At 54.0% G+C, this 254,925-nt stretch overlaps 10 protein-coding genes across 31 annotated transcripts in view; 5 read left to right on the top strand and 5 right to left on the bottom strand.

Moving 5' to 3' along the window:
- Positions 1-15,851: 15,851 nt before the first annotated feature.
- SWI5 (SWI5 homologous recombination repair protein) lies at positions 15,852-21,694 on the bottom strand. The gene is made up of 6 exons (XM_044920432.1): positions 21,547-21,694; positions 21,314-21,422; positions 20,981-21,029; positions 19,119-19,240; positions 17,967-18,061; positions 15,852-16,181 (listed from the first exon to the last, which is right to left on the bottom strand). The coding sequence occupies exons 1-6, from the start codon at positions 21,692-21,694 to the stop codon at positions 16,117-16,119; spliced, it is 588 nt and encodes a 195-aa protein (XP_044776367.1). The 3' UTR covers positions 15,852-16,116.
- On the top strand, positions 21,695-38,519 carry GOLGA2 (golgin A2). Of its 8 annotated transcripts, none has more exons than XM_044920789.1 (27): positions 21,695-21,827; positions 23,297-23,419; positions 24,525-24,605; positions 27,880-27,996; positions 28,264-28,307; positions 28,428-28,491; positions 28,896-28,955; positions 29,164-29,229; positions 30,042-30,080; positions 30,360-30,422; positions 30,509-30,602; positions 30,701-30,807; positions 31,732-31,790; positions 32,081-32,222; positions 33,304-33,393; positions 33,501-33,608; positions 33,784-33,871; positions 34,241-34,578; positions 34,802-34,915; positions 35,620-35,865; positions 35,945-36,020; positions 36,246-36,334; positions 36,618-36,836; positions 36,924-37,026; positions 37,120-37,226; positions 37,304-37,457; positions 37,548-38,519. In XM_044920789.1, exons 1-27 carry the CDS (start codon positions 21,744-21,746, stop codon positions 37,769-37,771), a joined length of 3,099 nt encoding a protein of 1,032 aa, XP_044776724.1. In that variant the 5' UTR covers positions 21,695-21,743; the 3' UTR covers positions 37,772-38,519. The 8 variants fall into 8 exon arrangements, with proteins under 8 accessions (XP_044776724.1, XP_044776723.1, XP_021546919.1 ...); XM_044920788.1 differs by having other exon boundaries at positions 29,149-29,229; positions 34,253-34,578; XM_021691244.1 differs by having other exon boundaries at positions 29,149-29,229.
- A 577-nt stretch (positions 38,520-39,096) lies between these two features.
- DNM1 (dynamin 1) lies at positions 39,097-82,728 on the bottom strand. The gene is given in 23 exon segments (XM_021691695.2): positions 39,097-40,310; positions 43,326-43,432; positions 43,434-43,542; positions 43,911-44,152; positions 45,213-45,383; positions 45,737-45,748; positions 46,172-46,283; positions 46,950-47,059; positions 50,838-50,951; positions 53,333-53,344; positions 53,550-53,601; positions 53,776-53,846; positions 56,779-56,865; positions 64,333-64,471; positions 65,608-65,675; positions 65,855-65,990; positions 66,121-66,263; positions 67,313-67,473; positions 67,571-67,669; positions 67,882-68,085; positions 68,366-68,515; positions 68,837-68,910; positions 82,469-82,728. Coding segments are annotated over 23 exon segments (2,604 nt in total). The 5' UTR covers positions 82,630-82,728; the 3' UTR covers positions 39,097-40,240.
- Positions 82,729-88,339: 5,611 nt separating this feature from the next.
- On the top strand, positions 88,340-107,521 carry CIZ1 (CDKN1A interacting zinc finger protein 1). 6 transcript variants are annotated; one of them, XM_021691119.2, is made up of 18 exons: positions 88,340-88,481; positions 88,977-89,085; positions 89,321-89,436; positions 91,016-91,087; positions 92,664-92,893; positions 95,300-95,378; positions 95,662-95,770; positions 96,293-96,867; positions 97,076-97,194; positions 97,794-97,991; positions 98,705-98,829; positions 100,963-101,050; positions 101,354-101,467; positions 101,661-101,813; positions 103,066-103,135; positions 103,300-103,421; positions 103,752-103,907; positions 106,372-107,521. In XM_021691119.2, exons 2-18 carry the CDS (start codon positions 88,982-88,984, stop codon positions 106,483-106,485), a joined length of 2,544 nt encoding a protein of 847 aa, XP_021546794.1. In that variant the 5' UTR covers positions 88,340-88,481; positions 88,977-88,981; the 3' UTR covers positions 106,486-107,521. The 6 variants fall into 6 exon arrangements, with proteins under 6 accessions (XP_021546794.1, XP_021546793.1, XP_021546792.1 ...); XM_021691118.2 differs by having other exon boundaries at positions 95,285-95,378; XM_021691117.2 differs by having other exon boundaries at positions 88,868-89,085; positions 95,285-95,378.
- On the bottom strand, positions 105,064-108,508 carry BBLN (bublin coiled coil protein). The gene is made up of 2 exons (XM_021691124.1): positions 108,282-108,508; positions 105,064-105,543 (listed from the first exon to the last, which is right to left on the bottom strand). Exons 1-2 carry the CDS (start codon positions 108,358-108,360, stop codon positions 105,371-105,373), a joined length of 252 nt encoding a protein of 83 aa, XP_021546799.1. The 5' UTR covers positions 108,361-108,508; the 3' UTR covers positions 105,064-105,370.
- A 3,954-nt stretch (positions 108,509-112,462) lies between these two features.
- Positions 112,463-125,068, bottom strand: LCN2 (lipocalin 2). Its single transcript, XM_021691587.1, has 8 exons — positions 125,048-125,068; positions 116,265-116,441; positions 115,601-115,737; positions 114,076-114,155; positions 113,834-113,953; positions 113,488-113,589; positions 112,774-112,807; positions 112,463-112,652 (listed from the first exon to the last, which is right to left on the bottom strand). Exons 2-7 carry the CDS (start codon positions 116,400-116,402, stop codon positions 112,785-112,787), a joined length of 600 nt encoding a protein of 199 aa, XP_021547262.1. The 5' UTR covers positions 116,403-116,441; positions 125,048-125,068; the 3' UTR covers positions 112,463-112,652; positions 112,774-112,784.
- A 768-nt stretch (positions 125,069-125,836) lies between these two features.
- On the top strand, positions 125,837-131,205 carry PTGES2 (prostaglandin E synthase 2). 4 transcript variants are annotated; one of them, XM_021691329.1, is made up of 7 exons: positions 125,837-126,200; positions 127,542-127,739; positions 128,415-128,473; positions 128,827-128,976; positions 129,255-129,455; positions 129,798-129,915; positions 130,562-131,205. In XM_021691329.1, exons 1-7 carry the CDS (start codon positions 125,931-125,933, stop codon positions 130,682-130,684), a joined length of 1,119 nt encoding a protein of 372 aa, XP_021547004.1. In that variant the 5' UTR covers positions 125,837-125,930; the 3' UTR covers positions 130,685-131,205. The 4 variants fall into 4 exon arrangements, with proteins under 4 accessions (XP_021547004.1, XP_021547006.1, XP_021547005.1 ...); XM_021691331.1 differs by having other exon boundaries at positions 125,916-126,195; positions 127,539-127,739; positions 128,870-128,976; XM_021691330.1 differs by having other exon boundaries at positions 125,916-126,195; positions 127,539-127,739; positions 128,831-128,976.
- Positions 131,206-138,914: 7,709 nt separating this feature from the next.
- On the bottom strand, positions 138,915-174,039 carry SLC25A25 (solute carrier family 25 member 25). 6 transcript variants are annotated; one of them, XM_021691772.2, is made up of 11 exons: positions 173,701-174,039; positions 146,881-147,007; positions 146,707-146,794; positions 145,999-146,034; positions 145,623-145,734; positions 144,255-144,413; positions 142,564-142,716; positions 142,144-142,251; positions 141,878-142,045; positions 141,160-141,310; positions 139,443-141,052 (listed from the first exon to the last, which is right to left on the bottom strand). In XM_021691772.2, exons 1-11 carry the CDS (start codon positions 173,953-173,955, stop codon positions 140,868-140,870), a joined length of 1,542 nt encoding a protein of 513 aa, XP_021547447.1. In that variant the 5' UTR covers positions 173,956-174,039; the 3' UTR covers positions 139,443-140,867. The 6 variants fall into 6 exon arrangements, with proteins under 6 accessions (XP_044776712.1, XP_021547447.1, XP_021547448.1 ...); XM_021691773.2 differs by lacking the exon at positions 173,701-174,039 and adding an exon at positions 156,923-157,141; XM_021691771.2 differs by lacking the exon at positions 173,701-174,039 and adding an exon at positions 149,421-149,902.
- A 1,092-nt stretch (positions 174,040-175,131) lies between these two features.
- On the top strand, positions 175,132-177,941 carry NAIF1 (nuclear apoptosis inducing factor 1). The gene is made up of 2 exons (XM_021691561.1): positions 175,132-175,679; positions 177,412-177,941. The coding sequence occupies exons 1-2, from the start codon at positions 175,169-175,171 to the stop codon at positions 177,882-177,884; spliced, it is 984 nt and encodes a 327-aa protein (XP_021547236.1). The 5' UTR covers positions 175,132-175,168; the 3' UTR covers positions 177,885-177,941.
- A 45,256-nt stretch (positions 177,942-223,197) lies between these two features.
- FAM102A (family with sequence similarity 102 member A) overlaps positions 223,198-254,925 on the top strand; it is a 35,603-nt gene continuing 3,875 nt past the window's right edge. Inside the window, exons 1-10 of one of the 2 annotated variants that reach the window (XM_021691502.2) lie at positions 223,198-224,196; positions 245,255-245,375; positions 245,626-245,655; positions 248,034-248,150; positions 250,680-250,726; positions 250,851-250,987; positions 253,148-253,252; positions 253,348-253,540; positions 253,968-254,089; positions 254,196-254,265. In XM_021691502.2, coding sequence (XP_021547177.1) covers positions 224,051-224,196; positions 245,255-245,375; positions 245,626-245,655; positions 248,034-248,150; positions 250,680-250,726; positions 250,851-250,987; positions 253,148-253,252; positions 253,348-253,540; positions 253,968-254,089; positions 254,196-254,265 — 1,088 coding nt within the window. In that variant the 5' untranslated portion in view covers positions 223,198-224,050. Of the gene's footprint in view, positions 224,197-245,254; positions 245,376-245,625; positions 245,656-247,196; positions 248,151-250,679; positions 250,727-250,850; positions 250,988-253,147; positions 253,253-253,347; positions 253,541-253,967; positions 254,090-254,195; positions 254,266-254,925 lie in introns of those variants that run through there. The other variant, XM_044920632.1, reaches the window with a different exon arrangement.

Below are 254,925 nucleotides of genomic sequence, written 5' to 3'. Positions count from 1 at the left end.
GGTTTAGCTCAGGTCATGATCTCAGGGTCTTGGGATCGAGCCCCCATGTGGGGCTCCACTCACAGCACGGAGTCTGCTTGAGACTCTCTCTCTCCCTCTCTCTCTGCCCCTCCCTCTGCTTGCACACCTCTCTAAATCAATCAATCAATCAATCAATCAGATCTTTAAAAAGAAAGAAAGAAAGATACCATGATTATCCCCATTTTATGGGTGAGGAAGCTGGCAGGGAGAAACACCCTACCCAGCAGAGAGCACCTAGGTCTGGATAGGACCCTGCCGCCTCCCTGACTTCTAAGCAGGTAGTTGCTCCAGAGGTTGGTTTAACCCGCATGTCTCCCGCCTGTCTGACCTCAGTCACCTGGACCTGTAGATAGTCCACTCCTGCTTACTTAAGCCACATTCACTGCCCTAGGCAGCCACCCTTCTTCCTATTTAGCAGCTCCAGGCTGCCACCTACCACCCCCTCTTACCTGGTGCCACCCTTGCACCAAAATTCCCAGGGAATTTGATCCCCATGTTACAGATGGGGAAACTGAGGCACCAAGTGGGTAGAGGGTAGACGACCCGCCAAGGGTATAGATTCAAGACTTGAACTGGGGGCGCCTGGGTGGCTCAGTCAGTTAAGCATCTGCCTTCGGCCCAGGTCATGATCCTAGGGTCCTGGGATCGAGCCCCACATCAGGCTCCTTGCTCAGCAGAGAACCTGCTTCTCCTTCTCTCTCCTTCTGCTTGTGCTCTCTCTGTCAAATAAATAAACTCTTAAAAAAACAAACAAACAAACAACAAAGACTTGAACTGGGTAGTCTGGCTCCAGACCCTGTGCTCTTAATCCTTCTTGAACCATGGCCCCCCTATCTTGACCTTGGCCAAACCTAGACCCAGCCCAACTGTGCCCTGGGTACATCCCCAATTAGATTTTCCTACTGAGACTTTGGAACCAGAGGAAATAGGCATAATCTAATCTTATCTAAGAGTTGTGGCCCTGTTAGATAGGAAGCATTTGAAAATATATGTGCCTGCATGTAGAAAATTCAGAATAAAGTCCAGTAAGGCTTGGATTCGCTGGATCTAATCCAATGGTGAGGAAACCTGACCAGAGGGTGTATTCAAACCTCCATTAGCTGGAAAAATTAGATAACTGGGACCCAGGCACAGGACTGTTCCACCACCCCTTTTGGAGTCCTTATTGGCACAGAGATTATTAAGGGGACTCACTGTGGCCCGTCATGGTCTCGGGATTGCAGGAGACCGGAGAACCCCGAGTCACGGCCAAACTATTACATCAATAGGCAGCCTCAGTTGGCTGGGAAAATCACTCCAAATCCCTGAGGATGGTAAAATGTTTTCCTTAGGAGGTGTCTTTAACCCCGAAAAGGCTAGAACTTAACAGTGATCATTAAATTGTGCCAAATATGGTAGCAACATGAGATTTGTAAGTCGAGTTTCAAGTTGCACTACTGAGTCCATTATTTCAAGAAAGAGACTGTTTTTAAAGCCAAAACATGTGCACAAAACGTGGTCTTAAAAACACCAGCAACGTCATCAGCAAACCCACAGGCCTCTGCGTTTGCCGGTTGCCTGCAAGCGTTCAGCCCTGTCCCTGTGTGTCAGGGTGGGCCTTTGTTGGCAGAGGGGCCAGGGCGTGAACCCCAACTCACACTGGGTATTTTGACCTCTGTGAAACCCAGTCCACCAATGGTAAAAATGGGGGTTAATTCAGCCTTCCCCCACATACATCCGTGGGCCAGCCGTCGCTCTGGCGCTGGTGTCAAAGGACAGAGAACACCCCTGGTCTCCCGGAGTGTACATCACGAGAGGAGCAGGTGGGAAAATAACAGGAGCAATGAGTGCTTGGAAGGAAACCTGTGTCCAGGTCTATAAAATCTGTCTTTCCTCCTGTAACTAAGGATAGACTCTCGGGGCTGCTACCCTAGGCCAACCCTCGACGGGCATACCTCGGAGACATGGTGGTTTTCAGTTCCAGAGCATGGCAATAGAGTGAATATTGAGAAGTGAGTCAAATGAAATTTTTTCTTTTCCAGTGTCTAAAAAAAACAATGCAGGGGCACCTGGGTGGCTCAGTAAGTTAAGCGTCTGACTCTTGATTTCTGCTCAGGTCATGATCTCAGGGTTGTGAGATGGAGCCATGTGTCGGGCTCCACCCTGGGCATGGAGCCTGCTTAAGATTCTCTCCCTCTCCCTCTGCCCCTCCCCCCCAATTTTAAAAAATGCTTTATTGCTAAAAAAAAAAAAGATAACCGTCATCTGGATTTTCAGAAAATCATCATCTTTTTGCTGGTGGAGGGTCTTGCCTGGATGTTGATGCTGCTGACGGATCAGGACAGTGGTTGCTGAAGGTGGGGTGGCCATGCAATTTCTTAAATAAGACAGTAATGAAGTTTGCTGCCTCGACTGACGCTTCCTTTCATGAACGATTTCTCTGTAGCTTGTGATGCTATTGGATAGCATCCTACCCACAGTAGAGCTTCTTTCAGACTTGGAGCCCTGATAAAAACCCTCAACAAAGTAGGGATAGATGGAAGATACCTCAACATCATAAAGGCCATATATGAAAGACCCACAGCTAATATCAGCTTCAGTGGGGAAAAACTGAGAGCCTTTCCCCAAGGTCAGGAACAAGACAAGGATGTCTACTCTCATCATTACTATTTAGCAAAGTACTGGAAGTCTTAGCCTCAACCATCAGACAACAAAAAGAAATAAAAGGCATCCAAATTGGCAAGGAAAGTCAAACTTTAACTATTTGCAGATGACATGATACTCTATGTAGAAAATCCAAAAGACGGGCCCCTGGGTGGCTCAGTCGTTAAGCATCTGCCTTCGGCTCAGGTCATGATCCCAGGGTCCTGGGATCGAGTTCCACATCGGGCTCCCTGTTCGGCGGGAAGCCTGCTTCTCCCTTTCCCACTCCCCCTGCTTGTGTTCCTGCTCTTGCTATCTCTCTCTCTCTGTCAAATAAACAAATAAAATCTTTAAAAAAAAAAAAGAAAATCCAAAAGACTGAACCGAAAAATAGCTAGAACTCACACATGAATTCAGCAAAGCCACAGGATATAAAATCAATGTGCAGAAATCTGTTGCATTTCTTTTTTTTTTTTTTAAAGATTTTTTATTTATTTATTTGACAGAGACAGAGACAGCGAGAGCAGGAACACAAGCAGGGGGAGAGGGAGAAGCAGACTCCCCGCCGAGCAGGGAGCCCGATGCGGGACTCGATCCCAGGACCCTGGGACCATGACCTGAGCCGAAGGCAGTCGCTTAACCAACTGAGCCACCCAGGCGCCCGAAATCTGTTGCATTTCTATGCACCAATAATGAAGCAGCAGAAAAAGAAATCAAGGACTCAATCCCATACAAACAGTAAGATACCTAGGAATAAACCTAACTATAGAGGTAAAAGATCTGTACTCTGGAAACTATAGAACACATATGAAAGAGATTTAAGAGGACACACAGGAAGGAAAAAACATTCCATGCTCAGGGATTGAAAGAACAAACATTGTTAAAATGTCTATACTAATCCCAAAGCAATCCACACATTTAATGCTATTCCTATCATAATACCACCAGCATTTTTCACAGAGCTAGCACAAACCTAAAATTTGTATGGAACCGCAAAAGACCCTGAATAGCCAAAGCAATCTTTTTTTTTTTTTTTTTAAGATTTTATTTATTTGACAGAGAGAGAGAGAGACAGCTAGAGAGGGAACACAAGCAGGGGGAGTGGGAAAGGGAGAAGCAGGCCTCCCGCCGAGCAGGGAGCCGGATGTGGGACTCGATCCCAGGACCCTGGGATCATGACCTGAGCCGAAGGCAGACGCTTAACAACTGAGCCACCCAGGCGCCCCTAGCCAAAGCAATCTTGAAAAAGAAAACCAAAGCTGGAGCATCACAATTCTGGACTTCAAGCTCTATTACAAAGCTGTAATCATCAAGACAGTATGATCCTGGCATAAAAACAGACACATAGATCAATGGAACAGAACAGAGAACCTTTCCAGAAATGGACCCTTAACTCTATAGTCAACTATCTTCGACAAAGCAGGAAAGAATATCCAATGGAAAAAAAACACTCTCTTCAACAAATGGTGTTGGGAAAAATGCTTAACCGACTGAGCCACCCAGGCGCCCCACAAAATATATTTCTTAAATAATAACACTAGGAACTTGAAATTACTACTTGATCCATGGGCCTCAGGATGGATGTTGTGTTAGCAGGTATGAAAACATGATCTCATTGTCCATCTCCATCAGAGCTCTTGGGTGACCAGGTGCATTATCAATGAGCAGTAATATTTTGAAAGCAATCTTTTTTTTTTTTTTTCCTTAACAGTAGGTCTCAATGGTGGGCTTAAAATATTCAATAAACCATGCTGTAAACAGATGTGCCATCATCCAGACTTTGTTGTTCCACTGAGAGAGCATAGGCAGTGTAGATTCAGCAATTCTTTTTTTTTTTTGTAAAGATTTTATTTATTTATTTTAAAGATTTTATTTATTTATTTGACAGAGAGAGACACAGCGAGAGAGGGAACACAAGCAGGGGGAGTGGGAGAGGTTGAGAAGCAGGCTCCCCGCTCTGCGGGGAGCCCGACGCGGGACTCCATCCCACGACCCTGGGATCATGACCTGAGCCGAAGGCAGCTGCCCAACCGACTGAGCCACCCAGGCGCCCCAAGATTTTATTTATTTGACAGAGAGAGACACAGCGAGAGAGGGAACACAAGCAGGTGGAGTGGGAGAGGGAGAAGCAGGCTTCCTGCTGAGCAGGGAGCCCCATGTGGGACTCGATCCCAGGAGCCTGGGATCGTGACCTGAGCTGAAGGCAGACGCTTAACGACTGAGCCACCCAGGCGTCCCTAGATTCAGCAATTCTTAAGGGCCCTAGGATTTTTGGAATGGCCAGTGAGCATTGGATTTAACTTAAAGTCACCAGCTGCATGAGCCCCCAACCTGAGAGTCAGCCTGTCTTTGAGGCTTTGAAGCCAGGCATTGACTTCTCCTCTCTAGCTATGAAAGTTCTAGATGGCATCTTCTTCCAATAGAAGGCTGTTTTGTCTACAGTGAAAATCTGTTGTTTTGTGTAGTCACCTGCATTAATGATCTCAGCTAGGTCTTCTGGATAACTTGCTGCAGCTTCTCCATCAGCACCTGCTGCTTCACCTTGCACTTTTATGTTATGGAGACCGTTCTCTCCTTATACCTCATGAACCAACCTCTACTTCAGGTTGTAAACTAGACCTTTCTTCTGCAGCCCCCTCACCTCTTTCAGCCTTTATAGAATTGAAGAGAATCAAGGCCTTGCTCCTGATTAGGTGTTGGCTTAAGGGAATATGTTGTGGTCTGTTTGATCTTCTGTCCAAACCATTAAACATTTAGAGGCCACTATAGGGTTATTAATTGATCTAATTTCAATATTGTTGTGTCTTAGAGAATAGGGAGGCCCGAGGAAAGAGAGAGACGGGGAGGGGAACGGCCGATTAATGGAGCAGTGAGAACACACACAACATTTATCAGCTAAGTTCACCGTCTTATATGAGCAAGGTTTATGGTGCCCCCAAACAATTACAACGGTAACATCAAAAATCACTGATCATAGATCACCACAACAAATATAGTAATAATGAAAAAGTTTGAAATATTGAGAGAATGCTCAGGTCATGATCCCGAGGTCCTGGGATCGAGCCCCGCATCGGACTCCCTGCTCAGCAGGAAGCCTGCTTCTCCCTGCCTCTCCCACTCCCCCTGCTTGTGTTCCTGCTCTCACTATCTCTGTCAAATAAATAAATAAAATCTTAAAAAAAAAAAAAGATTCAAACAGATATTTGGACACCATGTGCACTGCAGCATTCACGGTAGCCAAAAGGGAAACGATGTGCATGTCCACGGAAGGATAAGTGCAAGATCAAAATGTGGTCCATCCATACGATGAAATATTATTCAAGCATGAGAAAGGAAGGTGGTCCTGGCTCCTGCCACAACATGAATGAACCTTGAGGATGATGCTAACTGAAATAAGCCAGTCACGAGAAGACAAATGCTGTATGATTCCACTACTTTTGAGGTCCCTAGAGTCATCGAGTTCACAGAGACAGAGAGTAGAAGGGTGGCTGCCAGGGGCTGTGGGCGGGGGGAGTTAGTATTTAATGGGGGCAGAGTTTCAGTTTTGCAAGATGCAAAAAGTTCTGGAGACAGATGGTGGTGGCAGCGGGGCAACATTGGGACTGGACTAATGCCACTGAACTGAATTTAAAAAGGGTTAAAATGGGGCGCCTGGGTGGCTCAGTCGGTTGAGCGCCTGCCTTCGGCTCAGGTCATGATCCTGGAGTCCCGGGATCGAGTCCCGCGTCGGGCTCCCTGCTCTCCCTCTGACCCTCCTCCCTCTCCTGCTCTCTGTCTCTCATTCTCTCTGTCTCAAATAAATAAATAAAAAATAAAATCTTTAAAAATAAATAAATAAATAAATAAAAAGGGTTAAAATGGTCAATTTTATGTATATTTTACCCCCCTGCCCCCGGCAAAAAAAGTCCCCAAACAGAAAAACAAACATTGATTCTTTCTTGACCTCACGTCTCTCTCCAGTTCTTGGTTTCTGTACCACCTTTAAGAGCAAAACTGGAAAGGCTGTCTCTGGTGACTGTCCCCCGTTCTTGTCCCATGCCGCCTGAAGCCCCTCTAATCAGACTTTTGGTCTCCACTGCTCTCTAGAAACCGCTCTTGCCAAGGTCACCGTGAGGTGCCTCCCGGGATGTCTTCAAGGGCCTTCCCCTGGGCCTCCTCCTCCCTCCCTGGTTCCTTTTCGGTCTTCTTTGCTGGATCCCCCCTCCCCTGAGCTCTCCTCATTGGTGCCCCCAACCTCCTTCCAGCTCTTTTCTCGGCCCACACCCTCCTAGGTGATGTCAGTGGGAAATCGCATGGCTGTCAAAACCAGGGGATGTTACAAGGCCGGTGTCCCCATCTATATGTCTCGCCTGACCTTCCCCAGGGGCTCCATCCCCAAATGCCTGTCGCCTAGCATTCTCGCTTCTCTGTGGCTCAAACCTCACAGAACCCAAACCCAGCTCTTACCGTCCCAGACTTCCTCATTCCAGGGAGCACAGCTCCACCCTTCCAGTCACTCCGGCCCAGAGCCCAGCAGGCCCCCTTTCCCACACACCCCATACTTCATCCATTAGCAAATGCTGCTGGCTGTGTGTTCAAAATACTATTGTTTCCAGAATCTGACCATTTAGCACCGAACAGCTAGGTCCACGCTTGTAACCCCTCCACCTAGTGGACAGAGGGATTTTGTAACAATGCAAGTTAGACTTGTTACTTTTCTTTTTTCTTTTTTTTTTTAATATTTTATTTATTTATTTAATTGACAGAGAGAGAGAGACAGCGTGAGAGGGAACACAAGCAGGGGGAGTGGGAGAGGGAGAAGCGGGCTTCCTGCTGAGCAGGGAGCCTGATTTGGGGCTCCATCCCAGGATCCTGGGATCATGACCTGAGCCGAAGGCAGTCACTTAACCAACTGAGCCACCCAGGCACCCCTACACTTGTTACTTTTCTATGCAAAGCTTTTTCCTGCTCCCCTAGAATAGAAGCTGAAGTCCTTACAGTGGCTTCAAAGGCTCTCACTATCTGCTTTACCCCCCCCCGCCCCCCCCTTCCCTTTCCATTGTTTGCCCTGCTGGCTTTCCACATTGTTCCTCAAACATTCCTGTCTCAAGGCCTTCTCCACTTGCTGGTCCCCGCAGGTTTCCCCGCAGGTGTCCACAGGGCCCCCTCTGTCTCCTCCTGTGGGTCTCCCCTCCACTGACACCTTCCCACCCTGTTTAAAACTGCCCCAGAATTGGTGGAGCATGTAACTCTTGATCTCAGGGTTGTGAGTTTGAGCCCTACGTTGGGTGGAGAGATGACTTAAAAAAAAACATCTTTAGGGGCGCCTGGGTGGCTCAGTCGGTTAAGTGGCCAGCTCTTGATTTCGGCTCAGGTCATGATCTCAGGGTCCTGGGAACGAGCTGCATGTCGGCTCTGCGTTCAGCAGGGGCAGGGTGTCTGCTCAAGGATTCTCTCTCCCTCTCCCTCTGTCCCTCCCTTTGTTCTCTCTCTCTCTGAAATAAATCTTAAAAAAAAAAAAAAAAATTAGAAAAAATAAATTGCTTCAGAATAGGCCCCTTCCTGGGCCCAGGAAGACATATTCATTCAATATGTCTTTGGGGGAGGAGGGGAAGGAGGCTCAAACTTTATAAACATCAGGTCCCATCTCTTTTCCCTGTTTATTCTTCTCCCTGGCACTTGTCACCATCCAAAGGATGATTTACTTTTTATTTGCTTTACTGTCTTCTCCCAGCCTTAGCATGTAAGTTCCACAAGGGCTGGGATATTTGTTTTCCTACTATTGCATCCCCAGAGTTTAGAGCAGTGCCTGAAAAAATGCTTATTGAATATTAATGCCCAGATAACTGCAGCTTGCAAGGTAAGAATTTTCTCTTTATAGGTGCCCCCAGCCCACTCCCCTTCCCGCCTCTCTCCTAGGTGCCCCTCTCTTATTCCTTCCTTCCCAGCCCTCCTCTCCTCACCCCTCCCCAGACTTTACTGCCTGAGAAGGCAGGCTCATGAAAGGTCCCACTTTAAGGGAGAAGGACCTTGCACTCCTCCTCGGGGACCAGGAATATACCTAGAACAGACAAATGCATTATCATAATAATGAGCTGACACAATGGCCTGTATCTTTAGAATCATTAAACCCTCCTTTATAGCTATGATCCCTCGTGAAGTGCCCACAGCGCGTTTTATTTTATTTTTTTCTCTTTTACCTCATTATAGACGAGGAGATGTAGGCTTGGCAAGGCTCATGCCAACCCAGCCTCCTGCAACTGTCTATCCGTGGCACGGCCTGCTGAGCTTCCTCTGTTTGGCCACAGATTAAAAAACAAACAAAAAACTCTTTCCAACACCGTATCATCAACATCTCGATCTCTGCTGCGAATCCTGTCAGAGTCCCTAACTAACCCCCTCCTTCAAGCACCTTAACAGGAAGGGTGGGACTGTGGAGATGGGCTGGATAGCAGGAGGGACCCACATTAGTCACACTAGAGAAGTTCCCATCCGGGGGCCGTGGAGGGTGACCGAGAGAGACAAGCATCAGGTGGGTGGCCAGGGTGTGACTGGTACTGGCGGTGGTGGTTGGGGGGGTGCTGTCTGGGGGCGCCTTCCAGCCCCCTTGTGGTCTGCAATGCAGCCTTCCGTCAAAGTGACTCCCCGCCCAGCCCTGTTTCACGTGGTCCCCGCTGCCAGCTCCTGGAGGTACTTAACTGAGCCCCTGATAAGTCAGAAGCAAGAGGAGCCCTAAGATGGCAGGACGGGCGGAGCTGCTCCCCAGCAAACCAGCCGGGCCAGTCTGCTGGTGCCTGGGGTGGAGGGCGGGGCTGCAGGTCAGCTCCAGCCAAGTGGCAGAGCTAACAAACACCAGGACCTGTGAGAGGGCTCTGGGGAAAGGGCAGATCAAATCCCGCCTGAGTTTGAGCTAGAGCTGGCTCTCCGGGTCCAGGGACTCTCTAGATGGGTTGGAATATTGCTGGTTTGAAAAAAAAAAAAAAATGGAATAGGGCTGGTTTGAAGGCAGGGTTTTGTTTTTGTTTTTGTTTTTTTAAAGATTTTATTTATCTATTTGACAGAGAGAGACACAGCGAGAGAGGGAACATAAGCAGGGGGAGTAGGAGTGGGAGAAGCAGGCTTCCCGCTGAGCGGAGAGCCCGATGTGGGGCTTGATCCCAGGACTCTGGGATCATGACCTGAGCCGAAGGCAGACGCTTAATGAATGAGCCACCCAGGCGCCCCTGAAGGCAGGGTTTGATCGGACGTTATTACCGGTGGTTAGAAGCAATTTCACCAACTCCCAAGGAACACTCACCAGAGAGGTCATGTATCAAGAGCACCTGGGGAGCTCGTTAAAAAAATACAGGCCTGGGGTGCCTGGGTGGCTCAGTCGTTAAGCGTCTGCTGTTGGCTCAGGTCATGATCCCAAGGTTCTGGGATCGAGCCCCGCACCGGGCTCCCTGCTCAGCGGGAGGCCTGCTTCTCCCTCTCCCACTCCCCCTGCTTGTGTTCCCTCTCTCACTCTGTCTGTCAAATAAATAAAATCTTTAAAATAAATAAATAAAAGATTTTATTTATTTATTTGACAGAGAGAGACACAGCGAGAGAGGGAACACAAGCAGGGGGAGTGGGAGAGGGAGAAGCAGGCTTCCCGCCGAGCAGGGAGCCCGATGCGGGGCTCGATGCGGGGCTCGATGCGGGGCTCGATCCCAGGATCCCGGGATCATGACCTGAGCCGAAGGCAGATGCCCAACGACTGAGCCACCGAGGCGCCCCAATAAAATCTTAAAAAAAAAAACAGGCCTGCCCCAGACCTACAAAATCAGAATCCCTAGGGTGGAGTTAGGGACCTAAATCTTTATTTTTAAAAGCCCTTTCAGATAATTGTGATAATCAGAGGTTTGGAAATTATTACCTGGACTTTAAAGAGCATGTCTTTGGAAACTTTAACCTCTGAGTCTGCTTCTTAGATGTGTTACCTTGGGAAAGTGACTTAACCTCTCTGAGTTTCACTTGCTTCTTCTGGAAAATGGAGATAAGTATGTACCTCTTAGGAATCCCTGCAAACAGAGGCAGTAGTCATGCTGAGCTCTAGGCCTGGGGTCTGGCACAGAGCACGCTCTCCCAGTGTTAGCTGCTATGATGGTTATTCCAGCTGAGATCCTTTGGGATTCTGGGATGAACACAAGAGGCTGAGGAAGCTAAAGGTCAGGAGAGGATCTGGTCCTGTCCTGATGTTAGGAATGAGAGGGTCCCTGGGAAGGGAGCAAAGCCTCCTGCTCAGAGGAATTAGGAGAAAAGGGCCAAGGCAGAGGCCAAGGCCAAAACTGTTCATTTTTGGCCACTGGCCTGGCCACCAGGGCAGGGCTTGGGCAGATAGAACTTCTAAGAAGCAAAGAAGAGATTTGTGGTTAAGACCTTGACTTTAAGGGCTCAGAGAGTTCTGGGTTCAAGTTCTAACTCCTCTTTTTGTCAATGCATGATGTTGGGTGAAAGACTCCAGGGAGGCTGGGCCTCTGCTGGGGAGGCAGGACGGCCTCCGTTGGCCAGGCTCTGGGGTCCAACAGCGCAGCTACTAATCAGCCCTGTGGCCTGGAGCAAGTCACTCCACCCCATGAACTGCAGGTTGGAAATGGGGAGACTCCACCTAACGCACTCGGTGGTTGGGAGGTGCAGACGGGATGTGCCCAGTGACATGCTTGTCTCTCTGCCTGACCAACAGTGCTTCGTAAAGGGTAGCTGTTACCACCATCAACCCCTTCTCTGGGGAAACCTCCTGCTCGTGACTGGTTTGAGTGTGTGGCTGTCACCTTTCACCTCATTGTCAGTCCCCACCAGCCGCCTGACCCAGAACTTTCATCACAACGCCTCCAGGGCATCCGGGGAGGGGGTGTGGCTGCAGGCACTCTTCTCCCACCACAGTGGAGCCCTGGGCCCCTGGCCTTCCTCCCCTCTCTGCCTCCCGGCGCATCCCCTTCTGAGCAGAGCTCAAGTGGGGTGCTATTTGGTGACACTGCTTCTGTGAGGGCGGGCTGTCGAGAAATGACCCCTTTCAGTCCTCGGGGATGATGAGAATGAGGACAACACAAGTTGTGTTCATGCCGTAGGGGCTGGATGATAAATATTTTTGAGTCAGGTTTACACTAGATGTGATCAGACAAACTAGGTCTGTGTTAGAGGTACCCTCGGCTGCCGAGGAGGCGCACCCTGAGAAGCGGCAGCCGTCACTATCCACATCGCACAGCCAGTGGGCTCCTTACCGCCTGTGGGGTCACTCCAGACTCCTGGGAGGGGTGCTGCCAGAGAGAACCCCACTTCTGTGTGGGGCGCGTTGAGGATCTGGTCTGCAGCCAGTGGCTTTGCAGGCCCCGACCTTCCCAGCGAAGCCTTCCTAGGAATTGCCTCCCCCGCCCTTGCCCTCGGGCGCTTCTCTGGGCGGACACTGCCCTCTGGAGGCCTGTGCCTGCCATGACACCGGGCAGAACTGACCCCACATAAGAGGAAATGGATCCAGATGATGCTTTCCTTTCCAGCATCCTCCGTGGTCTGGGGAGTTCTGGCAGTGTACTCATTCATTCTCAGCTTGAGAACCTGGAATCTGCTCTAGTGCCATGTGTTACCTTCCAGAAGAAACGCAACTCAGGGCAACTGCCAGAACACAAGTACATAGCCACAAGAGGTCTTGGGACTCCAGGCTTTCCGTATTTTGTAAAGAGGCGAGGGTCCAGGGAAAAATGATCTCTAATAATATTTGGAATTAAGGTTGAAGATAAGTTTATTCACTTATTTTTATTTTATTTATTTATTTATTTATTTATTTATTAAAGATTTTATTTATTTATTTGACAGAGAAGGACACAGCGAGAGAGGGAACACAAGCAGGGGGGAGTGGGAGAGGGAGAAGCAGACTCCCCGCCGAGCAGGGAGCCCGATGCGGGACTCGATCCAGGGACTCCAGGATCATGACCTGAGCCGAAGGCAGTCGCTTAACCAACTGAGCCACCCAGGCGCCCTATTCACTTATTTTTAAAGATTTTATTTATTTATTTGACAGAGAGAGACACAGCGAGAGAGGGAACACAAGCAAGGGGAGTGGGAGAGGGAGAAACAGGCTTCCCGCCGAGCAGGGAGCCCAATGCGGGGGCTCGATCCCAGGACCCTGTGATCATGACCTGAGCCAAAGGCAGACACTTAACGACCGAGCCACCCAGGTGCCCTGAGGATAAGTTTAGAATCAAGCAAGATAACTAGTATGGAGTTAAGGGAAAAGGGGAGGAATAAAACAAAGCAAAGAAAGGATTAATTACAGGAGGGTCAGGATTAACTGGCTGGACTGAGAAAGGAGAGAGTCCGCAGGTGGAGGTGTGGGGATGCGGGTTCTATGGCAGTAGAACCACCCCGCGTGATAGCATGGCTGCTGTAGAGAAAAACATGAGAAAAGAGAAAACACCAAGAATCCTCCCATCTTGAATAAGCATTATTATTATTTTGGTGCATTCCCTGTTGTTTTTTTTCCTATGTGTCTTCTTTTATTTTTATTTTTATTTTTTTTAAGAGAGGGAGAGAGAAAGAATCTTAAGCAGGCTCCACGCCCAGCGCAGAGCCCGACACGGGGCTCGATCTCAGGACCCTGAGATCATGACCTGAGACGAAGTCAAGAGTCGGACCCTTAACCGACCGAGCCACTCAGGCATCCCTTATTTTTATTTCTTTAAAGTTTTATTTAAGTAATCTCCATACTCCACATGGGCTCAAACTCATGAACCCCAAGATCAAGAGTCATACCCTCTTCCGACTGAGCCAGCCAGGCGCCCCCTATGTGTCTTCCTTTAATGTCGTCATTGGAGTTAATGTCTTTATTGGATTTTTTTCAAATCATAAGAGTTAAATCATAAAACATGTGAGTTACAGAAAAAAAAAATGTACCCATCTCCCTGCAAAAAAAGATCAGCCCCAAACGCAGAGCTGGGTTATGACTGTGTCTGGGGCAGGGTCCCATCTGCACCAAGAGTCCAAGTGAATAGTCAGCAAATTGTCTCTAATCGCTGTCCAAGCAAACTGAGTCCCCAGCGCCCGTCCTGAGTCCACTAAGATCTTGGCCTCAGGGCCTCTGTCAATGTCATTTCCCCTCCTGGAATACTTGCCCACGTTCTTTCCTGGCTGACTCCCAGTACATGCATGGGTGTCTCTACCCTGTGACATCTCCCCAATATCCCAAACTAGGTGCTGTTCAAACGTGCTCCTGTAACCCACGACAGCCTTCGACCGAACTGCATTGTCATCATTTCTTAGACCCCTGACTTCTGCTAGCAGGTGAGCACTGCACAGCAGAGACCCAGAGGCCATAGCTCCCCAGCTCCTGGCACTGAGAGACACAGTGTGGACAGAGGCATGACGAGCCAGCTTTCTGGAGGTTCCCCCCACCCCGAGCCTGGCTGCTAACCTCTCCACCTCCTCCTCCACTGGAAAATGATGTGGCTCAGGAAGCTGAAAGGGAAAAGTCAGTTGAGGTGATAGCTGTGTAGGAGCTCAGACATGTGAGAGGCTCAGAAAGCCCATCCCCGTCCTGCACCCATCTCCAGTTAGATCACCAGCTCTCCCCCAGGACCTAAGAGGATGGGATCAGGGTCACATTCAATTAGGCAAATACTGAGGATGTGTGGGGTGCAGGCGCAAAAGGTGTCACTCGAGATGAATCTGACAGTCTTGTCCTCGAAGGGCACCCAGTCTGGGAAGAGAAACAGCGAAGGTCTTATGGTGTGGGGTCCAGGTTAGAAGGCCGGGGTCTGGAGTCAGACAGACCTGGGTTCTTGTTCTTGCTTGGCCACTGTGTGACTTCAAGTTGCTTCCGCTCGCTGAGCCTGGGATGTTGATGGAAGCTATCTCGTTGGGTGGTTGTGAAAACCTGTGGACATTCTGATGTGAAGGTATGGGAAATGGTGAGAAATGCCCCCAAATGGGAATGCACCCTGGCTCTCGTGGTCATCAACGAGGGCATGCAGATGCAAACGAATGTGTGCCGTCTAGAACCGTCTGGAACAGGGCCGGAGCATGGGCATGGGTCAGGCCAGCCACAGAGGGGCGCAGTTGGGGCACTGGGAGCTAGGCACTTGTGGCTCGGACGGCAGCCAGTCCCCGCCAAATATCGAGGTGCTCACCCTCGTTTCCCAGTCCCAGTCTCCCTTAGTGGGTTTCCGCCACGTGGCTGGTTCTGGACCACTGTCTGTGAGCAGGAGTGATGGCTGCTGATCAGGGGACGAGTCGACTCAGACTTGATGTCTTCTCCCTCCCTCGGCTCCCTGCTGTGGATTCCAGCAGCAAAGCCCTAAAACGCAGGGGGGCTACCAGACCCTCATCAGACTTGATGAAATAAAGCTTTCTTGTGCTCAGCCATGGGGATTTGGGGTTGTTTGTTGAGACAGCTAATGCTAACTGCCCCACTGCATACACTACTACTGTTATTTCTGCTTAGAGGCCAAGTCGGTGGCCTGTGGTCACACAGCTCCCAAGTGGGCAGGGACCCACACCCAGGCCTGACTCACATGGCCGGTTTTGGGAACTATGCTTACTTCACCTCATGACGGCCTGCCCTCAAGCACTGCTGTCACACCTACGATCTTAAGAAGATGTCCAGCAGGGACAGCCAGATGAGCAGCTGGAACAGTCAGAACACTTGGCGGATTCCGTGTGAAATCCTGCCATTCTGGATTGCACCGAGCACTTGCGACACTTGTCTCACTTCTGCCAGTGCTGGTGGATCAGGATAAACAACACACAAGGGAGGAACGACAGCTTGCCCCGGGCTGGTAGAGAGGACTACAGTCGGGACTGGAACCTTCATTGTGCCGATGGACGCACACGGGACGAATTCCTCCAACATCGCTGTTTCACGCTCGGCTCCTGCCTGCCTGTCCCCCCAACCCAGAAAGGCAATATTGCAAACCATAAACTTCAGACTTAGACTTATGCTTGAATCCCTGCTCTGCCACTTACTGGCTATGTGACCTTGGGTAAGTCACTCTGCTTCTCTGAGCCTCAATTTCCTCATCTGTACAATGGGGAGAGCAATATTCATTTCTCATGGGATGGACTCAGGCTTGAGAGATAATGGACGTAAGGTGCGCAGCACAGTACTTGGTACATGTTAGCTTGTTACGATCCAAGGCAGGCTCTCTTTCTCCCGGGGAAGATTAGGGGGCTACCGGAGGAGAGGGACTCGCAGTGTAGAGATTCACACCAAGATTGCTTGTATGTTTATTTACAAATGGGAGACATACACACACACACAGACATCACTGGGACACTTCAGGAAACTTGGAGCAGGAACAGCTCTTCTTCGCTGTCTGTCTCTTCTCTGGGCTCCCTTGTGACTCAGATCAAGCTCTCTAGAAAAAGGCTTCTGACACTTCCTCGCTGGGAAGTCTGTGCATGTGCTGGACGGGCTCTCACTGCCTCTCATGTTCAAATCTGCCTGTCCCATTGGGCTGTGGACAAAGGGCTGTGAGCCTTGGCTCAGTCATTCATATCCAGGCCAAATTCTGGATATAATTCTTTGGTGGTGACACCTCGGATCACAGCTGAAAGGAAAGAAAGAAGAAAAGATGTGTGTCTGGTGGGAGAAGTGGGAGGGAGAATGGCCAAAGGCCTGACCTACCCAGGACCCACTCTCGCACCTTCTTCTTGCTCCCCTAGTTGGCCGAGATACCCTCTTGCTACTCCTTCCAGACCCTACCACTGTGGGCCCTGCTTGGCCACCCCAAACAAGACTCACTGAACCCTCACCCCACTTGACAGAGGAGTCAAACCAAGCTCTGCTGGACTCCACACAGAGCACCTAGAGCCATCTGCTGAAAATGTAAATTTATATTTACATTGCACCTGGGGCCTGCTGAAAACCCTCACTCCTTAGCCTGGCCCAGGGGTCATGCCCTGGCCATTTGGTGATACCATGCCTCCTGCTCCCTCAAAGACCCTTTCTGTCTCCCAGGGGAAGGGATCTGAGAGGTCTTCCCTGACCACCTTAGATCATCCCTACCTGCCACCCTGTTCATACCTCAATATTCTTCTCCATCTCTGGCCTGTTTCTTTTTATCTTTTTTTAAAGATTTTATTTATTTATTTGACAGAGAGAGACACAGCAAGAGAGGGAACACAAGCAGGGGGAATGGGAGAGGGAGAAGCAGGCCTCCGGCCGAGCAGGGAGCCCGATGCAGGGCTCGATCCCAGGACCCTGGGATCATGACCTGAGCCGAAGGCAGATGCTTAACGACTGAGCCACCCAGCACCCCTGGCCTGTTTCCTTCATAGCACTTAACACATTTTATAATTCCTTTGTTTGTGTTCCTTTACTTACTGACCTTTCCCCTCCCTTCCCCCACACACCAAAACCTAAGTCACATGAGAACAGGGTCCTCCAGGTGTCTGGTTCACTAGAGTGCCCCACACCCTACAGAGCAGCAGAGAGTAGGTGCTCAGTATATATAACCTCAGAGGATAGGCTGCCCTGTCCTCTCCAGGTCCCAGGCCTGGAAAGACAGGTCTCAAGCTGGGTTCTGTCTCACAAGAGGGGATGCCCTTAACCACCAGGCTACGGTCCCCTCATCTCTTTTCTCCTTGGGGCCTGATCCTCCTCCTTCCTCCATCTGTATTTCCCTCCTCCTGTTACCTCCTCTCCTTCCTCAGGACCCATTCCCCACTGGAACAGAAAAGCCCTCCCTGCCACAGACTCCCGGATGCTGATAGGCAATTCTACAGGAAGTGCTAAACTCCCGCAGTGACCAGGCAGACATCCCAGCCCTGCACCCTGTCCCAAACAGTCACTGGGTGCTGAACGCTGGAGTGCCCACCGGCCCCAGCCAGGTGACCGGACTGAGGCCATCCATGCCTTTGCTTGCTTCCAAAGTGGACTGTCCTAACCAGCCTAGGCACACAGGTGTCTGTGCCTTGGCCGAGCCCTCTGGATAGTCAGACTGTTCAAGGAAGAACAAAATACTCCTTGAAGTCACAAAGTCACCCATCTGTGACTTTCTGCCTCTGTAGCGAGTCAGCCACCTGAGGTAAGGGTGGTGTAGCAATCAGTCTGAGTAGGCCCCAGAAGACCGGGAACCACAGCCCATCGAGCAGGTAGGCAAGTTCATGCTCAAACCTGCCTGGGGCTCTGAAGCAGGCTCTACACTTGAGGGAAGAGACCCCAGGGACTCCTGTAAGAGCTGTACAGCTGCTTCGGGGCATTCGGGGAGTGGGCCAGCTGAAAAAGACAGGAAGGCTGGCAAGTTGGAGGGCCCAGGAGCAAAATCCAGACACCCGGGGAAATGCGGACTCCTTCCCTCCGAAGGCTGCTCCTCTGGGGTTCTGCTGCTCACCTAGTTTGCCTAGCAGCATCTGGCCTACATCCTTGATGTCATTATATTCGTGGAGCTGGGAGATGTGGTCCTCCAGTTCATCCACACTGTAGCCTCTGGGGTGGGGGGTGGAGAGAGAGAGAGAGGATCTTTAAGAAAGCTGAGGAGGATCCAAGGTTCAGAGAGTAACAAGGCATCTATTTAAAGATTTTATTTATTTATTTATTTGTCAGAGAGAGAGAGATTGAGCACACAAGCAGGGGGAGCAGCAGGCAGAAGGAGAAGCAGATTCCCTGCTGAGCAAGGAGCTTGATGCGGGGCTCAATCCCAGGACCCTGAGATCCTGACCTGAGCCGAAGGCAGATGCTTAAACGACTGCGCCACCAGGTTCCCACAAGGCATCTATTTAACTAATGTTCATGGGATGCCTGGGTGGCTCTCAGGGTCCTGGAATTGAGCCCCACATCGGGCTCCTTGCTCAGCAGGGAATCTGCTTCTCCCTCTCCCTCTGCCTGCCACTCTCCCTGTTTGTACTCTCTCTCTGGCAAATAAAGAAATAAAATCTTAAAAAAAAAAACTACACAAATGTTCACTAAGGACCTACTAGGGACAAGACAGACCCTGCCCTCAGGAAGCTTACGGTAGGGCAGGGGATCTGCCTAGCCCCTCACTCCTGGCCAATCTCCCTGTGCCCTTAGGGAGTGGTTCGCAGCCACGCTGGTACTGTGTGACCCGGGCCACAGCAGGGGGATTCACAGATGGGCACATGAGTGGCTAGTCAGAGCCCCTCCCGTGTGAAATGCACATTCAAAGGCTGCTCAGTCTGTGCCACATGGCTGGAGCAAGAGGTGTGAGAAAGTCAGGAGTTGTGGAAGAGCCAGCTTCCTCCAGGCCCTAGAGAGCCCACCTGCAGAGAGAGAATGGAGTCGGTGTGCAGATGGAAGAGGCAGAGAGGGACCAAGTGATGACCTCTGCTAGGGACAGTTTTCCGCTCCCTAGTTCCTGCTCCTCCCAGGTCTGACCACACCCTACCCGAGAGAGGCTGCTGACATGCTGAATCCCTCGGCAGGGCACGGTCCTGGTTTTAGGCTAAGCTAGTGTGGCTGGGTTTCAGTTACTGGACCTCCGGTTAAAAGTTATCTTAAGCATGCTGAGGAGCCCAGCGAGACTTACTCAGATATTAACTGGGTGATCTCCTTGTCCAGCAGGTCCCTCTTCTCCTTCAGTTTCTGAATGTCGAGGTGCAGAGAGTCCTCGCTGGCCCCATCAGCCTGGCCAGACTTGGGAGATGGCCGCTGAGTGGCACATAAAGTCATCAGCCAGACTGACCCATTATCCACAATTCAGAACCTACAAGTTGTCCCCAACAACCACCGCCCCCCTTCTGCTTGGTGACTGACACCCCCACCCCCTAATAAGATTACATTGCCCAGCTGCCCTTGGAATTAGATGTAGCTGTCTAAGTTCTGGTGAGTGGAAGTTGGTCAGAAATCATGTACACAAGTTCTGGGAACTGTCCTTCCAGGGAGAGGGTATGCCTTTCTCTGGCCTGCCTTCCTCCTTCCTGCTGGCTAGAATGTGGATGTAATGAAAGAGCTGAACAGCACCTTGGGCGATAAGGTAGAACCTTGTTGAAGGTGCAGTGGAGCAAGATAGAGGCCTGGGACCCTGAGGTCTGTTTAGGCCACCGTTATTTGGGGTTTTCTTTCACTCCTAGCCACACCCAATCCTAATTAAAGGGCTCATCATGGCCCCTAACCTGACCCCAGATAACCTGCCTCACGTCTACTTCTTGGATGCTCCTCTCAAGTCTATGATGTCGCTGGGCTGATAATTTCATTGGGCAACAAACCCCTTCCCTGGGGCTGCAGTTCATCTTTGCCCTCTCTGCCTCTAAAAGTTGCAAAGGCCAGTGCCCGGTACACTGCTAATCTTTAGGAAATGTGTGTTGGGTCAACCGTGTACACATGATACAAGACGAAGCCAAGGAAGACATGGTTCCTACTCTTAGGACAGAGGCTTTTAATCAGTCAGTTGACAGAGAGGGAGTAAGCACTATCTGCTAGGCACTGGCAAAGGCTCCAGGGTTTCAGCAATGGATAAGACATCAAGCCTGGCCCCTGCCTTCACGGAACTTATATAAAACACCCAATAATTATGTTTTTCCTCCAGATATCTCCATTTAAAGCTCTATTCACATTTCATCAGGAAGGCCTTCGCTGACCACCCCGCCTAAAATGGTCACTCCTCAGTGCCTCACTCTTCTTTTGTCCTGACATTTTATAACATCCATCACCACCTGACATATACATTTCATTAATAATATTCTGTTCATTGCTGGCCTTACGCCACTGGAGTTTAAACCCCACAAGCGCAGGGCCGGTGTTTTGTTCATTGTGTCCCCAACAGTGCCTGGCACGTGGTTGGCACTCAATAAAATGTGTCAGATGAATGGGTGAATGACAAATAATCAATCAACTAACGACAAGCCTGAAAAGTGCTTTTAAGGTGAAGTACAGTGTGTGAAGGGAGTGTCCAAATGAGCAACTGGACTGAGTCAGAAGTGGGGGTGAAGCTTCTCTGAGGGACCTCTCAGCTCTAAAGGATGAGCAGGCATCACCTTGCTAAAGAGCTGGAAGGAAAGTATTCCAGAAGGGGACAGTATATCGAAATGGCCAAGGCAGGAGAGAGCACACACGTCGGAGGGAATGAGGGTGGTTTCTGTGTGGGGTGGGACAGGTGAGGGAGGGGATCGTGGTGTTTTCAAAACCAACCACTTGTGGTGCTGTCGGGAAGGAGGAGAGACAGAGCCCACTGGGAGAGCCTGGGGTACCACCAGCAAAGGCCAGGATGCTGCTGCTTCTTTGAAGCTTGGTGGGCAGGGAGGAAAAGAAGGGGAAGCACTGAGAAATGACCTGGAGCTTCTCAGCAGAACAAGCTCTGCTGGGGGAAGGCTTGAAGAGGGCTGGGGTGGGGAGAACTGGGAGCAGCACTGACTTCCCCGATGGAGGGGGGCGGTGCACAGGCATACTCACAGGGGATTGGAAGGCCCCGCGGCAACTTTTGGAAAGTCCTGGTTGAGTCCTGGAGAGGAATACGAGGGAAAAAGGCTGATTGAACCTAGGGTCCGCTCTGGGAGGAAAGGGGTGTGGGGAGGTTAGGAGTTGGGAAGGGGCAGTTATGGTCCGGGATCGGGGTAGGGATGCTCAAGGAAGGGGAGACTCTGAGAGGGGGGAGTGTGTGGAGGGCTAGATGGGGGTAGACGGAAGTGATCTCTGGGACGAGAGAGTCTGGGGCAGGGATATGGGGAGTCAGGAAAGGGGCTGTGAAGGGATGCCCTTTCGGCCTGTTCTCCGCTCCTCGCTCACCTCCGGAGCCCTGGGGTCCGGGGTCCCCGCCTCGGGGGAGTATGCAGTGCAGGAGGGTCCAGGGCGAGGGCGGGAGAGCGGCCCCTCAGGTCCGCCAGGTATTCGGAATCTTATGACGGAGACCGCGAACGGTCAAAAAAGCGAGGTGCGCGCGCACCCTGCGCGCTCAGGCCCCGCCCCCCCGAGGTGGGTGGGGACAGCGGCTGCGCGCTCCGCTCTCATTGTGACTCCACCTGTCCCTTGAGGTCCGCGGCGGCCTGGCCACGCCCCTTTTCCTTTCATCTTCCTCACTGACCAATAGGATTGGGGTATTGAGGCCACGCCCACCCAGCTGCTGCCTAGAAACTCCCGGGTTCCTCCTTTCCTGGCTCGGTCGCACATCGGCGCGGTGACTGCCGGAAGCAATTCCGCGAGGGTTGCCGGGATCTTGATGATGTGGCCCCCCCTTCCCCCTCCCCGTCCCGGGATGTCGGAAGAAACCCGAGAGAGCAAACTGGCTGCGGCCAAGAAGAAGGTAAAACGTGCCGGGTCGCGGCTCCCTGACCCAGCCAAAGGCCCCTCCGAAGGCCGGGCAGTGGCCAGAGTCTGTGCTGCCCCTGAGGCACACAGGGCGAGCCCCTCGGCGCCTTGGCGCCCCCCCCAAAGTCTTCTCAGCCAGTCCCGCCCCCCCGGCGCCCCCCCCCCCCGCCCTCGCCCGTCGCCCCCGGGTGACTTTGGGCCGGTGACCCCCGGGATCCTCGCTTCGGGCTTGGCCCTCGCCATCAGCCACCCAGAACCGGAGGACCTGGGCTCCCCTGCCCGGTCCCGGTCTCCGAGGACCTCGGTCCCGGCCCTGCTTTCCCCTCCCCCACCGCGGAGCGGCGACTCGGGCGTCGGTAGAGAGGAGTGGAATGTAGTTACGTCACAATCCCCCTCGGAACTGTCATTAGCGCCACGAGCCCGGTGTTTGATCTTACTACCCAGTCTCCCAGTGTTTTCATACCCTTTCCGGTTTCTCTGATCGCGGCACAAATTTCCAGCTTCAAGGGGACTGGGGACTATGGGACCTGGGTGGGAGAGGTTTCAGGAGCCCTTACTCTAAGATTGTACCCCATCCTTAGACATTGACTTCAGCAGTGATCACAGAACGTTGATAACACCTTGGTGACAACTGGGGAGAATTTTTTAGTATGGTTTCCTCCTAGGTTTCTACTGTCTTTCTTTCACAGTTTAAATCTGAATTCTCTACCTCACATTTTAATTCCCCATGATTCTGGGACCAGGGTCCCCCTCAATCGGTGGTCTTTAGAGTAAGATCTGCTTATCCTCTGTGGAACAGATCTCTGGAACCTGAACTTCATAGGTGGGAATCTTCTCCAAATCATCATCTCAACATGGAGTGTCCTAAGTGCCACAGAATAATATGGGACTGAAGCATCAGTTGTGCTTGATTCTCTTGACAGAGAAAAGTCATTTTATATTAATGTACCTAGGAAGGGCGTTTGCATAGATTTGTAAGATTATAATAGAATTCTCTCTGAAATGGTGGTTGGGTTGTCCTCATTCTGTTACATTCCCACATTCACTAGGTGTGTGCCTTCATTGCCTTCTGCCATCAGCATACGTTGATGTAAAAGTTTGATAAGTACCAGTGTGCAACTTTAACAGATGTGTAGGAAAGGACTCTAAAGTCTGATTACTCAGATGTTTACTTTTCCATCTCCGCCTCTGGTTTTGCCTCTTGGCACTTGCTGATTTCATGGCATAACCCCAGAACTCGGAGTCAGAAGACTAAGTTTAAATTCCATTATTGCCCCCCTCCTTTTTTTTTAAAGCCATGTTATCATTCCATGTCTGCAGTCACTGAGAAATACAACACTTTGTAGGGCTGTTGGTGGTATTAAATCAGATGGCGAATATAGGAGTATATGGTAAACTACAAAGTTGGATGTGAATACAGGGGATTATAGTTCTCATGAATCCTGCTGCTTTTCCTTTCTGCAGTTGAGGGAATATCAGCAAAAGAACAGCCCTGGTATTCCTGCAGGAGCGAAGAAGAAAAGGAAGATCAAAAATGGGAGTAGTCCAGAGACAACCACTTCTGATGGTTGTCACTCTCCCGAGGAGGTAAGTATTGGCTGGCCAGGCTCCTGGGACCAGGGTGCTCAAGGGGCAGTAGAGGGTGATGGTTAAGATTGTGAAGGAAGTGTCAGGTACAGATTTGAATCCTACCTCTCCCTTTGCTGGGGATAATGTCCCTGCTAGGGATATATTTCCACATCAGTAAAATTGGGGTAATGTTATTTACACTTGTGACACTGGAATGAGGTGGTTGATTTTTTTTTTTTTTTAAGATATATTTATTAAAGAGAGAGCTGGGGGCGTGGGGGCAAAGGGAGAGGGAGAGAGAGAAAATCCTCAAGCAGACTCCCGGCTGAGCACAGAGCCTGACATAGAGCTCCGTGCCAGGACCCTGAGATGTGACTTGAGCCGAAAGAAATCAAGAATCGGACATTTAACTGACTGAGCCACGCAGGCCTGGCACAGGGCCTGGTGCAGGGTAAACATTCAGTAAAGGGTAGTGGTATTTGACGTACTGATCTGGTGACTTTGCTCATCCCCAGCCTCAAAGGGGAAGCCAGGCAGTGAGAGCAACCATGTGCCATCACAATGTCCCTGTAGAAAGCAACAGAAGAGGCCCAGGGTGTAGCGAGGAGAGCCCCAAGCACTTGGGTTAGGTGACATTGAATTTTGAGTCCATCTTTGCCACCAGCTTGCTGGGCGACCTCAGGAAAATCACTTCCTCCCCTGGGCCCAGTGGGCTCATCTGTAAGATGATATTGTTGGAGCAGATCAGTGTCTTTCAGACTTCTAGCTGGAGCCCCTTGTCCAAGCGAACCCTTCCTCGGAAGTCTGGTTTTTAAAATGGAGATGACATTCCTGTCAGATTCGTCCCCAGCATCCTGGGCCTGAGGAGCGGGTCTCATGAGTGTCTTAAGAAAACCGCTGCATCGGGCCGGTGACTGCATTCTCTGTCTCGTTCAGGGGACTTTTCCCTCTGTGTACGCTGATTTCTGCCTCCAGCAAGGCAGCTGGTGGCCGTTTGAGAAGGCGGCCCGGGCCATGGATTTGTTCCCCTCTCTCCTCTTCCTCCTTCCCTGACTCTCTCACCTCTCTCTAAGCCACTTTCTCTCTCCCCTTGCCCTTGTTTCTCCCTTCTCGCCGCCTGTAGATTCAGGACATCCTGAAGGTGCTGGTGTCCGACCTTAACCGCTCCAATGGGGTAGCGCTCCCCCCATTGGACAAGTGGCAGGTGAGGTAGTGCCGAGCCCCCTCTCTGGCTTGCTCTCTCCCAGCTGTGCATGCCCCAAGGCTTCTCTGGTTTGGGGGATACTTTGCCTCTGGCTTATTTTATGTTGCTGTCATTAACCCTCAGCCTGTTCATGTCTGCTTTTTTCACCTGCTTGGTTGATTGGCTTGTTTTCCTTGCCCCCCATCTTTTATCATCTTGAAGAAGGTGAGACACGCCTTGAAGTTTAAAGGTAATTTGGAAGAGCTTCCAGAGCAGGTGTGTGGGATCTGGGCTTTTCAGGCGTTGAGTATGAATACCCAGTGGCGTGTCAGACTCGGAGAGATTAAATAAAAGCAAACCTTCAGGCTTGCCCTTTGGGCACCCGTCCCCAAGTTTGTGCTCTCTTTGAATTGGATTTTGAGAGTAGGGGACTCTCATTTTGGTTTGAGAGTAGGGGACTGTGGGGTTAAAACGAAGGGAGCGTACATTATAGTTACAAGGATCGAGGTTATTTTTTCAGAGGAATTAACTGTAAAGCACATGAGATTAACCAAACAGATGAGCAACCAGGACATCCCGCCCCTGTTGTCTTTTATTTTATTTTATTTTTTTAAAGATTTTTTTTTTTAAAGATTTTATTTATTTATTTGAGAGAGAGAATGAGATAGAGCATGAGAGGGAGGAGGGTCAGAGGGAGAAGCAGACTCCCTGCTGAGCAGGGAGCCCGATGCGGGACTCGATCCTGGGACTCCAGGATCATGACCTGAGCCGAAGGCAGTCGCTTAGCCAACTGAGCCACCCAGGTGCCCTTTTTTAAAGATTTTATTCATTTATTTGACAAAGAGAGACACAGCGACAGAGGGAACACAAGCAGGGGGAGTGGGAGAGGGAGAAGCAGGCTTCCCGCTGAGCAGGGAGTCCGATGCGGGGCTTGATCCCAGAACCCTGGGACCATGACCTGAGCCGAAGGCAGACACTTAATGACTGAGCCACCCAGACGCCCCCCTCCCCCATTCTCTTTTAAAAATCAACTGGACATTTGGCTGTGTATTCAGTGGCCCTTGCTAGGGGAGGTGGTTGGCTAGGTGCTCGAGAAAAGAGGTAAAACCAGGTCGAATGCACACTGAGGGAAGCAGACCCCAGTGCAAGAAGCAAAGGTAGACTGTGGCAACGTTCCAAGTGCCCAACTGAGGGCAAGGTTGGTTCTAAATGGACTTGAGACTGGTTTGAAGATTACAGGTGGGTAGCATTTATCCAGATGGAGAGTGGGGAAAGTGGGAGTCCCAGGCAGAGGGGAGGGCATTATGAGCTCACAGAGCATCTCCCAGAAAGGGAGCCTGGGTGGGTTTTCTGGACATGATGTTCACACTTTGTCCTGGGACACCGGCCAGGCCGGTGTGGGGGGAGGGGGGAGGGCTGAAATGCGGCCAGGTCCTGCAAGAGATGGGCATGGGGAGAGGGTGGGGACAGAGCTCTGGATGCTGGTGCGAGAGGCTTTCACCCACTGGGACCACTCATGCCTGAGTGGTCGGGTCTGTCCAGGTGCTGTGACTCACGTTGTGATCTCAGAGGAGCTGCTGAAGGGCACAGGGAAGGGAGCCCAGGCCTAGAGGACTCCTGAAGCTGGTATTTGCCCTGAGTTCTAAGATTCTGTGCCCACACCCCTCTGTTGTCCTGGAAACGAAGACCCAGATCTTTCTTGTGGTTTTTAAATCCTCTCTGTATCAGTGGCTGTTTCCCACTTAAGTTTTCTGTTCCCGCAATGCAGGCTTGTGGTTACAGGATCCTGAACAGAGCTGACAGCATTTCCAGAAATGGGGAATCATGGAGAAATAAAATTTTAATGGAATGGGACAGCTGGGGGAGTGGAGAGTGACTTTTTAAATACTCCATTTTGCTATAAGACCTAAAATTGTGAAATAACTGGGTTGATCTTAAAATCGGCGTGTTACATCTATTTAAGTCCTCAGAAAATTACTTTTTTCCTTTTCTGAACGTTCTTGTGTCTAATGCTAGGGATCTGTGGGAACCCAGGATGCCAGGAGGCACCCAGAGCTTGCCAGGGCCCAGGGCTAGAAGTGCCCACCTCCCCCAAAGTCTCAAGCCCGGCCAGCTGCTGAGCCTCTGCTCTTACCTGGGAGATTCTATTGACAGGTTGGCAAGGCAACTGCCAGGTCCCAGGGTCAAAGGTCACAGCCTGGACAGTAAACATGCAGATTGCTTGATTCATCCTCAGCTTCCTGGGCTCTGCAGCACTAGCTCTAAGGAGGGCAGTAGAGTTGACTTTTCAGAGGCCAGGGCTGATGGGTCCAGAGGACAGCCAGCCCTGGGTCCCTCTTCCTTCCGGCCCCAGCCTCGCTGGCCAGGCCTTGGCTCCCTAGTGTGCTCCCCTCTTCAAACTCAAGCTTGTCGGCCATCTTCCCTGTCTCTCTGCTCATCTTTGCTCCTCATCAGACATTAGATCCGTAGAGCTAGATGCTTGGGCTGTGTCAGGCCTGAGCCCAGAAAGAGGCTGGGTGGGGCCCTGGTCAAGCAGGTGGGTCCAGGTGGGGAAGAGGGAGCCGTTTCTCCATGGGTCCTTGTCCCCAGTCGCAGGATTGTTCTCCAGGATACCAAGAGTCAGAGGGTAGATGTCCTAGCTCTGGTTTCTCACGTTGGTTCTCAGCTGGGTAGGTGTTTCGGAGCTAGGAGGTTGGGGTGGGGCTAGTGGCCATGTTTTTCTTCTTCCCTGCAGGAGTAGGGTGAGGCATCTAGTTAGGTAGCTTCTTTCCCAGAAAAGGCCTGAATTGGGCAAATACAGCCAGTAGTTGGGGAAAGGAGGGGGGAAAGGAAAAGAGAGCAGGGAGGAAGGAGGCAGATAGTGGCATTGGCCACGTCCTTCATCACCACCACCCTCTGCCTGGCAGGGCCCAGGATGAGGGTCACTCTGGCATTCCAGAAGAACAGTGCCTTCCTTCTCCCTGACCGGGCACTCCTGTCTTCCATCTGCTATGGCTGCTGCAGGTCAGAGCCTGATAATGTCTCTTGCTGAGCTCCACGGAGAACAAGGCCCCCATGTTGAGGAAGGAGGTCGCGCAGACCCTGCTTTGAGCTTTGGCCGTCCAGAAGGCTGCAGAGCGGCCCTCAGCTTGGGCGAGTCATGGCCGCACTCCACTCCAGAGTGGCTCCCAGCATGTGTCACTGTCACTCTGACCACAGCAACACCTGTCCTGCCCGCTCTGCACTCCTGCATCCATGGCAGCAAGGCGCCTTCTTACCCGCATGGCCCCTAACCCCCTGCTCTGTTCTGTGACAGGCGCCCAAAGACCGCGCCGCTCCTGCTGCACCAACTATTGATGACACCGTGTCACCTGATGGTGTCCCTTCCCGCTGTGCTAGTCCCCCCTGTGTCACTAGCATGCCGTCAGTTCAGGTTTGTGCCTCCTCACCCTTTGCCTGCCGCCCCACTCGATGTTCACCCCCTCCTCCTCCTCAGAGGACTGGACCTGCTTTGGGTCCTCTTCCCCTTTCTTCAGGGAGCTTGGTTCCTTCCGGAGGACTGAGGTGGGGGAGGCTGAGACTAGGTCTTTCCTTGAAGTCTGGGGAGTTGGCAGGTTGTCAGAAGGCGCTTGCCTCCCCCCACCCCTGGGTGGTCTTACCAGCAATTGAGTGACCACCTCATGTGTTTCTTCCTGAGCAGAGTCATGATGCAGAAAATGGCCCTTTCCTCATGGATGAAAGCAAGTGAGTATCTCCTATGGGGGCAGCAGTCCCTAGGCCGAGGGAGTCGGGGTAGGCCACTGCCTGCGACCTCCTCTTTCCCATTGAGCCTCCTGCACCCCTGACTCCCGTGTTTGTCCCCAGATGTGTGTCATCTACCGAGAGCCTGCGACAGCTATCTCAGCAGCTCAATGGTCTTGTGTCTGAGGTACCCCAGGAATTGAAACCCAAGGTGGGGGGTAGATGGGGAGATATGACAGAAAGAATGAGGCGAGGTTCCCAAGAGGGACGGAAGAGCCCGAGAGCAGCCAGCTTGTTGGGCAGTGTTCAGCTCGGCAGGACTCCTCTGAGTCATCTTTGAAGCTCCCCAAATTGAAGGGGTTGGACCTCGAAGCTGAAGCTGGTTATGTCATTTGATCCCTCTGCAGGAAGCACAGAATGAGAGCTGCCTGGGAGGGGACGGAGGAGGGGGAGATAAGAACCAGGAGGAATTGGCACAAAGGGGTTAGGCAGAACAGTGTGCAGCTAATGGGCAGGCCAGGGAGTCGGACGGCTTAGGTCCTGAGGCGGGGGCAGAGCACACCTCCATGTGAGCCCTTTCGTGTCTCCTAGCCTTCATCCTACATCAATGGAGAGGGCCTGGCATCATCTGCTAATATGAAGGATCTGGAGGTAAGTGGGTCTGGACCGTGGCCCAGTGACCCTGCAGGCCAGCCCCCCCCCCCACCTCCCACAGTGGGGGCTGGGTGCCCCGCTGCCAGCTGAGACAGCCCAGACAGCCCCCAACCCTAATGACTGCTCTCTCTACCTCTCCCCCCGCCCTCGTCCAACTCCTCCTCCTCCTCCTCCTCTGCATGCGCCTCAGAGCCGGTACCAAGAGCTATCACTAGCCCTGGATTCCAGCAATCTAACAAACAAACAACTCAGTAGCAAGATAGAGGAATTGGTAAGAGTCCAGTGGGGTCCCCTGATTCCACACTGCCAATCTGGGGCTCCAGTTTCTCCCTGGGGCTCTGAAGAAAGGGACTGGGGGCCCCTGGTGCCAAGGGAGAATGGGGTGCCGGGGGGCCTAAGTCTCCATTGGAGGGACCCCGGAGCACGGAGCATGCAGCATGGCTCTCTGTGGCTGCCCTCTTTGCCTCCTCTCTGTTCTCCAGACACCCCTGCTTGGATCCTCCCCATACTTGCCCCGGGGCTCTTGCCTCTGGAGGAAGCACTGGTTTGACTGGTGCGCTCCGGCCTTGACTCTCAGCCCCTAATTTGCTCCATCTTTCAACTCGGACCAGTCACCTTTCCTCTCTGGGCTTCCGTTTCCTGAGGAGGTAGAATTAGAGGTGGCCAAGGTCCCTTTTAGTTCAGAAAATCAGGTCCTTCTCATTCCTGTATCCCTGCTATTAAGAACAGAACCTGGCCTGGTGGGGCATGCTCAGTAAATATTTGTGAATGAATGCACCCTTCTGAATCACGAACTGACAGAAGGGTAGTCTAGTCTCACTTCTCAACTCCCATTTCTGGAGGTTTAGGTCCTTGTCCTTTCATGGGCATCTGGATCCAGACTCTCACTTGCGTAGCTGTGAGCAAAGCCACTTAAGACCCAAAGTCTCTTTCCTTGGGAGCTTGAGGAGAGTCTGTCAGTTCATGTCCCCGTGAACTTTCCCTTTAAAACCTGTTCCTGGCCCCTGCCCATCCTCCGTCTTGGTGTGGGGAGGGTAGTAAAGGGGGACAGACTGAGTTACCTTCCTTTGACTCTCCCCACAGAAACAGCAGAACCAGGAAACTTTGGATCAACTGGAAAAAGTAATGTGATTTCTTTGCTGATTACATGGCAGATGGGTTTGGGGAGGATTCAGATGTAGAGGCCCATTCTCATCTTGGTCTGCTCCTAGCCTGCAGGAATAAAAGGCCCCCTCGTCCCCCCCCCCCCCCCCCCCCCGCCCCCCCCCCCCGCTGCCCCCCCCGCCCCGATCTGGCCACATTGTTGAGCCTGTCCTGGGCCATCGGTGGCATTCTGGGAGCGTTGCTGTTTCATCTCTGCCTCCTCCCAGTCAGGGATGTTGTGTGTCCTTCTTCCTGCAGGAGAAGAAGGAGTTTGAGCAGAGGCTTGCAAAGGAACAGGGCTCTCTAAGGGAGCAGCTGCAGGTGTGTGGAGCCGAGGTCTCCCTCCCACCCTCCAGGAGACGCTTCCTTCCCTCCTCTTCAGCGCCCCTTTGCCTTCTCTCCCAAAGGTTCACATTCAGACCATAGGAATTCTCGTGTCTGAGAAAACTGATTTACAGACAGCCCTGGCCCATACACAGCAGGCGGCCAGGCAGAAAGCAGGTGAGGGTCTAGACACCCTCCCATCCCTCAGCCTGGCATGTTGGCAGGCCTTGGGTGGGATTCCTTCCTGGGTTCCATTTCAAACTCTGTCATTCCAGGAGAGTCTGAAGATCTTGCTAGTCGCCTGCAGTCCTGCCGCCAGCGCGTTGGAGAACTGGAGCGCACCCTGTCTGCTGTCTCCACACAGCAGAAACAGACGGACAGGGTAAGCCCGGCATCGGACCCGTCCGCGGGAGGTGCAGCTTCCCCGACAGGTCGCGTCCACATGATGGAGTGTCTTACTGCCCAGAAGGCAGCACGGGCCCTTTCTTGCTGCTTTAAAGTTGTGTGGTTGTTAGAAGAAACGCAGGGCTGAGCTGGCTGTCTTGGGGGAATTGGCAGTGGCGGGGGCTGCTTTCTGGAGCGAGCACTGAATGCAGAGGCCAGAGCCAGAGAGCCAGCGCTGCTGGTCACTGGCTATGGGCCTTGACCGAGTACAGGACAGTACTTTTAGTATGTTACCATTTGTGTAGGAAGGGAAGCATGTGTGTAATAGATAGAAGGTGCATGAAAGGATTTATAAAAACCCAGGGAGAGGAACAGGGTAGCTCTGGGAGACCTGTCACCTCTGTACCTTCATGAGTGCTGGGCCTATGAATAGATCATTCAGAAAAGAGACAGAAGATCCCAATGCAAATTTAATTCCACTCCTTGGATCTGCTCCCCCACCGCAGGGAGAAATTGTGGGTGAAGAATCAGACAGACTGGATGTTTAATTCCAGCTCTGCTGGGGATCGCAGGCAAACGACTTCACCTGTGACAATCTGTGTTCACCTGTAAAACAGACACAGCCGTGCCTGCCCCATGCGGTGGTCGCAAGGCTTGAACGCGATCCTTAGCCTCGTGCCTGCTGACTGGCTCAGGGAAGGATCGGCCACAGCGCTTACTGTGCCTGGTAGCAATGCCACGAGCTCTGTCCGGGCCTGCGCTGGCCAGCCGGGAATCTCTCCCACCCTGCCCGAGCTCTTTTCCGAGGCAAATGAGAGCGTGGGCTTGGAAAGGCTTTGAACGAAGCGTCAAGGGTAGCTGATAGTCCGCCCTCCGCACCCTCCCCCTGCCCGCGCCTGACCTCGCCTTTCTGTGTTCGCAGCACAACAAAGACTTAACCAAAGAGCGAGATGCCCTGAAGCTGGAGTTATACAAAAACAAGTAGGATGGCTGGGGGCTGGCAAGCGGGAGGGCTGTGGGAGCAGGGAAGGGGGTCCTACGGGTTAGGACCCCGTGCAGAGCTGGGCTCTGGGCCCAGCGGTGCCACCAACGCAGGCCGTGGCCTCAGGCCACTCAGGTCTTCTCTCTGGCCTGCCACTGGGGACTCTCGTTCCCTGGGGTCCCTTCCGACGCCCCTGTTCTGTGGCTCTGTGGCAAGTGTGGTGGGTTGGTCACCAGAGGGCTCCTTTCTGTTCTGTACTTGTGTCTTTCCTCGCTGCCTGTGGCCACAGCAAAAACAACGAGGACCTGACGCAGCAGAACTCGGAACTGGACGAGAAGCTTCGAGTGTTGGTAAATGAGAAGGCGGGCATGCAGCTCAGGATGGAGGAGCTGCAGAAGAAACTGGAGATGTCGGAGCTCCTGCTGCAGCAGGTAAGGCCGGAGCCCCAGGGAGCCCAAGCCCCAGCCGTCTGGGGCCGCTGTCTCCCGGGATTGTCGTGGGCGGCCTCCAGCCACAAGTTGGAAGATTTGGATCCTTGCTCTGGCCCCGCCACAGAATCCTGCTCCCAACACTGATCAAAATCTACAAATCGGGGCCTGGCCCAGATCTGTGGAATCAGAATCTCAGGGAGAGGGCTTTTTTATTTTTGTTTTTTAAAGCATCCTGGGTGAAAACCATTGTTGTATGGGTGGCAGGCATAAGGCTAGCCCGTGAGTCCGTCTGCTTCCTCCCGGAAGGCTGGCCACCAGGGTCAGAGAGCTCCCCTCCGTCAGAGTTTCTTCACACCGAGCCATCCTCTGCCTTCAGGTCGCTTCCCTCGGTGGGGCTCTTACCTCCCAATCAACACAGGAAAAATCTTGTCTCTTTCCCAAGACAGACCTTCCGATACTGGCGGGGGTGGGGGGGGTGCGGATTCCTTGTCGCTCTCTCGTCTTTTCCAAGTTACACAGCTATTTCTCATGTGGTCTGTCACTCTCCTGATTGCTTTCTCCTGGATATGGGACCCGATTTGTTAGAGCTCCAAATTTGGTCTGGCCTGGGCAGCAGACAGAGTTCTCTACCCATCCACCTGTCTGGCCACCCATCCGCTCAGCAAGTGTTAATTGAATGTCACCTCTGTGGCCCGTCCGTGTGATGGGCAGTCTAATAAATGGCCTGCTAGAGATATAAAGTGAGGACTTGGAAGTTGATGGACGCCGGCACTCTGTGCCCTGACCGCCCCAGTTCTAGGACCTGGACCAGTTTGTAGCCTTATTCACTATAACCAGAAAAGGATCCGGAAGGATACACACCAAGTCGGGGGGATTGGGAGCTAGAGGAACACTTACAATGAGTATTTAGTTAACAGAAAGCCTATGGATGCAGTACTAATAACGTGAGCATAGAGATCTTCATCGATCCCAAGTTGTACATTATCCCAGCTCAGACCCTTTTGCGGGGGGGCCTTGTGTGGTACAGCTGGGCCACCAGGTACACCTGGTACATCTAACCTTTTCATCTTTCATTCTCCAGTTTTCTAGTCAATCGAAAACCCCTGATAGCAGCCAGGAGTTACAGCAGGCCCTGAAAGACCGGGCACAGCTGGAGGCCCGTGTGGGGCAGGTGAGGCCTTGCAGAGCGAGGAGGGCGAGAGGAGGGTGACCCCAGGTGCCCAGGAGCCCGCGAGGCACAGGGACAGCCCCTGCTAACTTCTGCGCCCCTTCTTGCAGCTGAAAGATTCACTGAAGCAACTGCAACTGGAGAGAGACCGGTATGCAGAGAATCTGAAGGAGGATAATGCCATTTGGCAGCAGAGGATGAAGCAGATGTCTGAACAGGTGAGACGTGACCTTCGGCCCCCCCACCTTAGACAGGTCACATGATCTTTCCTGGGCATCAGTAAAATGGGAATCCTGTCACTTGCTGTGTGCAGCCAAGGGGGGGAGGGGTAGAGAGGGCGATGGTCCTCCCTTCCCGCCCCCCACACGCCCCGCCCCCCTGTGCTTTGGGCAGATGCACAAATTGAGGGAAGAGAAGGAGCACAGCATGAGTCAGGTGCAGGAATTGGAGGCCAGTGTGGCCGAACTGAAGAACCAGATAGGTAAGCTGGGACTGGAGGATCTGGGAGCAGGATTGGTGGCAGAGGGCTGGTGAGAGTGCCTTCGAATGCCCCTAGGGATGTGGATGGATGGAAGGGGACTGTGGCCAAGGGAAGGAGGTCTATACCAGGAGTTGGCCAGTCCGGGTAGAGCGCCCACTGGCAACCACCCAGAGTTGTCTTGAGCATAAAAACCTAAAGAACTCTATTCCAAAGTGTCTTGAAAGATTGCACGTCCCATGAGTGTGAGGGGACTGTTAGCCAGGAGGCCAAGGTTTGGGGTGACGAGGCCCAGTTAGAAGTTGTGGACCAAGAAGAGGGGGTTTCGGGAGGCACAGAGGTGAGAGGCCCTTCCTGTGCGCCCCATCTCAGCGGTGCCCCCAGTTCCGGAGCCCCCAGCCGGGCCCTCGGAGGAGGAGCAGCGGCTCCATGAAGAGGCTGAGCAACTGCAGAAGGAACTGGAGATCCTGGCGGGGCAGCTGCAGGCCCAGGTGAAAGACAACGAAGGTCTGAGTCGCCTGAACCAGGAGCAGGAGCAGCGGCTGCTGGAGCTGGAGCGCGCCGCCGAGTGCTGGGGCGAGCAGGCCGAGGAGCGCAAGCAGATCCTGGAGACCATGCAGAATGATCGCACCACCATCAGCCGCGCGCTCTCCCAGAACCGCGAGCTCAAGGAGCAGCTGGCCGAGCTGCAGAACGGCTTTGTCAGGCTGGTGCGCGGCCCTTCCTCCCTGGCCGGGTCACTTAACCCCTCTGGGCCTCTGTCTCCCCACCTGTAAAACTGGGGAGTGGGGGTATAGACCCCACCTGACATGGTCCCCGTGAAGGCACCCTGTGAGCTAGAGAGCCCTGCTCAGATGAGCTGTGGGAGGCGGACGCCACATCCTGGGGTCTCCAGCTGCGCCGGGTGGCCGCTGACTCCTCCTCTCTGTCCAGTCCAACGAGAACATGGAGGTTACCACCGCGCTGCAGTCGGAGCAGCATGTCAAGAAGGAGCTGGCCAAGAAGCTGGGCCAGCTGCAGGAGAAGCTGGGGGAGCTGAAGGAGACGGTAACCCCCGCGCCGGCCGAGGAAGCCTGGGGGACAGACACCCGCCTGGAGAGTGGGAGGCTTGGCCAGGACAGGCAGCTCCAGATGGGGGGTGGGGGGCACGTGACTCCAGGGTCCTTCCCAGCCTGCCTGCGGTGCAGGCTCCTTCTCGCCCCCTGCTCTCTGACTTTATGAAGTGGGTAGCCCTGGGCCGAACGAAGGTCGTCATCGCCGCGGCCAGAGACCCCGAGCCCCTAACCAGAGGGCAAGAGACAGTGTGCGGTGGGCAGCTTCTCGGATTCAGCCCTGGATGCTGCCCCCAGCTCCACTGGTCACTGTTCGCTTCTCATCTCTCAGCCTCGGTGTCCTTTGTCTAAAAGGGAGATTAGCATTTTGCTCACGGAGGTACTGAGGATTAAGGGAGAAGCATGCCTGTAAAGTGAGGCATTCAGGGCGCACTTAGATGTCGGTTGGTGCGCTTTGATTTTCCACTAAAGTTAAAAAGGAGGGCTGTCATGAGGTGTGAGGCCGGGTGAGGGAGGTGCGGGGCTCTGGGCGGGGAGGGGGGCAGTCACTTTGGTCCTGGAGCGAGGGAGCCAGGGGCCCAGGTGGGCGGCAGGGCTAACCCCCCCGCCCCCCCCCCCCCATCTCCCCAGCCTGGGCTCTGAATCCCCCCCCCAACAAGCCACTGCCACCACAGCCTCAGTCCCAGGGTCTTCCTGCAGGTGGAGCTGAAGAGCCGGGAGGCCGAGAGCCTGCAGCAGCAGCGGGACCAGTACGTGAGCCACCTGCAACAGTATGTGGCCGCCTATCAGCAGCACGTGGCCGCCTACCAGCAGTTGGCTTCCGACAAGGAGTTGCTGCACAAGCAGGTCCTGCTGCAGACCCAGCTCATGGACCGGCTGCAGCACGAGGACATTCAGGTCAAGGTGGCGGCCGAGAAGGCCCGCCAAGAGTTAGAGGAGACCCAGGTGAGGGGGTTTGAGTGCTGAGCCCCCAAAGGGAGGGCCTGCCACCTGTGTCCCTTCTCACTCTTTCCTGGCCCCTCAGGGACGCCTGGAAGCTGCCACCCAGCAGAACCAGCAGCTCCAGGCCCAGCTGAGCCTCATGGCTATGCCTGAGGAAGGTAAGTGGGGGTGCCCAGGGGAAGGGGACAGAGCCCAAGGAAGAGGGCGACTTTGAGCAGCACCGAATTGAGTGCGAAGGGACCTTTAGGACAGTGGCTCCTCTGGGGACGGGCTGGCCCGAGGTCACACAGGAAGGCGGGGCGGAGCCGGCCCCGAGCTTTCCTCCCCTGCTCGCTCCACCTCCCCTGTTGGATCGTCTGAGGAGTCTCCGGGTGCCCCGACAGGAGACGAACTGGACAGTGAGGAGAAGGACGAGGAGGCTGCCCGGCCCAAGCTGAGCATGCCGGAGGGCCTGGAGAGCCGAGAGGCCATGGTGAGCGGACCCCCGTCATTGCCCCTTCCTTCCCTGTCCCACCTTCCTGCTTCCCTCTGGGGTCCCCCCCCCCCCCCCCCCCCCCCCCCCCGGGCACCCTTCTTGCCTCTTGGTTTGCCCCCCTCGACTTCTCTTGACCCCCGAAACCCCGGGAGCCAATGATCAGCTGTGGCACCATCCTTGAACCACGGGTGGGCCCACTGAGGCCGGGAGAGGAGGAGCTCCTCTCCGCGCCCCCTGCTCACCCTGAGTAGCCCCCACCAAAAGCGCGTCTTGCCCGCAGGTGGAATTTTTTAACTCGGCCCTAGCCGGCGCCGAGGAGGAGCGGGCCCGGCTGCGCGGGCAGCTGAAGGACCAAAGGCTGCGCTGCCAACGCCTGGCTCACCTGGTGGCCCCGGGCCCGCGCGCGCCGGAGGAGATGGCCGTGGCCCCCGGGAGCGGGGGCGACAGCGTGCCTGGGGAGACCCACCAGGCCCTCCAGGCGGCCATGGACAAGCTGCAGGTGAGCGAATCTCCTGCGGCTCGGCCGGCAAGGGCAGGATGGCTCAGGCGGGCTGCCGTGCCCTGACCCCCGCCACTCTGGCCGCAGAGCCGATTTATGGAGCTCATGCAGGAGAAAGTGGAGCTGAAGGAGCGGGTGGAAGAGCTGGAGCATCGCTGCATCCAGCTTTCTGGAGAGACGGACACTATTGGTGAGCGGGAGGGCCAGCGCCCGGGGCCGGCGCGGGGCAGGAGCTCTGGGATGGGGCGGGAGCCTGAGCGGCCGCCCATCCACCCTCCCGCAGGAGAGTATATAGCCCTTTACCAGAGTCAGAGGGCACTGCTCAAGGAGCGGCACCGGGAGAAGGAGGAGTACATTAGCCGGCTGGCTCAAGACAAGGAGGAGATGAAGGTAGGGGCCCTGCGTGTCCCTGGGAGTGGGGCGGGGCAGGGGTGGGGCTCGCGGGGGCTCAGCACCTCTCCCTCCAGGTCAAACTGCTGGAGCTGCAGGAGCTGGTGCTCCGCCTGGTAGGCGAGCGCAATGAGTGGCAGGGCAAGTTCCTGGCCACTGTCCAGAACCCTGCTGGGGACCCCACTGCAGCGCCCCCAGCCCAAGAGCTTGGCGATGCCAATGGCCAGGGTGGTGAGTAGAGCCCTCGGGGGCGGGTGGGTTGGGGGGCGGTGGGGAGAGCTCGCACAGCACTCAGAGCCCTGCCTCTCTCTCCCCCCGCAGATCTTCAAGAGGTGAGCCTGGCCGACAATGATGGTGTGGCACCTCCCCAGGGAGAGGCCCTGGTGGGCCGCAGTGCCCCTGAAAACCCCACCACACAGCAGATCATGCAGCTGCTGCATGAGATCCAGAACCCCCAGGAACGCCCAGGCTTGGGCATCAACCCCTGCATCCCCTTCTTCTACCGGGCTGATGACAATGACGAGGTGAAGATCATGGTGATCTAAGCACCTGTCACCAACAAGCAAAATCTGAAGAAATGGGGCCGGGGGCTCTGCCCCCACCCTCTCCCTACCACCCTATCATTCCTTCCCAGTTGCCCTTTTCTCCCTACGCTAGCAAGATAGAACCCCTAAAGGGGTATGATAAGCCCCCTAATGGGGGGAGACAAATCGGTGCAGACCCACTTGCCACCTTGGCAAGAGCTGTGTCTTTATATCTGGACTATTCATGGTTCCAGAAAAATAAAGAGCCGGAGGCTCAATAGATACAGAGTTTATTTAGGAGGCTCCCTCTCGGGCTCCCTCTCTTGGGGAGCAGGGGCTCCCTGGTGACCTCCTTACCCCTACCAAGCAGTCCTTCATTCAGAGGGGCTCATGCATCCTCTATTCAGAGGCACTTTGGGGCACAAGTGCCCCCCTGTCCCGCTAGACGACTGGGCAGCACTCTCCCAAGCCTCTCTGAGGCCCAGCAAAGGCATATATAAGCTGCTGGCGGGGTAGGCTCCCCCCTCAGTGTATATACTGTACTTCTGTAACATTTTGTATATTCTGGAGATCGGGCAGCCCCTGTATCATAGCAGAGGTTGGAGCTGGCAAATGGGGAGCAAGTTCTATTAAATATTTGGGGAATGGGGACACTTATTTATTGATAGCATAAGACAGAGGAAGACAGAAGAAGGAGGCGGAGACGGGGTTCTGCCCTGGTGATTCGACTCCTATGGGTTTGCTTTTTATTTCAGAATAAAAGGATTTAGCCATACTTGGCCTTGTGTGTGCCTGTTTCCAGTCACTGGCCACCAGGGACTGGGGTCTGTGCTGTGGGCATGGAACAGGGAGGAGCTCCTGCCAGCAGAGGGCAGGCTTCTGGATTGTGCGAAGCCCCAGTGTGTCTGAGCCTGAGCAGAGCTTGTTAGAGGTGGGCCAGGCCTGTCACCTCCATGCTGCTTGGGGAAGCCTGGGGGATCCCAGGGGCCCTGCCCTGGGATTCTCAGGAGGCATTCCTGTCCTAATGGCCCAGAGGCTCAGAAGCCCAGAGGCTCAGAAGCCTGATCTAATCCTGGGGAGGGAAAACAGGGTCCCAGCACCCAATCCCCTCTCCAGGCCGAGTCGGTGCCCCTGCCCCCTAGTGGGCAGAGCAGGCTTCCCAGGATGAGAACCCGTGAACCCCCAGGTGCTTTCCCAGTAGGCCTTGCGAAGGATGGGGCCTTTTACCGCCACTCCTTACAGCACCTGAGCAATGGCTGGGCCCTTGCCCACCCCTGCATCCCAGTGTTTAAGACTTCCCCTTCCCCTGAACTCCACAAAGAACACAAGCCAGCAGAGGGCAGTTTCCCATCGTCCAGAAGTGGGTTTTATTCTCAGCCGAGAGACAGCAAGCCCGGTGGTAGAGAGCCACACAGCTGCCAGGACGGCGCCCCCCGGGCTCGAGCGGAGGAGGGACGGAAAAAGTGGCTCGTCAGAGGTGGCACACTTTGGAGAAGGGGGATGTCAGGGTGACAGTGTTCCCTGGTAGTTGGGCCACAAGACTCCTCAAGGACAGCATGGTGACGGATTCCCAACACTAGAGGCGAGGCTGTGGTGGCCGGCGGGGGGTGGGGGGTGGTGTGTGTGTGTGTGTGTGTGTGTGTGTATTTATAGTTATTTATAGAATGGGGCAGGAGCAATACCACGGAGGGGCACAAGTGTTCACCAACATCACGCCTGGATGTGTCAGCTCACCACTACAACAGACTAAGTCACAGATGAAGGGGGGGTGCTTTGGGGCTGGGGAGCCACTGTTAAGTCACAGAACAGCCGTCCAGGCAGGCTTGGAAAGGGAGGTCTCCGAGGAATAGAGGGATCTGGTTAGAGGTCGAAGGGGGGCCTGGGGCTCTCAGGACGGGATGGACTTGCCTGACCCGATCGGCTGGCAGTTGGAGAGAAAGCAAAGAGAGAACGGAGAGAAGGAGGGAGAGAAGTGGTAAGGCAAGGGCAGCCAAGCCCGGCGGGGCGGGAGGGGGGTGGCAGGGGGAGAAGACGAAGCTGAGGGTGTGGGTGAGGGTTCTGGAATGGAGGGGAGAGAGAGGGAAGGTGGGAGGAACTGGAGGTGGGTGGGGGCCACAGCTTCCCAGGGGTCTGGGGCGGGGAGGCCGGGACGGCCCTCCCCCTGCCACGCACGCCGGTCTCTCATACACCACCAGGCAGTGCACCCACAGCTCCAGGCACATGCTCGGCCCGCCCTGTCTTCCAACGTACTGGCCCGGGGCCACCCCTAGCCTCGGAGTATGGGGCCATGAGCCCCAGGCCACAGTCACCAGTCCTCACGGAGAGAGACAGGAGGAGAAAGAACACTGTTTGAACCCGGAGGGCAAAGCTAAAAGGATGGCTGGAGGGGGCACTGGCGGCCCCTCTGGGCGGGCAGAAAGCCCGGAGTCCTCAGAAGGGACCCTGGGGAGGCGGGAAGGTCAGGCAAGCCGGATACCAGCGGCCACAGGCTTATAAGTCTAAGAGGGGAGCCTCAGCTGGTCGGGGGACCACAGGTCGCGTAGGTGAGGCTGGGCCCTTCCTGCTGGGGAAAAGCAGAAGAGCAAGAGTCAGCGGCAGGGACAGAGTGGCAGGCGGGTCGCTGGGTGACTGTGCGGCCCAGCCAGGGTGGGACCCAGAGAAGCTGACTTGCCTAGGTCGGTGGACACTGTGGTCCCCTTGGCTGAAAAGCGTAGGTCACCCCAGGAGCACCAGGCCCCAAGGCCATGAGCCTGTGGGCTGGCTATGGCGCTTCATCTGGGGCCGAGGACGCTGTCATTTGTCGTGCCTCCACAGGCATGACAATACCAAGGAGGGAGGGAGATGGCCTCCGTGACCCTTCCTCGCCTGTGAGCTGTGGACAGGGCCCTCCAGCTTTCAGAAAGCAGCACCCCGCCAGAGCCTTCGCCCCGGATGGCTGCCCCAAGGCTGACCCGCTAGAGGACGCGGGGCCTACCAGGGCTCTGGCCCCTGAGCTGGGTGCTGGCTGCCCTGCCCCAACAACGCGGCTCAGACTGGGGAGACAGTGTGGCACCCCCAGGACCAAGTTCCAAGGCCTCTGGCTGAGTCCGGCCCCACGCACAACCCCTTCCGAGTTCCTGCTTCTACACCATCAACCATGAGCTCTCTGCCCTCTCTGCCGGCTCCCGAGAGCCTGGGTGCGGAGCCTGTCCCAGGAACTCCCCAGGCTCAGCAGTGGCACTGAGTCCCGAGGCTCGCTGAGAGGGAGGTGAGAGAGCCAGCTGGCAGCGAGGACAGAAAGAGGAAAGAATAAGTCTGGAGCTGCAGAAGGGAGAGGGAGGAGAGCCTGGCTCTGAGGTCCCAGGTGTGCCCCCCCATGTGGAGCTGGTGCAGCAGGGGGCCGGGGGTCAGACACACCGTTCATGCAGCAGCCAGAGAGGCCCGTATGCACCTACCGTGGCTGACGCTCCTCAGGGGTCACTGATAGTGATTCTGAAAGACAGCACCAAATCAACATGGCAGTTCACACGCACGGACGGGGCAGGCCTGGGGGGGGGGGGGGGGTCACGCACACGCACACGCCCGGGCGTGCACACACATGCTGGGAGGCCCCACGGCCCTGCATGCACACGGTGACACACATGCCCGCAAACAACACGCATACACCTCCCCCGCCTCCCACTGCCCAGCGCCCTCACTGGCCGGCACGTGCAGCACGGACGTGGGGCATGCAGCCACTCGGCACACTGAAGCACACGCGTGGGCTGAGTCACAACACAGAAGCTCGCCCATACACAGGAGGCATTTGCACCAGCTCCCTGCACACTCGTGCCTGGCGTGCTCAGAGGGCCACCTGCAGTGCTCCATATGGGACTGATCTTGCTTTCTTAGGGTCCAGCTGTCATTTCTCTGCCCGAGAACCTTCCATGGCTCCCTAGTCCCCACAGCATTGAGTCCCAAGAAGACAAACTCTTCTGTGAACTTTTAAGGTTCTGCAGCCTGCCCCACCGTACCCAGGGCAAACTTTTCTTATTCTTCCTCCTTCTATCTGCACTCTTCTCTGGCCAGCGGCTCTCCTCAATGCATCCCACACTAAACCTTCGCCCGCACCGACCCAGGTGTCCCTGACTCCTCATCACCCGAGTCTTATCTCAATCAGCCCCCAGACCGCCCCCAGGTCAATCTGTCTTGAAGCTTCCCAGACTGTTCTCTTCCCCCGAGGCAGGGCCGTGACTTGCCAAGTGTTTTCCGTGTGTTAGCAAGACTGGAGTTAGAGCAGGTGCCAAATCTTCCTCTTCCCATATGTCACCCCTCAGCGCAGACCTGGGCATGTCAAATACCCTTAAGAATCTGAACTCAGAAGGGAAGTTAGCAAAATGCTCCTATAGCCAAATTTGCAGTTCATGCGGCTTCTCTACCTACAGTCACTGTCTCCCTTGATCCTCACACCAGCCCTGGGAGAAAGGCAGAATGTTAAATATCATGTGGTAGAAGGGAAACTGAGGCCCTGGAAGGGAAAGTGACTTGCCTAAAGCCCAGGATGAACCAGAACCTCTGGACTCCAATCCAGCGCTCTTGACCAATACCACGCTGCCTGCTTTACCCCATCTGCTTTGGTCATCAGATCACCGTGGAAGCAAGTCCCATCTCTGCTTCGTTTGGGGCTCACGGAGGCTAGACCCACGAAGGCTAGGCCCTACCCTCCAGCCATCTGGAAACACAGGCGGGTGCTATTGGTCTGATGTGTTCTTCCTCAAGGAACGTGGCCAATGGAAACAGGACTGAGATATCAGAATGAGCTTCCTTGAAAAAGGGTCATGAATCAAGAAGGCAAATTCAAGGGATGAAGTAGAAGCCTTTTCCTTGGAAATCTCTGGGAATGGGGCAGCCTTCACCCACTCCTGCCCCAACACCCACCATGTTGGTCCAGGCCAGGTAGCGCCAGAGGCAGGGCCAAAGAAGAAAGCCATTAGACTGCCCCATGGCTCCCAGCCCCCTTTCCCAGCTGCTCCGTGTCCTAGCCGGTGCCTGGATGCCATTCTTACACTCACACTCGTGTGCACGCCCACACACACATCACACACCTTGCCGGTCAGTCACAGCCTGGCCTCTGTTCCTGTGGGCCAGAGGCCAGACACCCCCTGGGACAGCTCAAAGAGTCAGGACTCAGAGTAGCCCTGTAAGTGAAAAACCCCACATCTGGAGAGGATCTGGGTTCAGAGATGCCCAGACCTGAGGTAGGTCACTAGGGGCTGGGAGAGAGAAGTTGAGGGCGGAATGGAGAACAGAGGAGAGCGAGGAGAAAGGAGGAGGAATGCAACGTGTGGGAGAGAGAAGTGAAAAGGGAGGGAAGCGCCATGCAAGTGCTGAAAAGAAGGGGGCAGGTGGTGAGTCCCACAGCCCCCTCCCCAGAAGGGACCACCTCCGGGACTCAGAGCTCCCTAGGGCGCAGGCTCCGCCAGCCCTCGGCCACACGTCCGGTGGCTCCGGCACCCACGTCCGAGCGCCCTGGATGGAGAGGGCCGGCTCTGGCCACACCTCCCTCCCGGCTACGCCCGCCCGGTGGTCTCTCCCACCGTATTCAACCCCTACTCACCTGGGGACCCCGGGCGGGGCGCGGTTGGGGCGCGAGGGCACCTGTGGGGGAGGGCCGAAGGGGTCAGGGGAAGCCCCCGGCCTGGAGGGCACGGGGGGCGCCCCCCCCCAGGGCGGACCCAGCAGGCGGAGGCCCAGGAGCAGGGCCCCGCGACCCGGGCCGGGCTGGGGGCACGGCGGGGGCTCGGCGCTGCGGCGTGGGGCTGGACGTGGGTGACCTGCGGGCGACAGGGCGCGGAAGACAAGGAGGGGAAGAGATGAGCAGCTCCGCCCCACCTTGAGGCCCCGCCCCAGCCCAGCGCCGGTCACGCCCATGCGCGGAAGCCCCGCCCCGCCGCGCCCTACTTGTTCCCGGAGTTTAAGCCCCGCCTCCGGTGGCTCCAAAGTTCCAGCTCCACCCAGCCCCGCAGCCAGCGCTCCACGGCAAGCCCCGCCCCGCAATAAGCACCGCCCACTTCTAAGCCCCGCCCCCTGCTCCAGGTGGGAGCCGTTCCGGTGACGCGGGCGCGCCACTGCCCGGTCCCGGCCCTCCTCCCGCGGGCCCCGGGCTGGGGGGCTTTGGGGCCGTGGGGGCCGGCCCTGGTACCTGCGTCCGGCCGGTACGCTCTGCACCTGCAGCCAGGAGTCGTCCACGGGCGGGGGCATGGGCGTGCTGACAGTGGTCGTGTTGATATCGCCGATGATGCTGAGCGCCTCCTTCAGTGCGTGGTACATGCGCAGCATCTCGTCGCGCCGCTGCGCCTGCTCCGCCGACTCCTCCATCAGCGTGTTCTGGTCCCCGCACGAGTACAGGTTGGCCAGCAGCTCCGAGAAGATGAATTCCTTCGTCTGCGGGCGCGCGAACAGAAGGACGGTTTGGGACCTGACGCCTGTACCACTCTGAACCCCCGTGGGACTGTACGCTGGACTGGGAGCTCGGGGGTCCTGGCTTTGCCACCGCCTGACCTTGGAGATCTCCCCTGCTTCCCCGTCTCCCTCCTTGCCCTTTTCTCAGATGGTCCAGAGGGGAAAAGTGACCTGTCCAAGGTCATGGATGTGGGAAGGCACTCGGGGCCCACCATGCAACCGGGACACCTAGTTACTCAGCTGTGTTTCAGCCTCAGGTTCTCCATCTATAAAATGGGGCGGTTAGTTACATCCTTTCCAAGGACTTGCATACTCCATGGGACCAAAATAAGGGAGATGACAGTTTAAAATTTTCTGACCTTGAGTAACAGGTGTGAATGCGTGCTTGGATTGGGTGAAATGTGAGTCTGTGTGTGTAGGCGGTGGGTTAATGTGCTCCTTATACTCCGCAGGTGCTGGTCCTGGGATATTCATGGAGAGGCACTGAGACTTACGCCATAGGCCTGGGTCTCACTTATCTGTTGTTCAAATATATATTGAGCACCTACTCTGTGCCAGGCACTGTGTTGTTCCGCACTTTATAGTCCCTTACTTCTCAACTCTATTATCCGTATTTTTACATATAGGCAAACAGAGGCTCCGAGAGGATAGTTTGACTGAAAGTCAAACAGAATTTGTGGCAAATCCAGGATTCAAACATAGTTCTAATTCTCTGGGGGCCATGCCTTTTCATTAAGCCATGGATGGTAGTGATTCTGCAGGGCGTGCATTTCAAAACATGGCCTGCGAGTTCTCAAAAGATGTGATTCCTAGTTCCTTTTGGGAAACATTTAAGCATGTTTGGAACAACTTGGGTATGTGACTCTACAATATAATATACAAAGCTCACATTATATTTCTTCTGGACAGCTCTCGTGTGGACCTATACTTACCTCGCTAGACCTGATCCCAAGGGACTGGGCTATGCCTCCCCCAGGCCAACCTGGTCGCTGCCTCCCTGGTCCCCCAAGAGCACCCTCCGCCCATGAAGGGTTGCACCCACGTTGTTGATCATGAGGTGCATGATGGTCTTCGGCATGAGGTCCCGCACGGTCTTGTTTACGATGGCCATGTATGAGTCCACCAGGTTCCGGATGGTCTCCACCTGCCGCTCTAGCTGCGGGTCCATGGAGTGCATGAAGCTGTCTGAGCCGTTCTCCTCAGTCTCACTGGCCTGCCGTTGAGAATAGAGGGCATCAGGGTGGCTGGGCCCTCGCAGCCAGGTTCCAGGCACCCCCAGGGTCTCGGTCCCTCCAAGGGTGCCTGGAACACTGCCATACAGAGAACAGACACCAGCTCCCCCAAACACTCCGCGTCTGCACTCTGCCCACCCCAGTGCCTCTTAGGACCCCAGACCCTCATTCAGCCTTATCTTGGCTCTCAGTCTAGTGCCTAGAATTTGCCTCAGTTTCCCAGTCCATCAATTAGGAAAGAACTTCCGAGGTCCCTTCCTGATGCTAAAGACCTGGCCAGAGCTGCTGCCAGTCTGGAGACACCTGGCAGAAGGCGAGGGAGGGGCACACTCACTTTCTCCTTGTCCTGGGAGGCCCACACCAAAGCCATAGAGGTCACGACACCAGCATTGCCGCCGCCGCCGCCGCCACCAGCAAGCACGGCCCAAGCAGACACACACAGAAAGGAGAAGGCGAGTGAACCCAGGGCACTCTACCCCAGCTCTAAGGTAACTCGAGACATTTCCACAGTGAAAGAGAGGAGGAAAGTGAAGGTGGCCACAGAAAGCCACCACAATGCGAAAGGGATGCAGGAAATGCCATCTGTGGCAGAGGAGGGTCACAAAGGACAGGAGGAAGGCTTCACTCTGATCCCAGAGTAGGGGGAGGATCCGCGCTAGTTCTGAGCCGCATAAGGGCTCAGAAACGTGACATGACTTGATATCACTGAGGATGGTGACCCTGGGCCCCCTGTGGGAAGTAGCTTGCTCCCCCCTCCCCCGCCACTCACCCCAACACGCTCAGGATACACGCCAGCCCTCAGGAAGGAGGCCTTCCAGCTATCCACCTCCTCCTGTGTCTCACAGGCCAGTTCCAGCTGCCGATAATCCTTGTAGACATTCCTGCAAGATGGGGCAGGCGGTGAGCGGAGAAGGCGTGAAACCCATTCACGCAGGTGGTGAAGGGTACGCACGGATTGGGGGCATCACGTCTGGGGTCCAGGCCTGGCTTTCTCATTTCCCAGCTATGCGACCCTGGGCAAGTCCCCTCCCCTTCCAAGCTTCCGTTTCCTCGCCTGGAAGATGGGTTAATAAAACAACTCCTGCCTCCCTGGGTCATTTTGAGGATTCAGAGAAATTAGCAGTAAAATGCTCTACTAGAAAGGGACTAAAAAAGAGGGGGCGGGGATGAGCCCTCATAAGAGGGGTATCCCTGACCATGCAGCCCCCATTGGCTCCCCCTCGCTGCCTGGGGACCTCCCTGATGGCAGCTCTACTCACCCCTCATCTCGAGTAAGGGGAAGCCCACAGGAGTCAGCCCTGGCTTGGGAGGCGAGAGGCCCGGTACCATCACCGACCCCACGGGACACTGAGCAACAAGAAGGGGATCGGGCCTGATGGGCTCTTCCTTGTCCCCCTGGGCCTGGCAGAATGTCTTATGCAGAGCAGGTGCTCACCAAGTGACTGTCTAAATATTTGTCAAAGGAATGACTTGCTGTGGGGCTTGGGGCAAGTCCCTCTCCTTTCTGCTCAGTGAGGGTGGTTTGGGGCTCCAGCCTGGGGACCCACCTCTGCTCAGTGTTAAAGAGGGCAAAGATGTGCTTGCTTGACATGAAACCTTTCTCCACGTCCCGTAGCTTCAGGTTGTCCACGGAGAGCATGTATTTCTTCTCTTTCTCCTGTGGATAGAGGTGGGAGCGATGGGCGAGGTCACACTGCTCCCTGCTCTGCCTCACAACCTAAGAGCATTCCGGGCAGTGGGGCCGGGTGGGGGTGCTGGGGCTGTGGAGCCCCAGAGCGGCCCTGGGCTGTGGGGGCACCTGCGTGCCATGCACAACATCTGAAGAGAGCCTGCCATGGAGCCCTGGGCCTGCCAGGCGCCTCTGGTTCCCAATGGCACTCAAGCCATCCCCACCACCTCTGCATACATGCCAGAGCCCAAGAGCGCAGGGTGGCGAGATCGAGGGTGGCTCCCAGCCCCACCCCAAGCAAGCCCTGGCTACCGTCCAGGCCAGCCCCAGCCGGGGACCCCACACTCAAGCCTCTCTCGCCCCGAGCCTGGCCAACGGGGACCGGCTTTGGCTAAGCTGCTGACTTCATTTCCTGACTATGGAGACAGACAAGGGGGGCCACCAGCCCCAGCAGCTTCAAAGGGCTGGCTCAGCCCACGCCACCCCCCTCCCCCACGCCAGCCGCCCATGTGTTAGCAATCAGGCGCACAGCACAAGCCTGGAGATGGTACGTCTGTGTGTGCAACATGTGTGTAGTTGTGTGCTTGTGCAAACACACGCCAGCCGGAGCACGCACCCTGTGACCATTGTGTATGTGCGCCCGCGCGTCTGTGCGAGGAGGTGCGCAGCATGGCCGTGGGTCCGTGTGAGCATGTTTGGGTGTCAAGGCGGATGTGTGCACGCTCTCATAGGTGTGTGTGGCAGCTGTAAACATCTGTGTTTGCATGGAGCGTGCCTGGGGGGCACTCTGTGGGCACGCATGTTTCCACGCAGATGGTTTGTTGCATGGGCTGAACACGTTTGGTTTATCTGTAGTCGTCTGGGAGGAGTGATGTGTATCTGTGGATGGGCATGTGGGTGCCAGGCCTACGTGCACACTTGTGTATGTCGCTGTGGGCCGACATTCGTCTGTAGGCTGCTATGTTCAAGGGAGGCTCAGGGATCGGCAGAGGAGGTACTCCGGGATGGGGCTCTGGGAGGCGGAGGAGGGTTTCTGCTGCTGGTACCCCACGTGCCCACACCACAGGACCCATGCTGTGGCCGGGGGATGTCTGTGTGGATCTCAGGGACTCAGGGCTTGGGTATGAGCCTCATCCAGGATCTCAGGTCGGGGCGGGGGGGGGGGGTTGGGAGGGGGCTGGGTTGAGGAGGACCCTGCTCCCCAGTCCTGGCGCCGTCCTGCCCACCTCCTTCTGCCCCCCACACCCGCCTGGCCCGTCCGGCCACATAAAGCCTTCTTTATGCCAGGCGGGTGGCTGGGAGTCCCAGAGGGCGGCTGGGGGAGGAGAGGAGGAAGTTGCACACGCGGCCAGGGAACATCTGGAAGCATTCGAGGGAGGCCCCGCCACCACCCGCCCTGTGCTCTGGGGTTGGACTCTAGGTAGGAGCGGCCTCCTCCCCCCACTCCTCCCTTCCTGCTGGCCGGCCCCCTCCCCAGGCCCCTCCTTCCCAGCCACAGCTCCCGCTCACCCCTGCCACGTCAAAGGAGGCAGAAGGGGAGTCAGGAGCAGAGAGGGGACCACGGGCTGGCTGGGCTGGGGCTGGGGGGCCTTGGATCTCCAGGACATGGGGCCGAAGCTCCCACCCGACGGACAGACACTGCTGCCTGGATGGACCAGAGGACACCTCCACTCCGTCTACCCAGTGTTTAGACTATCTGTTCAGGACTCCCAAATTGTACAGTAGTCTGCACATTGGTTAGGCTGGGCTGGGTTAGACCCTCGGCGCCGCCGCTGGAGAGCTGGACCGACCCCCACCCGCCATCCCAGAACCGGAACCCGGAGACGGGGCAGGGGGCTGGGGGTGGAGGCACGGGGGGGGGTGCTGGGAGGAGGTGCAGAGGGAAAAGGGGCACCCTGCTGTTGAGACGGGATGGGGGTGCTGATGGGCGGCGGAGGAAGCCTGCGAAGATGTGGGGGGCAATGAGGACTGGGGATATGGACAGCCGCCTGTCTGCCCAGAGGGCCACCCAAGTCCCAAAGACCAGAGGGCTGGCGGCTGGGGAGAGAGGGGGCCAGATCATCCTCCCTGCAGCCCAGACCACCTCCATGTCCGCAAGCTGGTAGTGCAAAAATCCACTCACATCCGACACACACACACACACACACACACAAACACAACTTGACACGCACACCCCCACAACTCAGACACATACATTCCCACACCCAAACTCAAGTCACACATTCGTGCCCCAAGCACACTCACACATCTCAGGGGCACCCACATGCACCCTCACAGTGGAACACCGGCTCTCTCCCATTCTTCCATCGCGAGCACATATTCTCAGGTGTTCCACAGGCACATTCTCCCTCCTCAAGCCCATTTGCCGCATACATACCCCTTCATTTCCACACTGGGCACAGGCACACGCCTGGGAGTCATACCTCAGGCACACACAGTCTTCCCCAACCACACCTGGATGCTTATGCCCCAAACCCTCTCCTCCAACGCCCCCCCCCAACACCACCCGTCAGCCTCACACACCCCACCTCCAGGCACTCACTGCCCACCCCCACCGCGCCCCCCACACGACCCGACTCAAATGTACACACAGAGCTCAAAAAGACCCCGCCACACGAGGACGGGGCCCCTCTTGGATACATTTCCCTGCAGCGTAGCCCTCAGCCCCAGGTCCCACTGTCCCCTGGCCCAACATATAACGACCCTCACATAAGAGCACCAGGAATTCTGGGACCAGCAGTCAGCACCCCAGCCCATGAGGGGTCTAGGCAGCCTGCCTGAGCAACAGAGCAGGAAGCGACCCCCCCACCGCGTCACGCCACCTCACACTCCATCCTTCCAGGGGCCCCATGGTCGGGGAGAGGCCAGGGTTGGGGTAATGAGGTCCAGATGACTTGGCGCCCCCGCCAGTGACGACGGAGGGCCCAGCCCAAGATGGGGACGGGGGGAGCCTTGCGCAGGGTGACTTGGAGGGGGCAGGGATCGAGGAGGGAGCTCAGAGACCAAAATCACAGCCCCCACCCCAGCCCCACTTCCCCACTGAGAGCGCCCTCTCCTCCAAAAGCTTCCTCAGGAAGAAGGTCCCCTCCCCCACTCTGTGGCCAGCTGGAGTTCATTACCACAAGTCCCCCCCACCCCAAGCCCTCCCTATTCTCTCTGGTCACCTCTGGAATCCAGATGTGGAAGCCAAATAGACTCATTCTTAAAGGAGACCGGCAGCGAGGGAGGGAGGTAGCAGGGGTTCTGCGTGCCCCTGCGGGCAGGGAGGGGTTTAGTGTGGAGCCTCTGCAGGACCCCATCACTCCCGGCCCCTCGGCCTGGAGGCACCTGGGGCGCCTCCCTTGCACCGCTGGGGTCTGGAGGACTGGGGTGCAGGGGTTAACAGGGTGTCTGGCAGCTGGATATGTGTGTGTCATAGGCCTGTGGGGGCCACGGGGGAGGCGGCACACCCTGGAGCCGGAAAACAGGAAGGCCACAGGGCTGGCGGGGTCAGGGAGGGGCGCCCAACACCCCTCCCACCCTCTCCAGGGCGCTCGGCCCCAGGCTCCCCACTCCTGCCATGCCACCTTCTCTGCCTAGCGTGGATGAGCTCCCAGGATTGCCTGCCTCTGATCCTTGCAGCCCGCTTCCACCCAAGGGTCTTTGATGGGATTTAAGAAAAGCCCTGCTTGCTGGGTGGCCCGGTCTACTCCAAGCCCTTGGTAGTGTCTGAGCCTGACTCTGGCCACCAGCCAAACCCCTTGATGACCAGCGGCCCGTTACTCACCTCGTCATCCTTGTACCAGGACAGATTCTCAGCGGTCAGCACAAACCAGTACTCCTTGGAGCCCCCCTTCATGATGCCAATATTGTTGATGGTCAGCCAGCCCTTCCGGATGACCTGGAGGGTGAGAGGGCAGGAGGTCAGTGGGAAGAGGCCAGGACTCCCTGTGGAGGATGGGGTAGGCGGAGAGAGGCACTCAAAAGCCCACCCCTCCTCTAGCTCTTGGAGGTCTGGCCGGGCAGGGAGGGTGAGGGCCAGACCTGCTGTGGTTTGAACCACAAGTGAATAGACTGGAAGATGGAGGAAGGCAGAGGTCAGCTCAGGATAAACAGCCTGTTTATCTGACAGTCAGAGCCATCTGAGGAGAGGACTGGTAGCCTTGGTAGGGGATGAGCTCCCCACTGCTAAAAGTGTGCAAGCAGAGTTTAGGGAGCCAACTGGGCAAGACAATTCTGAATGTCTTTGCGGCTTAAGATCCACCTTATTCTAAGACTTGTTTCTGACCTCGAGGACTTTGTATGTGCCGCTGCTCTCTCTGCCTAGAAAGCACTTCCCTCCTGTCTGTCTGCCAAATTCCTCCTCACCCTCTGGGTATCAGCTCAGAAGTCCCATTCTGAGGCAGGCCCTCCCTGGCCCCCAGGATAAGTCAGGACCCCCATCATCGTCTTATAGTCTTTTATCATTCCTTTAAGTCTTCTTCTATGACAAAGGCTGAGATTTCAAAATTGTGTGTGTGTGTGTGTTTATGTGAGTGTGTGTGTGTATGTGTGTGTGACAGAGAGAGAGAGAGGGAAGATTATCTGCTGATGTCAGCCTGTCTTGCTAAATTATGAACTCTCTTGTTCACTGGTATATCCCAGCACCTTGCAGTGTGCTTGGCAGATAGTAAGTAATCAATAAATATTTGTGGCATGAACACATGAATGCTAGGGCAGTAGGGTTCTAAGGGTCTTTGGCCCCAGGGCCTGGACAGGAGTGGGCTGGTAGGAAGTGGGAGCAGGGTGAAGGGCTGAGCATGAATTGAACAGGCCCCTTCTTCCCTGGGGAGCCCAGAGTAACAGGCAAAGGTCTGTTTTCACAGCAGGATGCAGCTGTCCCCAAGAGCATTCTGAGCCATCACCACAGACAGGCCTGTAGATTCTACTCCAAGGGCAAGGCCACTAAGTAGACCCCCGTGGTGGGCCATTCAGAAAGAGCTCCCTCCCCCAGCCCTGACCTCCCTGGCTCCTCTGAGCATCCAAAGAAGAGCCAAGGAGCCTGGGGAAAGCCCTCTGCGGTCAGGCCTGCTTCTGAAGCCCTCGAACCACTCCCCACCCCGGCGCCCTCCTTGACCCTCTGGCTTCCCCCAGAACCTTGCAGAGAACCCAAGTAACATAGTGGATCAGGAGCTGAGTAGCTGCCTTCACCATTCACAGAAACACGATAGCCAGGTGCCCCATGGTCCCTCTCCCACCCTGTCCAGGTCCAGTGAGGATCCCCTCAGTGTCTTGTCACTCTCTTTGGAACTGAGTCCAAATGCCAGGACCTGGCACTCCACACCCCAGGAACTGATGAGCAGACCTTGTCCCGCTACCGCCTGCCCCGACTGGCAGCCTTCGTCCTCCCTTGGCCACCCCCCACTCTGCCAAACCCCCTTCCACAGCCTCTGCACCAGGAACTGCCTGCCCCTCCAACTCCCACCCTGCCTGGGTCCTGACTGCAGGCTCAGGTCTCCAGGGGTCAGGACCGGAGTCTGACTCCTGTCTAGGGCCAGCCCAGTGTAGGCACCACCGAGTGTTTGCTGAACCAAATTGCCCTGGGATATTACACTCATTAATGTCTTTGTTCTCTTGAGCACCTACTGTGTGCCAGGCACTGGGCTGTAGGGCTGAGAATTTGCTGATGGACAAGAGAGACCCAGCCCTTCCCCTCATGGGGTTTGAGAAGGAAATAGGTATGAAGCCAATAATCACACAAACACCTAGATTGTTACAAAGAAACTACGGCCTCTGGAAAACTCTGGGCTATGACTTGTGTGTACAGGTGGGGAGGAGAAGTGGTGTTTCATCAGAGATCTGAAGGACAGAATGGGCGAGGACGGACTTATCTCCTGACACTCATTCATCTCTTTACTCAACTCTCTGGTAGAGATAGCTACCATCCATCCATCCATCCATCCATCCATCCATCCATCCATCCATTTATCCATCCAGCAGATATTTGAGGAGCACCTACTGTGTGCCAGGCCCCTCCCAGCCATTCTCACCCACCCAGCCCGCATGGTCTACCTCTGCCTGAAGTAGATGCTAAGCTCATGTGCGCTGATGGACAGCCTGATGGGACTCTGTGAATGGCTAGGCCTTGCCTCTGGACTGAGAGCACGTGTGGACACCCATGTGCTGGTGTGTGCAAGCAGCTCAAGCCAAAGAGTGCCCTTTTGCCCCCTTTGCATCCCGCTACAAATGGGCCCCCTCCTCCCCTTCACTACATAAGCCAAGAGCCCCAGTCCTGGTACTCACCAGAATCTCATCCTGCAAAGAGGTAACCATAGCAACCACGAGAAGCATCGGGAGAGAGGAGAGAGGGTTACTGAGGCAGAGTGGGAGGCTTGTGGCTGGCAGCTGACAGGCTCCCTGGCCCCCGTGGGACCCTTCCCCTCGGGGGAGGGGGCTCTCAGAGCTGGGCATCCATCCGGCACCCTCCATCCCTCCGGCTGGGGCACTGGGGTTCACTCACCTGGTTCCCTGAAGCCTTCTTCTTGTTCATCTGGTTGCTCCTCTGCTGAGCACTAATAGGGAAAGAGGGAAGAGTCTCAGAATTTCTTCTCTCAAGAGGCCTAGCTTCAATGCCACAGCTCAGTGGGCACCAGACCCAGAGGGTTAACCCAGCAGGCCTGGGTCCTACATCCACACACACACACACTCACAGGAGGTGTCACCTTCTCTGCCTAGGGAGCACTCACTTGGCAAAGCCTATGAAGTCCTCATGATTGGTATTCATGTAAGCCAGCTCAATATCGATGAGAAGCATGACCTTCGAGGATACACAGGTCAGCAGGCAAGTGGAAAAAATATGGCAGGGTTTTAAAATGCATGAAAGGCTGGAAGAAACATACTTATAGCACATATAGAACCCATAATAAATCAATCAGTGCATCAATAATAGTATCCATAATAAACAAAGAGTTCCTACAAGTCAGTAAGTGAAAGACAGACAAGCAAATCAAAATAGCCAGAGAACATGAATGGGCAATTCACAGAGGAAATGTATATGATCAATAAGGCTATGTAAAAATGCTCACCTTCATTAATAAAGAAGTCTAAGTTAAAACAATGAGATCCTATTATAACCCATCAAATTAATAATAAATATTGGTAATGACCAGTGTGGGCACAACTGTGGGAAGATGGATTCTCATATATTGTTGGTGGAAGTACAAATTAGGATCACCTTCTTGGAGGGTAATCTGGCAACATTTAACAATATTAAAATGCATATATTCACTTCTAGAATTATATATATGTCTCTTAGATAAACTCACCAAGTGAGCAGAGATATATGTGTACCAGGGTGTTCAGCGTGGTGTAGTTTGTAATGGAGAAAAATTGGAAACAAGCCAATGGCCATCAAAAGGTGAAATAAATATGGCCTCCTCTGAACAATAAAGCACTCTAGAGCTATTGAAAAGAATGAGGACAATTTCTAGGTTCTGGCACTGGAAGATCCCCTTTGCAAATGAGGAAGAGTGATGAGATTCTTAACTGAGTCATGACCAGAGGAACATTACTGATGCACACTGCCGGGTTTAGACCCAAGCCCCACTGCTCCCTGTAATAAGCCTGTGCTCACTGAGCCTCAAGTTCCACAGATGAAGTGTGTCTGCCTCCTGGGAGTGGTGAAGGCACAATGAAATGAGGCAGATCACACATCTCACATGTAATGGGTGCTCAACAGATGTTAGCTTCTACAATTATCTTTAGAGAAAAAAGGCAAGACACACAGCAGGACTGTGGTTATTGAAGATTAAGATGGAATCTGGAATGTGTATATGTCTAGGGAAAAAATGCCTAGGGGCGCCTGGGTGGCTCAGTTGGTTAAGTGGCTGCCTTCAGCTCAGGTCATGATCCCAGGGTCCTGGGATGGAGCCCCACGTCTGGCTCCCCACTGAGCGGGGAGTCTGTTTGTCCCTCTCCCTGTGCCCCTCCCCTCACTTGTGGTCTCGCTCTCTCTCTTTTTTTAAAAGATCTTATTTATTTGAGAGAGTGCGAGTGGTGGGGGAGGGGCAGAGGGAGAAGCAGACTCCCCGCTGAGCAGACTCCAATGTGAGGCTCGATCACAGGACCCCGAGATCATGACCCGAGCAGAAGGCAGACGCTTAACCGACTGAGCCACCCAGGCGCCCCAATAAGTAAGATCTTAAAAAAAATGCTTGGGCCTGGAAGGGAACACACCAAACTGTTAATAACAGTTATTTTGTGGGAGGAACTGGAGGTAGGGAGTGAATGAAGGAACACTTTACTTGTAATTTAATTACTTCTATAATGATTGAATATTTTATTATTTATCACTTTTGTAATTGAAGAGATCAATGAGGTTTCAAAAACACAACATCGAAACAAAGATGTGAATGATTGGGGGACAGCATCATCATGGAGAAGGGGCGTGTGAATATGGAGGCTAGGAATTGGGAGCCGGGGGTGGGTACAGACAGAAGGATGACAGAGAGATGGACAAGTAAGGAGGACTCGCCTATAAGCCTTGTGCGGGCCCAAGAAGGGGCCTGTTCATCTCTGCTCCTCCCAGCTCAGAGGCGGCATTCAGTGACTATGTTTGTGAATGAATAAATGAATATCTGATAAATGACTAAATAAAAGTCTATACAGGCAATGGAATATCATTCGGATATTCCTTAAAAAGGAAGGGAATTCAGAAGGGGCACCTGCACCCAATGTTTATAGCAGCAATGTCCACAATAGCCAAACTATAGAAAGAGCCCAGATGTCCAACAACAGATGAATGGATAAAGAAGATATGATATATATATATATATATATATATATGCACACAATGGAATACTACTCAGCCATCAAAAAATGAAATCTTGCCATTTGCAACAAGGTGGATGGAACTAGAGGGTATTATGCTAAGCAAAATAAGTCAATCAGAGAAAGACAATTATGATTTTACTCGTGTGGAATTTGAGAAACAAAACAGAAGAGCATAGGGGAAGGGAGGGAAAAATAAAACAAGAAGAAATCAGAGAGGGAGACAAACCATAAGAGACTCTTAATCATAGGAAACAAACTGAGGGTTCCTGGAGGGGAGGGGATGGGGGGTGGGGTAACTGGGCGATGGGCATTAGGAGGGCACGTGATGTGACGAGCACTGGGTGTTATATAAGACTGATGAATCACTGACCTCTACCTCTGAAACTAACAATATACTATACGTTAGTTAATTGAATTTAAATTTTTTTTTTTTTTTTAAGGCAGGGAATTCTCACACCTGGTATAGATGGACCTTGAGAAAATTTTGCAAGTGAAATAAGCCAGACACAAAAGGACAATTGCCGTGAGCTTCCAGGTATATGAGATCCCTAGAGTTGTTAAATTCACAGAAACACAAAGGAGAATGGTGGTTGCCAGGGGCTGGGGGGAGGCAGGGGCTGGGGAGTCACTGTTTAATGGCACAGAGCTTCGTTTGGGGAAGATGAAAAGGTTCTGGAGAGACGGATGGGGGTGATGGTCACACAACAGTGTGAATGGGCTTCATGCCACTGAACCACACACCGAAAGGTGGTGAAAATGGCAAATTTTATGTTATATATATTTGACCACAATAAAAAAGTTAGAGAAGCAGAGAGTATGAGGCGAGAAGGTGTAAGGGAGCCTGAGGCAAGATGCAAAATGGGAATGCGGGGGAGGGGGCAGGAGGGCAGGAGGGCAGCAGCGTGCTGCGGGCTCACCTGCTCCTTGGTGCGACCCTCGCGCTCCCGGATGTGGGTGGTCACGATGCGCTCCATCTCCTCCCGCAGCCGGGGGTACTGCTGGAGCTGAGGAGGGGCGGGAGGGGAGAGAGCCACGTACACAGGGGGCACCGGCGGGGAGCACCCCCACCCCACCAGAATCCAGGGATCCAGGGGCACGGGGTGGCAGGACACACAGAAGGCCCCAGATGAGGGGAAGAGAGGCCTGGGGTCCCAGGAAGCTGAAGGCACCAAGCCACGGCCACCCTTTCCCCCAAGTGTGGGTTCCAAATGGCAATTCAAGGGTCTTTCCGATTCCAGGCCCTCTTCACTGGCCTACTTGGTCAACTTCGGGGGGAGGGCAGTGCCCATGGGCAGAAATGCCCCGGGGCTCAGCCTGCCCCGCCCCCTTGGTAGCAGCCATCTTGGAAACAGACTGTTCGATGGAGGCCTCCGTTTGGGGGGCCGTTAGCTCCCAGAGCTTTCGCTGACCCGCAGGGCTACCCCTTGTCCTCCCAAAGGCTTGGAGGGACAGTCAGGTGGGGAATCAGGCAGACAACAGCCTCGAGATTCCTATCCAGGAAGAATCTGGGGAAGGCAGGGCCCGAGGTGCCAGTTGGCCTCCTGAGTCAGGCTGAGGGAGGGGGCAGGGGGAAACCAGCAGGCACATACAGGACATGCAGGAGCCCCAGGCAAGGCATGCGAGGGCACGGGGTGGGGGGCATGCGGAGTGGGGTGCCAGCAGCATGAGCAGTACCCCGCGGGGGCCTGGCTGGGCCCCGGGCCTTCTTGGTAGAATCCACCCAGTTTTGCCTCCCTTTGCATGCCCCGGCCTGGCACCATCATCCCCAGCAGCATCTGCCCAGCCAACTTGTCTCTACCCCACTCCTTTGGGGTGGGAGCTCACCAGTACCCATTTCCCTCCAGTTTTTATCAACTGAGGCAGAAGGGTGAGTTACTATAAACCCTCCTCCTTCTGCCTGTGAACTCTGCCCTCATCTCAGCCGGGCTCTGGACAAAGCCCACATTGCTTCATTCTCCTGCAGGACTGTTGGATGCCACCTCCTCCAGGAAGCCTGCCCTGACCACCCCCAAGAACTGAGTTAGGGGCCTCTCTGTGCCCACCCCCACAACTGGATTGTCATTGCCCTGAGGACAGGGGCAGGCCAGGCACACGGCTTCGGCTCAGAGAGGGCAGGTTGAAGGAATGAGAGAATGAATGAAGAATGGATGTCTTCGCCCTCCTTGCCAGGGTGAGTGGACACCAGCCCCTCTGGCTCATGAACCAGCTCCTCCTCGGGGAGGGGGCCTCACTGAGCTGACCATGGGGAGCCCACCCACAGGAACTTCGAGTCCTGCTGGCCTGCCCTCCCCACTTGGTGGTCACGTGGGACCCAGGTCGGGCAAATTTTGAACCAGTCCTGTCCCTCTTCCCATGCCTGGGTCAGGCCCCTCAGGTGAATCCCCCTATGTGGGAAGAGACCTGCAGGTTAGCGTGCCTGGGTCACAGGTAGTGATCCTGAGGGCAAGATGAAGGCCAGGGAGATGGGGCGGGGGGCATGGGGAGAGGCAGGAGGATGGGGAAGAAAGTGGCACCCTGGATGCCCAGGAGAGGTAGACATGAGAGACGTGAGGCCCACCCCCCCACCCCCAACCATCCCATGGATATGCCAAGGTGTGGCTGATGTGGCCAAGCACAGGGGACCTGGGGGAGAGGTAGCCTGAGACCGGGGCTTCCAAACAAACACTGGCTGGACGGGCCTGGTGGACCCGCTACCCCATGAGGCCCAAGGACGGGCTCCACTGCTCCTTGAAGTCTCCAACCTGGGGTAGAGATTTGGGACTGAGTCACCTCCTCTGAGGTGGTCCCAAGTGCTTCCTCCCAGGGCAGGGCTGTGTGTGTGTGGTGGCGGGGGGAGGTGGGCAAGGAGGGAAGGGGGAGCAATTTGCCAAAGAGCATGACCAATTCTCCCACTAACCACCTGGATGTTACATTAGTCAAGTTTTCCACGTGTCATACATGACAGGGCAGCCTCAACCTCTTTGAGAAGTTCTGTTCCCTTTGAGCATCTTTTTCCATTCTGGCTGTCTCTGAGCCTTTCCAGGACTTTTAGCCAGTTTTTAAAATGGAACATTTCTTTCTCAGTCCTTGGCTGAGTGGGGCGGTCAGCTTGGAGCCCATGAGTGAGTGGCCAAGGACGCAGGCCCGGGAGCCACATGACTTGTTTCAAAGCCAGCCCCTGCCCTGCCGACTCTCCTTAGGAAAGTGACTGCAACCTCTCCGAGCCTCGGTTTCTCCATGTGGAAAATGGGCCAGTAACAGCACTTTCCCTCTCAGGGTCCTTGGGAGGATTGAGCAGTACATCCCATGGGCGACATTAAACTCCAGATTTCATTCAGAGAGGAAAGTTGTAATCCAGCAGGCCTGGGAAGAGTTAGAATTGACTATTTAGAAGCCTCTGGCAGGGGTGCCTTGCTAACTTTAGAAGACTTGGGGAAAAAAAAATAAAGAAGATGGGTGAATTTTGCCATGTAAAGAAAAAAAATTATTACTCATTAAATACATCAAAAGGCAACATTATTTTTTAGAAATAATTTATAAGCTTTCCTTTTTAAAGTTTTTATCAATGTTCCTGCTGACAAAAATCTACAGACTCACTGTAAGACTAAAATTTGTGAAGTAGAAATGGAAAAATTCCTATTTTTCTTGCCCTCTCTTAACATAATGGTTAGCAATTTGATGACTATGCCTTTGGAATTTTCTTATTTACATATGTTATTTCTCCTCCCAATACTATATTATCTTCTGAAACCTGCTTTTTTTCCCACAGTACATTGTGGAGGGACATGTGAATGGAAATAAATATGCCTTGCCCTTTTAATAGCTATAGTCTGCCATTGACTGCATGATACATCACATAATCGATCCCCTCTTGAAGAATATCTGGGTTGCTTCCAAAATCTTACCATTTACGATAATTACTGCTTTCCTTTGGAATGCAATTCAGCAGACTGTTTCACAGTTTTTAAATGTTTGATTCTAGTAATCAGTTTTCTAGGAATCTATCCTAAGGAAAAAATTCCTAGAGAAAGAAAAATAAACATTTGTATAGGCAAAGGTGTTCAGGGGCACTTGGCTGGCTCAGTTGGTAGAGTGTGTGACTCTTGATCGCAGGGTGATGAGTTCAAGCCCCATGTTGGGTGTAGAGATTACTTAAAAACAAAAAAACTAAAAAGATGTTCATTGCCAGATTATTTATAATATTGAAAAACTGGAGACAACTTAAATGGCCTGGGTGGCGCAGTGGGTTAAGTGTTCAACTCTTGGTTTTGGCTCAGGTCCTGATCTCAGGGTTGTGAGCTCGAACCTCACATTGGGCTCCACGCTGAGCGTGGAGTCTGCTTGAGATTTTTTTCTCTCCTGCTGCCCCTCCCGCTTGTGGTCTCTCTCTCTCTAAAATAAATAAATAAATCTTTAAAAAAAAATAAAAAAGAAATGTTCACCAATAGAAAAACTGTTACGTAAACCATGATAAATCTGTTCAGTAGAATATTATGCAACCACTAAAAAAGGTTTATGTAGACTATGTAACATACCTCCCCAAAATGTGTGTTACTAAAAGAAAAAGCAGGATGCTTATATATTCACAGTGTGACTACCTAACAGGGCAAATAAACCTATGTACAGAAAAAAGATTTGGAGGGGGTACCCAGATGGCTCAGTCAGTTAAGCGTCCAACTCGTGGTTTCGGCTCAGGTCATGGTCTCAGGGTCATGAGATTGAGCCCCGCTGGGCTGTGCACTCAGCAGGGCGTCTGCTTGGGATTTTTTTTCTCTCTCTCCCTCTGCCCCTCCCCCCATTCAAAATAAATAAATAAACCTTAGGAAAAAAAGACAAGAAAAAAAAGATTTGGAGGAATAAATTGGTAAAAACTTTTTGGAGGGCAATGTTGGAGAAGTGGGGAAGTTACCAAAATTGTGAATGTTCATATACACTGACTGGCCATTGTCTGTCTAGAAATTTGCCCTAAAGAAACAATTGGATACGTACTATAAATACATCTGTAAGGATGGTCACTGTGGCACTGTTTGTAAAAGAAAAAAAAAGTTTGAAACAATCGAAATGTCAATAGGATATTGAATATATAGATCATGGCACATTTCTACAGAGGAATATGATTCAGCAGTTCAAGGGTAGATCTTGTAGTTATGTACAAGTTTCCATTATACACTGCTCAGTAAAAAAGAGTTCCGGAATCAGCGTGTATAATATGATCCCATTTAGGTTAAAACTGGCATATATTTGTAATTAGTTAGGAAGCCAATAGTCCTTATTTTTACGGTTGTACGATTATAGGGACTTGCTTTCTCTGTGCTGTTTGAATATTTTTGTAACAATCATGTACAATCAGAACAAAATCAATACTGATAGTTTCAATTTTTCTTTTAAAGGAGTATACTTGCAAGAAACGTACAAAAATCTCAGTAGTGGCTCCCTGGAAAGGGAAGGTTGTTGCCTTCTTTTTAAGCTTTGGCATTTCCTAAATGTTTAAAATTGAGAAGGTATTAGTTTTATAACGAAAAGCTGAAGTTTAAAAAAATTTAGTTATATCTTGTCTTCTTTTGTAAAGAGATTTGAGGCAGCTTAAGATAAACTCGGTGTTTTTTAAAGTTTAACAAAAGTAAGATTGTGTTGCTGAGTATTCACGGTGCAGTGGGACCGTGACTCAGATGTCATGGTAAATACTATGCAATGGGGAGTCCAGCCCAGATTTTATCCCACTTGGAACTGGCCTGGAGTGGATGCTAATTTGCTTACTGTCCACATTAGGCACAAAAGTGGGCAAAGTGAGCCAGGATAAGGAAAGGGGCGCAAGTGACTAATTATGCACGAGCCATGAAACCCGTGAAACTTATTTGCAACATGAAGTTGAGGCAGAAGTGCCCCCACCACCCAGCATAGGGAACTTTTTCAAGTACAGGCAAGGCTGGGCTCTCCCTGAGATTCTGATTCAGCTTGCGGGGCAGGGGCATTTGAATCCTGGAAAGGCTCCCCCAGGCACCTGATTCTCATGAACTCCCCTGGAAAGAACTGCCTTCAGAAGATCTGGCTAAAAATCCTCAGAATGCCCAAAAGTAGACAAATAGGAAGAAGGCATTTAACAGGTCACAGACCCAAAAGAGGCTGACCCTGTCGAACGCATACGGATTACCATAAAGTAAGTAATCCAATATGCTTTTAGGCAAATTGGTTTTGAGGAACTGGGATAGCTTCCCCCACCCCAGGAGGCCTGGATCCCAGATCTATTTCTTCAGCTTCCCTGAATCTGAATCCCACTCTGCTCTTCTTTTCTGAGACTCGGTTTATTCATTTGTAAAATGGGGATAACACGACCCACTTCTTAGGGTCGTTGGGAGGCTTAAGTCAGTTAACAAAGATGAGCACTTAGCTCAGTGCATGGCATATGATAAGTGCTCCACAGTATCAGTCATCCCCTTCTCATCGTCACCATTGTAATTCTTGTTGGTAAAAAGGGGCCGCTGAGGATGCTTGGGTTGAAGCAAAGTCTTCTAGCAGAGATGGGGGCCTAAAAGGATCAGAAGTGTAAGCAGGCCCAGGGTTATAAGCTGACACGAAACCTAAGGGCCCAGAATCACCCGGCCAGCACAGGCGTCTGGTTCCACGTGGGTGGCCGAGAGGCTGTCAGGCCTGCTCAGCAGATGGTTCTGCCCACGGGAGTCCATGGCCATGAGGAAGGGACGGCCAGGCCCAGCCCCGCCCTAGCGGCTGTCATACCTTTTCGCTACACTTTCTGATGGTGGCCGTGAGCTCACTGACTACCATATCCACACACTTGATACTGGGCTCTTTGAGCTTCTGCACCTGCTTTTTCACTGTGGCTTCAAAAGCGAGGTCAGGTGTGAAGAGGCCCGTCCTGCACCCGGGGAGGAGGAGGGGACGGGAGGAGGAACAGCCGTGGGCAGGTGGGGAAAAGGAGGGCAGTGAAAGCCAAGCAGAGCCAGGATTCAGGAGTGGAGGATGGCACAGGCATGGGGAAGAGAGAGAGACACCGACACAGAGAAAGAGAAGAGAACAGAAGACAATGTGAGTGTGGGACCGGCCCTCCCTACCGCCACCCGGGGTCGGCACCTCCCAGGTGCTGCCAAGTATCCCCCAGGGCTCTGTGGGGTATGGGGTGGGGGGCTTCTGAGGGACCAAGCCTCTGCTCTGTACAAGGCCCCTTACTGAATTCAGATCCTCTGCCCAGGGCTTGGCCTCCCCACTCCTCAGCTATACCGAGCCGGCCCTCTCTGTCTTTTCCAATGCTATCTTGTCACAGCCTTTGGGTCCTCCTAAGGGGCTGACCCAGGCCAGGACTCCACCCACCCATTCTGTTCAATTCAAGGTTTGCCAACACCTCCTGCATTCACTGCATCCTGACTCCAAAGCCTGGCACGATTCCCTACCTCCACCAGGGTTGCTGCATCCAGCTGCCCAGGCTGTGCACTGCCCAACTCCAGGGGGCTCCATTTGCATAGACCATGGTGCAGATGATGCCTCCTGGAGTTGCAGTGTAGCTGCCTGACCTCCACTCTCCAGCTCCTGGTTCTACTCCTGCCCTTCCCTTTCTCCTCAAGGGGCATCCTTTGCCTCTCCTCCAAAAGGGTCTGGAGGAATTCAGCTGGGAAAGACAGAAAGAGAGAAGAGGAAAGACAGAAAGAGTGGAAGTGGTGGTAGAGAGGGGCCAGGGCAGCAGTGGGGAGAGGCAAGGAAGGGAGGCTGGGGGTGGAATCAAACAAGTACCGGATTTGGAGCCCAAAGCCTTGGCTTCGAGTAGCAGCTCTGCCACCTGCTAGCTTATATGACCTTGGACAAGCCGCTTGATCTCCTAAGCCTCAGTTTTCCTGCTGTGACATGGGTGCCCTCCTCCCTGCCCTGCCCTCCTTGGGAGGTTCTGTGAAGCTCAGATGACGTAACAGATGGAAGAGGACTCTGTCCCTGGAAGATTGGATGTGGATGGAAGGGAAGGGCAGGGTCCTGAGTGAGAGTCCTGAGTGAGATTGGGGTGAGAATGAAAGACAGTGGGGAGTCAGGGTACCTGCTAGCCCTGGGTCCTTTGTACCCCTCTAGCCATCCAGACCCCCAGAGCAGCATCCAAGAAGGCCCTGTATCTCACCTGTCTGCAGGGCCAAGGTGTCCCCGTGACCCTTCCCTGGAGCCCCCAAAGGGGACCCCCAAAGCTGGGAGGGGGCTCAGGGTCCCTCCAGGCCTATTCTCCCTGAGCTGGGGGAGCTCTTGGTGGGCTCTCAGGATGAATAGCCACCATCACACCGGTCTTATCAATGTCTAATCCCTGCGCCTGGGGGCCAGGGGGTGGGTAAGGCCCCCTCAGAGAGACCCCCCGTCTTAGTCTGTGGTGGCCTGCCTTCCCACCCCGCTGAGGTCTGTACATGCTACCGAGGAGGCGGTGGGGGGCGTGGGGAAAGGATCGCCTGGCAGCAGTGCAGGATGGAGGCAGAGGTGGGGGGGGCTGGCCCGGGCCACCGGGTTACCTTCTTGGCGCACTGTCTAACCGTGCTGATTAGCTCCGAGATAACCATGTCCACACACTTGAGACACGGTTCTCGGATCTTCTTCACCTGCTTTTTCACAATGGTCTCAAAGGCCATGTCTGGGGTAAAGAGCCCCGTTCTGAACGCCCGGAGCGGGAGAAGGGCACAGTGTCATAGGCCAGCTCCTGCCAGGAGTGTCAGGCCAGGGCCCTGCCCGACCCCCTGAACTCTGCCCTTGGGGTCCTCCCACTCCCCCTCTCTGGGCGTCAGTGTCCTCATCTGTAAAACGGGCAGGAGGGATTCTAATGAAGGACTTTCCATTGACGCTCTTTCAGGCAAGACAAGGTCTGCTTGTAATTGTCGTGTATGTCCTGCTTCCTCTGAAGATTCTGTTCATACAAAAGGTGCTATGGCCAGACATAGTATGAAAACTGCCAAACTGGGTTCTTTTTAAGAGCCTTTCTGGGAATAAAACATTTTATTTTAAGACCAGAAGAGTTTTGTTTTTGTTTTTTTTTTCCTGTGTCATGGCCAATGCAGTTATCAGTCTGTAATTTCCATGCCAAACCTTGGAATTGAACCTGTATAAACGCAGGGACATTTTGGTCTCATTCACTGCCTGGCACATAGCAGGTGCTTTAAATTTTCTTGTTGAATGAACAGTGTGGATCTGGGTCCCTGAAGGGGGCTCAGCTTTTAAGGAACCATCTTTTTTTCCAGTCCCCCTTCCTGTTCCAAAGGCCATGGGGTTGGCTAGAAGGAGGGAAGTGATGTGGAATGGGACCCACTTGGGGCTAATGAGACTATGGGAGGGTCTGGAGGGTTGAGAGGCCCTGTCCCATCCTAAAAGGACACAGACCAATACCTAGATGCTCCATCCCAGGCCCTTCCCAGTGGTTTGGCAGCTTTGTGCAGCTACCTGGATAGGACTTGGGGAGGCTGTCCCATCCTGAGGATGGGCAGGGGGCCCAAGCCCAGAGGATGCTTCCCCAGCTACCTATGTCCTGGGCTCTGCCCAGCTGGTCCAGCCTCCAGGCCCTGCTTCCAGGGACAGCAAGGGAAGACAGCAGGTTGCAGGGAGGGGGTGGCCCAGGCCTCCAGTCCATCTCCCCCAGCTCAAGCCGATTTGAGCTGGGAGCCAGAAAGGGTGGAGGGGACTGGGGACGAAGGCCCTTTGTCCTTCCTGAGGGCAGCTCACTTCATCACTCCCTGTGCCTTGGTACCAGACCCTCTGCCTTCCAGGGCTCAGCCCCCTTCCCCGGTCCCAATACATGCCTAATGCCATGGATATTCTTGATGGCGTAGCTGATCTCCCTTCGGAGCTCCTTCTCATCAAATTCCATCTGTGTAGGAGAGCAAGAGACAGCTGGTCAGGGCCTTCCTGCTCCTGGAACGCCAAGACAGATGCCCCACTCCCAGGGTTGGGCCCCAGGTCAGCAAAGGTATGTGTGAAAGTCCTGGGGGGGAGGGTGGGTAGTCCTAAGCCACCCCCCCACCCCCGCCCCTTGGTAGACTGCCCTACCTTGACTAGCTCAAAGGGGAAGCGCTCATGGAAGATTCGGTTGATGCGGGCTCCCCCTGACAGTTCATAGGTGTCGATCTGGTCCCCTGAGCCCTCAATGCGCTTCTCAAAGTCCACGGCAAACTGCTGGACCATCCTGGGGGGTAGAGATAGTGGGAAGGCATGAGGGGGCTGCAGCTGCCTCGTGCAGGGAGCCCTGGGTGAGCCCTGTGCTGAGGAGCTGCTGGGTGTTGGAGCGTCAGGAGCTGCGGGGGGGGGGGTCTCACTGCAGCAGGGCCTTGGTCTTGCGGGCTGGGTCATCAGGCCGGAAGTTCTTGTACTCCTCCACCTCCTTCTCTATGGACAGAAGCTGGCTCTGCAGCTTGTTCCGAAGGCCCGGCAGTGTGTCCCGGATGTGGTTGGTCAGTTGCTGGGGGTGGGGGGAGCGCAGAATGAGACAGGGGTTAAGGCCATGGTCACAAACGCAGATGCCCAGAGGGCCAAGCAGGGGCCAGGATGCCAGGGGACCTGTGGATGTGGTGAGGTTGAAAGAGGTAGAAGGCAGCCATGATCCTGCCCACCACTGCCCTGCCCACGAGAAGCAAAGCTGCTGAGGCCGGGGCCTGGCACACAGTAGGTGTATGAGCTGAATTCATGGATGAATAATGCAATTTTCCCTCCCTTCCTTCCTTCCTTCCTTCCTTCGATTTTATTTTTACGTAATCTCTACGCCCACTGTGGGGCTCAAACTTACAACCCTGAGATCAAGAGTACATGCTTGGGGCGCCTGGGTGGCTCAGTCTTTAAGCGTCTGCCTTCAGCTCAGGTCATGATCCCAGGGTCCTGGGATTGAGCCCCGCATCGGGCTCCCTGCTCAGTGGGAAGCCTGCTTTTCCCTCTCCTGCTCAGGTCTCCCTGCTTGTGTTTCCTCTCTCGCTGTGTCTCTGTCAAATAAATAAAATCTTAAAAAAAAAAAAAAAAAAGAGTACATGTTCTACCCACGGAGCCAGCCAGGCACCCCACGTAATTTTCAATAGAAACAGAGAGTCTAGATTTTTATCTGAAATTAGCTGAATTTTAGACACCATGAGGGCCAGATGAAATGTGTCTGGGGCGGGGATGTCTGGAGGGCTGCCCCCTTGTCCCCTCTGCATTTAGGCCTCTGGTAGGGTGATTCTCAAGTTCGGGGGCTCGCTTTGACTAGGTCCCCATACACAGTATCTCCCTGAAGCTGCACAATGATCTTGTTTTATCACCAACATCACCATTTTACAGATGCAAAAACAGAGGTTCAGAGAGCTGGAGCGTCAGGCCTGTGGTGTCCAGAGTCCCCATTTCTGCCCCTACACCACACTGCCTTCCCCGCTGCCTCCCTTCCATCATCACACACACAATGAGGACGCCTCTGTGGGCCACCCTCACAAAACGTATTTAAATGATTCTGTCCTCATGCTGCTTTCCCCAGGCCTGAGCTCCTACCTGGTTGAGGACCTTCTGCAGGTAGGGTGTGCCCATGCGGTCGGCCAAGTGACGGTAGGACGGGTGGGAGAGGAAGAACTTGCGTTCAGCGGCCAAGGCGGTCGTGATGTCCTTCTTGCCATCGATATCCTTCTGGCTCCGGTTCACCACCCCTATGTAGCCTGTGGAAGGGGGTGAAGTCAGGGGCAAGCAGCCCTGACTTCGGGGTGGGGTGAAGGAGAGGGGCAGCGGAGCGTGTCAGGGGAGGAGGCTGCCTACCTCTGCGCAAGGGGAGAAGCTTGTTCTCCAGCACGTCACGGGCATCTGTGCCCTCGTCCATCAGATCCAGCTTGGTGATGACCCCGATGGTGCGCTGGCCTGGGGGGCCAGCAGGAGAGGGTCGTCTGCATCTGTACTCACCCTCACACCAAGACCACCAGCACTCCCACTGCCACCTGCTCTGCCCATCTCCCTCCCCACACCCTCCTTCACCCACGGCCTTGCTCCCTTTATTCTTCACAGAGTGGCTCCTCCTGGCACTGAAAGAAGAGCCCCAGGGCCTTGCACTTCTGCTGCACTTAGGAACCTACCCTGGGGGTCCACCTCCTTGGCAACCTTGAGAGCATCAGAGTTGGCCAGGTCGGAGTTGGCCGGGGACACAGCCAGGATGAGGCAGTTCTCTTTGGTGACGAACTGCATAAGCATGTCCCGGATCTGGAACTCGATGTCAGGAGGTTGGTCCCCCACCGGGACCTTGGTCATTCCGGGCAGGTCCACCAGTGTCAGGTTCAGCACTGGACAGGGTGGCGAGAGGGCGGGCTCAAGGCAAGGGGCGTGGCCGTGGGCGGGCGGATTAAGGAACGGGCCGTTAGGATCCGCTTGGGAGCTGGAGGCAGGTGAACGGATTAGGGAAAGGAGGGGCTAAAGCGGGGGCCCGTTAGGGGCGTGGCCAGAGGTGGGCAGAGTCCTGGCAGGATGGAGCTTGGGGGTAGGATGGGCAGAGGAGAGGGTCGCTGTGGAGGCGGAGCTAAGCAAGGGGGCTAGGAGGCCCGGGGCGGGGCCACGTCTCCTCACCGTGCGGCGAGTAGACGCGGAGGTTGATGGGTACCGGCGAGATGCCCTTGTTAGTGCCTGTGATCCGGTCTGTCTCAGCCTCGATCTCCAGGCGCACCTCCTCGAAGTCGGTGAATTTCTTCCCCTTGCAGTGCAGGAATTCGGCATATTCTGCCCCAGAATGGGGTGGAGTTGGGGGGGAACGGTGGAGGGGTAAGCATCTTAACCTGGAACCCACCTGGGTTCCATCTTCCACTGGGAATAGACCCCAAACACCCCCAAACACTGCCTTCTCTTTCCTCCCTCCCCACAACAACGCCATGTCCCCGTTATGCATTTTTATCTCTACTGTCCAGACGGGGAATCCAGGGCCAAAGTCACATAGCAAGCAAGTTCAGCGGCTAGGCCGGACCTCTCCTTGCGGATAGAGTGGGGAGGCTGGGGAGGCCGGGGGGCGGGGGGACGGGGCTGCTGGTGGATGAGAGCACGTACCTGTGGTGGCATTGACCAGCTGCAGGACCAGGGGGCGTCGGGTGACGATGCCTGACCCTCGGGGCAAGAAGTCCCTGCAATGAGTTGGGAGTGAGAGGAGGGTCAAGGCCTGAATAGGCTCCCTCTGCCCTGGGGGCACCTGTCCTGCCATGGGGAGCCCCAGTGCTCTCCCAAAGTGCCCACCACACCTTAGCCTCAGGGTTTCGTGTCACTGAGGGGAGATGGCAGCTGAGAAAGGTGGAAAGGACCTCCCCCAAGTACCCTGAGTCACAGATTTATGCATGTGAGTTGCCAACAGACAAGACCAATAACCCCCAGATCTCTCTCAGGGATGCCCTGTGTTGGTTCTGGGCCAAAAAGAAGTCCATGTGCCAACCCAGTCACTGCCATTCAACTGTGGCACGGGGTGCCCAAGCGTCCAGTGGCCACAAAGTGGATCTCAAGGAAACAGAGCTGCACCTTCTCCCCTCCCTTCCGCTGTGGGGGAAGGGCAGCATCTCACTTCCCCTTCCCAGGGGGCCCCATCTGGCTGGGGTTGAGGATGAGGAGGGGTGGGGGGAAGGAGGAGGCAAGGGAAAAAATTCATGCTTCTTCAGTGGCTACTGCACGCCAGGCTCTTTGTAGGCAATACCTCATGGACTCCACACAATAGCCTTGTGAAGTAGGTGCTGTTACTGTCCCCATTTTGCGGATGAGGAGACTGAGGCTCAGAGGTGTTCAGGCTGCGCGGTCCGTATCCAGCAGAGCAGACTCTGGACACAGATCTGTTTGACTCTCCTGTGAGAGCTCCATGCGCTTCAGTCCCTTGCAGACCCAGTCTTTGAAGGATGGGACCTGAGGGGTCCCCGAGTCACTGCCCCAGACCTGATGTCTGTACCCCAGATATCTTCTTGTGCCAATGTCAACCTCAGCTGTCTTTTTGGCTAGCTCTTGTGGGTGCTTATTCTCTGTCCTGTCAGCTCTTCTCATATCCACCCCCACCCTCGGCCCCACCCAGGCCAGCACAAGCATGAGGGCGGAGGTCTCTTCAGGGGCCAGGCTGTCAGAACTGCAGTCATGGGATCCCCAGGACGCAGGAAAGCGGGGAGCAGGTTACAGCCTGAGGGACCAGAGGGATCCAGCTGGCCACCTCATTCATGGAGAGGCACATGGAGGCCCAAGAAGGGGAAAAGACATTCAAGCTCCTACAGGATTTGGACTGAGCCCGAGAAGAACCCAGGTCTCCTACTCCCAGCCCAGAGCCTGACCTGGACCATGCAGCTTCCTGCACCACCCCCATCCCCTTCCAGCGGGGAGGGTCCCAGGCACAACAGAGTAGGCCCAAGCTCCTGGGTTCAAGGCCTCCTCTGGGGCCCTGGGGAGACCTCTTCCTGCCCTGCCCCTCCTCTGGGGAGATTAGAGGCAAATAGGGAGGAGTCAGCTAGTTCTATGGGGAAGGAGAAGGATGACAAATCCTGCATTTATTCATCATTTCCAGGTGCTAGGCAAGCACTTTTCATTTTTGCAAGACTGAGCTTCAGAAGGGCAGGGCCAGCATCTATCTGTCCACCACTGGATCCCACTGTCTAGCCCAAGGCTTAGCACATAAGAGGCACTTAGTAAATGCTGACTGACTCCCCTGGCCCTCAAAACAGGGCTCTGACATGGAAATGACCATTTTACAGATGAAGCAACTGAGGCTCAGGGTGAAGTGACCTGTCCAAGGTCACCCGGATGGGAATGGCAGAGCTCAGATTCAACCCCAAGGGCCTGTTGGGCCCCAGAGGCTAGGAAGTTTCCTGTCAAATTCTGCTCCTCCTTCAACCCAAAAAGCCAGACTTGGCTTTTTATGTAATTCAATTAAATTCCATCTAGGACATATTTGGGAGCAGCTGCTCTGTGCCAGGCCCTGTGCTGGGCCCTGGGGATGCGAGATGATGAGTCAGACAGCTCCCTACCCGGAGGAGGAGCTCACAGTGTGGTGGGAGAGAGAGACAAGTAAACATAATGCAATGCAGTGTGACACGTGCTGGAACGGAGAGGCACCAGGGAGAGGCACCAGGCAGCGCAGAGAAGGAGGGGATTAAGGAGGCGGTGGGGAGGGGGGGAGGCGGCTCCTGTCTCTACCTCTCCCATCCTTTACTCACTCCTTTGGGGGGTGACTCTCTAGTATTTGGAAACCCCCAGGGCTGTGTATATAGGACATCTGTTCTCAGGGAGGCTGGGGTGGGCATGGGGGCCTGGGGTCCACCCTTTCCCCCACCAGCTCCTCACCCAGCAATACCATGGCAACAGTAGTTGCCATGGAAACTACAGGAGGAGCTGGGAAGGATGGGACTCCCCACAGAAAGCCCCCCACACAGAGACATGGACCTTCCCTGGAGCTCTTCCCTGAGAGCCCCAGCCCCACTGCACAGATGGACCCACTTGGCCCCAGCAGACCTGCAGGTTGGAGGCCAATGGGGTGCTGTATAGAGGGTACGGGGAGCCCAGGCCCCAGCTGGAGGTGTGGTCAGGGGTCTGGGCCAGGCTTCTCCAAGTCACTGCCTCCCCAGGGCTACTTAAAGGACAAGAAGCTTATGGGAAGCAGAGATTAGAGGGGCAGGGCTATGTGTGGGAGTAGAGCCCCTCCTCAGACCAGGATCTCTTGGGGCCAGGGTGGGGATGGGGGTGTCTGGGTGGGGAGAGGCCCCATCTCTGTCCCAGCCCAGGTTCTCAGAGTGAGGCCCTCACAGCTTGTTAAAATGCACGTTCCTCAGATATGCTGGGTTAGGAGCTAGTGGGGCAGGGGTGAGGGAGAGGGAATCTGGATTTTAAACATGAACCCCATGTCACTTTCATATTCCCTTTCAAGCTTAGTCGTTAGGAGCCAATGCCAGGCAGAGGCCCTGGGTTCAAATCCCACCTTGGCCATTCGGCAGTCTGGGCCTCACTCTCTGGGCCCCAAAACCTTCAGCTGCAAACCAGCATCATAGAAACTGGGCCCATCCTTGTGGGCTGCAAGAAGGTCCGTGGAGGCTTTTCATGCAAAGAGCTTAGCCCAGGCCTGGTACATAGTAGGCACTCAGCAGCTCCATGGGGCTGCCCAGGGTGCCGCCTGCTCTCAGCCCCCTCTCTAGGAGAGTTCCCAAATTTCAGCAAGGAATGTGAGATCCCACAGAACGCTCTGCCCACCTCCTCCAGGCACTGACTCGGATCTCGGGATTCTGACCACGAAAGGTTAGGGGCAAATGATAGACCCTGAGGAGGAGAAGCTTTCAGAGACCATGTCATTCCTCCATCATTGTCTAGAGGAGGGGACAGAGGCCCAGAGAGGTGCAGGGAGCTGTGACGGGGGAGGTGGCGGAGAGGGGACCAGGGTCCCACGCCTGGGCAGGCAGCAAAGAGCACTGGCTGGTTCACACATCCGGACTGTGAGATCCTTGCTCCCTGCCGGATTCCCGTGCTCACCCCAGGCCTGGCCCATAGTAGGTGCTCAGGCAACGCTCCAGGGAGCAAGCATGGCTGAACAGCTCCACAGCTCCTGCCTTCCACCTGGACACACTGTCCCATGGCGCTCTGTTAAAGTGGGGGTTCAGCCCGGTCTGGCCTCCAGCCAGTGCCACCCCGCACCTCCCACCCAGCTCCTGCTTAGGCTGAGGGACGACAGAGAAAAGTGTGCTGGGCCCACCAGCCCCGGGAGCCATGTGGGAGGGGTGCGCGGCGGCATGCCAGTTCTCCCTATTCCTTCTGGACAGATGGTGGTTTCCCGAGGAGGCCTTGCCTTGCCATCTGCAGAGGAACCTTCAAACCTGAAGCACAGGGAGGATGAAGTAAACACCTTAAACACCTCTCGGGAACCCCAAGGGCCACAGGCTCCGTGTCTGAATCAGCACTGTCCTACCCAGAGGGGTCTGGAGAAAGTACACCAAAGGCCCAAAGTGACCCTCCCCTACTCTACTCTAGGACCTGAGATCTGGGGCCAGAGCTCAGGGACCCTGCTTCCCAGGTCCTGTTGAATGCAAACACCAACGAGCAGCGGGCTCGGTCTGGCGCGCACCCAGCAGCCACCTTCCTTCCAAGTCTCCTGTTTCCCGGGCTCTGAGCTCAGACAGGCCTGGCGTTGAATGTCAGAGCTGCCACTCAGGAGCTGTGTGGCTGTGGACAAGTGACCATACCTCTCCGAGCCTCAGTTTCCACATCAGTAAAATGGGTTGCTGTGAGGCTCACATACCTTGATGCCTGAAGAAATGGTAGCTATTATGATTATAAATAACATAACTTGCTGGGCAAGCTGAGAACACAGGCTGGGCCCCCACCCAGGGGGATGCAGCAGGGAGGGAGTTGGAAGGTGGGTCTCCTGGGGGCCAGCCAGAAGAGTGGGCGGGGGCGCCAGGATATTTCCAGCCAAATCTTGCTCCTGAAAGCGGAAGGCAAAGGAGGCAGGCCGGCTCTGAGGTGCCTTCTGAAGCACGGAGCTAGGGTGGAGGCGAGGGAGGGGGTGGGCCAAGAAATACAGTGGGGAGGAGGTGAGGCGGCCTCCAGGCAACAAGTCCCTCTCTGTTCCCACTGCCCCAGGAGGGCCCAGGCATGCCCACATCACACAGACCATGAATTTCCAGCTGAGGTTTGAACATTTCAGGACAGTCCTGGCCTGGCTTCCCCTGATGCTCTGATGTCCTGAGAGCAGGGACTGGACTGGTCCCATTTACCACAGTGGCCCCAGTACCCATCATGGAGCAGGGAAGTTAGCTGGCACTCGGGGCAGCCCTGCTGGCCAAAAGAATGATTTGAAGGTGAGCTCCTGGGGGCACCTGGGTGGCTCAGTCGGTTAGGTGTCTGTCTTTGGCTCAGGCCATGATCCCGGGGTTCTGGGATGGAGTCCCACATCGGGCTCCCTGCTCGGTGGGGAGTCTGCTTTTCCCTCTCCCTCTGTGCTCACGCACTCTCTCTCTCTCATATAAATAAATAAAACCTTTGAAAAAAAAATGAAGACAAGCTCCTCTAGTTTTCCCAAAATCACTCTCATTGTACAGGTTTGGAAACTGAGGCACAAGACAGGGAAGAGTGTTGCCGAAGGTCATAGCGCAAGTTGGTGGCTGGGTAGGAGAGCACCCAGCAAACTCTCTCCTCAGCAACCATTTTCCCTACTAAAGAAAAGCGATGATCTTTCCTTCCTCCTTATCCTTCCCTCCTTCCTTCCTTCTTTCCCTCCCTCCCTTGCAAGTGTTGATGACTTTATATTTTCAAGATGGAAATAGATTTCTCTTTTGCCTCCTACCTGTAAAAATCATATGTTCTCCCTTTGAAAACATATTCAGAAAATACACAAAATGTTTAAAAATAAAAAACAATCATCAGGGGCACCTGGGTGGCTCAGTCGTTAAGTGTCTGCCTTCAGTTCAGGTCATGATCCCAGGGTCCTGGGATCGAGTCCCGCGTCGGGCTCCCTGCTCGGCGGAAAGCCGCTTCTCCCTCTCCCACTCCCCCTGCTTGTGTTCCCTCTCTCGCTGTGTCTTTCTCTGTCAAATAAATAAATAAATAATCTTAAAAAAAAAAACAAAAAACAATCATCATCCCAGCCCCTGGGGACCACCATTGTAAACATTTTATCATTTACAATAATAATCATGGCAAACACTGATGGCTCTCCAACTGTTGGTCAGAGGTTCTGCCGGGCGCTTGAAAATCTGCATCATCACGAGGTTTCTTTTTGGGGTGCTGGAAGTGTTTTAAAATTAGACTGTGATGATGGTTGCACAACTCTGTAAATACACTAAAAATCATTGAGTTGTTCACTAAAAACAGGTGAATTTTATGGCATGTAAATTATACCTCAATAAAGCTGTTTAAGAAATCTGCATCCTCTTTTTTTTTTAAGATTTTATTTTTAAGTACTCTCTCTACCCAAGGTGGGGCTTGAACTCACGACCCCAAGATCAAGAGTCCCATGTTATACTGACTGAGGCTGCTAGGCACACCCCCTGCATCCTCTCTCTCTCTCTCTCTCTCTCTTTTTTTAAGATTTTACTTATTTGAGAGAGAGAGAGAGAGCACAAGCAGGGGGAGAGGCAGAGGGAGAGGGAGAAGCAGACTCCCCCACTGAGCAGGGAGCCCGACTCGGGGCTCGATCCCAGGACCCCGGCACCACGACCTGAGCCAAAGGTAGATGCTTAACCGACTGAGCCACCCAGGCGCCCCCTACCCCCCCCCCGCATCCTCTTGATTGATCCTCGCGTGGCTGTGTAAGGCTGCTGTGATCAGAGACACGGCCAGAGACCCCTCACGTGCCCACATACACACACTGGGCTCCAGTCCACACTTATGTAGCAGCTATGTTTGCCTAATAGCTCATCAAGGGCATTTCCCAAGTAATTCGACAACAGAGCTACACCTGGATCCTTATTTCTTATTACCAGTAGCTCGATGCAAAAGAATCTCAGCTCCACCACTAAATTATATCCCTGCTCTGAACCTCAGTTTCCCCATTAGTGAAATGGGACACAAGCCAGCAGCTCCCTCCTTAGGGCTGCTGAGGGGATGCCCTGCGATCCTGGCTGTGGGAAGCTCTAAGGGAGGGTGTCCATTGGTGGCGCCATGAGCCACGGGAGCGCCCGTGGGCTAGGTGCCCTGTGTGTGCATTGTGTTCCTTCAAATTTGGAACTCAGGTCAGAGGGGAGTGTGCATTCACCTCCTGAGAATTTTCTCCGCATCCTGCCTGGTGGCCTGATTTCCCTGTGCTCAGATCAGATGCATCTGAGCTGGAGTGATGAAAGGGGAGGCACTAATAAACAGGTGAAATGTTCATATAACCGTGGTTGGAACTGCTGCCAGGAGCCCAAGGCAATGGCCTCTCTCTTCCTCTGTAGCCCCTCGTCCTGGGAGAAAACTGAGCCCTACCCCACACACTGAGGGGCAGGTCATAGGGGGAGAGGGTGGTCAGAGAAGGCATCCTGGAAGGTGGTGTTGGCTGATGTGAAACTCAGAGGATGAGCCAGTGAAGGAGGAAGACGAGGGCATGATGAAGATGAGGACAGCATATGCCAGGAGAGTGAAGGGGGCATTTTTTCCATGACCTGCAAGATACTAGGGTGGACCCGCAGGGAGAGGCAGAAGCGGGGCTGGCTAAGGCAGGCAGGTCTCAGGGGCTCAACTCAGGAGCGAGGGGCTCGGTTTGGAGGTCAGGGGCCAAAGAGGGCTTCAAGCAGAGAGGGTCAGATTGGGAGGCCATAGAGAGTTTCTGTGCTGTCAGGCGGAGGACGGGATGGAGGCACGAGAGAAGGCCACCCCAGGGGCTAAGACAAAGGAGGGGGCAACTGAGGTACAAAGAGGTGGGCGGACCGGGGGCAGGATCCACAGGGCCTGGGCTGGACTCGCACGGGGAGGATGACCCAGGAGGGGAGGCTGGTCCCGGAGCCTTTGGCCAGGGCAGTGGGAAGATGCCATTTAGGAGACTGCCTTGACCACCTTCCAAGGCCAAGAGTCTTTTTTCCTGGTGCCTGCAATAGTTCTAGCCGACCCCATACAGCTCTTGTTCCTTAGCTGGATTTCAGTCCGGGGAGGGGTCAGAATCCAGAGAGACAACCGAGGAGAGCAGAGGAGAAGCTGAGGGGTGTGATCTGTGCACAAGCGGGCAGGGGGGGTGAAGAGGGACGGACACAAGGCAGGGGACTGGTACCCGTTCCTGTCCTGCCTGTCCTGCCTCTAATTCCATTGCTGTGGGACCTCAGGCAGGTCTCTACCCTCTCTGAGCCATCTCCCCATCTGAAAACAGGGGATGATAGTCTGCTCCTCCAACTAACAGGTTGTTGGCTCCAAGAAAATAATAATCAGCACTGCCCTTGGACATGGGGAATCAGGACCCCTGCCCCATGCTCTAGGGGTCCCTCTTTGGATCTCTAGAGCAAGGGGTCCCCAGGGGCCAAGGGTCGGTGCCCAGCTGGAGCCTATGCACCCTTCCTAGGCCACACTTGAGTGCTCTGGAATTCCCTCTTGGTCTCAAGCCCTCCTCCAGGGTCTGCCCTGCCAAGGTGGGTGGGTGGGGATCCTTCCTGGCACCTCAGATGGAGCTCAGATGTGACGGCGGGGTGTCGGCCTGTGAGCCCGGGAGGCCCCTTCTGGTGCAGGATGGAGTAAGAAGAGACAGGGGCAGCCTGGGGAGAGGGGCCACCTGTCCCCATAATGCTACACCCCATCACGGAACTCTGAGGAGTCTGAAATTCTAAATTCAAACCCAGTCTGCCAGGTTGTTATGAAAGTGTGTTGGTCAAGGTGGGAGGGCAGGAGGTCCCTTAGCTTGATTTATAACTGGAATATATAGACATCTGGCACGTGGGCCTCCATTTCTGCTCTTGTTCCACACCTGATAACACTGGGCCCTAGACTGGCTTCCTCCACGCCGCCCCCCCTACCCCCGGCATCCCTCCCTCCCCGAGGTTCTGACCCTGTGACCCCAGCCAAGGTCAGGGAAACTCGATTCTACTGGAGCCTGGATCAGATGCTGTCTGCCAGAGTCACCTTTCATTCCCGACTCCTTGGGGCCAGTGGGTGGGGCGGGGGTTTGGAAAAGATGTTCTCTGGCCTGGGTTGAGCAGGTGAGTCTGGTTGTGTGTGTTCAGCACTCGGCAGGTGTTCTGAGCACATGGAGGCTGGAGCACAGGGAGTCGGCTCTCTGGGTGTGGGTGTTTGCTGAGGGGCCACAGGTGCCTCCTGACTCTCCTGGTCTCACTGGGGTCTCCACTCCTCCCTCGGCGACACTGTCCTCTGTCTGGGTTCTCAAACCCATTGGGCTCCTTCTCTTCTTGGGCCTTTGCTCAGATGGGACCCTGCACCCGGGGTGTGTCCACTCCTTTGCTTGACCGGGTCCGTTTCTTGTTCAGGTCCAGCCTCAAGGCCACCGCCTCAGGGGGCCTTCTCTTGCCCCCCTGACAGCACCCCTCCCTTCAATAGAAGCAAGTGTCAGTCCCCTCTGCCCTCTCCAATCAGTAATTTTCCACCTAGGATGTCTCAGAATATCCCCTAATCCTCTTTGGCCTCAGTCTCTAAGTCTGGGAATTGGAACCACTAAGATGTATCCCAAAGTATTCAGAAGATGAGAGCTTAGTAATGGGGAGTGGGCTGTCCCCCACCGGAGGGCCCAGGGATGACCAAGAGAGGGGCTCTCAGAGGCCAGAGACTGGCACCAAGCCCACGCTGGGATGAGAACATGGAGGAAGGTGCAAGGAGACTGGTAGGAGGCAGGGAGCCTGGTCAGGGGTAGGCAGAGTCACTAGGGAAACCCAAAACCTTGCCTCTCAGGCCACCCCTTGGGCTCTGGGCAGAGGCCCACTCACCAGGCCCCCTGCCCCCACCTGCACCCCAGCTGCTTCCCAGGCTGCCCCTCTGTCCAGGCGGAACAGACCTGGCACATCCTCTCTGCGAGGCCTTACCCCGAGTGTTTCGTGGGCATTATCTCAACACTAAGCACAGTCCCAAGAGGGACGTGCTATTATTATCCCCATTTTACAGATGAGAAACTAGGAGCTGAGAAGGGTTTAAGAAACATGCCCAAGGTCACTCAGCTTATAAATGGCAGGGTTGAGCTACAAACCCAGGTCCGATTCCAGAGCCTGAGCCCTCAGCCCCTCTGCTGCGTTCCCACTGGCCTCAGCCTCCCCAGGGGCCAAGGGGGCAGGGAGTGTGGGCGCTACCCATTTGTTAGCCTACCTGGCACCAGAGCGAGGGCAGGGGAGCATAGCCTGAGAGCTTGTCCCAGGACAGCCCACTCTTGGTCCTGGACAGGTGTCACAGGGAGGGGGCGCGGAGCCGGGGACAGACAAAGTCGGGTGGCCCAGGGCAGCAGGCATCTGCTCCCAAAATGCTGGGGTGTCCTGGGGCCCTGCCCACACTCCTCTGTCTACACTCACCCCGAGATGATCTCATCTACTCCCATGGGTTTAAATCCCACCTCTACGCCATGGATGACTTCCAAATTTACACTTCCAGCCCGCCTTCCCCTGAGCTTCCAGCTTGCATCACCACACACTGCCCACCTTACACTTCAGACTCAACATGCTCAAAATCGAGCTCCTGGTCCTACCCCTGCCCCCCCAAAACTGCTCCTCCTGTCCTCCGGTAACGGCACCAACACCCACCCAGAATCAAAGACACTGACGTCATCCTTGAGTCCTTCCTCACCCTGCAGATCCCATCCACCGGCAAGTCATGTGGGACTTTCCTCCAAAATGTACCCTGAACCCCACCGCTCTCCCCCTCCCCGCTGGGAAAGTCCTGGCCCAGGCCCCCATCAGCGCCTGCGCACTAGATCAGCCTCCTCACCTGTCCCCCGCCCCCTCCCCAAGTTACACACTTGGTGGAATCCGCTCAAGGCGCTCCACTACTTAAAAGCTTCTGGCAGTAATGAAAATAAACCCAACTCTTCATCAGAGCCTCAGGGCCTTGTAGATCCAACCCCTGCCTACCTCTCTGATGCCATGCTGCCCTTGCGCACCAAACACCAGCCACAGTGGCTCCTTTCTGTTCTTTGAACACGCCAAATTTGTTAACTGCCCCAGGGCCTTTGCACTCACTGTTCCCTCGGCCTAGAATGCTTCTCAGTCCCATGGCTTCTCATCTCAGACGCTACCCCCTCCTAGAAACCCTTTCTGACCTCCCTTTTCCCTTCCACAGGACTGACCACATTCTCTGTCTTCTTCATATACGTGCTCCTGTGTTTACTATTTCAGAGTTTCCCCTCTGAATGCAAAGCTTTTGTCTTTTCTACCCTAGACTCTCCAGCGCTGTGACACTGTGGACACTCCACGAATGTCTGAATGACTGAATGAAACAGCCTCAGTTTTCCCTTCTGTAAAAGGGGAATGAAGAAAGAGCATCGATCCAGACAAGTGCTAGCAGGGTCCCGGCAGCTGCTTTGCCACATCCACTGCAGAGCCGACAGCAGGGCCGTTGGGGGTGCCCAGAAGCCCAGGCTGGCCTGGGGCAGCCTCTAGTCCCTCTGGTGTATTTTTCCACTTCCTCTCCGTGGGGGGTTGGCTCCTGGGAAGCCCCGGGAGATGGAGCGGCTGTTTCCATGCTCACGGGTCTGGGGACCCAGCCCTAGACGGAGAGGTCAGGAGCCCATGAGGGAGCAGGCGGGGCTGGCTAGGGGCCCCACTGAATTCCCTCTGGGTGGCCCAGCTGTGGCCTCCTCTCTAGCTTTCATGAGGATCAAATAACGCTTTCCCACCCACTCCTCCACCTCAGGCCAAGCCCTCCTCCTGGACACCCGGCGCATCCTCCTACAAGGCCGCTGTCAGAGGGCCCCGGGGTGCTGGGGGCAGCGAGAGGACCCGGGCCTCCGGGGGCACAGTCCACATCCTGCTCCACTCAACAAGCTAAGAGGGGCCCAAGTCAGCTGTGGCCGCGCCGGCCTGCTGTGTTGCCTACTTACCGGCCCCTGCCTCGGCTGGACAGTGACCTCCAGGAAGACAGGGACCAGGTTGGCTCTGGCACACATGGGTCCCCAAGCCTAACTGACCACGAACAGCTCCCTCCCACATGTTTACAAAAGGGTGTTTACACCCATGAACTCCCTGGAGTCCCGCACGGCCCTGTCCGTGGTCCCATCCTACAGATAGGGAAGATGGAGGCCCACGCGCCTGCATGTCCCTGTGCCCAGTTCAGGGCCTGGCTCTCAGAGGCTCTCAAGACTGAGATTAGGAACCTGGGCTTTGGAATCTAATAGATGCTGACCTTCCTGGCTGGGGGACTTTGGGCAAGGCATCTCACCTTGGGGTCTGTTCCCTCAGCTGCAGGATGGGCATCATGGTACCTGCCTCATGGGGCTGTTGTGAGCCATCCTGTGGAGAATGGTGTGGGGCACATGAGAAGGGCTCAGCAGAGGGGGGCTGAGGTCACCTTCCCCCCGCCCCACGCCTCATGCCCAGAGCACACAGCCTGGAAAAAGCTGGCGTTCAGCAAATGTTCTATGGACGAAAGGTAGGAATATGGTTTGTACACCGTAAAGGGCTGCATTTCCGTGGGTGTTTCTTAAAGCACTAAGGCCTCTGGGCTTTGCTGTGTCCAGAGTCCCCGCCACCCCCTCACCCTGACTGCTGGGCCACAGGGAAGGGGCCCATCTGTATCTCTTGCCTGTTTGTCTCTGCAGCTCTGAGGGTCGCGTGAGCAGGAGGGGGGCTCTGTGGGAGCCCATCCCCAAGAGACAGACGGCCTCCCCTGCTGCTGACCAGATGGGCCCAGCCGCCCCCATGGTGGCTTTCCAACATCTCCCAGATACACTGCTCCAGTCAGAACCCTTCCCTTTAGCCCCAGGCTTGGCACTGGGCTTCCAGGTGATTTGAGGGGCAGGAACAACCATCCAGTGCAACTGTCCTTATTAGAGGTCGGGAAACAGGCTCAGAGAGGGCAAATGACTCTCTTGAGGCTTCACAGCAGAACCTGGCTTGGACCCAGGATGTCCCCTCGGAACTGCTGCCCCTCGGAGGGAGGGGCCTCTGCTTCCCTCTCTCACAGGCCAGTTGCTTCCTTTGAGGGGAAGGTCACTGGGAGAAAGCTAGGGTTTCTGAAGAAGGTGAGGGAGGGAGATGCCTGAGCCGGAGGCCAGCGTCGCTGCCTCCTCCCTGTCTGCTCAGCCCCCATCCCCCTCCCGGGAGAGCACCATCCTCCTTCTCAGCACCAAAAAGCCATCCCGGACTCCATTTTTCTCTGGGGATCCTGGGGAGGGGGGGTCACGACCCCATCTGCCCCCCTAAACCCAGGACCTTTTGTCTTTGCGGTTGCCCCCCACTCCCCGCCACCTGGCCCTCCCAGCGCCCTGTGGGATCAGAGGCAGGAGGGGGATTAGGCTGTGCAAATGGCTCCCCCCTCCCCGCCATCCTGCTTCCCTGTCTTAGTCATCTCTGCCCTCCGCCGCCTTCTCCCTCCATTACGATCCCTCTGCCAGGCCCGGGGGAGAGCGACGGTGGCAGGCGCCCCCCATCCAGGGGCGGCGGCGGAGCCAGGTGCCGGCGGCTCGCAAGAGGATCGGAAACGGTCTCGCGGCCACCCCCCTCCTGGTCCTGCAGCACCCCCAACTCCCCCCCCCCCCCCGGCTCCGCCGCCGCGCTGCGCACGGATGGCGGCGGGAGCTGCAGAGGTGTGTGTGTGAGGGGGGAGGCTGTGCCTGGTCCTCGATGTCCGGGGGCTGTGTCCTCTCCCAGGGACACAGCTGCGGAGGGGGTCCCTAGCCACGATCCAGGGATCCTCATGGGGGAGGGAGCTGTCTTCCGTGGAGCCTAGGGCTGGGGAGCACTGCCCTTGGGGTGCTGCCCGCTCCGAGGGATGCGGGAGCCGAAGGGAGGCGCTGAGTAATGCAGGCCCCCTTGGTGCCTATAGTGGGGGAGGGGGGGCACCCCAGGGTCTCTTAGCAGAGCGCCGTCTTCCCCAAAGGATGTGGCGGAGGAGGGGGGCGTGATACCGTGGCCGGTGGCTTGACGACGTTTGCGGACAAGCGGGGGGCGCTGCCGCCCCTGAGGGGCTCTGGTGGGGGGGCACCCTCCGTCTGGCTGCAGGCGGGGGGCGCGCCGTCCGCGGGGGCAGCGCCAAGGGCTGCGAGGTCGCGGCGCCGTCGGGGCCGGGGGCGGAGGCCCGGGGACCCGGGCTGGGGGCCGTCCGCGCTCCGGGGCGCGCCGCTCCTACCTGCCTACGAAATTCTCGAGCACCGAGCTCTTGCCGGCGCTCTGGCCGCCCACCACGGCGATCTGCGGCAGGTCGAGGTCCGCGTTCTGGCCGATAGCGGAGAAGGCGTCCTGCAGCCGGTTGACCAGCGGGATGAGATCCTCCATGCCGCGGTTGCCCATGGTTGCAGCGGGCCCCGCGGGCTGCGATCGGCCGCCGCTCCGGCTCCCGGCTCCTGCTCCGCCGCTGCAGCCGCGCGCTCCGACTGCCTGCGCCGCGGACCCCCCCGCCCCTCCGTGAGCCGAGCGGAGCTCTGCGCCAGGATGCCGCCAGAGGGCGCTCAGGGCGCTGCGGGCTGGCCGCTGTGCGCAGGTGCCGCCTGCGGCACCATGGAGATTGTAGTTTTCTCCATCTGCGGCTTTTGGGGCGCTTGAGCCGTGTCTGGGGGGCTCTGACGCTGCACTGCAGCTATCATTCCTGGAAATGGGCAAGGTCTCACCCCTAGTACCGGGCCTCTCGGATAGTGGTCATGGCTGTCTCACTCCATCTTACAGAGGAGGAAACTGAGGCTTGGAGAGAGATGGATCTCCTTCAAGGTCACGTCTCCTGACCTAGAGTTCCACTCCGCCTCACTGCCTTCTACTCTAGGTTCTGACACTTATTCATGGCGGCATGCCCTTCCTGCCTTGGGGCCTCAGTTTCCCTGTTTCTAGAAGGAGACAGAACATTAATTCAACAAATATTTATTGAGCACCTACTATAAGCCAGCCCCTTAGTTTTAAGCAGCAGTGGAGATACAACAGTGAACAAGACCGACAATGTCTCTACCCTCAGATCTTACATTGGGGTGGTGGAGACAGACAGTAAATGAAGAAACAGGTAAATGAAATGGTAATTGTGAAAATAGTTTACACTAACAGTGATGGAAGAAGTAAACAGGGTGTGTTTAGAAGAGAGATACCTGTGTGGGTGCAAAAGGCCCATTTAGCCTGGGAGGAGGTGGGTGGTTCTCTGAGGAAGTGACATTTGAGAAGAGACCTAGATGATGAGAAGGAGCCAGCCACAGGCGGATCAGGGGGGAGAGCAGGCCAGACTGAATGAATAGCAAGTGCCAGGGCCCTGACCCTTGGAAGGCCTTCTTGGAAGAGCTGGGACTTCTTGTCCTAGAGAGTGTCAGTCTTTGCTCCAACCCATCAGGGTGGTGGTAAAACCGGAATTCAAATCTAGGACTCCTATAGCCCTACCCTATGTATCCCGTTCACATAGAGAGGCTGTGGGCCCCAGGCCTAGCCATCCACCTCTGATTCTGAGGAACCTAATTTGGACTGCCCACAAGGAGGCTAGGAAAGAAAGGCCAGCCAACCCTGTGCTGTTGGGCATCAGCGGGTCACCCTGTATGTGAATGGGGGGGTGGGGTGGGGGAGCACTACTGGGAGAACCGTGCCCTGGGAATCAGAGATCACCATTCACTCACCAGTTCAATGCATATTACCTGAGCCAGGCCCTATGCCAGACCCCAAAGATAAAGCAATGAGCAAATGGACAAAGTCCTTACCCATGTGTGGCTTATACCCGTATGTGGAAAAAGAGGAACAAAGCACCAACAAGCCAATAAATATGACTCTGTCAGATGGTGATGGGTGCTTTGGAAAGCAAGAAAGCTGGGGAAGGTTGGGGCAGGGGTAGTGTTGCTCTTTGTTTAGCGTGGTGAGAGTAGGACTCTGGTAAAAAGTGAACAGAGACCTGAAGGAAGTAAGGGAGTGACCCACATGGACATCTGGGGGCAGGGGATTTTCCAGGCAGGCAGAGGAAAATGAGCAGGCCCTGGGCTTTGTTCAAGCTGGGTGATCCAGGTCTCTTCCTGTCTCTGAGCCTCAGTTTTCTAATCTAGGTAATGGGGATAATGAGAGATTTAGAATCCCTATGAGGGGCGTGGCCCTGGCTTGGTGCTCGGGGGAATTTGATCTAACCAACTGATTGAGCCCTCCAGGCAGGTGGACCATCAGCTACACACATTGTGCATCCCGAGAAGCTGCTTAGAGCCAGCCCTTTATTATGCTCTGAGAACCAGAGAGGGCAGAGATGAAGCCTGAAGTGGAGCCATTAATTTGGGGAGGGGGTGCAGTTTGCAGATGTCTGCCCAGAGGGGCGCCATCACAGCTGGGTTGTTTTTCCTAATTACAGTAGTGAAACTTACTGTAAAAGTCAGACTTTACACAATATTTCAAAGCTTCTGGTCATCCTCCCACCCACAGATAACCACTATGTATAGCTTTTATGGTGTTTGTTCTCTGGTTTGTCCCCTATATATTCATTTTGTTTCATTTTGTTTTTACAGAAATGGGATCATACTATATAGGTCTGGTACCAGACCAGCAGCTTGGACGTGACCTGGAGTTTGTCAGAAATGTAGAATCTCTTGGGGCGCCTGGGTGGCTCAGTCGGTTAAGCTTTGGGTCAGGTCATGATCCCAGAGTCCTGGGATCGAGCCCCGCATCGAGCCCTGCATCGAGTCCTGCTCCTTCCTCTCCCTCTACCCACAGCTCCCCCTGCTTCTGCTCTCTCTCTGTGTCAAATAAAGAAATAAAATCTTAAAAAAAAAAGGGGGGGGGCTCCTGGGGGGCTCAGTCGGTTAATCGGCTGCCTTCGGCTCAGGTCATGATCCCAGGGTCCTGGGATCGAGCCCCATGTGGGGCTCCCTGCTCAGCAAGGAGCCTGCTTCTCCCTCTCCCTCTGCTGCTCCCCCTGCTTGTGCTTTCTCTCTCTGTCAAATAAATAGATAAAATTTTAAAAGAAAGAAAGGAAGAAAGAAAGAAAAAGAAATGTAGTATCTCAGGCTCTGCTCATGGCCTGCTGGATCACAACCTACGTTGAACAAGAACCAAGAGCCCCAGGAGATTCCTATGCACATCAGAGTGGAAGAAGCTCTGATATATATTATTATATGCACTTGAGATTTGGCAGGGGGTGGGGGGAGGGGTTTAACAAAATCATTCCACAATTCACCTGGAAAGAAATTTTTTACACAATTGGGAATTGGCAAGAAATTTTTTTGTAAAGCATGATAATGTTGGGGGCTTGTGCTATCAGGCATTAAAATATATTTCCAAACTGTAATAATCACGCTCTGTGGTAGCATCAGGGGAAGAGACGGGTAGATTCCTGGAGCAGAATAGGTCTGGAACTGGATCTATATGAGCATAAGAGTTTATTTGGTGATAAAAGTGCAGCTCAAATTAGAGGCAAGTAAGAGGCCTCCAGGTGATGCTACAGCCTCAGACTTCATTTCAGATGCAAAGAGACAGGGCCTCCCTTCTCCCTCTGAGCATAGTCCATTGTGGGACTTTGCCAGCAAGGGATTGGTTAAAAGCAATTAACATGAGTCTTGCCCTGAACAGAGTCCCCAATGAGTTACCAGCCATTGTCTTGTCTGGTCTTCAAGGAGTCAGCACAAAGTTATATACATTCTAAAAAATGTTCCATTCCCTCCCCATGATAAAGTCATCCAAACCAATTACAGCAAATTAGAAAAAAGGAAAGAAAGTGAAAACCCCCCACGACCCACTACACACATATATTTATTTTTTCCAAAACCAGGATCATAATTGTGTATGCAATTTTGTGGCCTGCTGAGTTCACTTCACATCATACTGTGGGTGTTTACATAACCTTTGAAAAGCATAATTTCTGATGGCTGTGTGCTACTCCTTAAGAGGCAGGCACCATGATTTACTTAGCTGTTCCCCTAAAGTTGATTACTTTCCAGGCAGCTATTATAAATAATGTTTCCATGAATGACCTGCTGGCTTTAAAAATTCTCCTTTCTGATTATTTTCTTGGGCACCTTTCCTACAAGAGGGGTTACCAGGTCAAAGGGCAGAACACGCTCGAGAATCTTTTTTTTTTTTTTTTTTTAAAGATTTTATTTATTTGAGGGGCGCCTCAGTGGCTCAGATGGTTAAAAGTCTGCCTTCGGCTCAGGTCATGATCCCAGGGTCCTGGGATCGAGCCCCGCATCCTGCTCCCTGCTCAGCGGGAAGCCTGCTTCTCCCCCTCCCTCTGCTTCTCCCCCTGCTCATATTCTCTCTCTCTGTATCTCTGTGTCTCGAACGAATAAATAAACCTTTAAAAAAAGATTTTATTTATTTGAGAGAGAGAGAGAATGAAGGAGAGAGAGCACGAGAGGGGGGAGGGTCAGAGGGAGAAGCAGACTCCCTGCCGAGCAGGGAGCCCGATGCGGGACTCGATTCTGGGACTGCAGGATCATGACCTGAGCCGAAGGCAGGCGCTTAACCAACTGAACCACCCAGGCGCGCCCCCGCTCAAGAATCTTGATAAAGAATTTGCAGATTGCTTTTCAGAAAGATGAATCAACACAGAATCACCAGCATGAGCCTTATTTTTAGTTTTCTTGTTTGTTTGTTTTTACTTTATCAATTTGCTAAGCTCACTCTGTGCCAAGTGCTAGCGCTAAGCATTACGTAATATTATCCTCACACCCACCCTGGGAGGGAACACCCATTTTATAGACGAAGAACCGGCTCGGAGAGAACTCCCCTGGGGGCTCGAGTCGCCTAGCCAGAAGGTTGTGGAGCCCGGAGTCAACTTCTCCAACTTCTGCTAGCACCCAGACCAGGGTGTCAGCGTGCTTGGAAGGAAGCCTAAGCGATCTTGACTCGGCCCCTTCTCTCCCTCCCCATTGGCTCCGTCTTGGTTCTCACCAAGTGAGTCTTCTAATCCGGGCGGCGGATGTGATGCTGTCATACCCTTCCCTAGCGCTCCTGGCCCTTCAGGATAAATTATGCCCAAGGCCAGGCCTTCAAAGCTCCCACGGTCCGGGCTGCCCTTCCACCCAAGGGCGCGACGTCCTACTGACTCCGGCCCCTGCCTCGCGCTGTGGCCACGCGGAGCCACTTTCGCGCCTCTAAATCCAGGCGGAATTAGGCACCGGTGCGGCCGTCCGGGGCTGCAGCGGAGCGGGTCCAGAGCCTTAGGGCAGCGCTTGTCACACGACTGCAGGGATTGGTTGACTCCCTCGGGCCTCCGCGGCCGAGCGCGCGGGGCCCGCCTCCAATCTGCGCGCCTCGAGCGCCACCGTGCGCCGTGCCCCGCGCACAATCGGCGCTTCCTGCAAAAGAAGCCGATTGCCCCGGGTTGTTACCCTTAGGGACAGCTTTAGGTAACAGAAAAAGGAAAAGGGATCGCTACTGAGTACCCACGGGTTGTTTGGCTCAGTGACTCCATGTGGGGACCAAGGAGAGGGGCGCCGGGATGAGGGACCGAGTCGTCGTTCAAGGGTCCTCGGGGCAGGACAATTTCAGGCTCAGGATGAGCGCCGTTTTTCATAATTGAACTCAGCCCTCCTCACCCCGTCCTGAGTCAAATCGAAGCAACACCTTGAGACGGACCTTCTGTTCGCTGTGCCTGTCACCCTCTCGCCGGGTCTCGGTCCCCGAATGTGCCGCGGCCGGCTGCACGGCCCCTCCCACCCCAGCCCCGCGCGGGGTCCCTGGATCGCGGGACAGTGGCGGCCGCGGGGAGGTCGGTTGGGGACGGTCCTTCTCGAAGTCGCCCGCGATGTCCCCGCCAGACGACAGACCCCTCCGGGAGACATAGGGACCTCGGGCTCGGAGCCGCCGGTTCCCGGGGCGGAGGACGCGGGGCGGAAGGCCTGCGCCGCCTCGGGCCCCCTCGCAGCCCCCAGCCGCGCCGGCCGCAGCCGACGCGCCGGGTAAGCGGGCTGGGTCCAAGCAGCGAGACCTGAGCGCGGGACAGGACCTCGCGGCGCGGCTAGCGGCACCGGGTCCTCCGGTCCTCCAGAGGGCGTTGCGGCGGCCAGGCCCGCAGACCAGCCTTTCAAGCGGCCAGGCCCGGGCGGAGCCGCGAGTTCCAGCGGCCCAGTCGGCTCTGCCAGTGGGGGCGGGGCGATTGCGGCGGGGGCTCGGGGAAGCGAAGTGCGCGGGCCGAGCGCGACTGGGGGACGCACGCAAGGCTTAGGGGCCACTTGCATGGAGGCTGCGGGCGTCGCGGGCAGGTGGGGTGGCCGGATTTGATGTGCAATGCTGGCTGGATCTGCAGAGGAAGGGCTTAGCGGAGTGGGGGAGGGAAGCCTACCTCCCACCTTGTTCAGAGGCCAAAGCGAAAGGTTGGGGGGTGCTGTTATTGACAAAAGGGGCACGAGGGAGGGGTGGGGGTGTGGAGAGGGGCTGGCATCCGGGCGTGAAGACGCGAGAAAGGCTAGGGGCGGGGAAGCTGCATTTGCGTCGGACGCCCCTGGAAGGACCGAGCCATGGGAGTGGGGGAGATGGCGGGCGGGGTTGGGCGTTTGAGGGAGGAGCTGTTGGCAGGATTTGCGGGAAAGTGGCGGGAGGGGGGGTTTATTGAAAGCATGGGGGTTCAAATGCGGCATGCTTTTGGCAGGACTGGAGTGTGGCCGTGAAGCTCAGCGGGGCAGGTGTTTGAGGGCCACGGGCAGGCGCGGATAGGCGCGGACGCAGGGGTCCTGCCTTACTCCGTGTCCTTTCTTCAGCCACCATGTTCAACCAGCAGCAGCAGCTCCAGCAGCTCCAGCAGCAGCAACTCCTGCAGCTGCTCCAGCAGTCCCCGCCGCAAGCCCCACTGCCCATGGCCGTCAGCCGGTGAGTTTCCCTCTGGAGGGGTGGGTGGCTTCAGCCCTGCCACTCAGACCCCTGTCGTGGAGACTCCATCCCAGCCCTTTCTCCCAGGGACATCCCTGTTTCAGTCCTGGAAACCATCAGTTCCCACCTTACGAGGTTCCTCTGTCTGCGGTAGAGAGGGGCAGAGAGTGGAGGTGAGGGAAGAGGGAGGGTCTGACTCTCGCAAAGTCCTCTGACACCCCCTCCCAACACACAGGGGGCTTCCCCAGCAGCAGCCACAGCAACAGCTTCTGAATCTCCAAGGTGCCAACTCTGCCTCCCTCCTCAACGGCTCAGTGCTACAGAGAGCTTTGCTTTTGCAGCAGTTGCAAGGTAGGACTGGCCCCTTCTCACTGCAACTCAGGGGTGGTGCCCTGGCATCCCCATTTGCACTCAATCTCACCAAATCCACACGCTAACTCTGAGAGGGAGCTACTCTCGGCGTCCTAGTTTGCAGATGCGGACTCTGAGGCTCCAGGGGGTGGAAGTTCCAAAGTTGCTCAGCTGGACACAGCTCTTTCTGATGGCAGAGGTCTTGCCCTTGGCCATGGTGCTGGCCTCTGTGGGCAGGACTCAGCACAGCTCACTCCCATTCAGATTAGATGAGATGATGGAGGAAAAGATCTCTTTGGACCACTCTCTTCTACATCCCATTTGGCAGATGAGGAAGCTGAGGTCCAGAGCTCGGGGAAGTCATTTGCCCTGGGTCATGCAGCTAGGTGAAGCCTGAGCCTTCTGACCCCCTGGATCTCTGTGTGGGTGCTTCTAGCCATATGTAGTAAGCCTGTGTCCTTGTCTCAGTGTCCCCACGTGGAGAGCAGTCTCTCAGCTCTTCCTTCTAAGATGCAGCTCCAGATACCAAGCCCCTTCAGTATTAATTTAGGAGCCCAGTGACCTGGGGCCAGCTCATGTTCAGACCCTGCCCCTCCCGCACGGTAGCTGTGGCTTGCTGTGTGGTCCTTCTGGGCGGTGCACTGTGCTGAGACCTTTACAAACACAGTTCCTCGACTCTGCTGACAACTCTGGGGGTGGAGGGGTGAGATACACTCATGAGCTCCCATTCTACAGATGAAAAAACTGAGGCCTAGAGAAGAATCATGTGCCTAGGGTCACACAGGGAGTAGGTGTGGATTAGAGGGAGAGTTAGAGCCCAGGTCTTGCTACAGAGCTGTGGTCTTAGGTACTAGGCTGTCCTGCCATCCAGCAGGTTATGCTGCCAGGTCAGAAGATGTGATGGCTGTCACTCTCAGCCCTGCCACATAGGCATGGAAGGTCCTGGAGTTGATTTACAAATGATCGATGGCAGTCGATCTATGGCAGGTGGAGAGACAAAAGCACACACGATGTATACATATGTATTTCCCCCTTTTTCTTTCCTATTTTAAAGGTCACACTCATCAAAGAAAAGTGAAAGAAAATTATTTTTAGAGAATAAGGAAACCCAAATTGTCATAGACTCACTCACCTCCTGAAGGAAAACAAAAAACACCTGTCACGGTTTTGGTGTATTTCCTCCCATTTTTTTCCCAGGCCCAAACTTGGGAATTTGTATATGATTGTGGTTGGTTATTGACATGGAAGTGAAAGGCTGTCTTTTACTTCCTTTTCACGGAATAGAATGGCATGATCATTTACCAGATGATTTGACAGTGTCTGTGAAGATTATTTTTTAACAGCTGTTCGTATGCCACTGGAGGGCAAGCCCTCGCGTACCTAAACTCAGCTGCTTCCTTTTTCTCCCCACTCCGCTTTGTTTTTTCTTTTTTTTTTTCCCTCTGTTTTAAATAACACGGGCATGAATATCATGTTTGAGACGATTTTCTTCGAACATATTCCGAAAAGTAGAAAAGCTGTGTCGGGGGATGGATGTTTTATGGCTCTTGATAAGTGTTGCCAACTTGCTTTCCCAAAGGACTGGACCAGTTTGCAATACCACCAGCCTCGTATGACAGTTCCGGTCTCACCATGCCCACAGCAACACTGGGTATTATATGCTTTTTATATATATATATATACGTATATACACATGATTTACTAACTTGGTTGGCAAAAAGCAACATCATTAATGTTTTAGTTTACATTTGTTGGAGTGCTAGTTCAGTCGAACGTTTTTTATTTGTCTGTTAAACGTTCATATTTCTTTTTGTGACTTGTCCATGTCCTTTGTCCATTTTTCTTTTAGAGCTTTGAGATCTCTTGATCTTACTGTTTTTAATAGTCGGTTGGCATTCTCTCTGCACATATGTGTACATGTATTTATTTTGTTTTAAGTTAATATTAACTGAACACTCATTGGATCCCAGGCACACTTGTATATCTCATTGAGTCCTCATAAAACAGTGAGTCAAGCGCTATTATTATCCCATTGTACAGATGAGGGAACTGGGGCTAAGAAGGGGGAACTGATTTGCTCAGGGTCACAGAGCTTGGGCTATAGGGCTTGAACTAGATATGAGAACACATTTCACCCATGTCCTCAACCCCTATGCTTCCCGTCCCAGCTTTGGAGCAAGGATTTGAATTGTCTCTTATGGTTCAAACACTTCCTGAGCACTAGGCCTCTGAGTTAGATGAGGCGCCTGCCCTTATAGGAGTTCCCAGGGTGGTTGGGTGGTAGGCAGTGGGAAGCAGACAAGGAAATTGTGCAGTTGGTCCTAGAACAGGGAAGCTGGCGCCTCTGGGGACACAGAGCGGTTCTGAGAAGGCCTCTCAGAGGATAAACACCTAAAGGGAGATCTGAAGGATGACCAGGAAGTAGTGGGGGCAGCATAGCCCAGGCAGAAGGAACAGCATATGCAAAGGCCCAGAGGCGGGAAGAAACCAGGCTTGTTGAGGGATACACAGAAGCATGGCTGGAGTATAGTGGGTGCATGTGTGGGGAGAATGGTAAGAAAGGAGGTCTGGGAGGAGGGCAGGGCCGGACCCCCGCAAGGTGAGGAATGAGCTCCTTTCCAAGCAGCAGGGAGCTATGGAAGGATTTAGGCAGGTGGACAGGAGTGAAGGCAGAATAAGCAGAGACCCTGGGCAAGCTACACCTCCACTTTGTGTCTATTTTGTCATTGGTAGAGACCATAGTACCTACTGATGGTGGCTGAGCCGAGTGACTGCGGCCGGGCATGCAAAGGGCTTAGCAAGTGCTGGTTCCCAGTAGACTTTTGATGGGGGGGTGGGGGTGGGGGGTGGGATAGGACAGTGTCGTCTTATTCCAGGGACCAGTCAGTCAACTTGCTGGTTCTCCTATGGGGACTGGGCTGGGTCTTTCACACATCTTAAGGTGTGCCCTAAAGCGTGCCAGAGGGTGAGTGGGGTTGCACAAGCTGCTATCAGGGTGTCCCTCTCCTCCTCAGCAGAAAACCAGCCCTAAAACCCCCTCACTACCAATGCCCAAGGTAGGAGTGGGCCTTTGGCTCTCATCTCTCTCCTCTGGCTGCTGTGTGGGAAGCTTCCCTGTCCAAGTCATCTGTGTTGTTTCCGTGATGCTCTGGGGGGCTGACGCCTGACTCTGGCCTCTACCATCCAACCACACTGTAACCTCTCTTCTCCCTTCTTCCTGCCCGCAGGGAACCTCCGTGGCTACAACCTGGCAGCCCCGAACCTGACAGCCCCCAGCCTCACACCCCCCCAGCTGGCCACCCCAAATCTACAGCAGTTCTTCCCCCAGGCCACTCGGCAGTCCTTGCTGGGTCCCCCTCCTGTCGGGGTCCCCATGAACCCCTCCCAGATCAATCTTTCAGGGCGGACTCCCCAGAAACAGGCCCGCACCCCCTCCTCCACTCCCCCCCAGCGCAAGGTGAGTGGTGGCCAGGGGGCCGCGGGTGGGGATGGGAGTGGGAAGGTCATACCTGGGTATCAGCCCAGCTTCACCCACGTGGCTCACGCCAGGCCTTCGGGCAGGTCACGTCCCTTTTTGTCCTCAGTTTCCCCATCTGTAAAAAGAAGGGGGTAAGTTGGCCTTGTCTAGGGTTTCCCAAATTTCAGATATTCCTAATGTCCAATGCGACTTTTTCCACATCCAAACACCACCAGTAATCTTTTTTTTTTTTTTAAGATTTTATTTATTTATTTGAGAGAGAGAATGAGATAGAGCATGAGAGGGTCAGAGGGAGAAGCAGACTCCCTGACAAGCAGGGAGCCCGATGTGGGACTCGATCCCGGGACTCCAGGATCATGACCTGAGCCGAAGGCAGTCGCTTAACCAACTGAGCCACCTAGGCGCCCCACCACCAGTAATCTTATTGAGCGAATGTTTCTCTTTGCAAACACATGGAGATGCAAATGACACCAAGCACTGGAGTAGTTTGAGGTGTCCTGCAATGGTGCTCTGTAAATCCACGCTGCCCTGTAGAAAGAAAGTGTGAGCCGTATATGGAATTTAAATTTCTCTCGTAATCACATTAACAAAGGAAAAAGAAACTGGTGAAATTAATTTTATCAACAAATTTTAGTTAACCCAGTATGGAAAAAAAAAATTATCATTTCAACCTTCAATCAGTATTTAAAAAATGAACGAGATATTTTACATTCCTTGGTCTTTTGTACCGAGTCTTCAAAATCTGGTGTGTATCTCAATTTGGCTGGCGACGTTTGGAGAGCTCAGAAGCCAGGCACCTGTGGCCAGGGGCTACTGTCTGCAGTAGCCTAGCTTTAAATGAATTAGCTTCTTCTCAGTTATATTTATTTAACAAGGAAACATTTTGTGACTATCTGAAATTTTAAAAACAATCTAAATTAATTGCTGTTGGTGCAAGTAAAAGAAAGGTAATGGGGTAAAACAGTGTTACAAAACCCTAAACTCTACACTGTTGCCATCCGAAGGTTCTGGAGCTGCATCCACAGCTCCTTGTGCCCTGGGGGGTGAAAGGTATCAGAGGAGGCTCTCCCTGACATAAGCAGAGAGAGTCAAGGAGACTTGCAAGGGGATAACTTCTCTGGGACTGTCCTTCCCTGAGTCGCAGCAGCTCCTCACACAGCATGCTCACGAGAACATTCTGGGGCAGGGGTGGCACCCCCCCTCCTTTTCGGGCTGCTCTGAGGCCAGCCCACATCTGAAGGTGAGGCATGTCCCTCCAGAGAGGGGTCCCAGCCTTGAGCCTGCCAGTTAGGGCCTGTCCTCACATGACTGCTCCCCGCCACTCATTTTACTTCTTGGGAAACTGAGCCTCAGGGAGTGGGGTGGAGGCTGCCCTGGGCCGCACAGACCCAGAGCCCGAGCCTCCTGACTTACAGGCCAGCAGGGCCCGTGTCATGCGGGATGAGAGCCAGATAGTTTCTGAAGGGCTGAAGTCCTAATGTGGTGCATATTTCTGCTCGGTGCTAGTTCCTCGGGCTTAGGAGGAAGGAGGGAGGCTGCAGGCGGGCTCCTGGGGCTAACTGGAATGCCCAGGACCAGCCGGAGCCATGCATTTATTTAGCAAACATCTGTGAGGGGCCTCCATGGTGCAGACAGTACATCTGGCCTGACCCTCCTGGAGGTCTTAGGCTGGGGAGGAGGGTCGTAGCGATGGTGAGACATTCATGCAAATAATGTTCCCACCAATTAATTAAGACTGTGGAAAATGCCACAAAAAGGAAGCCCAGGCTCTTCTGGGAACCCATATTAAGGGTCTACTCTGGGCTCAGGAGGGTTTCCTGTAAGAAGTGCCTTTGAGGCTCTGGGTGAAGGCCTGGGGCAGGATGAGGCCTAGGACTTTGGGGAACCAGAGAGAAGGCCAGTGTGGGCATAGAGAGGGTGAGGGGGAGAATGGGGAAGCTGGCTGGAGGTGGGGGTGTGGGGGCAGAGGTCAGATGGGGTGGTGGTTTTGGGCTTGGGTAAGGAAGGAGGACTCTAGAGTCAGGAATACAGGAGGATTTCTGACTGAAAGAGGCAAAAGACATGGTCATGTTTGCATTTTAGAAGGATTCTTCTGGCTGCTTCGTGGAGAAGGTGCTTGGGGAGTCAGGAGGGCCCCTCAGTATCCCCCAAATCTGGGTTAGCAGCCAGGCAGCTAGATGGGCCCGCCTAGACACGATTCCTGGGGGTGCTTAGGATCATCTGTGGGAAGCTCTGGGCCAGGCCTCACCAGAGGTCGCCGGGTCCCTGGGCGCCTTCATCCCCTAGGGGACTGTCACAGCTGCTCTTGGGCCAGGGTGTACTTACCCGGGGGGGCAGCAGATGTCAGAACCAGTTTCTGAAAGGAAGCAGGATTCTTCTTCTCAGACGATACCTGTGGAAGACGAGTCAGACCCCCCAGAGGGGTCTGAGGAAGCTGTCGAGTCCCGAACAAACACGCCAGAAGGTAAGAGAGGGAGGCTGCTGGCCCTTTGGAAGGGGCCATGGGTTGGGGCAGGTGGGTGCAGGGTCAGTGATGGAGGCAGACCGGGGGGGGGGGCAGGGCTCTTGTTGCGGTGGGGAGGGGGGTTGAGCCCAGGCCCGGTCTCTCGGAGGAGAGAAGAGCACAAGGGGAGAGGCTGCCTGGCCTCTCCTGCAGGGGGGGTCAGGGCTAGGGTCTTACCGTATGCGGTATTGGGTGCTCTACACGGCATCGACATCGGCAGTCACTCATCTGCCCTCCGTTCCAGACCAAGATTCCCCACCCTGCCCGGATGACATCACTAAGGAGAAACGCACTCTAGCCCCTTTGCCCGAGTCTTGTGAGGCATCTGAGCCACCAGCTAAGAGGTCAAAGAGGTAATGGATGCTGAAAACCCGCCGGGGCCCATGGGCCCTGTAGCCTCATTCTTGCGAAGGCTGGGGGTGGGTGTTGGGGGGGCAGTCAGCACCCTTCAGGGAGCTGGAAGAAGGAAAGGGCCTTGGCGTCCTGCTTGCAGGAAGGTCAAACCCAATTCTGCATCTTATTTGGGAGGGCCCCCAGCCAGAGAGTCTCCGGTGTCTTCCCTGGGACTGAGCCACCCAGAGGCAGGCTAGGTGGCCAGGTTGGAGAGGTGAACATGTGCATCTGGGACCTCAGAGTGGGCACAGGGTGGGCGGCTTTACAGGGCCTTGGATACCTATTAGCAGATTGTGGGAGGTGGGGCTGAGTGATCCTCCCAATTTATTTAGGCGCGTCTGGGGTCCGCAGAGCGGCAGGCCCTTCCCGGAATGCCCAGCTTGTACGTGCTAGAACTAGGACTGAACGCGGATCTCGGTCTTTTTGAGGAGCCCCTGGGGTCAGCTGGGAGCCACAGGGAGCTATCTCTTGATCCTCCCTAGCTCAGAGTTGTCCACAGAGAAGGAGCCCCCCGGGCAGCTGCAGGCGAAGGTCCAGCCTCGGGCCCGCGCCACGGCCCCGAAGCAGACACAGACACCCGAGCTGCTGCCTGAGCCGCCGGAAGCCCGAGTGCTGCCACCGTTGCAGCCCCGGGTTCCGCAGATCCAGGCCCCCGTGCAGGAGCAGACGCAGCCACTGACGCCCCCCGCGGACGCCCCGGTGCAGCGCAGACTGCAGAGGCAGGCGCAGACCCAGACCTCCCCGGACGACGTGGGGCCGCAGCCGCGGCGGAAGGAGGCCGAGCTGCAGAGCCAGGTGCCGCCGCAGGCTCGTCCGCAGACCCCGCGGCCGGTGCAGCTGCAGAAGCAGGCACAGACGCAGACGTGTCCTGAGGCCCAGCCCCCGGAGCAGCCCCCGAGGCAACCCCCGGGGCCGTCGGCAGGCCAGCCGCCTGACCAGACTGAGGGACAGCCTCCGCCCCCGCCACGGGTGTCGGTGCCGGCCCCCGAGCCAGCGCCGGTTCCGGATCATTCCGCGGTGCTCCAGACGCCGCCTGATACGGGAGCTACTGGAGCCGGTAAGCAAGCACTGGTTCCCAGTTGCCCCGTGATGGGACAGCCCTGCCCGGGTCCTTGGCTCCTCCCCTGGCGCCGTGCCGTCCTGACCAGGGCTCGGGGTTGTCCCCACTGGAGGCTTCAGGGTCCTGGCCGTGGGTAGAGCGGCCGTGGGCTGTCAGGCCCAGGTCCCTCGGGGCCGGTGGGAGATGGACTCATCTGTCGTTTCAGGCCTGGAGGAGGCCTTGCCAGAGCCCGGCGGCGCCCAGGTCAGCGTGGAAAGCCAGGAGGACTTGACCAGTGGCCTGGATGTGGGAGAATGTGAAAAACGAGCAAGAGAGATGCTAGGGGTGGGTGGGTCAACGTGCTACTGGGGCTGCTCGCGGACGGCGGGGCCCAGCGGCGCGCCCCCACCCCTCGGGGCCCCTCACGTTTCCCCACCACCCCTGGGCCGTGGGCCGAGCAAACTGGATTTGACTGTTTCACACACTTTTGCTCTGAAGAACTGGAGGCACTTTTGGCAACAAGTCCCTTCCAACCTGCCCATCCCCAAACTAGAGCCCTTGGTCCCCTCACAGGGGGAGCTTTGCTGTAGCGGAGAGAGCACAGAGCGAAAGCCTCTGCGTGCGGTTCGGGTTCCGCCCCGCCTCATAGTGGGACTGCAGCCAAACCCGCTCCCGTCTTCGTGCCTCCCGTTTCTCCATCTCTCACGGGAGGGTGGGGCGGGGTGGACTTTACGGCTGGGTGGGCTTAGGTTTGAGTCCCGGCTGTCGTCCGCCCCAGCTCTGTGAGCCTGGGCAGTCACCTACCAGCTCAGTGCCTCAGTTTCCCCATCTGTGAAGGGGGCTGTCAGGAGGGTCCAGGGAGACACCACTCAGGCATTTGCCCCAGGGGCGGGCCCAGCACAGGTACCCCGCTGGTGGTAGCTCTGCCCCTGCTCCCGGTGCAGGTGTGGGGTGCCGGGGGCTCCCTGAAGGTCACCATCCTGCAGAGCAGCGACAGCCGGGCCTTCAGCACCGTCCCTGTCACCCCTGTGCCGCGCGCTGGTGACTCCGCGTCTGCTGCCCCGGCCACCGCCGGCACACCGTCTAAGCAGACCCTCCAGTTCTTCTGCTACCTCTGTAAGGCCAACTCTAGCAGCCAGCAGGTACTGCGGCCCGGGGCCCGGGCACGGGGGGTTCCAGTGGGCAGAGTGGGGGTGTCTGTCGGGCGTGCCCAGGCCTGGCCACCGTGCCCGAGCGGCCCCGTGAGCGCCGTCCACGCCGTCCACGGCAGCTGTGCACCTGCTCTGGAGACATTCCCTGACCAGCCAAGAAGTTAGGATCTGCGAGTCCAGCAGGCCAGGTCTGAATCAGCCCTGAGTAGCTGTGTAGACGCCGGAAGGCGAACTCCCCTCCTTATGCCTGTTTCCTGGTGCTTCAGATGAAGAAGCATTTAGAACCCACCTTGCTGGGAGGCTCCGAGGATTTGGTGACTTGACACTGAAATCACGAGCCCCCGGCCCAGCCCAGAGCGAGCATAGTGCCTTAACAACGGCGTTCTGCTCGTATTGTTAGGACCATTTGCTGTCGCTGCCTGTGTCCTCCTGAGCAGAGCGGTGGGGTCTGGGCGTCAGTCGGACTGCCCCTTGTCTCCGAGGGGCTCCCACGGTGGCCGGGCGGAACAGCAGGAGCTCTGGCTGCTGTGTGCTCACTTGGGGCCTCGGGTCGCCATCCTCCTCTGGCCCCCACAGGGCTGTTCTGAGACAAATGGCCTCGGCGGCAGTGGCGACAGGGTGTCTATGAAGCTGAGGCCACAGGCCGCCTCCCCGGGCCCCGGCCTCGCCCGCTTCTCCAGGGCTCACTCTTCATCCCACTGCAGGAGTTCCAGAACCACATGTCGGGGGCCCAGCACCAGCAGCGGCTCGGGGAGATACAGCACATGAGCCAGGCCTGCCTCCTGTCCCTGCTGCCCGTGCCCCGGGATGTCCTGGAGAGAGAGGACGAGTGAGTGGGGGGGGTCTCGGAGGCTCCGTGCTGGGGGGCAGACGGCCTTGCAGGCCAGGTAAGGCCGAGAGGGGCCCTGAGTCCGCCATCTGCAAGGTCTGCCTTTGGGTTAAGTATTGGTCGCTGCCAGAGGCCTTGTCACACCGTTAACTGTGTACCCGTGGACCTCAGTTTTCCTCATCTGTAAGATGGCCTGGTGAAGGGTGCAGTGCAAGAGTTCATAAGCTAGATAGTCTCTTAAGGTGCCATCCAGGCAGGAACAGTGTGACGACCTACATGGGAAGGAAGTGGGTGTTGGCACAGACCCCTGCTTCCCTGGCATATATGCTGACCCCACCCGGGGATTAGTCATCGTGTGGCTTGAAGTTACAGCTACGCTGCCTGTCCCCCTTTCATTGTCATGGGTGCGTCATTGATCTGAAATATGAGCCCTCCTGGAGTCCAGGACTAGCTCTTGGGCTGAGGAGGGCTGGTGGACGCTGGAAGACCTTTCACCACCCTGTGGGCAGTCACAGAGGCCTATGGGGAGGGGAGAAGCAGGTTAGCGCTGCCTCGGGCCGTGCTGGGGGGCCTGGGCTCTGTCTCACAGGACAGCTGCTCCTCAGCTCCAGGTCTCCTGATGGTTCTGGAGAATCGAGAAACCCAGCTTTGTATGTGAAATCTCCCAATTTCAGAATGTTAGCAGCTAGTTCAGAATCAAAACGAAAGAAGCCTAGGGAGCGAGCCCGAATCCAACCCCATCACAGGCTGGGCAGTGGTGGGGGACTCTGCCAGGAGCGCTCACAGAGGGTCACAGCGTGGAGCTTGCCGCTTGCATGCCCTCGGTGACGGAGCGCTCTCTCCAGAGGCAGCGGCGTCTCTGTTAGGTGGTTCTCACTTTGAGAAGAACTTCCTTTTTTTTTTTTTTTTTTAAAGATTTTATTTATTTATTTATTAGAGAGCGAGCGAGAGAGAAACAGCATGAGAGGGGGGAGGGTCAGAGGGAGAAGCGGGCTCCCCGCTGAGCCGGGAGCCCGATGCGGGGCTCGATCCCGGGACTCCGGGATCATGACCTGAGCCGAAGGCAGTCGCTCAACCGACTGAGCCACCCAGGCGCCCCTGAGAAGAACTTCCTGACGTGGTTGTGTAGCACGTTCTCGAGCCTTAAACCTCCCCTTGCTCGAGGACCCAGGAGTTATACTTAGGTGAAGTAATCATAAATACAGAAGAAAGGTGAAATCCAAAGAAGTCCCTTGCAGGGGACTGTCATGGTGAAACAGTTTAATTGGAAACTGTTGAAAATCTCCACTCCTGTGGGATGAGTTAGCTCAGGCTCATCCACTTGGTGGAATAGCTCATAAAAGACAATACCAAGGAGTTCATGAGACCGTGGAAACAGGTATGACGTCGGGTTAGAACAGGGTTCACATCTGCATTTGCAGAATGAGCTCGGTTATATAAAAACCTATCTTGTGGACACAAGAAAACTAGAAAGAGGTAGCCCATCCTACGAGCAAGCTTTAGATGCAGGAGATTCACTGAACCGTCTCCCCTTGAAGCCTCACTGGGGCCCCTGAGGCCACACAGAGCATGGCAGTCCTTCCGATAGGCTGCCTGTCCTTCATCCAATGCAGTCAGAAACTTGGGGCCGATCCCGTGCCTGGCCCTGGGACTTTGGGAGTCCTGGCCTCCCAGAGCTCACCACGGTTCAGCGGGGGCAGAGAAGGGATCAGGTCCTCCCTGTCCCTTGTAGAAAATGCTGTGGCGATGGCCCTTTGGGGTGCCAGGGGAGAGTCTGGCTTACAGGTAAGGGGCAGGCCCAGGAGTAGGGGGCGGGGCAAGAACAGCTCCAGGAACTACAGGGCATCTAAACTGAAGGATAAAGAGTTTTCAAGGCCAGATATGCTCAGGTGTGTCACTGTCCTGCTGGCCTCCTGGGATCCCAGATGCTTCTAAATCTCCCCACACCCCACCAAGCTTCCTTGGTTATTATTCTTGTCTAAGTATTTTTCCAGATGCATCTCAGAACCGTTGTTAAGTTTCTAAAAACACCTCATGTTGGAGTTGCATTACATTTATGGAGCGTCTTGGGAGAGCGGCTGTCTTTCCAACAAGGGCAGTGTCACACTCCTTGTTCTAATTGTCACCATTCAGAGAGCCCCCGCCGAGGCGCTGGTGTAACACCTGCCAGGTCTACTACATGGGGGACCTGATCCAACACCGCAGGACGCAGGACCACAAGGTATGAGCTGCGAGGGCGCCCACACGTGCTGTCTCCCTGCCACGGGGCTTGTGGGGGTCCTCCTGGCAGCTCCTCTCTCTCCCCGCCCTGTCTCTGTCCTCCATTGCCACCTGCCGACACGTCTTGAAGCCCGCGGCACAGGGAGGGGCTGTGTGTGCCCATGTTCTGGGAAAGGGGCGGAGCACAGCCAGCTGATGACAGATGTGGAGGCCTGCAGGTGGGAGAGGAGGTGTCACTGGGCACAGCCTGGCTGCCCCTGGGGACACCGCCCGCCACCCACTTGGCTTGCCCTCCTTTCGTCAGATCGCCAAGCAATCCCTGCGACCTTTCTGCACTGTTTGCAACCGCTATTTCAAGACCCCCCGCAAGTTTGTGGAGCACGTTAAGTCCCAGGGGCACAAGGACAAAGCCAAGGAGGTAACCCCCAGCTCCCTCGGAGGACATGGGCCCAGAGAGGCACAGAGCCTGGGCCGAGGCCACACAGCGGGTTGAGGTTTATCCCAGCCTGAACTCGGCAGGTCTGGAGGGATTGGGACTCTCGGGGGTGGGGGTGGGCTGGCACCTCGTCTGCCCAGAGCTGACCTGAGCCCTGGCCCATTCCCCTGGGCAGCTGAAGATGCTCGAGAAGGAGATAGCCGGTCAGGATGAGGACCACTTCATCACGGTGGACGCTGTGGGCTGCTTTGAGGGCGATGAAGAGGAGGAGGAGGAGGAGGAGGATGAAGAAGAAGAGATCGAGGTTGAGGAGGAATTCTGCAAGCAGGTGCTTGGGGGGCAGAGGGGGCGTGGGAGGCAGGCTGGAGGCGGGACTCCCAGCCCAGGCGGGACCTCACCCCACCTCCCAGGGGCCAGGGGCCGCGGTGCTGACGTTTGTAGGCACTAAGGCATGCCACGATTTAGTGTGAACAGGACTGTATTCCCTATGACTAGGTGTAGATACACATCATGAGGACGGCAGGGTGGCCGGCAACAGGACCTCGAAGCCTGGCTGAAATCTTGACCTGTGTTGAGGGAGGGAAAGGGTGTCTTAGGCCAATAAGGGCATGAAGAGAACTATGCGGGGTACACAGAAGAGTCAGCACGAGATGAGGATGATGACGAAGTAGCAGCCAACACTTTCTGAGCATTTATTATATGCCAGGCATGTACCCAGCGCTTTCCTGGCTGAATCTCACCAACTTGGACGCCAGGAAGCGAGACTCCAGAGCCCTTGCTCCTAATGCCCCAGCTCCCTCCCATGAGCGAGGAGCTGGAGGAGCTTGGGTTCTCTTCGTGTAAGAAATGAAAAGCAGCTGCTCTGAGCCCCAGTTGTTCCGCTTAGAAGTAACAGTCCCAGCTCAGGCTGTGAGGGTGGGCCAAAGCCCAGGGTGGCAAAGGGGAGTGGTTGTCGCCGGTGGAAGGCACATTTGCCTGGTAAGTGAGGAGGGCACTGCTAAGTGTGGTGGGGCTGCCGTGGCTGGAGTCAGATGGCCTCGTCCGGAAGGGGCTCTCGTCCAGCAGGTGAGACGACGAGTCGTTGATCACCTGAAACCCAGCTCCCCTGGGACTGAGGTCACTGCAATATCAGGAATTCAGGGAGCTGGCAGGGGGCTCGTGGTTGAGTGTAACCAGGGTTAGGGCTCACCAGGGTTAACTACTCTGCTCCTCTGTAAACCCTGCGCAAGTGAGTTAATGTGCGTGGGCCTCAGTTTCCTCTTAGGTAAGATGGGTGAACCTAGGAATGTTGTTATGGGATTCAGAGAGGACACTCGTGATGTGTTGGGCACACCTGGCATGAATTATGGTCACTGTGGAAGCAGGAGGGCTTCCTGGAGAAGGGGACTGATTGAGCTGAACTCAAAAAGTACAGATTGGGAAGGGCAATCTGGCAGGATCAGCATGTGCAAATGCCACCCACAACCTCCTGGGCATCAAGGGGGCGGTGTTGAAGAGTGTGGGTGGAAACCAGGCCCCACCTGCGTTTGGGAGGAGCTCAGGGGAAGCTTGAACCAAGGCCCACACTTGGATATTTCTAGGTGAGGTCCAGAGATATATCCATAGAGGAGTGGAAAGGCTCAGAGACCTACAGCCCCAATACCGCATACGGTAAGACCCTAGCCCTGACCTCCCCCTGCAGGAGAGGCCAGGCAGCCTCTCCGCTTGTGCTCTTCTCTCCTCCCACCTGGAGGGTGGGCGAGCAAACAGGCCCCTAGAGAGGGAGGGCCACCGGGCTGGCATGGGGGTAAGTGCATGACGCTGCCGCCCCACAGGTGTGGACTTCCTGGTGCCCGTAATGGGCTACATTTGCCGCATCTGCCACAAGTTCTACCACAGCAACTCGGGGGCCCAGCTCTCCCACTGCAAGTCCTTGGCCCACTTCGAGAACCTGCAGGTGAGCCGGGCCTCCTGCCCCACCCGCCCACCCTAGCTGCCGGGCATGGCCAGCAGCCACCTCCCTCCTGGGTTTGGCCTCAGCCCACGGAGGGAACCTGAGCAGGGGTGGGGCCCCGCTCTTTGTGCTATTGTTCTGGGCGGAGCTGAGGGCCAGGCTGTTAGTTCCAGAGCTCTGGCCCCGGGAGGCTGAGTGCATCATACAGGGTCACACACACGCAGGGTCACAGCATGTCCGAAGCAGTCTCAGCCAGGCTGGGGAGGCAGCTGCTGGGAGGGAGCGTACCAGGTGGGCAGGACGCCCTGCCTCATCTGTACCTTCCGTGCCCAGAAATACAAGAAGGCCAAGAACCCCAGCCCTACCAGCAGGCCCGTGAGCCGCCGGTGTGCGATCAACGCCCGGAACGCCTTGACTGCTCTGTTCACTTCTGGCGGCCGCACACCCACCCAGTCCAGCACCCAGGACACAGCTAAAACCCCCGGCAAGGTGACAGCCCAACCCCCTCCGCCCCCACTGCCGCGGCGCTCAACCCGCCTCAAAACCTAATAGAGGGAGCGCCTCAGGCCCACCCCGTCTGGGTCTAAGTCTGCTATGCTTTTTAGAAGTCTCATGTGGAAGTTCTGACATGGTTGGTGTTTTTACTGAAAATCTAATAAAAGAAGGTAGTTTGGCCGTACAGTGCCCACCAGCCCTTCTGTCTGGGTGGATAGGGGAAGGGGACACCCCAGCCCGCTCTCAGCCAACACCCACCCTCTTTAGGCATGGTGTGGTGGCCGAGCCGGAAGGCCACAGGCAGGCTCCCCAAGCAGGGCCTCTGGGGTCACAAGGCACTTTCTCACAGCCTGTTTCCCTCTTTAATGGGGTTATCAGGGCTAAGAGAGCGCCTTCACCTTCAACTCAGATCTCATTTAACCCTCACAGGGACCCTAGGGGGCAGGTCTTATTGTGGTCCCCAAATTATAGGTGAAGAAACTGAGGCCTAGCAAGGTCAAGTGACTTGCTAGAGGTCATACATCTGATGAGTGGCCAGGATTTGCCCCAGGCCTGGGCTCTGGACCCCTGTGCTGGCCTGTCTCTCCAGCTGGACTCTGGAAACTGAAGTGTAGGCATAGGGGGCCTCCCTGTCCTCTGGTTCTGAGTTTGTGGTTCAGTAGCAGGGGCCCGCCCTTATCAGGTGACCCTAAGATGAATCATCAGTGAATGGGGCCCAGGAGGAGTTGGTTCTTTAGTTTTGCTATTTCCCCATTTGAAAAAACTCTTAGAGGTAGACCAACCCTGTGATTGGCTAGCTGGGAAGACTGGGGCCTGGAGCAAGGTTACACAGCATGAACAAGAGTTGGCTGTCGTAGGGAAAGACCCTAGGACCCAGAGAAGCTGAGTGTATCCACAGGGTCACACAGCACGTCCCATGTTGTCTCAGCTGGGCTGGGGAATCTGCTGTCCAGGAGGGCACCAGGTAGGGAGGAAGCCCTGCCTCACCGGCTCCCTCTGTGTCCAGAAATACAAGAAGGCCAAGAACCCCTACCCTACCAGCAGGCCCGTGAGTCGCCGGCACATGATCAGTGCCTGGAATGCCTCCACTGCCCTGTTCACCTGTGAGGGCTGGTGGAGTCCTCGCCCAGGATACAGAGGAGAGGCACAGTGCTGTTGGAGACCCGTTTAATATGGACGCTCAAGGCCTGGGCAGAGTGGGGAGTGCCCCGGAACTGGGCAGGCAGGCTAGGTGGGTGGGTCGTGGGCCCACGTCTGACCCCAGGAGGGGATGTCGGGTAGTGGGGGCTGGCCCAGGCATGCCAAGGGGAGTACCGGAAGGGTGACTTGAGGCAGGCAGACCCACCAGGGGACCTGTAGGCCAGCCCTTGAGAAGGTATCTAAGCCAGGTGGTGAGTGCCCAGGCCAGAGCCTAGCCCAGGGAGGCAGGGTTTGGGCTGGTTGGGGGCTCCCAGAACCTAGGGACTGGCATCACTAGGGGCCTCCCCGAGCTGCTGCTGGAACTCAAGGCGTGTCTGCCGGTTGGACTCAAGCAGCTCCTGGAGGCGGGCATGGAGGTGGTCGTTCTTCTCCTCTAGGTGGTCTAGACAGGAGTTGATCTGGTCCAACATGGAGTTGATGGCAGCATATTCTGGGAGGAAGGAAAAAGAGAACCAAGGTTCCAGGTCTCCTCAGGGCTTAGACACCTTCCCCCACACAGTCCCCCGGCCTGCAGGACAAAAGGGCTTTGGGCAAGTCCCTACTCCTTTCTGACCCTTTGTGTCATCATCTGGAAAATGGGTGGATACCAAAAGTGAAAGGCTTTGGAGAAATACCTTAGTGCACCATCCTTTATTCTAGGGTTAAGGTGGTCAGGGGGAGGTCAGCCAGTGTCCTGCCTGGTGCCAAGTCTCCTCTCCACTTCCTTCATCAGCTGCCCGGAGGCCAGAGCCCACCTTCCTGAGTCAGGCAATCAAGGCCTCTGTCCCCAGGCAGGCCCTACTCTCCAGCCCTTCTGAGGTTCCCCCTGCCGGAACGGAAAAGCACCACCCGGACTCCCAAGGCCCTGCCCCCTCTCTAGCCCCACCTCCCATGCCCTTTCCTTTCCTTTCCCCAGCCTCTACCCACCTCTACCCACCTCGGGCCCCCTGAACATGCTGCTGCCTCTGTCTACAATGCGTCCTCCTTCCGTCTTCCCTCCTCCTCTCCTGGATGAGTCCCTCTCATCCTTCAAGTCTCAGCATGGATGTTGCCACAGGGAGCTTTCCCAATCCTTGCCCTCCACACACCTCCACGGTCCTTACCCCGCCAGACTATAGAGCTCACGAGACAGGGAATGTTCTTGTGTTCACTGCTGTCTCCCTGGTGCCCTCATTGTCACACAATAAGCACTAGTTGAATGAATGGATGGATGGGTGGGTGAATGAAGCCTCTGACTTTCTAGCCTTTCTGCCTTTACTCACTTGTCTCTGCCGCTCAGAATGCCTCAACCACAACAGTTATTCAAGGACCAGCTCAAAACGCCTCCTCTTCTAAGAAGCCTTCCCTGGTCTCCACCAGAAACCATCACTCCCTCCTCCATGGCCACTCCTGACCTGCCTCTCAGCAGCAAAGTGTCCCTTAGGATCCAAGGTCTGGCCCTGTGCCCACTGCGGACCCGGTTCTGAGCCAGCCCATGACTCAGATACACTCCAGCTGCCAGCCTGGGACAAAAGGGGAAGCGGCTGACAGTGTTTGGAAAAGGCCAGGGCTGGAGGAGTGTGTCTGGGATATGGGCGCAAGTGTGTCTGCATTCTGGGGGAAGAGCACCATCGGCCAGAGCTGGCACACCTCACAGAGGACAGAGTCCTGGAAGGTCCCTGCTGGATCTTAGAGTCCAACCCCCTTGTGGTACCGATGGGAAAACTGAGGCCCAAGAAGGAAGGGACCTACCCAGGATCCTCCAGCTGGTTGGTGGCACAGCCAAGATTCAGAGGGAGCAGGGGCACTTGGCTTTCAGTCCCAGCTCCGCTCCACCCCAGCACGTGACTGCGTCTTTTGGGAAGGGAATAAGGACCGGGTTGTTGTGAGGATTCCAATATATTAAGAACTCAGACAGGGTCTGGCCACAGCAAGCACTTAGTAGACGGTCATTATTATCAACACTGCACATTCTGTGTCATGAGACACAGGCCCGAAGCAGGATGGGGGAGGCGGGTGGTGTCTCCACACCACTGGGGGCCAGGCTTGATCTGTGTCAAGGGCACTTCCTAGTGCTAAGCCTCTGCCTTCTGCCTGGGACAGCCACCTGCCCACTGCACTAAGTCCTGTGAATCTGCCAACATCCACTCAGTGTGACACCGGAGTGGCTTTTCCTGATTGCTCTCCCTGCCACTGCGGGCTTCCTTATACACGTCTGGCTACTGTTCACCTGCAGTGCCCAGGGCAAACCGGCGAGCCTACCACTTACCACCCTGTGGGAGGTGCTCTACCTCTTTATTAAATGCAGACCCCGGTGATGGAAGTGTTCTGAAACTACTGTGAGGGATGCACAACTCTGAGTATCCTAAAACCCACTGACATGTACAATTTAAATGGATACATTGTATAGTATGTGAATTATAGCTCAATAAAGCTGTTACCGGAACAAAACAAAAAGCAGACTCCATACTTATCTCACATTTACTAAGTCCTGCCCTCCGACTTGAGAAATCAATCTTTATTACACTAAAGAGAAGAATAACCACTCACCGAACACCTGCATGCTTTGAACCTATTAAATATTTCCATTTGTTTTTCTTCATTTAACCCTGACACATCTCAATGCAGGAACACTAATCATTATTCTTATTTTACAGATATGGAAACTGAGGCTCCCCAAGGTGAGAGGGGAGCTGATGGTTCTCTCTCCACCCCAAACCCCCCGCAGGGTTGTGCAGGCAACAGGCTGCTCTGTAAGCAGGTCACATTCGCCAAGGCTCCGGGTCACACCAGCAACGGCGGCAGGAGATGCTGACTCAGCAGGGCGGGTTCGCCCACCCAGACAGCCCCTCCTGCTAAACCGAGACGGCCCACCCGCCCCACCCCCTCAGGAGCCCCCGGCTCCACAGGGGCTGCAGGAAATGGCTGCAGCAAATGCCAAAAGGCGAGTGATCCCGAAGCGGCCTCAGTTTCCCCATCTGTAAAACGGGGCCGGTTGCCCGCAGCTCTCCGATGCTGCGGTTTCCAGGGACCCACTCGCAGGTGCTCGCCCTGAATCCCCGGCCGGCGCCTGCAGCCGCAACGCACCCAGGGGCGAGGGGTGGGAGGGCTCTGCGGTCCCTTCCAAGCCCCCAGCCCGGCCCCGCTTCCCCTTCCCAGGAGGGCAGCCCTAAGAAAGCAAAGGGCGCTTCAGCAGCCTCCCTGGGTCACCTGCTTGCCCGAAGCCGTCGTCCTCGCCTTCCGCGCCCGCCTCCACCGGCACGCCCAGGTCACCGTTGGGGCCCGACATTGCGGGCTCGGGCGCCGCGAAGGCGGCACGACGGTAGAACCCAGCGACCCTCGCGCCGACAGCCGGCGCCGGGCGGAAGGTGGAGGCGCCGGATGGAACGCGAGGCCGGAAGAGTGGAACGCCGCGGCGGAACGCGGCAGGGCGGCCGGGGCCCCGCCCCCAAGGCCGGAACCCCGCGGCGCGAGCTCCGCCCCCTCCCCGCCCCACCGCCAGAGCTCCGTCCCCGCCCGCCGTCAGACTCCGCCCCCACGGCCCGAGTCCCGCCCACTCCCTGCCTCAAGTCGCGCCCCGCCCCTAGCCCCGCCCCCTCCCGGCCGCCGGGCGGGGTCATCCGCGGCTGGCCCTCCAGAAGCCCAGGTGGCGAAGGCCTGGGCGCTCAGCCGGGACTCGCGAGCCCCGCGGAGGGACGGGAGCTGCCTGGCGCCTCCACTCCGCCCGTCCTGCCGCTGGGGACCTGCGGGTCGGCGAGCCGGCGCCTCCGCGTGGGCGAAATCTGAAACGCGTTTTCTCTAAGGCTCCCTATGGCTTAGGAAGATTTAGGTTCACAGCCTCAGTGAGAGTCACGGTCTGTGTGGCACAGTGCTGCGTGTGGCTTCAGGATTAGGTTGGTGCAGCTGCCATCATCCCCCACCCCTTTTACCAGCTGGGAAAGGGAGGCCTGCCCAAAGTCACCCGCCAAGCCACTGTCGCTCCTGAGCTGGACCCAGAAGTATCATCCTGGCCAGGAGTCTGACTGAGTTAGGCTCACTCACTGGGAGTCCCGTAGCTGTAGCTGCCAGGGAGCCCCATGGCTGCAGCAGCCCCGTGCTGGTCTCACACGGGTGCTTCCTGTGGGCAGGACATCCTTGGGATCGGGGTCAGACCTGGGTATATCCCGAACAGGCCCGCGTTCCATCGGGCGCCCCCACCTTCCACCATGGTCGCTGCGTTCTACCGTGACACGGCCCTCGGGGCCGAGCCGGCAATGGCGGACCTGGGTATGCCCCAGATGATGACAATGGGGAGGGATCGTCTGTGTCCCCAAAACTATCCCACCATCTCACCTGAGGAAGGTGGAGTCCACAGCCTGCAATCAGAGCCACCACTGCCTTGCATATTGGCAGCCCTGCCTTCTCCTCCCTGAATCGGGTGGAATGGAGGTGAGGCCTGCATTGAACCAGTGAGCAGGGCTGAGAAAGAAAGAGGCCTGTGCATCCACCTTCTGCTGATGGGTTAGAGGCCCTCCATAGGAGCGCAGCATCTCACCAACCAAGAAAGCAAAGCCCCATGAGCCCTGACTGGCATAGAAACACCCGCACCCGAGTGTGAACCCCAGATCTGCAGAGACACGGCAGAAACACAGGTCACCTGTGTGGATGTGCTGACATAATCCAAATCTCTTTAAGCACGAGACACCCAAACAAAAACACAGACACATGTTTTTCTCTTAAATGTGAAATCACACATGAGATCAATAGGATCTGACTCTACGTCTAGACCAGAGGAGAAACATGCAGACTCCAGGGCACAGGAGGAGGGGCAAACAAACCCTCAGAAGGTCACGTAGATTCTCAGAAACAAGCCTTGGCATGCACAGATCTGCATACCACAGGGACGCAGCAGGTGGATGCAAATGCTCGTGGGTGGAGCCTGCAGCTGCCCCCAGGCACGCTCCTAGTTGGTGAAATGCTGTGGTCCCAGAGAGGGCCTCTCCCTCTGCCCACCTCACTCCAGGGGTCAGGGCCCATAAACCAGACCACAGGACAAAACAGCCACCTACTCCATCCAGCCCTGACAGGGGGAAGGGAATATGCCTTAGTGCTGTCCTGCCTCTGGAGTCCTTGCCCCCCTCTCTCTCCCCATCTCATTAGCTCTGCCATGATTCCTTCTCCAAACCCAGTGTAGTGGTCTTCCCCCAAAGGTATCTGGATCCTAATCTTTGGAACCTGAGAACAGTACCTTATTTGGAAAAAGGGCCCGAGCAGATGTGATTACAGGAAGTATTTTGAGATGGGGAGATTACCTTGGATTATCCAGGTGGGCCCTAAATGTAATCATAAGTGTCCCTATAAAGTGGAAGGCCAAGGGAAATTTGACTGCAAACAAGAGAGGAAGCCATGTGAGGACCTCAGCAGAGAGAGAGAGATTTGGAGATGCCACACTGCTATCTTTGAAGAAGGAAGAAAGAACCCCAAGGCAAAGACGGGGATTCTCCCCAAGAGCCTCTGGAGGGAGCACAGCCATGCTGACACTTTGATTTTAGCTAGTGAAAGTGATTTTATTTTATTTTTAAAGATTTTATTTATTTATTTGCCAGAGAAAGAGAGAGAGTGCACACAAGCAGGGGGAGCAGCAGACAGGGAGAAGCAGACTCCCCACTGAGCAGGGAGCCCGATGCGGAACTCGATCCCAGGACCCTGGGATCATGACCAGAGCCGAAGGCAGACCCTCCCGACTGAGCCACCCAAGTGCCGGAAAGTGATTTCAGCTAGTAAAAGTGATTTCAGAATTTTGCCCTTCAGAACTGTAAAAGAATAAATGTGTGTTTTCTTAAGATGCCAGTGTGTGCTAATTTATTATTGCAGCAATAGGAAACATAAAACCCAGTGACCCTGGGAAGAAACACAAAGCCCATTTGTGGCCTAAGAGTTTGCTCCTGGAAGACCTGGCAGGCCCAGGTGGTGCCAGGAAGCGGCATGGCTTGGGCCAAAGCAAAGAAACTGTCTCTGTTGTCCGAGGTGGAGCCCAAGCACCAGGCATGCTGGGTGCAGCTTCCCACCCCCTCGGCCAGCTAGTGATGCCCTGGCCCACAGTCCCTTGGGTGCCCTTCTCAGTGTGGGTCTTTCTGGGCTTGGGCAGAGCCTCCATCCTTCTTCCCTCAGCCCACGTTGCAGCAAGCTGATCTCCTCCTGGAACCCGACCCAGACCACCTTTTTTTTTTTTTTTTGAGAGGGAGATTGAACACAGAGGGAGGGGGAGAAGCAGACTCCCCACTGAGCAGAGAGCCCAGATAATGGGGCTCTATGCAGGGCTCTGTGCGGGGCTCTATGCGGGGCTCATCCCAGGAATCTGGGATCATGATCTGAGTCGAAGGCAGCCGATTAACCAACTGAGCCACCCAGGCGCCCCCTGACCCAGACTTCTAAGGCTGCAGCCTATCTGGTGGCCCTGGGTCGCAGGCCTGTCCTGCCCCCTCAGGGCTGAGGCTAGGGACTGCTCAGAGCTCCAGTATCTTCCCACTATCCCACCCTCTCCCAACGCCCCCCGCCCCCCCGCCACCTGAGGGTAAGTGTGCAAGTCTCTGGGGTGGATAAGCCTGGGTTTCTTCAGAACCTCGTCCCCTCTGGCCTCTGACCTTGCAAGGGGAGAAGAGGCCAGAGAGGGAGTTCAAGTGTACAATGATGTGTGATACAGTTCAAGGTGTGTGATGCAGACACAGAGGGGTGGACAGGGGCTGGTCAGGCCCCACACACAGGCCCAGCCAAGCAGTGGGTATAGACCTGGAGCCCTCAAGTCTTCTGGAATCTGGATTCCTGGCAGCATGTTCTCCTCTTTGCCTCCCCTGGCCCTTCCCCCCTGGTGATCCAGAGGTCATCACAGAGGAGAGACGTGGGTGAGGGACAGAACTTGGAATGAGGTCAATGTGGACGCTGCCACCCCCACCAGTGGACCCACAGGGAGCTGGCAGAAAGAAAGGGGACCACCTCCGGTGGCCCTCTGTGCCTGGCACAGCCTCAAGCTGGACATGCTTCTGTCCCACCCACTGTGTACCCCTCTTGCCCTGGCTGCAGTCTTCCAGGATCTACAGGGTCCTGGTGAAGTGTGGATGACAGTACCTCAGCCCCCGCAAGCCCCTCCAGCTCCCTGGCCCTGCTGCAGGGGGCTGAACGTGGGTGTCAGTTCACCATCAGTGTGCTAGGAGGTGGGGGCCAGTGAGGGCTGCTGCTGGTCTGGGGCTGGGCCTGGAGTGGGGAGCCACAAGTATTCAGTCAGAGCTGGACTCTGCTTCTGCGGCCTCCATCCCTCTCTGGGGGCCACGTCCCTGGGAGTGATGCTAATAGGAGCCCGCCCTTTGCTCTTCTCCCTCTGAGGGCCCAGGGGTCAAGGAGCACAGACTGAAGACCTGGGGGCATGTGTTTATTTAGCAAGCAAGGAGGGGTTCCATCAGAAGGGCACCCTGGGAAGCAGCTGGTGGGCTGTGTGGTGAGAAGGGTCTCCGGGCTCTCTCCTGGTGTCCGGGTCAGTGGAACAGCTGGGCGGCCCTGGGCAGAGGTCAGCGTGAGGGTGATGGGGTGGAGAGAGACGGGGGACACCTAAAAGAGAGTCAGAGGAATAAAGAGGGCAGCAGTGCTGGGCAGGGGGGACAAAGGCAGGCCCGGGACCCCCTCCCACTGCACTCTAGCTCCCATCAGCCCCTTCCTGGGCCATACTCACCGCATACTCATTCATTTATCATCGATGCACTGGTCTGTGGGGGACAGAGTGGTCAGCATGGGCAGGAGTTTGTGGGGGGGGATCCCTGACCTCCAGGGCCCCTGTGCAGCCCCTGGGCTGCCCTGGGCCCCAGCCTGGCCAGCCGCAGAAGATCTGGGGGTTCCCTTCAGGGATGGTGCAGCAGAGGGGTGGATGATGGGGGCAGGGGACAGGGAGAGAAGCCAGAGGACAAGCAGAGCTGGGTGACACCCATTCTCCAGAGGAGGCAGATAAGGCCCAGCCACGTGCCTACTTGGGCACCAGGCCTTCTGCCTGTTTCCCTGCTGAGTCCTGACAGCCCCGGCAGCCTTGGGGAGGCACCTGCCCAGGCCAGGCCACCTGAGCACCTCCCAAGTCAGTGGTGAGCAAGCCCCAGGGCAAAATGGGTGCTAGCCCAGGACAAGCAGACCTGGGTAGAGGGGAACATGGCCAGGCAACTAGGTGGGAAACTTGGACCCGGGCTCTCTGTCAGGGAGGAATCCTTGGGGCCCACATTGCTGGGTGCCCCGCAGACCCCTGGGTGAGTCAGGGTCTTCTTGAACCCAAAGTGGCTCCCAGGGGCTCCAGTGCCTGCAGTAGGGGCCTGAGTCTCCCCTCTCCCCCTTTCCCTCGTGAGGCAACATCAGGCCCGGACAGTCCCCATGTCCCCTTCTCCTCTCCGTCGCTGGCAGTTACCAGTGGGGACAGGGAAGATGATGTGGTCATCGGTGAGGCCCAGGGATTTGGCAAAGCCGGTGAAGTATTCCTTCAGAGCAGTGGGCAGCTGCTTGGTCCTCCCTATGGTCAAGGTGGTCAGTGAGTGGGCAGGCGAATGTTCCATAAATATTGTTGAACATGGGAACGAGGCCTCAGAGCCCTTCCTCGTGACGGGGGTGGGGGTGGGGACGGACCTGCAGGAAGACACCTCACCCACCTCCCAGGGGCTCAGAGTAAAGGGGACCTTGGGGGCTGGGTGGGATGGGCCTCTTTTCCCCCAGCGTGAGCAGGAGCCCGGTCCCAGAAGCGGTAGGTGAGGACCTACCATAGAGGGTGATCTTGAAGTACTCCTGGTTTTTGTAAACTTTCTTGAAGAACACCATGGCAAACTGGTTGTAGTTGGTGGTAATCACCCGCACGGTGTAGCTCTGCACTCCGACGTGACCTGCAGGGTGGCCAGTGAGGGGTCAGCCCGCCCTGGCCCGGTGTGGGAAACGGTTCTTTCCTCCCCAGCCCCCACAGGTCGGCGTCTATGCCCCCTGGAGACCAGCCCCACTCAGGACTCACGCTTAATGTTGCCCAGGGTGAACTGGCCAGGCAAGGAACTTGGGACAAAAGTTCTGATCCAGTGGTCGCAGCGCTGGTTCCTGTGGAAGCAAATGATGGGTGGGTAAGAGGGTGACCGTCCAGCGGCGCCCGGGTGGCTCAGTCGGTTAAGTGTCTGACTCTTGATTTTGGCTCAGGTCCTGATCTCAGGGTCCTGGGATCGAGCCCCGAGTCAGGCTCTGTGCTCAGCACATCGGCTTGAGATTCTCTCTCCCTCTCCCTCTGCCCCTGCGCCAGCTCGGGCGTGCGTGCACACACACACACACACACTCTCTCTCTAATAAATAAATAAAATATTTTTTTAAAAAAGGTGACAGCCCGGGGCACCTGGGTGGCTCAGTGGTTGGGCGTCTGCCTTCGGCTCAGGTCATGATTCCGGGGTCCTGGGATCGAGCCCCGCATAGGGCTCCCTGCTCCGCGGGAAGCCTTCTTCTCCCTCTCCCACTCCCCCTGCTTGTGTTCCCTCTCTTGCTGTGTCTCTGTCAAATAAATAAATAAAATCTTAAAAAAAAAAAAAGGTGACAGCCCACCCTGCTCCGATGGGTCTGGCTTTTCCCCATTGAACCCATCCCTGCCGGTCCCTGCCTGCTCTGTCCTGAGCCACCTGACTCTCCTTCCAGCACCTTACTGTCCTTCCCTCTTTGGGGTCCCCCACCCCCACCCCAGGGATTTGTCCCCTACTCTTATCTTGTGGCTTCCTGCTGTAACCTCTCCTGTGGGGTTCACCCTCCAAGGCTCCACTCTGCTCGATGCCAGGGACTTCCTTAGCTCTTGGGCCAACCCTGACCTCTCACGTGCATCCTATCTGATCTCCCCAAACCTGTCCTTCTTCTGTTCCTTGCACCACAAATGCTCTAGCCTCATCCCCCAAGTGACAGAGTCAGAAACCCATAGGAGCTCGGTAATCCTTGGCTCTCCTCTCTAGGTCCTCATCTGCCCCCGCCCTGGCCATCTCCCACCTGGGACTGACCAGCCTCCCTCTTTCCTCTCCCTGCTGCAGCCAGACCCGCTCGTCACCAGATCCCTTTGGTACTGGTGTCTGAGGACCCTGCCCCTGTGGCCACTGCCCCCCTCTGGGCTGTTCATCAGCCCCTGCTCAGGGCACCCATGTGATGGTTTCCTGAAGGAGTTGGCTCCCTCCTCAAGGCCTAGCCTAGAGACCACCTCTCTGGAAGCCCTTGACGAAGCCTTGGGTGGGATTCCAGGCTGGATCCAGTGACCCTCCTCCCACTCTAGCACAGCCCTGCTCTCTCCGTCTCGTTCCCCTAGGACTGTCTGTGTGTCTGCGCTGAAGTTACCGATAAATGTTGAGCTAGCGAGCGACGGAAGGGATAAATGCCGGGGGATCTGGTACCCAGCAAAAGGATGAATGTCCACCTCAGCTTCAGTCACCCCTCAGCTTTGACATCGGTCTGCCTCTCGGACCCCCAGGACGGTCCCCCCGCCCGGACCCCCTATGCTCCCCCCAGGAGGTGGTGGCTCTCACCTGATCAGGGTGGACGTGACGTTGTAGCTGTGGTCGTCTTTCAGCTTGTAGGTGGTGGTGTACATCTTCAACTGGGCTTGTTTTTCTGTATTAATTGAATTCCCTGCTACACCTATGACGTACCATTTTCCCTGGAACTACAGTGGGGGGCCGATGATAGGCGGAGCCCAGGAACGGCCCCTGGGCGCCCCTACTGCTCCGTCCCTGCAGGTACCTCTAGGCAGCCTGACCAGGAACCAGGAGCTCCTCTAACCGGGCAGCAGGGACCCCGACTGGCCACACGGGCCTGCGCTGATGCAGCCGCAGGAGCTGGGGGCCACCAGGCCAGGAGAGAGCCCTGAGTCTGGCAGGGACAGGATGACCCTCGGCAAGTGGCCAGCTGAAGTCCCTGATCCTGTTTCCTCATCATGCAGGAGGCCTGAAGATGTTCCCACCTTGCAAGAACTGTGGGGATTATGGAAGGGATTGTGGACCTGGGAAGTTCTGCTCAAGTGACCTTCTTGTCAGCAAAGTTGGGGTGGAGATGGGGCCATGGGGTGTGCCTTCCATCAGGGGGCCCAGGGACAGGCTGAGCTGAAGCCTGAGCCCATCCTGCCCTGACACTCTCCCTAAGACTCTGTCTCTCCCACCCTCTGTTCATACTCTGCCCCTCCAGGCCCCTTACCTGGTCATCCTGGAAGTCAGGCTGCAGGGGGATCTTGATCAGAAATGGGGCTGGGATCAACTCTGGGGGAGAGTCCTGGGCCTGAGCCTGCAGGGCCCCCAGCAGGACAAGGCCCAGCCACAGGAGACCTCGGGCCATGACTTCAGGGCTTAGGAAAACTGGTGTGCCAGATGGCAGCTGAAGAGGAGAAGCTAGTGAGAAGGCTGCCCCTGGGGGACCCTATTTATGGTCCCCTGGCCAATGGCTCCCTCCAGGGTGGAGCGAATTTATCCTTTGCCAAATCCAGGAAAGGTGAGGTAATTGCCAGCAACTCAGGCTGAAACATTTGGCAAGCTCTCGGTCCCTTTCCCCCAGGTCAGGATTATGCAAGATGAGGGGCCCGAAGGCCAGGGAGAGGGGGAGGGGGCATTCCCCAGACCTCCACATCTCTGGCAGGGACAAGGACTCCTTTGTGTGTGGTCCATTGTCTCCAATCTGGACAAGTTGTCATCCCTGACCTCTAGGAGCCTCTGCTCAGCCCAAGCCCAGGGTGGGGTAAATGCGGAGAGGCCCCCTTCCTGCACCCGATGAAGGCAGACAACGCTTCGCACCAACAGAGTATGGGCTACTGATGAGGGAACAGAAGGCAAGCTGAGGACAAAGCAGAAGCTGACACCCCACAACCCCCCCACCCATGGGATATATGTGACATTCCTCAGGCACTCCTGGCTGCCCTAAAGCTAAGGAAAGGAAAAACAAATAGTTAACTTCTAGAGATCACAATCCTGCAAGACACGAGTCTCCCTCAGTTTACAAATGTCTTAGCAATCTACAAGAACAAAGCATTTCTATCAATAACCTAGCTTCCAGAAGGAAATGCAGATACAATTAAATGTCCTTATAACCGGGGCGCCTGGGTGGCTCGGTCGGTTAAGCGTCTGCCTTCGGCTCAGGTCATGGTCCCGGAGTCCTGGGATCGAGCCCTGGGATGGAGCCCCGCGTCGGGCTCCCTGCTTGGCGAGAGGCGTGCTTCTCCCTCTCCCACTCCCCCTGCTTGGGTTCCCTCTCTCGCTGTGTCTCTCTCTGTCAAATAAATAAATAAAATCTTAAAAAAAAAAAAAAAATTCTTTCTTGGTCGTCGGCTCTGGACCTCACCCCACTGAACCTCACTTATAATCCAAAACCTCATCACTACCTCCTGGTTCCCTCCAGGAAAGGGGAGGCAGCTGAAAGTGGACCTTCCTGGCAGGGAAGGACAGAGTATGTGCCCTGTGCTCATGGAGCCCAGATCCTGGCCTCCACCCAGGGACCCCACACCAGGCCCTGGCCTCCACCCAGGGACCCCACACCAGGCCCTGGCCCAGGGTGAGATACCCTTCCCCCAGTGAAGGCCTATGGGCTGTGTGCCTCCCCTCCTCCACAGCCCACCAGCAGGGGTGGATCCAGACCTCAGCTGACCCCTAAGGGACTCGGCCCCTCCTGTGGGCCCTGTGGACAGAGACCCCAAGCTGGGCCTCCCAGCCACAAATGAGACAGTTTGACAAATCAGAGCTCTGAGTACGCAGTCCCAGTTCCATCCTGGTCGGGAGACAATGAAGGACATGCCCATGCACTGGGTGAAGCAGGCTGGGGGCTGGGGCCCAGAGCGGGGCTCTCTACCCTGCTGCTCTGGACACCAGGTACTTTGGGTCACAGTGAGTGCAAGGACTCAGCCTCATCCATGAGGCAGCACTGACACCATTTGCTGTCTCTGGCCACAGTCTTGGGCTGTGGAGCCCGGCGGCCTAGACCTGGGCCCCCGGAAGTGTTTCTGTCATGGCTGATCCCAGCTTTGTCCTGGAGGGAAGCGGTTTCCTCATGGGAGCCTGGTTGTCCACGGGAGGCAGTGAAGGGTCCCAGCCCCTGGGCAGTGTCTCCTAGAAGTCACCAGGAGAGCCGCCTGACCTGAGGCGGAACTGAGGGCTCATTGGCCCCTGATGACTTCCGGGGCCTCATTGGCTCTTCTACTTGCTACAGGGGAACCAGCTCCCCTCGTCTGGGCTTTGGGTGGTAGGCCCTGAGGGAAGGGACTCTGGGGGTCCTGAGATGAGGGTTGGGGGCAGCCTCTACCTCCCTGACGCCAGAAAGTCCCCCAGAGGACCCCCGCCCTCTCAGGCCTGTCAGGGTGATGAAAGAGCAGGAAGTGAGGATGAGCAAACTTTGGAGGAATGATGTTGCCACCAAAGCCCACGTGCCCTCTGAAGGTGCCAGTGGCCACCTCTCACCCCTCTCATCGCCACTCACAGCCCCAGGAGCTCCACCTCTGCTTCCCTCTCTGACCTTAAGTTTGCAGTGACTGCTGGATAGGAGGGTGACTGACAGATGGAGCCCCAGTAGGGACGGAGCAGTGTCCCTAACTAGGGAGAGGCAGTGCCTCTCTGTCACTGGACAGAATATTCTAGACTTGAACAGTCATGAGGTAGAGTGGCCAATGCTCCTTTGGTACGAATCCCCCAACCCCTGCTCACCAGGGTACGGAGTGGGGAGGAATTAGGGCCAGGTCTGCAGCCTGAGAAAACCAGGGCCAGTTGCAAGAAGGGAGAAGGCCTGGCTCAGGGGCCCTTGGTAGAATCCTGACCCCCGAGGTGCTGCCCACCGTTGCCCAGCCCAGCCCACCCCTGCCAGTTTTCCCTTCTGTAAAGACAGCTGCGCTGCAGATGCTGTGAGGTGTTGAAAAGAAAACCACAGGCCCAAAATGGATTCACTTATGTTAAGGGCCCTACATCAGCAAGCCAAAACCTAACGCCTACCCCAATTGCAGTTTCAGCCCCCCTGCACCACCCTTCCCCAATGTAACCTTTGACCAGCACCACGAACTTTACGGAGAGCCCCTTCCATTTCCCTTAGAAGGGTGACCTTGGGGGCACCTGGGTGGCTCAGATGGTTGAGCGTCTGCCTTCAGCTCGGGTCATGGTCCCAGGGTCCTGGGATCGAGACCCGAGTTGGGCTCCCTGCTTGGCGGGAAGCCTGCTTCTCCCTCTCCCACTCCCCCTGCTTGTGTTCCCTCTCTCGCTGTGTCTCTCTCTGTCAAATAAATAAATAAAATCTTTAAAAAAAAAAAAAAGGGTGACCTTGCCTAAAACAATGGACTCTTTGATAATAGTTTCCTTTTTCCTGTTCCTTCTCTACCTTTAAAAACCTTTCCTTTTCTGCAGCTCAACAAAGCTCCGTTCTATTTGCTAGATGGGACGCTGCCTGATTCATGACTCATTCAATAAATCCAATTTGATGTTTTAAATTACTCAGCTGAATTTGTGTTTTTTTTTGTTTTTTTGTTTTTGTTTTTTTTGTTTTTTTTTTTTAAAGATTTTATTTATTTATTTGAGACAGAGAGAATGAGACAGAGAGCATGAGAGGGAGGAGGGTCAGAGGGAGAAGCAGACTCCCCGCCGAGCAGGGAGCCCGACGCGGGACTCGATCCCGGGACTCCAGGATCATGACCCGAGCTGAAGGCAGTCGCTTAACCAACTGAGCCACCCAGGCGCCCCTGTTTTTGTTTTTTTAAAGATTTTATTTATTTATTTGACAGAGACAGACACGGCGAGAGAGGGAACACAAGCAGGGGGAGTGGGAGAAGGAGAAGCAGGCTTCCCTGCTGAGCAGGGAGCCCGATGTGGGGCTCTATCCCAGGACTCCAGGATCATGACCTGAGCCGAAGGCAGTCGCTTAACCAACTGAGCCACCCAGGCGCCCTGAATTTGTGTTGTTTAACAGAAGTCAGGCACACACAGGGGGTGGCGTCTCTACCTGAGGCCACCTCGGAGTTTCTGAGCAAACCCGGTCTTCTTGTGGTGCTGATTCCAGGCCTGTCCCGGGCCCACCGGCCTTATCTGTCTGTTCTTATCTTTGCATGGGCTCAGCATCAGCTGACAGCTGGTGATAGCCACCTCATCGCCCCTTCCTTACCTAGCTGCCTCGCCCCTCTGCTGACCCAGCCCAGGAGCCGAGGGAGGGGTCAGAGTGAAGGGGACGAGGCCTGTCCACGGATTTGAGGCTGAGCAGCATGCTGTGTCCCAGCCATACTTTGTGGGGATCCAAGGACGGTCATGGCCATGGCTACCGCAGAGATCAGGCCAAGCTGTGGCCAATCCTAGCCAACAAGATGTGGGTGCTGGGCTGTTTGGAGCTGGAGGGGAGGGGACCAGCTGGGTGTGCCCGCTGCATTGGGCCTTAGGAAGGGAGGAGTTCTGCAGGGCTGTGGGGGGAGGGTAAGGTCAAGATGTCCACCCACTTCATGCAAGCTGCATGTGGCTTCTATGTGCAGGGGTGGAGGAAATGCCGAGAACATGCACCAAACCCTCTGCAGAGGCCAGAGGATACAGGGCACAGGTCTGGGTGGCTTTCTCTGGGCCCAGGCTCCTTCAGGTTTTGGGTGGGCACTGGCCTCCCCCCAGGTCAGTGCAGCTGCAAGCGTCCCTCCCGAATTGCTTAGCCGGGTCTGCCAGGACTGGACTGTCCCATGGCTCCTTGTTCTCTGCCCATACACCTTGGTCCCTGAGCCCTGGCCTGAATGCTTGTGTCATACCCGCCCCCCATTCCTATGTTGAAAGCTGATCCTCATGCAGTAGTATTTGGAGGGGGAGACCTTTGGGAGGTGATTAGATAATGAGGGTGCAGCCCTTGTGAATGGGATTAGTGCCTTTATAAGAGACCCCGGAGACCTCCCTCACCCTTTCCACCTCGTAAGGACAGTGAGAAGGCAGCCACCTATGAACCAGGAACCAGGCGCTCACCAGACACTGAATCTGCCAGTGCCTTGACCTTGGACTTCCCAGCCTCCAGAACTGTGAGAAATAAATTAAAACAATTCTTTTTTATTTGAGTATAGTTGACATACAATGTTACATGAGTTTCAGGTGTACGACATAGTGATTCAACTTCTAGTGATGCTTTGCCTCCCACAAGTGTATCTACCTTCTGTCGCGTGCGATATCATGGACTATATTCCCCAAGATGCACATGAGAAATAAATTTCTGTTGTTTATAAGCCATCTAGTCTGTGGTATTCTGTCACAGACTGAGATAGCTACCTCCCCACACTGCTGGATCCCCCCATCCTGGGCCACCTCCCCCTCCCCCACCCCTCTGGAGACCCCTGTCTTGGGCCACCTCTTCCTCCACGTCCTTAGGTCCCTTGACTCAGCCATACCCTTGACCTCTCCAGAGCATCCTCTCCGAAGAGTGAATTTCCTACTTTTAGCATCTTCTGGATAGGCTGTTTATTTCCCAAATCATCAAACTACTGCAACAAATCACCACAAACCTTTGGCTTAAATTAACACATTCTGAAGGCCAAAAGTCAAAAATCAGAAGTTCACTGTGCCAAAATCAAGGTGTGGGCAAGGCCACACTCCCTCCGGATGTTCTAGGTGATTGTTCCTCACCTCTCCTAGCTTCTGGTGGCTGCTGGCATTCCTCAGCTTGTGGCCCCACTGCTCCAACATCTGCCTTCACCTTCCCTTCTCCTCTCTGTGTGTGTGATCTCACACTTGTGATGACACGCATGGCCCACCCGGGTAATCTGGGATGCCCTCCTCCTGTCAAAATCGCAACTCACTTAAAAGGTGGAATAACAAGAGGCAAAGAAAGGAGAGGAAAAAAAAAGGAGAAGAAAACGAAGGGAAAGACCAATCATTAGTTTTGAATATTTGCCTTCTACTATTAAAATACTGGTGAGTGTGAGAATAATTTTCTTTTCTTAGAAATTTGAAAACTGAATGCACTCTGTCAGATAATGAATCAGGAATTAGAACGTTGTCAGTCTTCAAGAAAGGAAAAAAATCTGGGCCATACCAAGAAAAAAATAGCTTGTTCTGTCTGCTTTTGGAGAGAGTAACGTACACATTTAATTTATACACTTTGAAAATCAGATATTAGTACATTAACCATTAAGACATTTTTAAAAAGTAGTAATAAGGCCAAAAAAATCTTGAACTTAATCACATCTGCGAAAACTCCTTTTCCCAATAAAGCTGTATTTACAGGTTCCAGGAACTAGGACATGCATATATCTTTGGGGGGGCCATTTTTCAGTCTGCCATAGTCCCCTCGATCCATACAGACCCTTTCTTCCCACACCCGGGGCCCCACCTGTTGTGTGCCCCATACCACAAATCTGCTCACAAAGGGACGTGGGTTCATTTCAGGAGGGGCCCGGGGTTCTGGGTGGCCTGGCCTGTGTGGGCAGCTGCAGCCGGGCTGCTCAGAGAGCTCCTAGCCTCCCCAGGGGAGGGGTATCAAAGCTCTGCTCTGGTATCAAAGCTCTGCTCTGTCCCAGGCAGGGCTTCCGGGTGCCCTGGAAGGCGCTGTGGCTGCGTGTGGGAGCCTTGGCCTTCTCCTGGTGTCTCCTCCTTGTTCTGCCTCACGACGCTCCCCTTCTTGCATGGCTAAGGGTCCCCACAGGCTCCCAAGTGCACACCAAGCGGTCCCTGTTGGGGGGGGTGGGAGGCTTGTGCCATATTAGGAGCAGTGGGAAAGAGGCCTCCCAAAGGGTCTTGCCAAATATTCAAGGGCCTTGGGGTCCTTCCCTTCCCTGACCAGAGCCTCTCCCCTTCTATCTATGAATTATCCCCACTAGGAACAGAGTGGGAGGGAGCTGCTTCCTCCAGCTCCTGCCCAGGGAAGCCTATTTTAGAGTCATGGGGAAGGTGGAGGGCTGACTTCTGAACCTTGGAGATTATAGACTAGAGTCAGACTACTGCCAAGAAAAGTTAAGGGGCTGGCTGGCTCAGCCCCTGCTGGAGAGCAGAGAGGGGGCTGCCGCCCCACAAGGGTGGGCAAGGAGGGGTGACTGATCTTCCTGTGATCTCCCTGTAGCCCGAGTGGACTTTGAGCAGGATCTATTTGAAAAGCAAAGCAATCTCGTGGGGCACCTGGGTGGCTCAGGTCATGGTCTCAGGGTCCTGGGATCCAGCCCCAGTTGGGCTTTCTGCTCAGTGGGGAGTCTGCTTCTCCCTCTCACTCTCCCTCTCTCTCAAATAAATAAATAAAATCTTAAAAAAAAAAAAAGCAATCCTGGCTGAACAGCAGCCTGGACATTTTTTTTTTTTTTAAGATTTTATTTATTTATTTGACAGAGAGAGAGACACAGCAAGAGAGGGAACACAAGAGGGGGAGTGGGAAAGGGAGAAGCAGGCTTCCCGTCAAGCAGGGAGCCCGATGCGGGACTCGATCCCAGGACCCTGAGATCATGACTTGAGCCGAGGGCAGTCGCTTAACCAACTGAGCCACCCAGGCGCCCCCAGCCTAGACATTTTGAAGAGCGCTCCCTCTGCAAGACAACCAGATGTAGAGTGAAGCACACATTGAATATCTGGCTGGGCTCACAACAAACAAGGCCCATGCGTAGTCTTAAGTGTGTGCTTTAGAATAGGGAAAGGCTGCAAAGGCATGAGCAAAGTGTCCTGAGTAAAAGTTTAGAAAAGAAACCATAGAATAAATGCAAAGAAAACAGAATGAGAAGGGGAAGAGCAGAAATTAAGAAAAGAGAAACAAAGATACAAACAGAATATCAAAGTCAAAAGCTGAAGTCCCCTGGGCATTAAGCAGGGCTCTTTGCTCAATGCTGGCCAGAAACAGGAGGCCCCCCGCTGTAATGAATGAAGAAAGAAGCAGTGTAGGAACCAAGGGCAGTGAGCCTGCCCTAATATCCTGCCTAATCTTGACCAAGAGGACCAAAGGAAAATTCTGCCAAGTATTTCAGTGGAGGTGCTGGTCATTGGGTTTCCATCCTATGTTTGAAAGGTGGGGCAGTTGCCAGGTGCACAAAAAATAGGAGTCTCTAGGGCACAAGCCTCTCTAGCCTCCAGCTTCTCCCCATTCATTCATTTCCCCCCAAATCCTGACACATCTCAATGCAGGACACACTAATCATTATTCTTATTTTACAGATATGGAAACAGGCTGGAAAAGGTGAAAAACAGCTGATGGTTCTCTCTCCACATCCCTCCCTTCGACACCTACCCCAACCCCCCGAAGTGCTGGGCAGGCAACAGGCTGCTCTGTAAGCAGGTCACATTCGCCAAGGCTCCCGGTCACACCAGCAAAGGTGGCAGGAGATGCTGACTCAGCAGGGCGGGTTCGCCCACCCAGACAGCCCCTCCTGCTAAGCCGAGACGGCCCACCCGCCCCACCCCCTCAGGAGCCCCCGGCTCCACAGGGGCTGCAGGAAATGGCTGCAGCAAATGCCAAAAGGCGAGTGATCCCAAAGCGGCCTCAGTTTCCCCATCTGTAAAACGGGGCCGGTTGCCCGCAGCTCTTCGATGCTGCGGTTTCCAGGGACCACTCGCAGGTGCTCGCCTTAAATCCCCGGCCGGCGCCTGTAGCCGCAACGCACGCAGGGGCGAGGGGTGGGAGGGCTCTGCGGTCCCTTCCAAGCCCCCAGCCCGGCCCCGCTTCCCCTTTCCAGGAGGGCAGCCCTAAGAAAGCAAAGGGCGCTTTAGCAGCCCCTCTGGGTCACCTGCTTCCCCGAAGCCGTCGTCCTCGCCTTCCGCGCCCGCCTCCACCGGCACGCCCAGGTCACCGTTGGGGCCCGACATTGAGGGCGAGGGCGCCGCGAGGGCCGAGCGACGATGCAAGGCGGCGACCGTCGCACTGACAGCGGGCGCCTGGCGGAAGGTGGAGGCGGCGGAAAGAACGCGGGGCGAGTGGAGTGGCACCGAGAGGATGAACGCCAAGGGACCGGGGGGGGGGGGGGGGTCCGCCGGACGCAAGCCCCGCCCCCACCCGTGAGGTCCCGCCCACCACGCCCGGAGCTCCGTCCCTACCGCAGTCCTGCTCTCGCGTTCTCTCCCGCGAGCCCAGCTCTGTCCCCGCCCCGCCGTCAGACTCCGCCTCTCCCCGCCCACAACCTGACCCGTCTTTGAATCTCCGCCTACTACCCGAGCCCCGCTCCTTTCCCGGCCTCCGAGAGGGGCCATCCGGGGCTGCCCGCCGAGAAGCCTAGGTGTTGGGGGCCTGTGTCCTCAGCTCCGGCGAGCAAGCCCGGCAGAGGGGCGGGACAGCCTGGCACCTCCGCTCTGCGCATCCTGCCGCTGGACACTGCGGGTCAGCGTGCCGGCGCCACCGCGTGGGCGAAATCTGAGCCACGTGGTCTCTAAGACCCCGTGTGTGTATGGAAAATTTTATGGTTCGGGACACAGAAGAAACAGTGCAGCGGCGCGGGAGGGCAGAAAGAGCCCGAGTCGGTGGCACCAGCGGTGGTACGGCTGTTTCCGCGGCCCTCCTGGACCCGATGCTATGACCCTTTTTTCTGACGCTCTGAAGGGCTCAATCTCTTTCGATTGGTTGCATGAGATAGAAGTTAATAAACACACATTTCGGACGACGCGGGGACCCAAAGTCCACACGACGAATTCCCGCATTCGGCCCGGGTCACCGCCGAGAACGGTTATAGCTCATGTTCAGAAGCCGGGCATTTAAAAAGCGACTCCCAGACATCCCAGAGTGTGTTTCTGTGGCTCTCACCGGTGCGTGGAAACCGGGCGCCCGGGACGCACGCCCAGTCCCTCCAGGGCTGTTCCTTTCCCCCCTCGGCGTCACTGTCACCCCTAGCAACCCTCCGGCGATGGAGACCCTCCCCTTTAAGGGAAGCCTGATCCCGGGCCGTCTTCGTTTCGCGCGCCCGCCCGCAGCGCCGGCGGAGCGAACATGGCCCAGGCTGCGCGGGCGCTGTGGCCGGTCGGGCACGCTCTGGCCTGGAGGCTGGGCGGTCGCCTCCCGTCGGGGCTCCCCGCGCAGAGTCGGGTCGGCTTCGCGGGAGCCGCGGGGGGCCCGGGCCCCGCGGCCACCGCCCGCAAGGGGAGCCCGCGGCTGCTGGGGGCGGCGGCGCTGGCCCTGGGGGGCGTCCTGGGGCTGTACCACACCGCGCGGTGGCACCTGCGCGCCCAGGACCTCCGCGCCCAGCGCTCTGCCGCGCAGGTAAGCCCGGGCCGCACCCAGCCGCGGGTAGGGGTGCTGGGGCCAGCGCCGAACTTCGGGACTTCTGGCGGGGTCAGGTATCACCTCTTCCGTCCGTTCGTCAGTGACCTTGGGCAAGTGACTTGGTTTTAAGTATCTGAGCACTTAGCGTCCTCATCTGGGCAATGGGGTCGCCACTGTTGCCTGCTAACTAGAATTGTTGTCTTCGTCTTCAGGTCGTTTTCTAACGTGTTTTTAGACTTTTCTAATGAAAAGATTAGGAGATTACAAGAAAGGGAAAGAAAGCCTCCTTCAGAGTTTATTACTTTGTAAACATTTTGTCGTCTGGGAAATAATGAACGTTCCCTAAACCCTCCCACCGTCTTCAGATCATAAGGTTGTGTATTTGTTTATTAGTGTTAGTATTTTTAGGGAACCGATGACCCTTAGATTCCAGGCACTGAGACAGAGAGGGGCAGGGAGGTGTCCCCTAGCCCAGTGATGGCACGGGTGCTGCCTTCCTGGGCTCAGGGGAGCAGGGTGGTAGGAGGGGGGCGGAGTTCTCTGTCTCTGCCCACCCTGGTGGTCCAGCTTCAGCATCCCATCTGAATAGTGAGGGAGGTGGACTGCCGCTGTGGCTTTTAAACATGAATATGCAGCGAACTTGGTGGCGCCTGGGTGGCTCAGTCGTTAAGCGTCTGCCTTCAGCTCAGGTCATGATCCCAGGGTCCTGGGATCGAGCCCCACATCGGGCTCCCTGCTCCGCGGGAGGCCTGCTTCTCCCTCTGCTGCTCCCCTTGCTTGTGCTCCCTCTCTCCCTGCCTCTCTCTCTGTCAAATAAATAAATAAAATCTTAAAAAAAAAAAAAAAAAAAGAATATGCAGCGAGCTTACCTGGGGCTCACCTACTGAACTCGCAGATCCAGGCCCAAGGCCCAGGTACAACCCTCCCCCCTTGGAGATTTGAGGTAGACCCCACTCTGACAAATGCTGGGCTCTGCCCCCTCATCCAGAGGGTCCCTTGGGTTGAGGGAGTTTGGGTGGCACACCTGAGGGGGGTTGTGATGTCTTCTTGGGACAGGAGGGAGAGGAGAGGTGTCTGATGTTGAACAGAGACCGGAAGATTCATCCTACCCATACTTCCTGCTTGAGGAGGGTGTTGTATGGGCTCTTGAGGATGGACTGTCCACTGCACGAGCCTGCCCCCCACCTCCCTGTGTCTCCCTTCCTCTCTGCCACCTATCCCCCTTCCTCCTGATGTTCTCAGGTTCATCCTAGAAGACTCCCTTGGGAGAAGTTTGCTTGGGGGTGGGGCCTGGGCACCAGGCCTCAGAAGCCCCCCCTCCCTCTGCTCCCCGCCCAGCTCTCCCTGTCCAGCCGCCTGCAGCTGACTCTGTACCAGTACAAAACGTGTCCCTTCTGCAGCAAGGTCCGCGCCTTCCTCGACTTCCACGCCCTGCCCTACCAGGTGGTAGAAGTGAACCCTGTGCGCAGGGCCGAGATCAAGTTCTCCTCCTACAGGAAGGTGCCCATCCTGCTGGCCCAGGAAGGAGAGAGCTTGGTGAGCCTCAGGGAGCAACCCCCCACGTCCTGGGTTGTCCTGTGGTACCCCCGAGGCAGGCCCTGCAACTCTGAACAATGTGGGCACTTTGGACCTTGCTGAGGATTATGAACCAGCTGGGCCCAAGGGAGGCAGAGTATCACAGAGCTCAACAGTGTGAGCTCTGAAATCAGGGTGGTCCAGGCTCAAGGTGGGGCTGTGCCCCTCAGTGGTTACATGACTTGGGGCCAATCACTTAGCCTCTCTGGGCTTGCTTCTTCATTAGTCAACAGAGGGCTATACTCTCCAGTGGCAGGGAATGCTTGGCCCAGTCCTTGGCTCCTAGCGTGTAGCTTCTAGAGTCCACCCTGCCCCCACCAGAGCTTGGGAGGCCAGGCAGGTGAGTGGGCAGGGCCCAGAACTTAGGTCCTCCCCACACCCTCCTTCGCATTAGCCACACTTGGGTCTCCCTTACTCAGGATGGGCCTGAGCCAGGAGACTAGGTTCTGTGGGGCGGGGAGAGCTCCGTGGGCATTGATTTTGGGGATGAACCCCCAGCGATGGACAAACAATGCCAAGGTTCCACCGGACCAGTTTCCTCGAATGCCTGGGTGTTTATTTTTAAAGAACTCTGGTGATCCTGCTGGTGGCTCCAGGACCCACTCCCCCAATTTAAACCACCCTCTCGTCCTCCAGCAACAACTGAACGATTCCTCTGTCATCATCAGCGCCCTCAAGACCTACCTGGTGTCCGGGTAAGGAGCCCCTAGAGGCCCAGGCTGGTACTGCATTTCATCCCTTTTATCTCCCAGGAGGCCTCCCCCAGGTTCCTCCAGGGGAGCAGGGTGGGCATTGTACTCTGAAATACCCCCTTCCTCTCCTCTGCACATCTCCCTCTGTCACGGAGATGCTTCTGTGTTCGCCCCAAGTCCCTCTTGCTGCAGGACCTCCTCTGGCACCCACGAGAGGCCAGAAAGCTTTCGTGGGTTGGTCGTGGTTCCCCTCCGGAGCTGGGTCAGGTCGGGGTAGACATCCACCCCAAGCAGGCGACGGCTCAGCCTCCCGGAGGAAGAACTAGTTGGGGTGAGACTCTGGCTGTCTCCCAAAGGCAGCCCCTGGAACACATCGTCACCTACTATCCATCCATTAAGGCTGTGAACGACCAGGGGAAGGAGGTGACCGAATTCTTCAACAAGTACTGGCTCATGCTGGATGAGAAGGAGGCCCAGCGCATGTATGGTGGGAAGGAGGCCAGGATGTAAGTGAGGCGGGGCAGGTCCCTGGAGGCGGCAAGCGCAGGGTCTTCCCGGGGGTTGGGGGACAGGCTGAGCAAGACCCTGGGAAGGGGGACCAGTGTGGGAGACCAGGAGGGCTGGGGCCACGGCCAGGGCTGAGTCCACTTCAGGAACTCCTACTCAAGCCTCAGCTTCCCACCCATAGGCTGTGCGGTCTAGACAGTGCACCTGCTCCCACACCTCCCGGGCCCCGACTTCGGCAGCCCACCTGGCCTGCCCTCTGTCCCCGCCTTGTCCACAGGGAGGAGATGAAGTGGCGGCAGTGGGCGGATGACTGGTTGGTGCACCTGATCTCCCCCAACGTGTATCGCACTCCTGCCGAGGCCCTGGCCTCCTTCGACTACATCGTCAGGGAGGGCAAGTTCGGGGCATTGGAGGGTGCTGTGGCCAAGTACATGGGGGCAGCGGCCATGTACCTCATCAGCAAGCGGCTCAAGAGCAGGTGACAATGCTTGTGTGTGCGTGTGTGTGTGCGCCTGGGGGCCTGCTCTCCCCAAGCCCCTAGTCTAAAGGCATGCCGGGGGCTCGAGGTCAGAACTCCGATTGCCTCCAGCACCCCAGGGGGAGCGGACTGGCCTGGGTGTCTGCTCTACGCCTTCTTCGGTTGCTTTCTCGTGGTCAGGTCTCTTGTCCTTCTTTGGCCATGGCCTCCCTGTCTGGGGCAGATGATAACTGATTTTTGCAAGTGTGATGCCCCTGGGGGAGCAGCCCTGGCCCCCTGGCCTTCCTGTTTTCCCCACCTGGGAGGAGGGTTCCCCCGATGGACTTCCCCCTTCCCCACCAGGCACCACCTCCAGGATGACGTCCGTGAGGACCTCTATGAGGCCGCCGACAAGTGGGTGGCGGCCGTGGGCAAAGACCGGCCCTTCATGGGGGGTGAGAAGCCGAACCTGGCTGATCTGGTGAGTCTGGTGGGGGCAGGGGGTGCCCAGACTTGAGGGGCCTGTCTGGGCAGAGGAAGCCCACATGTAGGCAATACCTACATCTCCCAGCTTTCCCGCTCTGGAGGCACCTGGCTCCATCCAAGGAACTGTCTTGGTTCACATCACTGACGGGTTCAGGGGAGGGGTTGGCTTCAGGCCCAGCTGAATCCAGGGGCCCAAGTGGCAGTACCAGGGCTCGGCCTCACCTGTTGCATCTCAACCCCTTGGAGTTGCTTGCACCCAGCGGAAGTCCTGGGACAGTGTCTTGTTGGCCTGGCTTAAATGCCAAGCCTTGAAGCAATCCCTCAAGCCAGGGTGGAATATGTTGATCGCCAGATCTGGGTCTTAGAGCTGGTGGGGTTCCCCTTTTCTCAAATCTCAGGACCTGAGAGTGGGGCAGGACGTTTTCCCAAAGGAAATTCTGGAGGTGGAGTTTGTTGCCCAGACGGGTCGGGGGTGCAGGGCAGGCAAAACCTACAGAAATCCCACACACTTCACTCAAAGCCCCAAGTGCAAAATTGGCCATTTAGTGAGCTCTCTCAGAGAGGAGAGGTGATGGGCCCCAGGGCACACAACCCGTGGAGGACAGGGCAGGAATGGACCCCCCCTCTGACCCCTCCCCCAGGCAGTATATGGCGTGCTGCGCGTGATGGAGGGCCTGGAGGCTTTCGATGACCTGATGCGTCACTCCCGCATCCAGCCCTGGTACCTGCGGATGGAGAAAGCCATCGCTGAGGCCCCCCAGTGACCTGAGTGTCCCGGGAGGGGTGGAAGACAGCAGAAGACGCCGGCTGCCGGGGACCAGGACCGCTGGGTCAGCACTTGATGCTGTGCAGTGGGGGACGGGACCGTTCTGCCTCTCGCCTGCCCCCACCCCTTCAGCCTCCCCCCCCGCCCCCGCTCCGGCTTCTAGCACTGGACACCTGCTGAGGCCTTGGGACGCTGGGGGACAAAAGCCAGGCTTGATTTGTGTTCACAGCCCCCCTGAGGGGCACAGAAGGCTACCCCTCAGCCCCAGGTGGCTGACCCACCCCTGCCCCCTGTCCTGGGCCTCCCTGCGCTTCAGCTTTTCTCTGGGACTCTCAGTGGCCTCTCTGTCCACACCCTGGGGGTGGGAATCGGGTCAGGCTCCTGCCCTGGACAGGGGAAGTAGGAATAGTCTGGTTTATGAGGGATTTCATCCCTGGCTCCTCCTGGTTCCGGCTCTTCCCACTGCCCCCGGGACTGGGTGTCATGTTCGCAATAAAGAAAAGGTTTGTTGCTCCCTTGGAGGCTGTCGTGGGGTGAGTGCTGTGTGTGACTGCTGGTTAGCAAAGGCTTCCGAGCGAGGCCACGCCCGGCCCTGCTGGTAACTACTGTTTGTCCAGTGCTTACTGGGTGTCAGGCCTGGGGTGAAGGACTTCGCAGGCTTTGTGCCACAGGGACCCCGGGACACCACCACAAGATAAGCAGCAGGGAGGCCTGAGGTATCCCAGGATTCGGGTCCAGTTGTGCCCCTCGCTGGCCGTGGGACTCTGGGCAGTGATGTCCCTCTCTGAGCCTCCATATCCTCATCCGTCAAATGGGCATAATGATAGCCTCCACTTCAAGGGGAAATGGCGAGGGTCTGAGCGTGAGATGCGGGTCAAGTGTGGAGAAGGACGCCCAGCGCAGAGCAGGGGCTGGAGTGGCTCCAGTCCTGCTCTACACGCCAGGGGAGCAGGGTTCTGAGAACCTCTGAACCTCTGAAGCAGGTGGGCACCCAGGCTTCGGTCCCAGGCCTGGGGAGGGGGCCCTGGGACAGGGAAAAGCCAGCTCTGGGAGCGAGGAGGCACTGTGAGTGGAGCCCCGTTCAGAGCAGAGCCCCCAGGGTCGGGGTCCCCGTTCCCCCAGTTCCCATAGATGAAGAGCACAGCGGCCTCTGGAGGCCCAAGAGGTGGCCACTGGGCTGAACTCTACTCGCTGGACTCTCCCATTCCCCCAGGCCTCTCGAGAAAGTCTTAAATTTTTATTTTGTTAATTTTTTTTTAAACATAAAAATAATTCATGCTCCTTGTGATGGTAAACATTCAAATAAGGTAGAGGCCTGGCGAGCCCTCTGGAGGCCAACAGCCTAACGTTTGGAAGCAGCGGCCTCCCGTTTCTCCTGCGGAGCCAGTGGGCTACCTGCTCGTTCTCGTCCCCGTCACAGGCGCCTGTCCGCGTGGGCACATGTCACGCTGGCTCGTTCTTCACGGCTGCAGAGTGCTCGGCTGCGTGCATGCGCCAGGGCCCACCGGCCAGGCCGAGGGAGCACCAGCGTGTCCGGAATGCTGTTCCCCGAATCAGTCAGGCCTTAAGTCCTGAAAGGCCTTTGCTCCAGGGACCTGGGGTGGCCTGTGGATCCCAGAGCGTGCCTCAGCAGGAGAGGCACCCGCCTGCACCCTCTACACCCTCTCCTCCACCGAAGGGTCTCCTTGAAGAAAGTCCAAGGACTATACTAGCTAGATCTGCTCCCCGTAACTGGGGCTGGAGAATGGCTAGTCAACCCAAGGCCCTGGGGACACCAACCGAGCGTGCTTCTTTCACTGAGTATCCCCCCTCTTCCATCCCAGGGGACAACCCTGCCTCAGTTTCCCCAAATGTTCCTGGGCCAGCCCCTGGGTGTATTTTCCCATAACCACTAGAGGGCAGTAGAGAATGTGAAACAAGGCCTCATGCTGCCACCTTGTGACCAACTTCAGCATTGCATCTTGTCGGGACAATCTTTGTTCTTTAAGGACTCTATTTGCCCACCGGTAAAATGGGTTTAGCAGGTGAGGAGTCCGAAAATGGGCAGGCAGGGAAAGTCACACCTCTCGGCGGAAAGGGCCCCAAGGCAATAACCTCTGCCGCATCTTTGGTCACGTTCAGATCAGGGCATGTGCCTGTGGCCTTGATGGCTGTAGAAGGCCGGATGGGGGAACCCTGCCAATACCTGCTGTGACCTTGGGCAAGCCCCATCTTTGCTCATCCTTGGGCCAGCCCTTGAAAGTCAGTTAACCTTCACGGGTTGGTGTGGTCAGAGATGGAAAGACTGCACAGAGTCGATGCGCACAGTTGACGTGTGGGGGGCGTTTAATGCAGCCAGTGGGGTCTGCTGTCCTCAGAACACGCTCCCTGCTCTGTTCCCAGCCGGGCTCCCGAAGCTCATGGTCAAGAGCTCCAGGAAGCAAGAAGAGAGGAGTCATGAGAACAGCGAGATCCTTCTGCCCTGGGAGTGAGGGAGGTCTCCCTCGGGAGGGCAAGCCACAGCTGGGGCTCCAAGAATCAGGAGGATTCCACTTTGCTTTTTTCTGTTTGTTGGATTGTTAAATTTTTAAGATTTCACTTTGATTATGCAAATAATTAATGTTTATTGGACATGAATAAAACTTTCAGGTAAGCAAAAAAATGATGCCAATTATTTACAATCCCACCAACCTAGAGATAGGACCACTTAAAAATTTTTGGAATACAGCCTTCTAGATTATTTTTTATGCAGCTTTATAGTGCATACATGTGTGCATGTATATATGTATTTTTATAAATAATATATGTATATCAGATGGGGCCTATTTTATGGCAAGCATCGTTTTAAGCACTCTATATTTTACCTTATTTACTCTTTGCAACCCCATTTTACAAATGAGCAAACAGCCATCAGAGAGGTTAAGTGACTTGCCCAGGGTCACACAGCTAGTAAGTGACAGACGTGGGATCTGAACCCAGATCTGGCTTCAGCATCTGCAGCTTAACACAGTGTCTTATTGCTCCTCTCTCTCTCTCTAGGCAAGTTTTTCCTTTGTTTAAGTAAAAATTTGGATTGTATGGGGCGCCTGGGTGGCTCAGTCGGTTAAGTGTCTCTCTTCGGCTCAGGTCATGATTCCAGGGTCCTGGTATTGAGTCCCCGCCTCAGGCTCCCTGCTCAACGGGGAGCCTGCTTCTCCTGCTCCCCCCTGCTCGTGCTCTCTCTCTCTCAAATAAATAAAATCTTAAAAAAAACCCAACATAATCACAATCCCTTGTAAGAGGGAGGTGTGACTCCAGAAGAGATGATGAGAAGCAGAGGCTGGGGGGATTCGAGAAAGGGCCAAGGAATGCTGACGCCTCCAGAACCCAGAGGGGCAAGGAGATGGCCTCTCCTCAGGGGCCTCCAGAAGGACCCAGCCCTGCGCACACCGTGATCTCAGCTCAGTGAAATTGAGTTCAGACTTCCAGCCTCTAGCACCGGAAGAGAACAGATTTGTCTTAAGACCCCATGTTTGTGGCACTTGGGAACACCTGCCATAGGACACTAATTCACTTGACCTAAGCCAGTGTGGTCGGGGAAGAGAGTCGGCTACAGGGGGTCTAGTGACCTCCGGCGAGCCCCTTGTCCTGTCAGTTTCCTCCTCTGGAAAATGAGGGGTGGGGCCGGGCTCTTTGGGGCAGAGGGGGCACCCCGCCCTGGCCAGCGAGGGTGGAGTCAGCCCCCTCTCTCGACAGCATCTCCCACTGCTGTGGGGAGATAAGAGGCCAATGGCCTAAAGAGATGGCTGGCGGCTGTCCAGCCAACGGCCGTTCCAGGAAGCTGCGAGCCAGAGGCCCAGGTCTGTCTCGCCCCCTCGGGGGGACAGGCCTCTGGCCCTCCCTGCCCCCAGTTTACTCATCCTGGGTTCTTGCCTGGCCTACCCCATTGTAGCCGGCCCTGGCCAGTCTTTCCAGCCACTGTGACCGGGCCTCGCTGGTTTGCTCCAGCTTCCTCATCAGCCCCAGAAGGCAGGGACCAAGGTTCACAGCTGGGCAGCTGGGCCCAGCACACCGGTGCTCCCCTCTCCCTTCCCCTATATTCCAACCTGCTTAGACCAGTGAGATTGGGATTGGGGGCGGCCCAGTTGGGAGCCAAGGTTGAGAATATGGCTTCAGAGTCAACAAAGCTGGTTTGAATCTCAGTTCAACATTTACTTAGCCTTCGTATGAACCCGGACAAGTCCCTTCCCCCTCTGAGCTGTCAGGAAGGTACTGTGCCCACCTTGAGGAGGCTCAGAGATGCATGAGATTTGCCCAAGATCACACAGCCAAGTGCCAGGATTCAAGCACAGGCCTGCCCAACGTTTCCCAGGCTCTCTGTGGCCTCCCGGCCCAGGAGAGTAGCCAGAAACCGGGTGCCACCTGTCTGAGGCGAGGCAAAGAGCTCCTGCTCCTGGGTGAAAGTCCCCACAGGTGGGTTGAAGCATGGTCCCCATCTCCTGGGCCTCCTGGTGGGCAGCCCCAGCAAAGCCCAGGGGTCTGCTGACCTGCAACTCAGGCCCTGTCACGTACTCATGCTGAGGCCCTGGGCAAGTCACTTTTCCCCCAGCCTTACTTTCCTCATCTATAAAATGGGGTCATGGTGGCAGGAACACGTCCTTGAACCTCTGAGGGCTAAGTCCTATGTGTGCCCCAGCCGGTGGTGCCCCTCAGGATTAGAGGTGGAAGGGCCTAGCTTTAGGATGGAGACACGAAGAGAATTCGCCAGATCCTGTGGCACAAAGGGCTCCCTCACCGCACCCCCAGGTTGGCTATCTTCAGATGCCAGAGACCCCAGGCGTGCACGAGCCTTCTGACACTGGAGGCTGGAATGACAAGCACTGAGGGTGAAATTATTGTGTGTTTGGAATCCTGGATGAGGAAGGGGAGCTGGGTTTTAAGCACCAGTCCTTTTTTTTTTTTTTTAAGATTTTTTTTTTTTTTTTTTAAAGATTTTATTTATTTATTTGAGAGAGAATGAGATAGAGAGAGAGAGCATGAGAGGGGGGAGGGTCAGAGGGAGAAGCAGACTCCCCGCCGAGCAGGGAGCCCGATGCGGGACTCGATCCCGGGACTCCAGGATCACGACCTGAGCCGAAGGCAGCTGCCCAACCAACTGAGCCACCCAGGCGCCCAAGATTTTTTTTAATGTATTTATTTGACAGAGAGATAGCACAAGTAGGCAGAGCGGCAGGCAGAGGGAAAGGGAGAAGCAGGCTCTCTGCTGAGCAGGGAGCCCGATGCGGGGCTCGATCCCAGGAGCCTGGGATCATGAGCTGAGCCGAAGGCAGCCGCGTAAACGACTGAGCCACCCAGGCGCCCCTGCACCAGTCCTTTCAATTTGCAGTCTCATTTCAACGTTTTTGTTTTTGTTTTTGTTTTTAAGATTATTTATTTATTTATTTGAAAGAGAGAGAGAGATAGCGAGCAGGAACACAAGCGGGGGGAGTGGGAGAGGAAGAAGCAGGCTTCCCGCAGAGCAGGGAGCCCGATGCAGGGCTCGATCCCAGGACCCTGGGATCATGAGCTGAGCTGAAGGCAGACGCTTAACAACTGAGCCACCCAGGCGCCCCTCATTTCAACGTTTTTTTAATTTTTTTAATTTTTAATTTTTTTTTTTTTGAAGATTTTATTTATTTATTTGATAGAGACACAGCGAGAGAGGGAACACAAGCAGGGGGAGTGGGAGAGGGAGGAGCAGGCTCCCCGCTGAGCAGGGAGCCCGATGTGGGATTCGATCCCGGGACTCAAGGATCATGACCTGAGCTGAAGGAAGTCGCTTAACCAACTGAGCCACCCAGGCGCCCTCATTCCGACTTTCTAAGAGCCCTCCCAGGCAAGTCTTATTCTCTCTTCGTCTAATGGACAAACAGGCTCAGAAGGTGGTATGACTTGCCGAAGGCCACACCTCGGCCACAGTGGGGCAGGGATTTCCAGTGTCCCAGTGTCTAGCCACGGAAAGTCAGACAGGCTTTCTGCAGCTCCCACAGCCCCCATTCCCCAGACTGCTCCAGGCTCTGACCTCAGAGGACGAGGCTGGATGCCATCTGCAAAGAGCTGAGGGCCTGAGAGGGTCCCACGGTGCTTGGCTTCCTGGAGGAGCAGGAGGGGTCAGCCGGGGCTTCAGGGCCAGCCGCCCACACAGATGGGCCAGAGCCCATCCCATCCTGGGTCTTGAGACACGCCTCCTCCGCACTATTCCCCACAACCCCCACCCCCAAGGTGCCTGCTGGTCAAATACCCCAACCTAGGGGGAGGCTCTTCTCAGCCAAGATGAAGGAAGGGCAGAGCTAAAAAAGTGTGTTTGTTTCCTGCTGCAGGTGTAACATATCAGCACAGACATAGTGACTGAACCAATATGGGAAACTATCTCACAGTTCTGGAGGTCAGAAGCCTGACATGTGTCTTACTAGGCTAAAATCAAAGCGTCAGCAGGGCCGTGTTCCTCCTGGAGACGCTCGGTGGAGAATCCACTGCTCATCTCTTCCAGCTCCTAGGGGCCGCCCACATTCCTGTGACTTGTGGCCCCTTCCTCCATCTTCAGAGCCAGTGACCTCAGGCTGAGTCCTTCCCGTGCCTTCTCCCTGCTTTTCCTGCTCCGTCTCCCCCACTGAAGGACCCATGTGATTACATGGGGCCCACAGGGATAATCCAGGATTATCTCGCTATTTGAAGGTCAGCTGATTAGCAAGCTTGATTGTCCTGTGCTGTGTAACCTAAGCCACAAATTCTGGGGATTAGGACAGGGACATCTTTGGGAGGGGACATCATTCTGCCTACCGTACTATGGAACATTTGCTTGGAAGAGCAGGCTCAGGGTGAAGGGGTCCACTTGCCAAGACCCGATCGTTGGGAAATGGTTTCTGCGTGTTACCCTAGCAACGAACAGCTGAAGCGGTTGGCATATTAATTTCCCCGGGCGGCCGTTAACAAATCACCACAAACTTAGATGACCCCAAACAACAAAACGTGATTCTCTCATAGTTCAGGAGGCCCAGGGTCTGGAATCCATGTGTTGGTGGCGTTGGGCCCTTCTGGACAATCTGAGGGAGAAACTTCTTGCCACTCCCCTTGCTTTGGGCGGCCCTCTGCAATCCTTGGCATTTCCTGGCTTGTAGATGCAAGCCCCGTGGTCACATGGCCTTTTCCCTCTCTTCTGGGCATGTTCTGTCCAAAGTCCCGTGTTCTAGGACACCACTCATTGGACTTGGGGCTCACTGTAATCCAGTGTGACCTCACTTTAACTTGATTACATCTGTAAAAGCCCTATTTCCAAGTGAAGCAACATTCTGAGGTTCCCAGGGGACATGAGTTTTGAGGGGATGCTCTTCGACCCAGTACACGTGGTATATACCAGTTTCAAACCTGGGCACACTTCTGGGCCTCCCTACAGCCTCTGAATGCCACAGCCCCCTGGTGGGTTCCCCAAGCCGCTTCCTACTCTCCCCTGCTGCCCTGACCTGTGGTAGTTGGGGCCATCAGGGGACAGAGTGTAGACAGTCATTTAATGAAAACAGCACCCCGCACTGTCTTAAGTGCCGGAGATACACTGCAAATGTATTCGCTGCCCCAGAGGCCTCACCTTCTCCCGGGGAGACAGGCAGAAAGCAGATCAAGAATGTCAGGTGTGGGGCGGGGGGGTGGGGGGGGGGGCGGGAACGCCTGGGTGGCTCAGTCGTTAAGCGTCTGCCTTCGGCTCAGGTCATGATCCCAGACTCCTGGGATGGAGTCCGAATTGGGCTCCCTGCTCAGCAGGGTGTCTGCTTCTCCCTCTGCCTCTGCCCCTCCCCCACCACTCATGTGCTCTTGTTCTCTCTCTCAAATAAATAAAATCTTTAAAAACAAGAACGCCAGGCGGGGGGCCCTGCAACATCCCTAAGTGTGCAAGTGTGCACCAGGGAGGCTGGGGAGGGGCAGCCCGGGAATGGACAGCACACAGCCTCTGCAGAGGCCTCAGGGGTAGGGAGTGATCAGCTCGGCCCAAGAGAGACTCAACTGGAGGAGGGCTGAGGAAGAACCACTGGGCTCACAACTCAGAGGGGCTCTGGCGATCTGGGCAGAGCACCCCAAATCCTACAAATTATCTACTTTCAAGAGGGAGTGCTTCTGAGAAGCCCAGAGGGGCTGGCTTTCTCATTTTCTCTGTTGACAAACATGGATTCATCTTCTAACATGCAAACGCCCCCTCCCCCACCACCCAAGCCCGTATCAGATAAATCATGGCTCCGTCATCAGCTTTGAAACAACTTTATTAGAAGGCTGTTTTAAGTGACAACTTCCAATTCTTTGCTTTTTCACAAATTCCAGTTATCGCTGGACTGATATATAACAGTAATTTTTGCATTGATCTTTGCATCCTATTTGCATTGTCCTCACTAGGTCATTATGGTGGAATGGAAATGCGACCTCCAGTCGCAAGTTGACCAGCATTGCTGAGCAGGGGTGGCGGCGGCGGGCGGGGGACCTGGGAGGGAGGGAGGGAGCCCACTTCACAGGCAGGGGCGGGGTATTGGCCGCCCTCTCCTGGAGCTCCCACCCCAAACTCACAGTGATAGGCCCCTCAGCGCCTTGTCATTCGAAAGGATAAAATAAAGAGATGCTCCCAGCCCAAGAAATGGTTTGGACTTTCATCTTCAGTGGAATTGAGATTTCTGCCACTCTTCCTGCCCCTTATTGAACCCTCAGATCCTAAGGCTTCCTGGGTGCGAGCCCTGTCCCAGCCTGCCCAAGGTCATCCCCCCTGACCAGGGCCCCTCCCCCCCTGACCTTTTATCTGTCGCCAGTTCCCAGGAATTTCTTTGGACAGACTTGACGTCAGTGTGGCCAGTGGCAGGAAAGGTCACTCCCACGGCCCCTCCTCCCTCTCCCCACCCCACCTGGAGGGTGTTGGGAAGGTACAATCAACCATGAACATAAATATGAATACAAAATGAACTTGAAAATGACAGGCTATTAACTAAACAAATCTATAAAAATAGTTAGGACATAACTCTGTTCAAATAAATACGAAATAAATAGGCTCCAAGCAGTGACACCCTGCATCAGTGGAATGTGAGGCTGGTCCCACTCTGCCCCGATTGGGATCGGACACGAATCCCCAGAGGCTCGGAAACAGACTTTAATGAAGTCAGCCAGGCTCTTTACCCCCTTTGTCTTCCCTCGGGAAGCACAGAACGTACACATTTGTCCAGCTTGTCCTTCTGAACAAAACCCTTTGCCCAACAATACATAATTAAGGCCTTGAACACCTTTTCCTCCTCTCATCAGGGTGCACAGACGCGGGACAGGGGCTGCCCTTCCTGCAGCTCCGTGGTGCCCACCCGGCTCTCATTCCAGAGCGGGGACAGGGAGGTGGTTCTGAGCCGGCGCCAGTCCTGATGGAGTCTGGGGCCAGCTCAGAGCACCAGGACACCCCTGGTGGCAGGAGCAGCAAGGCCCTCTGCTTTGCGGGAGCCAGCCCTTGCCTTCCGTGAAGCCATGCACCGGGAGGCCAGGCGGGCAGCCAATGCAGGGGCTTGGCCCTGCCCCCTGCATGCACACGCACATCCAGGGGCCCATCTGTTGGGGAGCTCAGAGGCCAACAGCGGGGCTCAGATGAGGGTGAGCACAGAAAGCCGGACTCCTCCCTCTCCCCCTGCACAACCTAGCCAGAGGGGAACCCGTAGGCCAGGAAGCCAGGGCGTGAGGCCCCCATGGACTGAGGGGAGAGAGCGAGCGCTAACACGGCGGGCGAGAGGGCTGGTGGCCCTCCTCCTAACATACTAACACAGCAGCGAGGAAGGAAGCAAGGTGGGCACGGGGCAGGCGCCCAGCAGGCCAGAGGGCAGGGCCTGCGGCTGGTGGTCTGGCAGCGAGATGGAAGAACGAAGCCGGCTCTGGGCCCCACTGTCCGGCAGGCACCGCGGGCAACGTCCCGTCCCCGCGTGCGTGCGTGTGCCCGTGTCCTGCTGGCCCCTGGAAAGGATGTGCTGGCCAGCCAGGGTCAGCAGGACACACCCGGTGGGCCTGCTGGGCCTTGCCCCACTGCCTTGCGGGCGCATCCCAGGCTTTTCACAGCTTGGCTTCAGTCAGCTTAGTGTTGGCACATTCACAGAATGGATGGCTACATATCCCGGGGCTGCGGGCCCAGGATCCGTGAGTCCGCCGCGCGAGGCGGGGCTGCCCCCCCTGCCCCCACCGTCCCATCACCGCGACTGCACGCCCAGGGTGATCTTCAGGTTCTCGTATACCACGTAGCTGATGCTCACGGCTGGGATCACCTTCATGAAGTTGGGGGCCAGCCCCCGGTACAGGCCAAAGGCCCCCTCGGTCCGCAGGATCTGTCTGAAGAGGCTGCTCATGGTCACCTCTGGAGCGCCCTCAATGGAGGCTGTCGTGAGAGAGGCACCCATCAGGGCTTTACCAGCTCCTTCCTGGAGCCCAACCTGCCCGGGGAGATGGGTCCCTGGGGCCTGGCCCAGCACCAGCATTAATTACCTTGGGCTTGCATCCGGGTCCTGACCAGGGCCAGTGGGTAGCTGGCCAGCTGGCCGCAAGTGCTGGACATGGTGCCACAGGCCAGAAGCACAAACACACCAGGGTCTGCGCTATTCACGGCGTAGCGCTGTAGCCAGGCGTTCTTGAGCGTCTGGCAGGGGAAAGGGGGACAGGGATGAGGCAAAGTGCCCGTGAGCCCCAGAAAAAGCTTACGAGGCAAGAAGAGACGAGGGTCTGGGGGTGGGGGTGTAGTTATTGGATCCGCACAGGAGGCATTTCCTTGTCATATGGGATCCTCGAGGCTACTGTAACCGGATTCGCTTGGCCTGCCTGCCCTTTGTTTCTGCTGTCACTGGGGATTCCTGGATAGGACAGGGAGTGGGGACGAGGCGGGGCAACAGCCACCTCCCCACCCAGAGAGCCTGACTTCTGTGGTCGGAAGTCGGCTGGGGGCCCAGTGAGCTCTCCTGACGTCGTAGTCTGGTGATCTGCCCACTTGAGTCCCTGAGGCTGCAGAACCTGGGGGCTGCCAGGGGCAGGCAGTGTGACAGGAGACCCTTGCAGAGAACAGAGGAGTCTGGAAGGAGACACGCTTGGTTCCTTGTTGCAGCCATCCCCCAGTGTCTGTCGTGGAGTGAGAAGAGGCAGGGGCCTGGGTAGGAGGGGTTTCTCAATCTCTGCTACTTGGTCAAGGAGCCTGAGCCCGCTAGGGCCTCACCTCGTAGACGGCTAGGTCTATCCCAGCGTAGGGGATGATCCCCAGCATGTTGGGAACATAGCCTTTGTAGAAGGCAGCCATTCCCTCTCTGGCCAGGATCTTCCTGGCACAGTCCAGCATGCCTGAGTACTGGCCTGTCTTGCGCAAGGCCATCCGGGTCTTCAGAACCTGGAGAACCCAAAAGGAGTGGTGGGAGCGTGAGCACAGCCCACTCCTCACCCTCACCCCATGCGCACTGCCCACTCTAGGACCAAGGCAGCCCTCACCTCCATCGGGTAGATGCTGCTCTGGGCGATGGCCCCGGCCAAGGACCCTGCCACAAGTCTCTCGTGAATCCTCAGCGTCTCCTGGTCACTCCCCACGAGACGCTTGATCTAGAAGAGCGAGCAAATGAACGGATATACCCCCAAGACCCGCTCAGCTGCCCCTGCCCCAGGGTTCTTCCCAGAGCCGAGACCTGGTGTTCCTGACACATCTGACACTGGCCAGAAATAGAAGGAACTGGCCCATGCTGGGGCTGGCAGCAGAGTGGGCGCCGGACCCAGCCATCTGCCTCTCCCTGCTGTCCCCTGGGTACAGTGACTGGCTCCAGCTTCCAGGGCATCAGCAGGGCAGGGACCTCGGCCCAGGGAAGCTCAGGAAACAGCTGACGACAGGCGCCTCGCCTGGGGAAGCGGGGTCCTCACCTGCTCGTAGGCCATGAATTTGATGGCTGACTCGGGGGCAATTTTGAGGACGTTGATGCCGTTGCCCCGCCAGAGGGATTTGGCCCCACCTTCTCGAATCATCTGGGTGAACCCGCCCACGATGCACATGTTGTTGCTGCGGGAGGCGTGGACCTGAGGAGGGAACGACAAGTGGTCAGAAAGAAGCCCGTGGCCAGGGGGCGGCCATCACGGGACAGAGAGCCTCTCCCGCAGGCCCGCACATCGGGGTCAGCAGGCAGCTCTCTCCTGGCCAGGTTCTGAAGGCTAAACTCGGCACCGGGAGAATCCAACATGGCTACCCTCGTTCTTCACGGGGCACCTCCTGTGTGCCAACATTGTGCTAAACACCCTGCGGCCACTACCTTAACCACATTTCTTCAACTGAGCTTTTTACCATGGAAAAATTTCAAACACGTACAGAAGTGCCGAGAGTCATATACTGGGCTTTTCCAAACCCATAACCAGTTTCAACCATCATAAAACCATGGATCACTGTAAGGCCCATCCCAGGTACTGGGGAGACAATTTGTTCAAGCCCCTTGGGTTTTACAGAGGAATGGAAGTCCAGGCACTGGAGTGAGGAAGCAGGTCACGAGGTCACATAACTGTGAAGGCGGGACCCCAGTCAGGTTTCATTTCCCAAAGCTTTTCTCCCCAAACCATTCCGCCCTCCCACCCCCCACTTCTGCAAGAGAAGGGAGTTCATGTTTAACAGGCTTCAAAACAACGCAGGCTCAGGAGGGCAAGATGGGGAGGAAAGGATGGCACCTTTTTTTCTTCCTTTCTTTTCTTTTTAAAACAATTTTAGGTAGTGGGACGCCTGGGTGGCTCAGTCGGTTAGGCTTCTGCCTTTGGCTCAGGTCATGATCCCAGGGTCCTGGGATCGAGCCCCGCATCAGGCTCCTTGCTCAGTAGGGAGCCTGCTTCTCCCTCTGCCTGCCGCTCCCACTGCTTATGCTCTCTCTCTGACACGTAAATAAAATCTTTAACAAAAAATAAAATAAATAAAGAATTTTAGGTAGTTAACGTACAGTGTAATCTTGGTTTCTGGAGTAGAACTCAGTGATTGATCACTTCCATACAAGACCCAGTGCTCATTATCCCAAGAGGATGGCACCTTTTCTGAGCAGGGCTCAGAAACACCAGCACTTGCACACAAGCAAAAGGCCGGGGGGGGGCGGGCAGACACGTTCAGGCGACACTGAAGTCCGACAGGGCATCCTCGTGCAGGTCAATTTCGCAAGCCTGTCCCTGACGTGGACCTAGCTTATCTCTGCCCTGCAGACGTGGAGTTGGGCGCCCGGCCAAGGTAAAGGTGTCTGGGCCAGGTGGGGGTCTGCTCGCATCCACCCCGTGTGCTGCCTACACAAGATGTGCCCAGGGCAACAGGTTCCTGACACCCCGGTTCTCACTGGCTTCACCTGTCCACATTTCAGCCCTGTAATGTGACCCCTGGCTTTCGTGCCCTGGATAAGATGAAATAAACTACATGCAAAAGGGCACTTAGACCTGGATCTTCTGTTGCCCTTGTCTGAGCAATAATTCCCATCTAATTTATTGGGTTAGAAAAGTATGAGCCCAAAGAGCAAAAGACAAAGGAGGAGAAAACCGACTCACTGAGGACCCACGGGGTGGAAACCGGGTGGTCTGAGGCCTGTTTTCCCACGTACCTGCATGAGCACCTTGAGTCTGTCCAGGGGCGCCGTGCAAGTTCTGGATACAGCCCCGGCCCCGCCTCCAGCCACCAGGTGTCTCCACCACATCCCTGTCTGCCTCTCCTCCACGGTGAATTCATCGGGGACCGTCAGATTCTCACCCACATCAAAGATCTGCAAGGAAGACCAGCAGAGATAAAACAAGCAGGCTCCTGATGCTCGTGGCCAAGCTGCTGGCAGACAGCCAGGTCCGTAACCTGGCACCGTCCAGAATGGCCGGGCCCCAGGGGCCACACAGATGGTGACAATGCCCCAGGCCCAGGGTGGGGGTACGAGTATGCCCCTTCCCATTCACCGTGTGGAGGTGTACAGCTCCGACCCCTGTGTGAGCCCTGCAGAGGCCCAGGGAGAGAATCTGAGAGCGAGGCTGGAAGAAAGCGGTTATAAAACCATTTGGACAGCCTTGCAGAGACTTGCCCCTGGCTCTTGCAAGAACGGCTTACAAAGGCATTTTAGCTGAGGATCACCAGACTGCCTGTATTGAAAGGGTCAAGTCAGGGGTAAAAATTCTGAAACCCGATGTGGAACCAGATCACGCTGGCAGAAGATTGCACAAGGCCTCGGCAAATATCAGAGACTGCAATGCCTACAGAACAGCCGCTCTCCTGGGTGGCATCCCGCCTGGTCAGAGCCAGCTCTGCTCCCATCAGCCAACTGGAGAGCCAGAGGTGCCCTGAGGGTGAGACCCTGCCCTGGGCACTGCGGGAGACAGACCAGAGGCGCGCCTCTGGCCTCCCCTCCCAGAGCGGACAGTCTGGGGTAGCTAAGACGGCAGATGGGGCGGGCGTACCCTGAAAGAAGGGGCTCGCAGGTGGGGGGTCAACATGGCCACAACCAGGGAGGTGTGATGGGTCTTTCTGAACAGCGGTGCTGACAGGGGTGACAGAGTAGCATGTACAGGACATTTTCTTTGACAGAGAGAAAGGACACAAAAAATGGGGCGCTGGGGGAAGAAACTTAATGGCTCTATTTGTTCTAGTATTGTCCCCGCTGCCCCAGGCGCACACGGGCTTTGGGAGAACGAGCAGGATTGGGGAAGTGGTGTCTGGAGCGGACCCTGAAGGACAGGCAGCATGTGGGGCGGGAGGGCATCTCGGGCAGAGGGAACCCCGTGTCTGGGTGGTCAGGGCTGGCGTGGGGGAATGGAGGGCACACGTGGAGGGCTCTGTGGGGCTGGCGGAGGAGTGGAGTCTCGTGCTAAGGAAGAGGCAAGCCAAAACCCCACTCTCACCCCCACACCGGGAAGGGGGCTGACGCCTCGAGAGCGGACGTGTGAATGGAGGAGGGAGAAAGTGGCTTCATGGCCCGGGGCATGGGACTCACCGTGGAATGCTTCCAGTACAGGATGATCTCGGGGATGTTTTCCACAGGGTGCAGAAGGTGGTAGTCTCTCCACTCGTTCCAGTCGATGGTCATCGTGCCATTTTTATCCATGCTGCAAGACAAGCGCATGGTCAGTTGCCCCCGGGGTAAACAGGCCCATACGTGAGCTGCACTTCCCCCCCTCCAGGCGAGCCCAGGGCGGGCGCTGGGCCACTGAGGAAACCACGGGAGGTGCCTCAGCCCCAGTGAAGAGGCGAGGTGGTTCCACACCCCACTTTGCATGGAAACGGGAATACAGTGACCCACAAGAACCCTGTTCTGGTCAGGCACAGAGGTCCAGGAGGGAGGGGGTCACCAGGGTGACACGGATACTTACTAGGTTACAGGGCCCCAGAAGTGGCCCGTTCGTATTCTGACAGACAGACAAAGGAGGATGCAGAGGAGAGAGGAGAAACACAGATAAGTGCTCTGAGCAGATGTTAGCGAAGCAGGCACATAGCACGGCACAATGCCCAGGGAGCCGGACGAGAGGCAGCTGTCCCTGACCAGCCGCTTCCAGCCCCGGGGATCTGGAAAGGCACGGGCAGCAGGGGCAGCGCTCCTAAGGCCAATCTGCGCGATTTCCCGCCACGGCCACTATATATGCTCTCCCCCCAGGACCAGGGCTCCCCCGGGAGCTGTCTGGGGGCAGCACATCTGATTACAGGGGGGAGAAAAGTCAGCATTCTCAGGGAGAAGTCCACCGTACGCAGACTGCTGCCACCCGAGCCCCTTCCCGTCCCCACCAGGCAGAGAGAGCGGTCCTTGCTCGCCTTTCACCCACTTGAAATCCCCCCAACTGGTCTTTTCTCTTCACGGGTCACCGGTGAGCGGGCACACTTCCAGGTGATTTGTGACTCTGACCTGGAACTCAGGGAGCGGCTGCTCCTGGGGAGGGGCTACCTACTCATGGCGTCAAACCACCAGAAGCCGAAGTTCAGAGAAACGGGGTCAGTACAGTGAAGGGCGCCACGGGGTTGGTCCAAGAACGTTTCTTTCATCATGCATTTGTTAAACCAGATACAGAGGCTGACAAAGTTCTCACCTCTTGAGAATCTTTTCGGCCTGCTGTTCGGATATCTTGACTCCCAGGTCCCGCAGGGACTGCATGATCTCCTGAGCGTCGATCCGTCCTGCAACAACAAAGGCTTCAGCCAGGGGCCAGGCCCGCAAGAGGCCTGAGACCCGGGCGGCCACTGGTTCTGGAGGCAACGCTCACCATCATTCTTCTTGTCCAAACTCTTGAACACCAGCCTCAGCTTCTTCTCGTGATCTTGGAGATAATGGACAAACTCTTCAAAGTCGAGCTGCCCATCGAGGTCTTTATCTCCAGCTTGCACAATTTTCTATTAAAAAAAAGTTAAAGTTTCCTCCTTGAGCTCGGGCCCCAGCTTTTCCTCGTTCCTCGTGGCGGCCCGTCCCCAGGAAACAACTGTGCTAACCCATGCACAGAGGTGGCCTCAAGGACCTGAGATGCTTCCTCGGCTCTATCCCCAGTGCCACCACTTGGATCCCCAAGGCCTAGCCAGAACCCAAGCAAAAGCCCATCTTGCTTCCCCTCACAAGCAAACGGAAAAAGGCACCCCTGGGAGGCGCCCTTCAGACACAGGCCAGCAAGCGGCCGGCTTGGCACTTTCTCATTCCAAGTGTCCTGAAGACTAACTTATTGTACAACCAAGGTCAGCTGTGTGTTCCCCTGCAGCAGGGTCCCTGGCGCCCGGCCTCAGCCCGCATGCTCTCTGCCCAAATGTGGGGATGGCCTCGGGCGCTCCAGATGCAGCTTGCTCTTTTTATCCCTAACAGTGGCACTGGCCCAAGAACAAATGGGTGACCAGGGTAAAGGTATGGGGGCAGAGCTGGCCCCTGCCGATGCCTGCGGGGCAGAAACATGGCCAGGGGACCCTGGTAGGAGCCAAGGGGGACTATTCTTGGGCGTGGGCATGGGCTTGATGGCACTGCCGGCCTCTGATCCCAAGGGAGCCAGATGACATAACCAGGTACTGAAAAGCAGGCCAGCTCTTAGTAGCTTCCTGACCCAAGAAGGCTTGAAGAGACCCCTTGAACAGAACTCTGTGCCTGCCCCTAGAGGTGAGCTTTGCTCAGCAGCTGCAGTTTTGCATGCTCAGCCCCTGGAAATTCTCCCCAAACGAGCGAGCCCTTGGCCTGGTGCCAAAGGGCCCGCTAAATGCTTTACCCCTAGTACCCTGCTGAACCCTCTCAAGCAGCTCTGGGAGGCAGGTACTGTCATTCCCCCCATTTTTTACAGAGAAGGAAACAAGCTCAGAGAGGTTAATTTATCCAAGGTTACACAGCCAGGGAAGTGGTGGGCGAGATTCAGGCTGGGCCTGTTAAGACTCCAGAGCCACCTCCCTGGAGATCCCGCTGCCGCCCTAAAAGTTAATCTCAAGAAGGTGGGTGACACACATGAGTCACTGCAACCTAGCAACACCCCAAAATCTGGACCAAGAACCTCCTAAGGAAAATGGTCATAGTCTTCCTGTGTTGCCCAATTCTCTCGGTGAGAAACAGGCTCACTAGTCACAAACCAATCTGGCTTTAGAAGTCTCTGAGCCAGTGGGTTTCGGAATGGATGGACCATTGGCTAGCTGGTGCTCTCCCATGAATAAGATCATGGTTACTCTCTGAACCACCTGATGGCCCTTTGTGACTGCTCAGCCACTGAGGGTACTAGGAGGAGGCCTGGACAGATACCATGTCACCTAACATGATCCAAAGAACAACGCCGGGGGTGTGGCAGGAATGCGAGACAGAGGCTGGCACATTTTGCATCTGCTATCTGGAGTTAACTTCCTGTAGACATCTGTGCTCTCGGCTAAGAATGGTACAAATTACATATATGGTTATCATTCTAGATTTATGGCAGGAGCGGAAATAGAATCTAGGAGGGGAATGTTAGGCACAGAGCTTTTCAGTTTCTGGGCTTCTCTGCCACCAACACGATCCATGTGCCTCAGTGGGGGCGGGTGTGCGGTAATACAGAGAACCCAAGGATGTGTTCACTGCAGGGGATTTCAAGACATTCTCAAAGTCCTTGCTTCTACCTCAGAACCACCGGGCCTACTTTCTGTCTCCTTCCTAGGATATGCTAATCCCCATCCCCAGCACACCATCTGACCTCCACTGCCATCATGAGCAGTGGGAGACTGCATGAGATCTGATTAACAGAGAAGTCAGCGTGCTCCTTTAGGAGGCAAGGGGCTCCCCACAAGCTCTGGAGTCATTTCCCCATCTTCAAAATGTCACGATTTTTGCTGCTCCCAAAGGAAGTCTTCGGAGGGCTCCCCCTCCTCAGGACACAGCCCTGCCAGCTCCAGCCTCCGCAGCTCCAGTTCCAGCTCTAGGCCTCCAACAGGAGCTTCTCTGCCTCTCCCTCCCCCAGCTCTGAGAAACGGCCCCACAGTGGCTGGGCTGTGTCCCCCTTCGCGGCCCTGTGTTTCTCTTGAACTCCCCCCCTCCCCCATCCCCAGTAAAGAATTCCTTTCCATTTCCCACAGGTATCTCCCCAGTAACTCCGGCCTTCTTTGGAAGTCATATGAAAGAAAGCCAGTCATTCCCGGGACGTGACATAACCCTTTCCCGGCTACAGCCACATGACAACTGGGGAAATAACTTGCACATTTCACACATTCTTTCCCTTCCAAGGGCGGGGGGGGGGGGGGGTTCGCGCACGCGCACCCTCTACCACCACTCAAGCATTCACTCGGCCGCCCCGGGCAGGCGCCCGCCGCCGCTCCAGACCTGCTTCCACTGGCGGTAGGTGGAGAACTCCTGGGAGGGGATGAAGACGCTGAGTTTGAAGATGGACTTCAGCTCGGCGGGAAGGCCCTTGGACTCGAAGTACTGGAACTCGGTCTGGGTCTCCCCGATGAGCGGCACATACAGGCACAGGCAGAGCATGCTGACGGGGAGCCGGGCGCGCGGGCCGCCGCGGAGCCAGGGAATGCTGCCCGGGCCGCACGCTCGCTCCAGATAAGCCGGGGCGCAGCTGTCATTGGCTGCTCAGGCCCTGCTCTTTTACTTAATTGAGAAAAGCCGGCCCAGGGGAAGTCCTGCCCACAGCCAATGAGCGCCGGCCCCCGTGAGGAGGCGGCGATTGCTCAAGTGGAGGGGTGTAAAGATCAGGACTGACGTCACGGGCGCCCCGAGTTAACTCTTCGGAAGCTGGCCGAAGGAGAGTGCTGCCCCAACGAACCTTCACCCTCCGCTGCCAAGCCCTCCAGATGAACAAACAGCCCTCAGCATGTTTTTCCACAAGGTCCCCAAACGCGTCACCCAATACAATGGTTTTCTCCCCTTAGGAAATCATTCCCAACAGAAAAATCAGTGGATGTACAGACTGAGTCGATGCTCCCTGGAAAGGGGCCCAGTTTAGCTGTGAGGGTACAAGTCGGCAGGGGCTGCCTGGGAGCCGAGTGCCCAGCCATCCTGGAAATGGCCCCACGTCGGCGGGCTCCCGCTCATTCATCTGCCAGGGAGCTGTCCCGGAGCTGGCTGAGCCCTGGACTTGGCCTTCCAGCTGGCGCCAGTGACCTTTTCCAGGCCACTCTGCAATGTGATCACCTCAGAAGCAACCCATTCCCCTGTAGGCTTCCCCTGGGGGTCCTGCAAGCACCCAGGAGCTGACACCATGGGGTCAGAAAGGACCATCACTAAAGGTGGTTGTGGGGAGGGATTCCCCAGAAGCATTACTCTGGGGGCAGCTGGGCCCTCACATAAGACTCCAGATAGCCTTCAGAGCCCACTCTCAGAACACTTCAAAGTTTGGTATAGTGCAAGCTTTCTGGCCTAGGTCTGTGCTATTCAGGAGGGAAGTTTTAAATTTTAAATTAATTAAATGAAATTAAAAATTCAGGTCCTGAGTTGTGTGACCACATTTCAGGTACTCCACAGCCACATGGACTCACTGAACATTTCCATCACCCATAAAGTTCTATTGGGCAACACGGCTTCAGAAAACCGCTTTGACGTGAGGATAAGAGAAAAATCTCAGGTCCTGGAAAGTCAGGTTTGGGTCATCACCTAAGGGTGAGCCTCTCCAGCCCAGCCTACCATCTCCACATCATCCCTTCCCCACGGGAAATGTCAGGAGATTCGTGCTGAGGAGGCAGACCGCGTCACAAAGACGTTCCTTCTACAGTGCACCACTTCCTAATATAGACTAAGTCTCACTACCAGGATGGATAAAAATGGATGGTTATAATTTGGAAATCACCAAAAGTAAAATGAATTTCTTAATTCGCTAAAAAGCTTTTTGTTAAGAACTAGAAAAAAGGATTTTAAAATAAGGTGTTGGGTGGGGCGCCTGGGTGGCTCAGTCAGTTAAGCATCTGCCTTCAGCTCAGATCATGATCCCAGGGACCTGGGACAGAGCCTGGCATTGGGCTCCCTGGTTCTGCTTCTCCCTTTCTCTTCCCCTCTGCCTTCTCCCCCTGCTCGCGCTCGCTCTCTCAAATAAATAAAATCTTAAAAAAAAAAAAGAAAAGATGTTGATGCTTAAATACGGCATTATGAAACATTTATTGACTTACATGACATTTCAGCCCTTCCAAAAGAGATTTGATGATGAGTCTGTAAAGACAGGTCTTGGGCTACACTGGGGAGGATCCGATGAGGAATCCGGAGACAGCTTGGATTATCCCGATTTCTGCTCAGCCTCCACCTAAGTCCATGACAGTCATCTATCTCTTCAACTGCCCCCATCCAGAATTTCTGGTTCAGGGCTGTGTTCATGTACAACTTATCTCTGCTACTGGGGTCCTTGAAGGCAGGAGGCTATGGTTTTGAACCTTTGTACCCTGACTTGGTCACGGAGGGTGCGAATATAAATAGCCTCTGAATGAGTGAAGCCAGTGGCAGGCCTTTAAGACCCCAGGAAACAAACACGACCACTCTTGATGAAGACCTAAAGTATGTTTTTCTGAGTGTCTGCACTCGTCAGAGTATTTCATCCATTCAACAAGATCATGTATTATTATTTTTATTTTAAAGGAGGTTTAGGGCGCCTGGGTGGCTCAGTTGGTTGGGCGACTGCCTTCGGCTCAGGTCATGATCCTGGAGTCCCGGGATCGAGTCCCGCATCGGGCTCCCTGCTCGGCAGGGAGTCTGCTTCTCCCTCTGACCCTCCTCCCTCTCATGCTCTCTGTCTCTCATTCTCTCTGTCTCAAATAAATAAATAAAATCTTTAGGAAAAAAAAAAATAAAGGAGGTTTATATGTAGGGGCACCTGGGTGGCTCAGTCGATTAAGGGTCTGCCTTCAGCTCAGGCCATGATCTCAGGGCTCTCTGCTCAGTGGGGAGCCTGTTTCTCCCTGTCACTCTCCCTCTCCATCTGTGCTCTCCCCATCTCTCAAATAAGTAAATAAAATCTTAGGAAAAAAAAAAGTAGGTTCACATTTATAGGGGCACCTGGCTGGCTCAGTCGGTAGAGCAAGCAACTCTTGATCTCGGGGTCGTGAGTTTGAGCCCCATGTTGGGGGGAGAGATTACTTAAAAATAAAATTAAAAGGGCGCCTGGGTGGCTCAGTTGGTTAAGCGACTGCCTTTGGCTCCAGTCATGATCCTGGAATCCTGGGATCAAGTCCCACATCAGGCTTCCCCGGGGAGCCTGCTTCTCCCTCTCCCTCTGCCTGCCACCCCCCCTGCTTGTGCTCTCTGTCAAATAAAATCTTTAAAAAATAAAATTTTGGGACGCCTGGGTGGCTCAGTCGGTTAAGCATCTGCCTTCAGCTCAGGTCATGATCCCAGGGTCCTGGGATCGAGTCCTGCATCGGGCTCCCTGCTCCGCGGGGAGCCTGCTTCTCCCTCTGCCTCTCTCTCTATCTCTCATGAATAAATGAATAAAATCTTTAAAATATATATATATATTAAAAAATAAAATTTTAAAAAAGGAGGTTCACATTTATAAATAAAAGAGCTACATTCTGAAATGCTGATCTTCCTTTGTTAAATTATTCATATTTGCATCTGAAACGAAAATAAGAGAGATGCTGAAGTATCTCATTTCAGTGATGACTGCAGTCATTCTAATACAGTATGGCAAACGTTTTGACTGAAAAAAATAAGTTGTTTAACTTGGAGATGTTTGTTTCCTAATAAAGTGCATTTTTCAAATAATTTTGGTAAACATAACTGTACCACTGAATTTTTCTCTGTGTACTATTGAGTTTTCTGATGTATTTATAGAACTAACACAAGAAGAGGTTCGAAGACAATACCAAATAAAAGTGAAAGCTACATTCTATACTTTGTGGGAAACTTACTAAAGCATTATCAGATGGGGCGCCTGGGTGGCTCAGTCGGTTAAGCGTCTGCCTTCCGCTCAGGTCATGATCCCAGGATCCTGGGATTGAGCCCCACATCGGGCTCCCCGCTCCTCAGGAAGTCTGCTTCTCCCTCTCCCACTCCCCCTGCTTGTGTTCCTTCTCTCTCTGTCAAATAAATAAATAAAATCTTAAAAAAAAAAAAAAGCATTATCAGATAAGAGCAACTGTTTTCTAGAAAAAAACAGGATGAAATCCTGATTATAACAAAGCTCATTACTCCACAGACCAATGGTATCATGGGGTCAAGAAACGTCCTCCGAAAAGCCCTGCGTGTGCTTGTCAAAATATTATTTTACAATGCTAACGTTAGTTCTATTCCAACGTTAATTTTAAGGGTTCCAATGTATTCGTATTGTGCAACTGAGATGGAGTCCAACAGAATGTCTTCATTGGACAAACCTGAATTGGTGTTTGCTTATTTAAACCACCCCTCCCTCCTGAGTCTCACAGGTCATGCGGAATTCCACTTGCACAAAGAAACTGGAAATTCTGTCCAAGTGAGCCAACCTCTAGGCACCTGGGATCCGCGGTAAGTGCTGTATCCCTGGGGTTATAGACAGTGGGGCCCAGAGGGGCTCCTCGGGTCGCCCTTTAATCTGAGATGAGCAAAGAGACTTGGAGAGGTGACCTGGTTCGCCCAGGCCCCAGAACCTGTTGGCAGCAGGTCTGAGCCTCACCCAGGACCCAGCTCTTGTTACATCCATGTAAAACGGCACCCAAACCTGATACTGCCAATAAGGTTTTAGAACTCGGTTTCCAAAGAAAGCCTGTAAGCTTGACGCGGAGAATTACAGTAAGCAATACTTCATATTGAAGGGTGGCAGGTGTGTGGGAAAGGTGCGACCCGAGCAGGTTCAGGCTCAGGCTTAGCTAGAAAACAACACAAAAGCCGATCTGTGTTACAGCTTCTGACCATGCAGAGGGGAAATACCAGTAAGAAAGATTAAAGCAAGGTTCGCGTTCGGTTCCTCACGATTCACACCAGCTCACGGTGTCCTGTGTTGTCCCTCTCCTCATCCTGCTGGCTACCATTCTTTTCTGCTCTTTCTGCTTATTCTAATTTTGTGACCCAGATCTACTTTCGCTGCTCTCTTCTGATGTCCGTTCCTGTGACAACTGCATGCAGAAGCAATGACAGCAACTCTAGATCCCTGAGGATCTAGTGCTATCGGATTCCATTTCCTCCGTTAAGGTAGAAGTTCCTCTTCCAGGCAGCATCCTGTCCCCCTCAAATCCGCCAATGCCACCACAAGTCGTCCCCGTTCTACCAGGCTGGCTCATGCCCCAGAACAGGTGCTTCCCGTAAGTGCCGAATACCATGAGTAAGAACAGGGCAGGTAGAGTACCTTTGGGAGTGAAACATTAGGTCATAAGGTATCTCCTCCCTCCCCTGCAATGACTCAGACCAAGCCAAAAATATTAATATGTGAAGGAGCCCTGCCAGCATCCGGCTCTTCTAGCCCCACCCACCTGGAAGGCTCTCGAACCTCACTGGCTACTGCAGCCGGGGTGTCGTTTGATGATCGGGTTGCCATGACAGCCCAGGGCAGCCGGTTCCGATGAAACCTGCCTACACTTGGCAATTAGACACACAATGAGCAAAATTCTCTGAGCTTCTGAGAAGATGGCCCCTCAGGATTTGCGAGCTTGAATGCCGCTGAGGGTGCCTCTTACTCCACACTAAGGCTTTCGTCTCCAACTGCAGATTAACTGTAAGACAAAGGTAAAGGGGAACACTGGAACAGTTCCTAGAATAAAAGCCTGCAGGAACCTGACTCACTAGCAGACATATTTCAACGGGGGAAATGAGAGCAAAACAAAGTCGTGCGGCTAGAGAACTGGGAAGCTGAGGACCAAGGGGCATGTGTCTATAAGGTTTCCGCAGCGTTCTCCTGAGGGAGACAGCGAGGCCAGGTCCCCTTGGCCAGGGATCACAAACGCCAAACCCCACCTCTCAGTCACTGCAGCCAGGAGGCAAGGCCACACGCTGCGAACACACGCTATTCCGACTGTCAGTTTATCCACAAAGATGCTCCTGCTAGTCCCAGGTCTCGTTTGTTTGTTTGTTTTCTTAAAGATTTTATTTATTTATTTGACAGAGCGAGAGAGCACAAGCAGAGGGCAAGGGAGAAGCAGGTTCCTCGCTGAGCAGGGAGCTCGATGCGGGGCTCCATCCCAGGACCCTGAGATCATGACCTGAGCCGAAGGCAGATGCTTAACCATCGGCGCCCCCCAGGTCTTGGTTTATCTGCTTTTAAAGAGTCCACACGGCCCAGATGTGCTTGCTTTCTTGCTTCAAACCGAACCAGCTGATCTGTCTCCCTCCTGGGGCTGCCCCCCCCTCCCCCTCTAGCTGATCTCTCTCTCTCTTGGGGAGAGCAGGTTCGTGAAAGCTGTGGGTCTCTGGCTCAGCCCCATGGCCCCTAACTGGCAGGCCAGGAGTGAAGCTGTTCAGAACAGAAAGTCCTGATGTGAGGCCACCCCCGGGGAGGGCTGGCAAGAGGTGCCAGGATGAGTTTGGGAAATGGAGCAGTTTAATTATTAAAGTCCAAAGGAGGTGAATTTAAAAGGGAGCCAGCCAATCCCTTGATCCCTGAAGCAGGTCTGGAAATCAGAAAGCTCCTCACAAAGGAGAGCACCATTGCCATTTCTGAGCTCATCCCAAGATGACAGAAAGGTAGAAAGTGACATAGCTTGAAGCACACCTCAGAACACAGACTCTGAGATCCATGCTGACCAGGATGAGCAGGGGGTGGGGTGGGGGGGATGTGGGGGAACAGATGGTCAGACAGACAGACATACACGGACACTGAGGCTTCTCCTCAAGCTCACACCTAAACGCCCACAGAACCCGTGGCATCCAAAGTCCCTCCCACTCAGCAAAGGATAACCAAACATTTATTATTTGATGCAGCAATTCAATTCAAGCAACATTTTGGGGGAATCTACAATGTGCCAGACACAGGGCAGAACCTCTTTCCCTCTTCTAGTTGATTTTTATCCCAAGGAGAATAGATTCAAAATAACCCAAACTCAGGAGGTCAGCAAGGTCGCTCCTAGCGCAGGCAGGAGAAATCCCGGACAAACTGCGCTTTCCATTCTAATCCCAAGAACGCGACAGGTCCCGTTAAAACTGCTTTCTTAAGGTAAAGTGAGGCAGGTACAGGGCAAAGTTCCACACAGATTAGGGGTGAAATCTCACCTCTACCCTCCATAACTGTTTAATCCTGGGCAAATTACTCAACCTTTCTGCACCTGTTTCCTCATCCATGAAATGGGGTGTTACCACTTACCTTGGCTCTCGGGAAGATGAGGTGAAATAACCCACACTCAGAGCATGAGATGAACGGAAGGCTCTGGCACTCAGCAGACCAGCAGACCCGCAGACCCACGAGGGGTACCGGCCTCTGTACCTTGAGACTCCACCCTTTCCTCTGACTCCTCCTCCCACTGCCTTCCTTGCAGACCCAAAGGCAAGGGGTCTGACCTTAGGGATGCAGGACAGGCTGGCCCTCCGCAGCTCCAGGCAGTTGGGTTCAACTTTGAAGATCCTCCCTGCATTGTTCAGACAGGCTAAGACCTAAGACACACTTATCGTTTGTCTCTTCCTCTCAACTGGCTCTCTGGGGTCAAACTGACAAATCCTAAGGTAAATCCTCTATTGCCTTCAAACTTCCTTCCCCAAATGGCCACACCAAAGCAGTCATGGTAGGGTGATAAAGCTTTTACCGTGGCCACAGGAAGATTCTAGATTGAAGACTTGGGCTTCTTCATTGTCTAACACTTCTGCCCTCCAGCCTCCAATACCAAACTGATTGATTTCTAAGTCCTCTCTTCCTCCCCACACTCCAGTTTTTTCCAGGAAACTGATCCTAGACCAGCCCCTAAAGTAGGAGGTCCTCTTGAGGTTACCATTACCTTAGGAAACTGCTCTGCAGGTCCAACCACCAGCAAAATGGTGGGTCTCTTTTCCGTGGCCTCAGCCCTTCCGTCCTGTTTCCCCAAAAAGCTTGACATCTGGTCTCCCCGAGCTGGAGCCGGGGTGCCTCTGACTTCATTATTGTCCCCCTCTCTGGAGCCTTGGCACCCAGCCCTAGGGAGAAAGCTAGACAGAAAATGCCACAGCATCTGCAGCATCACGGCTTCCTCCCAACGTCGCCGGCGGTGACTGTCACTTTTGAGGAGGGATGTGACCACAATACCAAGGATCTCTGGCTACACGGTTGCTCAGAAGGCTAGCCTGGGGAGTTGCAAAGCTGGAAGCTCTGCATGCAGTGGCTGTTTCCTGCTTTTTCCAATTTGCTAGCACTGCTGTCCTGCCTGGCCTGAGAAGTAGCTCACTCTCCGAGAGCCCCCGCGGCCAGGGCTGCTGGCAATGAGAGCAGCTGGAGCTTCTTCAGTAAAAACTCACTTTTGCAGGTGGACGGTGATCAAATGTGTGGCTTTTTTCAAAAAGGAAAAAGCAATAGCCCAACTGATCTCTCCTGGAGGCAGAAGCAACTTGGAGCTCCCAATTATTCAGCAGTCCTCGCTCCACTAATGATCATCACACCAGCGAGGACCCGAGCACCCCGACCGCATTCTCACTGCAGCAGGGCGCGGCCAATCACCTCGGCCGACACTACGGAGTTCATTATCCCAACCAGCAACGTCCCTCCAATCACAGGCGGCCGATCCCCTGCATGCAGCCGACGGTTCTGCAGGGAGGTGCTGATGGCAACCTCCAGCGAGCCTCCTAGCTCACAGAATCCTGCCTGCACTGCAGCCGCGCAGGAGCCCCACTTCCTCCTCTCCGCCTGCTTGTTTCCCGGACAACGTTCACCATCAAGGTTAACCTCATCAAGAGACCCTGGCAACACTTCCTAGCACATCTAGCAACACTCTTCTTTGCTCCATTATCGCATTCTCTCCAACTGTGCGGAACACAATGCACGCCAGACCAGCTACTCATTCTCCCATCTTCCTCTACACCATGAGCTGCTTGGGGACGGGGACCAAGTCGCACATCTTTCTACCTCAAGGACCCAGAACCAGGCACAGATGAAGTCTGTAGACTGGACTGAGTTGATGATCATGAATAAAAGGGAATTAATCTTTGGTCATCTGTTTCTTAATTTACTAGCTGACAAACGCAGTGACCAGTATCCCTCACAAAAGTAACCCTTTGATACGGTGTTCACAGCCATTATTTTAAAAACACAAACATTGGGGGTGCCTGGGTGGCACAGTCAGTTGAGCATCCTGACTCTTGGTTTCCGTTCAGGTGGTGATCTCAGAGTCATGAGATCTAGCCCTGCAACAGGCTCTGTGCTGGGTGCGGAGTGAGGCTTGGGACTCTCTCTCCCTCTGCCCGTCCCTGCCCAAAATAAATAAATAAATAAATCTTAAAACACACACACACACACACACACACACAAGCATGAGACAAGTTTCAAAACATGTGTTGGAGAGAGTGGAGGGAAACCTGCACCCTCACACTCTGCTATGAGAGCGTATTTCAGTACAACCTCTCCAAAGTGTCAGTCAGTCCCGGCTTTCCAACATGTTAAAAGCACAAAGCCTTTGACACAGCAATTCCACTTTTAGCAATTTATCCTGCAGATATATTTGCACACGTGGGAAATCACATATACATTTATATGATACATATGTGATAAAATATAAGGATATTACATTTTATCAAGCAGCCTTGCTTATAATAGTGCAAGTCTGAAAACAACTTCAAGCCCTTTACAAGAGAAGTGGGGAAGAGTCTGGCACACCCATACAGTGGAACCCTAGAATGAGGCATCTCTATCTACTGTTATGGAATGACTTGAAAATATCTTTTTAAGGATGCCTGGGTGGCTCAGTCGTTAAGCGTCTGCCTTCGGCTCAGGTCATGATCCCAGGGTCCTGGGATCGAGTCCCGCATCTGGCCCCCTCCTCGGCAGGGAGTCTGCTTCTCCCTCTGCCTGCCGCTCCCCCTGCTTATGCATGCACTCTCTCTCTCTCTCACAAATAAATAAAATCTTTAAAAATATATGTATATCTTTTTAAATGAGAAAAGCAAGGTGCAGAAGAAAGGGGACAACATGCTGCCATTGATTTCTCAGTGCGTATGTGACAGATATCTCTGGAAAGACACACTAAAAATTGAAGAGATGGTTTGGGGCCCTTGGCAGTTTGAGGGGAGAAAGGCAGGTGGGAGATTTATTTTCAATGAATAGCCTTAGATCTTGTGAAACTGAATCATGCGCATGTATGACCAGGGACGCATACATATGTACATACATACACTTACTTAAAAAGAAAACATGAGAAGTGAAAGCAAGATGGCCAAGTTTGGTCTGAAAGCTGAGGGGCCAGTGTCAGTTGCCCTCTCACTGGACAAAGAATGACCTCATCTCGAAGCAGTTCTGTGCGTTGACTAGATGTATAGTCTTTAGAGTCGGAGCCCAGGTTTAAATCCTGGCCATCACTTACTCGTTTTGTGAATGATCTTGATCAAGTTACTTTAGTTCTCTGTGCTTTAATATCTGTATGTGCAAAATGGGGATAGTAAAAGAACTGTATTGTTACTTCATAGAATTGGTTAAAGACTAAATTAGGTAATTCTCTCCCTCTGCCTCTTCCCGCACTGTCTCTCTCTCTAATAAATAAATAAATGTTAAGAAAAAGGAGAACAGTACATATTAGTTATTTTATTTTTTAAAAGGTTTTTATTTTTAAGTAATCTCTACACCCAACATAGGGCTTGAACTCACGATCCGGAGATCAAGAGTTGCATGCTCTACTGACTGAGCCAACCAGGCGCCCCCATACTAGCTATTTTATTACCATTATCTAGAAAATGATTGTGAGTTCATGCAATTAAGTAGTTTTAATACCAAAGAAGAGTCAGCCCAGAGCCCCAAACCCTAAACAAGTAATCCTTTCATGAAGATGGATCTTGTTTTTAGACCCTGAGGGTCTGGTGAATTGGGCACGGTGGTGTTTTGGGCTCCCATCTGCAAACACAAGAGAAATCCCTTAGGTAGTAGATTACTGGCGTTTCATTTAATGGACTCTTCCATCCCACAGAACTGAGTAAAATCTCGGGGGCTTCCAGCCAAGATGGAATAACAGGGACTGATTCCCCTTTCTGCCCATAGGGAACAAAAGACAGTGACTCCAGAGAGATCCACGCAAATGAGGCAGGCCCTGCAACTGCCCCAGCTCCCTGGCTGGTTTCTCCAGGCTACGGCACAGGGAGTGGGTACCCAGGCAGAGCCCAGCAGTCCCCTCATGCTGAAGGCAAGGGGCTTGGTGGGCCAGGGAGGCCAGGGCAGCCAGAGCAGGACCAACTACCAGGGAGGAAGGAACTGCACAGACAGCAAGCTCTGAGGAGCTGCTGACAGTGCCCTAGAATCATGATGCATGCATGTGAGGAAACTGCCCGATGGTGGCAAAACAACCATCCAAAGGCATCCTGTCCCCACCAGCCAGAGAGGAAAAACTTCATAATCTAGGGAGGGTCAGGAAGGTTTGTAGAGGGCTTTGCCTCAGTAGTGGGGCAAAACTGGACCTAGGCTAAATGCTGTTCTGGCCCCACAAATAAAGCTTTAAGCAATAAGCCCTGAAAGGGTCAGATGGTTTCCAAATAACTGAATTCTAGAAAAAAGCTCAAGAATATTCATAGGAATATGAGAATATCTAGCACCCAGCAAGATAAAATCCAATAAAAAAAATTAACAGGAATGCAAAGAAGCAGGAAATGACCCATAATGAGGACAGAAATCAAGCAGCTGAAACTGACCCAGAAATGACGTGCATTGGATGCCTGGGTGGGTCAGCCGGTTAAGCATCTGCCTTTGTTTGGCTCAGGTCATGATCCCAGGGTCCTGGGATTAAGTCCTGCAACAGGCTCCTTGCTCAGCTCCCCCGGCTTGTGTTCTCTCTCTCTGACAAATACATAAATAAAATCGTGTAAAAAAAAAAAAAAGGAAATGACATGTATGATAGAATATAAAAGTCATAATGGTATTCCACATGCTCAAGAGCTAACAGAAAGCTCTAACACGTTAAATAGACACACTGAAGATACTCTAGATGAAAATTACGATGTCTGAGATGAAAAACACACTGGCAGACTAGACAATGCAAAAGGAAAAAATTGATGAACTTGAAGACAAAGCAATAGAAACTTTCCAAAATGAATGAGAGAAAAAACAAAGCAAAATAATGAACAGAGCATTAGTGAGCTGTGGGACAACCACTAACACGTTAATACGAACTAGAGCTCATGAAGGTAGGGACAGAAAAAACATTTAAAGACATAATAGCTAGATTCCCCCCCCCCCCAAATTCATTAAAAACTACAAATCCACAGATCCAAGAAACTCAACAAACCCCAAGCATAAGAAATATAAAACAAACTACATCAAGTTAAATTTCCGAAAACCAGGGATAAAGAGGAATATCTTAAAATCAGGTAGAGAAAAAAGACCCAATACATTCAGAGGAACAAAGATAAGAATGACAGGGGACTTCCCATCAGAAACTGTTACCCCAGAAAAACACCTTCCACAAGAAAGGCAAAATAAAAACTTTTCAGGCTTATGAAAGCTGAAATTATTTATCACCAGCAGATTTGCATTACAAGAAATGCTAAAGGAGTCCTTCAGGTAGAAGGAAAATCTAGATTTACACAAGGAATGATGAGCACCAGAGATGGTAACTGTGTAGGTAAATATAAAGGACTTTTTTCTTGTTATTTAAATCTCTTTAAAAGATAATTAAAGCAAAACAATGTATTGTGGGTTTATGACATATGTAGAAGTAAAAATGTATGAGAACTATAGCACAAAAGCTGGGAAAGTATGAGAGTACGAAAGCCATACGAAAGTACAGTTGGGGGGCACTTGGGTGGCTCAGATGGTTAAGTGTCTGCCTTCCACTCAGGTCATGATCCTAGGGTCCTGGGATCAAGTCCCGTATTGGGCTCCTTGCTCAGCAGGGAGCCTGCTTCTCCCTCTGCCTGCCATTCCCCCTGCTTGTGCTCTCTCTGACAAATAAAAGCTTAAAAAAAAAAGACAGGGAGAGAATAGAAACGAAAGTACAGTTGGGGGGTGCCTTGGTGGCTCAGAAGGTGGAAGCGTCTGCCTTCGGCTCAGGTCATGATCTCCAGGTCCTGGGATGAACTCCATGTGGGGCTCCCAGTTCAGCAGGGAGTCTGCTTCTCCCTCTGCCTCTCTCCCCTGCTCCTGCTCTCTGTCTCTCTCTCTCAAATGAATAAATAAAATCTTTAAAAATATTTTAAAAAGAAAGTACAGTTGGTCCTTGAACAATGCAGAAGGTTGAGGCACCAACCTCTAACAGTCAAAAATCCACTTTTGATTCCCCAAAACTTAATAGCCTACTGCTGACCAGAAGCTTTACCGGTAACATCAACAGTTGATCAACACATATTTTGGATGATATATGTATCATATACTGTAGTGTTACAATAAAGCTAGAGAAAAGCAAATGTTATTAAGAAAATCACAGGGGGGTGCCTGGGTGGCTCAGATGGCTGGGCATCTGCCTTTGGCTCCGTGTAGCGATCTCTGGGTCCTGGGATTGAGCCCCACACTGGGCTCCTGGCTGGCTCAGCAGGGAGCCTGCTTCTCCCTCTCCCTCTGCCTCTCCATGTGCTTGTGTGCTCTCTCTCAAATGAATGAATAAAATCTTTAAAAAAAAGAAAAAAGAAACAAAAACGAAAACGAAAACCATAAGGAAGAGAATACATTTATAGTACCATACTGTATTTATTTTTTTCAAAAAAATCCACGTAGAACTGGACCTGCGCAATTCAAACCCATCTTGTTCAAGGGTCAACTGTATACTAAGATTCTTAAACTATTTAATATAGTACCAGTTAAGGTAGGCTGTGATAAGTTAAAGATTTGTGTGTGTGTGTGTATATATATATATATATATACACATATATATGTGTGTGTATATATATGTATTATAATCCCTAAAGCTACCATAGGAGAGAGAGAGAGAGGTGGCTTGCAAGCCAAGGAAAGAGACAAAATGGAATCATCATACTCAACTGACCCAAAAGAAGGCAGAAAGAAAGGGAACAGAGAATAGATGAGACACATAGAAAACAAACAGCCAATTAAAAAACAAATAGCAAGATGGTAGATTCAAACCTAACCATATCAGTAACAACAGTATAGATAAGTGGTCTAACATCCCATTTAAAAGGTAGAGAATGTCAGATTGGATTAAAAAGGTTAAGATCTAGCTCTATGTTGCCTATAAGAAACATATTTTAAATACAGAGGTACCAATAGGTTAAAAATAAAAGAAAGGACAAAGATATACCATATTCCTATTAATCCAAAGAAAAGTGGAGTGGCTATATGATATCAGACAAAGTAGATTTCAGAGCAAAGAATGTTATCACGGGCATTTCATAATGATAAAAGGGTCAATGCATCCAGAGGACATAACAATCCTAAATGTTTTCGTACCACACTACAGAGCCTTAAAAATACACAAAGCAAAACCAACAATCCTGCAAGGAAAAGGAGACAAATCCACAATTACAGTCAGGGATCCTAACGCCCTTCTCTGAATAACTGGTAGGACAAGAAGACAGAAAGTCACTAAGGACACAAAGACTTGGGCAACATCATCAACCACCTTGACCTACCTGGCAATTCTAAGGCGCTCTCTCCATGAGGACCAGAATGCGCATTTTTTTCAAGTACACACAGAACAGATTCTGGCTCCCAAAAGAAGTCTCACTAAATTTAAAAGGATTCAACGTGTGCAGAATCTGGTTTTTGACCACAATGGAATTAAATTAGAAATCAATGACAGAAAGATACCTGGAAAATAGTGAAATGTCTGGAAACTAAATAACCCAACTCTAAATAATCCATGCATCAAAGAAGAACTCAGAAGAGAAATTAGAAAGTATGTCGAATGGTGTGAAAGCAGAACGCATAAAAAGTTGTGGCTTGCAGCTGAAGCAGTACGTAGAAGGGAAAGCCGGTACTAGAAAAGACCTCAAATCTATGCCTTCAACTTCCCCCTCAAGAAAGGAGAAAAGAACAAAGTAAACCCAGACTAAGCAGAAGAAAGGAAATAAATGAGGCAAGGGAGTGACCAAGCCTTATTTATCTTAAAATCTGCACCGAAGACCAAGATCCACGAAAACTTGTTCAATTGCATACTTTGCCGATACTGTTATTTTGAAGCACCTTCTCTTGTATCTTTGATTTCCTTGTGGGTTAATGTAGTACCTCTCCTTCCTTACATCACACCATCACCTAAACCAGTGATTATCTGGGGGACCATTAGTTTCTTTTGCGTTACAAGCAATTCCTATAATGCAACTCTCCCACACTTTTTCTGGCTATGAAAGATTGCCCGTAGCCAGAGACCAGGAAGGCAAGGGTAACCCTCCTGTAGCTGTTGCTTGTACACATCAACAGAACCTGGTTAAGATAGGATAATGGCCAGCAGAAGTCACCCACTCTTCCAAGAATCCAGGAAACTGACTTGCTGGATCAAGCAGGATCTCTGGTCCTTTGCAGAGAAAACTCGAGATTCTAATGGAATGGCCGCCCAGCGGGAGCCCATTCCAAATTATCCTGAGGAATTGCCCAGGGTGCAAAAGCCCCAGGGCAGCGCACAGAAGGACAATTGGAAATTCCTGAGGAGTCTTATGACAACAAGGGAGAAAGATCTCCTGTGACTGACTCCAAGCCGATGATCCATGACTCATGTCTATCAGTCTAATTACCTACTACCTATCTTAGAATTATTACCGTTCAGAAGAGCTGTAGTCAAAGGGAAGACTATTAACGCTTCTTAAAAATAAATTATTTATTTATATATTTATATATTTATTGATTGATTGACTGACTGACTGCACAGGGGGTGGGGTAGAGGGAGAAGAATCTCAAGCAGACTCCAAGCTGAACGCCAAGCCCGATCTCGCAACCCTATCATGACCTGAGCCGAAACCAAGAGTTGGATGCTTAACTGACTGAGCCACCCAAGCACCCCAACACTTCTATTTTTAACTGAAAAATGATGCTAGATTTTCTTTGACAGAAAGCCAGACTGATCTGCTTTGAAATGAGGACTGGCTGGGCCAAGTAGGTTATATGGAGACAAGGAGACGGAGCCAGGCACATCAGTTGGCAGCAATGAAACCAAGGCATCGAAGATGACCATTCTACAATGATGAAGGTGAAATCCCCCAGTTTATTTCCATTTTAGGAAGTAGAACCAAAAAAAACCTAGCTTCAGTAAAAAGTCCCCAAAGGAAACTCCTCTGACTGTGGGAAAGAGAAGTGCACTTTGGAGAAAACTCTTGGGAGGGCTTCTGTCTACTCCTGGTGAACAGCCAGTCCCCATCAAAGCCCAGGTTCAAGGTCAATGCCTACTAAGATGTCTTTCTCTTTTCTCTAAAAGAAAGGTAGGAGCATACAAAATTAACCCAAGTGTGGGATTTTGAGATGCGACACGTAATTTAAAGGTCTGCAGAAGCACTACGCCATGTAGAAACATGGCATGATTTTTGTGTGTGTGCTTTTAGAAGCGCATGATTCTCCTTCAGACCAGACGGGTGCCTAGCGTTAAGGGGGAGGGAAAGAATGTGGTATTGAGGCCAGCAGGTAAAAACCCAATCACCTAAAATGATAACAAATTTCTCAACCAATCCAAAATTGACCAGGGGGAGCCAAATCCACTGGCACACATTGAGCCTACTTCTGCAGCCACTTTATCCTTATTCACACTTTCCCTTCTCCCCCTCGAAAAGGCAAGCCAGCAGATTTATTATTAAAGCAACACTAAATGTTTTCAGTTTCTTTTTTTTTAATGTTTTATTTATTTATTCATGAGAGTCAGAGAGAGAGAGAGAGAGAGAGGAAGAGGCAGAGGGAGAGGGAGAAGCAGGCTCCCCGCCTAGCAGGGAGCCTGATGCGGTACTGGATCCCAGGACCCTGGGATCATGACCTAAGCCGAAGGCAGACGCTTAACCATCTGAGCCACCCAGGCGCTCTGTTTTCAGTTTCTTAAAGCTGGTTTCAGGATCACAGTCTACAACTGAGATCAAACGAACAGTGCAAAAATAGCTCTCCCCTGCTGCTTGCTCTGTGCTGAGCGGACTGCAGAGAAGAGCCAGGACAGGGGTGTGAAACCCACCCCTCAGATGCCTTAGCAAAGCACATCAGAGCTGCTGAGGGTGTGAAGGGCAGCCCCGAGAACTGTGTGTGAGCATAACTGGTTTATATCAAGGTAGTTCTTAGAAACAATTCCGAAAGGGCATTTTTTTTTTTTAGCTATAGATTTATTAGATGCTATCTTTACTCCTTATGCAGGTTAAAGAAGGGCCTCCAGCAAAAGAATATACCCCCGATGTGATTGAAAAAAGGAAAGTTAACTGTGTCCATAAATGCGTCGCTACGGGGTGCTCCAGGGGCCTTACCTTCCCCCCTCTAGTGCATCTGCAGGACCCTGGACAAGTCGTTTTAGCCTCTCTGGGCTGCCAAGCGGGCAGAGTGAACTGGACAAACCTTGGAAATCTTTCCAGTTCTAACATCATATAAATGCAGACTCAGCCTCGAGGCGGTAACCAAAAAAATGACAGCAGCAGCGTTTTGCATATGCGGGACGGGAAAAGGCCAACAGCTGAATGAAGGTGGGTGCTGTGGCTGGCGGGTTTTAACCCATAGCACTATTCAATTGTGCCACACCTATAGTCAAGATTGCAGTCTGTGCTCCTAAACTCTCCTCTGCCCGCCCCCCCTTTTTCACCACTGGCATTTCAGTGGTTTTTTTGGAGAGTTTTCCCACACAATATAGGTGGTCTTCTTTTTTTCTTTTTAAGATTTTTTTTATTTATTTATTTGAGACAGAGAGAATGAGAGAGAGAGCACATGAGAGGGGGGAGGGTCAGAGGCAGAAGCAGGCTCCCTGCTGAGCAGGGAGCCCGATGCGGGACTCGATCCAGGGACTCCAGGATCACAACCTGAGCCGAAGGCAGTCGCTTAACCAACTGAGCCACCCAGGCGCCCTATAGGTGGTTTTCTTTGTGTTTTGGTAAGAGTCACATCAGACTCCAGCCGAGGAGGGATGGCTGGAGGAGAGAAGGCACGAGGCCAGGGTTGACAGTAAGAGCTAGAAAGGCTTTACAAAGCAACATCAGGAACAGGGACAGCCACCATCTCCAGTTTACCCTTTGGCCCTAGAAAATGAGTCATGACTCCACCTCCTTTCCAAGCTTCCTGGCCTAGAGTTTAAAGCAGATAAGAAGCTCCTTGGGCTCTACCTTTGTTGTTCATTTATTTACTTTAAAGGAAGGTGCACCTTTAAGACAACTTTGTTTTTGTTTTTGTTTTAGGTATTGTGTTGAGTCTTTTATATCCCATATTTGGGAAGGGTGTGCCTATCATTTGAGTCACTGCTTCCTGAGCCCCATCAGGGGTCCTAAAATGCTGAGCTGGTGTTATACACATGTAAGTCAATGTCATAAACTGTGAAAATAAAAGTTGCAAAGTCTTGAGGGCTGGTGAAGTATCTACAGCCATAGAAGCAAGGAGGCAGGGTATGCTGAGCTAAATCGGGCAGAGTCAAAATCCTGGGCTCGGCTACTGCCTTTGCCTCCAGCTAGCCTGACTTCTGGGTCTCAGTTGCGCTTCTGCAAAATAACGAGGCTGGTGAGCTCATCTCCGAAGGTTTGAAGTCAGCTCCACTTGAAGCTTCCATTTTCACAACTTCAAAGTGAGCTTCAGATTTGAGAAAAGGCCATCCATGGCTCACGAAATGGGCAACAGGCTTGTGAGAGCCCGTAAGGGCCTGGTTCCGTCCAGGGAAACATTTGGGCCAAAGACATCCTTTTTTTTTTTAGGTTGAGGGACAAGCTGACTCCGGGCTGAGCACAGAGCCCGGGGCGGGGAGCCGGTGGCCTCGATCCCATGACCCTGAGATCATGACCTGAGCCCAAGTCGGACAATTAACTAACTGAGCCGCCCAGGCGCTCCGGGCCAAAGACATCCTCTGGTGTAGAGTGACTACTCCTTCAGTAACTTTTTAGAGATCTCCTGCTAACAGGGTTTCTTTATTTCCATCTTCCTAATGTCTGTAGGGCACAGACTTTCCACAACCTAAACTTGTCCTCCCAAACTGCCGAAGGCCCTCCCAGCTGACAGGAGACTGCCCTACCTGGGTGCTACACAACCTTTACCACCCAGGCCCGCCCGACATTCTCCTTCCTTCTGTTCCACTCTTCACCCAAACCATCTGGGGAAAAACTGTAGATGATTAGAACCAATTCTGGGCATCTTATTTCGAAGACTCCGTGGGCGTAAAAGTCACTTTGTGTTGAACACCTAGGTGTCAGACACTGTGCTAGGCTCTTTATATACTTTGTCTAATTTAATCCCACAGCCACCTTAGGAAGCAGTTATTCATACCGCCATGTTTCTGATAAGGAAACTAAGGTGTGGAGAGGTTGAGTAACGTGCTCAAGGTCACATGGCTGGCAAGCAGCAGAAATAGTATTGGAACCCAGGTTTATACCACAGATCCTGTACTGGGGTTTTTGTTGTCGTTTTTAAGTTAATTTATTTATTTAAGTAATCTCTGCACTCAACAGGGGGCTCCAACTCATGAGCCCAAGGTCAAGAGTCGCATGCTCTTCTGACTGAGCCAACCAGGAGCCCCTGTATTGGGTTTTTGAAAACGGTTTTGTTGAGATAAAATCCACACCCATAAAAATCACCCATTTATACAACTCAATGGCTTTTAGTATACTCACAGATATATGCGACCATCACCATGGTCAACTGTAGAACATTTTCTCACCTCAAAGAGAAACCCCAAGCCCTTCAGTTATCATCTTCCTATCTCCTACCCTCCCCTCCCAGGCCCAAGCAACCAACCACTAGTCTACTTTGTCTTTACAGCTTTCCCTATTCTGGACTTCCACATAAATGGATCATGTGATACTTGGTCTTTGTGACTGACTTCTTTGACTTAGTGTAATGTTTCCAAGGGAAGTCTATACTCCCTGGACATCCTGCCTCAGATGAGGGACCCCAAAAGGTATGGACAGCATATCATGGGAGAAATGCATGATGAAACCTGTTTTGAGCAGCAGCAGAGATTATATGAAGCTAAGATAGCAGTTTTCAGATACTGTCTGACATAAGAAAGAGCTCACAATGACCCCAACTAGGTCCACAATGGAATGGTCTGTGAAGGATGCCACAGGAGGAAAGCTCCCCACGCTAGGTGTGAGGCTGGCCTATGACGGTCGCTGACCCTTGCAAGACTAAATTCTTTGATTCTGCCAAGTTCACATTAGTATAAGAAGAAATGGTTAAAAATGAAAAGTCTGCCCAGACTTAGTTTAACGAGACTAGTCCTATATGGATAAGGACAGTTTTGTTCATTAGATTTATCCTGGGGCTGTACTCAGCAGGACTAGAAATGAATACCAGCAAATTTTTGTTTCTCTCAATCCCCTGCGATTTCTGTGAGGCTTCAACAATTAATGACTCCTTTAACATCAAAGGAATCCATCCAGCTGAAGCTCCAGATCAGGCCCACTCTGGTACATTCCCACTTACCATTTCGTCTTAGGATCGGGGAACCTGATTCCACCTTTCCAAATACCAATTAATTTTTTTTTTAAAGATTTTATTTATTTATTTGAGAGAGAGAATGAGAGACAGAGAGCACGAGAAGGAAGAGGGCAGAGGGAGAAGCAGAACCCCTGCTGAGCAGGGAGCCCAACGTGGGACTCGATCCCGGGACTCCAGGATCACGACCTGAGCCGAAGGCAGTCGCCCAAGCAACTGAGCCACCCAGGCGCCCCCAAATACCAATTAATTTAAAAAACCCTTCTAGCTGACTTGACAATTCTTCAAGCCAGGGACCAATTTCGCAACAATAAAATACTATTAGTTTAATATATGAATTCAATCCAATCTGCGAATAGCATTTTTCTTTTTTCTAATAGGCCATTATATTTTACCAAATGTTGTCTATCCCTTTTCTACGAAAAGGCTCTTTGTTCTGCAGATAATCTTACCTAAGTCTGGCTATTTAGGTAAGCACCTTCCCCCCAAATGGCCAGACATTTAAAAAGGATAGAGTTCAACAGCACTGTCTGATTAAGCAATACCAACTTGACATTAATGATCTTCTATTCTATTCAGTTATTTCAAGTTAACAGAGATTGCCTCACGTATAGGCCAAGGAGAATAAGGGCAGGGCAGATTCTCGTTCTTTGATAAGATAATCTCCAGATAATCTTGAAATCTATTTTGGGAATAACAGATGTGGTTCTAACTGGATCTTTCTCAAGTTCTTCCCAAAGCCCAGGCTGGAACTCTGCGTGTCCCTCGGAAACTATACAACTGGTGTAGGTATAGAGTGGAGCAGGAATCAGTTCTGGTTGCTCCTCTGGTGTAATTCCTTAGTGGCCAAATGAGTTTTGAGGCTGTTTTACTGTCTTTCTGGACCTCTGCTCCTTCCTCCGTAAAATGGGGGTGAAAAAGGTCCTGCTTCCTTCACAAAGTTATTGTGGAGCTCAAATTCAATGGCACAGGTGCATGTCTTTGAAGGAGCAAACTCGACCGTCTTCTAGAATCCTCACCTGCATTAAACACCAGTCCTGTAAGAGGGCCCATGAGCCTCAGCTAAAAGGACAACTGTTCACATGTCATACAGCTGTGTTCTTTCTCTAATTGGCCGCCCGAGTTCTAGCCTAGGTTTTAAATCTGTTTTAAAACAAAGATTGGGGCGCCTGGGTGGCTCAATTGGTTAAGCGACTGCTTTCGGCTCAGGTCATGATCCTGGAGTCCCTGAATCGAGTCCCGCATTGGGCTCCCTGCTCGGCAGGGAGTCTGCTTTGCCCTCTGACCCTATCCCCTCTCATGTGTTCTGTCTCATTCTCTCTCTCTCAAATAAATAAATAAAATCTTAAAAAAATAAAATAAAACAAAGATTGAGTTTGGTCACATGAAACTGCCTTAAATAGTCAATCTATAATTAGCTCCAGCTGAAGCTTCAACTCCCAAAGTCACCACCGGTATAGTCATCTCTTTTCTTTCTTTAATAAGCCCTGCCCCTCTTTTGTCCCAGGACGGGCTTCTGGCTCACGTGCCCTTCACAAAGAAAATTTCCCTGACTGGCTGCCTTGGGTTTCTCTGCCCACTTCCATTTTAAGTAAATTTTCCTCAACTGTCCCAATTTCTTCCAAAAGAAAGGCAGGTGCCCTAAACTGCTGGTTCGTGTCTAAAGAAAACCTGCCTTGACCTGTTGTAGGCCAGCCAGAGGATTTGTGTGGTCACATGGCCTGGGTTCACACCACCCACCGATAAGCACTCACAGTGGGTTCCTGCGCAAACCCTAGCATCTCGGATTGGTCCTCTGGGTCTCAGGAAGCAGCTACCAAAGTGTGATGTTGTGTTTTTCAATGCCTATTCCCACAGCAGATGACCCATTTCAAACCGAAGGGCCCCCACATTCCCTTTTGGCTTTGTTAGTTCTGCCAAACTGTAGCACTGCTTTTTCTGTGTGTAGCTAATACTGATAGAATTTCAACAGGAAGTGGTATGGGGGGTTCATGAGGGAGGGTGTCTTCCTGTGGCCCAGTTATTTACAAAAGGCAGGTTCACTAATACTTCAACGACATTTGCCACAGGACTAGCTTGTTTATAAATGAATAAAATGGATCATCCCCAATTTCTCTCAAGCTGTACAATAATTTAACTTCTTTTTAAAAGCCGAGTTGTAGAAATCAAATCCACACTAACTCCACACACCAAAAGAATGATAAAGAATTGTTTCATATCACAGAACTGAGATCAGTCACAGAGTCAAGGATTTTAGAGCCAATGTGACCCCAAGGGGCAAAGCTCCCTTTGGTTAATTAAACAACTTCCTTTTAACACTGGAAAGAAAAATGATCACTTTCTCCTTATTTGCCCTTACAGATTTACTGCAAAAAAAAAAAAAAAAGGATGAGCATCAATATCAGATGTTATCATGAATCACAGTTGAGGCACAAAGCATGTATAAATACTGAATAACACCTGCAGCCAAATGCCCTTGATGTGTCTGGCAGCATATGTCAAGTGGGTGGGTTCACAAAAGCAGAAAGGCTCACCTAGGCTCACACTTCACTGAGCCCCTAAAGCACAGACCCTCTGAATTTAGCCATCTTATCTTTCCAGGCAACTTATTCATCAGATATGTATGGAAAAAGATCTAGGGGTGCCTGGGTGGCTCAGACAGTTAAGTGTCTGCCTTCCACTCAGGTCATGATCTCTGGGTCCTAGGATAGAGCCCTACCTTGGGCTCCCTGCTCAGCCGGGAGTCTGCTTCTCCCTCTGCCTCTCCCCCCTGCTCGTGCTCTCTCTCTCAGATGAATAATAAAATCTTTAAAAAGAATATCTAGCTCACAACACTTATTTTGTGTAAAATGCAGGAAAAAAAAAATCTTAAACTTGTCTCTAAGCCTCTTGGACTCGGCCAAAGATTCTATCTTACATAGTGTTACTCTTGGTCTTCTAGGCTGATCGCAAGTTAAATACTTTAGATGTTAATCAAATATACTGTGGGCAGGAGTTAAAAACACCTGAGACACATCCACCTGACCAACACATGGGTTCAAATTCACTGGTGTTTGATCAGATTCTTCTCATACTTGGCTATGAGAGATTCTCTAACTGTTCTACGTTTAAATGAACCAAACAAACTCAGAAGAGAAACAGGTTACTAGGTAAAGTACTCGGAAGTTCTAGCCCAGGCTGGAAATCAAGTTAAGCCACAATAAATGAAAGCTAGCAAGCTGGGCTGGGGAAACAGCAGGGGAGACGGAAGGGGAAGGGATAAGCCTCTGCTTCAGGTTCTTATAAAGAAAGGACAGCACTTCCCTTTCTGGCAGACCTAGGTGGTCATTCTCTGTCCCCACCATCCCTCTTGGCCAAAGCCCACTCCAGGATAGGAGTAACAATATCCCTTCCTAGGTGTGCAACACTTTCCCGTTTAGGAAGAATTTCCCCCCTGGCTTCTTTCACTTTAGATCACGATCCCATCTTCTGGATAAGCATGTTAATGGGGATGAGCCTAAACCATGAGAACTGTCAGTCCTCACCCACTTCCTCACAGATCTGCCTGCAACCCCAGTTCCCATTTTTGCTACTCCCACATGCTTCTCAGAGGAACAGATCAGGGCCCACGGCTGGCATGGAAACAAGAAGGGAAGGGAGGGGTGCCGCTGAAGAATGGATGAAATAGTCATTGCGGGGTAGGGGAGGGCATCGAGTTTAGCTTGGAGGTCAGGAGGTGACAAAAGGCAACTCCGGAGACTTGGCCTTCTACTTTGGGGAAAGCCTGAGCAAAAAAGGGCTATTCGCCCACCAGACAGCCCTAGAGAGTGTCCACCTGTGCCTACGAAGAGCCTTTTCCCCCCAGACCAAGCGCCCACAGAGGTCAAAAAGCAGCTCCACTCCCACCAGGGCATACATGGGGCGTCCCTCCCAGTCCAAGAGGCCGTCCACCACACCTGCCACGCTCCAAGGGGCTGCTCAAGAAGCCGGGTCGTTCAGACCTATCACCAAGCAGCCCAGACCTGTCACCCGGACCGCCCGGAGGAGCTGGGGCGCGAAGGGGCCCCCTCCCAGCCCGCGCGGACTGTGCGCGCCGCCTACCCGGAGCTCGCCCTCGGTGCGGTGCAGTCCCAGGCGCCGCAGCCCCACGGCCAAGTCGTTGACACACAGGCCGCCGTCGCGGTTGACGTCGAGAGTCTGGAAGAGGCTCCACAGGCGCAGCCGGTGGTCCGGGCCCCCGCAGACGGCGCCTCCGCACGGGTCCACGGACGCCGGCGACGAGGCGGACGACGAGGCGGCGGCGGCTGCGTCCGGCGGCGGGGAAGCCACGCAGCGGCACAACACACTGCTCACCATCGGGCGCGAGGCAGGGGCGCCGGGCGCGGGGCGGGGGCGGCTGGCCGGCGGGGAGAACGCGGAAGACACGCGGCAGTCCCCAGACGGCGAGCGCGGGCTGCAAGAAGCCGGCAAGTTGGCGGGAGGGGCCGCTTCCGGGAGCCCCGCCCCGCCGCCCGCCCCCTCGTTGGTCACGCCCCCATGAGGGCCGCCAGCCAGTCACAGGCCTGGACGGCCACCCGGCCGGGGCGGAGCCTCCTCGAGGACCGCCCACACCGCCCCGGGCGGCTTGGATCAATGGAGAAGGCGGGGCGATCCCTGCTCAGTCTAGGGCCGATTCAAACTGAAGGAGGCGGGGATTGGCTGAGCTGGGCCGGAGAGAGGAAATCACGCCGCGATAGGCAGAAGTTCTGTGATTAGCAGGCGGAAGGCCCCGTGTCCAGTTTCTATTGAGAAACGCTGTTTAGACTGAGGAATCGTAAGGATGGGAGGAGCGGTCCTGTACAGAGACATCGTAGTCTCCGGTGGGAAATAGGATTTGTGTGAGGAGTAACTGTGAGCTGCGGCTGCGATGCAGCGTTTGCTCCCGTGAGTGGAATTAAAAATTAATTGGCCAATGGCTCAAGGCCGAAAGCACTCAGGTATCCTCAGGAGGCCAGGTTTTGGTACTCTTAACTCCCTAAACTACCAATAAAATAGCTGAATTTAACGGCGTAATACTCGTAATGCTGACGATTGAAGGACAGAACAGTTTTCCAATGGAAGTGAATAAAGGCAGGTGGGCGCCGCGCTCTGAAGCGACAGACACACTTTTAGACCAATGACCAGGCCAATTCCAGTGAGTAGGCGTGCCCTTTAGTTGAACGACAGATCAAAAGAACCAGTGATCGACGTGACGTTTGAGCCCCGACCAACCAGGAGGGCGGGTTCCTCTGGAGAAGCTCTGGGAGGCGGGAAGAGGGGAAGTGGGCGGATCTCCGCACACCCCGGCGGAAGAGGCAGATTCAGGAAGCCATTACGCAGCTGGCTGGCAGCGGCCGAGCCGGTCGGGGCTGGGCCCTACGCACTTTGCGTAGCGAGGGGGGTTACCAAAGGCCTGGTGCTTGGCCTGGGGCAAGCCCGGCCTATCCCCTGTAGGGGGGTGGGTGAGGGGAGAGGCTGGGGAACAAGAGAGGGGGAATTGGGGCGTTTGAGGGGATTATAATTTCTTTAAAAAGGGGGGTGGGGAGAGGCCATGGCCGTCCCAGCCAAGAAAAGGAAGATGAACTTCTCTGAGCGAGAGGTGGAGATCATCGTGGAGGAGCTGGAACTGAAGAAGCACCTGCTGGTGAACCACTTCAATGCCGGGGTTCCTCTGGCTGCCAAGAGTGCGGCCTGGCACGGCATCTTGAGAAGGGTCAACGCTGTGGCCACCTGCCGCAGGGAGTTGCCTGAGGTCAAGAAGAAGTGGTCTGACCTCAAGACCGAGGTCCGTCGCAAGGTTGCCCAGGTCCGGGCAGCGGTGGAGGGTGGCGAGGCCCCAGGGCCCACTGAGGAGGATGGAGCCGGAGGGCCTGGGACAGGTGGTGGCAGTGGCGGCGGTGGCCCAGCGGTAGCCCCCGTCCTGCTCACCCCCATGCAACAGCGCATCTGCAACCTGCTGGGCGAGGCCACCATCATCAGCTTGCCCAGTACCACAGAGATTCACCCCGTGGCCCTCGGACCCACAGCCACTGCAGCTGCAGCCACGGTCACCCTGACACAGAGTGAGTGACCTCTCCCACCCAGTCTGTTGTGCATAAATGGGAAGGGCCAGCCAAGAGCTGGGGCAGCCTGGGGAAGGTTGGCTGCCAAGGGTCAAAGGTCAGATGGGAGTCTTGGAAGACCGTGAGGCCTCCCAAGAGCTCCCCAGACAGAAGTGATCCTGTTCTCTTTGGGACTTCTCAGCACGCAGTCTGGGCTTCTGATGAGCTGGATTGCTCTCAACTGTTTTGCCACCATTCATGTCCATGACTGAACTATGTGGTCCTTGAAGACAGAGACCTGTCTGTATTCCCACAAGACTTATCGCAGGGCCTGGCACATTGTAGGCAGTCAGGACATACTTGTCGAATGAACAGATAGCTGGGAATAATAATACCCAAGTAAGACATCTATTCTGGACAAAGACGTTCTGGGTATTCAGTGCAGTGAACATTCATCAGGCCCTGCTCAGAAACCTCATGGTTCCTTGTGTTAATCTATTCATTCCTTCACTTCTCAGACACTAGTGCTTATTCCTTCCACATCAGACCCTGTGCTTGGCACTGGGATTACCAAGGTGTTTAAAATACAGGCCAGCTTTATTCTAGTAGGACAGATAAGACACGCACATGAATAACTGCACTGTCAGGAGAATCTAGGACTCAGGAGAGGGAGGGGCTTCCTGGTTGGGGTGGGGACTCAGAGCTGATGTTGGCATTGAAGGGTGGAGAAAATTGACCTTTCCCACAAGCGTGGAGGCCCAAACAGTCCACCCAGAATTCCTTTCAAAGGTTTTCAGTTATGAACGACAATGGTTTGGTTGGACTTTTTAGTTCAGATAAGGGTTTGTACCAGTGACTATTAACTGCTCGTTTGTGCTGGGCTATGATTTGTATCAATCAGTAATTCTCAGTGGGGCTTGGGGAAATTGGGTGTATGTGTGAGTGCCATCCCCCTGCAGTCGTATTTTCTAAGGATATCAAGGTGGGAAAAGAGGATCAAACACTGGTCTAAATCAGCTGCTGTTCTAGAATAGGAAGGTGACTTGTAGGTATTCCACTGGGCAAGGTGATCAAGGAGACGGGAGGCATTTATTGGGCACTTACGCAACTGCTGTCCCACTCCCACCTCCTTTTCCGCTTGGCCGTAAAAGGAGGGAGATAGGACTAGTGTGGCTACAAGCAGTTCAGGTAGAGTCCCACCCAAGATGGCTGCTGCGTGCTGGCCCTGCAGGGAGCATGTGGCCCTGCCTTGATTAGCTGGAAGCATCCCAGTGGGGTGGTTACAAGCAAGTTGGACTCTGGTGTTAGGGAGACCTGAGTTTGCTTCCTGGACCTGCTAAATAAACTGTGTGACCTTAGGCAAGTCACTGCATATTTTTGAGTCTGTTTCCTCATCTCCAAAAATGAACATGACAGTACCTGCCTCTTGGTGTCATCGTGAGGATGCATCAAGCTAACGAGTGCAAAGGGCTTGGCACAGTGCCTGCCACATAGTGGGTGCTCTAAATCTTTTCCCAGTGTTGTATTGTTGTTAGCGGCTTTGCTTTTGCCGGATCTGGGGCCGGCCCGTTGGTTACCAAGTAGATTCTAAATGCTTTAGACTCTAGATTTATAGCGAGAATAGCTATAAAGCCAGAGGAGACCTGAATTCCCCCCTGAATAGGGCTTGATGGCCTCCTCTCTACCCCATGTGGCCAGCTCCATTCTTTCTAGAAGGTGACCTGCCACTGCCTTTGCTCTTTCTTCCCCGCAGTCCCCACGGAGACCACCTATCACACGCTTGAGGAGGGTGTGGTAGAGTACTGCACGGCGGAGGCCCCCCCGCCCCTGCCAGCCGAGGCTCCCGTGGAGATGATGCCCCAGCACGCTGACACCTCGGTCAAACCCCAAGCGCTCAAGAGCCGCATAGCCCTCAACTCAGCCAAGCTGATCCAGGAGCAGCGGGTCACCAATCTGCACGTGAAGGAGATCGCCCAGCACCTGGAACAGCAGAATGACCTGCTACAGATGATCCGCCGCTCCCAGGAGGTGCAGGCCTGCGCCCAGGAGCGCCAGGCCCAGGCCATGGAGGGCACCCAGGCAGCGCTGAGCGTCCTCATCCAGGTCCTCCGGCCCATGATCAAAGATTTCCGCCGCTACCTGCAGAGCAATACGCCCAACCCCACGCCTGCCTCGGAGCCCGGACAGGTGGCCCAGAACGGGCAGCCGGACAGCATCATCCAATGAGGGCAGGGGTTGCGCCAGCCTTGTGCTGTGATTGGATGACACCACTGTGGTCTTGTAAGTGGGTTCTGTGACTGGCCTTAGGCTAGGGCTGGCCACGTGGCCGGCTCTCTCTTTGATCGACTGTTAGGGGTCCACTGTTTCTGAGAAGTGAAGGAGACTGCGAACTTGCTGGGCTCCTGGGACCCGAACTGTCTTACCCCCACCACGTGAGCTGCCTTGCTAAGGGCCTGAAGATTGGCTAGGTGGGGGTTGGGCGCCGGTCATACTCCCCGTGGTGTCACGAGCCAGGGCTTGCGACATGACCCAGACTCTGTCTAGGACACCTGGAGCGGAGGTTCTTACCCGGAGCCGTCTCGCAGCCGGGGGGCCTGTGCTGAAATGCTCCCCCAGCCCGCAGTGTCATCCCATTGAAGGAGACAATGTCCGTGGTGCTGGTACAGTACCTTCCTCCTCCCTCGGGAGGCAGAGTCACTGGGCCTGAGGAGGAAGCTTCACCCTTTTCTCCTTCCCACTGTGCCTCCGTTCTCAGGGGACTCTAGTCCATCTGTGCTCTCCCCACACCCCACCCCACTCCAGGCCCAGCAGGGGCCCTTGTTAGACCCCCAGCTGCCTCTGCAGTACACCCAGGATGCGGCCTGCTGGGCTCAGGGATGCTGGGTGTGCTGGGGATAGCCTGGCCACCATCAGGTCTTCCATTGCATCCCGGGGCAGCCCTTTCGTGGTTTGTCCTGACAGCTTTTGACTCAGGGCAAGCATTAGGCTTTGGGTGCTGTAAATTTGCGAGAAAACAGACCAGCGTGGAACCCTGTTGCTCCGCTGCAGTGGGTCTAAGGTGACCAGCTGGCTTCTTCCAGAAGGCTTGCTTCAAGCCAGTTGTCTTTATTCTGTATGCCTACCCCTCCTGGGAAGGGGTGGGCAGCTCTGGCCACACTCTTCCTCCTCTCCTGTCTACTGACTGCACAATTCTGACACTCAGTGTGGGGAAAAAAGAAAAAAAAAAGTGTGTGTGTGGGGGGAAAGGGCATCACACCCTGGACTCCCTCTCACATTATTCAGTGCCTCGTGCGTGTTCTTGTGAGACCCCCACTGACTGGCTAGGTGCATCTGAAGGCCTGATTGGCCCCGAATGTTTGAGATGGGAGAGCCGAAGCTGACCTAAGAATTGGGACCTTGACTTCTGTTCTCGGGGAAGAGCAGAGCTGACCTCGGAGCGCCGAAGGAGGTAGTGTTCCCTGTTCCGTCTTGACACTCTCTCCCCTCTTGTAGGGAGTTTACCCAGATAGCATTTGTCTGGTTCATTTTCAGAATCACCCTCGATCACTGAGACCCTTGCGTCTTCCCAGATCATTCCCCAGGATTGCCATTTTGCTGCCGGTGCTTGGCTACACGTGACCAGTGGTGACAACGCGAGGCTCCGGATCTCAGCTAAACAATCAAGGTGCTGCCCTTCTGGGCAATGTATGTTTGGAATTGCTCGCTCCACTGTTCCCATCACAGGAAGATGCCCCCGAAGACGGTTGGGAGGTGACTGCCGTCCCACCGGCCTCTGTGGAGGACAGGTGTAGCGCTAGCTAGGGAGCCGTGGAGAGGAATCAGGCTGGTGAGGGGGTGGGTGACGGAGGGAGAGCTCCCCAGTGGGGCTGGAAAGCAGCAGCCCCTGGCAGCCCGGGGCCCCCTCCCTCCATGGAGCCTGATGCCCCTGGCAGGGAAGCTGTGGGGCCTTCCTGAGGCTTTGCCGCTTGGTTTGGCTTTTCTCTGGGGTTGGCAATCTGAGCCAATATTGCATCTGTTCCAATTGGGTATAAAGAGGAGGCCTGGATCACTTAAACGGACTGCTTCTTTCCAGGTCATAATTTTAAATTAAAAAATATATCACTTTTTTACACATGTCTGTGTCTTTATTGGTTCTATATAGAAGAGATATGGGCTGGCAGCGATCAGGGGATGGCACACGATGGCCCACAGGTCAAAACCAGCCACCCACCTGTCTTTGTAAATAAAGTTTTATTGTAACACAGCCACACCCCTTCATTTACTTGAAGTCTGTGGCTGTTCGTGTGCTACAGTAGCAGAGTTGAGTAATTGTGACAGAGACCTCTGGTCCACAAAGCCAAAGGTATTTACTCTGGCCCTTTACAGAAAAGCCCGCCTATTTCGGCTTAGAGCAATTCTTTTAGACTCTGGATGAGAATTACCTGGGCTGTCTGGTAAACATACCCCAAACCCACCCACCTAAAACCTAGAAGAGACTCCTGGAAGGAGAGCTGTAAGAATTTGCTTTGTAAACAAGCTTTCTGGGTGATTCTAGTATTTCCTAAAGGTTATGAACTTTGGCTTAGAGGCTGGAAGACTTAAACTCAGCTGGAATCATGCATCATGGAAGCATAGATCATACCCCATTGAGGACTGGTTCTCAGGAATTGCTTCTGACAGTTGAGGAGTCGTGCCCAGCAAAGATTCTCACTTAAGATTGGCCTTCATTCTGAAGGGATCCTGGACATAGTTATCACTCTCTCCCATAGTTAATAATAATAAAAGCTGAGAATGATAAAGCACCTGCTCTGTCTAGGCCTTATAAGCGTTACCTCATTTACTCCTTGCAACAGCCCCATGAATTAGGTAATGATACTGTTCTCAGTTTGCAGATGAGGATATTGAGGATCAGAGAGGTTAAGCAATTTGCCTAAAATCACACAGCTACCTTATTCTCTGGGGTGGCCCATGCTCTTAACTCCTGTTTTTTTGGTTTTTATTTTTTTAAGATTTTATTTATTTATTTAACACAGAGAGAGAACTCAGCAGGGGGAGAAGCAGGCTTTCTGCTGAGCAGGAGCCCAATGTGGGGCTCGATCCCAGGACCCTGGGATCATGACCTCTGCCAAAGGCAGAAGCCCAACCGACTGAGCCACCCAGGTGCCCCTTAACTCCTGTTCTTAACAATGCTGACCTTGCTACCAGTTAGATGTGAAATCACCTAGAGACGATTTGAACTCACTGGCCTTGAGTTTCTAGATCAAATGAGGCGGCCTAGGAGGCACTTGAAAGGGAAACACAGTGACCTCTCCAACTCTCTGCAGGCTTTGGACATTCCTGTTAAGAGGGAAAAGGGTGGCTTAACAGAATTGAACCCCCCCTCCTTGTTGGTGCTACTGGAGAACTGTCACTTACGTTGGGGTGACTTTTGGGGAGTCCTTCCTGAAATGTGGGATTTTACATAAAGGAGATCCTCCAAGCCACTGAAGCTTATTGCTTCAGGTAGTGAAGCCTTTTACATTTTAAACCATTTTGATGGAAATCTTTCACAAAGGGATCCTTTGTGAACTGTATTTTGCCCAGCTGTTTCTTACTCGATAGAGTTTGCCCAGCAGAGGCCAGGAAAGCCCCTGGGCTCAGGCAGGTTTGGGCTTGAGCTGGGTTCCATCCTTTATTCACTGTATCTCTTAACTTGGCCGGACCTCAGTTTTCTCAATTCTAAAATGGGGAAGAAAGGGGTGCTTGGCTGATTCAGTCTGTGGAGCTTGCGACTCTTGATCTCAGGGTTGTGAGGTCAAGCCCCACTTTGGGGGTAGAGATTACTTAAAAATGAAAAAAAAAAAATCTTTTTTTTAAGATTTATTTATTTATTTGAGAGCGCGCGATAGCAAGTGGGGGAAGGGCAGAGGGAGAGAATTGCAGACTCCCTGTTGAGTGCAGGGCCGATGCATGGGGTTCCATCTCATAACCCCGAGATCATGACCTGAGCCAAAATCAAGAGTCAGACACTCAACCAACTGAGCTACCCTGGCGCCCCCTAAAATGAAAAAAATTTAAGTAAAAAATAAAAAAAAATAAAGTGGGGATGTAACAGTCCCTACTTCCTAGGGGTGTTATGAGGTGTTAATCAGTGGAAATAGCTACCATTTATTGAGCACTGACCTCTTGATTGAAGTGTAGCTCTGACAAATGGGGAGGAGAGGAACTGAGGGCGACCATCTCTGGAATCAAGCTAACTTGCTTTTATTATAAGTTGGGGTCAGGACTCCTGACCCGTGAAAGACTGCGTCTCCTCCACATTCCTGCATTCCATCAATCAGGAGGGACGGAGCTCCCCGAATTTTGAAACAACTTATTGAACCTACTTTCCATTTCTTGTAGCTCTGAGTTCAGAGATTAGAAAGCAAAAAAAACCTCAGCAGAATGGGGACTAACTTTGGATCCTTCTGCTCTGGAAATCTGCACATTAGAAAGGGGCCCATCTGTGCAGACCCACTTGTAACTCTCCCTGGAAGAGACTTCCTGACCCCTGGGGAAATTCCAGACAATTGGTCAGGGCTGGACAGGGTGGCAAGGTGGTGGCTGATAGGAACAGGCAGGGACAAACCCACTCTTTTAATTAGAGAAGATGAGCTAAACTCGGCATGGATATTTGCAAAGGGGGATGTGGCTCTCAAAATGGCCTGTCTGGTGGGCGCCTGGGTGGCTCAGTCGTTGGGCGTCTGCCTTCGGCTCGGGTCGTGGCCCTGGGGTCCTGAGATCGAGTTCCGCATCGGGCTCCCTGCTCGGCGGGAAGCCCGCTTCTCCCTCTCCCGCTCCCCCTGCTTGTGTTCCTGCTCTCGCTGTCTCTCTGTCAAATAAATACATAAAATCTTTAAAAAAAAAAAAATGGCCTTTCTGGTGAGAGAGGTGTAGACGCTGTGCTGGATTGTGCTGGTTCTCTGTCAAATTGGGGCCCTCACTTTGTGTCCCAACCCCCTTTCCCTGGCCGGCCTGGGCTGGGCGGCCCTTGGGGCTCAGCCTACATATTACTTCCTCAGGAGGCCCTTCCCAGCCCCCCATGCGCCAGGGTAAGCTCTCCCCTGTTGTGCACCCCATCGCGCTCCCCACACCTTCCTCTAACTCATGTCCAAGTGGACTTGCTTGTTTCCCAACTGATCCCCTCACTGGGAGCCACGTGGTTTCTGCAGCCTTGTCCACCGTGTTCCTGGCTCTAGCCAAGCTCTGAGAGTGGCCCCCCCTACGTCCCAGTTGCCCAAGCTGGAAGGCCAGGTGACATCCTTGTTTCTTCTCACTGCCTCACCCCTGCATCCTCTTGTTGTTAAAGCTCCCAATATCCCTCAAATCTATCCGCCTCTCTCTCACCTGGGTTACCCACAGCAGGCCCCTTGCCAGCCTCCCTGCCTCCAGGCCCTTCGGAGGAGGGTCTTCAGAAGCAAATCTAACCAGGCCACTCCCTGTTCTATCTTTTCAGTGACTTCCCTCACCTCTCAGGCTAAAGTATAAGCTCCTGAATGTGACCTACAGGGACCTTTCATGGTCTGATGCTGCCTCCCATCTTGTACTTCATTCCAGCCACAATGAATGTTTACTTCCTTATCGCTTGATTATATCTGAGTAAACTACAAGGAAAAAAAGTTTACTTCCTTAGAAATGTCAGGCTTGGGGTGCCTGCGTGGCTTGGTTGGTTAAGTGTCTGGCTCTTTATTTTGGCTCAGGTCCTGGGTCAGGGTCCTGGGATGGAGCACCGCAGCAGGCTCTGCACTCAGTGGGGAGTCTGCTTGTCTCCCTCGCCCTCTGCCCCTCCCCCTGCTCAGGTGTTTGCACAAGGGCACTCTCTTTTTCTCGCAAATAAACCTTAAAAAAAAAAAAAGTCAGGCTCTTTCTACCCTCCAAACCTTTATGTTTACTGTTCGTCTTACTCAGAGCAATCTCCTTCCTCATCACTTTCCTAACTTCTATTCATCCTTCACATTCAGCGTGGGCGTCACTTCCTCCAGGCAGTCTTCTTGGGTCACATGGTGTGCTTCCTTTCTCCCCTGTTTATCACACCGTACTGCAATAGCATGTTTAAATATCTGGGTCCTGCTTTAGGAGAGTTTCTCAACCTCAGCACGATTATTTTTTTGGACTGGATCATTCCTTGGGCGGGGGGGGGGGGGGGGGGGCGCTGGCCTATGTGTTGAGGAAGTCTGCGGCCTCCTGAGCAGCACACAGTAGTTGCCAATAGCAGTGATGATGGGAACTGTATCCAGACACTGTGGAATGCCCCTGACCCCATAAGAACCACTGTCCTACAGCAACAACACCCGTCTTATTTGTAGTTACTTTTCAAGCACATGGCACAGCCCCCCAACGGGTATTTGATACCCTTTTTGTTGCAGTGTAAGATGTTTTGCATTTCCCTCATTTGACAGAGACTGAAGCAAGACTCACTTGATGGCATGTAATCTGTAAGTGGCAGAGCTGGGAGATCACCCCAGGTGCGCCTAGCCATACAGCCCCTTCTTTGTGAGTCAACCTCCCGTGAGCGCGTGAGCATGAATCAGCCTTCCAGCGCTGCGGCCTGGATCCCGGACCTGTGACAGGTACATCAGGAGCTCCGCCCTGAGAGGCCCTGCCTCACCTGAGGGCTGTGACCTTGGGCAGGTCCCATCACCCCACCGGCGCTGTGAGGCTTCTTCTCCTGCGCAGCCCCTGCCTCTGGGGGGTTAGGAGAGGATTCAGTGACGACAATGAAGTGGATGAATCACATGAGGGCAGTGCACGGGTGACAAGGAGCCCCACGGCTCCGCACAGGGCCTGGCTTGCAGCGGGTAAAGGATATAAAGAGATGAGAGGGCAGGAAGGGGCCCACCTGAAGACCCCTCACTACACGTTCTCCAAGATTCTGCTAATCCCAGGCTCACAAACTCCTGCCTACAGCCACTCAGATAACAGTCCCTTGGCTCAGATAACACATCCCCTGCCTGCATAAGGTTGGCTGGCTGGAGGCAGAACTCAGCTTCAGGCAAGCCTGACAGTCAGGAATGTGGGCCCATCTTGACAGAGATTTCCTTTTTACAAAAACAGCCAGAAATCTGGGCTTTTATGTGAAATCTCCCAATTTAAACATATTGACTATTAAATATTTGTAAACCCTGTACAAGCCAAACAAAACACACCTGTGGACTAGAGTCTTCCCACAGAAAGCAGCTTGTGAGCTCTGTACTTAACCCCTTGGGGGCCAGCTTGTACCGCTTGGGAAGAACCATAGGAAGGCAGCTGGAGGCAGATGTTGGTAAGCAAGAGGCCTGGGTACCAGATCCCTGTTTCTCTTGCACCTCAGTCTCCCCATCCATATGATGGGGTTGCCGATCCTAGCTGGAACGGTCCCCAGGGGGAACACCCCTCCTGGACACCCCTCCTTTGCCCAGGCTGGGCCTGACTCACTGGGAGGATCTGGGTTGGGCCCTTTGCTTTGCTGGAAGCTAAGTCAGTCTTGATTTGTGGTGATGATATTCACATGCCACTCACCTGTCAAGAACCAAGCACAGATGGGGACTGGCCATTGCAGGGGACCACCGCTGAGGCTGAGGCTGGCAGAAACAGTTTCCAGGCAGGCCTCCAAGAGAGTCCTGTCCAGATGGGAGGTTGGGCCAATAGACATCCATGATGTCTTCTGGCTGTTTTTAGAGCCTGCTCAGCACCCAGGGCTCCTCCTGGCTGGGGCACTCTGGTTTTGTTCTGACAAACCATCCCTCTTCCACTTTGAGTTCGGGCAATATGAGGGAGGGATCCTAATTCTGGCTTCAGTGGTAAGGCTGTGGCCCAGGTCTGGTCCATGAGAGTAATGCATCCCTCTGTCCACCGTGATTAGTTAAGGGTGAGCACATGCCCCAACTGGACCTATGAGAGTCTGCCCTGGAGAGGTCACCCCATGGAGACAACCTACCTATGAATGAAACCAACCCCAGAAAGGCTAAGCAGCGGATGGAGAAGGATTTCAGCTGGGGTTTCAGTACTTCGATCCAGCAGTTCCTGAAACTGCGTCTGCTCTCCAGTATCCAGGAGCAGTACCTGCAAATCTCCAGTTTTGCTTCCATCAATTTAAACTGGCGTTTGTTATGAGCAGCTGAGAGTCCTCAGGGTCCCACCCTAAGGATCTGCGATTCAGATTCCAGGTCAAAATACCTTCACATCTGCCTAGACTAGCTGTTCCTCAAGTCATAACCCGAGGAGCTTTAGCTTTCGGCTCATTAGCTGTTAATGCACATTTCTGAGCCCCAATCCCGACCAACTGAAACAGATCCCGGGGTGTTGGCCGGGTGAGGAGTCTTAACAAGCTCCCATCTGGTTTGAGAACACCCGGCAACCTCTGCTTTTCGTGTCCTCCCTCCACGCACCCTCTCCCCGCCCCGCCGCTCCCCGGGCTGAACCACGTGATCCCCCCTGTCTGGCCACCGCTGATTGGATGAAGAGAGGATACCTGGTCCAAACGGAGCCAATCAGCTTGCTTTCCCCCAAATTTGGAATTGGGATTCAGGGACCCACTCAGTCTGTGGCTGTTTGAACCTCCCTCCGCCTCCCACTCCAAGATATAGAAAAGGTTGCTCAGCAGAAGGAGAGGAAAGAGGGAACAAGCCCGAAGAGGCAGGGCTGAGAGTCCGCCATAAATGACCAAGGTTCCATACTGTTCCTCATCCTGATCCCCACCCCGCGAGTCCCCCTTGCCCATTGTCTGCGGAGCCCCTGTGTTTTTACAGCCCTTCCACTTTCTGCGGTGGGTAACTAACTCGGGTGATGTCTGTTACCTGTAGCCAAGAGACCTTTACTTGAGAATTCGCTTACTTCTCAAGGTCTCAGTTTCCTTATCTGTAAAATGACCAACATTTTGTGCTTCTGACACCCTCTCTCCATATGCAGCAGGTCCTCACCGAAGACGCCCCGCTTAAACGACTCCTTCTTTCAGGAGAGGTCTTGGTAACGTGGGGTGTAGGTAGCAGAAGGATTTTGCTGTGGCAGTGCCTTTCAAACTCTGGGGTGCATTGAAATGATCTGGAATCTGTCTAAAATGCAGATTCCTGAACCCCACATGTGTAATCTGTGATCACTGGGTAGGTCTGGTAGGGCCCACTTAGCTGTTTGTTTGTTTTACAGATTTCTTGAGTTACAATTGACATACAATGAACTCCATATATTTAACAAATTTTTAAGTTCATTTTTAATTTTTAATTTAATTTAATTTAATTTTTTAGTAATCTCTACACTCAACGCGGGGCTCGAATTCAGGGCCCCAAGATCAAGAGTCACAACGCTCTTCCCACTGAGCCAGCCAGGCGCCCTAACAATTTGATGACTATGTATGTGTATCTGTGAAACCATCACCATAATTAAGACAATGACTGTGAAAATTCCCATCACCACCAAGTTTCTTGGTACCTCTTTATAATCATCCCTTCTTCCCTGCTCCCTCCCACCACTTCCTCCAGCAACCACTGGTTGACTTTCTGTCACTATAAATAGTGTGCATTTTCCAGATTTTTACCTAAATGAAATCGTGCAGCATGTACTCTGCCTTTGTCTGTTTTTTTTCACTCAGCCTAATTATTTTGACATGCATCCACGTTGATGTGTTTATCCATAGCTCACTCTCTTATTGCTGACTAGGTTATACCATAATTGATCTATCTAATCACATACTAATGGACATTTTAGTTGTTTCCAATATTCAACTATCACAAATAAAGCTGCCATGAACCCTTGTGTACAAGTCTTTGTAGATACAAACGCTTTCGTTCCCTTGGATCAATACCTAGGAGTGGAATGGCTGGATCATATGCTTGGTGTATGTTTCACATTTTAAGTAGCTGCCAAACTGTTTTTCAAAGTGAATGCATCGTTTTACATTCCCCCCAACAGTGTCTGACAGTTTCCAGGGCTCCATATTCTTGCCAACATTTGGTGGCATTTTAATTTTAACCATTCTAGTAGGTGTGAAGTGGTGTCTCATTGTGGTCTTCATTTGCATTTCTCTAAGACCAATGGTGTGGTTACTTGCCGTCCATAGATCTTCCTTGATGGGGTGTCTATTCTATTTAAATAGTCTTCTTAATTAATAATTGTTTAGAATTCTTTTTTTTTTTTAAGATTTTATTTATTTATTTGACAGAGAGAGAGCACAAGCAGGGGGAGTGAGAGAGGGAGAAGCAGGCTCCCTGCTGAGCAGGGAGCCCAATGTGGGGCTCGATCCCAGGACCCTGGGATCATGACCCGAGCTGAAGGCAGATGCTTAACCAACTGAGCCACCCAGGCACCCCTAGGATTCTTTATATATCCAGATACAAGTCCTTTGCTAACTCTATTTTTGCAAATATTTTCTCCCACTCTGTGCATGCCTTTTCATTTTCATAACAAATGCCATAGGTTACTTTGATACACATGAAGTCTGAGAACCTCTCTTCAATGACAAACAGTGCAAATTCAAACAGTAACGAAATTCAAACAGTAATGAGAGGGGCTTGACTATCCAAATGGCAAAAATAAAAAAGAGAGCCCTCAGGCATTACTGGTGATGGACAATGGAGAACACACTTCGGTCTCTGTTACAAAGAGTGGAAATTGGTGCAAAATCCTAGGAGGACTGTTTGCTGATCGTTCATCAAAATCTTTAAATGCAGGTTTCTTTGACTCAGCAAGTTCAGTTCTAGAAATTTTTCCTGCAAAAAATAAACAATCAAAAGCAGTAAATTGTCCCAGGATCTTCGGTCCAGAGATTGTGCTGACAGGTGGGGCTGTTGACATGCCTGGCTGGTCGGCCCCGTATCTTGGTACTGTGCCCCCATGTGCTCAGAGCCCTTTTGCTGTCAAGCCTGGGTGGGAGGTCAGTGGGATTGGAGTTTGACCCATCCCTGGCAGGGTGGCCAGAGGAAAGTGCAGTGCAGGTCTCACTCGATTGCATCAGGAGTCTGGGCCCACTGAGAGCCTGGCGTGGCCTTGGAAGCTCCAGGACTCAGGTTCTAACCAACCACCACCAGTGCAAACTGGGAAATGGGGACACATGGTTGACAAAGCTACCTGGGGCCTAAGAAGAGACAGCCCTTTGCTCTCCATGCACCAGTAGTTTCCCCAGGACTGGGGGAGATGGGGCCTTGGCTAAGGCAGGGTCAGGACAGCTGGAGCTGGGTGTGAGAAGGAAGCTGGGGGCCTGGAGATCTGGATTTTAGATTAGTCCCTGTCTTACTGTGCCACTTAGGTAGGGCCAGCCTGTTCCCCTTCCTAGGCCCCACTCTCTTCAGCTGGACAGTGAGGAGGTGGATCAGATAGTCCCCTCTGGCCCCTCCAGCAAGGATTGAAAGCATGGGTGCTGAAAACAGCCAGACCTGAGTTCCACTTCTGTCTCCAACACTTTCTGTGACTTGGCATGTTAGTTAGCCTCTTTGAACCTCAGTTTCTATCTCAATGTAAAGCCCTGCAACAGCTTCCCATTGTGCTTTGGAAAAAGACCCTCATGATCTGCCCCTTTCCACCTCTCAGCTCCAGTTCCCTCCACTCCCCCCCTCTTATTTGTCACACTCCAGCCACACTGGAGCCCCTAAACTCCTCCTCCTGACCCCAGGGTCTTTACCCTGCTGCCTCTGCCTTGCATGTCTTTGGCCTCTCTCCCTAGCTAGGTCCTATTCCTTTATCAGAGCTCAGATGCCATTTCCTCAAGGAAGCCCTCCCTGACCCCAGACCACAGTCACTCCTGCTGCTTATCCCTTTCATAGCACAACTGTGGTCATTAAACAATTATGTTTGCATGATTATTTGTCTGATGTCTGTCTCCCAGGGGCATCGTGAGCTCCCTGAGAGCAGAAACGAGACAGTCTTGTTTGGGTCCCTTGCGCAGTCCTGGCATTGGGTAGGCACCGCTGTAATTTTGTTGAACGTGTAATGAGGACACCAAACTTCATCCATTCTAAGATGTGTTTCCCCCCAAATTTAAACATCTCTGAAGTCAGAATATATTTTACAACTGCAGGGACAGGGTAGCAACCGTGACGTATTTGTCAATACCTATGCCCATGCATCGAAACTTGCAGCTTGCAAGGACATCCCTAGACAAGAGTAGCATACTCTGAAGAAAACTGGTGTTGCCCATGCTCTTGATGACACTGGACAAAAATGTCTGGAACAACACAGACCTCAAGGACTCTGAAGGAAAAGGTGCTGCAGGAAAGTGAGACCCTGCATGTGCAAAAGTTTCAGGAATATCTTCACTAAATTATTTTGATCATATATGTATGCACAATATTGATACATGATTTTAAAAAGTCTGTTTAAAAGAGCACCATCAATAAATATAAAGTGAAATTTCTAAGTGATAAATGCTGTGTCATATTTTACTTGTTAGTGCTTTTTTCTTTTAGCGTGGCACAGAAGTCAATGCTGAATCTTTCTACCGAAGCCGTCTCCGATTTGATTCAATAGGGATTGTGGGGCAATTCCGGAGAGACCGGAGGAGGGCGCAGGGCTCTGGGTGGCCACTGGGGGCGCTCTGCTCCCAGGCGCCTTCCCAGCCCAAAGTTAGGAATCTGGGCTCGGAGAAGCCGGGCGGCGTGTGGTTATCCATGTGCCCTATAGGTGGCGCTAGAGAACCACAGTCAGGCGCAGCCCAGAGAGTTCTAGGCTGAAGGGAGGCCTCAGGAGTGTCCTGTCCTGGCAAGAAGTAGCTCTCTTGCTACCCCGGGGAAAGCCCTCTCCTTGTCTGACCTTGCCACCTCCCCCTGAGGTCACGATGTTTCCCTTCTCCCCGGATTGGGGGAAAAGATTCAGTGACTTTCCCAAGACTACAGAACTGTGAGTGGTTGGAGCCAGGAGTAAAAGCTGGATCAGCTTGCTGCTTCTACCATGTCCGTCTGACGTCCTGTGATAGAAGGGGATGCAAAGCAAGGTGGGAGTGAGTTTCCCACCAAAGAAAGGAGCTAAGAGAGGTTCTTTGGCAAGATGATGGATCAATCATACATGCCTAATTTGTCTCCCTACTAAAACCACAGTAAGGAGATTAAAAAAAAAAAATCTCAGAAGGGACACAGAAAACATAAACTATAAAAGGAAAACTTGATAAATTACACTCTATCAAAATGTAAAACTTGCTTTTCAAAAGTCATCGTTAAGAAAATGAACAGGCAAGATACACACCGGGAGAAAAATATTTGCAACACATATCTCTGACAAAGGACTTGTATCCAGAATATACAAACAACGTTTACAACTCAATAATAAGACAGCTCAACTTAAAAATGGGCAAAATATTTGAACCGCTACTTCACAAAAGAAGATATCCGAATGGCTAAAAAGCACATAAGAAGATGCTTAACCTCATTAGTCATAAGGGAAGTACAAATTAAAACCACAATGAGATACCTCCACATGCCTACTTGATTGTACTTAAAAAGACCGATAATTCCAAGTGTTGGTGAGGGTGTAGAACAACTGGGACTCTTATATCCTGCCGGTAGAAATGTAAAATGGAACACAACTTTATTTTATTTATTTAAAAAAATTTTTTAAAGATTTTATCTATTTATTTGAAAGAGAGAGAAAGAGCACAAGCGGGAGGGGCAGAGGGCGAAGCAGACTCCCCCCTGAGCACGGAGCCCTATGAGGGCATCCCAGGACCCTGGGATCATGACCTGAGCCGAAGGTAGATGCTTAACCAACTGAGCCACCCAGGTGCCCTGGAACACCACTTTAGAAAACAAATTTGCAGTTCTTACAAAATTAAACCTACGCTTCCTACACACCCAGAAAATCCATTCTTAGGTATTTACCCAAAAGGAATGAAAACATATGTCTGCCCAAAGGCTTGTTCAGGAAAGTTCATAGCAGCATTATTCACAACAGGCAGAAACTAAATATATTCAGTGAGTTGTGTAAAAAAGTGTACAAATCTGGGCGCCTGGGTGGCTCAGTCAGAAGAGTGCGCGACTCTTGATCTCAGGGTTGTGAGTTCAGGCCCCACGTTGGGTGTAGAGATGACTTAAATAAATAAGTAAACTTAAAAAAAAAAAAAAGAAGTGTACAAGTCTGAAGTGTGATTGGTGATTTAACCCGGAACTGCAACATTACTTCCACAGTGGACGGTAGAGGAGAGGAAATGGGGGGAGGGGTGATGCAGGAGGGACTAAGTCCTCCATCCTAACAGGTAGTCAGTAGGCAGTGTAGGGTAGACAGGGAGACAGGTGTAGGTGGTAGAAAATGGTTAAAATTAATGTATCAAAAGATAGCCATATGTGCTTGTGACTTAGAAATAGGAGATGTGTAAGTGCGGGGAAAAATCAGCTAAGAGAGTCAACAGTGGTTGTTTTTGGGGAGATGGGGTGGGGAGACAAGGAGGGGCAGACAGGAAACCGCTGTCTTTTTTTTTTTTTTTAAGATTTTATTTATTTATTTGACAGAGAGAGACACAGCGAGAGAGGGAACACAAGCAGGGGGAGTGGGAGAGGGAGAAGCAGGCTTCCCGCCGAGCAGAGAGCCTGATGTGGGGCTCGATCTCAGGACCTCGGGATCATGACCTGAGCCAAAGGCAGACGCTTAACGACCGAGCCACCCAGGTGCCCCGAAATCGCTGTCTTCTTCTTCTTTTTTTTTTTTTTTAAGATTTTATCTATCTATTTGACAGAGAGATAGACAGAAGAGCACAAGCAGAGGGAGTGGCAGAGGGAGAGGGAGAAGCAGGCTCTGCACTGAGCAGGGAACCCGATGCGGAACTCGATCCCAGGACCCTGAGATCATGACCCGAGCCGAAGGCAGACGCTTAACCATCTGAGCCACCCAGGCGCCCCGAAATCACTGTCTTCTTATCCCCCTTCAGCACACGCTGATTTTGCTTTCTGTGCACACACCGTATCTCATCGAGGCTGATGCCTATTTATTCACATTTTAACATCTTTAAAATCAAGAGACAATTTCTCACAGTCAATGGTGTCAACTGGCGGTGGTTTTTCTTGATGGTGCATAAGAAATGGTGCACATTACAGAAGGTGATGTCTTGGCTTCACTGAAGTATGGTGTTATTTTTATTTTTATTTGTTTATTTATTTATGCATTTTTAGGTAATTTCTACACCCAACGTGGGGCTCAAACTCACAACCCCAGGATCAAGAGTCACATGCTCTATTTTTTTTTTTTTTTTAAGATTTTATTTATTTCAACTGAGAGAGACAGCGAGAGAGGGAACACAAGCAGAGGGAGTAGGAGAGGGAGAAGCAGGCTTCCCACTGAGCAGGGAGCCTGATGTGGGGCTCGATCCCAGGACCCCGGGATCATGACCTGAGCGGAAGGCAGACGCTTAACGACTGAGCCACCCAGGTGCCCCGAGTCACATGCTCTATTGACTAAGCCAGCCTGGCATTCTTTTCATAAAATAATTATTTATTTATTATTATTTTTAAGAGATTTTTATTTATTTATTTGAGAGAGAGAGAGAGAGAGTGAGAGAGAGCATGAGAGGGGAGAGGGTCAGAAGGAGAAGCAGACTCCCCGCTGCGCTGGGAGCCCGATGCAGGACTTGATCCTGGGACTCCAGGATCATGACCTGAGCCAAAGGCAGTCGCTTAACCAACTGAGCTACCCAGGCGCCCCATAAAATAATTATTTAAAAGAAAAAATGAGCCAGTTGAAACAGCTGCTGTTTATTGAGCTCCTACCGTGGGTCAAGCACTGTGCTTCCTGTCCATATTTTTATTTAATATTCTTAACAACCTTGCCTTATAACTCAAATTTTTGAGAAGAGGAAATAGGGGCTCAGAGAGGTTAAGTGACTTCTTTAATGTCACCCAGCGAGTAAGTGATAGATACAAGTCAAAAACGAGGGGCTATCTGACTCCTGAGTATGTTCCCTCTGTTTTGATTAGTTTGAAAGAGCTCCATCTATCGTCCCCCTGGTTGTATGGCCCAGAGAGAGACAGGGGCTTGCTCAAAATCACACAGCAAGGCTAAGGCTGAGTTGGGCCTAGACTTGGGCCTTTAATCCTCAATCCAGCATCCTCTCTTCAACCTGGTCTCTCCCTTCCTTACTGTCACCCCAATGCTCAGGATACCATCGAGAGCTCAGATTGCAGCTCCTAAATGCAGGCAACACTTACGGGGCCCAGCAGAGGCCCGGGAGGTGGGCTCTGGGTGGGCAGGGCCGAGCCTGGTGCCTGGTGGGGCTCAGGCCTGTGTCATGTGGACACAGCCGTGAGCCCCTGAATCAGCAGTTGAGCAAGACTGGCCTCAGGCCAGGAAAGCCCACCAGGAGGAGCCTGGGGACAAGTTTGTAGCGGGGGAATGGTGAGGAGAGACCAGGGGCTTGTTTGGAAGCTGTATTCGTCCAGTGAGCTCACTATTTTATGTAATGGTATCTTTGGGGTGGCTGGGGCAGTCTGTGGGCTTTGCCTCCCCATTTACAGAGCATCTTACCCACCCTCCTAACAGAGGCCCAGAGACGTCAAGCCATGCACCTGCAGTCACACAGCCAGGAGCCTGTCTGACTCCAGAGCCCCGGCTGTCCCCCTTAGCAGCACTGCTTCTTCCCCAGTGTTTACGTCTGATAGCTCCTGTCTATCTGGGGCACCAGCACCTTAAAGGGAAACCCACATCCTGTTTCCGGTTCTGCCTCAAAGCGATGAATTTTTGATAATGGGGCATCAGGAGCTAATCTCTCACGTACAACCCTGCATCCTCGTTCCTTCCTCTCCCCCCAGCCCCCGACCTGCACATGGCCATGGCCTGCCTGTGGCTTTTGCAGCATTTCCACACCTCGTGTCTCAGAGCCTCACTTTCCTTTTCTGTCAAATGAGAGGAAAAATAAAGCTGACTCTAGGGCGCCTGGGTGGCTCAGATGGTTAAGCGTCTGCCTTCGGCTCAGGTCATGATCCCAGGGTCCTGGGATCAAGCCCCGCATCGGGCTCCCTGCTCCTTGGGAGCCTGCTTCTCCCTCTGCCTCTCTCTCTGTCTCTGTCTCTGTCTCTCATGAATAAATAAATAAAATCTTTAAAAAAAAAGCTGACTCTATAGGGTTCTTTGGAGATTGGATGAGCTGACGTGTGTTCTGTGCCTGGCACTATGCCTAGTGGGAGTCTGGGAGGAGAGCCTGGGAGTCGGGGGACATGGATTCTGCCACTGACCAGCTGTGCAACTGGAGGCAAGTCTCTACCACTCTGCACCTCGGTTTTCTCATCTGTATGATGGGGGGCGGTGGCCCTGACCCACCTTTCATTTACCTAAAGCAGGTTCCGGGTGAGACTGACGTTACTGTGGTTCATGGTCATCTTCACTGCTCACAGCTTCATTGATCTTCTTCTCCCATCCGAAAAGCCCATCTAGAAAGCTCATATGAAGACTCCTCTGTTCCTGAGGGTGCCAAGAATCTTCACGAGATCCAGCCGAGGGGCCCCTGTGATCCTCAGTTTCTTCATCTGCAAAGTGGACACCAAGACCACATATGCCTCAGTGCAGTGCAGTGAGAATTCGGTGAGCGAGGCACCTAGATTGTTCAGGCGAGCTTATCTGGCAGAAGACCTCCTTTCCACAAGTGTGCATGGGGAGGTGAGCAAGGATGTTCACTGCAGCAGGATTTGCAATGGAGGAAAGGGGAAATTGCCTCATTCCCCTGTAGGCACCTCCGGTGGCAGCCCCCAAGAGAGGCCAATGCTCCTCCATGCCTGGTATTCATGGCCTGGGAAGCCCCTCGTACACGTACCAGAGTTGGTCTGAGTGACCAGTGATGGAGTGGCCTGGCACTGTGAATGTCACGTCTGTGATTGGGTTATGAAAGACTGCCACTTCTTTCTTGGGCTCTCTCATTACTCACTCCGGGGAAGCAGTTGTCACATCATGGGGACACTCAGACACCTGTGGAGAGGCCCACGGAACCAGAGTCTCCAACTACAGGCAGCGAGGCACTGAGGCCTGTGACGGTCACAGGAGAGAGCCTGGACGCTGATTCTCCAGCCCCATTCAGAAGCCTTAGCCAAAAGCTTTCTGCAACCCAGAGACCTAGAGACCCAGAGACCAGAGCCAGAGTGACCCAGCTGAACCACTCCCGGAATCCTGACCCTCAGAATCTCTCACATGATAAATGTTTGTTTCTCGAAGCTGCTAACTTCCAGGGTAATTTGTTATACAGCAGTAAATAACGAATCCAGGGCCCCATTAAATGCATTTATACATGTGTTCCAGAATGCCAGACCAATGTTAAAAAGAATAAGGTAGATCCTTCTATCCAAACATGGAAAGATAGCCAAGGTCTGCTGCTAAGTGAAAGGGAATCTTGCAGAACAATATATATCAAATGATGCTTTTTGTATAAAAAGACGCTGTTATGGCACAGCCAAAAAAAATTTGGAAGAACATATCTAAACTGTTAATTGTAGTTATTTCTCCTTGAAGGGCGGGGAGGGGGCACAGAGGACCTTCATTCATTTCTGTGATATTTGAGCTTTTTACCATGTCTTACTTTGGTAAACCAGTGGAAAAATACAAAAATTTTTAAAAGATTGGCCTAAGATGGGCCTAATAGAAAAGCATAATAAATTGGCTTAAATAACCAATAACCCTTGAAATCTCAGTGTTTAACAGATTAGGAGTTAATTTCTTTGTCTTGTGAAGTTCAATCAGCAGCTGAGAGGGAAGGGGGGATGTCCATGGGAAGGACTCTCCTCCATGGAGCCATCGAGAGATCTGGCTGATGGGGATTTTGCTATTGCCCTGTCTTAACACGGGGCTTCCTAGGCTTATCTAGGCCCTGGAAAAAGGTAGACATCTAGCTGGCAGATGGGGGAAGCGAGAGGGTAGAGGATGAAGTGAAAGATTTTTTTGTGGGACAGGTCTGAAATGATGCTCAGTCACATTTGCTCACATTCCATTTGGCCAAAATTCAGTCACCCTCTGGTCATGGCTCCTGCGTGATGATCTCAGGACCATCTACCCCTTCTTGCCCACCAGCCAGCACCTCCTCCCAGGTTGGCTGTCCATTTTCATTGTGTTCTCCTATCTGAGAGCCTTTTTTCTTCCCAAGATTTTATTTTTAAGTCATCTCTACACCCAATGTGGGGCTTGAACTCATAGCCCCAAGATCAAGAGTCACATGCTCTACCGACTGAGCCAGCCAGACACCCCGCATCTGAGAGCCTTAGCCACAGGAATATTAAGGCAAGGCCCTCCTGCTCCTCCAGATGCAGCTAGCTACCCAGAGGAAGGAAGCGCTGATGCAGTACATTCTGGAAGTGTTAACTCTGCTGAGGGTGGCTCAGCCTGTCCAGTGTGGTCTTTCAGTCAGGAACACAGCCTTTGACCTGCTGTCCCTCCCAAGGGCAGGGCCCTGTCACCTAGGGTGGAGCTGTTTGGGGATGAACCCAGGGTCACAGAGCCCCAGGAATTGTTTGCAAACTGCCCTGTGCATCCGTGTGAATTTGCAAGCCAACAATGCCAAGGTCAAGAAGTAGGATGATTGGTGCTCCCCGTGCTGCGCCCTACACCAAGCACTGTGCTGAGGGCCTGCCCCGCAGGAGTGTGTGGGACCCTCCAAGCTACTTTCTGAGGAGCCCCTAGATGGGGAAACTGAGGCTCTGAGAGGTGACATCATTTACCCAAGGTTACAGAGCTCCTAAGGAGTAAGGCTGGGAAGAGAGTGTAGGCAGGTCTGCGTGACTCCAAAGCCAGTGTTTCTTTTTTCTTTTTTGTTTTAAGTAAGTTCTACACCCAATGTGGGTCTCAAACTCATGACCCCAAGATCAGGATTCCCATGTTCTCCTGAATGAGCCAGCCAGTCACCCCCCAAAGCCAGCGTTTCTAATCCTTACTCCATGTGGGCAATCAGAGCCAATGTCTAGCAGTTGGTGACATTTGAACTGAGGCCTGAATGATTAGGAGCCAGCAGCAATGGGAAGATGTGGGGGAAGACATACCAGGCAGAGAACATGGCATGTGCAAATGCCCCGAGGCAGGCACAGGCCAGGACAGGGAGGCTGGTATGATCAGGGGTCTAGAAAACAAGGGGAAGGGGAAACATGGAACATGAGCTCAGAGAGTGGGTGGGGGACACCCTGAAGGCCTTGCAAACCACAGTAAGGATTTTGGATTCTGCTTGAAGAATAGTGAGACACTCTTGGAGGATTGAAGCAAGGGAGTGATATTTTCCAAACTGTGGTCCTGAGCATTTTTCAAGTTTTGAACTATCTCAATATTCCAGTAAAACTGCGAGCCCCCATACTGGACCATGTGGAGCCTGGCCTGTGTTAGCATTTCTGCTTGTGACCGAGTCAAGTAGGGCTATGTCAAGGACCCCAGGCAAGTGAGAAAATAACAAAGATGAGAAGGCAACTATATTACTTATTTATTGCTGTCTAATTATTATTATTTTTTTTTTAAAAGATTTTATTTATTTATTTGACAGAGAAAGACACAGCGAGAGAGGGAACACAAGCAGGGGGAGTGGGAGAGGGAGAAGCAGACTCCCTGCCGAGCAGGGAGCCCGATGCGGGACTCGATCCAGGGACTCCAGGATCATGACCTGAGCCGAAGGCAGTCGCTTAACCAACTGAGCCACCCAGGCGCCCATTGCTGTCTAATTATTAACCCCCCAAACTCAGCACCGTCAAACAACAAACATTTACCATCCCACAGTTTCTATGGGTCAGGAGTCTTCGGCTTAGGGTCTCTCACAGAACTGCAATCGAGGTATCCGCAGGGGCTGGGGACCCATCTTAAGGCTTAAATGGGGAAGGATTTGCTTCCAACCTCACCCACTTGATCGTCAGCAGCATTCGGTTCCTTCAGGCTGTTGGTCAGAGGCCTTCCTCAGTCCCTCGCCTTGTGGGCCTTGTCACAGGGCAGCTCACAACATGGCAGGGGACTCCATCAGAACCAGCAAGTAAGAAGTCCAGAGGGCACAAGCAAGATGGAAGATGGCGTCTTCTTGTACCTAACGGCAGAAGTGACATCCCATCATTTTTTTCTTAATAAGCTTTAAAAAATTTTTTGGAATAATATTATTATTTACAGAAAAATTACAAAGAGAATACAGAGGGTTTCTGTACTTCCCCACCCCGCCCAGTTTTCCCGAACATTATCATCTTCATTTACCAGGGAACATTTGTCAAGAGAAACCAACTCTGCTACGTAATTAGGGACCAGATTCCAATGTCTATTCGTCTTTCACTCATGTCTATACTAATGTCTTTTCTCAGTACCTGGATCCGACTGAGGATACCACATGGCGTTCTGTCATGTCCCCTTGATTTTCTTCTGGTCTCTGACAGTTTCCCAGTCTTTGCTTGTTCTTCATGACTTTGAGTTTTGAGGAGCACTGGCCAAGGATATTGTAGAATGTCCCTCAATTTGGGTTTGGCTCTGTCTTTCTCACAATTGTGTTAGGGTTATGGATTTAGGAGTAGGATGCCACAGAATTGGACGAAGTGCCTTCCCCATTCCATTATATTGGGGGCACGTGCTACCCATGTGAAATCACCTATGAGATTAATATTCACTTTTTTCTTTTTCTTTTTTACTTTCCCCTCTTTCTCTTTGCCCCCAAAGATTTTATTTATTTATTTGACAGAGAGAGAGAGAGAGAGAGAGAGAACACAAGCAGGGGGAGCGGCAGGCAGAGGTAGAGGGAGAAACAGACTCCCCACTGAGCAGGGAGCCCTGGACCCAGGAATCGTGACCTGCGCTGAAGGCAGATGCTTATCCGACTGAGCCACTTAGGTGCCCCGTGGTTGCTGGGCCTTAGGGGCCTGGTGCTGCTAGACTGTCACGGCTTCTAGGCCCTCTCAGCCATCCTGTGACTTTCGCTGAGTCTCTTCATCAAAAGCTGATCCCTGGACCCAGCCTACTCCCTGGGGGAAGGGATGACAGCAAGGCATGACTACCAGGAGGTGGGCATCACTGGGGGCCATCTTCGAGGCTGCTTCCTGCAATTACTAATGCCAACACAGGGAACCGTGAAGGTCAGGGCAACCCTCATGTGCACGGGCAGAGGATAGGCCGGGACACAACGCACATTCACACAACGTGAACAGGAATGAGGAAGCCCTTTCTTGTCCACATGAAGTGATCTCCAAGATCCTCTGTTTGGTGGAACTAGCCGGGAGCAGAGGCACGGATATGGAGACTTTCCCCTTTTTAATGAGAGAAAACAGAATATACACTCTCTGGAAAGACACACAAGAGGCTCATAACACTGACTCCTAGGGAAGAAGGGTCGGAAGTGTATCCAGATTTCTCTCATCTATTTATCCAGTATCTCTCTATCTAATGTTTAAAAAAATTCTGGAACAATGTGAAAGTAGTTAGTGTTCCAGAAATTAAAGTAAAAATGAAAAAAGGTGCTGTTATGCCAAGTGAAGGACAAAAGCTGATGATTTCCCTGTGGTTTGGAAAGCGAACAGTCCTAGGCGGGCCAAGGCCCCCTGGGGAACACACGGGCTGAACTCAGCAGTGTTCAGGGGGCAACCTCATTCCTGCGAAACATCATCGCCTGTCAACAACAACATCACATGCAGTTTGTGCGGCAGTTTCAATGTTGTTCTTGTAGATTGGTTTGTGCTTAATTTGTAGCTGTGTGTGCAGCGGCCAAGCGGGCAGGACCCGGGAGCCCGACTGTGTGTGCCTAAATCCCAGCTCTGCCACTTCCCAGCTGGGTGACCATGGGCAAACAACTCGTCTCTCTGAGCCTCAGTTTCCTCTTCTGTGAAATGGGGACAATAATAGTCCCTAAAGGGGACTGACATGAGTTAATACATGTCAGGTGCACAAAGCAGGGGCTCAATAAATGAGAGCTGCTAGGGTTGTCAAGTGCAAGCTCATACATATTTAGGAAACAGAAGGATTGAAATCATCTATGTCACCGCTGGAGCTCTGAGGGATTTTTCCTGTATAGATGGGTGCTTTGTGAGTCTAGCTGGAGGCACATTGGGCTCTCCCACCTGCCTATGGCCCATGCCCAGCCCAGCACTGTTCACACACGGACTGGCACCGTCTGCCCACTCCCCAGTTCCCTCTCCTCCCCCAGCCCAGACTGAGATGTGAGCTGGGCAGGGCAGGGAGGGTCCGTTCACTCTGGTATCCCTGCTGTTCAGCCTAGTGCCTGGCATAGAAAAGCGTCTCTGTAACCATTTGGTGAATACATGAACGCATAAAGTCCTGAGTGAATGGAAACTCTGGTGGTGTCCATGTGAGCATGTTACTGAACTTCCCCTCAGGTGATCAGGCAAGGCTTCCAGGAGGAAGTGGGGGAGAGGGGATTGTGGCGAGGGGCTGTTCTAGGCAGAGGGGACAGCACGTACAAAGGTTCATCGACTAGGCAGTGTTCTAGTCCTTCGAGGAACTGAAAACAGGTTAATCCAGGTGAAGTCAGAGGCTGAGGGCAGGAAGTGGCAAGGGAGGGGTGGGTGGGCAGGCAAGCAGGGCCCAGATCACTCACTGTCCTGAGAAGGTTGGTCTTTCCCCTGAGGGGAAGGGTGGAGGGGAGACAGGGCCTGGCAGGGAGCTTGGAGATGTAATGGGCAGCGAAGGAGCCCCTGGCTGACTTGGTCCTCCTGGGCTGCCTGTGATTCTGTGGGCCTTGGGCCAGTTGCTTCCTCTTTTTGGGTCTCAGTTCTCTTGTCTGTGAAATGGGTACTGGGTTCTTAGGAGGGTGGACACAAGACGGGCCCACACTGTGCCCCTCGAGCCTGCTAGGTGGAATGGGAGAATCTGTCTGTCGGTCAGCAGGACAACCTGGCAGAAGGTGTTACATCCTTCAAATGTTCCTAACCTTCAACTTAGCAATTCCTTTCCTCAGAACTTGTCCTGAGATAATAATTGAGGACTTGTGAGCAAGTTGGCTCGGAAGATGTTCATCAGAACACAGCCTACAAAGGAGAACAATGGGAAGCAGCCTAAATGCCCAGCATCAGCTGAATGAGAGCTGCCCTGGCAAGAGTCGTGCTGAAAATCGCTGATGACTGCAAAGATTTTCACAGCACATTCACACACATTTTATTGCAAAAATAATACATCTCAGGGCGCCTGGCTGGCTCAGTCGGTTAAGCGTCTGCCTTCTGCTCAGGTCATGGTCTTAGGGTCCTGGGATTAAGGCCCATTTTGGGCTCTCTGCTCAATGGGAAGTCTGTTTCTCTTTCTCCCTCTGCCCCTCCCCCTGCTCGTTCTCTCTCTCTCTCAAATAAATAAATAAAATCTTTAAGAAAAAATAACACAGCTCACTTTTAAAATATTCAAACCCTAAAGAAAAGTATAAAGTAAAAACCGAAAGGTCCCCGTTTATCTGCCCATTTCTACTCCTGAAAGTTAAACACTGCTAGCAGTTTCTTGAACTGTCTTTCAGCTTTACATCAATGCACATACAAACATATAAACATATGTACATACACATATGTATTATCCAACATATATGTGAGATGATATTTTAGTAAGGACACGCATAGTTTCTTTTTTTTTTTTAATATTTTATTTATTTATCTGACAGAGAGAGACACAGCGAGAGAGGGAACACAAGCAGGGGGAGTGGGAGAGGGAGAAGCAGGGTTCCTGCCGAGCAGGGAGCCTGATGCGGGGCTCGATCCCAGGACCCTGGGACCATGACCTGAGCTGAAGGCAGCCGCTTAACTGACTGAGCCACCCAGGTGCCCCCACGCATAGTTTCTTAATAAAATATTATCGAATTACATGTATGGTGCTAGATCGTTCCTGTATTGGCCCCCAATGCGTCTTGCCTCCCAGCATCCATGCCCTGGCATGGACACCTCTCACACTGACTTTGGAACTGGCCACGTGACTTGCCTTGGGCAAGGGGACATGAGCAAAGCATGATGCAAGCTGGGGCTTGGTAAGTACTTGCGCTTGGAAGCTTAGCCTCTTGAAATACTCTTGGGATCCAGCCGCCCTACTCTATGGCAGCTCAGGCTAGACCACAGAACGATTAGGGGCCACATGGACAGGGCTTGGTGGATGAGAGGCCATCTTGGAAGCTCCAGCCCAGCCAAGCTCCCAGGTGAATGCAACCATATGAGTGAGTCCTGCTGATGCTTTGTGGAACTGAAGAATGGCCAGTTTCTGGATAGTGTGTTACTGAGCAATAGATAATGGAAACATAGATTGTTTGGCAACTTAAAAAAAATCTTAGTACATACATATATCGTGAACATCCTCCTATGTCAGTTCATATGGATGAGGGAATCCTTTTAGTGGCTGCATAATTTTCCATGGAAGGTCCATGAAACATAATTTTCTTACCCGTCTCCTACTGATGGAAGTTCTTGGCCATGACAAACAGTGCTACCTCCTTGTGTGAAGATCACAGCCAACTGACATTAGAGTAGCTTTAGGATAAATTCCCAGAAGTGGAATTGCAGGGTCAGAGGATACACATTTTAAAAGGCTGCACAGGTAGTGCTTAAGTCACCCCCCAAAACAGTCGTAGCAATTTTTTTTTTCAGTTGTAGCAATTTATACTCCAGCCTGCAGTAGGTAAGTGGGTCAGGCCTCCAACCCTTATCCACGCCTGGTGTGATCCAGCTTGAAAAACCAGATAAAGAGCAACATTAGACAGAGTGAGCGTGTGAAAGTATTACAGAAGTGGCAGGGCGGAGTGGGGGTTGGTGGAGGTCTGGACCGTGGGGCAGATCTGCTGTGGCTGCAGGGAGTAGAATCTGGGGCCAGCGCACACCCCCCTCCCCCCGCCACCTCCCGCCAGTTCCTTCCTCTTCTGCTGAGGCAGCTGTGCTCAGCACATCCTCTTTCAGTGCTGCCCTTGAAGATGCTTCCCCAGCAGACCTGCCTCATGGTAGGCCCAAGTTCCTCCAGCCTTGACCCCTACTCGCGGTGACCCTTTGGCTCAGATGGGCCCTGTCCCCAGCCACCGCCTCCTGCAAAGAGAGGAGCCTTTCAGGTTCACCTTTTGACTTTGGGTAAACCCTTGATCTTCTCTTTTTTTTTTTTTTTTTAAAGATTTTATTTATTTATGTGAGAGAGAGAGAATGAGAGACAGAGAGCATGAGAGGGAGGAGGGTCAGAGGGAGAAGCAGACTCCCCGCCGAGCAGGGAGCCTGACGCGGGACTCGATCCCGGGACTCCAGGATCATGACCTGAGCCGAAGGCAGTCGCTTAACCAACTGAGCCACCCAGGCGCCCCCTTTGATCTTCTCTTGATGAGGCTGATAACCATATCAACCCTTGGGCTCTGTTGTTTATTCCCACAGCAAATGGTAATTTATTGATTTGTTCCTTCAGGAAACTGATAGTTCTTTACTCATTCATTCATTCATCACTTAAAGCAACACTTAATTGTTAATTCGCTGTTTCTTTCCTTCCTTCTTCCTTTCAGCAAACATTTACCATTCTGGCCTCTTGGCCCCCATGGCCCAAGGGGAGGAATGGGTAACTACATAGGTATGTACTTTTATGTACTTGTATATGGGGCCATGTCATCTGAAATCAAGTGCAAGTACGCAGGAACCTGATTTAGCTGGAAGGCAGGGCAACTAGACCGCCGTCTTGAGATGGGAGAAAGGAGGAGCCAAGAGGGTGGAGGGCAGGATTGCTGCATTCCTGGTGGGTGGAATGGCTTATGTAAAGACCCTGAAGTGCAAGGTGTATGTCCCATTCATTTCTGGGACAGAGAGAAACTGAGTGCACGGTGAAGGGGAGAGAGGTCTGAGATGAGGCCCCGGAGGTCAGCAGTACCACACGGGCAGGGCCTTGTGGGTCACAGTGCTGACCTTTAACCTAAGAGCACTGGGGAGTCGACAGGATGGTAAGAAGATTAAATGAGATTCATTACATGAAGTTCTTTTTTTTTTTTTTAAGATTTTATTTATTTATTTGAGAGAGAGAGAGAAACAGCATGAGAGAGAAGAGGGTCAGAGGGAGAAGCAGGCTCCCCCCTGAGCTGGGAACCCGATGTGGGACTCGATCCCAGGATTTGGGGATCATGACCTGAACTGAAAGCAGTCACTCAACCAACTGAGCCACCCAGGCACCCTCATTATGTGAAATTCTTAACCTATGGTTAGTGCTCAGTGCATGTTGCTTTATTATTATTATTGTTATTATTGTTATTTTAAACTTTCTCTACCCTCTGGGTATTAGGCCAGAGAATTCCCTTTGATCCCAAGAGGCCCTGACTGGTCTGGGACAGCTGTGTTCCTTGACTGGGAAGGACTCCAGAAATAGCCCCAGTGTTTTTAGGAAATGGAATCCAAATCTAGAGATCATTAGTAACTTGCCCCAATGTTGCCTGGGGAGGCAATGCTGGGATTTGAACCCAGTTCTCTGACTCCAAGCCCAGTGCTCTTTCACCCCATCCCTACTGCTAAAAGCAAGTTCTCATCGTCTCCTTGCCCTGCCTGAAACCCTCAACGGCCCCACACTGCCTCCAGAATACCCACAGCCTGGCTTTCAAGGCCCCCTGCACGGGGTTACCTCCCTCTGTCACCTGCCATTAATCCATACCAAAGCAAGAAACATTGTTCAATGTTCCCCAGAGGACACAAGGAAGCCTGCTGCTACCCATTTGCTGGTGCCACTCCCCACTGAGGAATTCGGGAAGTGGGGGCACTCCAATCCTTTCTCCAGGCATTCTGCTCCCGATGGACCCATCTGTCCTCCTGGATTAGTTTCCTATGGCTACTGTAACAATTTACCACAAATTTAGTAGCTTAAAACAACATAAACCTTTTTATCTTACAGTTCTGGAGGTTAGAAGTCTGAACTGCGTCTCACTGGGCAAAAATCAAGGTGTCCCCAGGACTGCATTCTTCTGGAGGCTCTAGGAAAGAATCCATTTCCTTATCTTTTCCAGCTTCTAGAAGCTTCCTGCATTCCTTGCTTCATGGCCCCTTCCTCCATCTTCAAAGCCAACCACATGACATGGTCCTTCCCATGCTGCCGTCTGTTTTTTTCTTCAGTCTCTTTCACATTGAGGGACCCTTGTGATTACATTGAGCCCACCTAGATAATCCTGGATAATCTCCCTATTTTAAGGTGAGCTGAGTAGCAATCTTAATTCTACCTGCTGCCTTAATCCCCTTTGCCATGTAACCTAACATATTCACAGTAATCCCTGGATGTGAATGTGGACACCTCTGGGTGGGGGGAGCGGGGGGAGAGGGAATCATCATTGTGCCCACCACACTCTTCCTCCCTCCCTCGCCAGGTCCTGTCCTTCCTTAACAGGCAGCTGTCATTCAGGTAGGAACCCAGGAGGAAGTGTGTGCCACCCACATTTCTGGAGAGGAAACAAAGGCTCCTCACAACACACCTTTGTGGAATGTTTTTGACTTTGTAAAGGGCTCTCACATTCTTGGGGTTACTATCATTTGTTTTATTCCACATCTGAGAAAACCGTGGTTAGAAAGGTCAAGTGGCTGTCCCAAGGTCACAGGTCAGGAGTGAATATAGCTGGGCTCACACCCAAGCCTGACCCCAGCTTCTCCCCTCCTTCCCAGATCATCCCCGAACAGCTGCCCCTCCCCAGACCATCTTAATGATTTTCCAAGGGCACGCCAAAGGAGTCCTGTGGCCATCGGACCTTATTTCTGGCTTCTGGCCAGAAGTCATGGGGTCATACTTGAAAGACTTCCTCAAACCTTGCAAGTCATCGCTCTGGAGGCTTCTGCCTGAATTAGAAGCAGGGACTGTTTCCTCCATGCTGTCAATGAGGCGGGCTGTAATGGGGATGCAGGTTTCCAGGGGAGCTATTTATCAATGTGTTTCAAAAGCTTTAAAAGCGTGCCTTCCTTTTACCCACCAAGGCCACATGATGGAAATAGACAAATACGCAGAAATGCACATACAAGGTTGTATACCGAGGCGTTACATGGAGCAGCAAAATATCAAAGCCAACCAAGATGTCCACCGGTAGGGTCTTGATGAAATAAAAAGATGGATCCAATGTGGTAGGACTACACAGTCATTAAGAATAATGTAGATCTCCATTCAGCCATATACAAAGACAGCCTCAAATAAGCATATGAAAGAAGTCCCACTCCATAGTCACCAGGGATGCACAAAATAAAGCCATCATTAGATGCCACTACACACCTATTAGAATACCTGAAATTAAAAAGAGTGACCATATTAAATATTTCCAAAGATGTAGAGTCACTGGAAATCACATACAGTGCTTGTGGGGCGGTATAATGATTTTAGACAACAGTTTGGTAGTTTCTTAAACAGTTAAACATACACTCACCATGTGATTCAGCCATTCCACTCCAAGGTATTTAGCCAGGAGAAGTAATAGCACAGATCCATACAAAAACTGATATATAAATGTTTACAGCAGCTTTACATCTAACAGCCCCAAACTGGAAACAACCCAAAGGTCCATCACCAGGTGAACAGATAAACAAAACGGTATATCCACACAGTGGAATACTACTTACCAATAAAAAGAAAGGAACTATCAATCCACACAACATGTATTGATCTCAAAATAAAAGAAGCCATAGTGTATGATTCCATTTATATCGCATTCTAGAAAATACAAACTAATCTGTAGGACAAAAAAGCAGGATCAGTGTTTGCTGGTGTGTGTGTGTGTGTGTGTGTGTGTGTGTGTGTGTGTTTGGGGTGGCAGGAGGGGTTCCAAAACGGCATAAGGGAACTTTTGGAGGTGATAGATAAGCTCGTCCTCAGTGAATGTGGTGATGGACTCGTGGGGGTACACATATGTTGAAACCCATACACTTTAAATATGTACAGTTTATTGCATGTCAATCATACTCCAATAAAGCTATATTTTAGGAAAGATGGCCTCTTAGAAAAAAAAGCAGCAGGTTCCAACTGTATATACAGTCTGATTTCCTTTCCGGGGGAGTGGGGGGGGGAGCTTTGTGTGTGTGCATTTTCTGGGTGACGGATCGGACGTGAAGTAGACTTTTTTCTTTAAACTCTTCTGTGTTTGCGTACAACCACACGTCCGAATTTATAAAACAATTTCCATTTCGCAAAAGGAAAACTAAACAAGCGCCCTAAGCAGGGCCTAGCTCCTCCCCCTGCCTGGTCCTCTTCTGCCAGAGCGGAGACATGAGTTGACCCAGACTCCAGGGCTTCCTGCGAACTGGTCCCCACGCATGGCAGCCCCCAGGGCAGTGACGAGAACCGCCCTGCAGATGCTTCCCGGAAGGCCGAGGGGTCAGCCTGAGCTAGACCAGTAAATCAGCCGCGGAAGGGGCCGCAGGGTTTCCTCCGCAGAGGCAGGGCAAGTGTCGCGGGGAAAGGCAAGCTGGGGTGGGTGAAGGAAGGGGCGCCCACCCACGCTTGGCTCTAAGGGGGTAAGGCCTCTAGTATATGGAGAGAGAGGAAGCAGCGCTGTCCCGCTTGCTAGGGACCAGATCGGAGACCCGGGAAACCAGCAGGCCACTCCTGAATTCTTAGGGCCAACGGCCACCTGTCCCGTTGCCTGTTTCTCTCGGCAGGCGACTACACCTTGGCAGGTAGTTCACGTGCCAGCGGAGACTAGTTCAGAGTCAATTTGCCAAGCTAGAATCTGATTGGCCCATCTCGGGTCACGTGAGTGAGCCAGTCAGCCAATGGGGGGGTCCTGTATGATGCAGGGCTTTGTAAGGGGTTCACAAGGGCTTCTCAGAGGAGGGGCGGGCAGGGGCTGGGCTGCCCCCTAAAGGCTGTGCACTTTGTTCTGCAAGCAGAGACAATCTGACGGCGTGACTGAGTCCCCAGACAGCATGGTGCCTCCCTACGGTGCAGCTGTCCTGAGGGGCCCAAGCACTAGAAAACCAGCCCGGTTCGAGCCCCCTCCCATGGAGTGGTTCCCCACCCTCTACCATAGCACCGTCCCTGGTGACAGCTGCTCGGGCCCCTGCCCCAGGGCAGCAAAGCTCTGCCCCTACAAGGTCGTGGCAAAGTCCTCTGAGGAATCTGAACTAGGTTATGCAGAGGAAGGTCAGGCTTTGTCAGGAGTAGCAGGGGTGGAGAGATACACACGGAGTGAGCAGAGGAGGCAGAATAACGTGATTCGGAGGGGCTTTTCATCACTGGCACCAGAGTTGCAGTCATATGGCTCAACCCTGACACAACCACCACCACCACCACAAAAAGCACAATATAAGGTATGCTTGCAACATGCTAAGCAATTTCCCTGCAGGACGGTGCTGAGTAGCAGACCCCAGTGCAGATAGAACCTTGGAGGACCTTGTCCAACCGCTAGTGTTTAAGGCTAACATTAACACTGATTTGCATCTTCTACAGACCAGGCACCCATTCCAAGCACCTCACTTGTATCCACTCATGTAATGGGGTAAGTGCTATTATCCCCATTTTACAGATGGGCAAACTAAGGCACAAAGAGGTTCAGTAACTTGCCCTAGTTCACAGAGGCAGGATTCCAACCTGGGCAGCCTGGCTCTGACGTCATGCCTGTAACCACTGCCCACTAGGCACTGATATGCACCTCTTCAGGGCACTGGGATACAGACCAAGACACATACCCTACTTTGTGGGCCTCCCTGCCTGGGTGGGGAGAGACATAAATAGCAATGACCCACATAATGAGCGGACACTGTTGTTTTAAGTGCTACAAAGCTTGGAACTCTAAGAGTATCTAGAAAGGGGCGTCCTTGCCTGGAGGGGTCAGCGAGGGCTTCCCCGCCGAAGTGACGCTGATGCTGAGGTCTATAGAGTGACAAGGAGCGGGCCAGGCAAAGCAATGAGGGCCGAGTGTGTGGCAGGAAGGGGTCCAGGTAAGAGGGAACAGAATGTACAGTGTGCCTCACATTAGGCAAGCGCTTTGCTTAAAGTTACCCCAGGCAAAGGTTACAGGGCATGATAAGGACCCTGCCCTGGCCTCCAGGTGACTGGCCACTCTCTCTGTGACTCTGCCCCTCCCACCCCGCATCCCCCTGCCACTGGCAATCATAGTTGACTGCCTGCAACTCTCGGAGGTGGCAGCCGGACAAACCCATGAATATTTTGGGGGGAAATGTTTGCTACAAGTGGCCCCGAAGGACGCTGATCACTTCAGCGCTTGTGTTGCGGGAGTCATGATGATTCAGGGGAAAAAGCCACTAGCTGGATTCTGGGGGGAATTCAGCCAGCGCAGCTGCACATGTGTGGAGATGCTTATCAGAAGCCAGCCTAGGCACCACTCGCCCCGACACTGGGGCTCTGGCAGTTTGCGCCGGGCAGCCCTGGCCTCTCTCCAACGGCTTATTTCGGACACTGCTGGCGTTCCTAAATGAGCGAAAAAACAAACTCTGGGGTTTTTGAGAAAGTGCTCCAGTCTCAGCCATCCGATGGCTAGTCCTGACAAGAATGGTCAGTTTCTGGACCCTACTGGGTAGCAACGGGACTGTCATCACAAGAGGCTGGGTCACTCTTGAGGGTGAGGCTCGGCAGGGCAAGACAACAATTGGATCTCATACAGGCCAGCTGGGCAAAGATGACAGCAGGGACGGTGAGGGGAGGGGACACAACTCTCTCCTACTCTCTAGGGAAAGCTGGCTTCACCTTCTAGGAGGGAACCTTAAAAACGTTCTTGTCCTTTGGCCCAGAGATTCTGCTTCTGGGAATTATTGGCCAAGACGCCTCCCACCAGCACACAGGGGCACTTACGAGCGTGCTCACGCAGAGTGGCTGGAAATAGTTAGAAACTGCCAACACCCCCAGACATATCCTGATGGAACTGGCTGAATCTAGTGTGGATATCCTCGTCCCGGACAACTGCAGCCCCTGAAGAGAATGTTCCAGCAAGGCACAGCCTCCAAGAGTCACTGTTAAGTACAACAAAACAAAACATGAAAGTGTCAAAACAACGTGTGTTGTATTGTTTCATTTTTGCTTTTTTTTTTTTTAATGATAATATTCCTGCAAGGTTGGGAAAACAAACAAACGAACAAACAACGATCTGAAGCACCTATACCACACTGTTAAACAGAGGTTATCTCCAGGGAGGAACATCACGGGAGTCTTCCATTTTTTAAACTTTTGCTTTCTATAGCATACAATCATGCAATGCTTGAATTTTTACTTTTGCTTTCAGATCTTTCTTTTCTAATGTAAGCATTTACTGCTATAAACTTCCCTCTAAGTCCTGCGTGTGCTGCATCCCAGAGATTTTGGCATGTTGTGTTTTCGTTTTCATTCGTTCTCGAGATATTTGCTAAGTTCCCTTGCGATTTCTTCCCTGACTCACTAGTTGCTTAAGAGTGTGTTGTATAATTTCCACATACTTGTGAATTTTCCAGTTTTTCTTCTGCTATTGATTTCTAGTCTCTTCCCACTGCAGGGTACATGCTATGTTTGAAGTCAGAGGAGCAGGGGTGAAAAGAGAAGGAGAATGTCTCCGCAGCACAGTGGGTAGGAGCTCAGGCGTGGGATCCACACTGCCTGGATTTGAAGTCAGCTCCATCATTGACTGACTACCCACGGGACCCTGGGTGTGGTATCATTGCTCTGTGCCTCAGCTTCCTCATCTGTGAAATGGGACATACATCATGGGGTCTTATGAGGATTAAAAGAGTTCACATGAAGAAAACCTAAGATCAGTGCCTGGGGCACACACAGTAAGTGTTTAGGGAAGCATCACCTGTAGTGATGGAAGAGGAAGTCAAGACACCGGCAATTGCCCAGTCTGGGGATGTCTCCACCGAGCCCAGCGTGGTGGCCACAAGCACATACGTTTGCACCCCTGCCCTCCAGGACCCAATGGGCCCCTGACCCCTGACCCGTGGAAGGGTTGCTATCAGCCTGTCCTCTTGTTCATTCGTTCCTTTCCTCCTGCATTCAGCACTCACTCACTGTCCTCCTCCCCGATGTGCTAGGTCCTGGGGCCAGTGGGGATGGGGAGGGGGACAGACATAAACTCTTCTGTGAAATGGGGATGATGATTATCTAAGTCTGCTTGGGCTGCTTTAACAAAATACCACAGACTGGGTGGTTTATAAACAACAGAAATTTATTTCTCACAGTTCTGGAGGCTGGAAGTCCAAGGTCAAGGCGCTAGTAGATTTGGTGTTTGGCAAGAGCCCGCTCCCTGGTTCACAGACAGCCATCTTCGGGTGGTGTCCTCACATGGTGCAATGTGGGAGGGAACTCCTGGGGTCCCTTCATAAGGGCACTGTTCCATTCATGAAGGCTATGCCCTTATGACCCAATCACTTCTGAGAGGCCCCACACCCTAATACCATCACCTTGGGGGTTAGGATTTCAACATATGAATTTTGCAATGATCTATCTATCTACCTATCTATCTATCTATCTATCTATCTATCTATCTATCTATCTACCTACCTCTATAGCAATGGTAGAACCATCTGCTGCAGGCTGTGGGCATTTGAGGGGATCTTAGGAACACAGTGCTTAGCCCAGGGCATGGGCCCCCAGGGTGAGGTCAAGAAACAGAAGCTGTTGTTTAGAGAGAGAAGTGATAGTATCAAGGCCCTTTTATCTATCTTTTTAAGATTTTATTTATTTATTTGAGAGAGATAGAGAGAGAGTGGGGAGAGGAGCAGAGGGAAAGGAACAAGCACTCCGAGCTGAGCTCAGAGCTCTACATAGGGCTCGATCCCACGACCCTGAGATCACGACCTGAGACAAAATCAACAGTGGGACAATTAATCAACTAAGCCACATAGGCGCCCTTCTATCTATTTATTTTTAAAGTGAGCTCTGTGCCCTCCGTGGGGCTCAAAGTCACGACCCCAAAATCAAGAGTTGTATGCTCTATGGACTGAGTCAACCAGGAGCCCCCATCAAGGCCCTTTTTAAGGCCAACCCCCTTGTAGGAGAATAGTCAACACCACCCCACCTTGGGGCTCATCACTGGCGTTGATTTCTAGCCAAGCCCCCACCTCCAAAATCCTCAGCTAGGTCAGAACTCTTGTCTGGTTGTGCACACTTGTGTTCCGGGACTTACATCAGTGCCTGGCAGTGTGGGCACTCAGTCTTTGTTCTAGTCAAACAAGCACTATTCTGAGCACTTTACAAATACTCATTCTACTCATAACACTTCTGGGAAATGGGTAATATATTCCCCTTTTAGAGATCAGGAAGTTGAGGCACAGAGAGGTTTCATAACTTGTCCAAGATCACACAGCCAAAAAGTGGCAGAGTTGGGACGTGAATCCTGGGTGATGTTTGCTGAAGAAAGGAAGGAGAGGGTGAGGTGCAGACTCTGGTGTCTATAGTTCTGAAATGCAGAATCAGAGAGCAGGGCCTTTAGCAAACATTGATCTCCACCCTCATGCCCCCGTTGTTCCGCAAGTGGGAAGTGGGGACTAGGGTCTGTGAAGGTGGGACCCCAAATTTTAAACAGGAGATTAAAATTTGGGATTCCCAGCTTGCAGCCCTGTGATCCTTGGCAGTCAGGAGTTCGGGATGTGTCAGGAAATCTCAAGTGTTAAATTCCCTACTGTCACTGGAGAGAGGTTGAGTAGAAAGGACAGGTTACAAAACATGGTGTGATGTTGGTAGCTAACCCTCGAGGAGCACTTCCCAGGTTCCAGGTAATTTGCAAAATCCTTTGTATACATTATTCCCTCGTTGAATCCTCAAAAGAATTTCATGAGGTAAGTATGGCCACTAAACCCATTTTACAGCTGTTAAAACTGAGGCTAAGAGACTCCAAGCGACTGGCTCCAGGTCATTGAGCTAAGAGGAGGAGGAGTCTAGGACTCATACCCTGGTCCGCTCTCTGGTCCCTGCTGTAGCCCTTGTCCCCCACTGCTCCTCCAATGCCTCGTCGTTAAATGGCACCAGGGATGACTTTCACATTTAAAAATCATAGCTGTTGGGGTGCCTGGGTGGCTCAGTTGGTTAAGCGTCTGCCTTTGGCTCAGGTCATGATCCCAGGGTCCTGGGATCGAGCCCCGCATCGGGCTCCTTGGTCAGCGGGGAGCCTGCTTCTCCCTCTGCCTGCCACTCCCCCTGCTTGTGCTCTCTCTCTGACAAAAAAATAAAAAAATAAATAAAAAATAAATAAATAAAATCTTTACAAAAATAAAATAAAAATCATAGCTGTTGCTGACAGTAACATTGGGGAGTGTAAGAATTCTGAAAATAAGCAGAGCTTAGCAAGGGCTGAGGGGCTGTGTGTGTGCCTAGGAGGACCGGGAGGTGACCTGGAAACACCTCTTCTCGGTAAACATGGCCCTGATCACCGGGTGAAAGGTGTCGGACTCCTGATCGGTTATGTAAGCTGTGTTCACCTGCCGACTCCTGGCCCACTGGGTGGGGTCTAAGAAAGTCCAGAAGTCTAGCTGCAGGGGGTCGGGGAAGGGGTGGGGGGAGTTCTCATTTGAGCTCACCTCCCATACAGTCAGGCTGTCCGGACAAGGCCTCAGCCAACCATACCTTCCACCGTGCTTAGGCCCAGCAGGGCTACGGGGCCACTTTCCAGAAATGGAACTTTTGCCTGCTCTTTGGGATGCCCCCTCAAGCCCCCCTCCACGGCTTCAGTTTGACTTTGCACAGAAGGAATTCAACTGGACTCTTTTTCCTAAGTGGCTCTATGCCATGCACTTTCCCCTCATACTTTGTGTAATTGTGCAAAGGGATCATTATCTCCATTTTATGGGTGAGGACACTGAAGGTGAAAGAGCTTAATAATTTGCTTGAAGCGATAGGGCCAGGGAGTGGCAGGGCTGGCATTTGAACCCAGGTCCCTTCAGGCAGAAGGAAGGCTCTGGGAACTGTGTGCTTAAGAAATATCTTGAGATCCAGGTGACAGGCAGAGAAAGGAAAGTGAAAGTAGTTAAATTCCTGACTCCCACAGGTAGACAAAGACTATGTAGGGAGCTGGCCTGGGATCATCACATCACCCTCTCTCTAACACCTTCCATGGTTCCCCATTGCCTTTAGGATAAAGCACAACATCATTATCATCGCCTGCCAGGCCCTCCTGTGGGATGGGGCCTGCCTACTTTTCTAGGCTTGCCCTCGCCTCTCACAGATTCTAGGCTCCTCCATCTTCTCGGCTTAGACTTTCCACCAACTCCCCTCTCTCCTGGCTGACTTCTGCCCATTCATCAGACTTGGCCTTACATGCCTGTCCCACTCGGGAAGGCCTGCCCAGGTCATACACACCAGGTCAGGCCCACTCTGCATTCCCACCACTCCTCAAACTCTCCTTGACCCCCCAGGCATACCCCAGCTCTCATCGCTTGAGCCACATACACCTGCGTGCTCCTCCCTTCCCCCTCTGCAGCCTCGGTCCCAGAGCAGATGGTGTGATAAACACCTGTGAATGAAACATGGAGGAATGAAGTGCTTGGCAGACCTCGGCAGGCTGGAGACCTCGGAGGCAGGAAGAGCAAGGTGGTGAGGCTGCTGGGCTGCCCTGCAGGTGGTACTAAGACAGGACTCTCAGAGCAGGGCCAGTGGTCAGAGCCCAGAACACAGGCTAGAGTTTGGACTTTATCGGGTTAATGATTTGGAGTTCTGGGCTTGAGGCCAGAAGGCATGGTTTAAGAAGGTAAGGCTGTCCTCAAAGCCATAGGGAAAGACGGGTAGGTCTGGGGAAAGCCACCTACGGGTCTCTGGATACAGTGGACACAATGGAAATGGGGTAGACACATGGTCATGTTTCAGCCTGGGAATCTGGCCTGATTTCACACAGTGTCAGGTCAGGCACTGGGCCTCGGCCTTCACATACTCACTGATCAGATCTCCTCAACAACCCCAGGAGGCAGCGACTGCTGTGGGCCCCACTGCACAGATGGGGAAACTGAGGTTCAGAGAGGTGGAGTGCGCTGCCCCGAGTCACACAGGGACTCTCTCTCCCTGCCTTAATTGTCACTGTGTCTATTGCATCACGCTCAGAGTTCAGAGGGATCTGGACCTACACTGTCCAATATGTTTGTCCTTAGCCACCTGTGGCGATTTAAATTTTAAATTTAAATTAAATGGTGTTTAAAATCCAGTTCCATGGGGCACCTGGTGGCTCAGTTGTTAAGCATCTGTCTTCGGCTCAGGTCATGATTCCAGGGTCCTGAGTTCGAGCCCCGCATTGGGCTCCCTGCTCGGCGGGAAGCCTGTTTCTCCCTCTCCCACTCCCCTTGCTTGTGTTCCCTCTCTCGCTGTGTCTCTCTCTCTGTCAAATAAATAAATAAATAAAACTTTAAAAGAAAATTCAGTTCCATAAATAAATAAATAAAATAAAAATAATAAAATAAAAATCAGTTCCTCAGTCACACTAGCCACATTTTAAGTGCTCAATAGCCACATGTAGCTGGTGGTCATCATATTGGATAGTGCAGATATGGAACTGCAGAAAGTTCTATTAATAATGCCAGTCTAGACCGTGAAGGTGGACACGTCCTCAAACACCATTTAATTCAATACTCTTATTTAACGGATAAAGAGAGATCAGGGACTGGTTCAAAGTCACACAGTGAGTCAGTGATAGGGGTGGAACTCAAAACCTGGGCTCCCAACTCCCAGCCTGGGCTCTCTCCCCTGAAGGACGTTGACTCCTGTCTCTTAGCTGGGGCTTCATAAGGGGCTTCTGTGAGGCAAAAAGACATTATAAACAAAGTCTAAAGACAGTTGATTAAGTGGAAGTAATACTTTAATGCTGAAGTATAACAGAGGTTAATATCCATAATATGTAATAAGCTATCACAAATAAATAACAAAAAGATGACTACTCCAATTGGGAAAAAAGGACAAGGATAGGCCAGGCAATTTACGGAAGAAATGAAAATTGCCAAAAAGAGTCTGGTGAAAGAAATGTACAGTAATATAGCTTTTTTTTTTTTTTTTTTTTGGTCAAACAGATTGGTAAAGATGGAGAAAATGTGGGAATGGGTGCTATCTTGTACTCTTGGTGGGAGTATAAATGGATCCCACCTTTTTGGAAGGCCGTTTGGTCATATTTTTCTTTTTTAATTTTTTTTTTAAATTTTATTTATTTATTTGACACAGAGAGAGCACACATAGGTAGAGCGGCAGGCAGAGGGAGAGGGAGAAGCAGGCTCCTTGCTGAGCAGGGAGCCCGATGTGGGGCTCGATCCCAGGACCCTGGGATCATGACCTGAGCCGAAGGTAGAAGCTTAACCGACTGAGCCACCCAGGCGCCCCTGGCCACATTTTTCAACAGTAGATATGTAAATTCTCTTTGAATCAGTAATCCCTGGATTAGAACCCAAGGCCACCTGACTCTGGGTCTCGTGTCCTGAACCATGACTTCTCTCCATGAGTGATGGTCAGGCTTAGGTTGGAAAGGGCAGAATCACTGGTCAATGGGGAGACTTGTGGACTTGGCTGTGGGAGGTTTAAGCAGGATGCATCTCCGTGGGCGAGTTCTTTGGAGCCTTTATCTTCTTGTGTGACTGGCTCTGATATTAGCGAGGGGCCCAGCACCAATCAATACGCGCTTGGTCAGCTGCTGTGGTGGCTCAGCTGCCATTCCAGTTCTGCAAATAATCGGAGCCCAGTCACCAGTGAATCAGCACCGACCGCCCTTGGCAAGCAAGGCTGGGAAGGCGGCTTGGCGTGGCACTCTGGGCTGCGTGTCAGGTGACAGAGAGCAGGCCAGCTGGGCAGCTGCCTGGAGGGTGATTTGGGCAAGTGACATTCTCCACCCCACCTCAGTTTCCCCTTTCTTTCCCTGTCTCTTTTCCTTTCTTTTCTTTTCTCCTCTCTTCTCTCCTCTCTCCCTCCCAGCCTCCCTTCCAGTGAGTGCCAGGTATACACCCCTTATTGTGACAGCAAACAGAAGCAGAACTCTTGTCTGCACACGGATGTCTGGTAACTTGGGGGCACAGAGCAGGGAAAGAGAATTGTGCCTGACATGGGGGGATGGAGTGGGAGAAGATGCTTGAGCTGAAGCTTGACACTTGGTAGGTGTCACCAGGTGGGCAGGGGACAAGGCCAGAATCTTGGGCCAGGGCTGTAGGGGCCTGAGGGAGGCGGGCAGTGAGAGGCTCAGCGGTTCCAGAGCATCTTGAGTGCCAGGCTAAGGACCTTTGATTTTATCCAGAGGGTGATGGAGAAATGTGGCAAGGCTTTTGTTTGTAATATCCTTATAATGACATACTACTAAATTACAAAATAAATTCATCATATTACAAAAAACAAACAATACCCCAAATACCCATTAAAATAAAGGAAAAATTTCCCTCTAAACTCTCTCCCCAGATGGAAGCCTCTGGTAACAGTTTAGGGTGTATTCTTCAAGATTCTTTCCTATGCATACATAAATGTATCCATTCTTCTAGACAAAAATAAGCTCGCTTTTTGTATACTGGTCTGTGACCTGATTTGCCACAGTAGGCTGGACATTTCCCACCTCGGTACACACACATCTCCTACAGCCTTCTCAGCAGCCATGTGGCATCTCATCGATGACACTTGCCCTCATTTGACAAATACTGACTGAACTCCATTGTGTACCAGGCACTTTTCTGGGTGCCGAAGATGGAGCAGAGAACAAAATGCAGTTTTGCCCTCAAGGCTTCCCTCTTCCTATTGCCAGACATCAGATGCTTCAATATTTTTGTATAATATGAGAGTGCAGGGACCATCTTGCATATGTACCTTTGCATGCATGCATGAGTGCTGCTATTGGGTAATTTACTTTAAAAGGAATTGTGCTCTGGGCACCTGGGTGGCTCAGTCATTAAGCGTCTGCCTTTGGCTTGGGTCATGATCTCAGGGTCCTGGGATCGAGCCCCACGTCGGGCTCCCTGCTCGGTGAGAAGCCTGCTTCTCCCTCTCCCACTCCCCCTGCTTGTGTTCCCTCTCTCACTGTGTCTCTCTCTGTCAAATAAAATATTAAAAAAATAATAAAAAAAAAATAAAAGGAACTGTGCTCTGGGCGCCTGTGTGGCTCGGTCAGTTAAGCGGCCGACCCTTGATTTTGGCTCAGGTCATGATCTCAGGGTCCTGGGGTTGAGCCCTGCATTGGGCTCCACGCTCAGCGGGGAGTCTGCTTGAGGATCAGTCTCTCTCTCTCTCCCTCTGCCCCTCCCTCTGCTCACGTACCTGTGCATGGGTGCGTGCACTCTCTCTCAAATAAATAAATCTTTTTAATTTTAATTTTAATTTTTTTATTCTTTAAAGATTTTATTTATTTATTTGACGGAGAGAGAGACAGCGAGAGAGGGAACACAAGCAGGGGCAGAGGGAGAGGGAGAAGCAGGCCTCCAGCGGAGCAGGGAGCCCGATGCGGGGCTCGATCCCAGGACGCTGGGATCATGACCTGAGCCGAAGGCAGATGCTTAACGACTGAGCCACCCAGGCGCCCCTAAATAAATCTTTTTTTAAAAAAGGAATTATGCAAGGCGCCTGGGTGGCTCAGTTGGTTGGGCGACTGCCTTCGGCTCAGGTCATGATCCTGGAGTCCCGGGATCGAGTCCCGCATCGGGCTCCCTGCTCAGCGGGGAGTCTGCTTCTCCCTCTGACCCTCCCCCCTCTCATGCTCTCTCTATCTCATTCTCTCTCTCAAATAAATAAATAAAATCTTAAAAAAAAAAAAGGAATTATGCAAATTGAATTTTGGTAGTTCCTGGCAACACTGAGGAGTTTTAGAGTAGGAGGTGATGTGGTTATATCTACAGTTACCCACCCACCTGTCCATCCACCCATCTATCCATTTACCCAGCCATCCATGCACACGTGCATATATACACACATACATCATGTGTGCATCTGGGCATCTGTCCCTTGGGCAGTCATTTATGGAGTGTCTATTGTGTGGCGGGCCCTGAAATGGACATCCAGACACCATGGGTGAGGTGTCGGACCCTGTGAAGCTCGTGCTGTAATGGGGGAGAGAGAGAGGTAAACAGTATCACGAGAGTTTGTCCAGGGCCAGACAAGGGTGAGGATTGTCTCAGGCCTCCCAGTTTCTGCAGCTGTGATTCTATTCTTGAGGCTGCAGTCCCACTAAATTCCTCTGTTCCCTCTACTCCTTCCCCACACCTATTTCAGTGCCTGTGCTCACTTACGCCCCGACTTCAGGAGCCAGGTGGCATCCAGTCAAATTCAGAACCCTGGGGATATTCAAAAAGCTCTACTTGAGAAACCACTACTGTTGCTCAGGAAGTGCTGAGCTCTTCCTCTGCCACGTGTCCCCCTCCCCTTCCCAGTGCTCTGGCTCCACGCTAGTCTGAGCTACCAGTCTCCTGTTGGCACGGCTGTATTAGCCCCCTCACCTGTCTGCCTGGCCTTGTTCTTGCCCGCTGGTAACCAATCCATTCTCCACATCGCCAGAGAGGACTTTGAAAGAGGAATTTTGGATCTTGTCACTAACCTGCTTACATCCTCCGGGGGTGTCCCTTTGGGGGGATCTAAACTCCTTGGGGTGGCTCAGTTGTTAAGTGTCTGCCTTTGGCTCAGGTCATGATCCCAGGGTCCTGGGATCGAGCCCCGCATCGGGCTCCCTGCTCAGCGGGAAGCCTGCTTCTCTCTCTCCCACTCCCCCTGCGTGTGTTCCCTCTTCGCTGTGTCTCTCTCTCTGTCAAATAAATAAATAAAATCTTTAAACAAAACAAAACAAAAACAACCTCCTCCCAAGCTCACAGAGCCTATGTTAGCAGGCTCCTGCCTGACCCCATGCCTCTCTCTCAGCTCCTTCTACCCACTCCCCTCCAGTCACACACAGTTCCCCAAACACGCCAGTCCCTGCCTCTGCCCCCAGAGCTTCCTAGGCTTGGGTCCTCCTTATTATTGTTTTGTTTTAAAGACTTTTTAAAAAATTTATTTGTCAGAGAGAGAGAGAGAGCACGAGCGCACAAGCAGGGGGAGCGGCAGGCAGAGGAAGAGGTAGACCCCCCGCTGAGCAAGGAGCCCGATGCGGGACTCGATCCCAGGACCCTAAGATCATGACCTGAGCCGAAGGCAGCCGTGGCAGACCTGAGCCACCTAGGGGTCCCAAGGGTCCTCCTTATTATGTAGGTCTGGGCTGAGATAATCCCTCACACAGCCCAGGAACCCCCATCCAATCATCCTCTCTCACATTTCCCTGGATTTCCCTCTCCAGACCACTTGTCTGAATTATCTTGTTAGGTACTGCTTTCTTTATGTCTGCTCAGGGCCTCAAGCAGGTAGGACAGGCTATGCTTGGGAATTTGGGAGTGCTGGAGAATTGTGGACATGCTGGCCTGGAGCGCCGTTCTAACCACTCGCTCAGATCTCCGGCCTAAGCCATTTGCAGGTGTGGCCTCTTGAAGTCTTCACAACATTCTGAAAAGGTTGGTATTCTTTCTTTTTTTTTTAATTTTTAAGTAAGCTCTACGCCCAATGTGGGGCTTGAACTCATGGCTCTGAGATCAAGAATCTCATGCTCTACCGACTGAGCCAGCAGCGCCCCAGGATGGTATTCTTATTCCCCTTTTACAGGTGAAAAACTATGACTCAGTGATTAAAAAAAAAAAGTTTACGGTGTATCCTTCCAGATTCCTTTCTACGCATGCAAAGTACACCCAAAGCTTGTGTGACACAGGTGGTCAATGTTGAGTCAGCTGGATTTTGAATCCTTCTCTGATGGCTTCAGAGCAAGGGGTTTTAGCCATATCACACTGACCCCCCTCTCTATGTGGAGTCCCCAAGCCTCAGTGTCCCAAACCAAGGCCAAACTGCCAATGTGCAGCAGAGCCAGGATTCTAACATGGGTTTGTCTCACCCCAAATGGAGCATCCTGAACTGGCACCAGGCTCCCTCCCTTCTCCAGGCACCATCTGGGAAATGAGGAAAGGGAAACTTCCTGGGCTCCCAGCCCTGAGGCTAAAGAGAGATAAATATCCGACAGAGCTAAGTCTGGTGGCCAGGCCCACCCTGCTTCCTGTTAGAGCAGTTTGGGGTTACTCGTGGTCATAGCTGAGGAGCCAGCCAGGCCTTGAGACCTCTTTGGCTGGTCCTCTCCTCTGAAATCCCCTCCTGGGGTCAGGTGGGCCTGGGCCCTTCCTCTGTGGAGCAGGCCCAGCTAGGATGAGTGAGGAGAACACACCCCACAGAGCAGGTAGCATAGCTTAGCCCTCTAGTGCCTGTGCTCCAAGTTTAAGACCCCATTCCAATGATCTAAACTCTCTAGGCCTCAGCTACCCTAGCTATACATGGGGGTACATAATAGCAGTGGGAGCTGCTCTTACCATTTTTCACCTATCTGGCTTAATTGTGTTTTCTAAATTATGGGACCAACTGGAGGGAAGTAGAGGTCATCACCCCATTTTATGGCTGGGAGGCAGAAAGAAATCAGAAATCTGAGCCCTCAGTTACATGTCTGGACCTAACTCAGCCCCAAGTCCAATCCATTTCTGTCTCTCAAATGCCTCTCAAATCCATCCTCTTCGCTTTCTCTCAGCTCAGAGGTTCTGCCTTCATCATTTCTTGCCTGGATGCACAAGGTCCCTCAGCCCTGTTTCCCATATTTTCTCCTCCACACTACAGGCTGCCAGAGCCAGCTTCTTACAACAAAAAAACAAATCTGGGTCATCCTCCTGTTCAAAATGTGTGAGTGGCTCCCCTCCTCACTCTGCTCTACAAGACTCTAAGATCCAACCACTACTGGCCTTCCAGCTCTTGCCCCTTGCCTCTCGAATCTCAATGCAGCCAGATGGAAGTACTCACGGCTTCTGTGGGTACCACATTCTCTGTCCGCCAGGCCTCTAGAGGCTCCCTCTGCATGGCCCCTGCCTAACTCAGGGCATGATGCATCCTGCCTCTAGCGAGCCTCTCCAGTCGCTGTCACAGTTCTCATCTACCAGATTTGTTGCTGCCTGTGTCCCTGTCTGCTCCTTCCTCCACCTGATCTTGGGCTTAGATGGAGGCTGGAGAGGAGAGGGCCACCAGGAACTCACTGCTGGGTCCGAGCCTGGTTTCAAGCAGATTGCCCCTTAACATTTGGGGACTGAATGAATGAACTACAGTGTGTCCAGGGTCTGGGAGGTACGAAGCTCTGGAAGCGGTCTCTGTACCCAGGGCAGTTAATGTAGTCAGAGAGACTAGCAATAACTAGCTTAAGAAGCTAACCGACAACAAAAGGCTTGGAAAGCAGTTTGGGGGAGAAGCTGGGTCTAGCACAGGTTGCGTGAACTGCTCCAAGTCACTCCCTCGGCGAAGCCTTTGCAGACACTTCCTTCTCAGTGCTCAGAACTAGAGATTCCCAGGCGGAAGACCTGCTTGGTCTAGTTCTGGCCACCTCTCTGGGTGTTTTTGGAAAAATGGGACTCACTGCCTCTGGGCCTGATTTAGTGGCTAACGAGCTCAAGTCTGGGGGTACACTGGAGGGCCGTTATAGCCAGTGTTCATATTGTTTCTTCTCTTCATTGTTTCTTCTTTTCTTCTGCTCGCGCCCTCCTCCTTGCCGGACCAGCCCGGGCTTCCCGCCCCGCGACCTCCCACTGCCTGCTCGGGGCCCCTCTCCCTTTCCCTCCGCCCCGCCCCGACCGAGGAGGCGGGTCCAGCTGCGCGACACACCAATCCAAGCGTCCTGAGCCCCCTCTGCCTCTCGCGAGTCCCGCCCCACGCCGCCGTCCGCCAATCGCGCTCCGCACCTGCCCCGCCAGGCCGCCCAATTGCAGGCAGGCTGGGCCGCCGGCGCCCCGCCCCTCCCGCGCTCGGCGGCGGCTCCGCGGGCGGCCGCGCTGGGCCTCAGCATTCTCCCAGCGGCGCCGCGTAGCGTCGGGTTCGGGCGGCCGCGTCCGGCGCGCAGGGGGCGGCGCTGCTGCTCGCGGGGTGCTGGGCAGAGGCGGCGAGCGAGGCGGGTGCCACCGGCCGGCCGGAAAGGCGCCTCAGCTCCGCCGGGGCCCGCGGCGCGGGACCCAGGACTGAAGAGGAGGCGGCGCCCCGACTGCCCGGGCCCGGTGCCCGCCCGGAGGGGGCCGTGACCGGCCGTTCCCGGCCCGGACTGTCCCCGCCGCGCCTCCCGGAGAGGCCCCCCCCAGAGCTCCCGGTCGCCCCCTGGGGGTGCCCTCAGCCGCCCCGGACTCACCTGCGCGGGCCGCCGGGCACCCAGGTGCGGGGGCGTGTGCGCGGCTAGGGCGCCTCCCCCGGCCGCCAGCGGGGCGGGGGCGGGGTCGCCCGTCGCCTTCGGCTTCACGGGTCCGCCAGCCGCGCCCGGTAGTGCGGCGAGAGCCCCCCGGTGACCGCGGTGCGGGATGCTGCCTGCCAGCCCGGCCGCTCGCGCGCCCTCCGCCACCCCTGCCCCTGCCTCCTGGGCCATGCCCCGCTGTTTACATGCAGGTGAAGCCCCCGGCCACTCCGAGCCGCTCCGAGCCCCGGCTCCCCGACGGTGAAGCCAGCCGGCCCGCGAACTGGACTGGTCGCTCAGACCTGGGCCCTCCGGACTTAGATCCCCGCCTGCTCGGCCGCCTTCGCCACCATCTGGGCGGGATCCGGCTCTGATGTTTTGAGGAGGGGGTGTGGTGTAGGGAAAGGAATCCTGGGGATTTCTGGCTTCCCCCCCTTTTTTGGCCTTCGGGGCTTCAGACTCAGGGAACTCGCTCATGGCTTTCTTGATGAAGAAGAAGAAATTCAAATTCCAAACCACTTTCACCCTGGAGGAGCTGACTGCGGTCCCCTTCGTGAACGGAGTCCTCTTCTGCAAGGTCCGGCTGCTGGATGGCGGGGATTTTGTCAGCCTGTCGTCAAGGTAGGAGCTGGGGCAGTCGCGTCTGCGGGCGGGGGGCGGGGGGGATGATGAGTTAGATCTAGCCACTTGGCACGTGGAAGCGCCCCTGTGGGCCCAGAGAGTCCTGGGGATTATGTGTGTCTGGGGCAGGTTTGCACAAGGCAGGGCTGAGTGATCTGGGAGGTCTGGGCCTGAGGAAACTGGCAGGGTGCCGGGCTGCAGGTGACCAGCTGGATAGGTGGGGGTTCGTTCTTTCAGCCCCCTCGTGGGGCCTTGCACACAGGCCCATTCCTCAGACTTGCACAAAGAGCCCACCAGCGTTTGTGCCTGGAGGGGCTGAGACGGGGAGGAGTATTCCTGGCCACCTTGCATCCAGCTGGCCGCTTGGGCTGTCATATGATTTAGAGCCTGGGCCAGCCACAGGTTCCCAGGCAGCCCCGGCCTGGCTGGAGGGAGGTGGCTGGATTTTGGCTTGCCCAGCCCTCTCTGAGTGTCCGTCCTCTTCTGGCTGTGGCTGGGCTGCTTTGCATTGCAAATGCCCTTGTCAAGGAGGCTGCCACCCTCCCTGAAAGAGGCTCAGTCCAGTTTGGTTTATGGATTCTTCCCCATCCTGCAGGTCCAGCTGTCCAGCTCATTGCCGAGGGTGACTGAGTTCCTGAGCTGCACCCACTGACTGTGCCCACCTGGGGTCACATGGTTGGGGCTTGCTGGGGGGAAAGTGTCTTGGAGTCTGACAGATGGGGGTTCAAGTCCTAGCTCTGTCACTTTCTGGGCCCAATACAGGTCTCTGTCAGAGTTGTGGAGAAGTTTCAGTAGATAGAATGCAGTACAGGGCCTGGCCCAGTGCCTAGGACATGCTGGTTCCCTTCCCTGGTCTGTCCCTTTGCTCCTCAGGCCTCCTTGTGGGCCCAGTTAGCTGGAGCTGCCTCACAGTTCTGAGTTGGAGAAACTGAGGCCCAGAAAGAGGAAGTAAGTGGCTTTCCAGGAACCTCACAGGAGGCAGTTGTCAACAGAACTTGGCCTATTTGGAGACCTGTTGGATGAATCTGGTGGTCTGGGAGGACGCCGGCAAGGGGGTGGGGGGTGGGTGGGCATACAGCCTAACCCAGATTTAGGAATCTCTGGTGCAGACAGGGTGGGGTGCCTTTTCTCTGCACTTGGGCCCACTCAGGCCTGGAGGCTCCCCAGTCTGCTGGGAACTGCTTATCTGAGGAATTCAGAGAAAGGCTGCCCTTTGTTGTGGGGGCTGGTGGCAGTCCTCCGCTGCCTGGGAAGGCTGCGATCCCGAGCCCATGGCCACCCACAGAGCTGCCCAAGGTTTTGGGGAAAGTTGTGCTCAGAGCTAGGGTCTGGAGTCAGCCACTCACTGACTGGGTGACCTTGGGCAAGTTACCTAAACTCTTGGATTCCAAGAACCGGCGACTGTTGGTGAGGTGCTTCCCATTTTACTAGCACTTCTTCCTTAATTCCTGGACTATGCCATGGAGTGGGGTGGAGGTGGGGGGGCGGGAACTGTAGGATTATTATCCCCATTTTACAGAGGTGAAAACTGAGGCTCAGGGAGGGAGTGATTTGCATGAGCTAATACAGCAGAGCCCAGATTCCCTCAGGGTGTGCTTTTAACCACTATCCTGTTCCACCTTTGAGCCTTCGTTTCCTTGTCTGTGAAATGGGAGAAGTCATACCTGCCCCTAGAGTTGTGAGGAGAATGGATAATGGCTGTGCCACGTCTGGCTCAGGCAAATTGTGCAGCAGTTGTGGTTATTCTGGCAGAGGGGTCCAGGCCCCAGGCCTCCCACTTCTTGGAGGGACCAGCCAGAGTCAGCAGAGGGCCCACCCGTGAGCTAGGGGTGGAACAGGGTCTTAGATCCCACTGAGGAATCCGTATCTAGCCCCAGACTGAGGCCTCCTCCCAGGCACGGGGGCCACTGTCACCCTACCTGTCAGCCTTTCCATTGCCCTAAACCTGCCCCCTCATCTGGGAAAGTCTGGAAAGTTCCAGGTTTCGGCCCACAGTGGATTTCACCTTTGCCTCCCCTTCTTCCCTCCTGGCAAGGGGCCATGGATTCCCTGAACCCAGCTGAGCCCAAACAGCCTTTCCCAGCCCTCATCCTGGTTGAAATCTGACAGCGTTGTGGAGGGAGGAGCTGACATTGAGCCCCCAAGGCTGGGCACTTAGTGGGCTCTGGGTACCTGTCAGCTGCTGGGCAGGTGTGGCCGGAGGGAGCACACAGGGACATTGGGACCTGAGGCTGCTTTAGAGCTGCTTTGGCTTTTGCCCAGGAGATAGGGGTTCCTGGGCTCCTACCTCCTCCACGCCCATCCCGCCCATCCTGTTCTGCAGCCTGGGAGCCTCGCCTCACAGCCCACCTCTCCAGATGGCCAAGGCCCCGTTGTTTTGGAGTTGGGGTAGGGTCAGGGGTGATGACACCTGCTTAGACCTTGGGCCCAGATCCAGTAGCATACCCTTCCCAACCCCAGGGATCCCTGGGACGGCCCAGAGACTGCTGGTGGCCACATGGGTGTTGTCTGAGTAAAGCAGGCCTGAGGCCCCACCCCTGCAGCACCCGCCTTCCTAGCTGGAGTGTTTCCCTGTGTTGGGTGCCATGGCAACAGCCGGGTACACAGCTCCAGCCTGACCCAATTTGAGCAGGTAGAACAGGTGGTATATCGCGCTGTTCCCCAGCCTCATCTTTCTGAGGCCTCCTTACAAACCATAATCCTCACAGCTCCCGTGTTCCGAGGGCCCACGCTCTGTGCCAGGGTTTTGCAAGTGGTGTATCCATTAATCCTCTTGGCCCTGGGGATGGGGGGGGGGGGGGCGCGCCGAAGCCAGAGAGGTGAAGCCATATGCCAGACGTCACCCAGCTGGTAATGTAATTTGGAAGATAACCTTTTTATCATTAGGGTTTAAACTGCCTTGATGTGCACTTCCTGAATGCTAGGGACCTGCCGAGCACCTCGGACGTGTGATCAGTTGAGCCCTGGAACCACTCCGTGAGCTGATGAGGACACTGGGCTCAGGAGAGCCGAAGCGATGGGCCCATTTCTCTCAGCTAGGGAGTGGCAGGGCTGTGATTTAAGCTGGGCAGGCCTAGCTCCAAAGTCCCGCCTTGCCTTGGTGGCAGAGGGCTGGAAGCAGCTACAGCCCCATGGGATGCCCCAGACGTTTGAAGAAGGTTCTTTTTATTGGGTGGGGTGGTGCAGGAAAGTCCAGATTTGAGTACTTTGGAGGCATCAAGCTAGATCCTGAGACAAAGGGGCCCTAGGGCCACAGGTGGGGGTGAAGCTGAAATCACTCCCGGGGATTTGGGGCCAGGCACAGGCTGGCCCGGGGGTACATGGCGTTTGCCAAGGTCCCTGCTTGGGGGCCCTCCAGGCACATGCATCCACATGGCATCTGGGAGGCTTTCCCAGGGGTCCTGGGAGGGAGGCAGACGTCCCAGCCAAGTCTGGTGAGTTGGGAGGCAGCAGGCCGGGCATTAGTCTCTCAGGGCAGGCTGGGTGCAGGCTTCCAGCTCTGAGCCAATCTATCCTTCAGGCAAGAAGAATCCCAAACATCCAAAGAGGTCTCTGTGCCCCACTGGCATGAGTCCTGTGGCCTGGCCCATGCACGTGCTGGTGGTGCCAGGGGAGGGAGCGAGACGGAGGCGTTGATGTACCTTCTAGCAAGTCCTCTCAGGAGGAGACTGGCAGCCAGTGCGGTAGGGAGGGCCTGGTGCAAATGAAGATGGGGGGTGGCCAGGCCGGACCCCTCCTGGCCTGGGGGCCCAGCTGAGGGGCAGGGGGGCAGTGTGGCCTGGTTTGCCCATTAGGAGGATGGCTCTTGGCTGCTGAGTGGAGAAGAGGCAGGGGGGCAGGACCAGCACCCCGTAAGGGACAGTGGGAGTCGGCTGGGTGAGTTTTGCCGGCGTGGCTGCGCGGTGACAGGCAGAGGGAGAAGAGCGGGCAGCCTGGAGAGACGGTTGGCAGGCAGAGTGGGCAGGTGGGTTTCCCGGTCCTGACGCGCCTGGCACCACACCTAGTGCTTAGTGGCTGCCAGAAGATGGAGGTTCACTGGGTGCACAGTGGCCAAATGTAGCGAGGATTTTGCTGCCCCATACTGTGCTCTAATAGTTTTTGACAGAATAAAAATCTAGACTTCTGGTTTCTTTTAGACTGGGTATCCGGCCGCAGTGCACATGGCAGCATTTGTCCCCAGGGGCTTTGCAGCTGCCTTCTCCGCGGGATGCCCGCTCTGGCTCCTGACCCCGCTGCACACCTCTGGATCTCCGCCATAGTCTGCCTCCCTCGTTTTACCAGGTCCTGCCTGGTCCCTGGGGCCCCTGTGGAATGCCTTCCGCGTGCAGGCTGAGCAGACAGACAGCCGTGCAGAGAAGTCCTGCTGGCAAGCTGCAGAGGCCACCGCAGGCAGCCAGGGGTGCACCAGGCCAGCTGCTGGGTCCCTGTGGGGTCAGACTGTGCTGCTAGTGCCCATGGTGAAGCCTGAAGCTGCCCAGCCTGGGCCTGGCCTTGATGTCTGCTCCTTGGACCTGGCCTTTGCCGCCAGCTGGCCACACCTTTGGCAGATGCCACCCTGGCAGGCCCTGCCACCTGTCTGCCAGCCTACCAGTGGCAGAGCCCTGACCTGAGGTGATCTGGTTCTGTGGAGGCAAGGCTATTCCCTGAGGCCTGTTCCTCCCGTTGAGCTCTTTCCTGGGAGCCACTCTGGCCACAGGTTCTCAGCAGCAATGACATCGTGTGTGTGAGCGCCCTGAGTGCCCTTGAACTCGCTTGCTCAGTACCCAGAAGTCCCGACTCACATTCGGGAAGCCGTGCTGAGCCTTGTGACGGCTGCTAGTTGTCTGCTCTCGTGTCTCAGGAGCCTGGGGACTGTGTGTGTGCAGTCTAGTGACTGCCGTGTGGTGACCCTGCAGTCACCTGCCTGTTGCTGGGGATGGGCAGTCTAACACCGTGGCAGCCAGGGGAGGTTTATCTTCATCCTGCCAGACAGCTACGGCGAGGTTTGAGCAGGGGGGAAACATCAGACTTGCTCAGAAAGAGACCCGGCTGGGGGCAGTGGGAGGCGTCTCTCTTCATTATCCAACTTGTCTGGCAAGTGCTTCTGGTCGTGGGCACACCAGGCCAGCCCCCATGGCTTCAGATGTGCTCTGTGACCTGAAGTCTGTCATCCCCTGGGCCTCTGGCTCTCCGTAGGTCACACTAGCCAGTGGTGGCCTTGGTGAGACCTGAAACTGCCCAATGTGTGCCTGCTAGTGGTGTCTGTTTAGGGCTGTGCTTGCAAACCCTTGGTCTCTACTCTGAGCCTCTTTTGGCACCTTGGGCTTGGAATAGCTCTCACATGCAGGCTTGGAGCCGCCGACCCCTGACCCTGCCCAGATGTCAACCGAGAGCCGCCAGCCAGCAGCCCCCTCCAGCCAACTTGGTTCAGCAGTTGGGAGGAGGCAGCTCTGATGGAGGACTCGCTGCCTAGTTGGTCAGGCTGGTGCCCTGCCCCGGCCATAGGACTGGGAAGGATGTTCCGTCCTGCTTCTTGCTCCCTGTGTGACTTTGGGCAAGGAATTTAGTCCCTTAGATCCTACCAAGGGGGGCTGGTGGTGCCTGCCTCGCAGTGTCCTTGGGAGGACACGGTGAGATAATGCCTGTCAAACGTCCAGCGTGGCTTCTGGGACATGCTAGAAGCACAGTACACACTGCAGTCCATCCTCCCGTCCCGGCGCTGAGTCACAGCGGTGGGCTGGGTGGCGCAGCTCAGCTCCCCCCGACCCCCCACCTGTCCCATGGCAGCTGGTACTTCTCTGTGGGCCAGGACTGACCCTGGGGTGCTGTCCCTCTCTCTCGTGATTCTGTGGGGTGCTGTGGGGAGAGGGCATTTTCCCCACGGGGCTCTCTGCCCTTCAGAGGGGTGGGAATGGGCCAGGAGCACACTTACTGTCTAAGGGGACTGTTACCTTGCTGGAGCACAGGGTCCCCAGTGGGTCTCTGTGCCTTTTTTGCCCCCGCTGCTTTGAACCTGCCCCACCTTGGCATGCTTGGCCCTGAGCCAGTGCAGTCTGGGGCACTGTCCCCAGGAGGGCCTGGGCTGGGGGTGGGGGGTGAGGTCTGCCTCTCCACAGCCAGCTTTAGGACCTACTCTGACAGGCCGACAGTAGCCCCCCCCCCTGAGGTGGAGGGCCCCAGTGTCAGACGCTGCTGGGGACAGGGGGGTGGAAGCCAGGGGCCCCTCAGTGGGTGGGAGGCCCCTGCCTCTCCTGGTGCTCCCCTTGCTTGCACCACACCTTCCTCTTCTGGTTGTTTGCTTCTGCAGTTACCTCGACCTCAAGCTCCCTTCCCCCACTGCTTCGCTTGGCTAAACTCCTGCTCAGCCCAAGAGTTGCCTCCTCTGGGAAGACTTCCCTGGACTCTTTTGCCCTCTCTACCCACTGTGGGCCCTCATGTCAGGACACTGTAGTCTCTGTCCCTGCCTCTTAGCTCCTTCCCCAGACCGTGGGCAGGAGTGGCCTCCGTTGCATCTTAGTCCTGGGGCTTCTGCTGCCGGTTGGTGCTGGCACGGGGCTGGGACTTCTCTCCCCTGGCACTGAACCAGTGTGGGCACTGGTGGTGCTGGATCGTGTGCCGGATGGTGTGCTGGCCACAGCCAGCTGCTTGGGTCCGGCCCCTCCCCACCCTGGGGCCAGAGGTATCAGTCCGTGTCAGGAGCAGCCCTCACCCGCACACCAGGCAGCTGGGCACCGCTGTGGGCTCAGAGGCCGTGACTGAGAGGCAGCTGGGGGCACCGATGGCTTGTGTGGGGTGGACCCTCTGTGGGAGGTGGGGATGCTCCTGGTGGGATGGGGAGGAGGAGGGGGCTGGGGCTCACCCCGGGCTCTGCTGTTGGGCCTTGGCAGCTGCTCGCTGGCTCTCTGACAGTGGCCAGAGGCCTTGTCCTCTCAGCCTTGGCTTCTTCCTCCATCAGATGGTGTGGGGGTGCTCATGTGAGGGTGGGAGGGGTACCTGTTCAGCACAGGGCCTCGCACCTGGCAGCTGAAAGCAGACCCAACTTGCTGAGCGGGGAGAAAGTGCATAGCGCAGTGCTGGGGAGGGTTCTGGGGAAGGCAGGCAGGGCATCCTCTCCTGCCACCGCTTCCTCTCTGAGAGCAGACATGCGGGGGCAGAGCACACCTGCGGCTCCCAGGCCCGCAGGGGACAATTTCCTGAACACCTTCCGTGTAGGGGGCCTGTGGTGGCTCCAGGGGGCAAAGCCCTGCCATCACAGGACCCCTCCCCAGGAAGCAGTGCTGGGTTTGGTCCCAGTGAGGAGTGGGCAGGTGGTGGGGAGAAGAGCAGCCTGGGGCAGAGGGAGGGCAAGGGCAAGAGGGCCGAGCAGGGAGGAGCCCAGCGGCCCGGGGGGCCTGGAGTGGCAGGAGGCCATGGGGAGGGGTTTGGACCTTTTGGAGGGGGGAGCCCCAGAAGGGTCAGATTTGTATTTTAGGACCACCAAGGGCAGCCATGGGGTTGTCTCCTTGGGGCTCCAGTTTGCAGAAGGCGAGGTGGCTGTCAGCTGTCATCATGGAATGGTTCCAAACAAGGCTCGAGCCTCCTCTGCAGTGGGAATGAACAAGCCGCTGCTACTCACAACCAGGACGGGCGTCACAAACAACGTGAAGGGAAGGAAGCAGACGAGCATGCTATGTGATGTTGTTGATATAAAGTTCAAAAGCAATCTGATTCAAAAAACCCACCCTAATATGAGTCAGGATGATGGTATCTCTGTTGGGGTGGCAGTCATGCCTGCAAGGGGCTTCTGGGGCCTGTCCTGCTTCTTAGGGGCTGGTTATGGGTTCTGAGAATCTGTGAGCTGAACACTGACAACGTGTGCACACATGTGTATCAGCAACAGCCGTGAGACATCCGACGCCTCTGGGAGTGCTGGGCACCTCTAGACAAAAATGAGGCGCTTCCTTGGCTGCCTGGAAGTCTGGAGGAGGTCCTGTCTTCCCAGGGTCTTGCTGGTGGGGCAGTGTGAACCGTCCTGACCTGATAAGCATCGCTCCTGTTTATGAGGCTGTAACTCATCTTGGCAGCTGCCAACGGTCTTCTCCGGCAGCAGATTTTCCTTCTGCTGCTTGCGAAAACCCCAGCAGGGGCTGCTGGCCTGTGGGGCTTGGCAGTTCAGAGGGAGGATGGGCTCCTGAGGCTGCCAGACTGGAGATCTCTCTGAGCTGTGCTTTCCTCATCTGTGGAATGGGGTGGTAAGCTGCTTGGTGTTTGGATTAAGTGGATTAACACCGGTTATGTACCCACCGTAGCCCCCGGCACAGAGTAAGTGCTCAGCAACGGCTAGCAGTGATTGGTATTAATCCAGGACAGTTATTGGAGGGAACCCAGGGGCAGGAGCAGAAGGGAAAGGTCCATGTTCCTCTGTCTCTCCTTTGAATTGTTTCTCTTCTCTCTTCCTGCGGTTCACCTAGTCAGCAAACATTTGTGATTAGAGCCAGGCTGCTGCCCTGGCCTTGCATTGGGCACTGGGCCCAGCAATGACCAAGACAGCCATGGTCCCTGACCTGGGGCCCATGAGCCGGGGGAGGGGGGGAGGGGGGAAGCGGGGGTAGACACCATTAGCTGCATCTGCTCTCAGAGTTCTGAGCACCATGGGGGAGGGGAGGCATTGGCTTCTCCCACCTGCTCTGGCCCTAACCCCTCTCTTTGGGAGTGACTGACTGGGTACTCTCCCTGAATGCCAAGAGAAAGCTCCAGCACCTCCTAAACGTTTTGAGTTGGCTAAAGAGGAATCACATGGACCTGAATGAGAATGGCCACATGCATTTTGGATGCAGACAAGACAGGCCCTGGCTTATTCTGGATGTATCTCCAGGGTCCTCCTCGGGCCTGGCTCAGTGTAGTAAATGCTCAGTTAATATGTGTGGCATGAGTGAATGATGGAGGCAGTGATTGGCCCAGGGTCTGCCTGAGTCTGTAGGAGAATCAGGCATGGAGGAGGAGGTAGAGATTGGTGAGTCAGGGCCTCATGGTCCCACCTGACCCTGAGCCCTTTGTCCTGCGGTTGGAATCTTGGGGAGATGCTGAAGATGGCTGGAAAAACACATCTGAGTCTGTAAGGAGATGTGACTCTGAATGAGCGGTCTCTGAGTATCCCTCAGTCACCTCAGAAGACCAGGGAGCCATGTGTGGGGCAGTGGGAACATCTGGGGACAGATCAGAGGTGGCAGTAACCCTTGACCCCTTGGACTCTACAGAGAGCCAGAGGACGTGGCGCAACCATAGCTGGAAGGCCCCTTTCCTGGAGAGGGAAGAGCTTTGTAAGAAGGCCTATAGCAGCCCTTGTTGGGAGCAGGGCTGTGCAGGTCACTAATTTAATCAGACACTTCCTGAGTACCTACTGTGTGCCAGGTGCCATCCTCAGGACTCAGAAGCAGCAGTGAGCGAGACAAAGGCCCTGCCTCTAGGAGCTCCATGCTCTGAGACACGGGAGCCTTGTTCTTTTCTCCCCATACCTAAGACCCAGGCCCAGAAAAGGAAGTGATTTGTCTAGCTGCAGTAGTTGGGGGAAGGGTGCTTTCTGGAAAGACCTAATGGGGTTGGGGAGGGGCTCAGAGGATAAGGACATCACCCTGACTCGCTTAAGACCAGCCATTCAAGGAACAGGGCTCTGAGGATGGGATTCACTCCTGCCTGTCTCTGCTTCCTTGGATGATTCAAATGCCACCCAGATGTGAGTCAGCCAGGAGCGGCCCAGACAGGCCTGCCTGGGATAGCCCAGCCAGGTTCAAGGCTGGGGGAAACATTCAGATATGTGGTCTTGGGGTGGGGAAGGGAAGGCTTCATTAGGGGCCTGACGTGCCTGTATTCCCACTGGACCATCTGAGTTACTTCTGCTGGTTGCAGCCACATCCTTCATTCAACGTGAGTGCCCTCTGGGGGTGGGCTCCTGAGGTAGGGCTTGGGAGGACAGATCAGCACCTCATGTGTGACCAGTGGACTTCTTGCGAGTTTACTCATTTGTGAAGTAGGCGGTGGTCATGCCTACAGAGTTAATGCCTGGCGTATGGGCCAGGATGCCTAGGAAACAGGAGCCCCGCTGGGACACACTGGGTACTGGGGGCATCTTTGTCCAGGTGCATGGGATTGGACGAGCACTTGGTCAGAGCTAAATGTTTACTTTGGATCCTTTCAATGGCCTGCTCTCCTCTCGGGCTATACGAGCAAGAGGGAGTGGCCCGTTGCTGTCAACTGAGAAGAGCATCCACAGGCCTCCCCTGGGTGGTGGGGAAGCCTCGTCCGTGGCCTGACTGGGTACGGAAGGCCGAGCAGGGAGGCGATGTAAAATGGGGAAGCTGGCACCTGCCTACTGTGGGTTTTCTGATCCAGCTCAAGCTTTGGGCTGGTGAGCGGCAGGATTCAAGCTCAGGTGCATCTGACTCCAGAATCCTTACTCCTGACCCTGATGCTTCCCCACCAAGCCTGAGTGATTGGTTGGCCCCCTACTCCTTTTTCAATCTGGAGTTGCTGCAGCCCCCAGTGGACTGTCCACTCTGTACTTCCACGGGTCACTCGCTGATGCCAGGAGCAGGGGAGCAGAGACGGGGTCTTGGGCGGCTGGTGACACCACTGCCCCCCCAGCACTCCCATGTCAGCACAGAGTGGCCGGCTTCTAGGAACCGACTGCTGCCTCATCCTGTTGCAGGAGGAGTGGCTGGCTGTGTCAGAGCTGCAGCAAGCTGCTTCCTTCGCGCGCGGCCCTGAATTCCTGGCAGGAGCCAGATGCTGCTGGGCTGCCACGTTGGCCACGTCGCTGGGATGGAAGCTCTACCGCTCCACGGCCCCTGGATGGACGCCTTGGCTGGTCCCCGGGGTGGGCCCCTCCCCAGGCGGCTGTACTCTCTTCTCTTCGGGGAAGCACAGGCAGATGTTGTCGATTTAAATTGTTTCCTTATTAGACTCTTGCCTCTCCCGGCCTGGGCTGGGTTTCATCAGCCCAGAACCTTGGCTGCATCACTGCGACTGACTGCTCGCTCCGCCAGGAACCCAGCCAAGGACTGGAGATCATGGAGTGAGCGTGGCTGAGGAGGCACTGACTGGGCTCTGTGACAGCCCCCTTGCCCCCCAGGGCTGCTGGACCAGCTGGGAGGGACTTAGGTGATGCAGCCTCGCTCTGGTTACCTGTCATTGTAGGGGCTGGATGGGAAGAATCCTGGGACCAGCCCTCTCAGGAACCCAGGAGCACAGCTGGGGCTGGGAGGTCCCTGGGGTCCCCCTCAGTGCTCCTGGGTATGCCCCTCTTTTAGCTGGGGGCCCAGCTCCTGCATCAGAATCCCAGGTGAGCTTGTTTGAGAAGTTTGGCCCATGGGGCATCTGGGTGGCTCAGTCGGTTAAGCGTCCTACTCTGATTTCGTGCTCAGCATGCCCCCCAGGACCCCCAGAATTTCCATCTCCAAATGTCAGTAGCACTAAGGTTGAGAGAGACACCCTGCCCTGTAGTCTAGTTCTGGCAGCGCCTGGGAATCTGTGTGATGAGCCAAGGGTTTTTCAGTGTTCCCTCGAGTCTGAGAAGCCCTGTTCTGCCGGGCCTTGCTTGTGGCCATGACTGAGCTGCTCCCGGCCAGACCGGGGCTCCGTGCTGGGCAGTGGAGGTAACGAGACCGGTGTGCAGACGAGGCCATTCGGCTGGGACGGTGAAGTGCAGACGTGGGTGTGGGGTCACGCTGGCGCCCGTTCCAGGGTCTGCCCCACTAACACCCTGGGTTCCCTTCTCCTAACTTTCTGTTCCTCTGATGACTGCGGGCCATGCTGTGTCTTCACTCCGACTCCAGGGAGAGGCACCAAATGGCCTGTTTGGTCCCTGTCTGCAGGGACCCTGTGGGTGTGGCAGCCTGTGGCCAGGAGGTGGCTCCCACTTGCACTGACCCCTTGTCACCTGAGTGATGGAGACCCTGGGGGTGCTAAGGCTCTGGGATCTTATTGCACTTTCCGGGTGGTGATGCCGGTCTGGGCCAGGCACTGGGGATGTGGCAGTGGGCTGACCTTGGGGAACCATGGAGCCTGGACTCTGGGGTGGCTGCTGCCGGGGATCCTGAATTTCTGAGCAGCCTCTCAATGTGAGAGGCTGAGGAGGGTGGCTCACGTCAACCTGACCTGCCACCCTTCACAGGCTCTTCGGTTGCTGGGGCCTGGGAAGAAGCATTTCCCTTCTCCCAAGTGCCCACTTACCTTCCTGCTTTTGAGGGGAACTGACACGGGGAAGAAGTGAAGATGTGGCCTTGGTGTCAGGTCAGCATCCAACCCTGTTCTGTGACTTGGGGCCTATCCTGTCTTCTCTAGATCTCAGTTTCTTCATCTGTAAAATGGGAATGATAATGGCACACATCTCATAGGATTGTGGTAGAATTCAGTTGGTCATATATATGAAACATGTATCCTGTAGCACGAGCTCAATGAATAGGACCCGCTTTTACTATTGATTAATTAAAGATGAGCCTGGGGGGCAGGGAAGGTGGTCTAGAGTGAGAGTCCCACTCTTCAGCTCTGTCCTGGGCTCTAGGGAGACAGTGGTGACAGAGGAGATGCCGTCTTCATCTGTGGGGCTCCAATGGTGGCCAGCTGCCTTCCTTAGTCTCTGACACACGGCAAAGCAGATACTAGGAAGACGTGGTCACACACACTGTGTTGGCAGAATTCTCTGTGTTCCCCATCCAGCTGAGCAGGAGGGAGAAACCAGACACAGCACCATGGAGTTATCCTGACAGCCTCAGGTGAAGGGCAGTGAAGAAGTCAGGGCTCCCTGAGATGGACCTCCTGGGGTCACTCGCCAGCCTGATCCACCTCCCCTCCCACCCCCGGGCCTTCTCTCACCTCTTCCTGGGCCCCACCTCCTTCCCTCGGGGTCTTCTTGGGCTGTTCCCATTGCCTGGGACATCCCATCTAATCTGTCCCTGGCCAGCCTCACCTTGAGGTCCCAGCTCTGCTGTCACTGCCCCAGACCAGGTCAGGCCCCTGTCTGCACTCTTGGAGGCTGGTGGCAGTTATCAGTCACTTGTGAAGTGTCTGTCTCCCCCACTCAACTGGGGCCTACTCCGGGAAGTCTGCCCCTGCCGTGTCCCCACACCCACCTGGGCCCCGTGCCAAGCCAGCACCCACAGTAAGTCTCTGTGGATGCGTAATAGAGGCCTTGGTTGGGATTTGGGACCAGGGACGCTCTGAGGGAGTTCTGCCGGCCTGAGGACATCAGCCTCCTGTGGTGCTGCTCTGCCCTATTTTAGGACAACCCAGAAATAACTGAATTCTGCTGCTGGGCTGGCCACAGTGGGCTGTGGTGGGTGGAGGGCTCGCCCTGTCTCTCTGGGGTTCGGACGTCTAATTGTATATCTTAAAGCTAAAAACAAAACTCCCCTGAAAACGTAGTCTCTGTAATTACCTCTCCCTGGCAGCGTGGAGCTGGGGACTCATGCCTGAAACCCCAGGCTGGGGCGCCCTGGGGTCCTCATCACCATTTTCTGGGGGTGGTGCCTGGTCCTGTGGGAGGGGGAGTCTGGGCCCAGGCCTTGAATCAGGGAGATGAGGGGCCACACCCCCTTTTGCTTTTGACCAGCCCTTCTAACCTCACACCCTTTACTCATTTTTCAGTTTAAATTTCAGTTATAGAAATGATTCTTGGACAGAAATGAAGATGGCCCTGGTGTCCCTCATCACCCTAGCAGGCCTGCTGTGAGCTCCCTCCTTCCTTTGACCATTGTCCCCTCATGCCAGCGTGCCGATGAACAAGCCCCTCGCCTGGGAGCCCGGACTCCAGGGTTCTGGATGCCTCCTCTCTGGGCTTGGCTACGTCATCTTTACGGTTCTGCTTTCCATCCTGGCCTGAGCCACATCGGCAGGGCGAGCCGTGGGGACACCCAGTCCTGTGTTTTCTTAACAAACGTCTTATTTATGATTTTTCTTCATAGATGCTCATTGGTTTTAATTCTTTGACGCTTCCTCTCTTTCTAAGACAGGCGCTCACTGTGCCTCCTGTCATTGCAGATGGACGTGAAGGGTGAGGGTGCCCAGGCAGGCCGGGTCCCTGTCCCCTGGGCCCACGGTCCATCAAGGTCACAGTGGTGTGAGGTGGCCCTCAGCTTTCAGGGTCCTAGTCACCCTTCAGGTGGGCATGGGGCCGCTGCTATTCCTGGGGGTCATTCCCCACAGTGGCTTTGTGGCCTCAGACCTCACGGCAACGCTGAGCCCTCCCAGAGTTCATTTCTCCCTGAGTCGTGCTTTTGAAAGAAGCCATATTGGTAGTTCCAGTTCAGAAGGAAAAGAAAAGGACACAATTCCCCTCCCCTCGTCTCTTCTGTGCTCCCCTACCTACCTGTGCACCCATGGGCGCCCATGATTGCTGGCACCGCTCCACGGTTTGGAAGCTGGGCGCCGAGATCCCCTCTCCGGCCTCCCTCCCAGCACCCACGCCCCTCGCTTACTCAGCTCCGGCCACGCTGGCCTCCTGGTGCTTCAGTAAGCCTGTCTGGCCTCTCTGGGGTGGCTGGCCCTCCTGCCCGGGCTGCTTCTCCCCCAGGGCGTGGGTCACTGCCTCACCTGCTTCAGCTCTTTACTCAGATGTCCCCTTCCCTGGTCCCCGTCCCTCACGCTCTCCCCACCTGGGCCCTGCCTGCCGCCTCGCCTGTTTCCTTTTTCCTCCATAGCACTTAACTGCCATGTGGTGTGTGTTTGCCTCATTTTGTCAGTCTCCTGCCCGCGGCCAGACTAAGCCCCCCGAAGGCAGGAATTTCAGTTTTGTTCACTATTTATATCCCCAGGGCCTTCAGCAGTACCTGGCAGCTACTAAGTGCTTACTAAAAGGTTCACAGTGAATCAAGCTCCTGAGATTTCCACAAACCTGGCCTGGCCAGCTCCCACTTGGGTTCATGGCCTCCTGCTTGGCATCCTTATTCCTGCCTTTTTTATGAACACCCCTCCCCTGCCCCAGAGCCTGGGTTCCTCTCCCTCCAATGCCCCTGTCCTGAGCCTGGTGGGACTCCCTCTCTCCAGGGCCAGATCCTGGCTGTGTCATCTCTGGTTCTGTGACCTGGGCTCCAGACTGGCCCCTGCTCGTCACAGCTCTGCTGCTGGGGGTGAGTTGGCCTCTCTGAGCCTCACCTTCGCCACCTGCGAAGCGGGTATGGTGACACCCACCTTTCAGTGTTGAGGAGTGCCAGGTGGCACACAGTAGGCCTTCGGGAAAGGGCTGCTGCTGGGGCATTTATTTTACCCTTGCCATGACCTCCTGGGCTGGACCGGGGTGGGGCTGTGAGCCTCGTCCCGTGGGAGTGGTGGCATTTAATCGTGTGTGTTTAGAGCCCTGTGGAAACAACGGGGAGGCTCAGCGCTGATCCCGTGAGCCCTGCCCCGGCCCATCTTCCTGTGGAGGGAGAGGAAGGTGCCTGTTACCTGAGCCTGGGAGGGCAACGGGTGGCCCCACCTGGCAGGCCCACAGGAACCCGGAGAGGGCCTCAGGCTTCCTGGCCCGCGTTCCCAGGGCAGACTCACAAAGGGGAAGGGAGAGAGCCTTCAATCCCAGACACTAATCCTAATGCCTCTGGGTGTTTCGACATGCCCAACACTGTGAGCTTCCTCCTCAGGTCTCCAGCAACTGCTTCCAAGTCCTGGGCTGAGCTGAGTGGAGGGGGGGGTGGAGATCTGAGGGCCCGTGTGGGAGCCATGGCTACCCCCCAGATCCCCCCTTTAGGCTTGGGCCTCTGGCTACTCGGGAAATGTTTCTGCTCTTTTTGGCCTTCCACCCACCTACTCTGGGGTTGCTCTCTGCCTCTGCCTCAAGCCAATGTGGCAAGACAGAACCACCATCGGAGTACAATTCAAAGACCTCACCATGGCCCTTGAGGTCGCGCATGACACCTAACCCCCTTCACCCTCCCCAGCCACATCCCCTCTGCTTTCCTCCCCAGTCCTATTCAGCCACTTGCTCCAGGCCACTTTTCCATTTGCCAAGCATGTTTCTACCTCAGGGCCTTTGCATTTGCTGTTCATGCATCTGGACAGCTCTCCCCAGTCTTCATGTCTTTGCTCCGCATGCTGGCCCTGCTCAGATGTCACTGCCTTCGGCGTTCCCCAGCCATCTGCTTGAAGTAGCAGCCCTCACCTTCTTATCTTTTCTCAGCAGTCCTGACCCACCTTCCCCTCTGTTTTCTCCGTGTTTCTCTCTTTACCTCACCTATCGTGTTGTTTGGTCTTTCACCTGTTCGAAGCGTGCACTTCAGTGGTTTTTAGTCAATGCACAGAGTTGTGCAGCCGTCGGCGTCGTCCCTTTTAGAATATTTTCATCACCCCGAAGAGACCCCATACCCATTAGCAGTCACTCCGCATTTCCTCCCGACTCCCCCAGCCCCTGGCAGTCACTAGTCTTTCTGTCTCTTAGGGATTTGCCCATTCTGGACGTTTCCTATAAGTGGGATCACACAATACGTAGTTCTTTGTGACTGGCTTCTCTCACTTAGCATTTTCCAAGGTTGAGCCACATTTTAGCAGATATCAGGGCTTTGTTTCTTTTGACTGCTGAATCATACATACCCCGTCGTGTATGGAGGCATTCACCGGTTGGTGGACATTCAAGTTGCTTTCACTTTTTGGCTATTACGAAGACTGTGGACATACGTTTCATTTCTCTTGGATATACACCTAGGAGTAGCATTGCTGAGTCCTAAGGTAACTCTGTGTTAAACCTTTCTGGGCAGTGCCCAGACGATTTCCCAGAGTGGCCACACCCCCTTATGCTCTGACCAGCAGCGTGAGGGCTCCTATTTCCCCTCGCCAGCTTCTGTTATGATCAGTCTTGATTATAGCCTTCCTAGTGCGTGCAAAATGGTCACTCATTATAGTTTTGATTTGTGTTTCCCTGATGGCTAATGATGCTGAGCATCTTCTCCTGTGCTTACTGGCCACTTGTGTATCTTCTTTGGAGAGATGTGTGTTCAGATCATTTGCCCATTTTTAAATTGGGTTGTGTTTTACCGGTCGGTTCTAAGTGCCCTTTATATATTGTTAGCAGCAAGTCCCTTGTTATATGTAGGGTCTGCAAATATTTTCCTTCATTCTGTGGGCTGTCTTCTCCCTCTCTTGATGGTGTTCTGTGAGTCACAAAAAAGGTTAATTTTTATAAAGTTCAGTATTTCTTTTTTTTTTTTTTTAATTTTTATTTATTTATTTGACAGAGAGAGACACAGCGAAAGGGGGAACACAAGCAGGGGGAGGGGGAGAGGGAGAAGCAGGCTTCCCACCGAGCAGGGAGCCTGATGCGGGGCTTGATCCCAGGACCCTGGGATCATGACCTGAGCCGAAGGCAGACGCTGAACGACTGAGCCACCCAGGGGCCCCTAAAGTTTAGTATTTCTATTTTTTCCTTTGTCACCTATTCTTTGGGCATCATACCTGAGAAACTGTTGTCTAATCCTAGAGCACAAAGAGTTATCCTGTATTTTTTTCTAAGAATTTTGTAATTTTAGCTCTTATACTTAGGTCTTTGATCTCTGTTGAGTTAGTTACAGTATACTGTATGAGAAATGGGTCCTCCTTCATTCTTTTGCATGTGAATATCTCATTGTCCTAGCAACTTTTGTTAAAAAGACCTTCTCCCCTCCCTTCCCCCATCCTTTTGAAAATCAATCGACCATAAGTGTGAAGGTTTATTTCTGAACTCTTAATTCCATTCCAGTGATCTATGTGTCTGTCCTTACGCCGAAACCATCCTTCCTTGATTATGGTAGCTTTGTAGAAGTTTTGTAGTCAAAGACGTGAATCCTTTATGTTCTCTTCTACTTTTTCTAGATGCTTTGACTATTCTGGACCCTTAAATTTCCAAGGTTTAGAATCAATTTATCAAATTTCTTCTTTTTTTTTTTTTAAAGTTCAGTTCCATGTTTTTGTTTTTGTTTTTTTTTTAAAGATTTTATTTATTTATTCATGAGAGACAGAGAGAAACAGAGGGAGAAGCAGGCTCCCAAGGAGCGGGAAGCCCGATGCGGGACTCGATCCCAGGACCCTGGGATCATGACCTGAGCCGAAGGCAGACGCTTAACCATCTGAGCCACCCAGGCGCCCAATTTATCAAATTTCTACAAAGAAGCCAGCCGAGATTGTGTTGAATTTTTAGATCAATTTGGGAGTATTGTCCTACCAGCATTAGATCTTTGGAAACATGACTGTGGGATGGGATGTCTTTCCATTTACTTAGATCTTCTTTAATTTTTTTCGGTAATGTTTCCTAGTTTTCCAGAACATATATTTTGTACTTCATTTGTTAAATGTAGTCCTGCTTATTTTATTCTTTTTGATGCTGTTGTGAATGGAATTATTTCCTTCATTTGATTGTGGATGTTCACTAGGATACAGAAATAATTGATTTTTGTATATTGCTCGTGTATCCTGAAACCTTGCCAAACTCTTGTAGTCTGATAGTTTTTAGTGGCTTCTTTCTGATTTTCTACATACAAGATCAGAGTATCTGCCAGGAGAGAGAATTCTAGTTCTCCCCTTCCACTGCTTTTTCTTGTTTGCCTGACCTCATTTTTCTCCTCCCACCACAGTGTAAGTTGGTCACTGCTGGGGTCCCTGGGCATAGAACAGGGGTGGCACGTGTTTGAATGAATGGATGGACCCAGCAAGGTTGGGTCCGGTGATGCTCCCAGCCCAGAGCTGCAGCTCCTCCCTTGACACCTGATCCTGACAGGGTCCCTGTCCCTCTCTGCTGGTGGTTGGGCACTCTTCTTCCTCCCCCTCATCTCTAGCCCTCACATTTTCTGCTTGTCCTCAGTCTTGGGGCTGCAGGGAGTTGCTGGAGTCCCCCGTGTCTTTATCAGACGAGACATGTCATTTTTTTTTTTTTTTTTAAAGATTTTATTTATTTGACCGAGAGAGACAGCGAGAGAGGGAACACAAGCGGGGGAGTGGGAGAGGGAGAAGCAGGCTTCCCGTGGAGCAGGGAGCCCGATGCGGGGCTCGATCCCAGGACCCTGGGATCACGACCCCAGCCGAAGGCAGACGCTTAACGACCGAGCCACCCAGGTGCCCCAGGACAAGACACATCTTGCAGACCTCCCCAGGCCAGGCCCTTCGCGGGGCTTGCGGATGCTCCCAGGTGCCCACGAATGAGTGGGTGGTGTTCCTGTTTTACCCCTGAGGGTGGAGAGGTCAAGCCCTGGTTGAGTCATTCAGTGATGTGAGGGCTGTGAGCCCAGGTCTGCCTGACTCGTGTCCTGTTGGCCCTTGTCACAGCCCTGGCAGGATGTGGGAGAAGCCTTGTGTGGAGCCGGCAGGGGGCTCCTCATAGTGGCTCGGCTCAGGGGAGGCGAGGCCAAGGAAACCAAAAGTATATGTTTGTTCCTCACTGATGCTGATTCCTCTGCCTGGTACTGTCTCCCCCACTGGCTACGCCCCTCTCTTCATTCCCATTTGAGCTTAAATGTCACCTCCCTGCGACCAGTCACCTACTCTGACTCACCCTTTGCCTCCACCCTCTCCTGGTGACACTGAGTCATCCCTGGGGTAACTGTCAGTGTCGATCTGTGAATAAAGTCCCCTGCAGAGCGCTGTGCCTGACTTGTACTTGGCACTCGGAGACGTGGGTGCGTGTCTCAGGGACATGGCTGGGCACCGCTGGCCCGGAAACCCCGGTGGGTTCTGCTGCCAGGCTTTTCCAGGCTCTGTGGCCTGTGAACCAAGGTGATGGCTGAACGCTTTGACTGTAGTTGGATAGTCCTGGGATCAAATCCTGCATTGTCAGTTACTGGGGATGTGGTGGTCTGGGGGCCTGTTGGAGAGAGAGGTTGCTGTCTGAGGCTGTGTGAGAAGCAGATGATGCCCCATTTGTGCTGACCCTCTCCCCTCAGGCCCCAGTCTGGCAGTTAACCTGTGATCCTGGGGTCCCCTTCCTCAGCTGTCCAACGCGGCCATTCCTGTTAGATGGGATGATGGGGCAGCAGATACCGTCTCTCACGCCGCCCCTTCCCTTCCGTGGCCACCCCTTCCTGAACACGGGCTCTGCCAGGCGGCCGGTGGGGGGGACAGGGAGCTGCGCGGGGCCGTGGAATTTGTCACTGCCATCCCAGATCCTGCTGAGCAGCTGCGAGAGGCTGGGTGAGTGCTCCCCGAGGCTCCACTTGCTACCAGGGCACAAAGCATTTCCCTGTTAAGGGGGTGCTGACTTTTTCAGTGTGGCAACCCCCCCACCCCGGCACAGAAAGAACTTGGGCTGAAGACCAGCTCCCCACTTAGGAAGCTGAGGACCCCAAGTTGGTGTCTCAGGCTGGTATGGTGAGAGTGAAGTGTGTGGCACTGGGAACCCACTGCTCGGGTTCAAGTCCCTGTTCTGCTGTGCGTGCGGTGGGCCTCTGGCCAGGGTCTTAGCCTCAGCTCCTGGGGTCTGTGAATGTGGGATTGTCCTAATGGTAGTAGCTGTCCCAGACAGTTGCTGGAAGGATTGGCGTGATCGTGGGTCTCTGGCCCTTGGAGCAGCAGCGCTAAAGTGCCGGGAGTGCTGTCTGGCACAGGGGAAGCGTGATACGAGCCTTAGATGCTGTTATTGTTACTGCTAACATTGTTGTTGTTGTTAGTGGTAAAGAAAGGGTCTCTGCAGCCAGGCAGCCCTGAGCGGAAGGCCAGCTGTTTCCTAAGGGGACGACACCAGGCAGTTTACCTCGCTTTTCATCTGTAAAGTGGGCTCTGGGGCCAGTTTGAGAAGACTGTTGTGAGGGTCGATTGACTGGCCAGAGGTCAGGGAGGTAATGGCAGAGGAAGGAGCCCCCCAAAGCCACAGAACAAGGGGAGGGGGCAGCGCTGGAAGCAGAGGCAAGGAGTAGCCTCCCCTCTGCTTGACCCCACCCCTACCTTGTGTTTTTTCATTTTTTATTACTTTTTTGTTTTGTTTTGTTTTATAACACTTACACAAGCATGTCCTTTTTATGAAAATACAGTCACTTTGTGATACAAAGTAAAAACAAGAGCTCTGCTCCTCCTCCTATCCCCTCCCTAAAGGCCGGTCCTGTCCTTGATACCTGTGTTGACCTGCCTGCTTGTGTTCACCTGTCTGTCTGCCCTGCAGGGAGGAGGTGCAGGAGAACTGCGTGCGGTGGCGGAAGAGGTTCACCTTCGTGTGTAAGATGAGTGCCAACCCGGCCACCGGCCTGCTGGACCCCTGCATCTTCCGCGTGTCGGTGCGCAAGGTGAGGCTGGGCTTTGGGGCTGGGGCTGGGGGCTGCGGGCCCAAGGCCAACGCAGGGGTGTGAGGCCACTGATCCAGTGGCTTTAGCCCCATCTCCTGACCTGTCCCCTCCAGCGGGCAAGGAGTGAGTCACTCTGCTCCTTGGCTTGACTTACCCCAGCAGTCAGATTCGGGGTGGGGGGAGTGCCGGGGATGCATGAGGTCCCTTGGATTCCCTAGTCACACTGCTGCTTCTGTCTGTCTCCCTGCAGGAGCTGAAAGGCGGGAAGGCTTATTCCAAGGTGAGTGGGGCTGTGAAGGGATAGTGGGATACAGTAGGGAGAAGAGCTTCAGCCCCGTTTCTGCACCAAGTAGGAGACACTCAGCTCTGCAGGAGATGTATTCTTTCTTAGAAATATCTTTGCTGATAGGCTTTGCACTTAATACAAAGCTACCATATGCTTGTTGTAACACAAATGGTACAGAAGTTCAGAGTGAGGGATGCCGGGGTGGCTCAGTCGTTAAGCGTCTGCCTTCGGCTCGGGTCATGATCCCAGGGTCCTGGGATTGAGCCCCGCATCGGGCTCCCTGCTCAGTGGGGAGTCTGCTTCTCCCTCTCCCTCCCCCGCCGCTTGTGTTCTTTCTCTCGCTGTCTCTCTCTTTGTCAAATAAATAAATACAATATTTAAAAAAAAAAAAAAAAGTTCAGAGTGAGAAGTGCAGTTTCCACGCCTCTCCTCTGCAGACTTCCTCCCCAGACCCCATCCTTGGATTTGTTAAGGTCTTCCCGGAACTTTTTTTTTTTTTTTTAAATGTTTTATTTATTTATTCATGAAAGTCAGAGAGAGAGAGAGAGAGAGAGGCAGAGGCAGAGGGAGAAGCAGGCTCCCCGCCTAGCAGGGAGCCCGATGCGGGACTCGATCCCAGGACCCTGGGATCATGACCTGAGCCGAAGGCAGACGCCCAACCATCTGAGCCACCCAGGCGCCCCTTCCCGGAACTTTTAAGAAAAAGAAAATTATGACACACAGAGCTGCGCGTCAAACCCATTTGCATGCAGTTTAGAGGAACGGAAAATGAGCACCCGTGTGTGGACTTGTGTGCACGCAGACAGTAGGATTTTTACACCCACAAAAGGGACTTGTTCTGAACAGATTCTGCAGCGTGGTTTTCACTTGCCAGTACACCGTGGGCATGTTTTCACAGATTTCCTTTTGCTTTCTAACCGTGGCAGTGTCCCCCTGTGCTGCTGGGTGGTGGGTGCCCAGCCGGTCCTGTGCTGTGGCCCATCTGTGTTGTTGCCATCTGCTCGGCACTCACGGGGACCAGCAGGAGAAGGCGGTTCTGCAGGGGTTGGCACTGGCTCTGAATAAGCCCGCTCTGCCCTAGACCCCTTTCTCGGTGGGGACGCACAGCCCACCCTCCGTGGCCCCAGGGAGGCGGCCTGGCGGCAGGCGGTGGGCTTAGTCCGTCCGGAGGGGAAATGCCTTTGCCTCACCTCGCCCTGCGTGAAAGGCGTGTCCCTTCCCACTGACCAGAGCTCGGGAAGCTCGGTGTTCTGGGCTGTCCGCTCTGCCCCAGCCTGGGCGCTGGTGGCCCTCTCCAGAAACAGAGGGCAGGGTGGCTAGAACTGGGCTGTGGAAGGTGCCGCCAGAGTGGAAATTTCTCCTCCCGTGAAGTCACATGGGCGTGGATAGCTGCAGCCCCCACCTTCACCCAGCGGGCACTTACTAGGCTCCCAGCACGTGTCAGCCCTGCAGGCCCTTCCCTTCTGTCCTGTGATCAAACGCCCTTGACAGGCCCTGCTCCCATTCTTCAGGGAAGGAAGCTGGGGCCCAGAGGGGCAGCTAGACTGGACGCTGGTTGGGCCTCGTCTTGGGCCTGGCTCTGCTGGCTGGGCTGCCTGGGGCCCTGGGCAAGTCACTTACCCCCCGGAACCTTTGTTCTCTTCCCTGCCAAATGGGGGTCCCTCTGACTCTATGGCAGGGCTGGGATTCGGACCTGCCAAGTCTCTGATTCTGGCTTGTGTGCCCCTAAACTCTGCAGTAGAGATTTGCACGTAGTAGGTGCTCAAATGCCACCCGTTGGTTTGGCTGTTCCCCAAGACCCTAATCCCAGCACCCCCCACCTTAACTCAGTCTCCCCCCAGGTCTGGAGACCTGGCTTCTTTCGAAGGCTTTCCCAGATCCTACATCCTGTTCTCGAATGTGCTCCCACTTACCCCCGCATCCCTGGCGCCTCCCTCTGTTTCCGGGGGGCAGCCAGGTGTTCCCGCCAGCCCCTCACTCCAACCTCCGTGAGGGACTCCTGCCCGCCCCCACCCCCATACCAAGTTCCCACGGGCCTTCCCTCCCCGCTGCCTGCTGGCCTGGCGGCTCCCACAGCACGGCCTTGTGTCCCAGGGAACAATGCCTCTGTGTCACAGACAACAATGTCCTTTCATCTCCGGCGCTGCCCCAGTGCACGCTGGGACGTGGCACAAAGGGTGCTTTGTGCGGCTCAGGGATGTGAGCTCCAGACCAGCCTCTGTCCTTGGGTGCCATTATGCAACACTCAGTCTGGGCTGTGGGGCGGGCCCAGGGGATCTGCCTGCCCCTGCCCCCCCCAAGTTAACCCTTATGCTGCCCGCTGGATGCCCACACCCCCTGCAGCCTCCCACACTCTCTTCTGTCCCTCTCAGCTGGGCTTCGCCGACTTGAACCTGGCCGAATTCGCAGGCTCAGGCTCCACAGTGCGCTGCTGCCTGCTGGAGGGATATGACACGAAGAACACTCGTCAGGACAACTCCATCCTCAAGGTACCAGGGCCCTGCCACCTCTCTGCCCCCTCCCACCAAGGGGCGGGGGCCAACCTGCTCCTCATCAGAGTCCCCTGGAGGGTTGTGAAAAATACAGGTTCCCATGGGCGCCTGGGTGGCTCAGTTGGTTAAGCGACTGCCTTCGGCTCAGGTCATGATCCTGGAGTCCCAGGATCGAGTCCCGCATTGGGCTCCCTGCTCAGCAGGGGGTCTGCTTCTCTCTCTGACCCTCCTCCCTCTCATGCTCTCTCTCTCTCTCTCTTGATAAATACAGATTAAAAAAAAAAAATCTTAAAAAAAAAAAAAATACAGGTTCCCATCCCAGACACTGGGAAGATGTGGTCCCGGGGTCAGGAAACCACCCTCAGAAGCCTGGCTCTGCCACTGGCCTCAGTTTCCCCATCTTTAATCTGGGATCAGGGGGTGGATCCCAGGAGTCTCTATAAGGGTTTGATGAAATGAGCATCCCTGAGCGCTCGCCACCTCTCATCTCATGATGCCTGACAGCAGGCCCATGGGGCGTCTGTTCTTGGTCCCAGTTTAGCATGGGAGGGGGTTGAGGCACAGAGGTTAGACAGATCATCTGCCTGAGGTCACAGGCAGAGCTGACACTTGACCCCCAGCTGTTCAACTCCACGGTCCAGCTCCCAGCCATTGTCCCATGTGACATGAGGCTGCCTGGGCTTGCAGTGGAGGATCAGTGAGTGGAAGAACCTGTTGTCCCTTGACCCGGGCAAACTGAGGGTGGCTGTTCCTAGAGCCCAGCTGCGTGCAGCCTTCCAGTGGCCGGGGCAGCTCCCTCCCTCCAGGCAGCTGGCTCTCGGCCCTTTTAGGACGGAGGTATCTGGGCATCCGCCGCTGCCAGCACACCTCTCTTCCCTGTCCCCCACCCTTCCACCTGGCTGAGAAAACAGTCTTGTCCTAACCACACCTCTACAAGCTGACCCAGCGGGAGCGTCTTGTGCCTGAAGCAGAGCCAGGCAGCAGGTGACGGACAGGGGCTCTGCAGCCTCCTGGACCCTTCACAGAGGGAACCAGAGGCATCCAAAAAGGTCCAGGCTAATTTTGGTGGGGGCTAGGGCCTTTCGGTCTTGCCCCAGTGGCCCTGTGTACCCCTAGGCAAATCGCGGCATGAGGGGGATGCAGGTGGCCTCAGCTGCAAGGTCAGCTTCCCCACGTCCTGTCTGCCTGTGGGCCATCACTTCCCTTGAGTCTGTGTCTGAGTGCTGCTTCCCTCGTCTACAGCCTGGGGCCATCACCTACTTGTAGGCTGCTGTCACAGCCAAATGAAATCATTAAAAAAAAACCAGGGCGCCTGGGTGGCTCAGTTGGTTAAGCGACTGCCTTCGGCTCAGGTCATGATCCTGGAGTCCCGGGATCGAGTCCCACATCGGGCTCCCTGCTCAGCGGGGAGTCTGCTTCTCCGTCTGACCCTCCTCCCTCTCCTGCTCTCTGTCTCTCATTCTCTCTCTCTCAAATAAATAAATAAAATCTTTAAAAAAAAAAAAAACAAACAAACCAAAAAACCTCAGGAGGCGCCTGGCTGCTCAGTCAGTAGAACATGCGACTCTTGATCTCATGGTCATGAATTCAAGCTCCAAGGTTGGACGTAGAGTTTACTACAAAAATGGGGGCTGGGGGGCTCCTGGGTGGCTCAGTTGGTTAAGCATCAGACTCTTGGTTTCGGCTCAGGTCATGATCTCTCAGGGTCGTGGGATTGAGCCCCATGTCAGGCTCCACCGTGGGCTTGGAGTCAGCTTGAGTTTCTCTCTCCCTCTGCCCCTTCCCTGCTCATGTACATTCTCTCTAAAATAAATAAATCTTAAAAAAAAAAGTCTCCGCTCAGTGATCTCCATTTTTGTCCGTGGTGGCACTGGGATATGAGCATCCGTTTCCTGTCGCTCCATCTCAGCCCAGACTTGGGGACCCAACCCTGCCTTGTTTGGGCCATTGCCAAAATCTCTGCCCAAGTGGATGTTGAATTTCTGATGGCTTCTTGCTTTACTTTACTGAACTAACTTTCACCATACCTCCACCCTCCATGTTGGACTCTGTGCAGTCCATCTCCCACCCCTGCCCCCTGGGTTATACCTGGTGAACCCCCTCCCCACTAGGTGGGCTTTGTGAGCCTCCCTCCTGCCTGCCTGCCATATGGAGCTCGTGTGCCCTCGCTCGCTCTTAGGCTGTGAGCAGGCCCTGAGGCTGGAGAGGGACTGTGGCCCCTCTCCTAGTTGCGGTTCTAGAATAACAGTAGCTAACTTCTTCTGCTGGTGCTGTGTGCTGGGCGCTGAGCCATGCAAAGCCTCATCTCCCCTAGTCCTCTCCACTATCCCAGGAGGCAGGTGTCAGGATTGGTCCTATCCTCCACCCAAGGAGACGGGCTCAGTGCATTTAGATGGCTTCCCCAGGTCCAGCAAGGGGCAGAGATGGGATCAGAGCCCAGCCCCTCGGAAGCCAGAGCAGAGGGGCCACTGGGAGGCACCTGGGCTGCAGGTGGGTGTGGTATGGCTGATTTCTCCCTCTGTGCAGGTCACCATCGGAATGCTCCTGCTCTCCGGAGACCCCTGCTTTAAGACGTGAGTGTGGGTGCAGGCTGGGAGGGTGCTACACAGGGACTCTTCCCTCCTCCGGGCTCTTGGGCTCCCCTGTCTTTGACCCCGAACGTGGGGCATCCCAGTCACAGCCATCTGTCCTCCCAAGGCCACCGTCCACCGCCAAGTCCATCTCCATTCCGGGTCAGGACTCCTCCCTGCAGCTGACGCGCAAGGGCGGTGGGACCAGCGGCAGCGGCAGCGGCTCCCGGCCCCCCAAGGCGAGGCCCACCATCCTCAGCTCAGGTACCATTCCCCTCCTGCCCTCCCTGCTCCTCCCCGTGGCCCAAGGCTCATCTCCGTATCCCCAGGTCCCCAGGGGGTTGCTTGCTGAGAAGACAGGTGGTGGGATGGTGTTTACGCCCGTCCATGCCTCCACTAGGCCCACGTCTGAGCCCTTCCCACATGCTGGGCCCCAAGATCACAGCGGTGCCCTGACCTTGAGGCCCCGTCTTGCAGGAGAGACAGGAGTCAATCAGGCAGTAAATGAGTCCACAGCACCTACAGGTGTGACAGGAGCGGTGACAGGCATGAAGAGGTGGCACTTGAGCTGAATCTGAGCTGTGGGGGGCAGTGTTCCTGGCAGAGGGATGTGCTGTGAGCTCTCACTCTCCCACTGGCTGCGCCGCCAGGACTGGCCCGTTGTGTGTGCCCAGTCTCGGCATCCTCCCCTGACTAAGGGGACAGAAACCATAAACCACAGCCCGGGTGGCCGTGGAGCTGAGCTGAGCACACGTGTGTGCCTTGCCTGGCACACAGTACGAACTCCATGTATTTCCCAGCGCTGGGTTTCTACTAAATTGTCATTATTATGAACGTTATAAAAAATGCAAACGTCTGAGGGTGCCTGGTGGCTCAGTCGTTAAGCGTCTGCCTTTGGTTCAAGTCATGATCCCAGGGTCCTGGGATCGAGCCCCGCATCGGGCTCCCTGCTCAGCGGGAAGCCTGCTTCTCCCTCCCCCACTCCCCCAGCTCGTGTTCCCTCTCTTGCTGTGTCTCTCTCTGTCAAATAAATAAAATCTTAAAAATAATGCAAACATCGGGGCGCCTGGGTGGCTCAGTTGGTTAAGCGACTGCCTTCGGCTCAGGTCATGATCCTGGAGTCCCGGGATCGAGTCCCGCATCGGGCTCCCTGCTCGGCAGGGGGTCTGCTTCTCCCTCTGACCCTCTTCCCTCTCGTGCTCTCTGTCTCTCATTCTCTCTCTCAAATAAAAAAAAAAAAAGAAAAATCTTAAAAAAAAAAAAAAATAATGCAAACATCTGAACCCCCAGAGGAGACCTCATGGAGATTAAGATAGGAGGTGCTACAGGGGAAGGCTCCAGCCTCCCCTGCCACGCTGGGTCTAGAGGTGGGGCCCCCATACTCCGTCCCTGGGGGGTGAGCTCGGCGTTGGGAGGCAGACTGCCCCCGAGCTGATGAGTCACCCTAATTTGCACCACGAGAGCAGTTAGAGAGGGTGCGGGGCCTCCGGCATCTCAGCGGATGTTTGCGGAGCGATTCTGCCCCCAGGACGGCTGGGAGCAGTGAGGGCCCTGACCTCCCATTTTTCCTGTAGCTCAGCCAGGTAAGGCCCGGAGCTGAAAGCTGGGGGTGCCTCAGCCTGGTGACTGCTCATGAAAACCAGGGCTTCCAAACACCACTGCTCTCTCCAGCTTCTGGCGGGGGGGCGGTGAGGGACACCAGGCCACCCCAGCATAGATGGTGTGTTCTTCTCTGAGGAGGGGAATGGTTGAGATGAGTTATTCCTATGACAAGAACTGGTGGGCCCAGAGTGGATCCCCTGGGTCCCTTGCGCCTCCTGCTGGCGAGTGCCGGGAAGTTTGTTTCGAAGTTGGGCTCATGGGTGACTTGGGACAGGACTGTTGCCACTCCCCATTCCCCTTATTCCTTCCACTCCAGCCACACTGACCTAAACTCATTCAAGCCTCAGGCCTTTGCTTCTGCTCTTCCTCTGTTTGGAAGGCCCTTTTCCTGATGCCTTCTGTGGCTTGTTCCCTCCCAAGCCTCCTGAAGGCCTCCCAGTAAGGCGACCTCCTCAGAGAAGTCTTCCCTGATCCCAGACTGGGTCAGACCCCCATCCACACTGCTCCCTGCTCTGTACTGCTCACCTCAGTTGTGGTTAATTGTGGGTCATTTTTGGTTCAACGTTCTCCCTTCCCGCTGGCCTGGGACCCCCCATCTCCTATTTACAGCGCCCAGCGGAGTGCCCCGTGCAGAGGACGTCCTCAGATATTTGTGGAATGAACAAACCTGGGCCGCGGGGGTGGACTGCGGTGGGAGCAGGGCCTCAGGTTTTTGTCTGTTAAATGGGAAACACAGAGCTTACCCTCCCCCGGCCCCCACCTCCCACCCTCGCCGACTCCAGGCCGGCCCGCTGCTAAGCCTGCCGTCTCCCCGCTCCCCAGGGGTGCCGGAGGAGGCCGAACAGAACCTGTCCAGCCCCGAGGAGGTGTTCCACTCCGGCCACTCCCGCAACTCCAGCTATGCTAGCCAGCAGTCCAAGATCTCTGGTGAGTGCCCGCCTGGCCCCGTGCCCGTGGCCTTTCGCACCCCTGGCCGCCCCCCCGCCCCCCGCCCGTAACGAGCCTCCCCGAATGCCCAGCAGGCTACAGCACGGAGCACTCCCGCTCCTCCAGCCTCTCAGACTTGACGCACCGCCGCAACACGTCCACCAGCAGCAGCACCTCCGGCGGCCTCAGCATGACTGTGGAGGGCCCCGAGGGCAGCGAGCGGGAGCACCGGCCCCCTGAGAAGCCCCCGCGGCCGCCACGGCCCCACCTGTCCGACCGCTCGTTCCGGTGAGCACGCCGGCCCCATGCTCCTGGGGGCTCCCTGAACCTCTGCTCCTTTACTCGTAGCATGGGGACAGCAAGGTCCCGCTCAGAGGGCTGGATGGTGACGATTCAGCCAGTGGGTGGACCTGAAGGGCACAGCCTGGGCCGGGCAGGCACACGCTGTTGTGTGTGGCTTAGGGACCTAAGTCCCCCGTTTACACGCAGTGCGGCCTCTCAGGCTAAGGTTAGGTAACCTCCCGGGGCCTCCAGGTCCTCATCCATAAAACCGGGTCACGGCACTGCCCTGGGGGCTGAGTGAGGGTCAAAAGAGTGCGACTGGGAATAGGTCCTCACGCGCACTCAGAGCAGCCTGAGCTGTAGGTGCTCCCCACTGTCATCCTTGTACCTGTCCCCGGCCCGACCGCTGTGACTCTGCCCTGACCCACTCCAGGCGGAAGAAGGACTCTGTGGAGAGCCACCCGACCTGGGTGGATGACACTCGGATCGACGCGGACGACATCGTGGAGAAGATCATGCAAAGCCAGGACTTTACGGATGGCAGCAACACTGAGGGTGAGCTGCCCGTGTGGGGAGGCCTGGGGGACAGTGCTACCTGCTCCGGAGCCGCCCCGGCTGCCCCTGCCCCACTCAGCTTCCGTCCCCGCCTGTGTCCCCACAGACAGCAATCTCCGGCTGTTTGTGAGCCGTGATGGCTCCGCCACGCTGAGCGGCATCCAGCTGGCAAACAGGTAGGGGTCGCGGTTTGGGGTTGGGTCACTAGGGTGGCCTTGGGGCACGCCGCTGAGAGCACGGTCTCGACAGATGCTGACCTGGCTTTGAATAGCAGTTCTGCCCACCACAGTGTCACCTTGGACCACTCACTTCTCTCTGAACCTCAGTTTCCCTGTCTGTCAAATGGCATGGGCCACCCTGTCTCACCTAGAAGCCTGGGGTTGGTTCTAAGGGTAGCTTGGAAAGTGCCTAACACAGGGCTCGGCCACACGGCGCGGGCTTCATCCGTCTTTGTTTGGGACCCTGCTTTTCCCTTCCTTCTGGATCTGGGAACCCCTAAAAATGATGATGATGACTCATTTTATTTGTTGAATAAATATTTATTGCGCACCAGCCACACACCAAGCACTGAGCTAGGTGCCGGGGATACAGCAGTGAGCAACGCGGATTTGTGCTTGTGTGATGTTTACCTGTGAGGGTGTGGTAGGCTGAACCTGGTGCTTCCACTCTACAGTTTGTAGCATGTTTCCTGGCTTGTGAGTGAGGCAGTGAGTAGAGGAGCTCCCTCTGTGCAGGGCTGTGCTGAAGCCTTTCCCCCTGTTCCCCTGGGCTGGCCAGGAAAGTGCGCATTTCACATCCAAGGGCGGCGGGGGCGGGGAGGGGGTGTGTGGATGGAG

Source organism: Neomonachus schauinslandi, chromosome 13, assembly GCF_002201575.2.
Source record: "Neomonachus schauinslandi chromosome 13, ASM220157v2, whole genome shotgun sequence".
Classification (NCBI taxonomy): domain Eukaryota; kingdom Metazoa; phylum Chordata; class Mammalia; order Carnivora; family Phocidae; genus Neomonachus; species Neomonachus schauinslandi.
This window is presented reverse-complemented; position numbering and strand designations above follow the sequence as displayed.

What these genes read in the sequence shown, in the direction of transcription:
- LCN2 (XM_021691587.1), bottom strand. Translation starts at nt 116,402, where the DNA reads ATGGCCCGAGGTCTCCTGTGGCTGGGCCTTGTCCTGCTGGGGGCCCTG. An exon ending in CTGACTTCCAGGATGACCAG is followed by an intron (nt 115,738 to 116,264) that starts GTAAGGGGCCTG and finishes CCCCCACTGTAG; the next exon opens with TTCCAGGGAAAATGGTACGT. An exon ending in GTCACGTCCACCCTGATCAG is followed by an intron (nt 114,156 to 115,600) that starts GTGAGAGCCACC and finishes TTGCTTCCACAG; the next exon opens with GAACCAGCGCTGCGACCACT.
- BBLN (XM_021691124.1), bottom strand. Translation starts at nt 108,360, where the DNA reads ATGTCGGGCCCCAACGGTGACCTGGGCGTGCCGGTGGAGGCGGGCGCG. An exon ending in CGACGGCTTCGGGCAAGCAG is followed by an intron (nt 105,544 to 108,281) that starts GTGACCCAGGGA and finishes CCTTCCTCCCAG; the next exon opens with AATATGCTGCCATCAACTCC.
- PTGES2 (XM_021691329.1), top strand. Translation starts at nt 125,931, where the DNA reads ATGGCCCAGGCTGCGCGGGCGCTGTGGCCGGTCGGGCACGCTCTGGCC. An exon ending in CCCAGCGCTCTGCCGCGCAG is followed by an intron (nt 126,201 to 127,541) that starts GTAAGCCCGGGC and finishes CTCCCCGCCCAG; the next exon opens with CTCTCCCTGTCCAGCCGCCT. An exon ending in AGCCGAACCTGGCTGATCTG is followed by an intron (nt 129,916 to 130,561) that starts GTGAGTCTGGTG and finishes CCCCTCCCCCAG; the next exon opens with GCAGTATATGGCGTGCTGCG.
- NAIF1 (XM_021691561.1), top strand. Translation starts at nt 175,169, where the DNA reads ATGGCCGTCCCAGCCAAGAAAAGGAAGATGAACTTCTCTGAGCGAGAG. An exon ending in CACGGTCACCCTGACACAGA is followed by an intron (nt 175,680 to 177,411) that starts GTGAGTGACCTC and finishes TCTTCCCCGCAG; the next exon opens with TCCCCACGGAGACCACCTAT.
- GOLGA2 (XM_021691244.1), top strand. Translation starts at nt 21,744, where the DNA reads ATGATGTGGCCCCCCCTTCCCCCTCCCCGTCCCGGGATGTCGGAAGAA. An exon ending in CATGGCTATGCCTGAGGAAG is followed by an intron (nt 36,021 to 36,245) that starts GTAAGTGGGGGT and finishes GTGCCCCGACAG; the next exon opens with GAGACGAACTGGACAGTGAG. An exon ending in CGATGCCAATGGCCAGGGTG is followed by an intron (nt 37,458 to 37,547) that starts GTGAGTAGAGCC and finishes CTCCCCCCGCAG; the next exon opens with ATCTTCAAGAGGTGAGCCTG.
- SWI5 (XM_044920432.1), bottom strand. Translation starts at nt 21,694, where the DNA reads ATGTGCGACCGAGCCAGGAAAGGAGGAACCCGGGAGTTTCTAGGCAGC. An exon ending in CGGACCCCAGGGCTCCGGAG is followed by an intron (nt 21,030 to 21,313) that starts GTGAGCGAGGAG and finishes ATTCCTCTCCAG; the next exon opens with GACTCAACCAGGACTTTCCA. An exon ending in GATGCTGCTAGGCAAACTAG is followed by an intron (nt 16,182 to 17,966) that starts GTGAGCAGCAGA and finishes CTTTCCTTTCAG; the next exon opens with CTGTGATCCGAGGTGTCACC.
- CIZ1 (XM_021691118.2), top strand. Translation starts at nt 88,982, where the DNA reads ATGTTCAACCAGCAGCAGCAGCTCCAGCAGCTCCAGCAGCAGCAACTC. An exon ending in CCACTCCCCCCCAGCGCAAG is followed by an intron (nt 92,894 to 95,284) that starts GTGAGTGGTGGC and finishes GAAAGGAAGCAG; the next exon opens with GATTCTTCTTCTCAGACGAT. An exon ending in GAGCAAGAGAGATGCTAGGG is followed by an intron (nt 97,195 to 97,793) that starts GTGGGTGGGTCA and finishes CTCCCGGTGCAG; the next exon opens with GTGTGGGGTGCCGGGGGCTC.
- SLC25A25 (XM_021691772.2), bottom strand. Translation starts at nt 173,955, where the DNA reads ATGGTGAGCAGTGTGTTGTGCCGCTGCGTGGCTTCCCCGCCGCCGGAC. An exon ending in AATTCATGGCCTACGAGCAG is followed by an intron (nt 142,252 to 142,563) that starts GTGAGGACCCCG and finishes TCGCTCTTCTAG; the next exon opens with ATCAAGCGTCTCGTGGGGAG. An exon ending in TAGACCTAGCCGTCTACGAG is followed by an intron (nt 141,311 to 141,877) that starts GTGAGGCCCTAG and finishes TTCCCCTGCCAG; the next exon opens with ACGCTCAAGAACGCCTGGCT.